This window comes from Anomaloglossus baeobatrachus, chromosome 8 (genome assembly GCF_048569485.1).
Source record: "Anomaloglossus baeobatrachus isolate aAnoBae1 chromosome 8, aAnoBae1.hap1, whole genome shotgun sequence".
NCBI classification, from domain to species: domain Eukaryota; kingdom Metazoa; phylum Chordata; class Amphibia; order Anura; family Aromobatidae; genus Anomaloglossus; species Anomaloglossus baeobatrachus.
Window position 1 is genome coordinate 224,240,354 of NC_134360.1, and position 243,274 is coordinate 224,483,627.

Below are 243,274 nucleotides of genomic sequence, written 5' to 3' on the forward strand. Positions count from 1 at the left end.
TCGCTGGAAGAGTATGAAACTCCATGCCAAGATATGTCAGTGATTGGGCCGGTGTCAGATTTGACTTTGTGAAATTGATGATCCACCCGAATCTCTGAAGAGTCTCCAGAGCAATGTCCAGGCTGTGTTGGCATGCCACTCGGGAGGGTGCCTTGACAAGCAGATCGTCTAAGTAAGGGATCACCGAGTGTCCCTGAGAGTGTAGGACTGCTACAACTGCTGCCATGACCTTGGTGAAGACCCGTGGTGCTGTCGCCAGGCCGAAAGGCAGTGCCACGAACTGAAGGTGTTCGTCCCCGATGGCGAAACGCAGGAAGCGCTGATGCTCTGGTGCAATCGGTACGTGGAGATAAGCATCTTTGATGTCGATTGATGCTAGGAAATCTCCTTGGGACATTGAGGCGATGACGGAGCGGAGCGATTCCATCCGGAACCGCCTGGTTTTCACGTGTTTGTTGAGCAGTTTTAGATCCAGAACAGGACGGAAAGATCCGTCCTTTTTTGGCACCACAAACAAGTTGGAGTAAAAACCGTGACCCTGTTGCTGAAGAGGAACAGGGATCACCACTCCTTCTGCCTTCAGAGTGCACACCGCCTGAAGAAGAGCATCGGCTCGCTCGGGGGGCGGAGATGTTCTGAAGAAACGAGTCGGAGGACGAGAGCTGAGCTCTATCCTGTAACCGTGAGACAGAATGTCTCTCACCCAACGGTCTTGTACCTGTGGCAACCAGGCGTCGCAAAAGCGGGAGAGCCTGCCACCGACCGAGGATGCGGCGTGAAGAGGCCGAAAGTCATGAGGAGGCCGCTTTGGGAGCGGTTCCTCCGGCGGTCTTTTTAGGACGTGACTTAGACCGCCATGAATCGGAGTTCGTCTGACCCTTCTGTGGCCTGTTGGACGAGGAGAATTGAGACCTGCCCGCGGGCCGAAAGGACCGAAACCTCGATTGTACCTTCCGTTGTTGAGGTCTTTTTGGTTTGGACTGGGGTAAGGATGAGTCCTTTCCCTTGGATTGTTTAATGATTTCATCCAATCGCTCACCAAACAGGCGGTCGCCAGAAAATGGCAACCCGGTTAAGAACTTTTTGGAGGCAGAGTCTGCCTTCCATTCACGTAGCCACATGGCCCTGCGGACTGCCACCGAATTGGCGGATGCTACCGCCGTACGGCTCGTAGAGTCCAGGACAGCATTAATGGCGTATGACGCAAACGCCGACGCCTGAGAGGTTAATGACACCACCTGCGGAGCAGAGGCCCGTGTGACTGCATTAATCTGCGAGTGACAGGCTGAGATAGCTTGGAGCGCCCATACGGCTGCGAATGCCGGAGCAAAGGACGCGCCGATAGCCTCATAGATGGATTTCAACCAGAGCTCCATCTGCCTGTCAGTGGCATCTTTGAGTGAGGCCCCATCTTCCACTGCAACTATGGATCTAGCCGCCAGTCTGGAGACTGGAGGATCCACCTTGGGACACTGAGCCCAACCCTTGACAACGTCAGGGGGAAAAGGATAACGTGTGTCCTTAAGTCGCTTAGAAAAGCGCTTATCTGGACAAGCTCGGTGTTTCTGGACTGCCTCTCTGAAATCGGAGTGATCCAGGAACATACTCATTGTACGCTTGGGAAACCTAAAACGGAATTTCTCCTGCTGAGAAGCTGACTCCTCAATTGGAGGAGCTGGGGGAGAAAGATCCAACACCTGATTGATGGACGCTATAAGGTCGTTCACTATGGCGTCCCCTTCTGGTGTATCTAGGTTGAGAGCGGCTTCAGGATCAGAGTCCTGATCTGCCCCCTCCGCTTCATCCTCTAGAGAGTCCTCCTGCTGAGACCCTGAGCAGTGTGATGAAGTCGAGGGAAGCTCCCAGCGACCCCGCTTAGGTGGTCTGGGACTGCGGTCCGTGTCAGAGACCTCACCTTGAGACCTATGAGTCACCCCAGGAGCACTTTGCTGCTCCAACCGAGGGGGGCCTGGGGTCAATGATTCAACAGTGCCCGGGGCCTGTGTTACAGGTCTGGACTGCAAAGCTTCTAGTATCTTAGCAGACCATTTATCCATAGTCTCAGAAAGTTTGTCAGCGAATACTGCAAACTCCGTCCCTGTCACCTGGACAGTGGCAGCCGGTGTTTCTACCTGGGCCGAGGGTCCCACTAGTGGCTGAGGCTCCGGCTGAGTAAGTACCATAGGTGCCGAGCATTGCACACAATGAGGGTAGGTGGAACCTGCAGGTAGCATAGCCGCACATGAGGTACAGGTTGCAAAGTACGCCTGTGCTTTGGCACCCTTGCTATTTGCAGACGACATGCTGTTGTCTCCTCTGAGTACAATCTGGGAGGGTATATAGCCAAAAACCAATGCGACCGTACAGAGTAAATGTATAGCATATAAACCTATATATATACACTTCGGCACCCAGGGGGGCCAGCACCTAGAAACAGGTGCGGCTTACCGACCGCCCAAAGCGGTTGTGTGACCACCAGATTCCCTGCCTGGATCTCCCAGAGCCGTTTGTCTCTCCTCTCTAGCTTCAGAAGTGCTGACAGGAATGGCTGCCAGCGTTCTGTGAGGAGGAGGGGGCCCTGGGCGTGCCCAAGAAAGTGCGGGAATCTGGTGCCCCACTGTGCTCAGTGAGGGGGGAGGAGGATACAAAGTATGCTCCAGCCCTCAGCGCTGACGTCCAGTGCAGCGTCCCTCCCTTCCCCTGACTGACAGGCCCGGGGGCGGGAATATGCGGTACTAGGCCGCAAAAGCCGGGGACTAAAGTTATAAGCGCGGCCGGCAAACAAGCGCGGTCAGCGCGGTAGTCCCGGCGCGCTAACACACCCAGCAGTGCTGCAGCGTGTATGACACAAGCGCTCCATGCGCTGTCCCCAAGGGGACACAGGGTACCTCACAGTAGCAGGGCCTTGTCCCTGACGATACCCAGCTCCTGTCCAGCAGATTCCCCAGGGGCTGCGGAGGGAGCACGGTCCCAGTGTCTGGAGACCGATTAGGATCCCACTTCACCCAGAGCCCCTAGGGGATGGGGAAGGAAAACAGCATGTTGGCTCCTGCCTATGTACCCGCAATGGGTACCTCAACCTTAACCGCACCGCGGACCAGAGTGGGGTGAGAAGGGAGCATGCTGGGGGCCCTATATGGGCCCACTTTTCTTCCATCCGAAATAGTCAGCAGCTGCTGCTGACTAAATTGTGGAGCTATGCGTGCATGTGTGCCTCCTTCGCACAAAGCATAAAAACTGAGGAGCCCGTGACTCACGGGGGGGGTGTATAGGCAGAAGGGGAGGGGCTTTACACTTTTAAGTGTAATACTTTGTGTGGCCTCCGGAGGCAGAAGCTATACACCCCAATTGTCTGGGTCTCCCAATGGAGCGACAAAGAAAGATAATATTTTATAAAGTTGTTATTTAGGTCTGAAAGGGGGGCCAGTAGCAAGATGAACCTTTCTAGAATGTAGCCCAGGAGCTGCAGAAGGGGATTCTTTTAGTTTAATTGCAAAAATTCTGGTGACAAATTCTGGCTGAACACATTGGCAGTGCATGGGTTAAAGCAACGAGCCAGGGTGAGAACCGAGCAAAAAGATGCAAAATATGGTGTGCAAAACCCCCGACCGGCAACACTAACATGCCCATTAGGAGGGGCGCGTCTGGTGCATTAGGTGTGATAAACGGCTATGAAGGGACGGGCTCTAGATGTGACCCGCAACCTTCTCTAGGAGCCAAATGTGGCTCTCAAAATAAGAAAGGTAAGAAAGGTCAGGGATCACTGCTCTAAGGGATGGCCAAAAAATGCCGAGCAGTACGAGGTCTGTGTGAGCCAAGCGGTCAGAGGTCCTGTCTACGCACAGAGGGGTTTAGGAGCTATGATTTATTTAATGCACTTATATAGCGCCATCATACTCCATAGATCTGTACAATCATCACTGTCCCATCAAGGCTCAGTCTGAAACCCAGAGGAAATCCCCGTAAACATGGCGAGAACTCAGAACTCCTGGCAGATGTCTGTATTTAGAACACGGCTACATTCGCCCCCCTCGGCGGACGTTCTAGTCGGTCCTCGGCGACGTTCCCCCTCGGCCCCGCACACGGCGGACGTTCCCCCTCGGCCCCGCACACGGCGGACGTTCCCCCTCGGCCCCGCACACGGCGGACGTTCCCCCTCGGCCCCGCACACGGCGGACGTTCCCCCTCGGCCCCGCACACGGCGGACGTTCCCCCTCGGCCCCGCACACGGCGGACGTTCCCCCTCGGCCCCGCACACGGCGGACGTTCCCCCTCGGCCCCGCACACGGCGGACGTTCCCCCTCGGCCCCGCACACGGCGGACGTTCCCCCTCGGCCCCGCACACGGCGGACATTCTCGTCGGACGTTCCCCCTCGGCCCCGCACACGGCGGACATTTTCCCCCTCGGCCCCGCACACGGCGGACATTTTCCCCTCGGCCCCGCACACGGCGGACATTCTCGTCGGACGTTCCCCCTCGGCCCCGCACACGGCGGACATTTTCCCCCTCGGCCCCGCACACGGCGGACATTTTCCCCTCGGCCCCGCACACGGCGGACATTTTCCCCTCGGCCCCGCACACGGCGGACATTTTCCCCTCGGCCCCGCACACGGCGGACGTTTTCCCCTCGGCCCCGCACACGGCGGACGTTTTCCCCTCGGCCCCGCACACGGCAGACGTTTTCCCCTCGGCCCCGCACACGGCAGACGTTCCCCCTCGGCCCCGCACACGGCAGACGTTCCCCCTCGGCCCCGCACACGGCGGACATTTTCCCCTCGGCCCCGCACACGGCGGACATTTTCCCCTCGGCCCCGCACACGGCGGACGTTTTCCCCTCGGCCCCGCACACGGCAGACGTTCCCCCTCGGCCCCGCACACGGCGGACATTCTCGTCGGACGTTCCCCCCTCGGCCCCGCACACGGCGGACGTTCCCCCTCGGCCCCGCACACGGCGGACATTTTCCCCTCGGCCCCGCACACGGCGGACATTTTCCCCTCGGCCCCGCACACGGCGGACATTTTCCCCTCGGCCCCGCACACGGCGGACATTTTCCCCTCGGCCCCGCACACGGCGGACATTTTCCCCTCGGCCCCGCACACCGGCGGACATTTTCCCCTCGGCCCCGCACACGGCGGACATTTTCCCCCTCGGCCCCGCACACGGCGGACGTTCCCCCTCGGCCCCGCACACGGCGGACGTTTTCCCCCTCGGCCCCGCACACGGCGGACGTTTTCCCCTCGGCCCCGCACACGGCAGACGTTCCCCCTCGGCCCCCGCACACGACGGACATTCTCGTCGGACGTTCCCCCTTGGCCCCGCACACGGCGGACGTTCCCCCTCGGCCCCGCACACGGCGGACATTTTCCCCTCGGCCCCGCACACGGCGGACATTTTCCCCTCGGCCCCGCACACGGCGGACGTTTTCCCCTCGGCCCCGCACACGGCGGACGTTTTCCCCTCGGCCCCGCACACGGCAGACGTTCCCCCTCGGCCCCGCACACGACGGACATTCTCGTCGGACGTTCCCCCTTGGCCCCGCACACGGCGGACGTTCCCCCTCGGCCCCGCACACGGCGGACATTTTCCCCTCGGCCCCGCACACGGCGGACATTTTCCCCTCGGCCCCGCACACGGCGGACGTTTTCCCCTCGGCCCCGCACACGGCGGACGTTTTCCCCTCGGCCCCGCACACGGCGGACGTTTTCCCCTCGGCCCCGCACACGGCGGACATTCTCGTCGGACGTTCCCCCTCGGCCCCGCACACGGCAGACATTCTCGTCGGACGTTCCCCCTCGGCCCCGCACACGGCGGACATTTTCCCCTCGGCCCCGCACACGGCGGACGTTTTCCCCCTCGGCCCCGCACACGGCGGACGTTTTCCCCTCGGCCCCGCACACGGCGGACGTTTTCCCCTCGGCCCCGCACACGGCGGACGTTTTCCCCTCGGCCCCGCACACGGCGGACATTCTCGTCGGACGTTCCCCCTCGGCCCCGCACACGGCGGACATTCTCGTCGGACGTTCCCCCTCGGCCCCGCACACATTTTCCCCTCGGCCCCGCACACGGCGGACGTTCCCCCTCGGCCCCGCACACGGCGGACGTTTTCCCCTCGGCCCCGCACACGGCGGACGTTTTCCCCCTCGGCCCCGCACACGGCGGACGTTTTCCCCCTCGGCCCCGCACACGCTCCCCCCTCCTCAACACACCGCGGACATTTTCCCCTCGGCCTCGCACACGCTCCCCCCTCCTCAGCACGCAGCGGACATTTTCCCCTCAGCCCCGCACACGGCGGACATTTTCCCCTCGGCCTCGCACACGCTCCCCTCTCCTCAGCACGCAGCGGACATTTTCCCCTCAGCCTCGCACACGCTCCCCCCTCCTCAGCACGCAGCGGACATTTTCCCCTCAGCCTCGCACACGCTCCCCCCTCCTCAGCACGCAGCGGACATTTTCTACGCAGCGGACATTTTCTACGCAGCCCCACTGCCGCCAATTTTTCTGACAGTGAGGTGAGTGAATTGAAAAGAAGCACGTGACCTGGCCACTCTCGCGAGATTCCGCGCGCCCCTCCCTCTGTTCGCTCTTCTTTCCTGTGGGAGGATCCGGCTGAGTCCGCGTGGAGTCTCGCGAGACCAGACCGCGCGGGGTTACGGAGTGAGGACGTCGGGCGCCATCTTCTCTCTTCTCTGCCCTCAGACGCACGGATCATCACCAGGGCTGCGAGCTCCGTGGACATGGCCGACTACTCCACCGTGCCGCCCCCCAACTCCGGCGCCACCGGGGCCGTCAACGACGCCTTCAAGGACGCGCTACAGCGGGCGAGACAGGTGAGGGTAGGTGGGGAGCGATGCCCGGGCCCAGGAGGGAGGAAGTAAGGCGGGGAGCGAGGCCCGAGTGTGAGGGAAGGCGGGGAGCGAGGCGCAGGCGGGATGAAAGAAGCCGTGGAGCGAGGCCTCGGGCCCAGGAGGGTGAAAGGAAGGCGGGGAGCGAGGCCCAGGGACAAGGAAGGCGGGGAGCGAGGCCCAGGGACAAGGAAGGCGGGGAGCGAGGCCCAGGGACAAGGAAGGCGGGGAGCGAGGCCCAGGGACAAGGAAGGCGGGGAGCGAGGCCCAGGGACAAGGAAGGCGGGGAGCGAGGCCCAGGGACAAGGAAGGCGGGGAGCGAGGCCCAGGGACAAGGAAGGCGGGGAGCGAGGCCCAGGGACAAGGAAGGCGGGGAGCGAGGCCCAGGGACAAGGAAGGCGGGGAGCGAGGCCCAGGGACAAGGAAGGCGGGGAGCGAGGCCCAGGGACAAGGAAGGCGGGGAGCGAGGCCCAGGGACAAGGAAGGCGGGGAGCGAGACTCTGGTCCAGGATGGAGAAAGGTAGGTGGGGAGCGAGGCCCGGGTCCAAAAAGAAGAAATGCGGGGAGCGAGGCCCAGAAGGAAGGCGTTGAGCGAGACCCAGAAGGAAGGAAGGCAGGGAGCGAGGTACAGGAGGGAGGAAGGGGGGGGAGCGAGGTACAGGAGGGAGGAAGGGGGGGAGGAGCGAGGTACAGGAAGGGGGGGGGAGCGAGGTACAGGAAGGGGGGGGGGAGCGAGGTACAGGAAGGGGGGGGGGAGCGAGGTACAGGAAGGGGGGGGGAGCGAGGTACAGGAAGGGGGGGGGAGCGAGGTACAGGAAGGGGGGGGGAGCGAGGTACAGGAGGGAGGAAGGGGGGGGAGCGAGGTACAGGAGGGAGGAAGGGGGGGAAGAGCGAGGTACAAGAGGGAGGAAGGGGGGGAGGAGCGAGGTACAGGAAGGGGGGGGGGGAGCGAGGTACAGGAAGGGGGGGGAGCGAGGTACAGGAAGGGGGGGAGCGAGGTACAGGAAGGGGGGGGGAGCGAGGTTCAGGAGGGAGGAAGGGGGGGGGAGCGAGGTACAGGAGGGAAGAAGGGGGGGGAGCGAGGTACAGGAGGGAAGAAGGGGGGGGGAGCGAGGTACAGGAGGGAAGAAGGGGGGGGGAGCGAGGTACAGGAGGGAAGAAGGGGGGAGCGAGGTACAGGAGGGAAGAAGGGGGGAGCGAGGTACAGGAGGGAAGAAGGGGGGAGCGAGGTACAGGAGGGAAGAAGGGGGGGAGCGAGGTACAGGAGGGAGGAAGGGGGGAGAGCGAGGTACAGGAGGGAGGAAGGGGGGGGGAGAGCGAGGTGAGGGAGGAAGGGGGGGGAGAGCGAGGTGGGGGAGAGCGAGGTGAGGGAGGAAGGGGGGGGCGAGGTACAGGAGGGAGGAAGGGGGGGGAGTGCGAGGTACAGGAGGGAGGAAGGGGGGGGGGAGAGCGAGGTACAGGAGGGAGGAAGGGGGGGGGAGAGCGAGGTACAGGAGGGAGGAAGGGGGGGGGGAGAGCGAGGTACAGGAGGGAGGAAGGGGGGGGGGAGAGCGAGGTACAGGAGGGAGGAAGGGGGGGGGAGAGCGAGGTACAGGAGGGAGGAAGGGGGGGAGAGCGAGGTACAGGAGGGAGGAAGGGGGGGAGAGCGAGGTACAGGAGGGAGGAAGGGGGGGGAGAGCGAGGTACAGGAGGGAGGAAGGGGGGGGGAGAGCGAGGTACAGGAGGGAGGAAGGGGGGGAGAGCGAGGTACAGGAGGGAGGAAGGGGGGAGAGCGAGGTACAGGAGGGGGGAAGGGGGGGAGAGCGAGGTACAGGAGGGAGGAAGGGGGGGGGAGCGAGGTACAGGAGGAAGGGGGGGGGAGAGCGAGGTACAGGAGGGAGGAAGGGGGGGGGGCGAGGTACAGGAGGGAGGAGGGGGGGGCCAGGTCCAGGGAGGGGAGCGAGGTGCAGGAGGGGGGAAGGGGGGGGAGCAAGGTCCAAGGGGGGGAGCGAGGTTCAGGGGGGGGAGCAAGGTCCAAGGGGGGGAGCGAGGTTCAGGGGGGGGGAGCGAGGTCCAGGAGGGGGAAGGGGGGGAGCGAGGTCCAGGAGGGGGCAGCGAGGTCCAGGAGGGGGGAAGGGGGGGGTCAGCGAGGTCCAGGAGGGGGGAAGGGGGGGGGAGCGAGGTACAGGAGGGGGGAAGGGGGGGAGTGAGGTAAAGGGGGGGGGGAGTGAGGTACAGGAGGGGGGAAGGGGGGGAGTGAGGTACAGGAGGGGGGAAGGGGGGGGAGCGAGGTCCAGGAGGGAGGAAGGGGGGGGAACGAGGTCCAGGAGCAAGGGGGGGGGGAGAGGTCCAGGAGAGAGGCGGGGAGCGAGGCCCAAATACCGTACTATTCGTGCAAATAGTATGGCATTTGGGTTACTCGTTACTTTTCTATATGCTATTCGGAATGAATACGCTCGTATTAGACAGTAGCTAGCGAGTAGCACTGGGATCCAATCTCTGTGCAACAGTCATGATTGAGGTGTTTTAGAGGGTACAATTAAGGGACGTTAATGTGGGAAAAAACGCTATAAAGGAGTTCTCTTTCACACAATCCCTCTAAAAACAACCTAAGTGGGAATGTAGATTGTGAGCCTCAATGGGGACAGTGGTGATCACATGGGCGAGATGCAGAATTATGCACTGCCCCTAGGAATTGATGTGGCGTCTATTGCAGGAAAGGACAAGTCCTTTAATGGTATTTTGTTTCCACCCCTACAGATTGCTGCAAAAATTGGAGGTGATACTGGACCACCGGCCGTTAACACCAACGACTATGGCTTTTCTGGGCAGAAGAGGCCACTGGATGACGGAGGTGCGTTTATAGATGTGGGACTGGCTGCACACTCACGTAGGTTTACTGAACACGCCGGGTACAAAAGTCTGTGGTGTAAGGTCCCTGTCTCAGTGCAGCCTGTTTGTTTTCTGTGTGTGATGCTCTAATGTGTGTCCCCTTCTCCCATGGTGTCCTGAGCCCCTCACATCCGGCTGATGTTAGATATTGTGGCCTCTATGACTCCTTTAATGCATTTTTACAGCTAGGCCTGGAGCTTGACTCCTTGTTTTCTAGGGGGAAACATGAAGCTGGCGCCTCCTCTGGTGTCCAAGCAAAATGTGTCAGATCATGAGGAGGTGCACGCTTTGTGGTTTATTGCATCTTGGGCTCAAATTTACACCAATTACTTTCATGCACAAAGCCACGTTGCGTATTTGGTGCGTTTTTACCTCTGCTTTTAAGCCAAAATAAGGAGTGGGACAATCAGAGGAAACTTATAATAGAATCGCGTGCATAATGTGGGCATTTCTCACCCACTCCTTGTTTTGGCTTCCAAATACTAAACTTGGCCTAAGGCTGGAGTCACACTTGCATCTCTCGCAAAATCCCGTATTGCACTCAGACCACTGTTAATCAATGACGAAGCTCCGATATGCTATTTTTTTTTCTGAAAAAAAATCGCAGCATGCTGCGTTTTGGTGCGTTTCTCCTGGGAGTCTCTTCAATGCAAGTTTATGGGTGCGTGAAAAAAAAACGGATGGCACAGACACGGACCATCCTAGTGACATCCGTTTTTCTCAATACATTTCTATCATGTAGCAGAGAACACTGTAAATGCTCCTGTACATAACAGTTCATGAGTAGCAGCTGCTGAGGAAAAAAACTGATTGCACACTGATGAAATGTGAGAAGAAATCAACTTCTGGCATGAGAATCGGACCGATTTTTTTTACACTCGCAAGTGTGATTCCCGCCTTATAGGAAGTCTGTCAGACCGACAGTTGTCTGTCCAAAGTCACAGATTTGAACTGCGTCAAGATTAGCAAATTCTCTACATCAGAAAACAGGAGTAAATTGTGTAAAGAATTCACTCCGTTGTGTCCTGTAATCGGCCGTCAATAGCTGTGCCCATCCTTGGTACTCTGGTGCTGCCAGCACTGCGGGGTCCTGTCTTATTTGGATGCTTAACCATATACAGCAATGATTGCCCTCATGATCTGTTATTTATGCTTTGCAGATTTATTCTCTGTTTATTTGCTCTTTTTAATGTTTTGTTGTCTTTCACCCTCTGCTTAGATCAACCTGAAGCAAAGAAAGTTGCGCCTACAAATGATTGTAAGTCGTACAATGGAACCTGCATGTTTAGAGCCTTCATTAATAGTTTAGGGGAGTTTCTAATGTTAACTTTTTTTCCTTCCCTTTAATAGCGTTCCCACCAGCAATGCCTCCTATGCACCAGCAGCAGAGGTGAGTTACCATCCCAGATTCACCTAGTAGAGGCAAGTATACTGTATATTAGACAAGCCTGGTATCAGCGGTCTGTAAACCCGTGCCCACGTCTTCCCTGGAAATGCAGAAACATGAATTGTGCTTCCTGCTGTCCCGACCCCTCACCCCTGTGTATGCGCCAGGAGTTTTTTCATAATCACTGATGAGCGAGCACTGCCATGCTTGGTACTTGTAACAAGGAGTTGGACGGGCGCAACTCATGTCAGTATAATGGAAGTCAATAGGAAACTCAAGCATTTTTCCAGATGATCTTTCGGATAAATGCTAGTTTCCCATTGACTTCAGCGGCACAACCATGGAGCCACTCTGAACAGTGAGGATCACCCCGGGAGGCAGGGGAGGACCACAGCGACAGTTATCAAGAACAACATTAAAGATTTCGAATTTTTGTTCTAATACTTTTGAAATTACTGTGTTTTGTTTCTATTTACTTAGGGCTGTTTTGACAGAAGAATACAAGGTTCCCGATGGAATGGTTGGATTCAGTAAGTACTTTTATAATTTGAAGATGTTTTCCAGTCTGAGCCATATGCAACTATCAATCTGGATAGGTGATAATACCACCCTCTTGTGGTCTTAACGTCGCACATCCCCACCGCAAAACATATATCACTACTCTAACAGGACACATACATGTTATCTGCTGGTGGTGTATGGATGCCTCCACATCTGTCCCACCCACCGTGCAGCAGCGTCTTTCAGTGTCAAGGGTTTGTCTATTCCGTTCTATCCAAAACTGAGTTTTATATAATGAAGTTTTTTTTTTTGTTTTTTTTTTTTTTTGCCTTTTTCTGTGGAGTCTCACTTTTTTTTTTTTTTTTAATTTTTTTAGTAATCGGCAGAGGCGGAGAACAGATATCACGCATTCAACAAGAATCTGGATGCAAGATACAAATTGCTCCCCGGTGAGAGATCTTATCAAAATTGCTTAAAGCGGTTCTCCACTAGTATAAAAAGTTATAGTAAATTGGCCCAGGAAGGTGTGAGAGAAAAAAAATCTGTTCTCCTGGACCAGCACTGCTCCATCGCACATCAATCTCTTGTATCAGTATCTAGTCGGCGACGTCACGGGACTATGTACCCGCGGATATATCCGCAGGTACGTCCGCAGGTTTCCCCCAGCTGCTCCCCGGAATCCGCAGCTATCCATAGCTGCGGAATTCCAGCGAAATAGTTGCGGTAAACCTGCAAACATTCGTGCGACTTACCTGTGGAAGTCCCGGCCTCTATCTCCAAAGTGGAGGGCTGGGATTTACGCAGGTATTTCCACAGGAATAATTGACATGCAGTTACGTGCGGCTGCGGGAAATCCGCAGCATGTTCCGCAGCCGCACATACCACAGCATTGATACAGACACTCTCCATGTCCCATAGGATAACATGGGGGGGAGTGTCTATACTTGCTAAAACCTGCGGATCGCGGCTACATTGTCCCGTGGGCACATAGCCTTAGATGTCACATTTTCTCCAAACTGGGAGAGTGACGCATGTTCAACTCTTTTTCTTTATCGTTCCTTTGGGAGACCCAGACCATGGGTGTTTAGCTTCTGCCTCTGGAGGACACACAAAGTACTACATTTAAAAGTGTAGCTCCTCCCTCTGAGCTTATACACCCCCTGGTGAGCCAGTCCCTGCCAGTTTATCGCTTTGTGTTCAGGAGGCATACATCCACACATGCATTCTCATCTGATTTGTTTGATTTTTGGAAAGAGTTTGAAGAAAAGCGGGTCCACGTCTGGACTCCCGGCATGTCCCTTCTCACCCCACTGTGTCGGCGGTGTTGTAAGGTTGATTTCCAAGGCTGGAGCCTTACATGCCGCGCTCCTTCACCATCCCTCCTGGGCTCTGGCTTGAAGTGGGAGCCAGCACGGTCTCCATGCCTGGCAGGAGACCGGTCTCCATCCACAGCCCCTTGAGGATTCTGTTGGACCGGAGCACTCATCCCCAGGGACCTGGCCCTACGTCTCAGCAGCTAAGTTCCTGAGTGTTTATGTGTTGGGGGTCCGGTTCTTTATTGTATGGGGAGATTATGCTGTATGTGATTATTTTGACTTTTCCGGCGGGTTTCTTTTGCCCGAGAACCGCGCCGATGGGGCCTGCGCGTCGGCCTCGCCGCTTAAATTTAGGCCCCGGCTTCGCCGGAGGCCTAGTTTCGTTTTCCTGCCCTCGCATGTCACTCATGCAGAGGGACAGGCACGGCTCCTCCCGGCGGCCGTTCTGCACAGGGGAGGGACACTCCCCACTGCTGGGGCGTCCCTCCTCCCCTGCAGGTCTCTATAGCCCTCCAGTTCCCGCTCTCCTATAGGAACGCCCCCTAGTCCCGCCCCCTCTCTTCGCTCCGGCGGCCATTTCTCAGGCAGAGTTCACTCTGCGCTGGGACATCCTGCACTCTGCATCTCTGCTAAGGGGCTGTGCATTGGGGGACCGGGCTTCGGGATCTGGAGGGCACACAACACCGCGCCCAGCGGTCTGGTAAGCCACAGCCGGTCTCCGGTTGTGGACCTCTGTATATTCTCCCTGGGGTTCATTCTCTGCAAAGCCCCCACTCCAGCAGCAAGTCTCACACAAGGAGCAAGGCTCCAAAGCTTTATTCTGTATTGCTCTGCATGTAAGCTCCTGCTGCCTGAGCCGAGCACTTATCCACATTGTGATGGTTGCTCTAACTTGGCGGTGCCTCAGCCTGGAGTCTCACCCCCAGTGGTCTCTCAGGCTGCTGCTGCACCTGTGGCTGAACCCCCGGCTTGGTAGAGTCTCTTTCTAGGTCCATATCCCAGTCATTTGCTGAGTCCATGGGACTTTTGTCCAGGACTTTGATGAATATGCATCAGCCCTCCTCACAGGGTGCCTCTAATACTCTTGACAGAGGATTCCTATCCTCTGACCTCCGTCCATCGGAGCTCACAGAGGATTCATCATCTGGTCCCAGACCTCGTCCTTCTAAGAGAAGGCGCATGGTTTCCTCCCCCTCCTCATCCCGTGGCTCTGACTCAAGAGCTGACTCGCAAGATGAGGAGGATGCCCTCACGGGGGGCTCGGAGGCTATGTATCCATCGATTTCTCTGAGGGTGACTCAGATCTTAGTGACTTGATTGCGTCCATTAATTCTGTACTGGATCTCAATCCGCTAGTCTCAGAGGAGCTACCCTCTTTGGCAGAAAAACATCAGTTTACCTCGCCTAAGAGAGTGAAGAGTGTGTTCTTTAACCACTCCAGTTTTCAGACCGCTGTGACCAAACCCAGGGCCTGTCCTGACAAACGCTTTCCAAAGCGTGGTTCTGATGACCGGTTTCCATTTCCACCTGAGGTGGTCAAGGAGTGGTCTCACTCCCCAAAGGTAGACTCTCCGGTGTCTAGGCTCTCAGCCCGGACCGTTGTGTCGGTGGCTGACGGCACCTCACTTAAGGATTCCACTGATCGTCAGATTGACCTTCTGGCCAAATCTGTGTATGAAGCTGCGGGGGCCGCGTTTTCCCCGACTTTTGCAGCAGTGTGGGCTCTCAAAGCCATCTCTGCTTCTCTAGAGGAGATGCATTCCCTCACCAAGGAATCCATGCCTGAGATGGTTACCTTAACTTCTCAGGCTTCAGCTTTTTCATCTTATGCCATGTCTGCCATGCTAGAGGCTGCTCACCGCACTGCGGTGGCTTCAGCTAATTCTCTTGTTATCCGCAGGATCTTGTGGCTTCGAGAGTGGAAGGCAGATGCTTCTTCCAAGAAGTTTCTTGCTGGGCTCCTTTTGCTGGTTCCCGGCTGTTTGGTGAACAGCTGGATGAAATTATTAAGGAAGCTACTGGCGGGAAGAGTACTTCCATGCCACAAACCAAGACTAGAAACCCACCCAGGGTAGGAATCAATCGAGCTTTCGTTCCTTTCGTTCCTCCAACTGGTCATCCTCTAAGCCTTCTGCCTCGTCCGCTAACTCAGCTAAGGATCAGAAATCCAACTGGCGCCCAAAAGCGCGTCCGCAGAAGACCGCAGGAGGTTCTGCCACTAAGGCAGCCTCCTCATGACTCTCTGCCCGCTCCAGCCACGTCTTTAGTCGGTGGCAGGCTCTCCCACTTTGGCGACGCTTGGTTGAAGCAAGTCTCCGATCAGTGGGTGAGAGACATCATATCTCACGGCTACAGGATAGAGTTCTCTTCCACCCCGCCAAACAGATTTTTCTTCATCGTTCCTTATGGGAGACCCAGACAATGGGTGTATAGCTTCTGCCTCCGGAGGACACACCAAGTACTACACTCAAACGTGTAGCTCCTCCCTCCGGGCTATATACACCCCCTGGATGACAATCTAACCAGTTCAATGCTTTGTGTTTCAGGAGGCAACACACATGCATTCTCTGATTTTTCATTTTTAAGATTTTGATTTTAAAGATATGGAAGAAAAGCGGGTCCAGTCTGGACTCCCGGCATGTCCCTTCTCACCCCACTATGTCGGCGGTGCTGTTAAGGTTGACTTTACAAGGCTGGAGCCTTCACATGCCGCGCTCCTTCAACATCCTTTGAGGCTCTGGTTTGAAGTGGGGAGCCGTCTCGGTCCTCTCTGCTTGCAGGAGACCGGTCTCCATCCGCAAGCCCTGTCAGGTTCCTGCTGGACGGAGCGTTTAACCTTCCCTCAGGGACATGGCCCTGCGTCTCAAAAGCTAAGTATTGAGACGTTTTTCAGGGGTCCCGGGTACTTTTATTGAGGGGAGAGTATGTCTTTTGTCTTTACTGTAAATTCCGGCCGGTTCTCGGGTTTTTCCTGAGAACCGCGCCGAGGGTGCCTGCTCGTCCGGCCGCATGTTAAAATCTAGGCCCCGGCTTCAGTTTGGGCCTAGTTTCGGTTTCAGCTTCCCCTGCATGTCATTCATGCAGGGGAATAGTGTGGCGCGCGCCACCGGCCGGCCAGCAGAGGGGAGGACACTCCTCTCTGAGGAGATGTTCCCTCCCCTGTATCTCTCCTTGGCCCTCCGGTTTTCCTGCTTGGGCTAATCCCCGCCCCCCTCCTCCTTCCGCGCCATTTTCTCAGCGTTCTCACACTGATCGGCGCTGGATGCTGCAGCTGGTGCATTTTAGGAAGGCTGACGCTTCACTGGGGGTCGAGCTGTGGAATCCGGAGGGCACACAGAGAGCGGTCTGGTAAGCCACAACCTCTGGTTGTGGGCTTTTTATTATACACTCTCAGGGCATTCTACAGGAGTGTATTCTTGCTGCAGAGCTTCCCACCTCAGCAGCATGTCTGTCACTAGGAGCACAGGCTGCAAAGCTGTACGCTATATGCACTGCATGTAAGCTCATTCTGCCAGAGCCAAGCACATTACCCACATTGTGATGCCTGCTCTAACATGGTGGTCCCTCAGCCTGGAGCCTCCTCAGGGTTCCTCCGGCCGCTCCAGCCCCGGTGGCTGATCCCCCGGCTTGGGTAGCATCTTTTTCCAGAGCTATTTCCAGTCTTTTGCCGACTCCATGGGACAGCTGTCCGACACTGCTGACCATGCATCAGCCCCCCTTCTCAGGGCGCCTCTGCTGCTCCGAGCTCAGAGCTCTCAGAGCATGTTCTAGGACCCCGTCCTCCTAAACGGAGACGCAGGGACCCTTCTCCTTCCTCATCCACGGCTCTGATTCACGAGCCGAGGTGCAGGGCGAGGAGGATACTTTTACAGTGGGCTCAGACGCTACCTCTATGTACCCCATTGCCTTGTCTGAGGGTGATGCGGATGTTAGTGACTTGATTGCGTCCATTAACTCCGTACTGAACCTCAATCCACCAGTGTCAGAGGAACAAGCTCTCTGGTAGAGATACATCAGTTTGCCTCACCTAAGAGAGCTAGGAGTAACGTTTTTTTATCACTCCAGTTTTCAGCCACTGTCACCAGCCCAGGGCCTGTCCTGACAAACGTTTTCCGAAGCGTAGTTCTGATAACCGTTTTCCCTTTCCACCAGATGTGAGTGAAGGAGTGGGCTCAGTCCCCCAAAGGTAGACCCTCCGGTGTCTAGAATCTCAGCCCGCACAGTCGTAGCTGTGGCCGATGGCACCTCTCTAAGGATCCCACTGACCGCCAGGTTGACCTTCTGGCCAAGTCTGTATATGAGGCGGCAGGGCCTCGTTCTCCCATCTTTTGCGGCAGTGTGGCGCTTTAAGGCAGTCTCTGCCTCTCTGGCGGAGATACATTCCCTCACCAGGGACTCTATGCCTGAGATGGATGCCTTAACTTCTCAAGCTTCGGCTTTTTCATCCTACGCCATGTCTGCCATTCTGGAGGCTTCTCACCGCACGGCGGTGGCCTCCGCTAACTCTCTCGCGATCCGCAGGATCTTGTGGCTTCGAGAGTGGAAAGCAGACGCTTCTTCTAAGAAGTACCTTGCGGGTCTCCCTTTTGCTGGGTCCCGGCTGTTCGGTGAACAACTGGATGAAATAATTAAGGAAGCTACTGGCGGGAAGAGTACTTCCTTGCCACAAACTACAACCAGGAAACCTGTCCAGGGCAGGAACCAATCGAGGTTTCGTTCCTTTCGTTCCTCTAACTGGTCATCCTCTAAGCCCTCAGCCTCGTCCACTACCGCAGCCAAGGATCGTAAACCCATCTGGCGCGCGAAGCCGCGTCCTCAGAAGTCCGGAGGAGCCGCTGCCACTAAGGCAGCCCCCTCTTGACTATCTGGCTGCGCCAGCAATGTCCTTGGTCGGTGGCAGGCTCTCCCACTTTGGCGACGTGTGGTTTCAACACGTCTCCGATCAGTGGGTGCGGGATATCATCTCCCACGGCTACAGGATAGAATTTTCTTCCAGCCCGCCAAACAGATTTTTTCTGTCCATTTCCCCCCCCCCCTGCTCCAAAGCCGCCGCCTTCTCTCAGGCCGTGGCATCCCTGCAGGCCAACGGTGTAATTGTTCCGGTTCCCGCCCGGGAACGGTTCAGAGGTTTCTACTCAAACCTCTTTCTAGTCCCCAAGAAGGACGGTTCCTTCCGGCCCATCCTGGATCTCAAGCTTCTCAACAAGCATGTTCAGGTGCGGCATTTTCGCATGGAATCTCTGAGATCGGTCATTGCATCAATGACCGAAGGAGATTTTCTAGCATCCATCGACATCAGAGATGCCTATCTGCACGTGCCTATCGCGGTTTCACACCAGCGTTGGCTCCGCTTTGCAATCGGAGAGGAACATTTCCAATTCGTGGCTCTCCCCTTCGGGTTAGCCACGGCCCCTCGTGTTTTCACCAAGGTTATGGCAGCAGTGGTTGCGGTCCTGCATCTCCAGGGGTTGGCAGTAATCCCCTACCTGGACGACCTTCTAGTCAAGGCCTCATCCAGTGCAGACTGCCAGCGGAGTGTCTCGCTCACTCTCGCCACGCTCGTTCAGTTCGGGTGGCTTGTCAACCTGCCCAAGTCCACTCTGACCCCGACCCAGGGACTTATGTACCTAGGGATGCAATTCAAGACTCTGCCGGCACTTGTGAAGTTGCCCTTAGTCAAACAGCAGTCCCTTCAGCTGGCGGTGCGCTCTCTGCTGAGGCACCGCCGTCATTCCATCAGGCACCTCATGCAGGTGCTGGGTCAGATGGTGGCGTCAATGGAAGCGGTTCCCTTTGCCCAGTTCCATCTGCGTCCCCTGCAGCTGGACATTCTCCGCTGTTGGGACAAGCGGACCTCTTCCTTGCACAGGCTAGTGGCTCTGTCGCCACAGACCAGGAGCTCTCTTCAGTGGTGGCTTCGGCCCCTCTACCCTGTCACAGGGACGCTCCTTCCTGACTCCGTCCTGGGTGATCCTCACCACGGATGCCAGCCTCTCCGGTTGGGGAGCAGTATTTCTCCATCACCGAGCACAGGGCACTTGGACTCCGTCCGAATCAGCCCTCTCGATCAATGTGCTGGAAATCAGAGCTGTGTTTCTAGCTCTCCTAGCCTTTCACCACCTGTTGGCGGGCAAGCACATTCGAGTCCAGTCGGACAACGCGACAGCGGTTGCCTACATCAATCACCAGGGCGGAACTCGCAGCCGCCTGGCGATGTTGGAGGTTCAACGAATCCTCCAGTGGACGGAGGACTCAAAGTCCACCATATCAGCAGTCCACATCCCAGGCGTAGAAAACTGGGAGGCCGATTATCTCAGCCGTCAAACCGTGGACAGCGGCGAGTGGGCCCTGCACCCGGCAGTGTTCAGGTCAATCTGCCGCAAGTGGGGTACTCCGGAAGTGGATCTAATGGCATCCCGGCACAACAACAAGGTTCCGGTTTACGTGGCTCGCTCCCACGATCCTCAGGCCTTCGCAGCGGACGCGCTGGTTCAGGATTGGTCCCAGTTCCGTCTGGCCTACGTGTTTCCCCCTCTAGCTCTCTTGCCCAGGGTTCTGCGCAAGATCAGAATGGAGGGCCGTCGGGTCATAATCATTGCTCCGGACTGGCCCAGGCGAGCTTGGTACCCAGACCTGCTCCGCCTGTCCGTAGAGGTGCCGTGGCATCTCCCGGACCGCCCAGACCTTCTCTCTCAAGGTCCGTTTTTCCGCCAGAATTCTGTGGCTCTCAGATTGACGGCGTGGCTCTTGTCCTGGATCCTGACGGCTTCAGGCATTCCCTCTGAGGTCATCTCCACTATGACTCGCGCTCGAAAGTCTTCTTCGGCCAAGATTTATCACAGGACTTGGAGGATCTTCCTGTCCTGGTGTCGCTCTTCCGACCATGCTCCTTGGCCGTTCTCCTTGCCGACCATCCTGTCTTTTCTACAGTCTGGGCTACAGCTAGGACTGTCCCTCAAGGGACAGGTGTCGGCTCTGTCGGTATTATTCCAGCGGCGTATCGCCCGACTGGCTCAGGTGCGCACCTTCATGCAGGGCGCAGCTCACATCATTCCTCCTTACCGGCGGCCTTTGGATCCCTGGGACCTTAATCTGGTCCTCACGGCCTTACAGAAACCCCCCTTTGAGTCTCTTAGGGAGGTTCCCTTGTTTAGACTTTCACAGAAAGTTGTTTTCTTTGTCGCTCTATTGGGAGACCCAGACAATTGGGTGTATAGCTACTGCCTCCGGAGGCCACACAAAGTATTACACTTAAAAGTGTAAGGCCCCTCCCCTTCTGCCTATACACCCTCCGTGGGATCACGGACTCCTCAGTTTTCATGCTTTGTGCGAAGGAGGTCAGACATTCCACGCATAGCTCCACTGTTTAGTCAGCAGCAGCTGCTGACTATGTCGGATGGAAGAAAAGAGGGCCCATACTAGGGCCCCCAGCATGCTCCCTTCTCACCCCACTTTTTGTCGGCGGTGTTTGTTAAGGTTGAGGTACCCATTGCGGGTACGGAGGCTGGAGCCCACATGCTGTTTTCCTTCCCCATCCCCTTAGGGCTCTGGGTGAAGTGGGATCTTATCGGTCTCCAGGCACTGAGGCCGTGCTCCATCCACAGCCCCCGGGAATCTGCTGGACATGGAGCGGAGTATCCTCAGGGACATGGCCCTGCTATGTTGAGGTACTCTGTGTCCCCGTGGGGACCGCGCACAGACACACGGCAGCACTGCTGGGTGTGTTAGTGCGCCAGGGACGGCGGCGCTGCCCGCACTGGTGCCATCGCACACTACAGCATAGCTGGGTGTGTTAGAGTATTGGGGGAATACCGCGCTAACCGCCGCTGCCATTTTTATCTCAGGCGCGGCTGCGACTTGTGGTGCGCCGGGGACTTCCGCGCCGACCAGGGCTTATATGCCGGCCGCGCTTATCACTCTAGTCCCCGGCTTGTGCGGCCTAGTCTCACTTCGTTACCGCCCACAGGCCTGCCAGTCAGGGTAAGGGCGTGACGCTGCACAGCACGGCAGCGCTGAGAGCTGGAGTATGCTTTGCATACTCCACCCCTCTCACTGTATACACTGTGAAACCGGATTCCCGCACTTTCTGGGGCACGCCCACGGCCTCCTCTACACAGGACGCCGGCAGCCATTCATGTCAGTTTTTTCTGTGGCTGAGAAAAGAGACAAGTCTGGGAAGACCCTGGCAGGGATTCTGATGGTCACACAATCGCTGTGAGCGGGAGGTAACCAGCACCTGTGGTGCTGACCCCACTAGTGCCGAAGTGCACATATAGATATATGCTTGTACGCTATACATTGCACTGTTCGGTCGCTTTTTTGTATTTTGGCTATATACCCTCCTTGATGGTTCGGAGGAGATAACAGCATATCGTCTGTGAAAAACAAGGGTGCAGAAGCACAGGTTTTCTATACAGCCTGTACAGCATGTACGGCTATACTGCCGGCAGGTTACATGGACCCCCATTGTATGATATGCTCGGCCCCTGTGGCACGTACTCAGCCGGAATCTCTGCTAATAGTCCAGGGACAAGGGACGGAGTTTGCAGTATTTACTGACAAACTTTCTGAGACTATGGCTATGATACTAGAAGCCTTGCAGTCCAGACAGGTCTCTCAGACCATGGGCACTGTTCATTCATTGCCCCCTGGTCCCCCCTCCCCAGTTGGTACAACAATGTGCTCCGGGAGTGTCTCATAGATCTCAGGGTGAGGGGTCTGACTCGGACGCAGTCCCAGACCCCCTAAGCGACCTCGCTGGGAGCATCCCTCGACATATTCAGGGTCTCAGCATGGGGACTCTCTCTATGATGAGGCGGAGGTATCTGATCAGGATTCTGATCCTGAGAACGTTCTCTACCTGGATACACCTGATTGTGACACCGTAGTGATCGATCTTACGGCGTCCATCAATCAAATGTTGTTTTTTTCTCCCTCAGCTCCTACGCTTGAGGAGTCAGCTTCTCAGCAGGAGAAGTTCCGTTTCAGGTTCCCCAAGCGTACATTGAGTACGTTTCTGGGTCGCTCTGACTTCAGGGAGGCAGTCCAGAACCACCAGGCTTGTCCAGATATCGCTTTTTTCCAAGCGCCTTAAGGATACACGTTATTCCTTCCCTTTTGACGTTGTCGAGGGCTAGGTTCAGTGTTCCAGGGTGGACCCTCCTATCTCCAGCGGCTAAATCCTTAGTTGCAGCGGAAGATATGGCTTCACTCATAGATACCGCTGACAGACAGATGGAGCTCTGGTTGAAATCCATCTATGAAGCTATTGGCGCGTCTTTTGCTCCAACTTCGCAGCCGTCTGGGCGCTCCAAGCGGTCTCAGCGGCTCAAGCGCAAATTGAGGCGGTCTGCGCCGCAGACTGCGTCTTCCCTTCTCAAACGTCAGCGTTTGCGTCATACGCCATTAATGCTGTCCTGGACTCGGCGAGCCGGAAGGCAGTTGCGTCCGGCAATTCAGTGTTAATACGCAGAGCCTTGGGGTTGCGGGAATGGAAGGCAGATTCTGCTTCCAAAAAAGTGCTTAACCAGTTTGACAATCTCTGGCGACCGCTTGTTTTGGTGAGCGACTGGATGAAATCATCAAACAATCCAAGGAAAAAGATACATCTTTTCCTCAGGTTAAACCGACATACCCCAACAGAGGAGGGGACAGTCGAGGTTTCGGTCCTTGCGGGGCGCGGGCAGGTTCAATTCTCCTCGTCCAATAGGCCTCAGAAGGATCAGAGGAATTCCGATTCATGGCGGCCTAAATCACGTCCTAAAAGACCGCCGGAGGTACCGTCACCAAGGCGGCTTCCTCATGACTTTCGGTCTCCTCACACCGCATCCTCGGTCGGTGGCAGGCTCTCCCGCTGTTGCGACACCTGACTGCCACAGGTAAAAGACCGTTGGGTGAGAGACATTCTGTCTCACGGGTACAGGATAGAGTTCAGTTCTCGTCCTCCAACTCGATTCTTCAGAACTTCTCCACCTCCCGACCGAGCCGATGCTCTTCTGCAAGCGGTGTGCACTCTAAAGGCAGAAGGAGTGGTGTTCCCTGTTCTTCTTCAGGAGCAAGGTCACGGTTTTTACTCCAATTTGTTTGTGGTGCCAAAAAAGGACGGGTCTTTCCGTCCCGTTCTGGACCTAAAACTGCTCAACAAGCACGTAAAAACCAGGCGGTTCCGGATGGAATCCCTCCGCTCCGTCATCGCCTCAATGTCTCAAGGAGATTTCCTAGCGTCAATAGACATCAAGGATGCTTATCTCCACGTGCCGATTGCTCCAGAGCACCAGCGTTTTTCTACGCTTTGTTATACGAGACGAACACCTTCAGTTCGTAGCTCTGCCTTTCGGGCTGGCGACAGCCCCACGGGTCTTCACCAAGGTCATGGCAACAGTAGTAGCAGTCCTGCACTCTCAGGGTCACTCTGTGATCCCTTACTTGGACGATCTACTTGTCAAGGCACCCTCTCAAGAGGCATGCCAACACAGCCTGAACGTTCCGCTGGAGACTCTCCTGAGTTTCGGGTGGATCATCAACTTTTCAAAGTCAAATCTGACCCCGACCCAATCGCTAACAGATCTTGGCATGGAGTTTTCATACTCTCTCAGCGATAGTGAAGCTTCCGCTGGACAAACAGCGTCCACTACAGACAGGGGTGCAATCTCTCCTTCAAGGCCAGTCGCACCCCTTGAGGCGCCTCATGCACTTCCTAGGGAAGATGGTAGCAACAATGGAGGCAGTCCCTTTCGCGCAGTTTCATCTGCGTCCACTACAATGGGACATTCTCCGCAAAGGGAACGGGAAGTCGACGTCCCTCGACAGGAACGTCCCCCTTTCTCAGGCGGCCAAGGAATCTCTTCGGTGGTGGCTGCTTCCCACCTCATTGTCAAAAAGAAAGTCCTTCCTACCCCCATCCTGGGCGGTGGTCACGACAGACGCAAGTCTATCAGGGTGGGGAGCAGTTTTTCTCCACCACAGGGCTCAAGGTACGTGGACTCAGCAAGAGTCCACCCTTCAGATCAATGTTCTGGAAATCAGAGCAGTGTATCTTGCCCTACAAGTCTTCCAGCAGTGGCTGGAAGGCAAGCAGATCCGAATCCTGTCGGACAACTCCACAGCGGTGGCATACATCAACCACCTAGGAGGAACACGCAGTCGGCAAGCCTTCCACGAAGTCCGGCGGATTCTGACGGGGGTGGAAGACATGGCACCCACCATATCCGCAGTTCACATCCCGGGCGTAGAAAATTGGGAAGCAGACTTCCTCAGTCGCCAGGGTATGGACGCAGGAGAATGGTCTCTTCACCCAGACGTGTTTCAGGAGATCTGTCGCCGCTGGGGGATGCCGGACGTCGACCTAATGGCGTCCCGGCACAACAACAAGGTCCCGGTTTTCATGGCACGGTCTCACGATCACCGAGCTCTGGCGGCGGACGCCTTAGTTCAAGATTGGTCGCAGTTCCGGCTACCTTATGTGTTCCCACCTCTGGCACTGTTGCCCAGAGTGCTGCGCAAGATCAGGTCCGACTGCCGCCGCGCCCTCCTCGTCGCTCCAGACTGGCCAACGAGGTCGTGGTACCCGGATCTGTGGCATCTCACGGTAGGCCAACCGTGGGCACTACCAGACCGACCAGACTGGCTGTCTCAAGGGCCGTTTTTCCATCGGAATGCTGCGGCCCTCAACCTGACGGTGTGGCCATTGAGTCCTGGATCCTAGCATCTGCAGGGTTATCTCAAGAGGTCATTGCCACTATGAGACAGGCCAGAAAACCCACATCTGCCAAGATCTACCACAGAACGTGGAAGATATTCTTATCTTGGTGCTCTGCTCAGGGAGTTTCTCCCTGGCCAATTGCCTTGCCTACTTTCTTTCCTTCCTGCAATTCGGTTGGAAAAAGGTTTGTCGCTCTGCTCCTTTAATGGACAAATCTCAGCGCTCTCTGTATTTTTTTCAGAAGCGCCTAGCAAGACTTCCTCAGGTACGCACGTTCCTGCAGGGGGTTTGCCGCTTAGTCCCTCCTTACAAACGGCTGTTAGAACCCTGTGATTTGAACAGGGTGCTGATGGTTCTTCAGAAACCACCATTCGAGCCTATGAGGGATTTTTTCTCTCTCACATCTTTCGCAGAAAGTGGTTTTCCTAGGAGCAGTCACTTCACTTAGGAGAGTGTCTGTCGGGGCAGCATTGTCGTGCAAAGCCCCCTTCCCGGTGTCTCACCAGGTCAAGGGGTTCTGCGTCCGGTTCCAGAATTTACCCCTAAGGGGGTATCCCCCCTTTCATCTCAGTCAGGGTATCCCCGTACACTCTGTTTATCCTCATCTAGTTCACCAATGTGAAAAGGATTTGCACTTGATTAGATCTAGTGAGAGCACTCAGACTCTACATCGATCGTACGGCGTCCCTGCGCCGCTCGGATGCACTCTTGTCCTTGTCGCTAGCCAGCGTAAAGGGTCGCAGGCTTCCAAATCAAGCCTGGCTCGGTGGATCAAGGAACCAATTCTCGAGCTTATCGTTCTGCTGGGCTTACGGTTCCCTCAGGGCTGAAGGTCCATTCTACCAGAGCTGTGTATGAGTCCCGGGCTTGAGGCACCAGGCTACGGCTCAGCTTGTGTGTCAGGCGGCTACCTGGTCCAGCCTCCACACTTTCACGAAACACTATCAGGTGCATACCTATGCTTCGGCGGATGCCAGCATAGGCAGACGAGTCCTTCAGGCGGCGGTTGCCCACCTGTAGGAAGGGGCCGTTTTACGGCTCTATTACGAGGTATTATTTTACCCACCCAGGGATTGCTTTTGGACATCCCAATTGTCTGGGTCTCCCAATAGAGCGACAAAGAAGAAGGGAATTTTGTTTACTTACCGTAAATTCCTTTTCTTCTAGCTCTAATTGGGAGACCCAGCACCCGCCCTGTTTTTTTGTATACACATGTTGTTCATGTTGAATGGTTTCAGTTCTCCGATATTCCTTCGGATTGAATTTGCTTAAACCAGTTTATTGGCTTTCCTCCTTCTTGCTTTTGCACTAAAACTGAGGAGTCCGTGATCCCACGGAGGGTGTATAGGCAGAAGGGGAGGGGCCTTACACTTTTAAGTGTAATACTTTGTGTGGCCTCCGGAGGCAGTAGCTATACACCCAATTGTCTGGGTCTCCCAATTAGAGCTAGAAGAAAAGGAATTTACGGTAAGTAAACAAAATTCCCTTCTTTCTAGTAGCCATAACTTCTCTCAGGAGAGTTTCTGATTTGGCTGCGCTCTCTTCGGAATCCCCCTTTTTGGTGTTTCACCAAGACAAGGTGGTTCTTCGTCCGACTCCGGATTTTCTCCCTAAGGTGGTGTCTTCTTTCCACCTTAACCAGGACATTTCATTGCCCTCTCTTTGTCCGGCCCCTGTGCATCGCTTTGAGAAGGCGTTGCATTCCTTGGATTTGGTGCGGGCGCTCCGAATCTATGTGTCACGCACCGCCGTTTTTAGGCGGTGCACCTCACTTTTTGTGCTAACCGCGGGTCAGCGCAAGGGTCTCTCTGCTTCTAAACCGACCCTAGCTCGTTGGATTAGGTCGGCTATCGCCGATGCCTACCAGTGTTCTCAGGTGCCCCCTCCGCCAGGGATTAAGGCGCACTCGACCAGAGCTGTCGGTGCCTCCTGGGCTTTCAGGCACCAGGCTACGGCTCAGCAGGTTTGTCAGGCTGCCACTTGGTCCAGTCTGCACACCTTTTCGAAGCACTACCAAGTGCATGCTCATGCTTCGGCAGATGCGAGCTTGGGCAGACGCATCCTTCAGGCGGCTGTCGCCCATTTGTGAAGTTAGGTTTTGCCTACTTCTCAGTTTGGTTTATTTCCCACCCATGGACTGCTTTGGAACGTCCCATTGTCTGGGTCTCCCATAAGGAACGATGAAGAAAAAGAGAATTTTGTTTACTTACCGTAAATTCTTTTTCTTATAGTTCCGACATGGGAGACCCAGCACCCTCCCTGTTGCCTGTTGGCAGTTTTTGTTCCATGTGTTTTCACCGGCTGTTGTTGTAGACAGAGTTCCGGTTTTTCCGAGTTTTACTCTATCTCTACTTATGGGTGGATGTCCTCCTTCAGCTTTTGCACTGAACTGGTTAGATTGTCATCCAGGGGGTGTATATAGCCCGGAGGGAGGAGCTACACGTTTGAGTGTAGTACTTTGTGTGTCCTCCGGAGGCAGAAGCTATACACCCATTGTCTGGGTCTCCCATGTCGGAACTATAAGAAAAAGAATTTACGGTAAGTAAACAAAATTCTCTTTTTTCTCTCAACTCCCCCCTGCTCCAAGGCCGCCGCCTTCTCACAGGCCGTGGCATCCTTGCAGGCAAACGGAGTGATTGTACCAGTTCCCGCTCGGGAACGGTTCAGAGGTTTTTACTCAAACCTCTTCCTAGTTCCCAAAAAGGACGGTACCTTCCGGCCCATCCTGGATCTCAAGCTTCTCAACAAGCATGTTCGGGTGCGGCATTTTCGCATGGAGTCTCTGCGATCAGTCACAGGAGAGTCTCTGATTTGGCTGCGCTCTCCTCGGAGTCACCTTTTTTGGTTTTTCATCAAGACAAGGTGGTTCTCCGTCCGACTCCAGACTTTATTCCTAAGGTGGTCTCTCCCTTCCACCTTAACCAGGACATTTCCTTGCCTTCCTTCTGTCCGGCCCCTGTTCATCGCTTTGAAAAAGCGCTGCATACTCTAGATCTGGTGCGTGCTCTCCGGATTTTTGGGTCTCGCACCGCTGCGCTTAAGCGGTGCACCTCTCTTTTCTTCAGCGCTCTATTGGGAGACCCAGACGATTGGGGTATAGCTACTGCCCTCCGGAGGCCACACAAAGCACTACACTAAAAAGTGCACGGCCCCTCCCCTTCTGGCTATACCCCCCCGTGATATCACGGGTTCTCCAGTTTTTAGCTTTGTGTGCGAAGGAGGTCAGACATCCATGCATAGCTCCACAGATTTTAGTCAGCAGTAGCTGCTGACTATGTCGGATGGAAGAAAAGAGGGCCCATATAGGGCCCCCAGCATGCTCCCTTCTCACCCGTGGATGGTGTTGTAAGGTTGAGGTACTTATTGCTAGTACAGAGGCCGGAGCCCACATGCTGTTTTCCTTCCCCATCCCCATGAGGGGCTCTGGGTGAAGTGGGATCTTACCGGTCTCCAGGCACAGAGACCGAGCTCCATCCACAGACCCAAAAGAACCTGCTGGATATGGAGCTGAGTATCGTCAGGGACAGGGCCCTGCTACATCAAGGTACTCTGTGTCCCCATGCACATCGCGCCCACACACACCAGCATTGCTGGGAGTGTTAGTGCGCCGGGGACAACAGCGCGGAGCGCTGGTGCTATTATTCACTGCAGCTTTGCTGAGTGAATTTATGTATTGAAAACGGCCGCGCCGGCCGCTGCTGTTTTTTTTTTTTTTTTTTACATTGCGGCGCGGCTGGGACTTGTGGTGCGCCGGGGGACTTCAGCGTCGGCCGTGCACATAGGACGGCCGCGCTTATTACTCGAGTCCCCGGCTTTGCGGCCTAGTTTTTCGTTTCGTTCCCGCCCCAGCCCTGCCAGTCAGAGGAGGGGCGGGACGCTGTACAGACAGTCAGCGCAGGGAGCTGGAGTCTGCTTTGCATTCTCCAGCCCCCTCTCACTGAACACAGTGAGACGCCGGGTTCCCGCTCTTGGCTGGGGCTCGCCCACGGCCCGCCCCTCTGCACAGGACGGGGAAGAGAAGCCGGCAGCCATTATGGTTTCCACTCTGGGAGAACGGAACCAGTCACAGGTTTTTGGGCGACCTCGCACCCGCTCTTGTGCGGGCGGTGAGCAGTACTGACACCACTAATGCTGAAGTGGGCTTTTGGGCTGTGTGCTGATATGCTATGCACTGTACTGTACTGTCGCTATTCTGGGCAACAGCAGCAAATAAGCAATGCTGCTGAGGCACAAGCTTTCAATGCTTCTTCGTTTGCATGTGCTGCAGTGTTTACTGTCAGATTGGGCAACAGTAGCAGTAGAGCAATTTGTGCTAAGGCACAAGCTTTCAATGCTGCTTCGCTTGCATGTGCTGCACGGTTTATTGTTATGCTATACATTCACTGTATGTCGCTATTCTTGGCTAATGCGCCCAGATAAACAGACAAAGGCAGCAGTAGAGCAATGGTGCTACGGCACAAGTTTTCAATGCTGCTTGACTTGCATGGGCTGCAGTGTTTACTGTCATGCTTGTATGCTATACATTCACTGTATGTCGCTATCCTTGGCTAATGTTCCTGGATAAATAGACAACAGCAGCAGAAAGGCTAGGGTGCTAACGCGCAAGCTTTCAATGCTGCTTGGATTGCATGGGCTGCAGTGTTTACTGTCATGCTGTATGCTATACATTCACTGTATGTCGCTATCCTTGTCTCACGCTCCTAGATAAAATGTGCCAAGCCACAAGTTTTCAATGCTGCGTGTACTACATGTACTGAAGTGTTTATTTGTACTTCATGCTTGTATGACTATTCACTGTACGGTCGCTATCCTCGGCTAGGCTCTTAGATAGCTAGACAACAACAGCAGAAAAAGACAAGTTGCCAATGCACGGGCTTTCTATGCTGCTTGTACTGCATGTCATACGGTCCCAGGACCCCCAGTGCGTGCTATTGCTCAACCGGGGTCTCTGCTATATGTGGCCAAAGGAACCGCCTGTGATCTCTGTCCAGAGACAGGGACGAAGTTGCAGTTTTTTCCGCTGATATATTGTCTGTGACTATGACTGACATCTTACAGACTTTGCACCCCAAGCAGACCGTGGGCAATATGGTTGCAATGACCCTGGCCGCCCTGATTTGGAGCATCTCAAGGCGCCAGAGTGATTCCAGGCATCCCAGAGAGCAGGCATCCGACACGGTCGACAGTCCCAGATGGCCTAAGCGGGCTCGCTGGGATTAGCCCTCGACTCCATCACTGGTCAAGGTCCCAGCTGGAGTACTCTCTGTACGATGAGGCAGACGTAGCTGTTCAGGACTCTGATCCTGAGACCGCTCTCAATCCGGATACACCGGATGGTGACGCTATAGTGAATAATCTTATTGCGTCCATCAACGAAAGGTTGGGTATTTCTCCCTCAACTCCTCCAGTGGAGGGGTCAGCTTCACAGCAAGAGAAATCTCTATTTCAGTATCTCAAGCGTATATTGAGTACTTGTTTAGCACTCTGACTCCAGAGACGCAGTCCAGAAACGACACGCTTATCACGATAAGCGTTTCTCCGACCGTATTAATGAGACACGTGTCGCTCCCCCCTGACGTGGTCAAGCGCTAGACCCAGTATCCAAATGTGGATCCCCCAATCTCCATGCTTGCAGCTAGATCTATAGTTGTAGTGGTGGATAGGACTTCACTTCAAAATGCCATTGACAGGCAGATTGGCCTCTGGTTGCAATCTGTCTATGAAGCTATCGGCAAGTCGGTTGCTCCGGCAGTCGCAGCCGTGAAGGCACTCCAAGCTATTTCAGCTAGTATTGCGCAGGGGGTCGCTGTCACAGGTACTCTCGGTCCCAGCAGCGTCTTTACCTCGCAATGTCGGCATGGCGAATCATGCTGTTATTGCTGTCCGAGACTCTACGAGCCGGACGTCAGTGGCCTCCGCCAACTCCATGTTTTTACGCAGAGGCTAGTAGTTGAGAGATTGGAACAGAGGCTGCTTCCAACGAAGTGCTTAACCAGGTTGCCTTTATCTAGTGATAGTCTGTTGGTAAGGGTTGAATGAAATCATTCAACTATCCAAGACGACTCAAAAAGCCCAGAAGGGCATAGATTCCTAGCGGGCTCAATCACGCCCGGGGAAGGCAGCCGGAGGAACCGCTACCAAAGCGTTTTCCTCATAATTTTCAGCCCTCTCACTCCGCAACCGTGGGGGGGCAGACTCCCCCGCTTTAGCGGCATTTACCTACCGCAGGTCAAGGGCCTGTGAGTGAGAGTCAGTTTGTTTTCAAACTACCGCTCCGACCGAGCCGAGGCTCTTCTGCAGGCGGAAAGAGCGGTAATCCCTGTTCCTCTTCAGGAACCAGATACGCATTTTGCTCCGACCTGGTCGCGGTGCCAAAATAGGACGGCTCCTTCCGTCCCGTTCTGGAATTTATACTGCTTAACAAGCACGTGAAAACCAGGCGGTTCCGGATGGCGTCACTCCGCTCCGTCATTGCCTCTCTGTCTCAAGGAGTTTTCCTAGCATCAATAGACATCAGGATGATTATCTACACGTGCCGATTGCTCCGAGGCACCGGCGTTGGCTACGGTTCGTTATTAAAGACGAGAATATTTCGTTTCGTAGCCATACCCTTTGGCTGGCGACAGCCCCACGGGTGTTCACCAAGTTCGTGGCAGCAGAGGGAGCAGTCCCGCGCTCTCACGGTCACTCTGTGATCCTTTACTTGGGCAATCTACTGGTCAAGGCACTCTCCTTTTAGAAGCATGCCAACACAACCTGAACATGGCGCTGGACCCTTCCCAGAGTTTCGGGTGGGTCTTCAACTTTTCAAGGTTGAACCCAATCGCTGGCATCTCCTGGAGAGTTTTCACACTCTCTCAGCGATAGTGAAGCTTCCGCTGGACAAACAGCGTTCACTACAGACGAGGGGGCAGTCTCTCCTTCAAGGAGGCGCCTCATCCAGAGGCGAGTTTTTTTCACGCAGTTTCATCTGCGTCCGCTTCAATAGCACATTCTTCGCTTATGGGAGGGAAGTCGATGTCCCTACACAGAAACGTGCCACTTTTCCAGACGGTCAAAGACCGTCTTCAGAGGAGTCCACTCTTCAACTCAGTGGTCTGGAGCTCTGGGCAGTGTATCTTACACTGCAAGCCTTCCTGCAGTGGCTGGAATGCAAATAGATCCGAATTCAGTCGGACTATCCACAGCGGTGGCATACACCAACCACCAAGGCGGACTACGCAGTCGACAAGCCTCCCAAGAGGTCCGGCGGATTCTGCTATGGGTAGAAGACAGAGCATACACCATATCAGCTGTTCACATCCCGGGCGTACAACACTAGGAAGCAGACTTCCTCAGTCGCCAGGGCGTGGACGCAGGGGAATGGGCTCTGCACCCGTTTGTTTTCAAGAAATCTGTAGCCGCAGGATGAAGACGGACGTCGACGTCATGGCTTCTCGGCAACAACAAGGTCCCGATTTTCATGACGCGGTCTTACGATCAAAGAGCTCTGGCGACAGGCGCCTTGGCTCAGGATTGGTCACAGTTCCAGCTACCGATTGCTGCCACACCGTACTCGTCGCCCCAGATGGCCGGGGAGGTCGTGGTACCGAGATCTGTGGCATCTCACCGTCGGTCGACCGTGAGCACGACGTCATTGCCACCATGAGACGGGCTAGCCAGCCGCGGTCTGCCAAGATCTACCACAACTCGTGGAAGATATTCTTATCTTAGTGTTCTGCTCAGGGAGTGTCTCCCTGGCCATCGGCATTGCCTACTTTGCCTTCCCTCCTGCAATCTGGTTGGGAAAGAGGTTGGTCGCTCGGCTCCCTATAAGGGCAAGTCTCGGCACTATCCGTGTTCTTTTCAGAAGCGTCTAGCACGTCTTCCTAAGGTGCGCACGTTACTACAGGGGGTTTGTCATATTGTGCCCCCGTACAAGCGGCCGTTAGATCCATGGGACCTGAACAGGGTACTAGTTGCTCCCCAGAAGCCGCCTTTCGAGCCTCTGAGGGAAGTTTCCCTTTCGCGCCTGTCACAGAAAGTGGCCTTTCTGGTGGCGATCACGTCGCTTCGGCGAGTGTCTGAGCTGGCGGCTCTGTCATTCAAGGCTCCCTTCCTAGTATTCCTCCAGGACAAGGTGGTGCTGCGCCCTATTCAGGAGTTTCTCCCTAAGGTTGTATCCGCGTTTCTTCTTAATCAGGATATATCCTTACCTTCCTTTTTGTTCTCATCCGGTTCTCCGGTATGAAAAGGATTTACAGTTGTTAGTTCTGGTGAGAGCACTCAGAATCTACATTTCCCGCACGGCGCCCATGCGCCGCTCTGAGGCTTTTTTTGCCCTTGTCGCTGGTACGCGCAAGGGGTTGCAGGTTTCTAAAGCCACCATGGCTCGATGGATCAAAGAACCAATTCTTGAAGACTACCGTTCTGCGGGGCTTCCGGTTCCTTCAGGGCTGAAGGCCCATTCTACCAGAGCCGTAGGTGCGTCCTGGGCATTACGACACCAGGCTACGGCTCAACAGGTGTGCCAGGCAGCTACCTGGTCGACCCTGCACATTTTTCACCAAACATTATCAGGTGCATACCTATGCTTCGGCGGACGCCAGCCTAGGTAGAAGAGCCCTGCAGGCGGCAGTGGCTTCCGTCTTGCAGCTCTAACATGAGGTATTTCTTTACCCACCCAGGGACAGCTTTTGGACGTCCCAATCGTCTGGGTCTCCCAATAGAGCGCTGAAGAAGAAGGGAATTTTGTTACTTACCGTAAATTCCTTTTCTTCTAGCTCTTATTGGGAGACCCAGCACCCGCCCTGTTGTCCTTCGGGATTTTTTTGTTGTTTGCGGGTACACATGTTGTTCATGTTGAACGGTTTTTTCAGTTCTCCGATGTTACTCGGAGTTAATTTGTTTAAACCAGTTATTGGCTTTCCTCCTTCTTGCTTTGGCACTAAAACTGGAGAACCCGTGATATCACGGGGGGGTATAGCCAGAAGGGGAGGGGCCGTGCACTTTTTAGTGTAGTGCTTTGTGTGGCCTCCGGAGGGCAGTAGCTATACCCCAATCGTCTGGGTCTCCCAATAAGAGCTAGAAGAAAAGGAATTTACGGTAAGTAACAAAATTCCCTTCTTTGTGCTAACTACAGGTCGGCGCAAGGGTCTCCCTGCTTCTAAGCCGACCTTGGCCCGTTGGATTAGATCGACCATTTCGGACGCCTACCAGAGTACTCGGGTGCCCCCCCCGCCGGGGATCAAAGCACACTCGACCAGAGCTGTCGGTGCCTCTTGGGCTTTTAGGCACCAGGCTACGGCTCAACAAGTCTGTCAGGCTGCCACTTGGACTAGCCTGCATACCTTTTCGAAGCACTACCAATTGCATGCTCATGCTTCGGCAGATGCGAGCTTGGGCAGACGCATCCTTCAGGCGGCTGTCGCCCGTTTGTGAAGTTAGGCTCCGCTTACTTCTTAGTTTTTTCTGTTTATTCCCACCCAGGGACTGCTTTGGAACGTCCCATGGTCTGGGTCTCCCAAAGGAACGATAAAGAAAAAGAGAATTTTGTTTACTTACCGTAAATTCTTTTTCTTATAGTTCCGTATTGGGAGACCCAGCTCCCTCCCTGTTGCCTGTTGGCAATTTTCTTGTTCAGTGTGTTATCACCGGCTGTTGTCGTGGACAGAGTCTCCGGTTGTTCCGGTTCTTGCTCGGTTCTACTTGTGGGTGGCTATTCTCCTTCAGCTTTTGCACTAAACTGGCTGGGACTGGCTCACCAGGGGGTGTATAGGCTCAGAGGGAGGAGCTACACTTTTTTAGTGTAGTACTTTGTGTCCCCTCCGGAGGCAGAAGCTAAACACCCAATGTCTGGGTCTCCCAATACGGAACTATAAGAAAAAGAATTTACGGTAAGTAACAAAATTCTCTTTCTTTGTCGCTCCGAATTGGGAGACCCAGACAATTGGGTGTATAGCTACTGCCTCCGGAGGCCACACAAAGTATTACACTTAAAAGTGTAAGGCCCCTCCCCTTCTGGCTATACACCCTCCCGTGGGATCACGGGCTCCTCAGTTTTCATGCTTTGTGCGAAGGAGGCACACATACATGCATAGCTCCACTGTTTAGTCAGCAGCAGCTGCTGACTATGTCGGATGGAAGAAAAGAGGGCCCATACTAGGGCCCCCAGCATGCTCCCTTCTCACCCCACTTTTTGTCGGCGGTGTTTGTTAAGGTTGAGGTACCCATTGCGGGTACGGAGGCTGGAGCCCACATGCTGCTTCCTTCCCCATCCCCCTTCGGGCTCTGGGTGAAGTGGGAATTTACCGGTCTCCAGGCACTGAGACCGTGCTCCATCCACAGCCCCTGGAGAATCTGCTGGAATGGAGCTGAGTATCGTCAGGGACAGGCCCTGCTACGTCAAGGTACTCTGTGTCCCCGTACATATCGCGCGCACACCGCAGCATTGCTGGGTGTGTTAGTGCGCCGGGGACAACAGCGCTGCGCGCTGGTGCCATTCCTATCTACAGCTCTGCTGAGAGGGGACATGTCTTTGAAACTGCCGCGCCGGCCGCTGTTGTCAGTTTTTTCGCTGCGGCGCGGCTGGGACTTGTGGTGCGCCGGGGACTTCCGCGCTGGCCGTGCATATAGACGGCCGCGCTTATTACTCGAGTCCCCGGCTTTTTGCGGCCTAGTTTCGGTTCGTTCCCGCCCCCAGGCCTGCCAGTCAGGGGAAGGGCGGGACGCTGTACAGAACGTCAGCGCAGAGGGCTGGAGTCTGCTTTGCACACTCCAGCCCTCACACTGGGCACAGTGGGACGCCAGTTTCCCGCACTTTGTCTGAGGCACGCCCACGGTCCGCCCCTCTTCACAGGACGCCGGCAGCCATTCCTGTGTGCAGTCTGAGCTGGAGAGAGGAGACTGGGAGACCCAGACACGGGATTCTGGTGCCCACACACCCGCTTTTGAGCGGGCGGTAAGCTGCCCTCAAGGGCTGACCCCCACTGGTGCCGAAGTGTATATTTGTATTTTATGCTTGCAGCTATACATTGCACTGTACGGTCGCTGGTGATTCTCTGCTAAATACCCTCCTAGATTACTCAGAGGACACAACAGCATGTCGACCGCAAAAAGCAAAGGTGCCAAGGCACAGGCTTTTTTTGCTGCTTGTACCGCATGTGGGGCTGTTCTACCGGCAGGTTCCACTGACCCCCACTGTGTGCAGTGCTCGGCCCCTGTGGCACTTGCTCGGCCGGGGCCTCTGCTGGAGGTGACCCAGGCAGAACCTCCTGTGAATACTGTCCAGGTGACAGGGACGGAGTTTGCAGTTTTTGCTGACAGATTGTCTGTGACTATGACTAAAATTCTTGAAACATTGCAGTCTAGACCAGTAACTCAGGCCATGGGCACTGTTAACTCATTGCTCCCTGGGCCCCCTCAGTTGGAACAGCTCCGGGATCCGGGGGTGTCACTTGCATCCCAGGGTGATGGCTCTGACACGGACGACAGTCCCAGACAGCCTAAACGAGCTCGCTATGAGCGGCCCTCGACTTCATCACACTGGTCAGGGTCCCAGCAGGACTCTCTGTATGATGAGGCGGAGGTAGCTGATCAGGATTCTGATCCTGAGACCGCTCTCAATTTGGATACACCTGAGGGTGACGCCATAGTGAATGATCTTATAGCGTCCATCAATAAAATGTTGGACATTTCTCCCCCTGCTCCTCCTGTGGAGGAGACAGCTTCACAGCAGGAGAAATTCCATTTCAGGTATCCCAAGCGTAAATTAAGTTTATTTCTGGACCACTCTGACTTTAGAGAGGCAATCCAGAAACACCACGCTTATCCGGATAAGCGTTTTTCCAAACGGCTTAAGGATACACGTTATCCTTTTCCCCCTGACGTGGTCAAGGGCTGGACCCAGTGTCCCAAGGTGGATCCTCCAATCTCCAGGCTTGCAGCTAGATCCTTAGTTGCAGTGGAAGATGGGGCGGCACTTAAGGATGCCACTGACAGACAGATGGAGCTTTGGTTGAAATCCATCTATGAGGCTATTGGCGCGTCTTTGGCTCCGGCATTCGCAGCCGTATGGGCACTCCAAGCTATTTCAGCTGGTCTTACACAGATTGACACGGTCACACGTACATCTGCTCCGCAGGTGGCACCCTTAACCTCTCAAATGTCTGCATTTGCGTCTTACGCGATTAATGCTGTTCTGGACTCTACGAGCCGTACGGCAGTGGCGTCCGCCAACTCCGTGGTTTTACGCAGAGCCTTGTGGTTAAGAGAATGGAAGGCAGATTCTGCTTCCAAAAAGTGTTTAACCAGTTTGCCATTTTCTCGTGACCGACTGTTTGGTGAGCGCTTGGATGAAATCATTAAACAGTCCAAGGGTAAAGATTCATCCTTACCTCAGCCCAGACAAAACAAACCCCAACAGAGGAGAGGACAGTCGGGGTTTCGGTCCTTTCGAGGCTCAGGCAGGTCCCAATTCTCCTCGTCCAAAAGGACTCAAAAGGATCAGAGGAGCTCAGATTCTTGGCGGACTCAGTCACGCCCAAAAAAGACAGCCGGAAGACCCGCTACCAAGGCGGCTTCCTCATGACTTTCGGCCTCCTCTCTCCGCATCCTCGGTCGGTGGCAGGCTCTCCCGCTTTGGCGACGTTTGGCTGCCACAGGTCACAGACCGTTGGGTGAGAGACATTCTGTCTCACGGGTACAGGATAGAGTTCAGCTCTCGTCCTCCAACTCGCTTCTTCAGAACTTCTCCACCTCCCGACCGAGCCGATGCTCTGCTGCTAGCGGTGTCCACTCTAAAAGCGGAAGGAGTGGTGACCCCCGTTCCTCTTCAGGAACAAGGTCACGGTTTTTACTCCAACTTGTTTGTGGTGCCAAAAAAGGACGGGTCATTCCGTCCCGTTCTGGATCTAAAACTGCTCAACAAGCACGTAAAAACCAGGCGGTTCCGAATGGAATCCCTTTGCTCCGTCATCGCCTCAATGTCTCAAGGAGATTTCCTAGCATCTATAGACATCAAGGATGCTTATCTCCACGTGCCGATTGCTCCAGAGCACCAGCGTTTTCTACGCTTCGTTATAGGAGACGAACACCTTCAGTTCGTAGCTCTGCCTTTCGGGCTGGCGACAGCCCCACGTGTCTTCACCAAGGTCATGGCAGCAGTAGTAGCAGTCCTGCACTCTCAAGGTCACTCTGTGATCCCGTATTTGGACGATCTTCTTGTCAAGGCACCCTCTCAAGAGGCATGCCAACACAGCCTGAACGTTGCGCTGGAGACTCTCCAGAGTTTCGGGTGGATCATCAACTTTTCAAAGTCAAATCTAACCCCGACCCAATCGCTAACATATCTTGGCATGGAGTTTCATACTCTCTCAGCGATAGTGAAGCTTCCGCTGGACAAACAGCGTTCACTACAGACAGGGGTGCAATCTCTCCTTCAAGGCCAGTCACACCCCTTGAGACGCCTCATGCACTTCCTAGGGAAGATGGTAGCAGCAATGGAAGCAGTCCCTTTCGCGCAGTTTCATCTCCGTCCACTACAATGGGACATTCTCCGCCAATGGGACGGGAAGTCGACGTCCCTCGACAGAGACGTCTCCCTTTCTCAGGCGGCCAAGGAATCTCTTCGGTGGTGGCTTCTTCCCACCGCATTGTCGAAAGGAAAGTCCTTTCTACCCCCATCCTGGGAGGTAGTCACGACAGACGCGAGTCTATCTGGGTGGGGAGCAGTGTTTCTCCACCACAGGGCTCAAGGGACGTGGACTCAGGAAGAGTCCACCCTTCAGATCAATGTTCTGGAAATCAGAGCAGTGTATCTTGCCCTACAAGCCTTCCAGCAGTGGCTGGAAGGCAAGCAGATCCGAATTCAGTCGGACAACTCCACAGCGGTAGCGTACATCAACCACCAAGGTGGAACACGCAGTCGGCAAGCCTTCCAGGAAGTCCGACGGATTCTGACGTGGGTGGAAGACACGGCATCCACCATATCCGCAGTTCACATCCCAGGCGTGGAAAACTGGGAAGCAGACTTCCTCAGTCGCCAGGGTATGGACGCAGGGGAATGGTCCCTTCACCCGGACGTGTTTCAGGAGATCTGTCGCCGCTGGGGGATGCCGGACGTCGACCTGATGGCGTCACGGCACAACAACAAGGTCCCGGCTTTCATGGCACGGTCTCACGATCACCGAGCTCTGGCGGCAGACGCCTTAGTTCAAGATTGGTCGCAGTTCCGGCTACCTTATGTGTTCCCACCTCTGGCATTGTTACCCAGAGTGCTGCGCAAGATCAGGGCCGACTGCCGCCGCGCCATCCTCGTCGCTCCAGACTGGCCGAGGAGATCGTGGTACCCAGATCTGTGGCACCTCACGGTAGGCCAACCATGGGCACTACCAGAACGACCAGACTTGCTGTCTCAAGGGCCGTTTTTCCATCTGAATTCTGCGGCCCTGAACCTGACTGTGTGGCCATTGAGTCCTGGATCCTAGCGTCTTCAGGATTATCTCGAAAGGTTATTGCCACCATGAGACAGGCTAGAAAACCATCCTCCGCCAAGATCTACCACAGGACGTGGAAGATATTCTTATCTTGGTGCGCTGCTCAGGGAGTTTCTCCCTGGCCTTTTGCATTGCCTACTTTTCTTTCCTTCCTGCAATCCGGGTTGGAAAAAGGTTTGTCGCTCAGCTCCCTTAAAGGACAAGTCTCAGCGCTATCTGTATTTTTTCAGAAACGCCTAGCACGACTTCCTCAGGTACGCACGTTCCTGCAAGGAGTTTGTCATATCGTCCCTCCTTACAAGCGGCCGTTAGAGCCCTGGGATCTGAACAAGGTTCTAATTGCTCTCCAGAAGCCGCCTTTCGAGCCTATGAAGGATGTTTCCCTTTCTCGTCTTTCACAGAAAGTGGCCTTTCTAGTAGCGGTCACGTCTCTTCGGAGAGTGTCCGAGCTAGCAGCGCTGTCATGCAAATCTCCCTTCCTGGTGTTTCACCAGGACAAGGTGGTTCTACGTCCGATTCCTGAGTTTCTCCCTAAGGTGGTATCCCCCTTTCATCTCAATCAGGATGTCACATTACCTTCCTTGTGTCCTCATCCAGTTCATCAATTTGAGAAAGGTTTGCATTTGTTGGATCTGGTCAGAGCACTCAGGATCTACATTTCCCGCACGGCGCCCTTCCGCCGCTCGGATGCACTCTTTGTCCTTGTCGCTGGTCAGCGTAAAGGGTCGCAAGCTTCCAAATCCACCCTGGCTCGGTGGATCAAGGAACCAATTCTTGAAACCTACCGTTCTGCGGGGCTTCCGGTTCCTTCAGGGCTGAAGGCCCATTCTACCAGAGCCGTGGGTGCGTCCTGGGCATTACGGCACCAGGCTACGGCTCAGCAGGTGTGCTAGGCGGCTACCTGGTCGAGTCTGCACACCTTTACCAAGCATTATCAGGTGCATACCTACGCTTCGGCGGACGCCAGCCTAGGTAGACAAGTCCTTCAGGCGGCGGTTGCCCACCTGTAGGACAGGGCTGTTTGACGGCCCTATCACGAGGTATTCTTTTACCCACCCAGGGACTGCTTTTGGACGTCCCAATTGTCTAGGTCTCCCAATGGAGCGACAAAGAAGAAGGGAATTTTGTTTACTTACCGTAAATTCCTTTTCTTCTAGCTCCAATTGGGAGACCCAGCACCCGCCCTGTTTTCTTAGGGATTTTTGTTTTTTTCGGGTACACATGTTCATGTTGAATGGTTTCAGTTCTCCGATGTTTCTTCGGATTGAATTTGTTTTTAAACCTGTTTTCTTTTTCGCTCCTAATTGGGAGACCCAGACAGTGGGTGTATAGCTACTGCCCTCTGGAGGCCGCACAAAGAACTACACTTAAAAGTGTAAGGCCCCTCCCCTTCTGGCTATACACCCTCCCGTAGGAGTACAGATTCCTCAGTTTTAGCTTTGTGCGCAAGGAGGTCAGACACGCACGCATAGCTCCATTGTTTTTAGTCAGCAGCAGCTGCTGACTATGTCGGATGGAAGAAAAGAGGACACATATAGTGTCCCCAGCATGCTCCCTTCTCACCCCACTGTATGTCGGAGGTGTTTGTAAGGTTGAGGTACCCATTGCGGGTACGGCGGCAGGAGCCCACATGCTGATTCCTTCCCCATCCCTTTTTACAGGGCTCTGGGTGAAGTGGGATTTACTGGTCTCCAGGCACTGAGACCGGGCTCCATCTACAGCCCCTGGACAAGATGCTGGATGGAGCGGAGTACATCAGGGACATGGCCCTGCATCCTCAAGGTACTCTGTGTCCCCGTGCAGGCGCTCACACCGCAGCATGCTGGGTGTTGTAGTGCGCCGGGGGACATCAGCGCTACGGCGCTTGTGCCATGGCCTCATTCAGCTTAGCTGAAGCAGGCACACTTCCTGGAATCGGTCGCGCCGGCCGCTGGGACTGCGGTGCGGCTGGCACTTGTGGTGCGCCGGGGACTTCAGCGCGGCCCGCGCTTTTACGGCGGCCGCGCTGATAACTCGAGTCCCCGGCTTTTGCGGCCTGCTCCCGTTCGTTCCCGCCCCCAGACCTGCCAGTCAGGAGAGGGGCGGGACGCTGGCCAGTGCATCAGCGCTGAGGGCTGGAGTCGTTTTTACATACTCCAGCCCTCACAATCGGCACAGAAGGGACACTGTTTCCCGCACTTTTGTTTGGGAACTCCCACGGACCGCCCCTCTCCACAGACGCCGGCAGCCATTCCTGCTGACACGCTGAGCTGCAGAGGGGAGCCGGGGAGACCCAGACAAGGAATTCTTCGCCTCTTACCCGCTATTCAGCGGGTGGTAAGCAGCCCTCAGGGCTCACCCCTCTTGTGCCAGTAGTATTCTTAGTATTTTGTTGCTACAAATACTTGGTATTACATAGCGCTGGTCGCCCTTTGGCTATAGACTCTCTCACATTCAGAGAGCCAGCAGCATGTCGTCCGCAAAACGCAAGGGTGCCAAAGCACAGACATTATATGCTTCCTGCACCGCATGTGGGACTTTTCTACCGGCAGGCTCCACGGACCCCCATTGTGTGCAGTGCTCGGCCCCTGCGGCGCTTGCACAGCCGGGGCCTCTGCTGGACGTGACCCAGGGTGTACCACCTGTGAATGCTGTCCAGGTGACAGGCACTGAGTTTGCAGCTTTTGCTGACAGAATGTCTCTCACTATGTCACAAATTCTTGACACATTGCGAGCTAGGCCTGTACTTCAGGCCACGGACACTGTGCAATCATTGCCCCCTGGTCCCCCTCAGCTCCAAGCTCCGGGACGGGCATATACACCTCAGGGTGAAGACTCTGACTCGGACGATGGCCCCGGGCAGCCTAAGCGGGCTCGCTATGACGGGCCTTCACATTCATCTCAATGGTCAGGATCCCAGCGAGATGAATCTATGGGTGATGAGGCGGACGTAACTGATCAGGATTCTGATCCTGGAACCGCTCTCAATCTAGATACACCAGATGGTGACGCCATAGTTAATGATCTTATATTTAACATCAATAAGATGTTAAATATTTCCCCACCAGCTCCTCTTGCGGAGGAGTCAGCTTCGCAGCACGAGAGAATCCATTTCAGATACCCTAAGCGTACTTTAAGCACTTTTCTGGACCACGCTGACTTTAGAGACGCAATCCAGAAACCCCACGCTTATCCTGAAAGGCGTTTTCCTAAACGGCTTAAAGATACACGCTATCCTTTTCCCCCTGAGGTGGTCAAGGGTTGGACCCAGTGTCCAAAAGTGGATCCTCCAATTTCCAGGCTTGCAGCTAGATCCTTGGTTGCAGTTGAAGATGGAGCGGCACTTAAAGATGCCACTGACAGGCAGATGGAGCTCTGGCTGAAATCCATCTATGAAGCGATTGGAGCGTCATTAGCGCCTTCTTTTGCAGCCGTATGGGCACTCCAAGCTATCTCAGCCGGGCTTGCGCGAGTTGACTCCGTCACACGTGCATTTGCCCCGCAGGTAGCACCATTGACCTCGCAAATGGCGGCATTCGCGTCGTACGCGATTAATGCTGTTCTTGACGCTACAAGCCGCACGGCAGTGGCGTCAGCCAACTCCGTTGTTTTGCGTAGGGCCCTGTGGTTGAGACATTGGAAAGCAGATTCTCATTCCAAGAAGTGCTTAACCAATTTGCCTTTTTCTCGTGACCGATTGTTTGGAGAGCGTTTGGATGAAATCATCAAACACTCCAAGGGTAAGGACTCATCCTTACCGCAACACAGACAAAACAGACCCCAACAGAGGAAGGGTCAGTCTGGTTATCGGTCCTTTCGAGGACCGGGCAGGTCCCAATTCGCATCGTCAAAAAAGACTCAAAAGGACCAGAGACGCTCAGATTCTTGGAGGTCTCAGTCACGCCCAAAAAGGGCAGCCGGAGGAACCGTTGCCAAAACGGCGTCCTCCTGACTTGAGGTCTCCGATTCCCACACCCGCGGTCGGTGGGAGGCTTTCCCACTTTGGCGACATCTGGCTGTCACACGTCAAAGACCGTTGGGTGAGGGATATTCTGTCTCACGGGTACAGGATAGAGTTCAGTTCTCGTCCGCCAACTCGTTTCTTCAGAACTTCTCCCCCACCAGACCGAGCCGATGCTCTGTTGCAGGCGGTGGCCGCTCTAAAAGCGGAAGGAGTGGTGACCTCCGTCCCTCTTCAGGAACAAGGTCACGGTTTTTACTCCAATCTGTTTGTGGTCCCAAAAAAGGACGGATCGTATCGGCCCGTCCTGGATCTAAAGTTGCTCAACAGACACGTAAAAGTCAGGAGGTTCCGGATGGAATCCCTACGCTCCGTCATAGCCTCAATGTCTCAAGGAGATTTTCTAGCATCAATAGATATCAAAGATGCGTATCTCCACGTGCCGATCGCACCAGAGCATCAGCGTTTCCTACGCTTCGTCATACACGACGAACACCTGCAGTTCGTAGCGTTACCTTTCGGTCTGGCAACAGCCCCCCGGGTCTTCACCAAGGTCATGGCAGCAGTAGTAGCTGTACTGCACTCGCAGGGTCACTCGGTCATCCCGTATCTAGACGACCTGCTTATAAAGGCACCCTCTCAAGAGGCATGCCAACACAGTCTGAAAGTGGCACTAGACACTCTCCAGAGTTTCGGGTGGATTATCAACTTTCCAAAGTCTCATCTAACCCCGACCCAATCTCTGACTTATCTTGGCATGGAGTTTCATACTCTCTCAGCGATAGTGAAGCTTCCACTGGACAAGCAGTGCTCGCTGCGGACTGGAGTGCAATCTCTCCTTCAGAGCCAGTCGCACTCACTGAGGCGCCTCATGCATTTCCTAGGAAAGATGGTAGCAGCAATGGAGGCAGTCCCGTTCGCGCAGTTTCATCTGCGCCCTCTACAATGGGACATTCTACGCCAATGGGACTGTCTCCCTCTCTCAGACTGCCAAGGACTCTCTGCGTTGGTGGCTTCTCCCCACCTCATTGTCACAGGGAAAGTCGTTCCTTCCCCCGTCCTGGGCAGTGGTCACGACGGATGCGAGCCTATCAGGGTGGGGAGCGGTGTATCTCCACCACAGGGCTCAGGGGATGTGGACTCTGGAAGAGTCCACCCTGCAGATCAATGTTCTGGAAATCAGAGCAATCTATCTTGCCCTGCGAGCCTTCCAACAATGGCTGGAAGGCAAACAGATTCGGATTCAGTCGGACAATTCCACGGCGGTGGCGTACATCAACCACCAAGGGGGAACACGCAGTCGCCAAGCCTTTCAAGAAGTCCAACGGATTTTGACGTGGGTGGAAAGCAGAGCGTCCACCATATCCGCAGTTCACATCCCAGGCGTGGAAAACTGGGAAGCAGACTTTCTCAGTCGCCAGGGCATGGACGCAGGAGAATGGTCCCTTCACCCGGACGTTTTTCAGCAGATCTGTTGCCGCTGGGGGACGCCGGACGTCGATCTGATGGCGTCACGACACAACAACAAGGTCCCAGTTTTCATGGCACGGTCTCACGATCACCGAGCACTGGCGGCAGACGCCTTGGTTCAGGATTGGTCGCAATTCCGACTCCCCTATGTGTTCCCACCTCTAGCATTGTTACCCAGAGTTCTCCGGAAAATCAGGTCCGACTGCCATCGAGCCATACTCGTCGCTCCAGATTGGCCAAGAAGGTCGTGGTACCCGGATCTGTGGCATCTCACGGTAGGCCAACCGTGGACACTACCAGACCGTCCAGATTTGCTGTCTCAAGGGCCGTTTTTCCATCTGAATTCTGCGGCCCTGAACCTGACTGTGTGGCCATTGAGTCCTGGATCCTAGCGGCCTCAGGTTTATCTCATGAAGTTGTTGCCACAATGAGACAGGCTAGAAAACCATCCTCAGCTAAGATCTATCACAGAACGTGGAAGATATTCTTAGCGTGGTGCGTGGCTCAAGGGTTTTCTCCCTGGCCATTTGCATTGCCAACTTTTCTTTCCTTCCTGCAGTCTGGGTTGGAAAAAGGCTTGTCGCTTAGCTCTCTTAAGGGTCAAGTCTCCGCGCTATCCGTATTCTTTCAGAAGCGCTTGGCACAGCTTTCTAAAGTACGCACTTTTCTCCAAGGAGTTTGTCATATCGTTCCTCCTTACAGACGGCCATTGGAACCCTGGGATCTGAACAAGGTTCTCATTGCTCTCCAGAAGCCGCCTTTCGAGCCTTTGAAAGAGGTTCCCCTTTCTCGGCTTTCACAAAAGGTAGTTTTTCTTGTGGCGGTCACGTCTCTTCGAAGAGTGTCCGAGCTAGCGGCGTTATCTTGCAAATCTCCCTTCCTGGTGTTTCACCAAGACAAGGTAGTACTGCGTCCAATTCCAGAGTTTTCTCCCAAGGTGGTTTCTTCCTTTCATCTCAATCAGGATATCACTTTACCATCTTTGTGTCCGCATCCAGTTCACCAATTTGAAAAGGGTTTACATCTGTTGGACCTGGTGAGAGCACTCAGGATTTACATTTCTCGCACGGCGGCTCTACGCCGTTCTGATGCGCTCTTTGTCCTAGTCGCTGGTCAGCATAAGGGATCGCAAGCTTCCAAATCCACCCTGGCGCGGTGGATCAAGGAACCAATTCTTCACACATACCGTTCTGCTGGGCTTCCGATTCCATCTGGACTGAAGGCCCATTCTACCAGAGCCGTGGGTGCGTCCTGGGCATTGCGGCATCAGGCTACGGCTCAGCAAGTGTGCCAGGCGGCTACCTGGTCGAGTCTGCACACGTTTACCAAACACTATCAAGTGCATACCTACGCTTCGGCAGATGCCAGCCTAGGTAGACAGGTCCTTCAGGCGGCGGTGGCCCACCTGTAGGAAGAGGCTGTCTGACAGCCCGTTCATGTGGTATCTTTTTACCCACCCAGGGACTGCTTTTGGACGTCCCACTGTCTGGGTCTCCCAATTAGGAGCGAAAAAGAAGAAGGGAATTTTGTTTACTTACCGTAAATTCCTTTTCTTCTAGCTCCAATTGGGAGACCCAGCACCCGCCCTATTTGTTCTTAGGGTTTCGTTTTTCGGGTGCACATGTTGTTCATGTTGTTTCTTAAGTTCTCCGATCATGTTATCGGATTGAATTTGTTTTTGAAACTGTTATTGGCTTTCCTCCTTCTTGCTTTGGTACTAAAACTGAGGAATCTGTACTCCTACGGGAGGGTGTATAGCCAGAAGGGGAGGGGCCTTACACTTTTAAGTGTAGTTCTTTGTGCGGCCTCCAGAGGGCAGTAGCTATACACCCACTGTCTGGGTCTCCCAATTGGAGCTAGAAGAAAAGGAATTTACGGTAAGTAAACAAAATTCCCTTCATTGGCTTTCCTCCTTCTTGCTTTTGCACTAAAACTGAGGAGCCCGTGATCCCACGGGAGGGTGTATAGCCAGAAGGGGAGGGGCCTTACACTTTTAAGTGTAATACTTTGTGTGGCCTCCGGAGGCAGTAGCTATACACCCAATTGTCTGGGTCTCCCAATTGGAGCTAGAAGAAAAGGAATTTACGGTAAGTAAACAAAATTCCCTTCTTCATCCTCTCCCAATGGATGCTGATGCCAGGAGACAGGCGAGGGACACAGTGCAGAGGATTTGTCTTACTAGGCCTATTGACTTTAACTTTTCTAGTAGGAGTAGCCATTTAAGCCTCTTTGCACCTTCAGAAAAAGTTGCTGATCAGTTGCAAATTGTCTTTGACCGCAATCCTACCGTAGGCAAAAGCTCATGAATACCTTTTCTTGCGTGAAACTTTGAGCTTTAGACTAATTTCCCACAATGAGTATTTGTTGATTTATTTTTTTTCTGCACAATTTGGTGCTTCTTACCGTTCAAGCCAAATGGAGATTTATGTAAATCTTGTACCCACTGTTCTGTTTTTTTTGTTTTTGTTTTGTTTTGGGGTTTTTTTTTTTCTTATTTTTTTTTTTTTGCCGTGAGATAACTGATCTGCGGTGCGTTTTTGAAATGCACAACATGTCACTTTCAGTTGTGGTAAAAATGTAATGAACGCAAGTGGCCTAAATGAGCCTGAGCAAGTGGCCTAAATAATATTGGTTCAGAAAATGTGCTGCACCAATTACTTGTCATGGGAATTCGGGTATATCCAGTGTTTTGACGTGGATTTTTGTGGCTTAACTACTACTATAGAAGTTTTTTGGGGGTTTTTTTTTTTGTTTTTCTTTTTTCCTTTCTGGTGATGCATGTTTACTTAAGACATATAAAAATAGTGTTTGCATTTCCAAAAAAAAGCATAAAAAATACTGTAAAAAAAGTTTTCTCTGACGCCTCATTGGGGGACACAGGACCATAGGTGTATGCTGCTGTTGCCAGTAGGTTGACACTAGGCAAAATTAAAAAAAAGTTAGCTCATCCTCCGCAATGTACACCCTGTGACTGACCAGGAACTAAGCCAGTTTTTTGCTTAGTGTCTTAGGAGGTGGACATGGGCCTGTGTTCAGGCCCTTTCTTTGTCGCTCCATTGGGAGACCCAGACAATTGGGTGTATAGCTACTGCCTCCGGAGGCCACACAAAGTATTACACTTTAAAAAGTGTAACCCCTCCCCTCTGCCTATACACCCTCCCGTGCATCACGGGCTCCTCAGTTTTATGTTTTGTGTTGAAGGAGGCACACATTCACTCAAGCTCCCATTTTAGTCAGCAGCAGCTGCTGATTGTATCGGATGGAAGAAAAGAGGGCCCCCACAGGGCCCCCGGCATGCTCCCTTCTCACCCCACTAAGTCGGCGGTGCTGTTAAGGTTGAGGTACCCATTGCGGGTACAAAGGCTGGAGCCACATGCCGTTTTCCTTCCCCATCCCTTAGAGGCTCTGGGAGAAGTGGGATCCTATCCGGTCACCATTCACTGGGACCGGGCTCCCTCCGCAGCCCCTGGGGGAATCTGCCGGACAGGAGACTTGGTATCATCAGGGACAAGGCCCTGCATCTAAAGGTACTCTGTGTCCCCTTGGGGACGGTGCATGGAGCGCCTGTGTCACAGACGCTGCAGCGGCTGCTGTTTTTTTGTGACGACCGGGACTACCGCGCCGACCGCGCCTGTTTGCCGGCCGCGTTAACTTTAGTCCCCGGCTTTATGCGGCCTAGTACCATAACTCCCACCCCCGGGCCTGCCAGTCAGGGGTAAGGGCGGGACGGTCGACTGGACGTCGGCAGTGAGGGCTGGAGCATACTTAGGTGTTCTCCTCCCCCCTCACTGATCACTGTGGGGCACCAGATTCCTGCACTTTATTAGTCGCCGCCCACGGCTCCCTCCTCCCCTGAGAGCTCCGGCAGCCATTTTCTTTGTCGCTCCTTATTGGGATACCCAGACAATTGGGTGTATAGCTATGCCTCCGGAGGCCACACAAAGTATTACACTTTAAAAAGTGTAACCCCTCCCCTTCAGCCTATACACCCCCCGTGCTGCTACGGGCTCATCAGTTTTTAGGCTTTGTGCGAAGGAGGTCAGACATCCACGCATAGCTCCACAGCTTAGTCAGCAGCAGCTGCTGACTATGTCGGATGGAAGAAAAGAGGGCCCATAACAGGGCCCCCAGCATGCTCCCTTCTCACCCCACTCTTGTCGGCGGTGTTGTTAAGGTTGAGGTAGCCATTGCGGGTACGGAGGCTGGAGCCCACATGCTGCTTTCCTTCCCCATCCCCCTTAGGGCTCTGGGTGAAGTGGGATCCCATCGGTCTCCAGGCACAGGAGACCGTGCTCCATCCACAGCTCCTGAGGACCCTGCTGGATAGGAGCCGAGTATCGTTCAGGGACATGGCCCTGCTACTTGGAGGTACTCTGTGTCCCCGTAGGGACCGCGCACAGCAACACTCCAGCATTGCTGGGTGTGCTAGTGCACCGGGGACCGCAGCGCTGGCTGAGTTTGTGCCATTACACACTGCAGCGTCGCTGAGTGTGTTCGTGTAGGGGGACTGCCGCGCTGACCGCCGCTGCCATGGTTATCACTGCGGCGCGGCTGGGACTGTTAGTGCGCCGGGGACTTCCGCGCCGACCGCGCTTATACGGCGGCCGCGCTTATAACTCGAGTCCCCGGCTTCTGCGACCTAGTCTCTTTTTCTTCCCGCCCCCAGCCCTGCCAGTCAGGGGAAGGGCGGGACGCTGTACAGCACGGCAGCACTGAGGGCTGGAGCATGCTTTGCATACTCCACCCCCCTCACTCTGCACAGTGGGGCACCAGTTCCCGCACTTTTCTGGGTCACGCCCACGGCTCCCTCCTCTCCTCAGGACGCTGGCAGCCATTCCTCTCAGCTTTGCTAACGCTGGAGAGGAGAGACAAGCTCAAAGAGACCCAGGCAGGAATTCTGGTGCCCACACAACCGCTTTGCGCAGGCAGTAAGCAGCACCTGTGGTGCTGGCCCCACTAGTGCAGAAGTGTACTTATAGTTTATATGATTATAGTCTATACTTTACACTGTATGGTGCACTGTTGATTTGTGGCTATATACCCTCCTGTATTGCTCAGAGGAGACAACAGCATGTCGTCCACAAATAGTAAGGGTGCCAAAGCACAGACTTACTATGCTGCTTGTGCAGCATGTACGGCTATACTGCCGGCAGGTTACACTGACCCTCATTGTGTGCAATGCTCGGCCCCTGTGGCACTTACCCAGCCGGAGCCTCTGCTAAGGGTGGCCCAGGGAGAACCACCTGTTAACACTATCCAGGTGACAGGGACGGAGTTTGCAGTTTTTACTGACAGACTTTCTGAGACTATGGCTAAGATATTAGAAGCCTTGCAGTCCAGGCCGGCATCTCAAGCCAGGGGCACTGTGGAATCATTGTCCCCTGGTCCCCCTCAGTTGGAACAGCAATGTCTTCCCGGGGTGTCTCATGGATCCCAGGGTGAGGTCTCTGACACGGACCGCAGCCCTAGACCGACTAAGCGAGCTCGCTATGAAATCCCCTCGACATCATCACAATGTTCAGGGTCTCAGCGAGAGGACTCTCTGTATGATGAAGCGGAGGTAGCTGATCAGGATTCTGATCCTGAAACCGCTCTCAACCTTGATACTCCTGATGGGGACGCCATAGTGAATGATCTTATTGCGTCCATCAATGAAATGTTGGATATTTCTCCCTCAGCTCCTCCAGAGTCAGCTTCACAGCAGGAGAAATTCCGTTTCAGGTTTCCCAAGCGTACAAAGAGTATGTTTCTGGACCACTCTGACTTCAGAGAGGCAGTCCAGAAACACCGGGCTTGTCCAGATAAGCGTTTTTCCAAGCGCCTTAAGGATACACGTTACCCTTTCCCCCCTGACGTGGTCAAGGGCTGGACTCAGTGTCCCAAGGTGGATCCTCCAATCTCCAGACTGGCGGCTAGATCCATAGTTGCAGTGGAAGATGGAGCTTCACTCAAGGATGCCACTGACAGACAGATGGAGCTCTGGTTGAAATCCATCTGAAGCTATCGGCGCGTCTTTTGCTCCAGCATTCGCAGCCGTATGGGCACTCCAAGCTATCTCAGCTGGTCAGGCGCAAATTGACGCACTCACACGTACGTCTGCGCCGCAGGTGGCGTCCATAACCTCTCAAACGTCGGCATTTGCGTCCTACGCTATTAATGCTGTCCTGGACTCTGCGACCCGTACGGCGGTTGCAGCCGCCAATTCGGTGGCAATACGCAGGGCCTTATGGCTGCGGGAATGGAAGGCAGATTCGGCTTCCAAAAAGTGCTTAACTGGATTGCCATTTTCTGGCGACCGTTTGTTTGGTGAGAGATTGGATGAAATCATCAAACAATCCAAGGGAAAGGAAACATCCTTACCCCAGGCCAAACCAAAAACACCCCAACAGAGGAGGGGACAGTCGAGGTTTCGGTCCTTTCGGGGTGCGGGCAGGTCCCAATTCTCCTCGTCCAAAAGGCCTCAGAAGGATCAGAGGAACTCCGACGCATGGCGGTCTAAATCACGCCCTAAAAAGACCGCCGGAGGTGCCGCTACCAAGACGGCTTCCTCATGACTTACGGCCTCCTCACACCGCATCCTCGGTCGGTGGCAGGCTCTCCCGCTTTTGCGACACCTGGCTGCCACAAGTAAAAGACCGTTGGGTGAGAGACATTTTGTCTCACGGTTACAGGATAGAGTTCAGCTCTCGTCCTCCGACTCGATTCTTCAGAACATCTCCGCCTCCCGAGCGAGCCGAGGCTCTTCTGCAGGCGGTGGGCATTCTGAAGGCAGAAGGAGTGGTGGTCCCGGTTCCTCTTCAGCAACAGGGTCACGGTTTCTACTCCAACCTGTTTGTGGTTCCAAAGAAGGACGGGTCCTTCCGTCCTGTTTTGGACCTAAAACTGCTCAACAAACACGTAAGGACCAGGCGGTTCCGGATGGAATCCCTCCACTCCGTCATCGCCTCAATGTCCCAAGGAGATTTCCTAGCATCGATCGATATCAAGGATGCTTATCTCCACGTACCAATTGCTGCAGAGCATCAGCGCTTCTTGCACTTCGCCATAGGAGACGAACACCTTCAGTTCGCGGCACTGCCGTTCGGCCTGGCGACAGCCCCAAGGGTTTTCACCAAGGTCATGGCTACAGTAGTTGCGGTCCTCCACTCTCAGGGTCACTCAGTGTTACCTTACTTAGACGATCTGCTGGTCAAGGCACCCTCTCAAGAGGCATGCCAACACAGCCTCAACGTTACTCTGGAGACTCTCCAGAGTTTCGGGTGGATCATCAATTTTCCAAAGTCAAATCTGACACCGGTCCAATCGCTGACATATCTTGGCATGGAGTTTCATACTCTTCCAGCGATAGTGAAGCTTCCGCTGGACAAACAGCGTTCACTACAGACAGGGGTACAATCTCTCCTTCAAGGTCGGTCACACCCCTTGAGGCGCCTCATGCACTTCCTGGGGAAGATGGTGGCAGCAATGGAAGCAGTCCCTTTCGCGCAGTTTCACCTGCGTCCTCTTCAATGGGACATCCTACGCAAGTGGGACAGGATGCCGACGTCCCTAGACAGGAACGTCTCCCTCTCTCAAGCAACCAAAGCTTCCCTTCGGTGGTGGCTTCTTCCCACCTCATTATCGAAGGGGAAATCCTTCCTACCCCCATCCTGGGCGGTGGTCACGACGGACGCGAGCCTGTCAGGGTGGGGAGCAGTTTTTCTCCACCACAGGGCTCAGGGTACGTGGACTCAGCAAGAGTCCTCACTTCAGATCAATGTTCTGGAGATCAGGGCAGTGTATCTTGCCCTAAAAGCGTTCCAGCAGTGGCTGGAAGGCAAGCAGATCCGAATTCAGTCGGACAACTCCACAGCGGTGGCTTACATCAACCACCAAGGTGGGACACGCAGTCGGCAAGCCTTCCAGGAAGTCCGGCGGATTCTGCTGTGGGTGGAAGCCACAGCATCCACCATATCCGCAGTTCACATCCCGGGCGTAGAAAACTGGGAAGCAGACTTTCTCAGTCGCCAGGGCATGGACGCAGGGGAATGGTCCCTTCACCCGGACGTGTTTCAGGAGATCTGTTGCCGCTGGGGGATGCCGGACGTCGACCTAATGGCGTCACGGCACAACAACAAGGTCCCAACATTCATGGCTCGATCTCAAGATCACAGAGCTCTGGCGGCAGACGCCTTAGTTCAGGATTGGTCGCAGTTTCAGCTCCCTTATGTGTTTCCTCCTCTGGCACTGTTGCCCAGAGTGTTACGCAAGATCAGGGCCGACTGCCGCCGCGCCATCCTCGTCGCTCCAGACTGACCGAGGAGGTTGTGGTACCCGGATCTGTGGCATCTCACGGTCGGCCAACCGTGGGCACTGCCAGACCGACCAGATTTGCTGTCTCAAGGGCCGTTTTTCCATCTGAATTTTGCGGCCCTCAACCTGACTGTGGCCATTGAGTCCTGGATCCTAGCGTCTTCAGGATTATCTCAAGAGGTCATTGCCACTATGAGACAGGCTAGGAAACCAACGTCCGCCAAGATCTACCACAGGACGTGGAAAATATTCCTGTCGTGGTGCTCTGCTCAGGCGTTTTCTCCCTGGCCTTTTGCCTTGCCCACTTTTCATCTCAATCAGGACATCTCCTTACCCTCGTTTTGTCCTCATCCAGTTCACCAATGTGAAAAGGATTTGCACTTGTTAGATCTGGTGAGAGCACTCAGACTCTACATTTCTCGTACGGCGCCCCTGCGCCGCTCGGATGCACTCTTTGTCCTTGTCGCTGGCCAGCGTAAAGGGACACAAGCTTCCAAATCAACCCTGGCTCGGTGGATCAAGGAACCAATTCTCGAAGCTTACCGTTCCTCGGGACTTCCGGTTCCCTCAGGACTGAAGGCCCATTCTACCAGGGCCGTGGGAGCGTCCTGGGCCTTGCGACACCAGGCTACGGCTCAGCACGTGTGTCAGGCAGCTACCTGGTCGAGCCTGCACACTTTCACGAAACACTATCAGGTGCATACCTATGCTTCGGCAGATGCCAGCCTAGGTAGGCGAGTTCTTCAGGCGGCAGTTGCCCACCTGTAGGACGGAGCCGTTACGGCTCTATTATGAGGTATTATTTACCCACCCAGGGACTGCTTTTGGACGTACCAATTGTCTGGGTCTCCCAATAAGGAGCGACAAAGAAGAAGGGAATTTTGTTTACTTACCGTAAATTCCTTTTCTTCTAGCTCCAATTGGGAGACCCAGCACCCGCCCCTGTTTTTGTATACACATGTTGTTCATGTTAAATGGTTTCAGTTCTCCGATATTCCTTCGGATTGAATTTACTTTAAACCAGTTTATAATTTTTTCCTCCTTCTGGCTTTTGCACCAAAACTGATGAGCCCGTAGCAGCACGGGGGGTGTATAGGCTGAAGGGGAGGGGCTTTACACTTTTAGTGTAATACTTTGTGTGGCCTCCGGAGGCATAGCTATACACCCAATTGTTTGGGTCTCCCAATTGGAGCTAGAAGAAAAGGAATTTACGGTAAGTAAACAAAATTCCCTTCTTTACAATCACTTCTGCCGGTGGAGGATTTCAGAACAAGCTCTGCAGCTCTGTGCTGGTCCCCCTGGGGTGCCGAAGTGTGTGTGTGTGTGTATATAATATATATATATATATATATTTGTATACATTTTCTCTGTTCGGCCGCACTGTTTTGCTTTTGGCTATATACCCTCAGTGATCACTCTCCGTGGAAACAACAGCATGTCGTCCGCAAAGAGCAAGGGTGCCAAGACACAGGGTTATTTTGCAACCTGTACCTCTTGTGCGGCTATGTTACCTGCAGGTTCCACCTACCCTCACTGTGAGCAATGCTCGGCCCCTGTTGCACTCGCTCAGCCGGAGCCTCGGGCACTGGTGGGACCCTCGGCTCAGGTAGAACCCCCTGCCCACTGTCCAGGTGGCAGGGACAGAGTTTGCAGTTTTAGCTGAGAAACTCTCTCAGTCGCTTTCACAATCCATGGCTCAGTCTATGGACAGATGGTCTGCTAAGATACTAGAAGCCTTGCAGTCCAGACCGGTCATTACACAGGCCTCGGGCACTGTGAGTTCATCGCCCCCAGGCCCCTCTCGGTCTGCGCAGCAGCGTGCTCCTGGGGTGACACCTAGGTCTCACGGGGAGGACTCCGACACGGACCGCAGTCCCAGACCGGCTAAGCGGGCTCGCTGGGAACCTTCCCCCGACTTCATCACACTGTTCGGGGTCTCAACTTGAGGACTCTCTGGAGGATGAAGCGGAGGTCGCAGCTCAGGGCTCTGACCCTGACGTTGCTCTCAATCTTGATACACCGGAAGGGGACGCCATAGTAAATGACCTTATAGCGTCCATCAACCAGGCGTTAGATCTATCTCCCCCGCCTCCACCTGTAGAGGAGTCGGCTTCTCAGCAGGAGAAACACCAGTTCAGGTTTCCCAAACGTACACGGAGTGTGTTTTTCGATCACTCTAACTTCAGAGATGCTGTCCAGAAGCACAGAGCATTTCCGGACAAGCGCTTTTCTAAGCGTCTTAATGACACACGTTACCCCTTCCCCGCTGACGTAGTTAAGGGTTGGGCTCAATATCCCAAGGTGGATCCTCCAGTCTCTAGACTGGCGGCTAGATCCGTAGTATCAGTGGCAGATGGTTCATCGCTCAAGGATGCCACTGACAGGCAGATAGAACTCCTGATGAAATCCATCTATGAAGCCACAGGCGCGTCTTTTGCCCCAGCCTTTGCAGCAGTGTGGGCACTCCAAGCTATCTCAGCTTCTCTGTCTGAGATTAATGCGGTCACACGTACCTCTGCTCCGCAAGTTGCGTCTTTGACTTCTCAGGCGTCGGTATTTTCATCCTACGCCATGAATGCAGTCCTGGACTCTGCGAGCCGTACAGCGGTAGCGTCCGCCAATTCGGTGGCAGTCCGCAGGGCCATGTGGCTACGCGAATGGAAGGCAGACTCTACTTCCAAGAAGTTCTTAACCGGTTTGCCATTTTCTGGCGACCGTTTGTTTGGCGAGCGATTGGATGAAATTATTAAGCAATCCAAGGGAAAGGACTCGTCCTTACCCCAGTCCAAACCAAACAGACCTCAGCAACGAAAAATTCAATCGAGGTTTCGGTCCTTTCGGCCCTCAGCCAGGTCCCAATCATCCACGTCCAACAGGCCACAGAAGGGCCAGAGGAACTCTGATGCATGGCGGTCTAAGTCACGTCCTCCAAAGACCGCCGGATGCACCGTCTCCAAGGCGGCCTCCTCATGACTTTCGGCCTCCCCAAACCGCATCCTCGGTCGGTGGCAGGCTCTCCCGCTTTTGCGACGCCTGGTGGCCACATGTCCAAGACCGATGGGTGAGAGACATTATGTCTTACGGTTACAGGATAGAGCTCAGCTCTCGTCCTCCGTCTCGTTTCTTCAGAACATCCCCGCCCCCCGAGCGAGCCGATGCACTTTTTCAGGCGGTGAACACTCTGAAGACAGAAGGAGTTGTGATCCCCGTTCCCCTTCAAGAACGTGGTCACGGTTTTTACTCCAACTTGTTCGTGGTGCCAAAAAAGGACGGATCATTCCGTCCCGTTCTGGACCTCAAACTGCTCAACAGACACGTGAAACCAGACGGTTTCGGATGGAATCTCTCCGCTCTGTCATCGCTTCGATGTCCCAAGGAGACTTCCTAGCATCAATCGACATCAGGGATGCTTATCTCCATGTGCCGATTGCACCGGAGCATCAACGCTTCCTGCGTTTCGCCATCTGGGACGAACACCTTCAGTTTGTGGCACTGCCTTTCGGCCTGGCGACAGCCCCACGGGTCTTCACCAACGTCATGGCATCCGTGGTGGCGGTCCTACACTCTCAGGGCAACTCGGTGATCCCTTACTTAGACGATCTCCTAGTCAAGGCTCCCTCCCGGGCGGCATGCCAACACAGCCTGACCGTTGCTCTGGAGACTCTCCAGAGGTTCGGGTGGATCATCAATTTCCCAAAGTCAAAATTGACACCGACCCAATCACTGACTTACCTCGGGATGGAGTTTCATACTCTCTCAGCGATAGTCAAGCTTCCGCTGGACAAACAGCGTTCGCTACAGACAGGGGTGCACTCTCCTCTTCGGGCCCAGTCACACCCCTTGCGGCGCCTCATGCACTTCCTAGGGAAGATGGTGGCAGCAATGGAGGCAGTTCCCTTTGCGCAGTTTCATCTGCGTCCACTTCAATGGGACATTCTCCGCAAATGGGACAGGAGGTCGACGTCCCTAGACAGGAACGTATCTCTTTCACTGGCAACCAAAACCTCTCTTCAGTGGTGGCTTCTTCCCACTTCTTTGTCGAGGGGAAAATCCTTCCTGCCCCCATCCTGGGCTGTGGTCACGACGGACGCGAGTCTGTCAGGGTGGGGAGCGGTTTTTCTCCACCACAGGGCTCAGGGAACCTGGACTCCGACAGAGTCCTCCCTTCAGATCAATGTTCTGGAGATAAGGGCAGTGTATCTAGCCCTAAAGGCGTTCCATCGGTGGCTGGAGGGCAGGCAGATCCGCATACAGTCGGACAACGCCACGGCGGTCGCGTACATCAACCACCAGGGCGGCACACGCAGTCGTCAAGCCTTCCAAGAAGTTCGGCGGATTCTGCTGTGGGCGGAGGCCACAGCCTCCACCATCTCCGCAGTTCACATCCCGGGCGTAGAAAACTGGGAAGCAGACTTTCTCAGTCGCCAGGGCATGGACGCAGGGGAATGGTCTCTTCACCCGGACGTGTTTTAAGAGATCTGTCGCCGCTGGGGAGCGCCGGACGTCGACCTCATGGCGTCACGGCACAACAACAAAGTCCCGGCATTCATGGCACGGTCTCAAGATCACAGAGCTCTGGCGGCGGACGCATTAGTTCAGGATTGGTCGCAGTTTCGACTGCCTTATGTATTTCCTCCTCTGGCACTGCTGCCCAGAGTGTTACGCAAGATCAGGTCCGACTGCCGCCGCGCCATCCTCGTCGCTCCAGACTGGCCGAGGAGGTCGTGGTACCCGGATCTGTGGCACCTCACGGTGGGTCAACCGTGGGCACTCCCAGACCGACCAGACTTGCGGTCTCTAGGGCCATTTTTCCATCTGAATTCTGCGGCCCTCAACCTGACTGTGTGGCCATTGAGTCCTGGCTCCTAGCGTCCTCAGGGTTATCTCAAGATGTCATCGCCACTATGAGACAGGCCAGGAAACCAACGTCCGCCAAGATCTATCACAGGACTTGGAGGATCTTCTTATCCTGGTGCTCTGATCAGGGTTTTACTCCCTGGCCGTTTGCCTTGCCCACTTTTCTTTCATTCCTGCAATCCGGAATGGACAAGGGTTTGTCTCTCGGCTCTCTCAAGGGACAAGTATCGGCGCTTTCCGTGTTTTTTCAAAAGCGTCTAGCCAGGCTTCCGCAGGTCCGCACGTTCCTGCAGGGAGTTTGCCACATAGTCCCACCTTACAAGAGGCCGCTGGAACCATGGGATCTTAACAGAGTGCTAAAGGCTCTTCAGAAACCACCTTTCGAGCCACTGCGGGATGTCTCTCTATCACGTCTTTCGCAGAAGGTGGCCTTTCTAGTGGCAGTTACATCACTCCGGAGAGTGTCTGAGCTTGCAGCGCTGTCATGCAAAGCCCCCTTCCTGGTTTTTCGCCAGGATAAGGTGGTTCTGCGTCCGGTCCCGGAATTTCTTCCTAAGGTGGTATCCCCTTTTCATCTCAATCAGGATATCTCCTTACCTTCTTTTTGCCCTCATCCAGTTCACCAATGTGAAAAGGATTTGCACTCGTTGGATCTGGTGAGAGCACTCCGGCTCTACGTGTCTCGCACGGCGCCCCTGCGCCGTTCTGATGCGCTCTTTGTCCTTGTCGCTGGCCAGCGTAGGGGGTCGCAGGCTTCCAAGTCAGCCTTGGCTCGGTGGATCAAGGAACCGATTCTTGAAGCCTACCGTTCTTCTGGGCTTCCGATTCCTTCAGGGCTGAAAGCCCATTCTACCAGAGCCGTAGGTGCGTCCTGGGCATTGCGGCACCAGGCGACGGCTCAGCAGGTGTGTCAGGCGGCTACCTGGTCGAGTCTGCACACTTTCACGAAACACTATCAGGTGCATGCATATGCTTCGGCAGATGCCAGCCTAGGTAGGCGAGTCCTTCAGGCGGCGGTTGCCCACCTGTAAGAGGGGGCCGTTTTTTCGGCTCTTTTTATCGAGGTATTCTTTTACCCACCCAGGGACTGCTTTTGGACGTCCCAATTGTCTGGGTCTCCCAATGGAGCGACAAAGAAGGGAATTTTGTTTACTTACCGTAAATTCCTTTTCTTCTAGCTCCTATTGGGAGACCCAGCACCCGCCCCTGTTCCCTTCGGGCTGTTGTTCTTTTGTGTACACATGTTGTTCATGTTGAATTGTTCTTTTGGTTCATGGTTCAGTTCTCCGAACATCCTTCGGATTGAATTTGCCTTAGACCAATTTATACGTTTCCTCCTTCCTGCTTTTGCACCAAAACTGAGGAGCCCGTGATGCACGGGAGGGTGTATAGGCAGAGGGGAGGGGTTACACTTTTTAAAGTGTAATACTTTGTGTGGCCTCCGGAGGCAGTAGCTATACACCCAGTTGTCTGGGTCTCCCAATAGGAGCTAGAAGAAAAGGAATTTACGGTAAGTAAACAAAATTCCCTTTTGATTTTTTTCATTTTTTGTCGGGTGCGTTTTTTAGCTCTCTAATGTTTTAACATCCTGACCTTTTTGCAGGTAGGACTCGATTTGGGGCTAGCCCTCAGAACCCTCAAGGGACAAGTCTCTGCCCTTTCGTTTTTTTACAGAAACAACTAGCGACTCAAGCTCAGATTCGTACCTTTCTTCAGGGGGTTACCCACTTGGTTCCCCCCGATCATCAGCTCTTAGATCCATGGGACCTTAATCTGTTTTTTGGAGTTCTTCAGCAAGTTCCTTTTGAACCACTCCGAGAAATCTCGTTCTCTTTACTCTCCTGGAAAGTCACGTTTTTTGCAATTTCCACCTGTAAAACTCGTTCAAGAATTGACATGACTTTTTTTTTTTTTTACCACAATATGCACTATAAGCACATCTTCCTATTCAAGTGAATGGGAAGATTGTTGCAAGCAGATTTCAGATTTTTGGGGAATGAAGGGATTATGGCAGATTCTACACCAACAGATACATTAAATGTGAAGCATTCCTTGCAAAAGCAGTGTGCATCAGAATTCTGAGGGAGCTGAGAAAAGGTGACATTCAGAATGGAGAGGTCAGAGGTAATGGTGGTGGGGAAAGCTGTCAACACTGCAGATGACAAGACTTCCCCTGACACTAAGTTTTGGGCTCCACAAAGCCTTTCAGAATTTTGACATGTTACATGAAGTTGTGTAAAATACCTATTGAAATAGTCATAACTTGCTGTTTTCTTTCATTTCAGATAGTGGTGGTATGCCCGACCGGTCCTGTATGTTGACTGGCACCCCAGATTCCGTCCAGTAAGTAAAACTTCTACGGGGGCTTTTTAGGTTTCGTTCAAATTTGTTACATTTTAATGAAACGTTTTTATTTTTTTTAAGGGGAGCAAAGAGAATGCTGGATCAAATAGTGGAGAAGGGAAGGCCTACACCTTACCATCACGGGGATGGTCCTGGAAATACCATTCAGGAAATCATGATTCCTGCCAGTAAAGCTGGACTGGTTATTGGAAAAGGAGGCGAGACAATCAAGCAGCTGCAGGTAGGACGTTTTAGGTTTGAAGGTTTTTTTTTTTTTTTTTTTTGTTTTTTCCTTATTTCCTATTTGGATTATTTAATTCAAACTTTACTTATCTTTGCCATTTAATTAACAGGAGCGTGCCGGGGTTAAAATGGTGATGATTCAAGATGGCCCTCAGAATACAGGCGCAGACAAGCCATTAAGGATTACTGGCGATCCGTACAAAGTGCAGGTAACAGAAGAAAATCATCTTTAATGTATACAAATATATTTGCGTGTATATGTGTGTGTATGTATATATGTATGTGTGTGTATGTATATATATATATATATATATATATATATATGTGTGTGTAATATTATTATTATTATTATTTATTATTATAGCGCCATTTATTCCATGGCGCTTTACAAGTGAAAGAGGGTATACGTACAACAATCGTGTAAATGTGTATATATATGTATGTATATATGTATGTGTGTGTGTGTGTGTGTGTGTGTGTGTGTGTGTGTGTAATATACATATAATATATATATAATTTTCTATATAATATGTATCTTTTTTTTTTTATTTTCCTTTACAGCAAGCAAAAGATATGGTATTAGAATTAATTCGTGACCAAGGAGGTTTCAGAGAAGCGAGAAATGAGTACGGTTCAAGAATTGGAGGCGGCGGCGGCGGCAATGAGGGGATTGATGTAAGTTTGCTTTCCATGTGTTTATAGAGAAAGTGATGGCAAATCAGGATTACCACCTTTTATGTTGGGGAAAACGGACTAAGGGTTTGTAGACAACTTCAGAGGACTGAAAGGTGCCAACCTTAGATTATACAGGGAAATCTTGGTGATCGATTCTTTTTAACATAGGTGGAACGTTGCTCCTTTTAGATTTTCCAGCCTCAAATTTTTCTTTCCTAAATTGTAGGGTTCTCAGGTTACATGTAATTCTTTTGATTTTGAGCCTTTAATATCCTAACTTAACCTTGATCGCAGTTTTCTCTCTAGCATGTAGATCTCTCTAAGCAATGATTACATGTATTTATTTCAGGTCCCAATCCCACGATTTGCTGTTGGAATTGTAATAGGTAGAAACGGTGAAATGATCAAGAAAATTCAGAATGATGCAGGTGTAAGAATACAGTTTAAACCAGGTTTGTACCTTTCTGGGGACTGGTTTGGTTATTCAGAAGAACTTCTGCATCTTCTGATGGGAGATTTTCTTTTGCAGACGATGGATCAACTCCAGAAAGAATAGCACAGATCAGCGGACCCCCAGACAGATGCCAGCATGCAGCAGAGATCATTACAGACCTGCTCCGCAGTGTACAGGTTTGTACTTTGTCTACCTGTGAATCCACCCTGAATTAGGTAGCTTTAGGTCAGATGTGTGTTTTTTTTGTTTTTTGTAACCATTCCAATTGTAACCAACCATTTTTTTGTAACCACGTCATGACCATTTTCGTAGCACTTTCGTTTTTCGCTCCTCTTCCAAAAGCAAAAACTTTTTTTTTTTTGCACCATTTTCTAAGACCTGCTGACACCCAGCTTTTCGTCACAACCCATCAGTGCCCTGCGGTCTCATCACCAGGAATGACATGCTCCCCAGCGGCACGTATTAAATCCCACTGTCAGAGTGACAGCAGGATTTAACTGATTAACAGCTGCAGACTGATCTGCTATCCACCTGTGGCTGTAAGGGGCGCTTCACACACAGCGAGATCGCTACTGAGATCGCTGCTGAGTCACGGTTTTTGTGACCTCATTAGCGATCTCGCTGTGTGTGACACTGAGCAGCAATCTGGCCCCTGCTGTGAGATCGCTGCTCGTTACACACAGCGCTGGTTCGTTTTTTTATTGTTGCTCTCCCGCTGATAAGCATACATCGCTGTGTGTGACAGCGAGAGAGCAACAATCCTGAATGTGCAGGGAGCAGGAGCCGGCGTCTGACAGCCTGCGGTAAGCTGTAACTAAGGTAAACATCGGGTAACCAAGGTGGTTACCCGATATTTTCCTTCGTTACCAGCCTCCGCAGCTCTCACGCTGCCAGTGCCGGCTCCTGCTCCCTGCAAACAAGCTAAGCGGTGTGCGCTGGTAACTAATGTAAACATCGGGTAACCATACCCGATGTTTACCTTAGTTACCAGTGTCCGCAGCTTTCAGACGCCGGCTCCGTGCAAGCGCAGCGTCGCTTGCACGTCGCTGGGGGCTGGTCACTGGTCGCTGGTGAGATCTGCCTGTTTGACAGCTCACCAGCGACCATGTAGCGATGCAGCAGCGATCCTGACCAGGTCAGATCGCTGGTCGGATCGCTGTTGCATCGCTAAAGTGTGAAGGTACCTTAAAGTCCCCGTCACACTAAGGAACATCGCTGCTAACGAACAACTTTTGTGACGTAGCAGCGATGTTGCTAGTGATGTCGCTGTGTATGACATCCAGCAACAACCTGGCCCCTGCTGTGAGGTCGTTGGTTGTTGCTGAATGTCCTGGGCCATTTTTTAGTTGTTGCTGTCCCGCTGTGAAGCACAGATCGCTGTGTGTGACAGCGAAACAGCAACAACTAAATGTGCAGGCAGCAGGAGCCGGCTTCTGCGGACACTGGTAACCACGGTAAACATCGGGTAACCAAGAAGCCCTGTCCTTGTGTACCCGATATTTACCTTCGTTACCAGCCTCCGCCGCTCTCACTGTCAGTGCCGGCTCCTGCTCTGTGCACATGTAGCTGCAGGACACATCGGGTTAATTAACCCGATGTGTGCTGTAGCTAGGAGAGCAGGGAGCCAGCGCTAAGCGGTGTGTGCTGCTCCCTGCTCTGTGCACATGTAGCTGCAGCACACATCGGGTAATTAACACGATGTGTGCTGTAACTAGGAGAGCAGGGAGCCAGCGCTAAGCATTGTGCACTGCTCTCTGCACGTGTAGCTGCGTGCGCTGGTAACCAAGGTAAATATCGGGTTGGTTACCCGATATTTACCTTAGTTACCAAGCGCAGCATCTTCCACGCGGCGCTGGGGGCTGGTCACTGGTTGCTGGTGAGCTCACCAGCAACTCGTGTAGCGACGCTCCAGCGATCCCTGCCAGGTCAGGTTGCTGGTGGGATCGCTGGAGCGTTGGTGTGACATCTCACCAGCAACCTCCTAGCAACTTACCAGCGATCCCTATCGTTGTTGGGATCGCTGGTGAGTTGTTTAGTGTGACTGGACCTTAAGACTTGATTGCTGACAGCACTTGATTGCTGATTAGATCAGCTGACATGTGCAGAGAAAGATGCGGGATCGGTGTATGAGCCCCCATGAAAATCAGGGAGCAGACATAGGACATACCAGTATGTCATGTCAGTAAGGGGTTAAAGATTTAAGCGTCTGGGTTTCTAGACAAAAACAGAGGTTGATCCTACGATGTCTTTATACAATTGACGATTCTAATGACCTATTGTATACGGCCAAATTCTTCTTAGAATGTTATGACTTCGTACATTTTTGTGGTCAAACTAGCAACGTTTATTTTGTTCTACCTTTTGCACCATAGTCTGGAAATGGTGGTGGTCCTGGCCCAGGTGGACGGGGAAGGGGACGAGGACAAGGAAACTGGAACATGGGCCCTCCTGGGGGACTTCAAGAATTCAATTTCTTTGTTCTGACTGTAAAAACTGGACTCATTATTGGAAAAGGTAATGATCAACTTTATATTTATTATGGTTTTCCTTACGCTTTTGACTTGAGGATCATTTTGCACCCTGAATGTTGTAGTGCAGCATTAAAATGGTTTGTCTAAGACGCCAAGATCTAATTACAAGTCCCCGTCAAAGCGGCACCTTCATGTGCTGTTCCATATTTCTGGGCACGTCACATGTATAGTCCACCTCCTGAGCCCCTGTGATTGGGACTAAAGTGCATTAAAATATAAATTCCTTGGACAAGAAACCTGCATAATTATCACCATAGGGGCATTTACGCTGCTCATAGTGCTGTCAGCAGACTTGAGGGGTCAAAACCGGTGACTATTAAAGGGGATTTTTCACCGTATTTATGACTTATCATAAGGAGGTCATTAATATTGTAGCTGTAGAAAACCCCTTTAACATACACAATTTAAATCAGGGGTGGGGAACCTCCGGCCCGCGGGCCGTATGCGGCCCGCAATGACCTTTTCTGTGGCCCCCGGGGCACTGGAGCAGATTCCCGGTGGCTGTGGTGCTCGAGCAGCCGCTCATCTTGTCTATTGCCGGGAGACAGCACTGGGGGTGGGACTTTCTCCCTCTTGCTCCTACATGCTCCCTGTGAGATTGCAGCTAGAATCAGAGTGATGGGGGAGGGGCCTGCACGGGATATAGAAGGCTGTATAGTGCCGTGCGTTCTACCTCTCACACTCCCATTCTGTGCTCGGCTGTTCATGGCTAGCAGGTCTTTTCTTGGAGAGAAAAGACGAGAATGAAGCCAGCCTTTGAGCTGAGCTGCTGCATCCATCACTTGTGCTGCACCTGATCTTACAGAGCAACTAAGCAGCAGGTACTTATATCTGCGCTAAGTGTGTTTATATCTAATATATACCACCATATATCAAATGTATTTGTCACTTAAGTGTCCAGCGTCTGTTGTGTATACGACATGTGCGTGTGCTGTGTATACGGCGTGTGTGCTGTGTATGTGCTGTGTATACAGCGTGTGTGCTGTGTATGTGCTGTGTATACAGCGTGTGTGCTGTGTATGTGCTGTGTATACAGCGTGTGTGCTGTGTATACAGCGTGTGTGCTGTGTATGTGCTGTGTATACGGCATGTGTGCTGTGTATGTGCTGTGTATACGACGTGTGTGCTGTGTATACGACGTGTGTGCTGTGTATACGACGTGTGTGCTGTGTATACGACGTGTGTGCTGTGTATACGACGTGTGTGCTGTGTATACGACGTGTGTGCTGTGTATACGACGTGTGTGCTGTGTATACGACGTGTGTGCTGTGTATACGACGTGTGTGCTGTGTATACGGCGTGTGTGTGCTGTGTATACGGCGTGTGTGTGCTGTGTATACGGCGTGTGTGTGCTGTGTATACGGCGTGTGTGTGCTGTGTATACGGCGTGTGTGTGCTGTGTATACGGCGTGTGTGTGCTGTGTATACGGCGTGTGTGTGCTGTGTATACGGCGTGTGTGTGCTGTGTATACGGCGTGTGTGCGCTGTGTATACGGCGTGTGTGCGCTGTGTATACGGCGTGTGTGCGCTGTGTATACGGCGTGTGTGCGCTGTGTATACGGCGTGTGTGCGCTGTGTATACGGCGTGTGTGCGCTGTGTATACGGCGTGTGTGCGCTGTGTATACGGCGTGTGTGCGCTGTGTATACGGCGTGTGTGCGCTGTGTATACGGCGTGTGTGCGCTGTGTATACGGCGTGTGTGCGCTGTGTATACGGCGTGTGTGCGCTGTGTATACGGCGTGTGTGCGCTGTGTATACGGCGTGTGTGCGCTGTGTATACGGCGTGTGTGCGCTGTGTATACGGCGTGTGTGCGCTGTGTATACGGCGTGTGTGCGCTGTGTATACGGCGTGTGTGCGCTGTGTATACGGCGTGTGTGCGCTGTGTATACGGCGTGTGTGCGCTGTGTATACGGCGTGTGTGTGTGCTGTGTATACGGCGTGTGTGTGTGCTGTGTTTGGCACTTAATAAAGTTTCATATTGTAAGGTTTATTGGTATATCTAAATCCTGGTGTGCACATGTTTACATGCAGAACTTTTCTTCAGCGCTCTATTGGGAGACCCAGACGATTGGGGTATAGCTACTGCCTCCGGAGGCCACACAAAGCACTACACTAAAAAGTGCAAGGCCCCTCCCCTTCTGGCTATACCCCCCCGTGGTATCACGGGTTCTCCAGTTTTCAAGCTTTGTGCGAAGGAGGTCAGACATCCATGCATAGCTCCACAGATTTTAGTCAGCAGTAGCTGCTGACTATTTCGGATGGAAGAAAAGAGGGCCCATATAGGGCCCCCAGCATGCTCCCTTCTCACCCGTTGATGGTGTTGTAAGGTTGAGGTACCTATTGCTGGTACGGAGGCTGGAGCCCACATGCTGCTTTCCTTCCACATCCCCCTGGGGGGCTCTGAGGAAGTGGGATCCTGCCGGCCTCAAAGCTCTGACGCCGGGCTCCATCCACAGACCCATTTGAACCTGCTGGATACGGAGCTGGAGTACCGTTCAGGGACATGGCCCTGCACCATTACAGGTACTCTGTGTCCCCGTACACACAGGCACAGCACACTCCAGACTTGCTGGGTGTGCTAGTGCGCCTGGGACAGTAAAGGGTTACAGTCACTGCAGCTTTGCTGAGTGACTTTGTGTATTGGGAACTACCGCGCCGGACGCTCCGGGAGCGGCGGCGCGGCTGGGACTTGTAGTTCGCCGGGGACTGGGCGCCGACCGCGCTTTTACGGCGGCGGCGCTTATAAATCCAGTCCCCGGCTTCTGCGGCCTAGTGCCGCTTCGTTCCCGCCCCCTCCCTGTCACTCAGGGAAGGGGACAGACGCTGAGCAATCAGCAGCGCCGAGGGCTGGAGCCTTATTTACATGCTCCAGCCCTCTCACTGCACACTGTCGGACGCCGGATTCCCGCTCTGACTTGGGGCACGCCCACGGCCCGCCCCTCCTCACACGAGCTGGGGAAGACGCCGGCAGCCATTACTGCAGTCCGAGCTCGGACTTTCGGCAACCAGGCAGGACGGTGGCGACCATACACCCGCTTATAGGCGGGCGGTAAGCGGCACACATAGTGCTGACCCCAATATATACTGCAGTGTGTACATGTGTATTTTAACTGCATAGGTCGCTATATGCCCGCTTGGAGAGCGACACATCAGCAGCAGGAAAGCAGGTGTGCTAAGGCACAGGCTTTCTAGGCTGCTTGTATTGCACGTACTGAAGTGTTCATTTGTGTTTATGCTTGTATGCTATACACTGCACTGTACAGTCGCTAGTCTTAGCTATATTCTCCTGGAATGGCTAGACTACAGCAGCAGAAAACCAAGGGTGCTGGGGCACAGGTTTTTTTCTATGCTGCTTGTATTGCATGGGCTGCAGTGTGCATTTGTACTTGTGCTTGTATGCTATACATTGCACTGTATGGTCACTCTTCTGGGCTATATTCCCCTAGATGACTAGTCTACAGCAGCAGAAGAGCAGAGGTGCCAGGGCACAGGCTTCTATGCTGCTTGTATTGCTTGTGCTGCAGTGTTCATTTGTACTTTATGCTTGTATGCTATACATTGCACTGTACGGTCACCAATCTTGGCTATATACTTCTAGATGGCTAGTCGGCAGCGGCAAAAAAGCAACACAGATTTTCAGTGCTGTTTTTACTACATGGGATGCTGTTCATGACACCGTCCCATTGTGTGCATGCTCCCCTGTAGCACTTCGTCTGCCGGGGTCTCTAGCACTTCGTCTGCCGGGGTCTCTACTAGTCGTGGCCAAAGAAACCACCTGTCATCCCTGTCCAAGGACAGGGACGGAGTTGCAGTTTCGACAGATATATTGTCATAAGATAGAGACTTGCAGTCCAGACAGGCCATGGGCAATCTTCCTGACCAACCTCATTTGGAACGGGGGGGGTCCCAGGAGGACTCTCTGTATGATAAGGCAGCTCTCCAGGACTTTGATCCTGACATCGCTATCAATCCGGATACACCGGATGGTAACGCCATACGGAATGATCCTATAGCGTCCATCAATGGAAGGTTGGATCTTTCTCCCTCAGCTCCCCCAGTGGAGGAGTCAGCTTCACAGCAGGAGAAGTCCCTTTTCAGTATCTCAAACGGATATTGAGTATTTTTCTGGCCACGCTGACTTCAGAGAAGCAGTCCAGAAACACCACGCTTACCAGATAAGCGTCTTCTCCAAACGTTTTTAAGATACACGTTATCCCTTTTCCCCTGACGTGGTCAAGCGCTGGACCCAGGGTCCAAAGGTGGATTCTCCAATCTCCAGGCTTGCGTCTAGAGCCATAGTTGCACTGGAGATGGGGCTTCACTTAAAGATGCCATTCACAGACAGATGGACTCTGGTTGAAATCTGTCTAGGAGGCTATCGGCGTGTCGGTTGCTCCGGCATTCACAGCCGTATAGGCAACCTAACCTTTTCAGCTGTTCTTGCGCAGCTGGCCTTGAGCACATGTACATCTGTACCGCAGAGGCGTCCGTAACTCCGCAATGTCTGCACTGCGACTTACCCTATTAATGCTGTCCTAAAAGTACAGTCGAGGTTTCGGTCCTTCCCAAGCTCGGGCAGGTCCCAATTGTCCTCGTGCAAAAGGGCTACAAAACCTCAGACGGGCTCAGATTCCGGCCGGGCTCAATCACGCCCAAGGAAGGCAGCCGGAGGAACCGCTACCAAGGCGGTCTCCTCATGACTCTCAGCTCTCTCTCTCTCTCCGCATCCGCGGTTGATGGCAGACTCCCCCGCCTTTGGCGACATTTAGCTGCCACAGGTCACAGACCGGTGGGTGACGGACATTGTGCTCACGTGCACAGGACAGTGTTCTGTTCTCGTCCTCCGACTCCATTCTTCAGAACGGCCCCACCTCCCCACCGAGCAGATGCCCTGCTGCAGGCGGTGGACGCTCTAAGAGCAGAAGGAGTGGTGATCCCTGTCCCCCCTCAGGAACGAGGGCGAGGGTTTGTACTCCAATCTCTTTGTGGCTCCAAAAAAGGACGGCTCCTTCCGTCCTGTTCTGGACCTAAAACTGCTCAATAAGCATGCGAACGCCAGGCGGTTCCGGATGGAATCCCTCCGATCCGTCATTACCTCAATGTCTCGAGGAGACTTCCTTGCCTCAACAGACATCAAAGATGCCTATCTCCACGTGCCAATTGCTACGGAGCACCAACGTTTTCTACGTTTTGTGATAGGAGACGACCATCTTCAGTTCGTAGCTCTGCCATTCGGTCTGGCGACAGCCCCACGGGTGTTCACCAAGGTCATGGCAGCAGTGGTAGCAGTCTTGCACTCTCAGGGACACCCGGTGATCCCTTACTTGGACGATCTACTCGTCAAAGCACCCTCCCTCGAGGCATGACAACGCAGCCTGAATGTTACGCTGGAGACTCTCCAGACTTTCGGGTGGATCATCAATTTGGCAAGGTCAAATCGGTCACCGACTCAATCACTAACGTATCTCGGCATGGAGTTCACACTCTATCAGCGATAGTGAAGCTTCCGCTGAACAAGCAGCGTTCACTGCAAACAGAGGTGCAGTCTCTCCTTCAAGGCCAGTCGCACCCCTTAAGGCGCCTCATGCACTTCCTAGGGAAGATGGTGGCAGCCATGGAGGCAGTTCCCTTTGCGCAGTTTCATCTGCGCCAACTGCAAGGGGACATTCTCCGCCAATGGGACGGGCAGTCAACCTCCCTGGACAGGAAAGTCTCCCTTTCCCAGACGGCCAAGGACTCTCTGCAATGGTGGCTTATTCCCACCTCATTGTCACAGTGAAGATCCTTCCTACCCCCATCCTGGGCAGTGGTCACGACAGATACGAGTCTGTCAGGGTGGGGAGCAGTTTGTCTCCGCCACAGGGCTCAGGGGACGTGGACTCAGCAGGAGTCCACCCTTCAGATCAATGTTCTGGAAATCGGGGCAGGGTATCTTACCCTACTAGCTTTCCAGCAGTGGCTAGAAAGAGAGCAGATCCGAATCCAGTCGGACAACTCCACAGCGGTGGCATACATCAACCACCAAGGAGGGACGCACAGTCGGCAAGCCTTCCAGGAAGTCCGGCGAATCCTCATGTGGGTGGAGGACACAGCATCCACCATATCCGCAGTTCACATCCCGGGCGTAGAAAACTGGGAAGCAGACTTCCTCAGTCGCCAGGGTATGGACGCAGGGGAATGGTCCCTTCACCCGGACGTGTTTCAGGAAATCTGTCGCCGCTGGGGGGTGCCGGACGTCGACCTAATGGCGTCTCGGCACAACAACAAGGTCCCGGCATTTATGGCACGATCGCGCGATCACAGAGCTCTGGCGGCAGACGCCTTAGTGCAAGATTGGTCGCAGTTCCGGCTCACATATGTGTTTCCACCTCTGGCACTCTTGCCCAGAGTACTGCGCAAAAAATCAGATCCGATTGCAGCCGCGTCATACTCGTCGCCCCAGACTGGCCGAGGAGATCGTGGTACCCGGATCTGTGGCATCTCACGGTCGGCCGACCGTGGTCACTACCAGGCTGGCCAGACTTACTGTCCCAAGGGCCGTTTTTCCATCGGAATTCTGCGGCCCTGAACCTGACTGTGTGGCCATTGAGTCCTGGATCCTAGCGTCTTCAGGATTATCCCAAGGGGTCGTTGCCACCATGAAACAGGCTAGGAAGTCCACCTCTGCTAAGATCTACCACAGAACGTGGAAGATTTTCTTAACCTGGTGCTCGGCTCAGGGAGTGTCTCCCTGGCCATTTGCATTGCCTACTTTTCTTTCCTTCCTGCAATCGGGGTTAGAAAAGGGCTTGTCGCTCGGCTTCCTTGAGGGGGAAGTCTCGGCACTATCCGTGTTTTTTCAGAAGCGTCTAGCACGTCTTTCTAAGGTGCGCACGTTCCTACAGGGGGTCTGTCATATCGTACCCCCGTACAAGCGGCCGTTAGATCCATGGGATCTCAACAGGGTATTAGTTGCTCTCCAGAAGCCGCCTTTCGAGCCTTCTGAAGGAAGTTTCCTTTCTCGCCTGTCACAGAAGGTGGCGTTTCTCGTTGCGATCACATCGCTTCGGCGAGTGTCTGAGCTGGCAGCTCTGTCATCCAAGGCTCCCTTCCTGGTGTTCCACCAGGACAAGGTAGTGCTGCGCCCCATTCCGGAGTTTCTCCCTAAGGTCGTATCCTCATTTCATCTTAATCAGGATATATCCTTGCCTTCCTTTTGTCCTCATCCGGTTCACCGGTATGAAAAGGACTTACGTTTGTTAGATCTGGTGAGAGCACTCAGACTCTACATTTCCCGCACGGCGCCCAATCGCCGTTCCGATGCACTTTTTGTCCTTGTCGCTGGTCCGCGCAAGGGGTTGCAGGCTTCTAAAGCCACCCTGGCTCGATGGATCAAAGAACCAATTCTAGAGGCCTACCGTTCTGCGGGGCTTCCGGTTCCTTCAGGGCTAAAAGCCCACTCAACCAGAGCCGTGGGTGCGTCCTGGGCATTACGACACCAGGCTTTGGCTCAACAAGTGTACCAGGCAGCTACCTGGTCCAGTCTGCACACTTTCACCAAGCATTATCAGGTGCATACCTATGCTTCGGCGGATGCCAGCTTAGGTAGAAGAGTCCTGCAGGCGGCAGTGACACCCCCGTAGGGGAGGGCTGTTTTGCAGCCCTAACATGAGGTATTTCTTTACCCACCCAGGGACAGCTTTTGGACGTCCCAATCGTCTGGGTCTCCCAATAGAGCGCTGAAGAAGAAGGGAATTTTGTTACTTACCGTAAATTCCTTTTCTTTGTCGCTCCATTGGGAGACCCAGACAATTGGGTGTATAGCTATTGCCTCTGGAGGCCACACAAAGTATTACACTTAAAAGTGTAAGGCCCCTCCCCTTCTGGCTATACACCCCCAGTGGGATCACTGGCTCACCAGTTTTGTGCTTTGTGCGAAGGAGGCAACACATCCACGCATAGCTCCACTTTTTAGTCAGCAGCAGCTGCTGACTATGTCGGATGGAAGAAAAGAGGACACATATAGTGTCCCCAGCATGCTCCCTTCTCACCCCACTGTATGTCGGAGGTGTTTGTAAGGTTGAGGTACCCATTGCGGGTACGGCGGCAGGAGCCCACATGCTGATTCCTTCCCCATCCCTTTTTACAGGGCTCTGGGTGAAGTGGGATTTACCGGTCTCCAGGCACTGAGACCGTGCTCCATCTACAGCCCCTGGAGAAGATGCTGGATGGAGCGGAGTACATCAGGGACATGGCCCTGCTTCCTCAAGGTACTCTGTGTCCCCGTGCATTTGGCGCTCACACCGCAGCATGCTGGGTGTTGTAGTGCGCCGGGGGACATCAGCGCTGCGGCGCCTGTGCCATGGCCTCATTCAGCTTTGCTGAAGCAGGCTCACTTATGGGAATTGGTCGCGCCGGCCGCTGGGACTGCGGCGCGGCTGGCACTTGTAGTGCGCCGGGGACTTCAGCGCGGCCTGCGCTTTTACGGCGGCCGCGCTGATAACTAGAGTCCCCGGCTTTTGCGGCCTGCTTCCGTTCGTTCCCGCCCCCAGACCTGCCAGTCAGGAGAGGGGCGGGACGCTGGCCACTTCCAGGAATCGGTCGCGCTGGCAGCGGCGCGGCTGGCACTTGTGGTGCGCCGGGGACTTCAGCGCGGCCCGCGCTTTTACGGCGGCCGCGCTGATAACTAGAGTCCCCGGCTTTTGCGGCCTGCTTCCGTTCGTTCCCGCCCCCAGACCTGCCAGTCAGGAGAGGGGCGGGACGCTGGCCACTTCTATGAATCAGTCGCGCCGGCCGCTGGAACTGCGGCGCGGCTGGCACTTGTGGTGCGCCGGGGACTTCAGCGCGGCCCGCGCTTTTACGGCGGCCGCGCTGTTAACTCGAGTCCCCGGCTTCTGGGCCTAGTCTCCCTTCGTTACCGCCCACAGCCCTGACAGTCAGGGTAGGGGCGTGACGCTGCATAGAGCAGAGCTGAGAGCTGGAGTATGTTTTGCATACTCCACCCCTCTCACTGTGTGCACTGTGAATCCGGATTCCCGCACTTTCTCAGGCACGCCCACGGCTTCCTTCTCTACAAGGACACCGGCAGCCATTAGTGTCAGTTTCTGTACGATACAGAGACAAGTGTGGAAGACCCTGGCATTCTGATAGTCACACAATCGCTGTAACAGGCGTTAAGCAGCACCTGTGGTGCTAACCCCACTAGTGCAGAAGTGCACTTATAGATATGCTTGTACTATATACATTGCACTGTTTGGTCGCACGTTGTATATACCCTCCTGGATTATGCGGAGGAGTTATCAGCATATTCTCTGTGTAAAACAAAGGTGCAGAACCACATGTTTTTCTATACAGCTGGTACAGCATGTACGGCTATACGGCCGGCAGGTACATAGACTCCCATTGTATGCACTAATGGCCAGGGGATGAGGACGGTGTCTGCAGTATTTACTGACAGTTTTTCTGAGACTATGGCTATGATACTAGAAGCCTAGCAGTCCGGACATGTCTCTCACAATATGGGCACTGTTGAATCATTGATCCATGGCCCCCCTCAGTGTGAATAACTAACAGCTCCGGGAATGTCACACGCATCCCAGAGTCACGGCTCTGCACGGACGTCAGTCCCAGACAGCCTAAGTGGGCTCGCTATGAGCGGCCTCGGTTTCATCAGGGTCCTAACAGAAGGACTCGCTGTGTAATGAGGCGGAAGTAGCGGCTCAGGATTCTGATCCTGAGACCGCTCTCAATCTGGATACACCTGATTGTGACGCCATAGTAAATAATCTTGTAGCGTCCATCTATAGAATGTGGGTTATTTCTCACAGCTCCTCCAGTGGAGGAGTCAGCTTCACGTATTTTTCTGGACCACTCTGCCTTCAGTGAGGCAGTCCAGGAACACCACGCTTATCCAGATATGCGCTTCTCCAAACGGCTTAGGATACACGTTATCCCTGTCCCCTGACTTGGTCAAGGACTGGACCCAATGTCCCGAGCGGCATCCTCCAATCTCCAGGCTTGTAGCTAGATCCATAGTTGCAGTGGGAGATGGAACTGCAAACTCAAAGATGCCACTGACAGACAGATGGATCTCTGGTCGAAAGCCATCTATGAGGCTGTCGGCGCACCGTTGGCTCCGGCATTCTCTCCCTTGGGGCACTCCAAGCTATTTCAGCTTGTCTTACACAGATTGACACGGTTACACGTACATCTGTGCCGCAGGTGGCATCCTTAACCTCTCAAATGTCTGCATTTGTTTCTTACGCGATTCAGGTTGTCCTGGACTCTGCGAACCGTGCGGCGGTAGCCTCCGCTACTCCGTGTTTTTAAGCAGAGCCTGGTCTGCTCGTTAAGTGAATGGAAGGCAGATTCTGCTTCCAAAAAAGGTTGCCTAACCAGTTGCCTTTTTCTGCTGACCGACTGTTTGGTGAGCGTTGGATGTAACCATCAAACAGTCCAGGGGTATGGATTCATCCTTTCCTCAGCCCGGACACAACAAACCCCAACAGAGCAAGAGGCAGTCGGGGTTTTCGGCCTTTTCGAGGCTCGGGCAGGTCCCATTTTTCCTCGTCCAATGTGGACTAAAAAGGATCAGAGGAGCTAAGATTCTTAGCGGGCTCAGTCTCGCCCAAAAAAGCGACAGTCTGAAAACCCGCTTCCAAGGCGGCTTCCTCATGACTTGCGGCCTCGGTCGGTAGCAGGCTCTCCCGCCTTGGCGATATTTAGCTGCCATAGGTCAATGACCATTGAGTGTGAGACATTCTGTCTCACGGGTACAGGATAGAGCTCACTTCTCGTCCTCCAACTCGATTCTTCAGAATTTCTCCACCTCCCGGCCGGGCCGCTGCTCTTCTGCAAACAGGGTGCACTCTATAGGCAGAAAGAGTGATGACCCCCGTTCCTCTTCAGGAACAAGGTCACGGTTTTTACCCCAAATTCTTTGCGGTACCTATAACAACGGGCCGTTCCGTCCCGTTCTGGATCTAAAAATGCTCAGCAAGCTCGTGGACACCAGGCGGTTCCGGATGGAATCCCTCCGCCATGTCATCGCCTCAAGGTCCCAAGGATATTTCCTAGCATCATTAGGCATCAAGGATGCTTATCCACACGTGCCGATTGATCCAGAGCACTAGCGTTTCTACGCTTCGTTATAGGAGACGAACACCCTCTGTTCGTAGCTCTACCTTCCGGCTAGCGACAGTCCAACTGGTCTTCGCCAAGGTCAGGGCAGCAGTAGTCACAGTCCTGCACTCTCAGGGTCACTCTGTGGTCCCGTATTTAGACGATCTACTTGTCAAGGCACTCTCTTAGGAAACATGCCAACACTGCCCGAACGTTGCGCTGGAGACTCTCTAGAGTTTTGGGTGGATCATCAACTTTTTAAAGCAGATCCGACCCCGACCCTATCGATAACATATCTAGGCATAGAGTTTCTTACTCTCTCAGCGATAGTGAAGCTGCCGCTAGACAAACAGCATTCACTACGGGCTGCAAGCTCTTCTTTAAGAACCAGTCGCACACATTGAGACGCCTCATGCACTTCCTACGTAAGATGGTAGCAATGGAGGCAGTTCCTTTCGCGCAGTTTTACTGCGTCCACTACAATGGGACATTCTCCGCCAATGGGACGAGGAGTCGACGTCCCTCAACAGAGTCGTCGTTCTTTCTCAGGCGGCCAAGGAACCTCTACGGTGGTGGCTTCTTCTCACCTCTTGGTCAAAAAGAAGGTCCTTCCTATCCCCGTCCTGGGCGATAGTTACGACAGACGCGAGTCTATCAGGGTGGGGAGCAGTTTTTCTCCACTACAGCGCTCAGGGTACGTGGACTCAGCAAGAGTCCACTCTTCAGATCAATGTTCTTGAACACAGAGCAGTGTATCTTGCCCTACAATCCTTCCAACAGCGGCTGGAAAGCAAGCATATCCGACTTCAGTCGGACAGCTCCACAGCGGTGGCATACATCAACCACCAAGGAAGAACGCGCAACCGGCAAGCCTTCCAGGAAGTCCGGCAGGTTCTGATGTGGGTGGAAGACACGGCATCCACCATATCCACAATTCACATCCCAAGTGTGGAAACTAGGAAGCTGACTTCCTAAGTCGCTGAGGTGTGGCCGAAAGAGTATGGTCTCCTCACCCGGACGGGTTTCAGGAGATCTGGCGCCGCTGACAGAGGCCGGACGTCGATCTAATGGCGTCACGGCACAACAACAATGTGCCAGCTTCATGGCACGGTTTCACAATCATCGAGCTCTGGCGGCAAACGCCTTAGTTCAGCATTGGTCGCAGTTCCAGCTACCTTAGGTGCCACCTCTGGCATTGTTGCCCAGAGTACTGCGCTAGATCAAGACCGACTGCGGCCGAGCCATCCTCGTCGCTACAAATTGGCCGAGGATGTTGTGGTACTCGGTTCTGTGGTGCCTCACGGTAGGCTAACCGGGGGCACTACCAGACCAATCAGACTGGCTGTCTCAAGGGCCATTCTTCCATTTGAATTCTACGGCCCTCAACCGGATGGTGTGGCATTGAGTCCTGGAACCTAGTGTCGTCAGGATTACCTCAGGACGTGGTTGCCACCATGAGACAGGCTAGCATACCAACGTCCGCCAAGATTGACCACAGGACGTGGAAGATGTTCTTATCTCGGTGCTCGGCGCAGGGTGTTTCTCCCTGGCCGGTTGCATCGTCTATGTTTCCTTCCTTCCTGCAATCTAGGTAGGAAAATGGGTTGTCGCTCAGTTCCCTTTAGGGACAAGTCTCAGCGCTATCTGTATTTTTTCAGAAACGACGACTTCCTCAGGTACGCACGTTCCTACGGGGAGTTTGTCTTCTCAGCACTCCGTACAAGCGGCCGTTAGAGCCCTGAGATCTGAACAAGGTTCTAATTGCTCTCCAGATGCCGCCTTTCGAGCCTTTGAAGGATGTCTCCCTTCCCGTTTTTCACGGGAAGTGGCCTTCTAGTAACGGTCTCGTCTCTTAGGAGAGTTTCCGAGCTAGCAACGCTCTCATACAAACTCCCTTCCTGGTCCTTCACCAGGACAAGGTAGTTCTGCGTCCGGTTCCGGAATTTCTCCCTAAGGTGGTATCCCATTTTCATATCAATCAGGATATCACCTCACCTTCTTTGTGTCCTCGTCCAGTCCATCAATTTCAGAAAGATTTGCAATCTGTTGGTTCTGGTGAGAGCACTCAGGTTCTACTTCCCGCATGGCGCTCCTGCGCCACCCGGATGCACTCTTTGTCCTTGTCGCTGGTCGGCGTAAACAGTCGCAAGCTTCCAGATCCACCCTTGCTCGGGGGCTCGAGGAACCAATTCTTGAAACCTACAGTTCTACTGGGCTTCTGGTTCTCTCAAGGCCGAAGGCCCATTCTACCAGAGCCGTGGGTGCATCCTGGGCATTACGGGACCAGGCTACGGCTCAGCAGGTGTGTCAGGCACCCACCTGGTCGAGTCTACTTACTTTTACCAAGCATTATCAGATGCATACCTACGCTTCGGCAGACGCCAGCCTAGGTAGATAAGTCATTCAGGCGGCGGTTGGCCACCTGTAGGAGAGGGCCGTTTGACGGCCCTATCATGAGGTATTCTTTTACCCACCCAGGGATTGCTTTTGGACATCCCAATTGTCTGGGTCTCCCAATGGAGCGACAAAGAAGAAGGGAATTTTGTTTACTTACCGTAAATTCCTTTTCTTCTAGCTCCAATTGGGAGACCCAGCACCCGCCCTGTTTTCTCGGGGTTTTTCTGTTTTTTCGGGTACACATGTTGTTCATGTGGTATGGTTCAGTTCTCCGATGTTTCCTCGGATTGAATTGGTCTTTAAACCAGTTATTGGCTTTCCTCCTTCTTGCTTTGGCACTAAAACTGGTGAGCCAGTGATCCCACTGGGGGTGTATAGCCAGAAGGGGAGGGGCCTTACACTTTTAAGTGTAATACTTTGTGTGGCCTCCAGAGGCAATAGCTATACACCCAATTGTCTGGGTCTCCCAATTGGAGCTAGAAGAAAAGGAATTTACGGTAAGTAAACAAAATTCCCTTCTTCTTCTAGCTCTTATTGGGAGACCCAGCACCCGCCCTGTTGTCCTTCGGGATGTTTTTGTTGTTTGCGGGTACACATGTTGTTCATGTTGAACGGTTTTTCAGTTCTCCGATGTTACTCGGAGTTAATTTGTTTAAACCAGTTATTGGCTTTCCTCCTTCTTGCTTTGGCACTAAAACTGGAGAACCCGTGATACCACGGGGGGGTATAGCCAGAAGGGGAGGGGCCTTGCACTTTTTAGTGTAGTGCTTTGTGTGGCCTCCGGAGGCAGTAGCTATACCCCAATCGTCTGGGTCTCCCAATAAGAGCTAGAAGAAAAGGAATTTACGGTAAGTAACAAAATTCCCTTCTTTGGCTTGTTGAGTGCTGTGTATGGCTTGTGTGTTTGCTGTATACGGCGTGTGAGTGCTGTGTGCAGTATACAGTATCTCCTGTGCATGTGTACTATATATTGCCAGTGTGTATCGTCGGTGATGTAAAATAGGACAACTGTGTGAAGGCTGTGTGCAGTATATGGTCAGTGTGTCAGAGCGGTGTGTGTATGTACAGTGTCTCCTTTGTAATATATATGATTTACCAATCTGCGCTTCAAACAAAGACAAACCTGGAAAAGCAGTTGAGACGCAAACATCACAGCGCACCAAAGAGAATCAGCTCTGGCCGCCACAGTAGGGGTATAGGGGTAAGTTAATTAATTGTTTGACCAATTATAGCTGGGTCATTTTCAAGTTGATGATTTCTTCGGCGCTCCAATGGGAGACCCAGACGATTGGGTGTATAGCTACTGCCTCCGGAGGCCACACAAAGCATTACACTAAAAAGTGTAAGGCCCCTCCCCTTCTGGCTATACACCCCCCGTGGGATCACGGGCTGCTCAGTTTTCAAGCTTTGTGCGAAGGAGGTCAGACATCCACGCATAGCTCCACTGTTTAGTCAGCAGTAGCTGCTGACTATATCGGATGGAAGAAAAGAGGGCCCATACTAAAGGGCCCCCAGCATGCTCCCTTCTCACCCCACTCTTGTTGGCGGTGTTAAGGTTGAGGTACCCATTGCGGGTACGGAGGCTGGAGCCCACATGCTGTTTTCCTTCCCCATCCCCCTGAGGGCTCTGGTGAAGTGGGATCTTACCAGCCTCCAGGCTCTGAGGCCGGGCTCCATCCACAGACCCGGAGATCCTGCTGGATACGGAGCTGGGTACCGTCAGGGACAAGGCCCTGCAACATTCAGGTACTCTGTGTCCCCGTACAGACAGGCACAGACACACTCCAGCGTTGCTGGGTGTTCTAGTGCGCCGGGGACAGTAGCGCTGCGCGCTTGGGTTATACTCACTGCAGCTTAGCTGAGTGAGTTTATGTGTGGGGAACTACCGCGCCGGCCGCCCCCGGAGACTGCGGCGCGGCTGAGACTTGTAGTGCGCCGGGGACTTCGCGCCGACCGTGCCTTTACGACGGCAGCGCTGATAAATCTAGTCCCCGGCTTCTGCGGCCTAGTTACGTTTCGTTCCCGCCCCCAGCCCTGTCAGTCAGGGAAGGGGAGAGACGCTGTACAATAGTCAGCGCCGAGGGCTGGAGTCTTATTTACATACTCCAGCCCTCTCACTGGGCACAGTGGGACGCCAGTTTCCCGCTCGTTGTCTGCACACGCCCACGGGCCGCCCCTCTTCACAGGACGCCGGCAGCCATTCCTGCACGCAGTCTGAGCTGGAGAACGGACATAGCCCTGGGAGACCCAGACAGGGGATTCTGGCGACCACACACCCGCTGTTAAGCGGGCGGTAAGCAGCACCTAGGTGCTGACCCCACTAGTGCCACAGTGTTGTTTTGTGTACTTTTGTCTGTACCTATATATTGCACTGTACGGTCGCTTCTTGGCTTATACCCCTATATTGCTCTGAGGAGACAACAGCATGTCATCCGCAAAAAGCAAGGGTGCCAAGGCACAGGCTTTATATGCTGCCTGTACCGCATGTGGGGCTGATCTACCGGCAGGTTCCACTGACCCCCATTGTGTGCAATGTTCGGTCCCTGTGCCACTTCGTCAGCCGGAGTCTATGCTAGTAGTGGCCCAGGCAGAGACGCCTGTGAACCCTGCCCCGGTGACGGGGACAGAGTTTGCAGTTTTTGCTGATAAGGCTACTTTCACACTTGCGTTGAACGGTATCCGTTGCATTGCGTTGTGTAACGGATGCAACGGATGTGTTGCATATAGTGACACAACGGATGCAACGGATGCTGCAAAACAACGCAATTCGTTTTGATTTTTTTTTTTTTTTTTTCCCGGTTTTACCAGCGGCAGACTATAGTGAACGATCAGCTGATCGTTCCCTGCAGCCGGCCGCTGGGTGATCAGCTGATTGCTCCCAGTAGCCGGCCGCCGGGTGATCAGCTGATCGCTCCCGCCCGCCGGGTGATCAGCTGATCGCTCCCGGCTGCCGGGTGATCAGCTGATCGCTCCCTGCAGCCGGCTGCCGGGTGATCAGCTGATCGCTCCCGGCCGCCGGGTGATCAGCTGATCGCTCCCGGCCGCCGGGTGATCAGCTGATCGCTCCCTGCAGCCGGCCGCCGGGTGATCAGCTGATCGCTCCCTGCAGCCGGCTGCCGGGTGATCAGCTGATCGCTCCCGGCCGCCGGGTGATCAGCTGATCGCTCCCTGCAGCCGGCCGCCGGGTGATCAGCTGATCGCTGTCACTTGCCGGCGCCCGGGCATGCCGGCGGGCGGGCGCTCAGCTGAGCGCTGTGACTTGCCGGCGGCCGGGCATGCTGGTGGCCGGTCATTCAGCTGAGCGCTGTCGCTTGCCGACGGCCGGGCGCTCAGCTGAACGTTCGGCCACCGCGAGCCAAAATAAAGTTTGATTTAAAAAAAAAAAAGAGCATGCGCAGTGAAATCCAGAGGATTCCGCTGCTCAAAATAACGTTACATGCTGCGTTCCTCCCGCTGGGCGGAAGCAACGGAGCGTCGCCCAGCGGAAGCAACGCAGCTCCTTTTGGTACAATCCGTCAACCATACAAGTCTATGGGAAACAGCGGAATCCGTTAACGGATTCCGCTGTTTCCCAAAAGGGCGGATTGTAACGGAAGGAAAATAACGCAAGTGTGAAAGTACCCTAAGATGTCTGTGACTATGACAAAAATTCTAGAAACTTTGCAGTCCAGGCCGGTCACTCAGACCATGGGCACTGTTGATTCAATGTTCCCCGGTCCCCCTCAGTTGGAACTAATTCGTGCTCCAAGGGGGTCCCAGGCATCACAGGCTGAAGGCTCTGACTCGGACGACAGTCCCAGGCAGCCTAAGCGAGCTCGCTGGGAGAGACCCTCGGCGTCATCACGCTGGTCAGGGTCTCAGCGAGAGGATTCTCTGTATGATGAGACAGAGCTAGGTGATCAGGAGTCTAATCCTGAGACCGCTCTCAACCTGGATACCCCTGATGGTGACGCCATGGTGAATGATCTTATAGCGGCCATCAATAGACTGCTGGATATTTCTCCAGCGGAGGAGGCAGCAGCACAGCAGGAGAAATTCCATTTCAGGTATCCCAAGCGTAAATTGAGTACTTTTCTGGACCACTCTGACTTCAGAGAAGCAGTCCAGAAACACCATGCTTAAGCAGATAAGCGTTTCTCCAAACGTCTTAAGGATACACGTTATCCCTTTCCCCCTGACGTGGTCAAACGCTGGACCCAGTGTCCAAAGGTGGACCCCCCAATCTCCAGGCTTGCGGCTAGATCCATAGTTGCAGTGGAAGATGGGGCTTCACTTAAAGATGCCAATGACAGGCAGATGGACCTTTGGTTGAAATCTGTCTATGAAGCTATCGGCGCGTCGTTTGCTCCAGCATTCGCAGCCGTGTGGGCACTCCAAGCTATTTCAGCTGGTCTGGCGCAGGTGGACTCTGTCATACGTCCATCAGTGCCGCAAGTGGCGTCCTTGACCTCGCAAATGTCTGCGTTTGCGACTTACGCTATCAATGCGGTCTTGGACTCTACCAGCCGTACGTCAATAGCGTCCGCCAACTCTGTGGTTTTACGCAGAGCCTTGTGGTTAAAGGAATGGAAAGCAGATTCTGCTTCCAAAAAATGCTTAACCAGTTTGCCATTATCTCAAGACAGACTGTTTGGTGAGCAATTGGCTGAAATCATTAAACAGTCCAAGGGTAAGGACTCTTCCTTACCTCAGCCCAGATCAAGCAAACCTCAACAGTGGAGGGGACAGTCGAGGTTTCGGTCCTTTCGAGGCTCGGGCAGGGCCCAATTCTCCTCGTCCAAAAGGACTCAGAAGGAGCAGAGGAGCTCAGATTCCTGGCGGGCTCACTCACGCCCAAAGAAAGCAGCCGGAGGAACCGCTTCCAAGCCGGCTGCCTCATGACTTTCGGCCTCCTCTCCGCATCCTCGGTCGGTGGCAGGCTCTCCCGCTTTTGCGACATTTGGCTGCCACAGGTCAAAGACCGGTGGGTAACAAACATTTTGTCTCACGGGTACCGGATAGAGTTCAGTTCTCGTCCTCCGCCTCGGTTCTTCAGAACTTCCCCACATCCCGACCGAGCCGATGCTCTTCTGCAGGCGGTGTGCTCTCTAAGGGCAGAAGGAGTGGTGATCCCTGTTCCTCTTCAGGAACGAGGTCAAGGTTTTTACTCCAATCTGTTTGTGGTGCCAAAAAAGGACGGCTCTTTCCGTCCTGTTCTGGACCTAAAACTGCTCAACAAGCACGTGAAAACCAGGCGGTTCCGGATGGAATCTCTCCGCTCCGTCATTGCCTCGATGTCTCAAGGAGATTTCCTAGGATCAATAGACATCAAAGATGCTTATCTCCACGTGCCGATTTCTCCAGAGCACCAGCGTTTTCTACGCTTCGTTATAGGAGACGAACACCTTCAGTTCGTAGCCCTGCCATTTGGTCTGGCGACAGCCCCACGGGTTTTCACCAAGGTCATGGCAGCAGTGGTAGCAGTCTTGCACTCTCAGGGACACTCGGTGATCCCTTACTTGGACGATCTACTGGTCAAGGCACCCTCTCAAGAGGCATGCCAACACAGCCTGAACGTTGCGCTGGAGACTCTCCAGACTTTCGGGTGGATCATCAACTTTTCAAAGTCAAATCTGTCACCGACCCAATCACTAACATATCTTGGCATGGAGTTTCATACTCTCTCAGCGATAGTGAAGCTTCCGATGGACAAGCAGCGTTCACTACAGACAGGGGTGCACTCTCTCCTTCAAGGCCAGTCGCACCCCTTAAGACGCCTCATGCACTTCCTGGGGAAGATGGTGGCAGCAATGGAGGCAGTCCCGTTTGCGCAGTTTCATCTGCGCCCACTTCAATGGGACATTCTCCGCCAATGGGACGGGAAGTCGACGTCCTTAGACAGAAAAGTCTCCCTTTCCCAGACGGCCAAGGACTCTCTTCAATGGTGGCTTCTTCCCACCTCATTATCACAAGGAAGGTCCTTCCTACCCCCATCCTGGGCGGTGGTCACGACAGACGCGAGTCTGTCAGGGTGGGGAGCAGTTTTTCTCCACCACAGGGCTCAGGGTACGTGGACTCAGCAGGAGTCCACCCTTCAGATCAATGTTCTGGAAATCAGGGCAGTGTATCTTGCCCTACAAGCCTTCCAGCAGTGGCTGGAAGGAAAGCAGATCCGAATTCAGTCGGACAACTCCACAGCGGTGGCATACATCAACCACCAAGGCGGGACACGCAGTCGGCAAGCCTTCCAGGAAGTCCGGCGGATTCTGATGTGGGTGGAAGCCACGGCCTCCACCATATCCGCAGTTCACATCCCCGGCGTCGAAAACTGGGAAGCAGACTTCCTCAGTCGCCAGGGTATGGACGCAGGGGAATGGTCCCTTCACCCGGACGTGTTTCAGGAAATCTGTCGCCGCTGGGGAAGGCCGGACGTCGACCTAATGGCGTCCCGGCACAACAACAAGGTCCCAACTTTCATGGCACGGTCTCGCGATCACAGAGCTCTGGCGGCAGACGCCTTAGTGCAAGATTGGTCGCAGTTCCAGCTGCCCTATGTGTTTCCCCCTCTGGCACTCTTGCCCAGAGTGCTACGCAAGATCAGGTCCGATTGCCGCCGCGTCTTACTCGTCGCCCCAGACTGGCCGAGGAGGTCGTGGTATCCGGATCTGTGGCATCTCACGGTCGGCCAACCGTGGGCGCTACCAGACCGGCCAGACTTACTGTCACAAGGGCCGTTTTTCCATCTGAATTCTACGGCCCTGAACCTGACTGTGTGGCCATTGAGTCCTGGATACTAGCATCTTCAGGATTATCTCAAGGGGTCGTGGCCACCATGAGACAGGCTAGGAAGCCCACGTCTGCTAAGATCTATCACAGAACGTGGAAGATTTTCTTATCCTGGTGCTCGGCACAGGGAGTGTCCCCCTGGCCATTTGCATTGCCTACTTTTCTTTCCTTCCTGCAATCTGGTTTGGAAAAAGGCTTATCGCTCGGCTCCCTTAAAGGGCAAGTCTCAGCGCTATCGGTATTTTCTTCGGCGCTCCATTGGGAGACCCAGACGATTGGTGTATAGCTACTGCCTCCGGAGGCCACACAAAGCATTACACTAAAAAGTGTAAGGCCCCTCCCCTTCTGGCTATACACCCCCCGTGGGAACACGGGATGCTCAGTTTTCAAGCTTTGTGCGAAGGAGGTCAGACATCCACGCATAGCTCCACTGTTTAGTCAGCAGCAGCTGCTGACTATGTCGGATGGAAGAAAAGAGGGCCCATACTAGGGCCCCCAGCATGCTCCCTTCTCACCCCACTTTGTGTCGGCGGTGTTTGTTAAGGTTGAGGTACCCATTGCGGGTACAGAGGCTGGAGCCCACATGCTGCTTTCCTTCCCCATCCCACTGAAGGGCTCTGGGGAAGTGGGATCTTAACGGCCTCCAGACTCTGAGGCCGGGCTCCATCCACAGACCCGGAGATCCTGCTGGATACGGAGCTGAGTGCCGTCAGGGACATGGCCCTGCAACATTCAGGTATTCTGTGTCCCCGTACAGACAGGCACAGACACACGCCAGAGTTGCTGGGTGTGCTAGTGCGCCGGGGACACTAGCGCTGTGCGCATGGGTCTTAGTCACTACAGCTTTGCTGAGTGACTTTTCTGTGTTGGGAACTATCGCGCCGACCGCCCCTGGAGCGGCGGCGCGGCTGAGACTTGTAGTGCGCCGGGGACTTGCGCTGACCGCGCTTTTACGGCGGCAGCGCTCATAAATCTAGTCCCCGGCTTTTGCGGCCTAGCTCCGCTTCGTTCCCGCCCCCAACCCTGTCAATCACGGAAGGGGAGAGAGGCTGTACAATAGTCAGCGCCGAGGGCTGGAGTCTTATTTACATACTCCAGCCCTCTCACTGGGCACAGTGGGACGCCAGTTTCCCGCTTTTTGTCTGCAGCACGCCCACGGCCCGCCCCTCTTCACAGGACGCTGGCAGCCATTCCTGCATGCAGTCTGAGCTGGAGAACGGACATAGCCCTGGGAGACCCAGACAAGGGATTCTGGCGACCACACACCCGCTGTTTAGCGGGCGGTAAGCAGCACAAAAGTGCTGACCCCACTAGTGCCACAGTGTTATTTAGTGTACTTTTTGTCTGTACCTATATATTGCACTGTACGGTCGCTTCTTGGCTTATACCCTATTGCTCTGAGGAGACAACAGCATGTCATCCGCAAAAAGCAAGGGTGCCAAGGCACAGGCTTTATATGCTGCCTGTACCGCATGTGGGGCTGATCTACCGGCAGGTTCCACTGACCCCCATTGTGTGCAATGTTCGGTCCCTGTGCCACTTCGTCAGCCGGAGCCTATGGTGGTAGTGGCCCAGGCAGAGACGCCTGTGAACCCTGCCCCAGTGACGGGGACAGAGTTTGCAGTTTTTGCTGATAAGATGTCTGTGACTATGTCAAAAATTCTTGAAACTTTGCAGTCCAGGCCGGTCGCTCAGACCATGGACACTGTTGATGCAATGTTCCCCGGTCCCCCTCAGTTGGAACTAGTCCAGGCTACAAGGGGGTCTCAGGCATCACAGGCTGACGGCTCTGACTCGGACGACAGTCCCAGGCAGCCTAAGCGAGCTCGCTGGGAAAGACCCTCGACGTCATCACACTGGTCAGGGTCTCAGCGAGAGGCTTCTCTGTATGATGAGGCAGAGGTAGCTGATCAGGAGTCTAATCCTGAGACCGCTCTCAATCTGGATACTTCTGATGGTGACGCTATGGTAAATGATCTTATAGCGGCCATCAATAGACTGTTGGATATTTCTCCCCCAGCCCCTTCAGCGGAGGAGGCAGCTGCACAGCAGGAGAAATTCCATTTCAGATATCCCAAGCGTAAATTGAGTACTTTTCTGGACCACTCTGACTTCAGAGAAGCAGTCCAGAAACACCATACTCATCCAGACAAGCGTTTCTCCAAACGTCTTAAGGATACACGTTATCCCTTTCCCCCTGACGTGGTCAAACGCTGGACCCAGTGTCCAAAAGTGGACCCCCCAATCTCCAGGCTTGCGGCTAGGTCCATAGTTGCAGTGGAAGATGGGGCTTCACTAAAAGATGCCAATGACAGACAGATGGACCTTTGGTTGAAATCGGTCTATGAAGCTATCGGCGCGTCGTTTGCTCCAGCATTCGCGGCCGTGTGGGCACTCCAAGCTATTTCAGCTGGTCTGGAGCAGGTGGACTCTCTCATACGTCAATCAGTGCCGCAAGTGGCGTCCTTAACCTCGCAAATGTCTGCGTTTGCGACTTACGCTATCAATGCGGTCCTAGACTCCACGAGCCGTACCTCTATGGCGTCCGCCAACTCTGTGGTTTTGCGCAGAGCCTTGTGGTTAAAGGAATGGAAAGCAGATTCTGCTTCCAAAAAATGCTTAACCAGTTTGCCATTATCTGGAGACAGACTGTTTGGTGAGCAATTAGCTGAAATCATTAAACAGTCGAAGGGTAAGGATTCTTCCTTACCCCAGCCCAGATCAAGCAAACCTCAACAGAGGAGAGGACAGTCGAGGTTTCGGTCCTTTCGAGGCTCGGGCAGGGCCCAATTCTCCTCGTCCAAGGGGACTCAGAAGGAGCAGAGGAGCTCAGATTCCTGGCGGGCTCACTCACGCCCAAAGAAAGCAACCGGAGGAACCGCTTCTAAGGCGGCTACCTCATGACTTTCGGCCTCCTCCCTCCGCATCATCGGTCGGTGGCAGACTCTCCCGCTTTTGCGACATTTGGCTGCCACAGGTCAAGGACCGGTGGGTAACAGACGTTTTGTCCCACGGGTACAGGATAGAGTTCAGTTCTCGTCCTCCGCCTCGGTTCTTCAGAACTTCTCCCTCCCGACCGAACCGATGCCCTTCTGCAGGCGGTATGCTCTCTAAGGGCAGAAGGAGTGGTGATCCCTGTTCCTCTTCAGGAACGAGGTCAAGGTTTTTACTCCAATCTGTTTGTGGTGCCAAAAAAGGACGGCTCGTTCCGTCCTGTTCTGGACCTAAAACTGCTCAACAAGCACGTAAAAACCAGGCGGTTCCGGATGGAATCCCTCCGCTCTGTCATTGCCTCAATGTCTCAAGGAGATTTCTTTTTCGCTCCTAATTGGGAGACCCAGACAGTGGGTGTATAGCTACTGCCCTCTGGAGGCCGCACAAAGAACTACACTTAAAAGTGTAAGGCCCCTCCCCTTCTGGCTATACACCCTCCCGTAGGAGTACAGATTCCTCAGTTTTAGCTTTGTGCGCAAGGAGGTCAGACACGCACGCATAGCTCCATTGTTTTTAGTCAGCAGCAGCTGCTGACTATGTCGGATGGAAGAAAAGAGGGCCCATACAGGGCTCCCAGCATGCTCCCTTCTCACCCCACTGTATGTCGGAGGTGTTTGTAAGGTTGAGGTACCCATTGCGGGTACGGCGGCAGGAGCCCACATGCTGATTCCTTCCCCATCCCTTTTTACAGGGCTCTGGGTGAAGTGGGATTTACTGGTCTCCAGGCACTGAGACCGTGCTCCATCTACAGCCCCTGGAGAAGATGCTGGATGGATCGGAGTACATCAGGGACATGGCCCTGCTTCCTCAAGGTACTCTGTGTCCCCGTGCATTTGGCGCTCACACCGCAGCATGCTGGGTGTTGTAGTGCGCCGGGGGACATCAGCGCTACGGCGCTTGTGCCATGGCCTCATTCAGCTTCGCTGAAGCAGGCACACTTCTAGGAATCGGTCGCGCCGGCCGCTGGGACTGCGGCGCGGCTGGCACTTGTGGTGCGCCGGGGACTTCAGCGCGGCCCGCGCTTTTACGGCGGCCGCGCTGATAACTCGAGTCCCCGGCTTTTGCGGCCTGCTTCCGTTCGTTCCCGCCCCCGGACCTGCCAGTCAGGAGAGGGGCGGGACGCTGGCCACGTCTAGGAATCGGTCATGCCGGCCGCTGGGACTGCGGCGCGGCTGGCACTTGTGGTGCGCCGGGGACTTCAGCGCGGCCCGCGCTTTTACGGCGGCCGCGCTGATAACTCGAGTCCCCGGCTTTTGCGGCCTGCTTCCGTTCGTTCCCGCCCCCAGACCTGCCAGTCAGGAGAGGGGCGGGACGCTGGCCAGTGCATCAGCGCTGAGGGCTGGAGTCGTTTTTACATACTCCAGCCCTCACAATCGGCACAGAGGGGACACTGTTTCCCGCACTTTTGTTTGGGAACTCCCACGGACCGCCCCTCTCCACAGACGCCGGCAGCCATTCCTGCTGACACGCTGAGCTGCAGAGGGGAGCCGGGGAGACCCAGACAAGGAATTCTGCAGCCTCTTACCCGCTATTCAGCGGGCGGTAAGCAGCCCTCAGGGCTCACCCCCTCTTGTGCCAGTAGTATTCTTAGTATTTTGTTTCTACAAATACTTTGTATTGCATAGCGCTGGTCGCCCTTTGGCTATAGACTCTCTCACATTGCAGAGAGCCAGCAGCATGTCGTCCGTAAAACGCAAGGGTGCCAAGGCACAGACATTATATGCTTCCTGCACCGCATGTGGGACTTTTCTACCGGCAGGCTCCACGGACCCCCATTGTGTGCAGTGCTCGGCCCCTGCGGCGCTTGCACAGTCGGGACCTCTGCTGGACGTGACCCAGGGTGTACCACCTGTGAATGCTGTCCAGGTGACAGGAACTGAGTTTGCAGCTTTTGCTGACAGAATGTCTCTCACTATGTCACAAATTCTTGACACATTGCGAGCTAGGCCTGTACTTCAGGCCACGGACACTGTGCAATCATTGCCCCCTGGTCCCCCTCAGCTCCAAGCTCCGGGACGGGCATATACACCTCAGGGTGAAGACTCTGACTCGGACGATGGCCCCGGGCAGCCTAAGCGGGCTCGCTATGACGGGCCTTCACATTCATCTCAATGGTCAGGATCCCAGCGAGATGAATCTATGGGTGATGAGGCGGACGTAACTGATCAGGATTCTGATCCTGGGACCGCTCTCAATCTAGATACACCAGATGGTGACGCCATAGTTAATGATCTTATATTTAACATCAATAAGATGTTAAATATTTCCCCACCAGCTCCTCTTGTGGAGGAGTCAGCTTCGCAGCACGAGAGAATCCATTTCAGATACCCTAAGCGTACTTTAAGCACTTTTCTGGACCACGCTGACTTTAGAGACGCAATCCAGAAACCCCACGCTTATCCTGAAAGGCGTTTTCCTAAACGGCTTAAAGATACACGCTATCCTTTTCCCCCTGAGGTGGTCAAGGGTTGGACCCAGTGTCCAAAAGTGGATCCTCCAATTTCCAGGCTTGCAGCTAGATCCTTGGTTGCAGTTGAAGATGGAGCGGCACTTAAAGATGCCACTGACAGGCAGATGGAGCTCTGGCTGAAATCCATCTATGAAGCGATTGGAGCGTCATTAGCGCCTTCTTTTGCAGCCGTATGGGCACTCCAAGCTATCTCAGCCGGGCTTGCGCGAGTTGACTCCGTCACACGTGCATTTGCCCCGCAGGTAGCACCATTGACCTCGCAAATGGCGGCATTCGCGTCGTACGCGATTAATGCTGTTCTTGACGCTACAAGCCGCACGGCAGTGGCGTCAGCCAACTCCGTTGTTTTGCGTAGGGCCCTGTGGTTGAGACATTGGAAAGCAGATTCTCATTCCAAGAAGTGCTTAACCAATTTGCCTTTTTCTCGTGACCGATTGTTTGGAGAGCGTTTGGATGAAATCATCAAACACTCCAAGGGTAAGGACTCATCCTTACCGCAACACAGACAAAACAGACCCCAACAGAGGAAGGGTCAGTCTGGTTATCGGTCCTTTCGAGGACCGGGCAGGTCCCAATTCGCCTCGTCAAAAAAGACTCAAAAAGACCAGAGACGCTCAGATTCTTGGAGGTCTCAGTCACGCCCAAAAAGGACAGCCGGAGGAACCGTTGCCAAGACGGCGTCCTCCTGACTTGCGGTCTCCGATTCCCACACCCGCGGTCGGTGGGAGGCTTTCCCACTTTGGCGACATCTGGCTGTCACACGTCAAAGACCGTTGGGTGAGGGATATTCTGTCTCACGGGTACAGGATAGAGTTCAGTTCTCGTCCGCCAACTCGTTTCTTCAGAACTTCTCCACCACCAGACCGAGCCGATGCTCTGTTGCAGGCGGTGGCCGCTCTAAAGGCGGAAGGAGTGGTGACCTCCGTCCCTCTTCAGGAACAAGGTCACGGTTTTTACTCCAATCTGTTTGTGGTCCCAAAAAAGGACGGATCGTATCGGCCCGTCCTGGATCTAAAGTTGCTCAACAGACACGTAAAAGTCAGGAGGTTCCGGATGGAATCCCTACGCTCCGTCATAGCCTCAATGTCTCAAGGAGATTTTCTAGCATCAATAGATATCAAAGATGCGTATCTCCACGTGCCGATCGCACCAGAGCATCAGCGTTTCCTACGCTTCGTCATACACGACGAACACCTGCAGTTCGTAGCGTTACCTTTCGGTCTGGCAACAGCCCCCCGGGTCTTCACCAAGGTCATGGCAGCAGTAGTAGCTGTTCTGCACTCGCAGGGTCACTCGGTCATCCCGTATCTAGACGACCTGCTTATAAAGGCACCCTCTCAAGAGGCATGCCAACACAGTCTGAAGGTGGCACTAGACACTCTCCAGAGTTTCGGGTGGATTATCAACTTTCCAAAGTCTCATCTAACCCCGACCCAATCTCTGACTTATCTTGGCATGGAGTTTCATACTCTCTCAGCGATAGTGAAGCTTCCACTGGACAAGCAGTGCTCGCTACGGACTGGAGTGCAATCTCTCCTTCAGAGCCAGTCGCACTCACTGAGGCGCCTCATGCATTTCCTAGGAAAGATGGTAGCAGCAATGGAGGCAGTCCCGTTCGCGCAGTTTCATCTGCGCCCTCTACAATGGGACATTCTACGCCAATGGGACGGGAAATCGACGTCCCTCGACAGGACTGTCTCCCTCTCTCAGACTGCCAAGGACTCTCTGCGTTGGTGGCTTCTCCCCACCTCATTGTCACAGGGAAAGTCGTTCCTTCCCCCGTCCTGGGCAGTGGTCACGACGGATGCGAGCCTATCAGGGTGGGGAGCGGTGTATCTCCACCACAGGGCTCAGGGGATGTGGACTCTGGAAGAGTCCACCCTGCAGATCAATGTTCTGGAAATCAGAGCAATCTATCTTGCCCTGCGAGCCTTCCAACAATGGCTGGAAGGCAAGCAGTTTCGGATTCAGTCGGACAATTCCACGGCGGTGGCGTACATCAACCACCAAGGGGGAACACGCAGTCGCCAAGCTTTTCAAGAAGTCCAACGGATTTTGACGTGGGTGGAAAGCAGAGCGTCCACCATATCCGCAGTTCACATCCCAGGCGTGGAAAACTGGGAAGCAGACTTTCTCAGTCGCCAGGGCATGGACGCAGGAGAATGGTCCCTTCACCCGGACGTGTTTCAGCAGATCTGTTGCCGCTGGGGGACGCCGGACGTCGATCTGATGGCGTCACGGCACAACAACAAGGTCCCAGTTTTCATGGCACGGTCTCACGATCACCGAGCACTGGCGGCAGACGCCTTGGTTCAGGATTGGTCGCAATTCCGACTCCCCTATGTGTTCCCACCTCTAGCATTGTTACCCAGAGTTCTCCGGAAAATCAGGTCCGACTGCCATCGAGCCATACTCGTCGCTCCAGATTGGCCAAGAAGGTCGTGGTACCCGGATCTGTGGCATCTCACGGTAGGCCAACCGTGGACACTACCAGACCGTCCAGATTTGCTGTCTCAAGGGCCGTTTTTCCATCTGAATTCTGCGGCCCTGAACCTGACTGTGTGGCCATTGAGTCCTGGATCCTAGCGGCCTCAGGTTTATCTCATGAAGTTGTTGCCACAATGAGACAGGCTAGAAAACCATCCTCAGCTAAGATCTATCACAGAACGTGGAAGATATTCTTAGCGTGGTGCTTGGCTCAAGGGTTTTCTCCCTGGCCATTTGCATTGCCAATTTTTCTTTCCTTCCTGCAGTCTGGGTTGGAAAAAGGTTTGTCGCTTAGCTCTCTTAAGGGTCAAGTCTCCGCGCTATCCGTATTCTTTCAGAAGCGCTTGGCACAGCTTTCTAAAGTACGCACGTTTCTCCAAGGAGTTTGTCATATCGTTCCTCCTTACAGACGGCCATTGGAACCCTGGGATCTGAACAAGGTTCTCATTGCTCTCCAGAAGCCGCCTTTCGAGCCTTTGAAAGAGGTTCCCCTTTCTCGGCTTTCACAAAAGGTAGTTTTTCTTGTGGCGGTCACGTCTCTTTGAAGAGTGTCCGAGCTAGCGGCGTTATCTTGCAAATCTCCCTTCCTGGTGTTTCACCAAGACAAGGTAGTACTGCGTCCAATTCCAGAGTTTTCTCCCAAGGTGGTTTCTTCCTTTCATCTCAATCAGGATATCACTTTACCATCCTTGTGTCCGCATCCAGTTCACCAATTTGAAAAGGGTTTACATCTGTTGGACCTGGTGAGAGCACTCAGGATTTACATTTCTCGCACGGCGGCTCTACGCCGTTCTGATGCGCTCTTTGTCCTAGTCGCTGGTCAGCATAAGGGATCGCAAGCTTCCAAATCCACCCTGGCGCGGTGGATCAAGGAACCAATTCTTCACACATACCGTTCTGCTGGGCTTCCGATTCCATCTGGACTGAAGGCCCATTCTACCAGAGCCGTGGGTGCGTCCTGGGCATTGCGGCATCAGGCTACGGCTCAGCAAGTGTGCCAAGCGGCTACCTGGTCGAGTCTGCACACGTTTACCAAACACTATCAAGTGCATACCTACGCTTCGGCAGATGCCAGCCTAGGTAGACAGGTCCTTCAGGCGGCGGTGGCCCACCTGTAGGAAGAGGCTGTCTGACAGCCCGTTCATGTGGTATCTTTTTACCCACCCAGGGACTGCTTTTGGACGTCCCACTGTCTGGGTCTCCCAATTAGGAGCGAAAAAGAAGAAGGGAATTTTGTTTACTTACCGTAAATTCCTTTTCTTCTAGCTCCAATTGGGAGACCCAGCACCCGCCCTATTTGTTCTTAGGGTTTCGTTTTTCGGGTGCACATGTTGTTCATGTTGTTTCTTAAGTTCTCCGATCGTGTTATCGGATTGAATTTGTTTTTGAAACTGTTATTGGCTTTCCTCCTTCTTGCTTTGGTACTAAAACTGAGGAATCTGTACTCCTACGGGAGGGTGTATAGCCAGAAGGGGAGGGGCCTTACACTTTTAAGTGTAGTTCTTTGTGCGGCCTCCAGAGGGCAGTAGCTATACACCCACTGTCTGGGTCTCCCAATTGGAGCTAGAAGAAAAGGAATTTACGGTAAGTAAACAAAATTCCCTTCTTTCTAGCGTCAATAGACATCAAAGATGCTTATCTCCACGTGCCGATTGCTTCAGAGCACCAGCGTTTTCTACGCTTCGTGGTAGAAGACGACCATCTTCAGTTCCTAGCCCTGCCCTTCGGTCTGGCAACAGCCCCACGGGTTTTCACCAAGGTCATGGCAGCAGTGGTAGCAGTCTTGCACTCTCAGGGACACTCGGTGATCCCTTACTTAGACGATCTGCTTGTCAAGGCACCCTCTCAGGAGGCATGCCAACACAGCCTAAACGTTGCGCTGGAGACGCTCCAGACTTTTGGGTGGATCATCAACTTTTCAAAGTCAAACATGTCACCGACCCAATCACTGACATACCTTGGCATGGAGTTTCATACTCTCTCAGCGGTAGTGAAGCTTCCGCTGGACAAGCAGAGGTCACTACAGTCAGGGGTGCAGTTTCTCCTTCAAGGTCAATCGCACCCCTTGAGACGCCTCATGCACTTCCTAGGGAAGATGGTAGCGACAATGGAAGCAGTTCCGTTTGCCCAGTTTCATCTGCGCCCACTTCAATGGGACATTCTCCGCCAATGGGACGGGAGGTCGACGTCCTTAGACAAGGAAGTCCTCCTCTCCCAGACAGCCAAGGACTCGCTTCAGTGGTGGCTTCTTCCCACCTCATTGTCACGGGGAAGGTCCTTCCTACCCCCTTCCTGGGCGGTGGTCACGACAGACGCGAGTCTGTCGGGGTGGGGAGCAGTTTTTCTCCACCACAGGGCTCAGGGTACGTGGACTCAGCAGGAGTCCACTCTTCAGATCAATGTTCTGGAAATCAGGGCAGTGTATCTGGCCCTACTGGCCTTCCAACAGTGGCTGGAAGGAAAGCAGATCCGAATTCAGTCGGACAACTCAACAGCGGTGGCATACATCAACCACCAAGGCGGGACACGCAGTCGGCAAGCCTTCCAGGAAGTCCGGCGGATTCTGCTGTGGGTGGAAGCCACGGCCTCCACCATATCCGCAGTTCACATCCCGGGCGTAGAAAACTGGGAAGCAGACTTTCTCAGTCGCCAGGGGATGGATGCAGGGGAATGGTCCCTTCACCCGGACGTGTTTCAGGAAATCTGTCGCCGCTGGGGAATGCCGGACGTCGACCTAATGGCGTCTCGGCACAACAACAAGATTCCGGCCTTCATGGCGCGGTCTCGCGATCTAAGAGCTCTGGCGGCAGACGCCTTAGTGCAGGATTGGTCGCAGTTCCAGCTGCCCTATGTGTTTCCACCTCTGGCACTCTTGCCCAGAGTGCTACGCAAGATCAGGTCCGATTGCCGCCGCGTCATACTCGTCGCCCCAGACTGGCCGAGGAGGTCGTGGTACCCGGATCTGTGGCATCTCACGGTCGGACAACCGTGGGCGCTGCCAGATCGACCAGACTTGCTGTCACAAGGGCCGTTTTTCCATCGGAATTCTTCGGCCCTGAACCTGACTGTGTGGCCATTGAGTCCTGGATCCTAGCGTCTTCAGGATTTTCTCAAGGTGTTGTTGCCACCATGAGACAAGCTAGGAAGCCCACGTCTGCTAAGATCTACCACAGGACGTGGAAGATATTCTTATCCTGGTGCTCTGCTCAGGGAGTGTCCCCCTGGCCATTTGCATTGCCTACGTTTCTTTCCTTCCTACAATCTGGGTTGGAAAAAGGTTTGTCGCTCGGCTCCCTTAAAGGGCAAGTCTCAGCGCTATCTGTATTTTTTCAAAAGCGTCTAGCACGACTTCCTCAGGTACGCACGTTCCTGCAGGGGGTTCGTCATATCGTCCCTCCGTACAAACGGCCGTTAGACCCATGGGATCTGAACAGGGTACTAGTTGCTCTACAGAAGCCGCCCTTCGAGCCTCTGAGGGATGTTTCACTTTCTCGACTCTCACAGAAAGTGGCCTTTCTGGTAGCGGTCACGTCTCTTCGGAGGGTGTCCGAACTGGCAGCGCTGTCAGCTAAAGCCCCCTTCCTGGTTTTTCACCAGGACAAGGTAGTGCTGCGCCCGATCCCGGAGTTTCTCCCTAAGGTGGTATCCTCCTTTCATCTCAATCAGGATATCTCCTTACCTTCTCTTTGTACTCATCCAGTTCATCAGTATGAAAAGGATTTGCATTTGTTAGATCTGGTGAGAGCACTCAGAATCTACATTTCCCGCACGGCGCCCCTGCGCCGCTCGGATGCACTCTTTGTCCTTGTCGCCGGTCAGCGCAAAGGGTCGCAGGCTTCCAAATCCACCCTGGCTCGATGGATCAAGGAACCAATCCTTGAAGCCTACCGTTCTGCCGGGCTTCCGGTTCCTTCAGGGCTGAAGGCCCATTCTACCAGAGCCGTGGGTGCGTCCTGGGCATTACGACACCAGGCTACGGCTCAACAGGTGTGCCAGGCAGCTACCTGGTCGAGTCTGCACACTTTCACCAAACATTATCAGGTGCATACCTATGCTTCGGCGGACGCCAGCCTAGGTAGAAGAGTCCTGCAGGCGGCGGTTGCCTCCTCGTAGGGAAGGGCTGTTTTCGCAGCTCTAACATGAGGTATTAATTTACCCACCCAGGGACTGCTTTTGGACGTCCCAATCGTCTGGGTCTCCCAATGGAGCGCCGAAGAAGAAGGGAATTTTGTTACTTACCGTAAGAAGGGAATTTTGTTACTTACCGTAAATTCCTTTTCTTCTAGCTCTTATTGGGAGACCCAGACGATTGGGGTATAGCTACTGCCCTCTGGAGGCCACACAAAGCACTACATTAAAAGTGCAAGGCCCCTCCCCCTCTGGCTATACCCCCCCCGTGGTATCGCGGGTTCTCCAGTTTTAGTGCCAAAGCAAGAAGGAGGAAGCCAATAACTGGTTTAAACAAATTAACTCCGAATAACATCGGACACTGAAAAACCGTTCAACATGAACAACATGTGTACCCGCAAACAACAAAAAAACATCCCGAAGGACAACAGGGCGGGTGCTGGGTCTCCCAATAAGAGCTAGAAGAAAAGGAATTTACGGTAAGTAACAAAATTCCCTTCTTCTTCAGCGCTCTATTGGGAGACCCAGACGATTGGGACGTCCAAAAGCTGTCCCTGGGTGGGTAAAGAAATACCTCATGTTAGAGCTGCAAAACAGCCCTCCCCTACGGGGGTGTCACTGCCGCCTGCAGGACTCTTCTACCTAAGCTGGCATCCGCCGAAGCATAGGTATGCACCTGATAATGCTTGGTGAAAGTGTGCAGACTGGACCAGGTAGCTGCCTGGCACACCTGTTGAGCCGAAGCCTGGTGACGTAATGCCCAGGACGCACCCACGGCTCTGGTTGAGTGGGCTTTTAGCCCTGAAGGAACCGGAAGCCCCGCAGAACGGTAGGCCTCTAGAATTGGTTCTTTGATCCATCGAGCCAGGGTGGCTTTAGAAGCCTGCAACCCCTTGCGCGGACCAGCGACAAGGACAAAAAGTGCATCGGCACGGCGCATGGGCGCCGTGCGGGAAATGTAGATTCTGAGTGCTCTCACCAGATCTAGCAAACGTAAGTCCTTTTCATACCGGTGAACCGGATGAGGACAAAAAGAAGGCAAGGATATATCCTGATTAAGATGAAAAGAGGATACGACCTTAGGGAGAAACTCCGGAATAGGGCGCAGCACTACCTTGTCCTGGTGGAACACCAGGAAGGGAGCCTTGGATGACAGAGCTGCCAGCTCAGACACTCGCCGAAGCGATGTGATCGCAACAAGAAACGCCACTTTCTGTGACAGCCGAGAAAAGGAAACTTCCTTCAGAGGCTCGAAGGGCGGCTTCTGAAGAGCAACTAGTACCCTGTTCAGATCCCATGGATCTAACGGCCGCTTGTACGGGGGCACAATATGACAGACCCCCTGCAGGAACGTGCGCACCTTAGAAAGACGTGCTAGACGCTTCTGAAAAAACACGGATAGTGCCGAAACTTGCCCTTTAAGGGAGCTGAGCGACAAGCCCTTTTCTAACCCCGATTGCAGGAAGGAAAGAAACTTGGGCAATGCAAATGGCCAGGGAGACACTCCCTGAGCAGAGCACCAGGATAAGAAAATCTTCCACGTTCTGTGGTAGATCTTAGCCGAATTCGACTTTCTAGCTTGTCTCATTGTGGCAACGACTCCTTGAGATAATCCTGCAGATGCTAGGATCCAGGACTCAATGGCCACACAGTCAGGTTCAGGGCCGCAGAATTCTGATGGAAAAACGGCCCTTGGGACAGTAAGTCTGGTCGGTCTGGCAGTGACCACGGTCGACCGATCGTGAGATGCCACAGATCCGGATACCACGACCTCCTCGGCCAGTCTGGAGCGACGAGTATGATGCGGCTGCACTCGGATCTGATCTTGCGTAGCACTCTGGGCAAGAGCGCCAGAGGCGGAAACACGTATGGGAGCTGAAACTGCGACCAATCTTGAACCAAGGCGTCTGCCGCCAGAGCTCTTTGATCGCGCGACCTCGCCATGAATGCCGGGACCTTGTTGTTGTGCCGGGATGCCATTAGGTCGACGTCCGGCACTCCCCAGCGGCGACAGATTTCCTGAAACACGTCCGGGTGAAGGGACCATTCCCCTGCGTCCATGCCCTGGCGACTGAGGAAGTCTGCTTCCCAGTTTTCTACGCCTGGGATGTGAACCGCGGATATGGTGGATGCTCTGTCCTCCACCCACATTAGAATGCGCCTGACTTCTTGGAAGGCTTGCCGACTGAGCGTCCCTCCTTGGTGGTTGATGTATGCCACCGCTGTGGAGTTGTCCGATTGGATTCGGATCTGCTTTCCTTCCAGCCACTGTTGGAAGGCCAGTAGAGCAAGATACACTGCTCTGATCTCCAGAACATTGATCTGAAGGGTGGACTCCTGCGGAGTCCACGTCCCCTGAGCCCTGTGGTGGAGAAATACTGCTCCCCACCCTGACAGACTCGCATCTGTCGTGACTACTGCCCAGGATGGGGGCAGGAAGGATCTTCCTTGAGACAATGAGGTGGGAAGGAGCCACCATTGTAGGGAGTCCTTGGCCGTCTGGGAAAGCGAGACTTTCCTGTCCAGGGACGTTGACTTCCCGTCCCATTGGCGGAGAATGTCCCATTGAAGTGGGCGCAGATGAAACTGCGCAAAGGGAACTGCTTCCATGGCTGCCACCATCTTCCCTAGGAAATGCATGAGGCGCCGCAAGGGATGCAACTGGCCCTGCAGAAGAGATTGCACCCCTGTCTGTAGTGACCGCTGCTTGTTCAGCGGAAGCTTCACTATCGCTGCTAGAGTATGAAACTCCATGCCAAGATACGTTATTGATTGAGTCGGTGATAGGATCGACTTTGGAAAGTTGATGATCCATCCGAAAGACTGTAGGGTCTCCAGCGTAGCATTCAGGCTGTGCTGACATGCCTCTTGAGAGGGCGCTTTGACCAATAAATCGTCTAGGTAAGGGATCACCGAGTGTCCCTGAGAGTGCAAGACTGCTACCACCGCCGCCATGACCTTGGTGAAGACCCGTGGGGCTGTCGCCAGACCAAATGGCAGAGCTACGAACTGAAAATGGTCGTCTCCTATCACAAAACGTAGAAAACGTTGATGTTCTGTAGCAATTGGCACGTGGAGATAAGCATCTTTGATGTCTATTGAGGCAAGGAAGTCTCCTCTGGACATTGAGGCAATGACAGAACGCAGGGTTTCCATCCGGAACTTCCTGGCGTGCACATGTTTGTTGAGCCGTTTTAGGTCCAGAACAGGACGGAACGAGCCGTCCTTTTTTGGAACCACAAACAGATTGGAGTAAAACCCTAGCCCTTGTTCCTGAGGAGGGACTGGGATCACCACTCCTTCCGCTCTTAGGGAGTCCACCGCCTGCAGCAGAGCATCTGCTCGGTCTGGATGTGGGGAGGTTCTGAAGAACCGAGCTGGAGGACGAGAATTGAACTCGATTCTGTACCCGCGAGACAAAATGTCCGTCACCCACCGGTCTTTGACCTGTGACATCCAAATGCCGGAAAAGCGGGAGAGCCTGCCCCCGACCGGCGATGCGGCGGGAGGGGGCTGGAAGTCATGAGGTAGCCGCTTTGGAAGCGGTACCTCCATTTGCTTTCTTGGGGCGCGTGTGAGCCCGCCACGAATCTGAGTTTCTTTGCGTCCTCTGAGTCCCTTTGGACGAGGTAAATGGTGTCTTGCCCGAACCTCGAAAGGACTGAAACCTCTGCTGCCACTTTTTCTGCTGAGGTTTGGTTGTTCTGGGTTGTGGTAAAGAGGAGTCTTTACCCTTGGACTGCTTAATGATATCAGCCAATGGCTCGCCAAACAGTCTATCTCTAGATAAAGGCAAACTGGTTAAACATTTTTTGGAACCAGCATCTGCTTTCCAGTCCTTTAACCACAAGGCTCTGCGCAAAACTACCGAATTGGCGGACGCCATTGAGGTGCGACTGGTAGATTCTAGGACCGCATTGATAGCGTAAGACGCAAACGCCGACATCTGCGTGGTAAGGTGCGCCACTTGCGGCACTGCTGGATGTATGATAGCATCCACTTTTGCTAAGCCAGCTGAAATAGCCTGGAGTGCCCATACGGCTGCGAATGCCGGAGCAAACGACGCGCCGATAGCTTCATAGACAGATTTTAACCAAAGGTCCATCTGTCTGTCATTGGCATCTTTAAGTGAAGCGCCATCCTCCACTGCAACTATGGACCTAGCTGCGAGTTTGGAAATCGGGGGGTCTACCTTTGGACACTGTGTCCAGCGCTTGACCACCTCAGGGGGGAAAGGGAAACGCGTATCTTTAGATCGTTTAGAGAAACGCCTTTCTGGGTGAGCGTCGTGCTTCTGGATTGATTCTCTGAAGTCAGCGTGATCCAACAAAGCACTCAATTTACGCTTGGGATAAAGGAAACGAAACTTCTCCTGCTCCGCAGCCGCCTCTTCTGCTGAAGGGGCTGGGGGAGAAATATCCAACAGCCTATTGATGGCTGAGATAAGGTCGTTTACCATGGCATCCCCATCAGGGGTATCCAGGTTGAGAGGGGTTCCAGGAATGGATTCCTGATCACTCTCATCAGACACATCACAGAGAGACTGATTGCGCTGAGACCCTGAGCAGTGTGATGACGTCGAGGGTCTTTCCCAGCGAGCTCGTTTAGGGTGGCTGGGGCTATCATCTGAGTCATAATCCTCGGCCTGTGAAGCCGGGGACCCCCCTGTGGGCTGGATTAATTCCAAGTGAGGGGGACCTGAGGACAGAGGCCTCGCCGTGCCCAAAGACTGAGCCCCATGCATAGATTGCAAGGTTTCAAGGATTTTTGCCATAGACACAGACATATTATCCGCAAAAACTGCAAAGTCTGTCCCTGTCACCGGGGCAGAACTTACAAGCGTCTCAGCCTGGGTCACTACCTCTCCTGACTCCGGCTGGCGAAGCAGCACCGGGTCGGAGCATTGCACACAATGGGGGTCATCGGAGCCTGCTGGTAGATTAGCCCCACATGCAGCACACGCAGTGTACACAGCCCTAGCCTTGGCAGCCTTGCGTTTTGAGGATGGCATGTTGTTGCTTCCACAGAGGGATCTGGGAGATGCAGCCAGAAGCGACCTCACAGTGCAAGAAATACAATATCTCTATATCCTACACAGTACACCGATACACCGTGAGGCACTAGAGGGACCAGCACAGAAAAATCGCTTACCGCCCGCTTAAAAAGCGGGTGTGTGGTCGCCAGATAGCCCCTAGTCCAGGTCTCCCAGAGCCTTGCGTCCTTCCTCCAGCCAGACTGCATGTAATGGCTGCCGGCGTCCTGAGAGAGAAGGGGGGCGGGCCCTGGGCGTTCCTGGCTAAGAGCGGGAAGCCTGCTTCCCTCTGTGCCTAGTGAGAGGGCTGGAGCATGTAAATCAGGCTCCAGCCCTCGTCGCTGCTAGCGAACAGCGTCTCTCCCCTACCCTGAATGACAGGGTGGGGGCGGGAACGAATCGGAGCTGCCGGCGTCCTAGGCCCAAAAAGCCGGGGACTCAATTTATAACCGCCGCCGCCGTAAAAGCGCGGACGGCGGATCCCCGGCGCACCACAAGTCACAGCAGCGCCGCCCGGTCCAGAGGGGGTCGGCGCTGCGTTCCCATACACAAAAAATCCCCCAGTAATCTGTAGGGACACTAGCTCCAACGTTGCGGTCCCCGGCGCACTACAACACCCAGCCAGCCCGGAGTGTGTCTGTGCCTGCCGGGGACACAGAGTACCTGTATGATGCAGGGCCTGTCCCTGATCGTACTCCTGCTCCGTCTCCATCAGGTTCTAATGGGTCTGTGGATGGAGCCCGGCGTCAGAGCTGAGAGGCCGGCAGGATCCCACTTCCACAGAGCCCTACCAGGGGATGTGGAAGGAAAACAGCATGTCAGGCTCCAGCCCTGTACCAGCAATAGGTACCTCAACCTTACAACACCATCCAGGGGTGAGAAGGGAGCATGCTGGGGACACTATATGTGTCCTCTTTTCTTCCATCCGAAATAGTCAGCAGCTACTGCTGACTAAAATCTGTGGAGCTATGCATGGAATGTCTGACCTCCTTCGCACACAAAGCTAAAACTGGAGAACCCGTGATACCACGGGGGGGGTATAGCCAGAGGGGGAGGGGCCTTGCACTTTTAATGTAGTGCTTTGTGTGGCCTCCAGAGGGCAGTAGCTATACCCCAATCGTCTGGGTCTCCCAATAGAGCGCTGAAGAAATTCCTTTTCTTCTAGCTCCAATTGGGAGACCCAGCACCCGCCCTGTTTCCTTCGGGATTTTTGTTTTTTTCGGGTACACATGTTGTTCATGTTGAACGGTTTTCAGTTCTCCGATGTTCTTCGGATTGAATTTGTTTAAACCAGTTATTGGCTTTCCTCCTTCTTGCTTTGGCACTAAAACTGAGCATCCCGTGTTCCCACGGGGGGTGTATAGCCAGAAGGGGAGGGGCCTTACACTTTTTAGTGTAATGCTTTGTGTGGCCTCCGGAGGCAGTAGCTATACACCAATCGTCTGGGTCTCCCAATTGGAGCTAGAAGAAAAGGAATTTACGGTAAGTAACAAAATTCCCTTCTTTTCAAAAGCGTCTAGCACGACTTCCTCAGGTACGCACGTTCCTGCAGGGGGTTTGTCACATCGTCCCTCCGTACAAACGGCCGTTAGATCCATGGGATCTGAACAGGGTACTAGTTGCTCTCCAGAAGCCGCCCTTCGAGCCTCTGAGGGATGTTTCACTTTCTCGACTCTCACAGAAAGTGGCCTTTCTGGTAGCGGTCACGTCTCTTCGGAGGGTATCCGAGCTGGCAGCGCTGTCATCCAAAGCTCCCTTCCTGGTTTTTCACCAGGACAAGGTAGTGCTGCGCCCGAGTCAGGAGTTTCTCCCTAAGGTGGTATCCTCTTTTCATCTCAATCAGGATATCTCCTTACCTTCCTTTTATCCTCATCCAGCTCATCGGTATGAAAAGGATTTGCATTTGTTGGATCTGGTGAGAGCACTCAGAATCTACATTTCCCGCACGGCGCCCCTGCGCCGCTCGGATGCACTCTTTGTCCTTGTCGCTGGTAAGCGCAAAGGATCGCAGGCTTCCAAATCCACCCTGGCTCGATGGATCAAGGAACCAATTCTTGAAGCCTACCGTTCTGCTGGGCTTCCGGTTCCATCAGGGCTGAAGGCCCATTCTACCAGAGCCGTGGGTGCGTCCTGGGCATTACGACACCAGGCTACGGCTCAACAGGTGTGCCAGGCAGCTACCTGGTCGAGTCTGCACACTTTCACCAAACATTATCAGGTGCATACCTACGCTTCGGCGGACGCCAGCCTAGGTAGAAGAGTCCTGCAGGCGGCGGTTGCCTCCTCGTAGGGGAGGGCTGTTTTGCAGCTCTAACTTGAGGTATTAATTTACCCGCCCAGGGACTGCTTTTGGACGTCCCAATCGTCTGGGTCTCCCAATGGAGCGCCGAAGAAGAAGGGAATTTTGTTACTTACCGTAAATTCCTTTTCTTCTAGCTCCAATTGGGAGACCCAGCACCCGCCCTGTTTCCTTCGGGATTTTTGTTTTTTTCGGGTACACATGTTGTTCATGTTGAACGGTTTTCAGTTCTCCGATGTTCTTCGGATTGAATTTGTTTAAACCAGTTATTGGCTTTCCTCCTTCTTGCTTTGGCACTAAAACTGAGCATCCCGTGTTCCCACGGGGGGTGTATAGCCAGAAGGGGAGGGGCCTTACACTTTTTAGTGTAATGCTTTGTGTGGCCTCCGGAGGCAGTAGCTATACACCAATCGTCTGGGTCTCCCAATTGGAGCTAGAAGAAAAGGAATTTACGGTAAGTAACAAAATTCCCTTCTTTGTGCGGCCCCCGAAGGTTGGTAGAATTTTCCAAATGGCCCCCGGTAGTAAAAAGGTTCCCCACCCCTGATTTAAATACTACAATACAAATATTTCTTTGTCGCTCCATTGGGAGACCCAGACAATTGGGTGTATAGCTACTGCCTCCGGAGGCCACACAAAGTATTACACTTTAAAAAGTGTAACCCCTCCCCTCTGCCTATACACCCCCCGTGCATCACGGGCTCCTCAGTTTTTATGCTTTGTGTTGAAGGAGGCACACATTCACTCATGCTCCCATTTTAGTCAGCAGCAGCTGCTGATTATATCGGATGGAAGAAAAGAGGGCCCATAACAGGGCCCCCGGCATGCTCCCTTCTCACCCCACTGAGTCGGCGGTGTTGTTAAGGTTGAGGTACCCATTGCGGGTACACAGGCTGGAGCCACATGCCGTTTTCCTTCCCCATCCCTTAGGGGCTCTGGGAGAAGTGGGATCCTATCCGGTCATCCAGGCACTGGGACCGGGCTCCCTCCGCAGCCCCTGTGGGATTCTGACGGACAGGAGACTGAGTATCATCAGGGACAGGGCCCTGCATCTACAGGTACTCTGTGTCCCCTTGGGGACGGTGCATGGAGCACTTTGGCCTCAGACGCTGCAGCGACTGCGGTGTTGGTATGAGACCGGGACTACCGCGCCGACCGCGCCTGCTTGCCGGCCGCGGTTTTAACTTTAGTCCCCGGCTTTCTTCGGCGCTCCATTGGGAGACCCAGACGATTGGGTGTATAGCTACTGCCTCCGGAGGCCACACAAAGCACTACACTAAAAAGTGTAAGGCCCCTCCCCTTCTGCATATACACCCCCCGTGGGATCACGGGCTCCTCAGTTTTCAAGCTTTGTGCGAAGGAGGTCAGACATCCACGCATAGCTCCACTGTTTAGTCAGCAGCAGCTGCTGACTAGGTCGGATGGAAGACAAGAGGGCCCATACTAGGGCCCCCAGCATGCTCCCTTCTCACCCCACTCTGGTCGGCGGTGTTTGTTAAGGTTGAGGTACCCATTGCGGGTACGGAGGCTGGAGCCCACATGCTGCTTTCCTTCCCCATCCCTTAGGGGCTCTGGGTGAAGTGGGATCTTACCGGCCTCCAGGCTCTGAGGCCGGGCTCCATCCACAGACCCGGAGATCCTGCTGGAATGGAGCTGAGTATCGTCAGGGAAGGCCCTGCAACGTTAAGGTACTCTGTGTCCCCGTACAGACCACGCACAGACACACTCCAGCATTGCTGGGTGTGTTAGTGCGCCGGGGACAACAGCGCTGTGCGCTTGGGCTATACTCACTGCAGCTTACCTGAGTGAGTTAATGTGTGGGAGACTGCCGCGCCGGCCGCTGCTAGAGGTTTTACACTGCGGCGCGGCTGAGACTTGTGGTGCGCCGGGGACTTCCGCGCTGACCGTGCTTTTACGACGGCAGCGCTTATAAATCGAGTCCCCGGCTTTTGCGGCCTAGTTTCGTTTTCCTTCCCGCCCTCAGGCCTGCCAGTCAGGGAAGGGGCGGGACGCTGTACAATTGTCAGCGCCGAGGGCTGGAGTCTTATTTACATACTCCAGCCCTCTCACTGGGCACAGTGGGACGCCAGTTTCCCGCACTTTGTCTGGGGCACGCCCACGGCCCGCCCCTCTTCACAGGACGCCGGCAGCCATTCCTGCATGCAGTCTGAGCTGGAGAACGGACACAGGCTCTGGGAGACCCAGACAGGGGATTCTGGCGACCACACACCCGCTCTAAGCGGGCGGTAAGCAGCACCTAGGTGCTGACCCCACTAGTGCCACAGTGTTTTGTGTACTTTAGGCTTGTACCTATATTTGCACTGTACGGTCGCTTCTTGGCTATATACCCCCTAGATTGCTCTGAGGAGACAACAGCATGTCGCCCGCAAAAAGCAAGGGTGCCAAGGCACAGGATCCTGTTTGTACCGCATGTGAGGCTGTTCTGCCGGCAGGTTCCGCTGACCCCCATTGTGTGCAATGTGCTCAGCCGGAGTCTCTGCTAGTGGTGGCCCAGGGAGAGCCACCTGTGAATACTGTCCAGGTGACGGGGACAGAGTTTGCAGCTTTTGCTGATAAGATGTCTGTGACTATGACCAAAATTCTAGAAACTTTGCAGTCCAGGCCGGTGACTCAGACCATGGGCACTGTTGAATCAATGCTCCCCGGTCCCCCTCAGTTGGAACTAATCCGTGCTCCAAGGGGGTCCCATTCATCCCAGGCTGAAGGCTCTGACACGGACGACAGTCCCAGACAGCCTAAGCGAGCTCGCTGGGAGAGACCCTCGACTTCATCACACTGGTCAGGGTCTCAGCGAGAGGATTCTCTATATGATGAGGCAGAGGTAGCTGGTCAGGATTCTGATCCTGAGACCGCTCTCAATCTGGATACTCCTGATGGTGACGCCATGGTGAGTGATCTTATAGCGTCCATCAATAGACTGTTGGATATTTCTCCCTCAGCCCCTCCAGTGGAGGAGTCAGCTTCGCAGCAGGAGAAATTCCATTTCCGGTATCCCAAGCGTAAACTGAGTACTTTTTTGGACCACTCTGACTTCAGAGAAGCGGTCCAGAAACACCATGCTTATCCAGACAAGCGTTTCTCCAAACGTCTTAAGGATACACGTTATCCCTTTCCCCCTGACGTGGTCAAGCGCTGGACCCAGTGTCCAAAGGTGGATCCCCCAATCTCCAGGCTTGCGGCTAGATCCGTAGTTGCAGTGGAAGATGGGGCTTCACTTAAAGATGCCACTGACAGACAGATGGACCTCTGGTTGAAATACATCTATGAAGCTATCGGTGCGTCGTTTGCTCCGGCATTCGCAGCCGTATGGGCACTCCAAGCTATTTCAGCTGGTCTTGCGCAGGTGGACACTGTCACACGTACATCTGTGCCGCAAGTGGCGTCCTTAACCTCGCATATGTCTGCATTTGCGACTTACGCTATTAATGCTGTCCTGGACTCTACGAGCCGTACGTCAGTGGCGTCCGCCAACTCCGTGGTTTTACGCAGAGCATTGTGGTTAAAGGAATGGAAAGCAGATTCTGCTTCCAAAAAGTGCTTAACCAGTTTGCCATTATCTGGTGACCGACTGTTTGGTGAGCGATTGGATGAAATCATTAAACAGTCCAAGGGTGAGGATTCTTCCTTACCACAGCCCAGATCAAACAAACCTCAACAGAGGAAGGGACAGTCGAGGTTTCGGTCCTTTCGAGGCTCGGGCAGGTCACAATTTTCCTCGTCCAAAAGGACTCAAAAGGATCAGAGGAGCTCAGATTCCTGGCGGGCTCAATCACGCCCAAAGAAGGCAGCCGGAGGAACCGCTACCAAGGCGGTTTCCTCATGACTTTCAGCCTCCTCCCTCCGCATCCTCGGTCGGTGGCAGACTCTCCCGCTTTGGCGACATTTGGCTGCCACAGGTCAAAGACCGGTGGGTGAGAGACATCTTGTCTCACGGGTACAGGATAGAGTTCAGTTCTCGTCCTCCGGCTCGATTCTTCAGAACTTCCCCACCTCCCGACCGAGCAGATGCTCTTCTGCAGGCGGTGTGCTCTCTAAGGGCAGAAGGAGTGGTAATCCCTGTTCCTCTTCAGGAACAAGGTCACGGTTTTTACTCCAATCTGTTTGTGGTGCCAAAAAAGGACGGCTCTTTCCGTCCCGTTCTGGACCTAAAACTGCTCAACAAGCACGTGAAAACCAGGCGGTTCCGGATGGAATCCCTCCGCTCCGTCATTGCCTCAATGTCTCAAGGAGATTTCCTAGCATCAATAGACATCAAGGATGCTTATCTCTACGTGCCGATTTGCTCCAGAGCACCAGCGTTTTCTATGATTTGTCATAGAAGACGAGCATCTTCAGTTCGTAGCCCTGCCCTTCGGTCTGGCGACAGCCCCACGGGTTTTCACCAAGGTCATGGCAGCAGTGGTAGCAGTCCTGCACTCTCAGGGTCACTCTGTGATCCCTTACTTGGACGATCTACTGGTCAAGGCACCCTCTCAAGAGGCATGCCAACACAGCCTGAACGTTGTGCTGGAGACTCTCCAGAGGTTCGGGTGGATCATCAACTTTTCAAAGTCAAGTCTGACACCGACCCAATCGCTAACATACCTTGGCATGGAGTTTCATACTCTCTCAGCGGTGGTGAAGCTTCCGCTGGACAAACAGCGTTCACTGCAGACAGGGGTGCAGTCTCTCCTTCAAGGCCATTATGGGGAGATAAGGTATGCACACCAGTGACTATGGAAGGGGAATACATGGAATAGCAGAAACTGCTGTGTGAATACTGACATGAAAAATTCAATAGCTATTTGTAAGAATGAAATGTGAAAAATGGAACCTGCATTACTGCCATGAATATATGAATAAAGAGAAATTTAGCTACTGAATTGATCAATGCAGAAGAGCCCCAACACTACGCCAACGTTGGGGTCCCTAGCTTGTGTGTGTCCTCTCATGCAGTTAAAAAACTTACCGTGTATGGGACGCTGAGACCCAGGCTATATATGCGTATAATGTGGATTGGCAATAGGTGTGTATGGGGAGGGTTCACAAACGAAAAACTACTAACATTAAGGAATAACGTTTGGAACTCCATTCTATGTCTGAACTGGGTGCAAAAAACCTAAAAAACATCACTATGGGGAGATAAGGTATGCACACCAGTGACTATGGAAGGGGAATACATGGAATAGCCAGTCACACCCCTTAAGACGCCTCATGCACTTCCTAGGGAAGATGGTAGCAGCAATGGAGGCAGTCCCTTTCGCGCAGTTTCATCTGCGTCCACTTCAATGGGACATTCTCCGCCAATGGGACGGGAAGTCGACAGGAACGTCTCCCTTTCTCAGACGGCCAAGGACTCTCTTCAGTGGTGGCTTCTTCCCACCTCATTGTCAAAGGGAAAGTCCTTCCTACCCCCGTCCTGGGCGGTGGTCACGACAGACGCGAGTCTGTCAGGGTGGGGAGCAGTCTTTCTCCACCACAGGGCTCAGGGTACGTGGACTCAGCAGGAGTCCACCCTTCAGATCAATGTTCTGGAAATCAGGGCAGTGTATCTTGCCCTGCAAGCCTTCCAGCAGTGGCTGGAAGGCAAGCAGATCCGAATTCAGTCGGACAACTCCACAGCGGTGGCATACATCAACCACCAAGGCGGAACACGCAGTCGGCAAGCCTTCCAGGAAGTCCGACGGATTCTGATGTGGGTGGAAGACAGAGCATCCACCATATCCGCAGTTCACATCCCGGGCGTAGAAAACTGGGAAGCAGACTTCCTCAGTCGCCAGGGCATGGACGCAGGGGAATGGTCTCTTCACCCGGACGTGTTTCAGGAAATCTGTCGCCGCTGGGGGATGCCGGACGTCGACCTAATGGCGTCTCGGCACAACAACAAGGTCCCGATTTTCATGGCGCGGTCTCACGATCAAAGAGCTCTGGCGGCAGACGCCTTAGTTCAGGATTGGTCGCAGTTCCAGCTACCCTATGTGTTTCCCCCTCTGGCACTGTTGCCCAGAGTGCTACGCAAGATCAGGTCCGATTGCCGCCGCGCCATCCTCGTCGCCCCAGACTGGCCGAGGAGGTCGTGGTACCCGGATCTGTGGCATCTCACGGTCGGCCAACCGTGGGCACTACCAGACCGGCCAGACTTACTGTCCCAAGGGCCGTTTTTCCATCTGAATTCTACGGCCCTGAACCTGACTGTGTGGCCATTGAGTCCTGGATCCTAGCGTCTTCAGGATTATCTCAAGAGGTCATTGCCACCATGAGGCAGGCTAGGAAACCAACGTCCGCCAAGATCTACCACAGGACTTGGAAGATATTCTTATCTTGGTGCTCTGCTCAGGGAGTGTCTCCCTGGCCATTTGCATTGCCTACTTTTCTTTCCTTCCTGCAATCCGGTTTGGAAAAAGGTTTGTCGCTCGGCTCCCTTAATGGCCAAGTCTCAGCGCTATCTGTATTCTTTCAGAAGCGCCTAGCACGACTTCCTCAGGTACGCACGTTCCTGCAAGGGGTTTGTCACATCGTCCCTCCGTACAAGCGGCCGTTAGATCCATGGGATCTGAACAGGGTACTAATTGCTCTCCAGAAGCCGCCCTTCGAGCCTCTGAGGGATGTTTCACTTTCTCGACTTTCACAGAAAGTGGCCTTTCTGGTAGCGGTCACGTCTCTTCGGAGAGTGTCCGAGCTAGCAGCGCTGTCATCCAAAGCTCCCTTCCTGGTGTTTCACCAAGATAAGGTAGTGCTGCGCCCGATTCCGGAGTTTCTCCCTAAGGTGGTATCCCCCTTTCATCTCAATCAGGATATCTCCTTACCTTCCTTTTGTCCTCATCCAGTTCATCGATATGAAAAGGATTTGCATTCGTTGGATCTGGTGAGAGCACTCAGAATCTACATTTCCCGCACGGCGCCCCTGCGCCGCTCGGATGCACTCTTTGTCCTTGTCGCTGGTCAGCGTAAAGGGTCGCAGGCTTCCAAATCCACCCTGGCTCGATGGATCAAGGAACCAATTCTTGAAGCCTACCGTTCTGCTGGGCTTCCGGTTCCATCAGGGCTGAAGGCCCATTCTACCCGAGCCGTGGGTGCGTCCTGGGCATTGCGGCACCAGGCTACGGCTCAGCAGGTGTGCCAGGCAGCTACCTGGTCGAGTCTGCACACTTTCACCAAACATTATCAGGTGCATACCTACGCTTCGGCGGATGCCAGCCTAGGTAGAAGAGTCCTGCAGGCGGCGGTTGCCTCCATGTAGGGAAGGGCTGTTTTACGGCCCTAACTTGAGGTATTAATTTACCCACCCAGGGACTGCTTTTGGACGTCCCAATTGTCTGGGTCTCCCAATGGAGCGCCGAAGAAGAAGGGAATTTTGTTACTTACCGTAAATTCCTTTTCTTCTAGCTCCAATTGGGAGACCCAGCACCCGCCCTGTTTCCTTCGGGATTTTTGTTTTTTTCGGATACGCATGTTGTTCATATTGTGTGGTTTCAGTTCTCCGATGTTCCTTCGGATTGAATTTGTTTAAACCAGTTATTGGCTTTCCTCCTTCTTGCTTTTGCACTAAAACTGAGGAGCCCGTGATCCCACGGGGGGTGTATATGCAGAAGGGGAGGGGCCTTACACTTTTTAGTGTAGTGCTTTGTGTGGCCTCCGGAGGCAGTAGCTATACACCCAATCGTCTGGGTCTCCCAATTGGAGCTAGAAGAAAAGGAATTTACGGTAAGTAACAAAATTCCCTTCTTTGCGGCCTAGGGCCTTAAACTCCCGCCCCCGGGCCTGCCAGTCAGGGGTAAGGGCGGGACGGTCGGTCTGACGCCGACAGTGAGGGCTGGAGCACACTTAGTTGTCCTCCTCCCCCCTCACTAATCACTCTGGGGCACCAGATTCCCGCACTTTTATAGTTACGCCCACGGCTCCCTCCTCCCCTGTGAACGCCGACAGCCATGTTTTTAAGCACATTCTGCCGGTGGAGGACTTCTGGCTGCAGCCCTGGGACACCCGAGGCAGGGAATCTGATGACCACACACCGCTTGAGCGGTTGGGAAGCCACACCGGTCACCCGGTGCTGGTCCCCCTAGAGTGCCGAACTATCTATCTATATATATATATATATATATATATATATATTATATCTATATCGGCTGTACTGTTAGCTTGTGGCTATATATCCCTCAGTGATCACTCTCCTGGGAGACAACAGCATGTCGTTCACAAGGAGCAAGGGTGCCAAGACACAGGGTTATTTTGCAACCTGTACCTCTTGTGCGGCTATGCTACCTGCAGGTTACACCTACCCTCACTGTGAGCAATGCTCGGGCCCGGTGGCACTCGTTCAGCCGGAGCCTGGGGCACTGGTGGGACCCTCGGCCCAGGTAGAATCGCCGGCTTCCCCTGTCCAGGTAGCAGGGACAGAGTTTGCAGTTTTAGCTGAGAAACTCTCTGTCACTTTCACAATCCATGGCTCAGTCTATGGACAAATGGTCTGCTAAGATACTAGAAGCCTTGCAGTCCAGACCGGCCCTTACACAGGCCCCGGGCACTGCGGGATCGCCCCCAGGCCCCTCTCGGTCTGCGACGAAGCGTGCTCCTGGGGTGGCCTCTAGTTATTACGTGGAGGACTCCGGCACGGACCGCAGTCCCAGACTGGCTAAGCGGGCTCGCTTAGAATCTTCCCCGACTTCATCACGCTGTTCGGGGTCTCAGCTTGAGGACTCTCTAGAGGATGAGGCGGAGGTCGCAGCCCAGGACTCTGACCCTGACGTTGCTCTCAATCTTGATACACCTGAAGGGGACGCCATAGTAATGACCTTATAACGTCCATCAACCAGGTGCTAGATCTTTCTCCCCCAACTCCACCTATAGAGGAGTCGGCCTCACAGCAGGAGAAGCACCAGTTTAGGTTTCCCAAACGTACTCGGAGTGCTTTCTTCGATCACTCTAACTTCAGAGATGCTGTCCAGAAGCACAGAGCATATCCGGACAAGCGCTTTACTAAACGCCTTAATGACACACGTTAACCCTTCCCCTCTAACGTAGTTAAGGGTTGGGCTCAATGTCTCAAGGTGGATCCTCCAGTCTCTAGACTGGCGGCTAGATCCGTAGTAGCAGTGGCTGACGGTTCATCGCTCAAGGATGCCACGGACAGGCAGATAGAGCTCCTAATAAAATCCATCTATGAAGCCATAGGCGCGTCCTTTGCCCCAGCCTTTGCAGCAGTGTGGGCACTCCAGGCTATCTCAGCTTGTCTGTCTGAGATTAATGCGGTCTCCCATACCTCTGCTCCGCAAGTAGCGTCTTTGACTTCTCAGGCGTCGGTATTTTCATCCTACGCCATGAATGCTGTCCTGGACTCGGCTAGCCGTACAGCGGTAGCATCCGCCAATTCGGTGGCAGGGCCAGGTGGCTACGCGAATGGAAGGCAGACTCTGCTTCCAAGAAGTTCTTGACCGGTTTGCCTTTTTCTGGCGACCGATTGTTTGGCGAGCAATTGGATGAAATTATTAAGCAATCCAAGGGAAAGGACTCGTCCTTACCCCAGCCCAAACCAAAGAGACCTCAGCAACGAAAAATTTCTAGCGAGGTTCGGTCCTTCGGCCCTCAGCCAGATCCCAATCCTCCTCGTTCAACAGGCCACAGAAGAGCCAGAGAAACTCTTCTGCATGGCGGTCTAAGTCACGTCCAAAGACCGCCAGAGGCACCGTCTCCAAGGCGGCCTCCACATGACTTTCGGCCTCCCCAAACCGCATCCTCGGTCGGTGGCAGGCTCTCCCGCTTTTGCGACGCCTGGTGGCCACATGTCCTAGACCGATGGGTGAGGGACATTCTGTCTCACGGTTACAGAATAGAGTTCAGCTCTCGTCCTCCGACTCGTTTTTTTTTTCAGAACTTCTCCGCCCCCCGAGCGAACCGTTGCACTTTTTCAGGCGGTGGACACTCTGAAGACAGAAGGAGTTGTGATCCCCGTTCCCCTTCAGGAACGTGGTCGCGATTTTTACTCCAACCTGTTCGTGGTGCCAAAAAAGGACGGTTCATTCCGTCCCGTTTTGGACCTCAATTTGCTCAACAGACATGTGAGAACCAGGCGGTTTCTCATGGAATCCCTCCGCTCTGTCATCGCTTCGATGTCTCAAGGAGACTTCCTAGCATCAATCGACATCAGGGATGCCTATCTCCATGGGCCGATCGCTCCAGAGCATCAACGCTTCCTGCGTTTCGCCATTGGACGAACACCTTCAGTTGTGGCACTGCCTTTCGGCCTGGCGACAGCCCCACGGGTCTTCACCAAGGTCATGGCATCCGTTGTGGCAGTCCTACACTCTCAGGGCCACTCGGTGATCCCGTACTTAGACGATCTCCTAGTCAAGGCACCCTCCCGGGTGGCATGTCAACACAGTCTGACCGTTGCTCTGGAGACTCTCCAGAGGTTCGGGTGGATCATCAATTTCCCAAAGTCAAAATTGACTCCGACCCAATCACTGACTTACCTCGGGATGGAGTTTCATACTCTCTCAGCGATAGTCAAGCTACCGCTGGACAAACAGCGTTCGCTGCAAACAGGGGTGCAATCTCTCCTTCGGGCCCAGTCACACCCCTTGAGGCGCCTCATGCACTTCCTGGGGAAGATGGTGGCAGCAATGGAGGCAGTTCCCTTTGCGCAGTTTCATCTGCGTCCACTCCAATGGGACATTCTCCGCAAATGGGACAAGAGGTCGACATCCTTAGACAGGAACGTCTCTCTTTCTCTGGCAGCCAAGACCTCTCTTCAGTGGTGGCTTCTTCCCACTTCTCTGTCGAAGGGAAAATCTTTCCTGCCCCCATCCTGGGCTGTGGTCACGACGAACGCGAGTCTGTCAGGGTGGGGAGCGGTTTTTCTCCACCACAAGGCTCAGGGAACCTGGACTCCGACAGAGTCCTCCCTTCAGATCAATGTTCTGGAGATAAGGGCAGTGTATCTAGCCCTAAAGGCGTTCCTCTGGCAATTCTGCCCAAAGTGTTGCGCAAGATCAGGTCCGGCTGCCGCCACGCCATCCTCGTCGCTCCAGACTGGCCGAGGAGGTCGTGGTACCCGGACCTGTGGCACCTCACGGTGGGTCAACCGTGGGCGCTCCCAGGCCGACCAGACTTGCTGTCTCAAGGGCCATTTTTTCCATCTGAATTCTGCGGCCCTCAACCTGACTGTGTGGCCATTGAGTCCTGGCTCCTAGCGTCCTCAGGGTTATCTCAAGAGGTCATTTCCACTATGAGACAGGCCAGGAAACCAAGGTCAGCCAAGATCTATCACAGGGCTTGGAAAATCTTCTTAGCCTGGTGCCCTGATCAGGGGTTTACCCCCTGGCCGTTTGCCTTACCCACGTTTCTTCCTTCCTGCAATACGGAATGGACAAGGGTTTGTCTCTCGGCTCTCTCACGGGACAAGTATAGGCGCCTTCCGTGTTTTTTCAAAAGCGTCTAGCCAGGCTTCCGCAGGTCCTCACGTTCCTGCAGGGAGTTTGCCACATAGTCCCACCTTACAAGCGGCCGCTGGAACCCTGGGATCTCAACAGGGTTCTGCGGGCTCCTCAGAGACCACCTTTTGAGCCGCTGCGGGATGTCTCTCTATCACGTCTTTCGCAGAAGGTGGCATTTCTAGTGGCAGTTACATCACTTCGAAGAGTGTCAGAGCTTGCAGCGCTGTCATGCAAAGCCCCCTTCCTGGTATTTCACCAGGATAAGGTGGTTCTGCGTCCGGTCCCGGACTTTCTCCCGAAGGTAGTGTCCCCTTTTCATCTCAATCAGGAGATCTCCTTACCTTCATTTTGCCCTCATCCAATTCACCAATGTGAAAAGGATTTGCATTTGTTAGATCTAGTGAGAGCAATCCGGATCTACGTGTCTCGCACGGCGCGACTGCGCCGTTCTGATGCGCTCTTTGTTCTGGTCACTGGCCAGCGTAAGGGGCCGCAGGCTTCCAAGTCAACCTTGGCTCGGTGGATCAAGGAACCGATTGTTGAAGCCTACCGTTCTTCTGGGCTTCCGATTCCTTCAGGGCTGAAAGCCCATTCTACCAGAGCCGTAGGGGCGTCTTGGGCATTGAGACACCGGGCTACGGCTCAGCAGGCGTGTCAGGCGGCTACCTGGTCTAGTCTGCACACTTTCACGAAACACTATCAGGTGCATACCTATGCTTCGGCGGATGCCAGTCTAGGTAGGCGAGTCCTTCAGGCGGCGGTTGCCCACCTGTAAGAGGAGGGCCGTTGTTGGCTCTTTTTATCGGGGTATTCTTTTACCCACCCAGGGACTGCTTTTGGACGTCCCAATTGTCTGGGTCTCCCAATGGAGCGACAAAGAAGAAGGGAATTTTGTTTACTTACCGTAAATTCCTTTTCTTCTAGCTCCTATTGGGAGACCCAGCACCCGCCCCTGTTCCCTTCGGGCTGTTTATTCTTTTGTGTACACATGTTGTTCATGTTGAATTGTTCTTTTGGTTCATGGTTTTCAGTTCTCCGAACATCCTTCGGATTGAATTTACCTTAGACCAATTTATAAGTTTCCTCCTTCCTGCTTTTGCACCAAAACTGAGGAACCCGTGATACACGGGAGGGTGTATAGGCAGAGGGGAGGGGTTACACTTTTTAAAGTGTAATACTTTGTGTGGCCTCCGGAGGCAGTAGCTATACACCCAATTGTCTGGGTCTCCCAATAGGAGCTAGAAGAAAAGGAATTTACGGTAAGTAAACAAAATTCCCTTCTTTGCATAAGTATTCTTAAAGGGTTGGGGTTTGTTGTTTTTTTTTACCTCTGGGGATATTTTTTTTTCCCTCCTAAGCTGAAAAAAAAATGCATTTGTGGCTAAAAATCACTTTCTTTGTCGCTCCATTGGGAGACCCAGACAATTGGGTGTATAGCTTCTGCCTCCGGAGGCCACACAAAGTATTACACTTTAAAAGTGTAACCCCTCCCCTCTGCCTATACACCCTCCCGTGCATCACGGGCTCCTCAGTTTTATGCTTTGTGTGGAAGGAGGCACACATCCACTCATGCATTCTCATATTAGTTATATCGGTTGGAAGAAAAGAGGGCCCCCACGGGGGCCCCGGCATGTTCCCTTCTCACCCCACTACGTCGGCGGTGCTGTTAAGGTTGAGGTACCCATTGCGGGTACAAAGGCTGGAGCCTCATGCCGTTTTCCTTCACCATCCCTTAGCGGCTCTGGGAGAAGTGGGATCCTGACCGGTCATCCATTTACTGGGACCGTGCTTCCTCCGCAGCCCCTGTGGGAATCTGCCGGACAGGAGTCTATTCATCCTCAGGGACCGGGCCCTGCATCTCTAAGGTACTCTGTGTCCCCATGGGGACTGTGCATGGAGCGCCTTCTTCCCGGACGCGTTTGCCGTTTTTGCTGAGAAATTCTGAGTCACTTTCACAATCCATGGCTCAGTCTATGGACAAATGGTCTGCCAAGCTGCTAGAAGCTTTGCAGTCCAGACCGGTCCTTACACAGGCCCCGGGCCCTGTTGGATCGTCACCTCCAGGCCCCTCTCGGTCCGCGCCGCAGCGCGCTCCCGGGGTGGGCCCTAGGTCTCACGTGGAGGACTCCTGCACGGACCACAGTCCCAGACCGGCTAAGCGGGCTCGCTGGGAATCTTCCCCGACTTCTTCACGCTGCTAGGGTTCCCAGCTTGAGGACTCTCTGGAGGACGAGGCGGACGTCGCAGCTCAGGGCTCTGACCCTGACGTTGCCCTCAATCTTGATACACCTGAAGGGGACGCCTTAGTAAATGATCTTATCTCGTCCATCAACCAGGTGTTAGATCTATCTCCCCCGCCTCCATCCATAGAGGAGTCGGCTTCTCAGCAGGAGAAACCCCAGTTTCGGTTCCCCAAACGTACACGGAGTGCGTTTTTCGATCACTCTAACTTCAGAGATGCTGTCCAGAAGCCCAGAGCATTTCCGGACAAGCGCTTTACTAAGCGCCTTACTGACACACGTTACCCCTTCCCCTCTGACGTAGTTAAGGGTTGGGCTCAATGTCCCAAGGTGGATCCTCCAGTCTCTAGATTGGCGGCTAGATCTGTGGTATCGGTTGCAGACGGCTCATCGCTAAAAGATGCCACTGACAGGCAGAGCTCCTGGTGAAATCCATCTATGAAGCCACGGGCGCGTCTTTTGCCCCGGCCTTTGCAGCCGTGTGGGCACTCCAAGCTATCTCAGCTTGTCTGGCTGAGATTAATGCGGTCACACGTAATTCTGCTCCGCAGGTTGCGTCTTTGACTTCTCAGGCGTCAGCTTTTTCTTCCTACGCCATGAACGCAGTTCTAGATTCTGCTAGCCGTACAGCGGTGGCATCCGCTAATTCTGTGGCAGTCCGCAGGGCCATGTGGCTGCGCGAATGGAAGGCAGACTCTGCTTCCAAGAGGTTCTTAACCGGTTTGCCGTTTTCTGGCGACCGATTGTTTGGCGAACGATTGGATGAGATTATTAAGGAATCCAAGGGAAAGGACTCCTCCTTACCCCAGTCCAAACCGAATAGACCTCAGCAACGGAAAATACAATCGAGGTTTCGGTCCTTTCGTCCCTCCGCCAAGCCCCAATCCTCTTCGTCCAACAGGCCGGAGAAAGGCCAGAGGAACTCCTATGCGTGGCGGGCTAAGTCACGCCCCCAAAAACCCGCCGGAGGCAATGCCTCCAAGGCGGCCTCTTCATGGCTCTCGGCATCCCCGAACCGCATCCTCGGTCGGTGGCAGGCTCTCCTGCTTTTGCGACGCCTGGTGGCCACATGTCCAAGACCGATGGGTGAGAGACATTCTGTCTCACGGTTACAGGATAGAGTTCAGCTCTCGTCCCCCGACTTGTTTCTTCAGAACCTCTCCGCCCCCCGCGCGGGCCGATGCACTTTTTCAGGCGGTGGACGCTCTGAAGACAGAAGGAGTTGTGATCCCTGTTCCCCCCCCAGGAACACGGTCGCGGCTTTTACTCCAACTTGTTCGTGGTGCCAAAGAAGGACGGTTCATTCCGTCCCGTTCTGGACCTCAAACTACTCAACAGACATGTGAGCACCAGACGGTTTCGGATGGAATCTCTCCGCTCGGTCATCGCATCGATGTCACAAGGAGACTTCCTAGCATCGATAGACATCAAGGATGCTTATCTCCATGTGCCGATCGCACCCGAACATCAACGCTTTTTGCGTTTCGCCATCGGGGACGAACACCTTCAGTTCGTGGCATTGCCTTTCGGCCTGGCGACAGCCCCACGGGTGTTCACCAAGGTCATGGCATCCGTTGTGGCGGTCCTACACTCTCAGGGCCACTCGGTGATTCCCTACTTAGACGATCTTCTAGTCAGGGCACCTTCTCAGATGGCGTGTCAAAACAGCCTTACCGTCGCTCTGGCGACGCTCCAGCAGTTCGGGTGGATCATCAACTTCCCAAAATCCAAGTTGACACCGACCCAATCACTGACTTACCTCGGGATGGAGTTTCATACACAGTCAGCGGTAGTCATGCTACCGCTGGACAAACAGCTCTCTGCAGGCAGGGGTGCAATCTCTTCTTCGGGGTCAGTCACACCCCTTGAGGCGCCTCATGCACTTCCTGGGGAAGATGGTGGCAGCGATGGAGGCAGTGCCCTTCGCGCAATTCCATCTGCGGCCACTCCAGTGGGACATTCTACGCAAATGGGACAGGAGGTCGACTTCCCTCGACAGGAACGTCTCTTTCCCTTGCAACCAAGACGTCACTTCAGTGGTGGCTCCTTCCCAACTCTGTCGCAGGGAAAATCCTTCCTACCCCCAACCTGGGCTGTGGTCACCACGGACGCGAGCCTGTCAGGGTGGGAGGCGGTTTTTCTCCACCACAGGGCTCAGGGAACCTGGACTCCGATAGTCATCCCTTCAGATCAATATTCTGGAGATAAGGGCAGTGTATCTAGCCCTATTGGCTTTTCATCGGTGGCTGGAGGGCAGGCAGATCCGTATCCAGTCGGACAACGCCACTGCCGTCGCATACATCAACCACCAAGGCGGCACTCGCAGTCGTCAAGCCTTCCAGGAAGTCAGGCGGATTCTGCAGTGGGTGGAAGCCACAACTTCCACCATCTCCGCAGTTCACATCCCGGGCGTAGAAAACTAGGAAGCAGATTTTCTCAGTCGTCAGGGCATGGACGCGGGGGAATGGTCTCTTCACCCAGACGTGTTTCGAGAGATCTGTCGCCGCTGGGGAACGCCGGACGTCGATCTCATGGCGTCACGGCACAACAACAAAGTCCCGGCATTCATGGCACGGTCTCAAGATCACAGAGCTCTGGTGGCGGACGCATTAGTTCAGGATTGGTCGCAGTTTCGACTGCCTTATGTATTTCCTCCTCTGGCGATGCTGCCCAGAGTGCTGCGCAAAATCAGGTCCGACTGTCGTCGCGCCATTCTCGTCGCTCCAGATTGGCCGAGGCGGTCGTGGTACCCAGATCTGTGGCATCTCACGGTGGGTCAACCGTGGGCGCTCCCAGACCGCCCAGACTTGCTGTCACAAGGGCCGTTTTTCCATCTGAATTCTGTGGCCCTCAACCTGACTGTGTGGCCATTGAGTCCTGGCTCCTAGCGTCCTCAGGGTTATCTCAAGATGTCATTGCCACCATGAGACAGGCCAGGAAACCAACGTCCGCCAAGATCTATCACAGGACTTGGAGGATCTTCTTATCCTGGTGCTCTGATAATGGTTTTACTCCCTGGCCTTTTGCCTTACCCACTTTTCTTTCATTCCTTCAATCCGGAATGGACAAGGGTTTGTCTCTCGGCTCTCTCAAGGGACAAGTATCGGCGCTATCCGTATTTTTTCAAAAGCGTCTAGCCAGGCTTCCGCAGGTCCGCACGTTCCTGCAGGGAGTTTGCCACATAGTCCTACCTTACAAGCGTCCGCTGGAACCCTGGGACCTTAACAGTGTGCTAACTGCTCTTCAGAAACCACCTTTCGAGCCGCTGCGGGATGTCTCTTTATCACGTCTTTCGCAGAAGGTGGCCTTTCTAGTGGCAGTTACATCGCTCCGTAGAGTGTCGGAGCTGGCAGCGCTGTCATGCAAAGCCCCCTTCCTGGTTTTTCACCAGGATAAGGTGGTTCTGCGTCCTGTTCCGGAATTTCTCCCTAAGGTGGTATCTCCTTTTCATCTCAATCAGGATATCTCCTTACCTTCATTTTGCCCTAATCCAATTCACCAATGTGAAAAGGATTTGCACTCATTAGATCTGGTGAGAGCACTCCGGCTCTACGTGTCTCGCACGGCGCCCCTGCGCCGTTCAGATGCGCTTTTTGTCCTTGTCGCTGGCCAGCGTAAGGGTTCGCAGGCTTCCAAGTCAACCTTGGCTCGGTGGATCAAGGAACCGATTCTTGAAGCCTACCGTTCTTCTGGGCTTCCGCTTCCTTTGGGGCTGAAAGCCCATTCTACCAGAGCCGTGGGTGCGTCCTGGGCATTGCGGCACCGGGCTACGGCTCAGCAGGTGTGTCAGGCAGCTACCTGGTCTAGTCTGCACACTTTCACGAAGCACTATCAGGTGCATACCTATGCTTCGGCAGACGCCATCTAGGTAGGCGAGTCCTTCAGGCGGCGGTTAGCCACCTGTAAGAGGGGGTCGTCTTCGGCTCTTTTTATCGAGGTATTCTTTTACCCACCCAGGGACTGCTTTTGGACGTCCCAATTGTCTGGGTCTCCCAATGGAGCGACAAAGAAGGGAATTTTGTTTACTTACCGTAATTTTTTTTCTTCTAGCTCCTATTGGGAGACCCAGCACCCGCCCCTGTTCCCTTCGGGCTGGTTGTTCTTTTGTGTACACATGTTGTTCATGTTGAATTGTTCTTTTGGTTCATGGTTTTCAGTTCTCCGAACATCCTTCGGATTGAATTTACCTTAGACCAATTTATAAGTTTCCTCCTTCCTGCTTTTGCACCAAAACTGAGGAACCCGTGATGCACGGGAGGGTGTATAGGCAGAGGGGAGGGGTTACACTTTTTAAAGTGTAATACTTTGTGTGGCCTCCGGAGGCAGAAGCTATACACCCAATTGTCTGGGTCTCCCAATAGGAGCTAGAAGAAAAGGAATTTACGGTAAGTAAACAAAATTCCCTTCTTTACAATTTTTGGCTTCAGTTAAAGCTTTGCATCGATTGGCTATTACAGCCTTTGTTTCCCTGCGCATTCAACTTTTATGTGTTCTGTGGTCATACGTTCGCGCAAAAGAAAAAAAAAAACAGCCAAACTAATTGGACAGGCAGAAGGAGCTCGCTGACAGATTCTCAAATATACATTTTAAGAAAAAAGGTGGACAGCCCCTTTAAATTTAAACATTTTGCAGAGCGAGGTAAAATCAAAACTTCTCGCGAACCTGTTTTGTGGGTGTCTGATGTTTGATTAGTTGTGGGGTGTCATCCAGCAGTTGAGCAAACTTGTGATCGTATCGTGCATTTTAAGGCTGTGCCCACGGGAGAAAGTAATCGCGGATTTTGCCGCAGAAAACCCACGGATTTTCTAGATAAATCCGCGGGTTTACGCAAGTACAGACACTTCCCATGTTATCCTTTTGAGGTTTGGCGAGTGCTGTATCAATGCTGTGGTATTTGCGGCTGCAGAAAATGCTGCAGATTTCCCGCAGCTGCACTTAACTGCATGTCCATTATTCATGCAGAATTATATGCGGAATTCCCGCTCTTCCACTATGGCGATACAGGGCGGAAATCCGCACCGTTTCCACAAGTTTACTGCAATAACTCCCCAGATATACCGCAGCAATGGATAGCTGCGGATTCTGGGGAGTTGCTGCGTGAATCTGCGGACATACCTGCAGAAAAGTCCGCAGGTACGATCTCCCGTAGGCACATGGCCTAATAGTCCTTCATGTACTTCACAGGGGGTGAAACTATTAAAAGCATAAGCCAACAGTCTGGTGCCAGGATAGAGCTTCAGAGGAACCCTCCACCAAATTCTGACCCGAACATGAAGCTATTTACCATCCGTGGCACTCCGCAGCAGATCGACTACGCAAGGCAACTCGTTGAAGAGAAGATTGGGGTAAGTAATGACAGGAGAAGCCTCTGCCATGTAGCAGAGTTTGGAAATTTACATGATTTTTTTTCATTTTGTCAGGGTCCAGTAAATCCGTTAGGTCCTCCAGTTCATGGCCCTCCAGGTGGTGTACCTGGACCCCATGGACCTCCAGGACCCCCAGGACCCGGTGCACCAATGGGACCCTACAATCCCCCACCATACAACCCCGGCCCCCCAGGACCAGCACCTCAGTAAGTATGGAGGGTATGCACCTTGCACATTATGATCCATGGGTTTAGTTTTATATTTACTCATGTTTTTTTCTCTTCTTGTCTTAAGCGGTCCCCCTGCACCTTACGCCCCCCAGGGATGGGGCAATACATACCCACACTGGCAGCAGCCGGCCCCAGCAGATCCAAGTAAGTTAATTGTCTGTGATTTTTACCTTTTGTAACAATAACATTTGCTGTGATAATTAGATTTATTACAATTTGTGCCTATGTAAAGGGTGTGTGCATAAATCCACTGATATAACCCCATAAAGTATAAACCGCATGTGCTTCATTGCTGTGGTCATGACTTTCGGTTCCCCTCTTTTGGGAGGGGTCATATGTGATCATAACGCTCCATTTGGCGGATCCCGGCTGTCGCTGACATGTTTTTTTACATGTCTCAGCGTTGTCCGTTTCTCAGCATGGTTTTGTTCTGTTTTCTATTCTTTACATCTTATGAGATCCCTTCAGTTGCTACAGCCGGAGTCGTCGTCTTGCTCTATAGTTTCGGTTTTAGTGCAGATCCACCCGCTCTTGGTGATTAAACAAAGTTGTCAACAATCAAATCCTTCCCACCTGCAATAAGAAAAGAAATAGACCAAAGTAAACCTTTTATTTCAGCATCTGCTTTAGCGAGAACCTGTGTATTGTGGTATTAAAATGTATGTTCACTTCTGAACACTACTATAGTATAGGCTGTGACAATAGGAGAGAAAAAGGATCTCCTATAATCAATCTACGGGTACAGTTAAAGGGGTTGCACACCAGTTTCATGTTGATGACCTCTTTAGGATGGGTCATAAATATCCGATCGATCAGGGTCCAACACCCCCATTGATCATCTTATCAGCACCGACAGCGGCCGGATGTAACCTGTGTACGACGCCGGAACAGCTCAGCTCAATGTGCTGCGTAATTTCAGACCCTGGGTGCAGCACCTCAGCTCCTATTTAATGGACATTAAGCAGTTATATCTTTTTAGTATGAATGCAGCCGAGAGGTTGAATCATCTGGGAACACCTATCCTTCCGCTCTTTGCCAGGTCCTAAATAGCGGTCTGTACTCAGGGCTACTGATTTGCTAGTGTTGCCCCTTAAACAGTCCTGTAATGAGTGGGTCAGGGAAGTTAATGCCTGTCGACCACTGTACTTTCCAGATTGGACATTACCAGGGCAAGCTCTGTATAGATATTAGGAAAACACTGGTGCAAAAAAAAGTGGGTCACCCATAGCTACCAATCAAACCGACAGGGCTACTGGGAGATTTCAGCTCTTGTGCATGGAATCCTGTAAACGCTGCTTTGGTGGACACTGTGCTGTAGATTGAAGCAGCAAAGCCTCATGATTAGTGTTGAGCGGACCCGGATTGGCAAAATCCGGATCCGCACGGTTTGAGCGGCAGATCAGAGTCCGACCCGGACGCGGGATTCCGGATCCGTGTTTTTGTTTTTTTGGTTTTTTTTTTTGTTTGTTTTTCTCTTTTTCTTTCTCTTTTTCTCTTTTTCTCTTTTTTTCTCTTTCTCTTTTTCTCTCTTCTCTCTTCTCTCTCTCTTCTCTCTCCTCTTTCTCTCTTCTCTTTCTCTCTTCTCTCTTTCTCTCTTTCTCTCTTTCTCTCTTTCTCTCTTCTCTCTTTCTCTCTTCTCTTTCTCTCTTCTCTCTTTCCCTCTTCTCTTTCTCTCTTCTCTCTTTCTCTCTTCTCTCTTTCTCTTCTCTTTCTCTCTTCTCTTTCTCTCTTCTCTCTTTCTCTCCTCTTTCTCTCCTCTCTTTCTCTCCTCTCTTTCTCTCTTCTCTTTCTCTCTTCTCTTTCTCTCTCCTCTCTTTCTCTCTCCTCTCTTTCTCTCTTCTCTCTTTCTCTCTTTCTCTCTTATCTCTTTCTCTCCTCTTTCTCTCTTCTTTCTCTCTTCTCTCTTTCTCTCTTCTTTCTCTTCTCTCTTTCTCTCTTCTTTCTCTCTTCTCTTTCTCTCTTCTCTCTTTCTCTCTTCTCTCTTTCTCTCCTCTCTTTCTCTCCTCTCTTTCTCTCCTCTTTCTCTCTTCTCTCTCTCTTTCTTTCTCTCTTTCTCTTTCTCGCTTTCTCTCTCTCTCGCTTTCTCTCTCGCTCTTTCTTTCTCTCTTTCTCGCTTTCTCTCTCTCGCTTTCTCTCTCTCGCTTTCTCTCTCGCTTTCTCTCTCGCTTTCTCTCTCTCTCTCGCTTTCTCTCTCTCTCTCGCTTTCTCTCTCTCTCTCGCTTTCTCTCTCTCTCTCGCTTTCTCTCTCTCTCTCGCTTTCTCTCTCTCTCTCGCTTTCTCTCTCTCTCTCGCTTTCTCTCGCTTTCTCTCTCTCGCTTTCTCTCGCTCGCTTTCTCTCTCTCGCTTTCTCTCTCTCGCTTTCTCCCCGGATTCCAGTCCCCATTAACATATATGGGGCCAAACTCCAGATCAGACTTATGTCTCAATCCGCCGGGTAGCCACCGGACCCGGATTTTTCAATATCCGCTCAACTCTACGGTCATGATACTAAAATAGTTCTCTAGAAGACATCCCTTTCCATAAAGATGGCAGCAGATCCAGCTTGTGTGGCTGCTGGTGACCCGAATGGCAGCGTCCACCGGTTGTGCACGCAGATACCGTGTAACGCGTGAATGGCTAGGTCTGCACAGATGAGGGGGCAGGGTGTAGGGGACCCCATTATTACAATACCTTGGAGGGCGGCCGTTTGGTAATCTTATGTAGATAGACTGCTATTCTTCAGTACACTATAAGAGTGTGATGTTTAATTTCTTAGGTAAAGCAGGAACAGACCCCAATTCTGCAGCTTGGGCAGCTTATTATGCTCATTATTACCAACAGCAAGCACCCCAACCACCTGCAGCTCCATCTGCTGGACCAGCACCAACCCAAACTAATGGACAAGGTAGCAAAACTCCTTTTAATTTTTTATAATTTTTTTTTTTTTTTTAAATTTTATCAGAATTAGCGTGCCAAAGGTCCTAGCCAATCACCTCAATCTCACTTAATTTTGGCTGTCATGAGGAATTAAGTGTGAGCTCTTTCACACTTTTCTGGTGAAGGCATCTTGGGGATTGCCGAGTGATCGCCCCCTTTTTAGGTGGCATGTTGACCTTTTCGCACACACCTTACATGCTTTGCATGCACTCATTTGGAAACCCTTAAACTGCTCATATTTTGCTCAGTTTCAGTCCGTCCTTGCGTACACGTGACTCATCTGTCTTAATGCTTTTCATTCAGTCGAACCCCCAGCCGCACCTCAGGGTGGACAAGTGGACTACACAAAAGCTTGGGAAGAGTATTACAAAAAAATGGGTATGTGATGAGCGCCACGGCTTACTGTCTTGGTTATGTGGATTTTTTTATGTTTCTAAAGTTTGTTACCCTTTTGTAAACGTTTTCTTAGTGATGTGCAAATATATATTTTGTTTTTTTATTTTTCTACTAAATAGGTCAACAAGCACCACCACAAGATTATTCCAAGGCGTGGGAAGAGTACTATAAAAAGCAAGGCAAGTATATCATCTCCTGGCCATAAGGGGAAAGTGTAGGGTTGGTCCAAATCGATTCGCTGGACCTGGTCCTTCGGTCATGTTAGTAGTCTGTCCACTAGACTTGAGCAGTGAGAATCCCCTCTTACCTGATGGCAATCTTCTTTTGATTAGCCGTCCTCGCACGACTTCATCGTTGCAGCCAGACATCGCATCAGAATGCAGAGCTGCTGACGTGGGCAGGTTCAAGGCAGTCCACTGGTCTCATTCCAGGGGGCACAGGTTACGGATGTGGCTGGTGGACTGGCTCCTACTAATCGATTTTTAACCAACTCTTGAAATGTGCCTTTAAAAAATGACCTATTGTTAAAAAAAAAAAAAAAAAAAAAATTAATAATACAAACATGTTTTAAACAATCCTAATGTAGGTTTACTCAATGTCGCAATATTAAAGAGGTTGTCCACTACTTTGATAGGAATGATCGGTGCGTGGACTAAGTGTTTAATATCAGATCAGTGGGCGTCTGTCATCCAAAACTCCTACCAATCGTCTCTGGTAGCAGCCATATGTAGAACATAACAGATCGACCCTCACCCCAACGCTATCATAGACTTCAATCTGTCCCCTTTTCAGACTACAGACTTCTACGGTCCATATGGCTGTTGTAAAGAATCTCTGAATTGTCAAAGCACCACTCCCAGCGTTTAACTGCAAGTCCCCTAACCCCTGTCTTAAGCCTAGGAAACACGGCGAGCAAATCGGAGCAAGTGGAATGCGATAAAAAAAATCGCTTTCCACTCGGACCAATGTTATTCTATGGGCCCGCTCCCATGAGTGATTATTTTCTCAGCCCTAAGTGGGCCGAGAAAACAGTCGCAGCATGCTGCGGGGGGAATGCGATCATGTTACTTTCGCACCCATTCAGGTCTATGCGGCGAGAGAAACATTGCACTGCACTCGCGTTACACCGGTTACACTGCGAGCGTGAGCCGAGTGTCATGCGAGGACACAGTAATCCCCGTGTGGCCTCAGCCTTATACTTCATCTGTTTCCAGCGTCGCTCCAGTCGGTCTCTGGCGATTTTTTTTTTTTTTTTTTTTTTTTTTTTTTTTTTTTTTTTTTTTTTTTTGTTTCATGGTCACAAATCAAGTCCATCTCTAGGAGAGCCTCATCCTGGCGTTATTCTGCCTCTCATAGAGTTGCAATGAGAGCTTGTGATGTAACTTCTGATTTCTGGACAATCAAAAGTTACGGGCGCAAGATGGCACCACAGGACCGGAGCGGCACCGAAAAAGGATGAAATGAGTAGAAAGTCTGAGGCAGGAGACTTAGATTTAAAGCGCCACAGACTGGAAAAACAACAAAAAACAAAATGCTGCAGTGGTGCTTAAACAGCAGGGCACACAGATGGGTGGCTCAATAATCATGTACTAGAAAAACATTTTAATAGTTGAAACTAATATCAGTCCTGAGTAGAATTGATTCACAGGACATTTGTCCAGTAACATCATCAGTTGTCCTTTGGGCCGAAACGCCGCCTACCTGCTGTTTTTTCTGGCTCCTCTGATTCAAAGTCCTTATGCAAAGTCATTAATGTTGCTTGATACTCAAATGGCATTGTGCGGGGCCTACTAATCAAACGTTAGTAAAGGGAACATGTCAGGTGCAATATGCACCCAGAACCACGAGCAGTTCTGGGTGCATATTAGTAATCCCTGCCTAATCGTCCCTGTATCTAGTAGCATAAATAAAAGAATCTTTAGGCCCGGGACTAATGCAATCCTCGCATGACACTCGGTTCGCTCTGGCAGCACAGCAGGAGCCGAGTGTCACTGCGGCTGGGGGGACAGGCTGGCATGGAGGAGGGGCGGGCCAGCGCTGAAGAGGGGAGGGCGAGATTTATCTCCCCCTCTCCTCCGTAGCTGGCTATTGCCATTTTCGCACTGCACTCGTGGTACACCGGTGTACTACGAGTGCAGTATGATCTTTCTCTCGACCCATAGACTTGAATGGGTGTGAGAGAAAGAGTCTCACATTACAATTGCCGCATGCTGCGATTGTTTTCTCGGTCCGATTGGGGCCGAGAAAATAATCGCTCATGGGTGCTGACACAAAGGCTAATATTGGTTCGAGTAGAATGAGATGGTTTATCGCATTCCACTTGGTCCGATTTCCATGCCGAGTAACTTAGGCCTTGGAAAAAGTATTTCTGTGGAGATCGTCTGAGCTATAGCTTGTTGGTTCAAACGTATTAAGAATATCTGTGTATATAAATAATCAAAATGTTGCATAATTATCTGTGTCTATGTAGCCATCGCGTAGACCCATAATATAATTTAAAGTTGTATAGTCATGAAGGAGTTACCAAGAATGAGAACAGATGTACAACTGATGAAAGTCTCTTAATGATGAGTAAAAGTCTTATCAGTAGCTTCACACAGAAAGTACAAGAAACAATGTGCTGTGAGAAATTAAGGAGTAAAAAACTCCGTTTAGCTTCAAGGTTATTCATGCATATTGTATAATTGGATCTATCTAATACATGGGTCAGTTGGTGATGATGGCTCAAGGAGAACATGTCTTATGTATTCATTGTCTGATACATTGATATATCGGCACTGGTATACAGCTAATACGGCACCGTCTCTCGATATCCCAAACAAGGACTCCATTAGCAGTCTTCACCCAAATTCCTCCCTTGACATTTCTAAAGATCTTTTATCTTATGTTAATGAGCGTGGGGACTAGTCCCAAGGGCGTGTCTCCTCCCCTTAGCTAGTCGGCCCACATAGCATGTTAGCACGCTCCTGTAGTCATACTGACATACTAAGGCCGGTTTCACACATCCGGCTTTTTGCCGTTTTGCCGGATGCGGCGCTCTCCCGTACAGTTAATACAGTACAGTGACAGCGCTGTAACTTCCGGGTCACATGCGCCGGTCACATGACAGCATGTGACCGGCGCTTGTTGCGCTGTCACTGTACTGTAATAACTGTACGGGAGAGCGCCGCATCCGGCAAAACGGCAAAAAGCCGGATGTGTGAAACCGGCCTAATGAGTACACAGCGACGCTGCACATACCTTGCTCTTCATGGCGGCTGGCTGAGTATGGATGCCCAGTCCTGCAAATCAGTTTGCTTATCTCGTGATTTGTGGGGGTAACGGGACCCAGAACCCACCAGTAAGTGCTTACAAAATATAAGAAAAGTTTACACACCCTTAAATATATCCCTTTCTTTGTCGCTCCATTGGGAGACCCAGACAATTGGGTGTATAGCTTCTGCCTCCGGAGGCCACACAAAGTATTACACTTAAAAGTGTAAGGCCCCTCCCCTTTTGCCTATACACCCCCCCGTGCCTCACGGGCTCCTCAGTTTTCATGCTTTGTGCGAAGGAGGCTGACATCCACGCATAGCTCCACATCTTGGTCAGCAGCAGCTGCTGACTAGGTCGGATGGAAGAAAAGAGGGCCCATAACAGGGCCCCCAGCATGCTCCCTTCTCACCCCACTCTGGTCGGCGGTGCTGTTAAGGTTGAGGTACCCATTGCGGGTACACAGGCAGGAGCCACATGCTGTTTTCCTTCCCCATCCCTTAATGGGCTCTGGGTGAAGTGGGATCCTAATCGGTCTCCAGGCACTGAGACCGTGCTCCCTCCGCAGCCCCTGGGGAATCTGCTGGACAGGAGCCGGGTATCGTCAGGGACAAGGCCCTGCTACTGTGAGGTACTCTGTGTCCCCCTGGGGGACCGCGCATGGAGCGCTTGTGCCATACACACTGCAGCGCTGCTGGGTGTGTTAGTGCGCCGGGGACTACCGCGCCGGCCGCGCTTATTTGCCGGCCGCGCTTATAACTTTAGTCGTCGGCTTTTGCGGCCTAGTATCGCATATTCCCGCCCCCAGGCCTGCCAGTCAGGGGAAGGGCGGGACGCTGCACAGGACGTCAGCGCTGAGGGCTGGAGCATACTCTGTATCCTCCTCCCCCCTCACTCAGCTCAGTGGGGCATCAGATTCCCGCACTTTCTAGGGCACGCCCACGGCCCCCTCCTCCCCACAGAACGCCGGCAGCCATTCCTGTCAGCACTTCTGACGCTGGAGAGGAGAGACAACACGGCTCTGGGAGGCCCAGGCAAGGGAATCTGGTGATCACTCAACCACGGAAGGTACAATCGAGGTTTCGGTCCTTTCGGTCCGCGGGCAGGTCTCAATTCTCCTCGTCCAAAAGGCCTCAGAAGGATCAGAGGAACTCCGATTCATGGCGGTCTAAGTCACGTCCTAAAAAGACCGCCGGGGGAACCGCTCCCAAAGCGGCCTCCTCATGACTTTCGGCCTCCCCAACCCGCATCCTCGGTCGGTGGCAGGCTTTCCCGCTTTTGCGACGCCTGGCTGCCACAGGTAAAAGACCGTTGGGTGAGAGACATTCTGTCTCACGGTTACAGGATAGAGTTCAACTCTCGTCCTCCGACTCGGTTCTTCAGAACATCGCCGCCCCCCCGAGCGAGCCGATGCTCTTCTTCAGGCGGTGGGCACTCTGAAGGCAGAAGGAGTGGTGATCCCTGTTCCTTTTCAGCAACAGGGTCACTGTTTTTACTCCAACTTGTTCGTGGTGCCGAAAAAGGACGGATCCTTCCGTCCTGTTCTGGACCTAAAGCTGCTCAACAAACATGTAAAAACCAGGCGGTTCCGGATGGAATCGCTCCGCTCCGTCATCGCCTCAATGTCCCAAGGAGATTTTCTAGCATCAATCGACATCAAAGATGCTTATCTCCACGTACCGATTGCTCCAGAGCATCAGCGCTTCCTGCGTTTCGCCATAGGGGACGAACACCTTCAGTTCGTGGCACTGCCTTTCGGCTTGGCGACAGCCCCACGGGTCTTCACCAAGGTCATGGCAACAGTCGTAGCAGTTCTGCACTCTCAGGGACACTCGGTGATCCCTTACTTAGACGATCTGCTTGTCAAGGCACCCTCTCAAGTGGCATGCCAACACAGCCTGAGCATCGCTCTAGAGACTCTCCAGAGTTTCGGATGGATCATCAATTTTCCAAAGTCAAATCTGACACCGGCCCAATCACTGACATATCTTGGCATGGAGTTTCATACTCTCTCAGCGATAGTGAAACTTCCGCTGGACAAACAGCGTTCACTGCAGACAGGGGTGCAATCTCTCCTTCAAGGCCAGTCACACCCCTTGCGGCGCCTCATGCACTTCCTAGGGAAGATGGTAGCAGCAATGGAGGCAGTTCCTTTTACGCAGGGGAATGGTCCCTTCACCCGGACGTGTTTCAGGAGATCTGTTGCCGCTGGGGGATGCCGGACGTCGACCTAATGGCGTCCCGGCACAACCACAAGGTCCCGACATTCATGGCACGGTCTCAAGATCACAAAGCTCTGGCAGCAGACGCTTTAGTTCAGGATTGGTCGCAGTTTCAACTCCCTTATGTGTTTCCTCCTCTGGCACTGTTGCCCAGAGTGTTACGCAAGATCAGGTCCGACTGCCGCCGCGCCATCCTCGTCGCTCCAGACTGGCCGAGGAGGTCGTGGTACCCGGATCTGTGGCATCTCACGGTGGGCCAACCGTGGGCACTACCAGACCGACCAGACTTGCTGTCTCAAGGACCGTTTTTCCATCTGAATTCTGCGGCCCTCAACCTGACTGTGTGGCCATTGAGTCCTGGATCCTAGCGTCTTCAGGGTTATCTCAAGAGGTCATTGCCACTATGAGACAGGCTAGGAAACCAACGTCCGCCAAGATCTACCACAGGACGTGGAGGATATTCTTATCTTGGTGCTCTGATCAGGGTTTTTCTCCCTGGCCATTTGCCTTGCCCACTTTCCTTTCCTTCCTTCAATCCGGATTGGAGAAAGGTTTGTCGCTCGGCTCCCTTAAGGGACAAGTCTCAGCGCTCTCTGTGTTCTTTCAGAAGCGCCTAGCCAGACTTCCACAGGTCCGCACGTTCCTGCAAGGGGTTTGTCACATAGTCCCTCCTTACAAGCGGCCGTTAGAACCCTGGGATCTGAACAGGGTGCTGATGGCTCTTCAGAAACCACCTTTCGAGCCAATGAGGGATATTCCTCTCTCACGCCTTTCGCAGAAAGTGGTCTTCCTAGTAGCTGTCACATCACTTCGGAGAGTGTCTGAGCTAGCAGCGCTGTCATGCAAAGCCCCTTTTCTGGTGTTTCACCAGGACAAGGTGGTTCTGCGTCCGGTTCCGGAATTTCTCCCTAAGGTGGTATCCCCCTTTCATCTCAATCAGGATATCTCCTTACCCTCTTTTTGTCCTCATCCAGTTCACCAATGTGAAAAGGATTTGCACTTGTTAGATCTGGTGAGAGCACTCAGACTCTACATTTCTCTTACGGCGCCCCTGTGCCGCTCGGATGCACTCTTTGTCCTTGTCGCTGGCCAGCGTAAAGGGTCACAGGCTTCCAGATCAACCCTGGCTCGGTGGATCAAGGAACCTATTCTCGAAGCTTACCGATCTTCTGGGCTTCCGGTTCCCTCAGGGCTAAGGGCCCATTCTACCAGAGCCGTGGGTGCGTCCTGGGCCTTGCGGCACCAGGCTACGGCTCAGCAGGTGTGTCAGGCAGCTACCTGGTCGAGCCTGCACACTTTCACGAAACACTATCAGGTGCATACCTATGCTTCGGCAGATGCCAGCCTAGGTAGGCAAGTCCTTCAGGCGGCGGTTGCCCACCTGTAGGAAGGGGCCGTTTTACGGCTCTATTTCGAGGTTTTACTTTACCCACCCAGGGACTGCTTTTGGACGTCCCAATTGTCTGGGTCTCCCAATGGAGCGACAAAGAAGAAGGGAATTTTGTTTACTTACCGTAAATTCCTTTTCTTCTAGCTCCAATTGGGAGACCCAGCACCCGCCCCTGTTCCCTTCGGGCTGTTGTTCTTTGTGTACACATGTTGTTCATGTTCAATGGTTTCAGTTCTCCGAAATTCCTTCGGATTGAATTTACTTTAAACCAATTTATAACTTTTCCTCCTTCTTGCTTTTGCACCAAAACTGAGGAGCCCGTGAGGCACGGGGGGTGTATAGGCAGAAGGGGAGGGGAGGGGCTTTACACTTAAGTGTAATACTTTGTGTGGCCTCCGGAGGCAGAAGCTATACACCCAATTGTCTGGGTCTCCCAATTGGAGCTAGAAGAAAAGGAATTTACGGTAAGTAAACAAAATTCCCTTCTTCTTTATACACGGCACATGGCAGTGTTTGCTGTGGGGTTTCACATCTGCTCTCGGCTTTTGCTCTGTATGTGGATAATTCTTCTCTTGTACTTAGTTACATTGTTTGGGTTTTTTTTTTTTGTTTAGGACAAGCGGTCCCTGCTGCGGGTGGTGCGCCACCTGCTGGTCAGGCAGACTACAGTGCTGCATGGGCAGAATACTACAGGCAGCAAGCGGCATATTATGCCCAGACAAGCCCACAACCAATGCCGCAGCACCCTCCCGCGCCTCAGGTATGAAATTAAACAGTCCAGTCTTAAATATTTTATATTTTTTTGGAGAGATATATTTTACCCTTGCAAAAAAAAAAAAAATATATATATAAAAAATTCTACCATAAAGCTTTCCTGTTCAACACAATGTTTTGTGTGATCACATTTTCCCCTTTTCAGGGCAAATGAAAACTTTTACAGGAAGCAGCCGACATTTGTTAACCCCTTTCTCCCTTAGGCTCTCTCCTGAGTTGGCTTCCTTTACCAAGGAATTTTGTGGTTTAATGCTTTGTATATCTCTTATGTATTTCCTCTGCACAGGGCCAATAATGCGAAGCGGACAAATACAGTATTTGCTTCATTGTGTTGGGGAAAACCTTTGTTAAATGTTTGGATGCAGACGCCTTGATGAAGATCTTAAAATTATTATTTTTTTTGTTTGGTTTAAAAAACAAAAAAACAATTGTTTTTGAAAATGTACATAAACTATCACTACTGACTGATAGGAGGCTATATTTCTGTGTAGAAATGAAAAACTTGGTTTGTTTTTAGTATATTAGTGTAGATGTACACATTCCAGCAAAATGTATTTGCAATTATGTGGTCGATGCTTTTGTGATACAAATGTACTTTTTTCAATGTATACTTTCACTTTTAAAAAAAAAAAAAAATGCCTGTTTTGTGCTTTACAATAAATAATATGAAACCTCCTGTGTCGGTAAGTTGGATATGTGAGTATTTAAACGAAGACCTGTTTTTTGTTTTAATCAATGCTTTACAAGAACAAATTGCATAGGAAAAGGAAATTATTATTTTTTATGAATATTAGAAAATGATTTTTCTTTTTTTTTTTTTTTTATTTTCATTGACATATCTTTCCTAGAAAGTTGTACTCTTATGACTTGTAGACTGGGTAGCGTGTTGCTCTGCTTGCATGTATATAACCTTATCGCAGACAGGTTCTCTGCATTATTGTGACCACTGTTCAGACCTGTAAAGTTGTCTCTCTTCATACCAGTTTTTATTGCTTTATTTTTGTTTTGTTTTTCATAAATTGACTTATTTACTTACTGACTGTGTGCTGTTTTATTATTTTCGATATGATGTAGTAACCAGTTTCTATATAGTTTTTCCGCATTAAATAGAAAGCATTGCTGGGATCCGCCTGCATCTTTTATGCCTTCTTCCCTTACTTTACGATTCAGTTGCAGGTCTGTCTTTATCTAAATTGCAATGTAGATCTAAGGGCTAGAGCAAATGTGTTTTTTTTCCTTTTTATTGTAACTTGCATCACTGTGTCCACATGGCTAGTACAGGCCGCCATTTACACAATTGCTAGTTCAGTGTTTGATTTTTCTTTTGGTCCAAAATCATGTAGCCCTTTTGCCTAAATTGCTCTGTAGTGGTAAGAGCCAAGTCGGGCTTCCTCTATACGCACTGTAAGTATGACACGTAATGTTCTGTACTGATTTATATACAGTGCTGTATATGACATGCCATTACTGTGTGGCTTTCTCCTTTTTGTAGGTAAGTATTTTACTTGTGGGGTTTAGTTACAGAAGTGTAATGTAATTTTAAGCTCTGTGAACGCTGCATTCAAGCCCTACGGTTGGCGCATATGCCAATCGTATCCATCGCTCTCCTTCCACCGGACTATAGCCGAAATAGAGTCCCGCTGGCAACTGAAGGGCCATGTTCTGACGTGCAGAACTGCTGCATTTTTCTGCAGGTGTCTGACCAAAAAAAGTTTGGTTTTTAAAGGGGCAAAAATTCTGGAATTCTGCACTTACATTTTTTTTCTTGCCTTCTCCTAAAAGTCCAAAGGGGCGAGAGAACTTTTTTTATTTCCTGTGTATTTTGAGAGTAGCATAATGTGGGGGCAGAGACCCTGATTCCAGCGATGCTACTTGCAAAGGGTTTCATCAGCAGGGTCATTCCGCGGTAACTTACGTTACATTCACAAGCCAAAAACTGAGTTAATAATGGCTACAGACTGTTCTTTGAAGGCAGGCACAAAAATGAGTGAATGTATATTGTACATTGAACTATTCTCAATAGATCTCAACACAGTTTGATTTTCCAACAATACAAATTATGTATAATCTTTCTTGAATAATTCACAACAAAAAGACAATGAACAGAAAGAGTTCAACAATACAAATTAAATACAAAATACAATCTTATTACTTGGTAACTTGCGTTCCTTTTTGGTGTAACGTAAGTTACCAAGTAATACCATTGTATTTTGTATTTAATTTTTATTGTTGAAAAATCAAATTGTGTTGGAATCTATTGAGAATAGTTCAATGTACAATATACATTCACTCATTTTTGTGCCTGCCTTCAAAGAACAGTCCGTAGCCATTATTAACGCAGTTTTTGGCTTGTGAATGTAACGTAAGTTACCACGGAATGACCCAGCAGGAGATTTTTCACTACAGGACTAGTTGTCTGGGGCCATGTAGTCCTGTGCATAAGCCCGCCCCCATCGCGGATTGGCAGCTTTCTGTGTACATTGACCCAGCAGGAGATTTTTCACTACAGGACTAGTCTGGTGCCATGTAGTCCTGTGCATAAGCCCGCCCCCATCACGGATTGGAAACTTTGTGTACATTGACCCAGGAGGAGATTTTTCACTACAGGACTAGTCTGGTGCCATGTAGTACTGTGCATAAGCCCACCCCCATCACGGATTGGCAGCTTTCTGTGTACATTGGCAGAAAGTTGCCAATCAGTGGTGTGGGCGGGGTTATACACAAGTCAGCATTCTGAGCTTTGCAGTACAGAAAGCGGATAGTCACATCTACTGCACCCATTATATTGCTGGAGTTGCAGTCTCTGTCCCTACATCATGCTGCCGATTCCATTTAACAGCTCAGTGGGTATTAGAGGTCATGGGCTCACATCCATTTTACTTGAACCGTCAAGTGCAGGGCAAAAAAAGTGCAGAGAAAAAGCGTAGTGTTTACTCTACGTGGAAACATGGCCTCGGAGAGCCACAGACTGCACTTTCCAGTACACTGGGTATGTGCAAGAAACGTGTACTGCCAGCTATCTTTTACAATTGCAGTTGTGGACAGGCTTGGCACATGTGGCGGTGGACAGGGTTGGCACTTGTGGCGGTGGACAGGGTTGGCACTTGTGGCGGTGGACAGGGTTGGCACATGCGGAGCCATTTATTACGTGTACCCCCGACACGAGGCTCGAGCGCAGCCTGCACAGAGCTGCACAGGGAAACTATAAAGTGAGCTGCAAGGTAGAATGCCTCTTACTCGGCGTCATTTCTATTAGTCCAATGCCTTTTTATTTGTCTGTGTCTGACCTATGAACTCGTGATATGAGAAGCTGTAATGAGTTGATGTAGGCAATGTTATATATTTTTATTTTTTTTCTTTACCTGCCTTTTGATTTCTCCACTTCTGTCTATGAAACAGGTGGGGGCGCTGAATGACCTTTATTCTGCATGACATTTTGTCTTGTTGTAAAGTCACCAGTTTATTGCTATACCGTTCAGATTTACCTTTTTATTTGTGACCTTTTACAATCGGAGGCTGTCTAATTCATTTCAGGTCTAAAATAAAAAAAAATTCTATATAGTTGGAAAGAGTTGAAATAATATTACATCAGTGCCTTCCCTGATCTTCCACCTTAGGTTCTGCTGCACAATGTGTCAGGTAAGCACAACCTAAGGACGCAAACTTGCATTATCATGTTGTCCCTTATTTATGGTTTGTGCTTTTTTTCTATGCCAAAATCTGCACCACCAAAAGAAAAAAATATATTAATGCTAAAAATGTCTTTTGGACTGAATGTGATGTTTGTTAGGGAGGTGTTGTTGTTTTTCTTTCCTTCATGCTGTAGTAAAGGGCACGTAATGTTTTCCTGCTAGCTTTCTTCACTTGTGTCGCTGTTAGACCGTATATGATGGCAGACATGATGTCCATGGTTTTCTTGTCTCTTTTTTTTAAGATCATTTGTTTCGTAACTCCTGAAACAAAATATGCTGATTTTTATTCTCTAAAAAAAAAAAAAAAAGTCCTGCATAACTTGTACATTTTAAAGAAAGTTTCAAAATCCTGCCTTCATTTTCACACACAGTGCTGAAGATGCTGCAAATGGTAGCTCTTAATATCAGGTCCTGGGGTAGTTCCCACCCATAAGGAGGAATCCTTTCTGTGTATGCCATTGGTGAGCCGATGAGCATGGACCTAGAAGGGCTCATGTAGAAGGTAACACCGTAATAATGCATTATATAGTGCAGACTGTTTATTTTTTTTTTTTTCTGATCACTGTTGATGCTTTTTTCAACTGATATATATTATATATATTTTTTGCCCTTTGAAGTTTTCTTATTTATGTAGCAAAAGTGAGCCTGATTTTTCTCTGAGACGTATACCTGTAGGTCTGTTGTAACATTTCCTGAAGTGCACTGATTATATTTGCTTTTATTGAGAGGACAAGTCCTTTAGCCTGATTGCTTTACTTGTTATATATATATTTTCAATTTCCAATATTCTGCATCTTGAGTGCTGTTATGTTAGTTTTTCTGTTATTTTAATATTTAGCTCCTGACTTAAAATAGGACTGTAATATTAAACTAATAATGCATTGTGTGCACAAAATGATACGTTCATGAAGCTATAATTGTATCTATACATGACTGGACCATATGAACACTAGCACCGGTAACAGACGTGAAATTTATGGAATTGAAGCGCAGTAATTAATGTTTATAGGATAGTGGCTGTAGTGGAATTTTTTATTATTGCATCTCTCTGTTGCAGAGCTATTGGCACCAAACAAGTTAAAGGGAACCAACCAGCAGGATTTTTATATATAAAGTAAAAGCCAGTGCTATTCTGGTGCTAGGATGCTGGATGTAAGCATACCTTTTTGTTCTGAGATTGGATGTTTTATTTCAGAAATATGTGCAAGTAAAGTTGCAGCAATGTACTGCTATTTGATTGACAGGTGCAACAGGAAGGGAATATGTGGGTTAGGTCTTGCGATCTATTCCCGCCTGTCTGCTTGCCTGGCCTTCCTCCCCCTGTCACAGTCATAGAAGTTCAATTCGGCACAGGTGGGAATAGATAGCAAGACCCAACCCACATATTCCCTTCCTGTTGCACCTGTCAGTCAAATAGCAGTGCATTTCTGGAAGTTTACTTGCACATATTTCTGAAATAAAACAACCAATCTCACAACAAAAGGCATGCTTACATCCAGCATCCTAGCACCAGTATAGCACTGACTTTACTTTATATATGAAAATCCTGCTGATTGGTTCCATCTAAGTAAGTGTTATCAGACAGTTTTTACTGGCGGCGTGTCCTTCTGCTTCCTGTATGATGTTGACCAATCAGAAGCAGGCAGCAACATAAAAGTGCAGAAGGAACCGTAATGTCATCCAGGTCCACAAGTCCTGCCAGCCAGAGTGTGCAGCCTAAATAAGCACTGAAGATATAACACAGCACAGACATGTGGATATATCAACTGGAGCATGTCTGTCACACTTCTTACAGTGTAATGTATCACCTTTGCTTATTTAGGCCCCACACTCCGACTGCCTGCTTATGATTGGTCGGTGTCGTACAGGATGCAGAAGTACACGCCCCCAGTGAAAATTAATAACAACCACTTGAACTTATTAACTCATTAGATGACACACATTTACGACAGGTGGGGTTAAAAAAAATAATTCTGCTCTGCAGCCACTATTACATTGTTTCCAGTTAAACGTGAATAATTTGAAGGGTCCTCTGTTAAAGGGAATCTGTCACCAGCCTTTTGCTCCCTCATCTTTAGAGCAGCATAATGTAGAGAGAGACCCTGATTCCAGCGATGTTACCTACTGAACTGTTTGTCATTTTAATAAAATCAATGTTTTTCTTTGCTGCAGATCTAGCAGATATACAGAGCTGATGAATATGCTGGACTACCTGCAGCATGCCAAGTAGTCCTGTAATGATAATCACTGCTGATTAAACAGTGATTTTATCAAAACTACAGGATTCTCTGCCCCTACAATATGCTGCTCTCAGATTAGGTGGCAAAAACCTGGGGATAGTTGCCCTTAAAAGCTGCGTTCACACGTGTAGTGGTCATGCTGCGGCTAGATACAGACCCTCTGCCACTGTGGTCTTTCCAGTTTCTCTTCAGTCACTTAAAGGGGTATTCCCATCTCCAAGATCCTATTCCAATATGTAGTTGGTGTAATATTAGCAAATTCCTCAAATTAGAAATGTAGTATAGTTCTCCTGGTATAGCCATATGCCTCATGTGCAGAGCATTGCAGCTTAGGTATCCATGGTTACGACTACTCCGGGACAGTTGCTAGTAGTCGTAACCATGGATACCTAAGCTGTAATACATCAACTACATATTGGGATAGGATCTTGGAGATGAGAATAACCCTTTAACCTTTGCCTGCAAGACGTCACATCTGATCGTAATGGCTTCGCAGTGTTGCAGGTGAACAAATATCATCTGACTATGCAGGAAATCTGAGAAGCTGTAGCCTGACCGCTGGGTGTGAACGTAGCAATACTTTACACATCAGTACAAATGCATTTTATTAGATGTGCCCCCCGTAGCCTGGTGACTTTCGCTCATGTAAGCGTTCAGGAAAGCCTTGACTGACGTCTGTGTGTAGCGTGGTCTATCACTAGAAATGCCATCACTGATCCTGAGAGATCCCCAGATAGTCCTGCGTCCCCCGACGCTGGTGTTGCCCCATCAGTACTGTACAGGGGATTGCCACGAGTGGGGAAAACTTCTGCCCTGTGCAAGGAAATCTTGAGGGTGAAGTGGAGTAAAATCTGCACATTCTCGGGATCACTAGGTCTCGCTGTGGACTTTTGCTCCAGGTCCTAATATTTCATAAGGGCAGAACTTGTAGAATTTAGAGGGAGAAATGGTTCTCTATACACTGAGCACAGAAGCTGCCATTTTCCCGGAGACAGCTGAAAAGATTAACAGGAGCGACTTCAGTAATTAGGTAGCAGCTTGCAGGACACTAGAAGTAAGCTCTACATCCCTTTACCAGGTAGCACGCGGAGCCTTTTGGTTACAGCGTGTATTTTTAGTATTCATTAGAAATGAGCAAATCGATTTTGCAGAAGTTGGGTCGTCATTCAGTGGCTGCTGGACGAATCCCCCCTTATCGGACCTAATCATTGACTCCTCTTGAGTAGCCAGCCATCTTTGTGGTATGAAGCTGCATTAGACTCGCTTTTGCAAAGAGGAATCATAGATTGGTTTTTTTTTGTTAGGAATCTATGACTAGTTTAGCTGCATTCTCGCTGGCACGTCCCTCCTCGGCCTGTAGGGTTTCTCTAGAATTCCTACTTGTTGCGTTTTTGTTTTTTTTCTGTATTTCAAGTCGTCTGGCAAATCAACCTCAGACGCTGAGTTTCCTTCAGTCCTTTTCCTAACCATACAGACGTTGAATTAAAAAAAAAAAATCCTATCGCAGATACTGTATATGTCAGTGTTTATCCCCGCAAACAAAAAAACCCCCACTACTTAGAATCCAACTTAAATGATTATGAAACCCAATGGCCTCTGAAATTGCTCAGAACAGCAGGGACAGGTCTTGTAGCTGTAATATAGGACCTCGAGGACTCGATCAGGGTGGCGCTTGCAGAAGCTTTTAGGGGCCCAATATAAAGCCCATGATGTGTAGATGTATAAAACAGTCAATAAGGTCTAGTTACTATTCTATTTTCTCTAGCAGAAAGCACATAACGCTCCATCAAAGGGGTTGTCCAGGATCAGAAAAAAATGTCTGCTTTCCTCCAAAAACAACACCACCTCTGTCCACAGGCCGTGTTTGGTACTGCAGTACCAGCCCTTTGCAGGATCGGCACTGTATCAGCAGCAAAGTGACCATATTTTCTTGGACAACCCCTTTAATGAGTGTTTATTTGCCATTTTTTGTGACCTTGCAGTTTAGTTCCTTGTCTAATGATGATTCCTGGACACTTTTGATTATGTGAATGACTTTAGATGAGACCGACCTGCCACATCTGTTAATGCTGTGTGTTTCACACTCCCTTATCACCGATACTGTACATCGGTTGTGGTAAGCCGTATCCTATCTTTTGCTGTAATTTACTAACCCGGGAATGTATTTTTAGTATTTGCTGTGACTTGCTAACACCTCTTAGTACAATTATGATTTCACTGCGGGTTTCTTGCCATTGATCAATGTGCTGTCCCATAAACTTGTCTTACACGTGAGATGCATTTCTGACATTGCACAATGTTCCCCACTGGTCCGTGCATAAAGAAGACCGACGCCAGTGACTTGTAAAAATCCAGTGTCGTAGTCAGCCGGCGTACGGATGGAGGTAACTCGCACTGCTCTGTAGTCGTCAATGTTTATCCTGTAAAGTCTGATAATACAGAAGGTTATGATTGATATTCAGAGGGTGTAATGTTCGGCCTGACTGTAATTCTAGTAATTTCCATAAATCGTTTTTGTGTTCTGGTTGTTCAATATCCTGCCATAATACATATTTCTTTTTGGGAGAATTTTGCAGATGCTGCATTGTTTCCTGTGTGGGCCTTGTGCGCGACCACACTAGCGAAATTGCATGAAATTAGTCAGGCACGTTCGCTAGTGGGATTGGCTACTAGAATTAATGCAAAAATTATATTATATTATATATATTAAATATATATAATTATATATAAAATATTATATATTATATAAAATATTATATAATATAAAATATTATATCTATATATAATATACAATATTTTATATATGTATATATTTAATATATTTTACTATATATATATATATACATATAATATATATAGTAAAATATTATATATTAAATATTTACATATATAAAATATTGTATATTAAATATATATAATATTTAATATACAATATTTTATATATGTAAATATTTAATATATAATATTTTACTATAAATAAATATATATATATATATATATATATATATATATATATATAAATTTTTTTTAATTATTCAGGCTCTCAAATACGGGAACCAATGAAACATCTATTTGTGCAACTGCTGCCTTATGTCACCACCGTGTTGGATACTATCTGATCCCTCTTAGTTTAGTTAAGTCTTCCCTTAGTCAATATTTCAAAACTAAGGAAACGTTAAATGTTATGCTTTCTACGGTATATAGGCTTAAATCTTTAAATTAAAGGGAACCTGTCAGGTGCAATATGCCCCCAGAACCATGAGCAGTTCTGGGTGCATATTGCTAATCCCTGCCTAACCGTCCCTGTATCTAGTATAGATAAAGGGATCTTTAGAACAAGTATTTCTAAAGATCTTTTATCACATGCTAATGAGCGCAGGGACTAGTCCCAAGGGTGTTAGATCCCCTGACTAGTCTGCCCTCTTAGCATGGTAGTGCGCCCACTGGTGTGTACTAACATGATATTCAATTCAGCGGTGCCACGCGTACCTGTGTTTGCACTTCTGAATGCCGGGCACTTTCGGTCATGCGCAGCAGCCGTCTCTGAAGTTGGGTCGCAGACACCCAGCTTCATACCGCGCATGACCAGAAGTGCCCGGCATTCAGGAGTGCGGACACGGGTACGCGTGGCACCACTTGTGACGCTGCATTGAATAGCATGTTAGTACACCACTGTGGGTGTGCTACCATGCTAAGAGGTCAGACTAGTCTGGGGATATAACACCCTTGGGACTGTTAGCATTAGAAAAAGCATTCCTAAAATCTTTAAGATCCCTATATCTATGCTACTGTATAGAGGGACAGTTAGGCAGGGATTAGCAATATGCACCCAGAACTGCTCGTGGTTCTGGGTGCATATTGCAGCTGACAGATTCCCTTTAAAGGGGTTGCTCGGGGCCTTCAGGTGGTGGTCCAGCCATAGCACAGGCCATGTACAATGTGGCTGCGGACAGCATGGGGGCAGCCTGATGGGCATGTACCCAGTATTTGGACCTCCCCCCTAATATGCCATGCACTGAACGTCCCGGACAATCCCTTTATAACTTTTTGTACAGTTTTGAGTTGTTGTTTTTCCTTTGAGTCGAGGCTGACCCATGTTTTTTGGGGCTGTATTGGGGCACTTGTGGGGTTAATTGATAAACCTTGCTTATGGTAGTAAAGCAGTTTTTCATGGAGACGGGTGTAACTCCTGAATTAGCCATATATATTTTTTTTTTCTTTTTGATAAGCTGAGTCTTTAACATTGATCCTTGAGACTTTTCGAGTTGCTGTATTACTGATGACATTGCTTATGTACCGCAAATGTATATTCTTCTGCTGTATCACATTTGTACCCAATAAAACCAATAAATGGCCTCTGGCATCGGACTCCTTTTCTTCTGCGACACAGTAATAAGCTCAATCCACTTAAAGGTTAAACAAAATCTTTATTAGCAAATTAAATGAAAATACTCAAGAATAAGAAGTTGGCACAAAATATGTCTTAGAAAAGTCAGGTCTGTGACCTACAAAGGCAGCGTCGTTCTATAAAGTTCTGCGGTTCTTTACAACGTGCAGTTTGGGATTTCTCTGGTGCAGCCCTTGCGTCACCGGTCAGCATCTACCCTCAGCTGCAGCAATGCATGCAATCTAACGCCAGTACTACGGGAATGCTGGATTAATGCAGAGGCGCTTCTGGTGTTTCGGGCCCCCCCTCCGAGGAAGGACCGGGCTGGAGTGAGGGGTCAGAAGGAAGGCTCCAGGGAAAGCAGGATGTTAATAGTCATCAGCTGGAGCAAGAAAAGAGAGCAGAGTAAGAAAGAGAACCGGCGTGGCAGAAAGCATGCATCTGTAAAGCACTAACTCTTACTTTCAATGCTGAGGATGCAGCTGCTGGCAGCCGTGCCCCTGCTGTTCACCACCTTACACATATACTCCCCTTCATCTTCCGGGAAGGTTTCAGGTAGGTAAAGGCAATACGTTTCCCCCCTCTCGATATACTGATAGTCTTCAGAGTCTTGCAACATCTCCCCTTCGAACCACCATGTTACTTCAGGCTTTGGCTCGCCGGTAATTTTTACTGTAAACCTTACGGGTTCTCCGTCCACCACAGACACGTTCTTTAGGGGTTTCTTAAACCAAGGGGCTCCGGAACGAGCAAGTTCTTCATCTTCATATTGTGAACCGTTGACACTCGCCGCTTCCTCCTCCTCATCGTCGTCTCTTTTCTGTGAGACACATGGAACGGTTAAGTCAATCATTTACACAGAATCATTAAAGAGTAATTGTGTTTATTTCATCGACCTAAGAAAAGAGCAACTTTGTAATATATCTGATCAGAGGAATCTGCTTTTTTTTTTTCCTTTTTCTCCTTGATTTATAGATTTCCCCCCTCCCCCATTACTGAGACAAGAAATGGCATTTGGTGCTCAAAATTCTACGTGGATCCGTAAGGGTATGTGCGCACGTTGCGTTCTGCCGTGACAAATATTCTGCAGCGTTTTCATTGCGTTTGCGTTTCAAAACGCGTTTTGGATGTATTTTGATTGCAGAATTCATGCGTTCTGGATGCTTGCTCTGCCATAGACAGATTGAGAAAAGCATCCAAAACGCACAAAAGAAATTACATGTTGCCTTTTAAAACGCATCGATTTTGTAAAAAATTTGGCATCCAAAACGCTGCGTTTTTAAAACGCAACGTGCACATGGAATTTGCTAAATTCTCAGACTTTGCTGGGAACGCATGCGTTTACGCTGCAGTTTAAAACTGGTAAACGCATGAAAAACGCAATGTGCTCACATAGCCTCTTTTTTTTTTTTTTTTTATCTCTTCCCAGAAAATGCGCTGTATTTTTCCCCTTTATATAGACCTTTTACTGTACTAACAGCCTTCTACTAGGTAGAGGTGAGGAGCGAGTAGATCGAGGCAGTCTTCTGAAAGAGTTCTCCATCGAACTTTCCAAGCACCAAATGTCACCTATCTCTTCACTGGGAATATCTGTATCCAGTGCAAGACAACTTTTACTCGTGATTTATGGATTGGTCCAGGAAGAGAAACAAACTGATTTCTCGAATATGTTGGATATATTACAAAATGTAGTTTCACAAATACTATTTTTATTTTCTTTTTATAGTTTTTACTAATTTTATGTTTTTAGCATTAGATTTTTTTGTGATCTCTACACATTACAATTCTAAACCCCGCAGCAAAGGTGTCATCAAACCGTAAGTAAATCACATGGGGGATCTAATACTGGGGCAGATTTCGTAAAGGATATGGGCAGTGTCGGAGGGGACACACTGTTTATTCCATTTCATTAAAATAATGGCACAGTTTGCCTGCTAGAGCCTCTCTGGTGCAGTCTACTGAATACGTTTTTAAAGAAACGGTCAGTGAGCTCTTCCAAGATGGGAGAGTAATGTGTCCGTTTTCTGAGCTTTTCTCAGCCAATGTATGATGAAAGGAAAGCTGAGGTCATAAATCAGCTGAGAACCACTCAGGAGGGAGACTAGTTCTGAATTCTGGTCATAGCAGACCTCTGACTCCTGTCCTGAGCAGAGGCGATTTTGATCGATTGCTGTACACATTACTTAGAATTTGAACCTATTCCTCAGTGGGATGTGGTGCAGACAGAAAAGGTTCATCCCTCGTGGTAAAAGTATAAAGTCCTTTCCCTTCCAATTTGGTCGTGAACATTTGCAGTAAGTTCTTAAAGGGAATCTGTTACCACTTGTTCAGCCTATAAGCTATGGCCACCACCACCGGGCTCTTATGTAGAGTATGTTAGAATGCTGTGTAGAACATAAACACTTTAGGCTATGTTCACACAATGCGTTTTTGTGCGTTTTTCTGGTGCGGTTTTGGCCTCAAAACTGCATGGCTTTGCTTCCCCAGCAAAGTCTGAGTTTTCATTTTTGCTATCCGCACACAACTTCTTTTTTTAGCTGCGTTTTTTTTAGCTTAAAAAAAAAAAATGGACATGTCAATTCTTTCCTGTGTTTTCCCCCCATGCAATGCATTAGAAAAACGCAAAGATCAAAAACGCGTGCGGTTTTTGCCATTTTTTTTTTCCGCGGGTGCGTTTTAAGCCGGCAAAACCGCACAAACGCAGCGTAAAAAAAAACGTAGCGTGTGCACATAGCCTAATACTTACCTAGATGGTCGCTCCTGCTGCAGACTGGTCAGATGGGTGTCTCCGGGACCGGCGCCTCCTCTTTCGGCCATCTTGGTCTTCCTTATTCTGAAGCCCGAGGTGCATGACACATCTATGTCATACACACACTCTGGCATTGAGGTCCCGCGCAGGCGCCCTACAAATACTTTGATTTGCCCTAAGCAGGGCAAATCAAAGTGCGCCTGTGCAGGACTGGCGAATGTGTATGACGTAGACGTGTCATGCACCACGGCTTCAGAATAAGGAAGACCAAGATGGCTGAAAGGGGAGGCGCCGGTCCCGGAGAACAGAGCCACCCATCTCACCAGTCTGCAGCGGAGCGACCTTCTAGGTGGGTATTATAAAGTGTGTTTTTATGTTCTACACCGCGGCCTGGGCTCTCATTCTAATATGCTGTACATAAGAGCTCAGTGCTGGTGGCTGCAGCTTATAGGCCGAAAAAGTAGTGACAGGTTCCTTTTAATCCTCTGACGATAAAGTTCACTAGACCAGATACAATGGTCGGTTCATATCTTGATATCCCGTTTGACTTCTTGATTAAAGTGAGGAATGTGACCACTATAGAGTTTTCATGTTTGCCTAATTTATGATGCGCTCTATACTAGCCAGACACAACATTGTAGTCTACATAAAAAGCTGCAGCCAGCCCGTCACAGCCCAAAGTTTCATATATTGGACTCTGCCTCGCTGGGAATGTCTGAGTGCTGGTTATTGGGTGAATACTAGAGATGAGCGAGCACTAAAATGCTCAAGTCAAGCAGGGCAGACTCTGAAAGGGCTCAAGTAACGAGTATAATGGAAGTTACTCATTGGGCAGCTTGTCTCCCTGCCCACATATAGCCAGCCGTGAAGAGAGAATTTTCAGGAGGGAGGGATGGGGTCTTTTATTTGGGGTTTTTTTGGGGGGGTTTTTACGCTACATCCAAGAATGTTGCTTTAACCACAGTGAGAGCCATTCAGAGACTGCGAAGGGTTCTCCATGGGGTGTCTGTACACATCATACAGGGAAGCGAGCCTCAGTGTTGTAGCCGTTATTTCTTGGATGAAACATCTGAACATCTGCAATACTCAGCCGAGTACCAAAACCGAGGCAGGCACGCTCGCTCAACACTAGAAATTGCAAAAGACCATTGAGAAATTCTGATTATAATCAGACTATGCCAATAAAATGCCTTCAGATTACTCCGATTAAGCGCCACTCACATCAGCAGTATTTTGCCGCAGGACCGTATCCGGTACAAATGCGTTTCAGCTCAATTCACCTCCAATGGAGTCTCGGTGAGATGCGGTCACATCCGCCGCATGTTGCCGCGAGTCTATAGGCAATGAATGGAGCTGAAACATATTTGTACCGGATCTCGCCCTGCAGCAAAATACTGCTGATGTGCACGCGGCCTTATAATAGCAGTATCTGATGAGGACTCTGCATCTACTGCCTTTTATCTGGGACTGCAGGAGAAAGCAGACCATGGCGGCGCTCTACTAGGTCCAGCAGTTTCATACAATATGAACGTAATGGAGTTCGAGCAGGCACACTTGTGGGCCATTCATAATAGGCGGGAGAGGGGAGTAATTCACACACAGACACCTAAGAAAACAAGGATTATTGAATTGACTCTTTACTAATCCTTCATTGCCCTGACATGTTATGGGTGAGTTCGAAGCCTCCATACACAATTGAACTTTAATGGGTATTCTCAAGTTTGGAAGTTATCCTTTCTTTGTCGCTCCTAATTGGGAGACCCAGACAATTGGGTGCATAGCTACTGCCTCCGGAGGCCACACAAAGTATTACACTAAAAAGTGTAAGGCCCCTCCCCTTCTGGCTATACACCCTCCCGTGGGATCACGGGCTCCTCAGTTTTCATGCTTTGTGCGAAGGAGGCACACATACACGCATAGCTCCACTGTTAAGTCAGCAGCAGCTGCTGACTATGTCGGATGGAAGAAAAGAGGGCCCATACTAGGGCCCCCAGCATGCTCCCTTCTCACCCCACTTTTTGTCGGCGGTGTTTGTTAAGGTTGAGGTACCCATTGCGGGTACGGAGGCTGGAGCCCACATGCTGCATCCTTCCCCATCCCCCTTAGGGCTCTGGGTGAAGTGGGATTTTACCGGTCTCCAGGCACTGAGACCGTGCTCCATCCACAGCCCCTGAGAACCTGCTGGAATGGAGCTGAGTATCGTCAGGGACAGGCCCTGCTACGTCAAGGTACTCTGTGTCCCCGTACATATCGCGCGCACACCGCAGCGTTGCTGGGTGTGTTAGTGCGCCGGGGACAACAGCGCTGCGCGCTGGTGCCATTCCTATCTGCAGCTTTGCTGAGAGGGGACACGTATTTGAAACTGCCGCGCGGCCGCTGCTGTCGGTTTTTTTCGCTGCGTTGCGGCTGGGACTTGTGGTGCGCCGGGGACTTCCGCGCTAGCCGTGCATATATCACGGCCGCGCTTATTACTCGAGTCCCCGGCTTTTTGCGGCCTAGTTTCGTTTCGTTCCCGCCCCCAGGCCTGCCAGTCAGGGGAAGGGCGGGACGCTGTACAGAACGTCAGCGCAGAGGGCTGGAGTCTGCTTTGCATACTCCAGCCCTCACACTGGGCACAGTGGGACGCCAGTTTCCCGCACTTTGTTTGAGGCACGCCCACGGTCCGCCCCTCTTCACAGGACGCCGGCAGCCATTCCTGTGTGCAGTCTGAGCTGGAGAGAGGAGACTGGGAGACCCAGACACGGGATTCTGGTGCCCACACACCCGCTTTTCAGCGGGCGGTAAGCTGCCCTCAAGGGCTGACCCCCACTGGTGCCGAAGTGTATATTGTATTTTATGCTTGCAGCTTTACATTGCACTGTACGGTCGCTGGGGATTCTCTGCTATATACCCTCCTAGATTTCTCAGAGGACACAACAGCATGTCGACCGCAAAAAGCAAAGGTGCCAAGGCACAGGCTTTCTATGCTGCTTGTACCGCATGTGGGGCTGTTCTACCGGCAGGTTCCACTGACCCCCACTGTGTGCAGTGCTCGGCCCCTGTGGCACTTGCTCGGCCGGGGCCTCTGCTGGAGGTGACCCAGGCAGAACCTCCTGTGAATACTGTCCAGGTGACAGGGACGGAGTTTGCAGTCTTTGCTGACAGATTGTCTGTGACTATGACTAAAATTCTTGAAACATTGCAGTCTAGACCAGTAACTCAGGCCATGGACACTGTTAACTCATTGCTCCCTGGTCCCCCTCAGTCGGAACAGCTCCGGGATCCGGGGGTGTCTCTGGCATCCCAGGGTGATGGCTCTGACACGGACGACAGTCCCAGACAGCCTAAACGAGCTCGCTATGAGCGGCCCTCGACTTCATCACACTGGTCAGGGTCCCAGCAGGACTCTCTGTATGATGAGGCGGAGATAGCTGATCAGGATTCTGATCCTGAGACCGTTCTCAATTTGGATACTCCTGATGGTGACGCCATAGTGAATGATCTTATAGCGTCCATCAATAAAATGCTGGACATTTCTCCCCCTGCTCTTCCTGTGGAGGAGACAGCTTCACAGCAGGAGAAATTCCATTTCAGGTATCCCAAGCGTAAATTAAGTGTATTTCTGGACCACTCTGACTTTAGAGAGGCAATCCAGAAACACCACGCTTATCCGGATAAGCGTTTTTCCAAACGGCTTAAGGATACACGTTATCCTTTTCCCCCGGACGTGGTCAAGGGCTGGACCCAGTGTCCCAAGGTGGATCCTCCAATCTCCAGGCTTGCAGCTAGATCCTTAGTTGCAGTGGAAGATGGGGCGGCACTTAAAGATGCTACTGACAGGCAGATGGAGCTCTGGTTGAAATCCATCTATGAAGCTATCGGCGCGTCGTTTGCTCCAGCATTCGCAGCCGTATGGGCACTCCAAGCTATTTCAGCTGGTCTTACACAGATTGACACGGTCACACGTACATCTGCTCCGCAGGTGGCACCCTTAACCTCTCAAATGTCTGCATTTGCGTCTTACGCGATTAATGCTGTCCTAGACTCTACGAGCCGTACGGCAGTGGCGTCCGCCAACTCCGTAGTTTTACGCAGAGCCTTGTGGTTAAGAGAATGGAAGGCAGATTCTGCTTCCAAAAAGTGTTTAACCAGTTTGCCATTTTCTCGTGACCGACTGTTTGGGGAGCGCTTAGATGAAATCATTAAACACTCCAAGGGTAAAGATTCATCTTTACCTCAGCCCAGACAAAATAAACCCCAACAGAGGAGAGGACAGTCGGGGTTTCGGTCCTTTCGAGGCTCAGGCAGGTCCCAATTCTCCTCGTCCAAAAGGACTCAAAAGGATCAGAGGAGCTCAGATTCTTGGCGGACTCAGTCACGCCCAAAAAAGACAGCCGGGAGACCCGCTACCAAGTCGGCTTCCTCATGACTTTCGGCCTCCTCTCTCCGCATCCTCGGTCGGTGGCAGGCTCTCCCGCTTTGGCGACATTTGGCTGCCACAGGTCACAGACCGTTGGGTGAGAGACATTCTGTCTCACGGGTACAGGATAGAGTTCAGCTCTCGTCCTCCAACTCGCTTCTTCAGAACTTCTCCACCTCCCGACCGAGCCGATGCTCTGCGGCTAGCGGTGTCCACTCTAAAAGCGGAAGGAGTGGTGACCCCCGTTCCTCTTCAGGAACAAGGTCACGGTTTTTACTCCAACTTGTTTGTGGTGCCAAAAAAGGACGGGTCATTCCGTCCCGTTCTGGATCTAAAACTGCTCAACAAGCACGTAAAAACAAGGCGGTTCCGAATGGAATCCCTTCGCTCCGTCATCGCCTCAATGTCTCAAGGAGATTTCCTAGCATCTATAGACATCAAGGATGCTTATCTCCACGTGCCGATTGCTCCAGAGCACCAGCGTTTTCTACGCTTTGTTATAGGAGACGAACACCTTCAGTTCGTAGCTCTGCCTTTCGGGCTGGCGACAGCCCCACGTGTCTTTACCAAGGTCATGGCAGCAGTAGTAGCAGTCCTGCACTCTCAAGGTCACTCTGTGATCCCGTATTTGGACGATCTACTTGTCAAGGCACCCTCTCAAGAGGCATGCCAACACAGCCTGAACGTTGCGCTGGAGACTCTCCAGAGTTTCGGGTGGATCATCAACTTTTCAAAGTCAAATCTGACTCCGACCCAATCGCTAACATATCTTGGCATGGAGTTTCATACTCTCTCAGCGATAGTGAAGCTTCCGCTGGACAAACAGCGTTCACTACAGACAGGGGTGCAATCTCTCCTTCAAGGCCAGTCTCACCCCTTGAGACGCCTCATGCACTTCCTAGGGAAGATGGTAGCAGCAATGGAAGCAGTCCCTTTCGCGCAGTTTCATCTCCGTCCACTACAATGGGACATTCTCCGCCAATGGGACGGGAAGTCGACGTCCCTCGACAGAGACGTCTCCCTTTCTCAGGCGGCCAAGGAATCTCTTCGGTGGTGGCTTCTTCCCACCGTTTTGTCGAAAGGAAAGTCCTTTCTACCCCCATCCTGGGAGGTAGTCACGACAGACGCGAGTCTATCAGGGTGGGGAGCAGTGTTTCTCCACCACAGGGCTCAAGGGACGTGGACTCAGGAAGAGTCCACCCTTCAGATCAATGTTCTAGAAATCAGAGCAGTGTATCTTGCCCTACAAGCCTTCCAGCAGTGGCTGGAAGGCAAGCAGATCCGAATTCAGTCGGACAACTCCACGGCGGTAGCGTACATCAACCACCAAGGTGGAACACGCAGTCGGCAAGCCTTCCAGGAAGTCCGACGGATTCTGGCGTGGGTGGAAGACACGGCTTCCACCATATCCGCAGTTCACATCCCAGGCGTGGAAAACTGGGAAGCAGACTTCCTCAGTCGCCAGGGTATGGACGCAGGGGAATGGTCCCTTCACCCGGACGTGTTTCAGGAGATCTGTCGCCGCTGGGGGATGCCGGACGTCGACCTGATGGCGTCACGGCACAACAACAAGGTCCCGGCTTTCATGGCACGGTCTCACGATCACCGAGCTCTGGCGGCAGACGCCTTAGTTCAAGATTGGTCGCAATTCCGGCTACCTTATGTGTTCCCACCTCTGGCATTGTTACCCAGAGTGCTGCGCAAGATCAGGGCCGACTGCCGTCGCGCCATCCTCGTCGCTCCAGACTGGCCGAGGAGATCGTGGTACCCAGATCTGTGGCACCTCACGGTAGGCCAACCATGGGCACTACCAGAACGACCAGACTTGCTATCTCAAGGGCCGTTTTTCCACCTGAATTCTGCGGCCCTGAACCTGACTGTGTGGCCATTGAGTCCTGGATCCTAGCGTCTTCAGGATTATCTCGAAAGGTTATTACCACCATGAGACAGGCTAGAAAACCATCCTCCGCCAAGATCTACCACAGGACGTGGAAGATATTCTTATTCATGCGAAAAAGGAGAAAAGTTCAGGGCACTGCCCCAACACCAAAAAACTTTCAGAACATCCTATACTGGGCCGAAAAAGGTGCACATGCTCTGCGGTGCCATTGATGTGAATAAACGTGAACATCAGAGCAATAAAAAAGGAAAAAACATCAGGCACTCACCAGTTGCTGCTTGTGCAAGTTTTGTTGTTTTATTCGTGCAGGTTACAAGTGCATGGAGTGGAGGGGAGGGAGTGGACGCTACACACGTCCAAAGACGACGGCGGCCGTTTCGCACCTGTCTGGTGCTTCACCAGACAGGTGCGAAACGGCCGCCGTCGTCTTTGGACGTGTGTAGCGTCCACTCCCTCCCCTCCACTCCATGCACTTGTAACCTGCACGAATAAAACAACAAAACTTGCACAAGCAGCAACTGGTGAGTGCCTGATGTTTTTTCCTTTTTTATTGCGAAGATATTCTTATCTTGGTGCGCTACTCAGGGAGTTTCTCCCTGGCCTTTTGCATTGCCTACTTTTCTTTCCTTCCTGCAATCCGGGTTGGAAAAAGGTTTGTCGCTCAGTTCCCTTAAAGGACAAGTCTCAGCGCTATCTGTATTTTTTCAGAAACGCCTAGCACGACTTACTCAGGTACGCACGTTCCTGCAAGGAGTTTGTCATATCGTCCCTCCTTACAAGCGGCCGTTAGAGCCATGGGATCTGAACAAGGTTCTAATTGCCCTCCAGAAGCCGCCTTTCGAGCCTATGAAGGATGTTTCCCTTTCTCGTCTTTCACAGAAAGTGGCCTTTCTAGTAGCGGTCACGTCTCTTCGGAGAGTGTCCGAGCTAGCGGCGCTCTCATGCAAATCTCCCTTCCTGGTGTTTCACCAGGACAAGGTGGTTCTACGTCCGATTCCTGAGTTTCTCCCTAAGGTGGTATCCCCCTTTCATCTCAATCAGGATGTCACATTACCTTCCTTGTGTCCTCATCCAGTTCATCAATTTGAGAAAGGTTTGCTTTTGTTGGATCTGGTCAGAGCACTCAGGATCTACATTTCCCGCACGGCGCCCTTACGCCGCTCGGATGCACTCTTTGTCCTTGTCGCTGGTCAGCGTAAAGGGTCGCAAGCTTCCAAATCCACCCTGGCTCGGTGGATCAAGGAACCAATTCTTGAAGCCTACCGTTCTGCGGGGCTTCCGGTTCCTTCAGGGCTGAAGGCCCATTCTACCAGAGCCGTGGGTGCGTCCTGGGCATTACGGCACCAGGCTACGGCTCAGCAGGTGTGCCAGGCGGCTACCTGGTCGAGTCTGCACACCTTTACCAAGCATTATCAGGTGCATACCTACGCTTCGGCGGACGCCAGCCTAGGTAGACAAGTCCTTCAGGCGGCGGTTGCCCACCTGTAGGACAGGGCTGTTTGACGGCCCTATCACGAGGTATTCTTTTACCCACCCAGGGACTGCTTTTGGACGTCCCAATTGTCTGGGTCTCCCAATTAGGAGCGACAAAGAAGAAGGGAATTTTGTTTACTTACCGTAAATTCCTTTTCTTCTAGCTCCAATTGGGAGACCCAGCACCCGCCCTGTTTTCTTAGGGATTTTTGGTTTTTTCGGGTACACATGTTGTTCATGATGAATGGTTTCAGTTCTCCGATGTTTCTTCGGGTTGAATTTGTCTTTAAACCTGTTATTGGCTTTCCTCCTTCTTGCTTTTGCACTAAAACTGAGGAGCCCGTGATCCCACGGGAGGGTGTATAGCCAGAAGGGGAGGGGCCTTACACTTTTAAGTGTAATACTTTGTGTGGCCTCCGGAGGCAGTAGCTATACACCCAATTGTCTGGGTCTCCCAATTGGAGCTAGAAGAAAAGGAATTTACGGTAAGTAAACAAAATTCCCTTCATATACATCAGGATCGGGAATAACTGGTTACTGGCAGTTGGATCCGTGGGACTCCCACCAATTCTGACATTGGAGTACTGAAGATCCCCACCCACGGGTCAATAGAGCAGTAGTGGATCATGTGTGCTGATGCTCCATTCATCCTTTATGGGACTGCTTTAGATGGCAGTGTGCATGATTGACTCCAGCTCCATTTGCAGGGATTCCAGTGCTGGGGAGGTTATCCCCTATCTCAGAGGATAATTTCCGAAAATTTCTTTAATCAATGAGTTTTGGGCAACCTCAAAGGCTTGGCCGGGTTGTCTCTATAAAAATTTGTGTACCTAGGCTGCAGCATGCTAACCGTTTGTAATATACTCCCAGTCAGCATTCTGCACCATTGCCTAGATACCAAACTTTGGCATGTGACCAGCTCCCTCCTGATTCTGGAGGAGCTGCTCACACACCAACTCGTTTTCCCATTTGTCAGAGACTGGTGTAATGTCACAACTAAATCCACCCCCTCTCTAAAGCCACCCCAAGTCTCTGCTGGACCTTCCTCAGGCTGCGGTGCAGGTAGCAGGGGAAGGACTCGGTTGACTAGACCAACCAGTTCTCCAATCAGCTGTAAGCAAGGGTAGACTACTGAACTGAATGATTGAGAATAAGGTAAAAGCTCCATTCACCACTCTTCAATCTCAGAAAAATCTGTAGATCTTGCTGGACCTTTGGGTCACATGACATCATGTTTCTGGAAGAAAAAAATAAGGTGCTGAACACCCAGTGCTTTCCTAAATCTCTAGGTAGGAGAAGACTTCTACATATGTGAGAATAATGTGAGGTGTCTATACATCTAGTGTAGTTGCTGAGTCACGTACAGCGCAGTGTGACCCGGATGAGACCTTTTTTTTCGTGGATGTGAGCCCCAATGGGGACATTGTTTCTGATGTATGTAAAACGTTGTGGAATTAATGGTGCTATATAAGTGAATATATGTTAATAATTTGAACCTGCATGAGATTTGTTTTTTAAATCGTGTCTGAGTGTTTTCCAAAACAAAATGTGTGAATTTTCATTTACTGGATTAGTAATGAGGGTGTATTGAGTCGCCTCTCCATTACTAAGCCCTGGGCTTGATACAAGGTGACACTTCACAGCTGACATCAACCCCAAAAGTATTACCCCGATCACCTGGCTCTTTCTAATTTCCCTGGATGCGCCACTTCTGGGGTGGCTGTGGGCTGCTATTTTTAGGCTGGGAAGAGCCCAATAATCAGACCATCCCAGCCTGATAATACCAGCTGTCTGTTTTTATATTTACTGATTACCAAAAATAAGGGAGACCTCACGTTGCTCCTTAATAAGCGCCACATGCCAGTCACTAAATGCAGCCAATGAATGCAAAGGGTGGTGCTGAGGGAAGATTACTGACAGCCAATGAATGTGTAGTGGGGGGCAGAAAGTGGCACTGGGGCAGATTACTGTCAACCAATGAATGGGTAGTGGGTGTGCATGGAGCGGGCAGAGGGTGATGCAGGGAAGATTACTGACAGCCAATGAGTGTGTAGTGGGTGGGCAGAAGGTGGCAATGGGGCAGATTACTGAAAGCCAATGAGTATGTAGAGGGCGGTGCTGGGGCAGATTACTGACAGCCAATGAATGGGCAGTGGGTGTGCATGAGGCGGGCAGAGGGTGATGCAGCGAAGATTACTGACAAATGAAGGTGTAGTGGGCGGACAGAGGGTGGCGCTAGGGCATATTACTGAAACTCAATGTGTGTAGTGGGCAGGCAGAGGGTGGCACTGGGGCAGATTACTGAAACCCAACGAGTATAGTGGGCGGGAAGAGGGTGGTGCTGGGGAAGATTACTGACAGCTAACGAGTATAGTGGGCGGGCAGAGGGTGGCACTGGGGCAGATTACTGACGGCCAATGAGTATATAGAGGACGGTGCTGGGGCAGATTACTGACAGCCAATGAGTGTGTAGTGGGCGAGCGGAGGTAGGTGCAGGGACAGGTTACTGACAACCAATGAGTGTGTAGTGGGTGGGCAGAGGGCAATGCTTGGGTGGATTACTGACAGCCAATCAGTGTGCAGTGGGTGGTGCCAGCTCTGGCTGTGAGGTTAGAGAAAAAAGCCAGGAAGCTGGCAGGTTTGGTAGAGCCGCAGGTTAAAAAAAAAAAAAAAAGATTGCAGGGAATAAAGTGAAATTCAGGAGTAACGAAAGTTAGAAACAAAACAATGTACATGGGTGTTCTATATTACAATACTGCACAGATTAGCTTAGAAAAAAAAATTGCTATCTGAGTCGGGCAACCTCTTTAAAGGGGTTGCCCAGGATTCATTTTTATTTCACCCCAGTCTTGCAGAAGTCGAAAACTACAATATATTCAGTGCTGCCTCTCTGCTGCTGCCCCAAACCTTGCAGACAGGCTGCAGCCATGAAGTCATATCTACAGCGCACGAGACTCCTGCAGCCAAAGACTGGGCGCGGAGGTGTCAGCTGCACTGCGCCTGGTGATCGGCTGCAGGGGTCGTGTGACACTGTCATGGAGAGTTTAGCAATTCTCACCAGAGTCGTTTGGATCTAGACAAGAATTCCATTCTGGTATTTTGGATGGGATTGGAACGTGTTCTCACTTGTATAAGGGAATCAGTGAGTATCCTCAATATACCGTAGATAGTTTAGGAAATGTCGCTCTTGTAGTGCACGTGTCTGTTTTGATGGATTGGGCATCTGCCATGTCAAAGGGATTTAAAGAGTTAATAGGTTTTTAGGAAAATATCGAGACTTGGAGGAGAGAGCGCAATACGTTATAAATGGTGATGAATCTGTAACATCATCCTAAGGCTGAGTTTACCTGTCCAGTAATCATCCGCAAGAACAGATCCAGCAAAGTTCTGTTGCCAAAAAAGTTCTGCAAACACATTTTCTTTGTCGCTCCATTGGGAGACCCAGACAATTGGGTGTATAGCTTCTGCCTCCGGAGGCCACACAAAGTATTACACTTTAAAAAGTGTAACCCCTCCCCTCTGCCTATACACCCTCCCGTGGATCACGGGCTCCACAGTTTTATGCTTTGTGTGGAAGGAGGCACACATCCACTCATGCATTCTCATACTTAGTTATGTCGGTTGGAAGAAAAGAGGGCCCCCACGGGGCCCCCGGCATGTTCCCTTCTCACCCCACTACGTCGGCGGTGTTGTTAAGGTTGAAGTACCCATTGCGGGTACAGAGACTGGAGCCACATGCCGTCTCCTTCACCATCCCTTAGCGGCTCTGGGAGAAGTGGGATCCTAAGCGGTCATCCATTTACTGGGACCGTGCTCCCTCTGCAGCCCCTGTGGGAACCTGCCGGACCAGAGCCTCTTCAACCTCAGGGACCGGGCCCTGCAACTCAAAGGTACTCTGTGTCCCCATTGGGGACTGTGCAGGGAGCGCACCTTCTTCCCGGAAGCCGCGGCAGCTGCTGAATTAAGAAGGCCGGTGGACTTCCACGCTGACCGTGCCTGCTTGTCTGGCGCGGTCTCAAATTTAGTCCCCGGCTTCATCGCGGCCTAGTCGCAAAAATCCCGCCCCCGGGCCTGCCTGTCAGGGGTAAGGGCGGGATTACCGACCTGACGTCGGATGTGAGGGCTGGAGCATCCTGCATGTTTTCCTCCCCCCTCACTGATCACTGTGGGGACCCCAGATTCCCGCACTTTCCTGGCGCCGCCCACGGCTCCACTCCTCCCCTGAGAGCTCCGGCAGCCATTTTTTGGCATTCTGCCGGTGGAGGATTCTCAGTGAACAGCGCTGCAGCTCCGGGGGATCTAAGGCAGGGAATCTGGAGGACACACTCCGCTTGTTAGCGGTCGGTAAGCCACACCGGTCACCCGGTGCTGGTCCCCCTAGGGTGCCGGAATAGATACGTATATATATAATATATATATATATATATATATATATATATATCTCTCTGTATACCCCTTTCCCATATACCCTCAGTGATCACTCTCCTAGGAGACAACAGCATGTCGTCCACAAGGAGCAAAGCTGCTAAGGCACAGGGTTTTTTGCGGCCTGTACCTCTTGTGGGGCTATGTTACCTGCGGGTTCCACCTACCCTCACTGTGAGCAATGCTCGACCCCTGCTTCGCTTGCTCAGCCGGAGCCTCGGACACTAGTGGGCCCCTCGGCTCATGTAGACCCCCCTGCTCCCCCTGTCCAGGCTGCAGGGACAGAGTTCGCCTCTTTTACTGAGAAACTCTCTGAGTCACTTTCTCAATCCATGGCTCAGTCTATGGACAAATGGTCTTCTAAGCTGCTAGAGGCTTTGCAGTCCAGACCGGTCCTTTCACAGGCCCCGGCCCCTGTTGGCTCGCCGCCTCCAGGCTCCTCTCGGTCCGCGCCGCAGCGCGCTCCCAGGTTGGCCCCTAGGTCTCAGGCGGAGGTCTCCTGCCCGGACCACAGTCCTAGACCGGCTAAGCGGGCTCGCTGGGAATCTTCCCCGACTTCCTCACGCTGCTCGGGATCCCAGCTTGAAGACTCTCTGGAGGACGAGGCAGACGTCGCAGCTCAGGGCTCTGACCCTGACGTCGCCCTTAACCTTGATACACCTGAAGGGGACGCCTTAGTAAATGATCTTATCTCGTCCATCAACCAGGTGTTGGATCTCTCTCCCCCGCCTCCACCTGTAGAGGAGTCGGCTTCTCAGCAGGAGAAACACCAGTTTCGGTTCCCCAAACGTACACGCAATGCGTTTTTCGATCACTCTAACTTCAGAGACGCTGTCCAGAAGCCCAGAGCGGTCCCGGACAAGCGCTTTACTAAGCGCCTCACTGACACGCGTTACCCCTTCCCATCTGAAGTCGTTAAGGGTTGGGCTCACTGTCCCAAGGTGGATCCTCCAGTCTCAAGATTGGCGGCTAGATCCGTGGTATCGGTTGCAGATGGCTCATCGCTAAAGGATGCCACTGACAGACAGAGCTCCTGGTGAAGTCCATCTATGAGGCCACGGGCGCGTCTTTTGCCCCGGCCTTTGCAGCCGTGTGGGCACTCCAAGCTATCTCGGCTTGTCTGACTGAGATTAATGCTGTCACACGTAATTCTGCTCCGCAAGTTGCGTCTTTGACCTCTCAGGCGTCAGCCTTTTCATCCTACGCCATGAACGCCGTCCTGGACTCTGCTAGCCGTACAGCTGTAGCATCCGCTAACTCTGTGGCAGTCCGCAGGGCCATGTGGCTGCGCGAATGGAAGGCAGACTCTGCTTCCAAGAGGTTCTTAACCGGTTTGCCGTTTTCTGGCGACCGTTTGTTTGGCGAACGATTGGATGAGATTATTAAGGAATCCAAAGGAAAGGATTCCTCCTTACCCCAGGCCAAACCTAAGGGACCTCAACAGAGAAAGGTTCAATCGAGATTTCGGTTCTTTCGTCCCTCCGCCAAGTCCCAATCCTCTTCGTCCAACAGGCCGGAGAAAGGCCAGAGGAACTCCTATGCGTGGCGATCCAAGTCTCGCCCACAAAAGGCCGCAGGAGGCACTGCCTCCAAGACGGCTTCCTCATGACTCTCGGCCTCCCCTGACCGCATCCTCGGTCGGTGGCATGCTCTCCCGCTTTGGCGACGCCTGGTGGCCACATGTTCAAGACCGATGGGTGAGAGACATTCTGTCTCATGGTTACAGGATAGAGTTCAGCTCTCGTCCTGCGGCTCACTTCTTCAGAACCTCTCCGCCCCCCGCTCAGGCCGACGCACTTTTTCAGGCAGTAGCCGCTCTAAAGATGGAAGGAGTTGTGATCCCCGTTCCCCTTCAGGAATGTGGTCGCGGATTTTACTCCAACTTGTTCGTGGTGCCAAAAAAGGACGGGTCATTCCGTCCCGTTCTGGACCTCAAGCTACTCAACAGACATGTGAGAACCAGACGGTTCCGGATGGAATCCCTCCGCTCGGTCATCGCCTCAATGTCACAAGGAGACTTCCTAGCATCGATCGACATCAAGGATGCTTATCTCCATATACCGATCGCACCCGAGCATCAACGTTTCCTGCGTTTCGCCATCAGGGACGAACACCTCCAGTTCGTGGCATTGCCTTTCGGCTTGGCGACAGCACCACGGGTTTTCACCAAAGTCATGGCATCCGTTGTGGCGGTCCTGCATTCTCAGGCCACTCGGTGATTCCCTACTTGGACGATCTCCTAGTCAGGGCCCCGTCTCGGGTGGCGTGTCAACAAAGTCTATCTGTCGCTCTGGCGACTCTCCAGCGGTTCGGGTGGATAATCAACTTCCCGAAATCCAAGTTGACACCGACCCAATCACTGACGTACCTTGGGATGGAGTTTCATACCCAGCAAGCGTTAGTCAAGCTTCCGAGCGACAAACAGCTTTCTCTGCAGGCAGGGGTGCAATCCCTTCTTCGGAGTCAGTCACACCCCTTAAGGCGCCTCATGCACTTCCTGGGGAAGGTGGTGGCAGCTATAGAGGCAGTCCCGTTCGCGCAATTCCATCTTCGGCCACTCCAATGGGACATTCTCCGCAAATGGGACAGGAGGTCGGCTTCCCTCGACAGGAACGTCTCTCTTTCCCTTGCAACCAAGACGTCACTTCAGTGGTGGCTCCTTCCCAATTCTCTATCGCAGGGAAAATCCTTCCTACCCCCAACCTGGGCTGTGGTCACCACGGACGCGAGCCTCTCAGGGTGGGGAGCGGTTTTTCTCCACCACAGGGCTCAGGGAACCTGGACTCCGATAGAGTCATCCCTTCAGATCAATATTCTGGAGATAAGGGCAGTGTATCTAGCCCTATTGGCTTTTCATCGGTGGCTGGAGGGCAGGCAGATCCGTATCCAGTCGGACAACGCCACTGCCGTCGCATACATCAACCACCAAGGCGGCACTCGCAGTCGTCAAGCCTTCCAGGAAGTCCGACGGATTCTGCAGTGGGTGGAAGCCACAGCCTCCACCATCTCCGCAGTTCACATCCCGGGCGTAGAAAACTGGGAAGCAGATTTTCTCAGTCGTCAGGGCATGGATGCGGGGGAATGGTCTCTGCACCCAGACGTGTTTCGAGAGATCTGTCGCCGCTGGGGAACGCCGGACGTCGATCTCATGGCGTCACGGCACAACAACAAAGTCCCGGCATTCATGGCACGGTCTCAGGATCACAGAGCTCTGGCGGCGGACGCGTTAGTTCAGGATTGGTCGCAGTTTCGACTGCCTTATGTGTTTCCTCCTCTGGCGATGCTGCCCAGAGTGTTACGCAAGATCAGATCCGAATGCCGTCGCGCCATTCTCGTCGCTCCAGACTGGCCGAGGCGGTCGTGGTACCCGGATCTGTGGCATCTCACGGTGGGTCAACCGTGGGCGCTTCCAGACCGCCCAGACTTGCTGTCACAAGGCCCGTTTTTCCATCTGAATTCTGTGGCCCTCAACCTGACTGTGTGGCCATTGAGTCCTGGCTCCTAGCGTCTTCAGGGTTATCTCAGGATGTCATTGCCACCATGAGACAGGCCAGGAAGCCTACGTCCGCCAAGATCTATTATAGGTCTTGGCAAATCTTCCTATCCTGGTGCGCTAATAACGGTTTTGCTCCATGGCCGTTTGCCTTACCCACTTTTCTTTCATTCCTTCAATCCGGAATGGACAAGGGTTTGTCACTTGGCTCTCTCAAGGGCCAAGTATCGGCGCTCTCCGTATTTTTTCAAAAGCGCCTAGCCAGGCTTCCGCAGGTCCGCACGTTCCTGCAGGGAGTTTGCCACATAGTCCCACCTTACAAGCGTCCGCTGGAACCCTGGGATCTTAACAGGGTGCTAACGGCTCTTCAGAAACCACCTTTCGAGCCGCTGCGGGATATCTCTCTTTCACGTCTTTCGCAGAAGGTAGCCTTTCTAGTGGCAGTCACATCACTTCGGAGAGTGTTTGAGCTAGCAGCGCTGTCATGCAAAGCCCCCTTCCTGGTGTTTCACCAGGATAAGGTGGTTCTGCGTCCGGTCCCGGAATTTCTCCCTAAGGTGGTATCCCCTTTTCATCTCAATCAGGATATCTCCTTGCCTTCATTTTGCCCTAATCCAATTCACCAGTGTGAAAAGGATTTGCACTCTTTGGATCTTGTGAGAGCACTCCGGCTCTACGTGTCTCGCACGGCGCCCCTGCGTCGTTCAGATGCGCTCTTTGTCCTTGTCGCTGGCCAGCGTAAGGGTTCGCAGGCTTCCAAGTCAACCTTGGCTCGGTGGATCAAGGAACCGATTCTCGAAGCCTACCGTTCTTCGGGGCTTCCGCTTCCTTCAGGGCTGAAAGCCCATTCTACCAGAGCCGTAGGTGCGTCCTGGGCATTGCGACACCGGGCTACGGCTCAGCAGGTGTGTCAGGCAGCTACGTGGTCTAGTCTGCACACTTTCACGAAACACTATCAAGTGCATACCTATGCTTCGGCAGACGCCAGTCTAGGTAGGCGAGTCCTTCAGGCGGCGGTTGCCCACCTGTAAGAGGGGGCCGTTTTCGGCTCTTTTTATTGAGGTATTCTTTTACCCACCCAGGGACTGCTCTTGGACGTCCCAATTGTCTGGGTCTCCCAATGGAGCGACAAAGAAGAAGGGAATTTTGTTTACTTACCGTAAATTCCTTTTCTTCTAGCTCCTATTGGGAGACCCAGCACCCGCCCCTGTTCCCTTCGGGCTGTTGTTCTTTTGTGTACACATGTTGTTCATGTGGAATTGTTCTTTTGGTTCATGGTTTTCAGTTCTCCGAACATCCTTCGGATTGAATTTACCTTAGACCAATTTATAAGTTTTCTCCTTCCTGCTTTTGCACCAAAACTGAGGAGCCCGTGATCCACGGGAGGGTGTATAGGCAGAGGGGAGGGGTTACACTTTTTTAAGTGTAATACTTTGTGTGGCCTCCGGAGGCAGAAGCTATACACCCAATTGTCTGGGTCTCCCAATAGGAGCTAGAAGAAAAGGAATTTACGGTAAGTAAACAAAATTCCCTTCTTTGTCTCTTTTCGCAAAAATTGATTTTTGCTGGATCCATTTTTTTTTCTAAATATTGTCTATGGAGAACAGATGCGTCACTGATCATTATTTATTTTCCGTTTTTCTTTTTTTTTTGTAGCGGATCTGTTTTTTTTCTTACTGGATCAGTTTCAAATGGAAGATAAATAGCAATCAGGTAAAGGATCCGTTCTCCATAGACTCCAATGTTAAAAAAAAAAAAAAAAAAAAAAAACAGATCCTGCAAAAATCTATTTTTTCAAAACAGAATTAAAAAGTTTTGCAAAAACAACTTTTTTTTTTTTTGTCCAACGGATTCGTTCTTACAGAAAATTAATGAAAATGTGAACACTGCCTCAGATAGCCAGACGTGTCAGGCTCGGCTCGTGCATTGCATAAAAATGACACTGCGGAACCGTCCTAAAAACTTAAACACCTGCAAAGTAATTGGCATGTGTAATAAGTGCATTAAAATCCAAGGTGCAGCGTGACTGCCATCACTAGTGACCTTTCCACGCTGTGAGTGATTGGGGTCTCCCCTTGTAATGCCCCTCGGAGTTTGTACCTTCTGTAGAGCTGCGTCTATTTCCTTCTGTTCAAACTGCATGCGTTGAAGTTTCTGTTCCTCGATTCTTCTCTGTTCTTCCTCTTCCCGGGCTCTCGCCATCTGCTCGAATCGAGCTTTCATATTGACCTTGTGCGAGAATGGAGCGTGGCTTCTCACCGCTGGTCGTACATCGACCTCATCTTCCTGCGGCAGATAATAACGATAATGTAAGTAACATGGATGCCCGCTTCTGTGTAATGGAAAACCTAGGCAAAGCAATCTGGGCACCAGTATTAGATGCTTTTGCAAATTACGCCGGCTAACATTTGTGAGTTTTTTGGCATATACGGTTTTCTGTACATTAGTAAGTTTGTCTTACAGTGCCCCTTTTGCACCCTAGGGCTATGTGTACACACAGCAGGTTTTTTTACGCTGTGTTTTTGTGCGTTTTTGGCCACAAAAACACACCCGCGGCAAAAACGCATGTGTTTTTTACCGCGTTTCGGTGCGTTTTTGATCACTGTGTTTTGCTGCGTTTTTCCAATGCATTGCATGGGTGAAAAACGCAGGAAAACGAAAAAAAAGAATTGACGTCCATTTTTTTTTTTTTTTTTTTTTTTTAGCTCAAAAACACAGCTAAAAAAAAAAAAAAAAAAAATTGTGTGCGGACATCAAAAATGAAAACTCAGACTTTGCTGGGGAAGCAAAGTCATGCAGTTTTCTAAGCAAAAACGCACCTGAAAAACGCGTAAAAACGCCTAGTGCACACATAGCCATAGGCCGTGGCCACACGGGGATGTGTGCGAGTGGTCGCATGACACTCGGCACATTCTCACAGCACAGTGGGAGCCGAGTGTCATGCGACTGTGGTTCAATCGTGCGATCAGACCACAATTGCGGAGGGGAGGGTTGGCTCTGCAGAGGAGAGGGAGGGATTTATCTCCCTATCTCCTCCGTTGCCGGCTGATGCGAGAATCGCTCTGCACTCGCAGTACACCGGTGTAACACAAGAGCAATGCGTTGTTACTCTCGCCCCATAGACTTGTATGGGTGCGAGTGGAACAGGATCGCATTCCACCCGCAGTATGCTGCGACTCTTTTCTTGGTCCGATTAGGGCTGAGAAAATCGCTCACAGACTCATAGACTATTATTAGTCCAAGTTGAATGTGATTTATTTATTTATTTTTTTATTGCATTACACTCGCACCGTTTTTCTCGCCGTGTGTCCTAGGCCTTATCTGTGTGCGTTTTTATTGCATTTTCTGATGTCAATTTTAGTGCATTTTGCCACAAAACTGCAAGCAAATCCTTATGCCAGCAAAGTCAATGAGAAAGGTGAAGTGCACTGCACAGGTTCATATTTGGTGCAGAAAATAATCTGCAGCGTGTCAATCCTTTCAGTGTTTTTGCATGCAATTTTCACCGTTGTAAAAACACGTGCACAAAAAAAAAATTAAAAGCGCAGCAAAAACATGATTTTATTTTTTTTTTGCCCTGAACTTTTCCTGCCAAGAGATGCAGAAATTTCTGCAACCAAATACTCATCGTGCGCACAGAACCTCAAAACCTTCCTGACGAGCTCAGTTTTTTGTCAAATCTTTTTTTTTATTTTTACACCAGCATAGTCCAGGACAAGATGGAGTTTTGACAATACTCATTGTACTAAACCGTCCAAGAAAAATATAGTCAAAAAATTCCAAGTGTGATAAAATGGTGAAAAATTAAAATATGCAATTTGGTCATTGTTTTGGGGGTTTTGTTTTTGGGCATTTATTGCAAAATAAAAAAATAACCTGGTCATGGAATTTCTGGTCAATGCAATTATAAAAAAACATACAGACCCCACTTCATGAGACGAAGGTCTTTCACACCAGTCCTGATGAGCTGTGCCCTGGAATAAGTAATAAATCCATTGCGATCCTTGCATCTTCATGAATTCTGTGCATCATTTAGGCCGGTTTCACACATCCGGCTTTTTGCCGGATCCGGCGCTCTCCCGTACAGACAATACAGTACAGTGACAGCGCTGTAACTTCCGGGTCACATGCGCCGGTCACATGACCGCTTGTGACCGGCGCTTGTTGCGCTGTCACTGTACTGTAGTCACTGTATGGGAGAGCGCCGGATCCGGCAAACCGGCGAAAAGCCGGATGTGTGAAACCGGCCTTAGTGGCAAATCCAGCACAAATGTTACTCCAATCAAGGACTGGAAAACATTTCTATTGTACTTTACGCCTCTTTTGCGGCATCAATTACAATACATTTTTTGAGGATTGGCCACACCTTGTCCGGCCCAAGTTCCGCACACGTCTCTGAAAGTTGGCGATCCGGTTGGGGCTGACGTTAAAGTGCCAAGTGTCGCTAAATTTTGAGCAAATGCTTTAAAAATGCTGCCACATTTCTAGGGGTTTTATGCCAGAACTTTGACAAAAAACTTTTTTTTTTTTTTTAATTATTTCATTGCTTTTAAAAATTCAGAAAATGTGTTTGTGCCATTTTTTTAACCCGTTACATTTTTATGTTCAGATTTGTAAACAAAAGGGTGATTAAACATTAAAAAAAACTACTAGTCTCCCTTAGACTGTAAACACGCTGCAGAAAATGTATACACAAAAAAAAACTGCACCTTGTGCCAGAAAACAACAAAAAAATGCATGCGGTTTTTGCTTTTTTTTTATGTGAAATCAAGGGCTAAAAAGCACAAAGAATTGACATGCTGCAGTTTTTAGTCAACCCAAAATTGAAGGCAAAAAAAACCCCAATGTGCACACAGCATTTCTGAATTCTCATAGACTTTGCTGGGAGAAGGAAAGGCATGCTGTTTTGTGCAACAAACTGCGCAAAAAAAGTGTGGCAAAAACAGCAATAAACGCAGCTTTTGCATGCAGGCTTAGGCCATTTGCGCACTAGAAATTGGCTTTTTCTTAAGGAAAGAAATGTGAAAGAATCCCCACACCTGCAGTAAAAAAACACACCAAAACCGCAACGAAATCCGCATGCGGTTTTGGTGCGGAGTTTCAGCGGTTATGCCGCAGGTTGGTCCCTACGGTTTTTTACCAAAAATGAATGGCAAAACCGCAGGGACCTGCAGAAAAGAAGTCACATGCACATTAATTCCGCAGTGGAAATTCCGCGGGTAAATCCTCAAGGACAAAAAATGCAGTGTGCGCACAGCTTTTTTTAATCCCCATAGATTTTGCTGGAGAAGGATTGCAGAAATGTTATAAACATTTTCTACAGCGAATTCTGCGGGTAAATCAGCAGTGTGCGCACATGGCCTTGAGGCCCCGTTACACGCAACGATATATCGCCGGGGTCACGGATTCTGTGACGCACATACGGCATCGTTAGCGACGTCGTTGCGTGTGACACTGAGCGACCATTAACGATGGAAAATACTCACCAAATCGTGCATTGTTGACACGTCGTTAATTTTCAAAAAATCTTTGATTCTTGAGGACGCAGGTTGTTTGTCGTTCCCGAGGCAGCACACATCACTACGTGTGACACCTCGTGAACGATGAACTGCAGCTTACCTGCGGCCGTCGGCAATGAGGAAGGAAGGAGGTGGGCGGGATGTTACGGCCTCTCATCTACGCCCCTCCGCTTCTATTGGGCGGCCGCTTAGTGACATCGCTGTGACGCCGAACGAACCACCCCTTTAGAAAGGAGGCGGTTCACCGGCCACAGCGACGTCGCTAGGCAGGTAAGTCCGTGTGACAGCTTCTAACGATTTTGTGTGCCACGGGCAGCGATTTGCCCGTGACGCACAAACAATGTGTCGGGTACTCACACGCAGCAATATCGCTATCGATATCTCTAGCGAAACGCCCCCTTTAGAGTCTTTAACCTGCAATTTTTTGCACTGCAATGTATTTTTGCAATATATAGTGGAATTAAAAATCTGCCTGAAACCCAACCACTGGCACCAAGATGACGCTGGGTGCCGATATGGTTCTGCATTGGCACCCCACGGTCCTATCCTGGGGCATCAATGGGAGCTTAAACTGGGAAGCACGCATTTTAGAGCTTTTTAAATGCTGCTGTGAGTAAGACCGTGGCATCTAAATGGCAGCGATCAGAGATGACGCTGGTCGCTGCTGTTAGATGCAGATGCAGGTGCTGGCTGTATACCACAGCCCATTCCAGTTGTCTCGTTTCCTGACCCTACTACATTTTTGCAGAAATACCCCTTGTTCTACATTTTGCAAGGTCATTTTTTCTTTTTACGGCCGAAAATTGGATTAGAGGAAACGGGACCTTTTGAGCAGGTTTTCAAGCAAGTCCTGCAATTAGAGAAAAAGCGTGTAAAGTTGACAATAAGGTTAGTGACACTGGTAAAAGCAGAATGTAGCCAGGATGAAGCTATATTGAGTAGTCTGCAGAACTATCGCGGATCCTGTAAATGGGATGATTAGTACGAGACAAGCGGCCATTGTACAAGTCGCGATATGCGAGCATCTGACCTCATGGAAATGTTCTGCTTCCCTCTCCTTCAGCTCCTCGTCCTCGGCTTTTCTCCGTAGCCTCTCCTCTTCTATCTTTCTCTGAATTTCTTCTTCTGACAGTTTTCCAATTTTCTCAAATTTACTTTTCAAGTTTTTGGCTTGGATGGATCCAGTCCTTTTCAGTTTGATGAGTTCTTCATATTCTCGACTTAAAACTTCATAACTTTCATTTATTTCTTCCTACTCCAAAAAAAAACAAAGAGAAATCTGAGTGATTGTTCCTTTAGAGAAAAAGTTGCCAAAGTTTTTCTTAACGATTGTGGTTAAAAAAGAAAATAGAAAACTATGTTTTGAACATTTTTGCGGATTACAATGGTCTCTGTCTTCCCCATTATTACTATGGATTTGCACTATGAATCTTGTTTTCTGCAGATATATGGACAGTTGGGCATTTTTGGAGAGAATATGTTGCACAGGATACAAGGAACATGGCCTTTGATTACTATACATACAAAGATGATATGAATATATTTTCCAGAAATCAAAACCCCCTAAATTTAACTGTGCACGATATGTTTACAGAACATGCAACATCTCAAAGGGCTGTTATTGATATCAGAGGGTGAGGGTGTGGGCAACAGACACCCATCGATCAGCTTTTGCCAGAACCCTCATCTACTGAAAGTATATGGCCTGAACAGCCCAGTTGCGTAGTACCCTGTAGTGGCCGTTCCGGGTTCTGCAGTTCAGTTTCCATTGAAGTGAATGGGATCTGAGCTTCGGTACCAAAATAGGCAACAACTTAGTGGACTGAGCTGTTACCGCTACGTTCCCTGCACAACTGGTAATAGCTGATCGACGAGGGTCCCGGCTATCTAACACCCCGCTGATTTGATATTGATGATCTATTCTTAATTAATTAATGCAGACATTTCTGGTTGGACTTTGTACAGTGTCCCCCATATTCATGGCTTCTTGTGTCCCACCTCTCCCATCTCCTGTCGTAACTGAGCAAATTCTTGTTTCTCGAGTTCCAGCTTTTGTTTCCTTTCTTCCTCTTGTAACCTCTTTTCTTCCTCCTTTTTCTGTTTGAGGAGTTCTTCAAAATTGATTTCCAGTTTGCCTGGGGCCAGAGACTCTTGAGAGGTGGGTTTGCTGAGCGGCAGGCCTTCATCATCTGGTTCCTGATAAAGGGGGAAAAATAAAAAGTATTCATATACACTCCTCAACATGTCTGCACCACGGAGAGCTGAGCCTGAAGAAGCCATTACTGTCACATTTGGCAGATCGTTTAATAAGAAACAGTATATATCGCATACATACCTAATTATCTATATTACTATGAAGGGCTGGATCAACCAGGTGCCATAAATGCTACTACTACTACTACTAAAGTGCTCACTGTAAATATGTGCAAACTAGTGATGAGCGGGCACTACCATGCTTGGGTGTTCGGTACTCGTAACTAGTGATGAGTGAGCACTACCATGCTCGGTACTTGTAACCAGTGATGAGCGGGCACTACCATGCTCGGGTGCTCGGTACTTGTAACCAGTGATGAGCGGGCACTACCATGCTCGGGTGCTCGGTACTTGTAACCAGTGATGAGCGGGCACTACCATGCTCGGGTGCTCGGTACTTGTAACCAGTGATGAGCGGGCACTACCATGCTCGGGTGCTCGGTACTTGTAACTAGTGATGAGCGAGCACTACCATGCTCTGGTGCTCGGTACTCGTAACTAGTGATGAGTGAGCACTACCATGCTTGGGTGCTCGGTACTCGTAACTAGTGATGAGCTGGTGCTACCATGCTCGAGGGCTCGGTATTTATAACTGGTTACGAGAACCCGAGCATGGTAGTGCCTGCTCATGACTGGTGGTACCAGTACCGTGCACCCAAGTATGGTAGTACCTGCTCATCACTAGTTACGAGTACTGAGCGCCCGAGCATGTCAGTGCCCGCTCATCACTAGTACAAACAAATGCCCAAAAAAGTCAAGAAAGCCTAATTGAAATTAACTTAATTCTTATTTTTAATGCACTTTTGTATCCCTGTGAAGTCGTGTGGGAATAATGCAGAAATTAGAACTCCAGAACACGTCGTTGTGGCACCGGCTGTGACAGACCTTCTGCGCAACATTGGGAATGGGACAGTCATCAGGAATTAATCTATCGGCATACTGTAAAAGTAATCCGCTTCCAAAACATATGCTCACAATCTTTAATGGGCGCAATTGCAAAGTGCTTGCAAAAAAGCAAGCCAAAAATCCTTATTAAAAATCCCCCGAGAGTTTCGATGCACGGTGCAATGACATTCGGCTCACACTCGTAACAGAGCCTGAGCTGAGGGTCTTTAGCAGATCAGTGTGACCCCGGCCTCAGCCATATCATATTAATGACCTCATCCTAAAGACCGTTTATCAATATTAAAGCCACAGAGAACCCCTTTAAAGCATCTATAGAAAGTTAGTTTGTTGGTTTAAGGAAAAATTACCAAAATCATTGTAACAAAAACCCCAAAACTTCTCGGAGTGAGGTGATCGGCCGCCGGAGTCTGCTGGGGTCGGCCTGGTCAGAGGATCAGTTACTGGATTGTTTGTTCACAGCTTCCGATGGTGGAATGGAGTTTCAGATTTTTAATATGTATTTGTTAATAATGAACATTATGTAAATTAGTGTGTTAATGGACCTGGGTTGAACATCTCTTACTTTGCATGCGTCACAACTGTCCAGGTGAGGACACTCCATATCCTGAAGAATATAATCTTGGCCTGGGCTCTTAAAAATAATTTGGAAATTGTTTGTTTGGACAATAATACACAATTATTCCAGATTTGGAGAAAGCATATCTGTCACTAATGGATAAACAATCAATGATGTTGGCTACTTATGGTAGATCTTCCATTGTGACGTATCCCTTTTTGCCGGACTTATTATCCTTATACACGGGATGATCTTAATATAGTGTGACAAGGAAGATGCGATGTTCAGACGGTCAATGTATTTAACATCCAAAATATGCATCTGGGGTGTAGAATCAAAATTTTGGACACCCTGAACGTGCCTTATATATCTTCCCTTAGACAAGGAAAAAAAAATCTTCAGAAATGTATTTTGCACCAGTTATAAACTACCAATAGTTCCATATGTGAGGATCGGAATCAATTACAGTGGGTACGGAAAGTATTCACACCCCTTTACATTTTTCACTCTTTGTTTCATTGCAGCCATTAGGTAAATTCAAAAAAGTTCATTTTTTTCTCATTATTGTACACTCTGCGCCCCATCCCCCATCTTGACAGAAAAAAAAAACAAATGTAGAAATTCTTGCAAATTTATTAAACAAGAAAAACTGAAATCACATGGTCATAAGTATTCAGCCCCTTTGCTCAGTATTGAGTAGAAGCCCCCTTCCCTTTTGAGGTAGTACAGCCATGAATCTTCTTGGGATCCTGGATTTGGGGATCCTCTGCCATTCTTCCTTGCAGATCCTCTCCAGTTCCGTCAGGTTGGATGGTGAACGTTGGTGGATGCCATTTTCAGGTCTCTCCAGAGATGCTCAATTGGGTTTAGGTCAGGGCTCTGGCTCGGCCGGTCAAGATTGGTCATAGAGTTGTTCTGAAGCCACTCCTTTGTTATTTTAGCTGTGTGCTTAGGGTCATTGTCTTGTTGGAAGGTGAACCTTCGGCCAAGTCTGAGGTCCAGAGCACTCTGGAAGAGATTTTCTTCCAGGATATCTCTGTACTTGGCTGCATTCATCTTTCCTCCAATTGTAACCCGTCCTCCTGTCCCTGCTCCCCTAGCATGATGCTGCTACCACCATGTCTCACTGTGGGTATTGTATTGGGTAGGTGATGAGCAGTGCCTGGCTTTCTCCACACATACCGCTTAGCATTATCATCAAAAAGTTCTATCTTCGTCTCATCAGACCAGAGAATCTTATTTCTAATAGTCTGGGAGTCTTTCATGCCTTTTAATGAAAACTCTATGTGGGCTTTCATATGTCTTGCATTGAGGAGAGACTTCCGTCAGGCCACACTACCATAAAGGCCCAACTGGTGGAGGCCTGCAGTTATTGTTGACTTTGTGTAACTTTCTCCCATCTCTCTACTTCATCTCTGGAGCTCAGCCACAGTGATCTTCTTTACCTCTCTCACAAAGGCTCTTCTCCCATGATTGCTCAGTTTGGCTGGACGGCCAGGTCTAGGAAGAGTTCTGTTGGTCCCAAACGTCTTCCATTTAATGATTATGGAGGCCACTGTGCTCTTAGGAACCTTCAGTACTGCAGAAATTATTTTGTAACCTTGGCCAGATCTGTGCCTTGCCACAATTCTGTTTCTGAACTCCTTGGGCAGCTCCTTTTTGACCTCATGATTCTCATTTGGTGTGACATGCCCTGTGACCTGTGAGGTCTTATACAGACAGGTGTGCGCCTTTCCAAATCAAGTCCTATCAGTTTAATTACACACAGCTGGACTCCAATGAAGGAGGAGAACCATCTCAAGGAGGATCACAAGGAAGTGGACAGCAGGTGACTTAAATATGAGTGTCTGAGCAAAGGGTCTGAATACTTATGACTATGTAATATTTGTTTTTCTTGTTTAAAAAATTTGCAAAAATTTCTACATTTGTTTTTTTTTTTTTACAAGATGGGGGATGGGGGCAGAGTGCACATTAATGAGAAAAAAAGTGAACGTTTTTGAATTTACCAAATGGCTGCAATGAAACAAAGAGTGAAAAATTTAAAGGGGTCTGAATACTTTCCGTACCCACTGTACATTCTGTTACTTTGTATTAAAGAGGCTTTCCAAAATTAGAATATGGAAGATCTCTGCTTAAAGGGGTTGTCCAGCAGTTTTATACTGATGGCTTATCCTTAGGATAGGTCATCAACACCAGATCAGTGGGGGTGCAGCACCCAACACGCCCGCACAGTGCCGTTAACTGCATAGTGGCTATAGTGGGGTACTGCAGATCCACCCATATTCATTTGCGGAGAGGTGGCGAATGTGTCGCACTCGGTCGCGACCAGTATGCAGCTGATGGAGCTGTGCAGCTCTGTATCTGAACAGTTCCACCCGCCATAGGGAACAGCTGATCGAGTGGCGCACCCAAACTAATCTGGTATTGATGACATATGCTAAGGATAGGACATCAATATTAAAGTACCACACAACCTCTTTAAGGTAAGATCACCTTAAAGGGGTAAGCTCTCAGCACATAATGGAAAGAGTACGACACACCATCTGCATGGTTTACCTTGCATGGCGCCAACTTTTTGTAGTGGCTACGCCTGGTCTTACAGCTTGTGCCCATTGACTGGAATGAAATGGAGTAGGCTTCACTACTAGGCACAGTCCCTGCCAAAAGTACGGAGCGCAGCAAGGTAACAAGTGAAGGGGATCAGACACTCGGGGCAAATCTATCGCTCTTTCAAGCAGCTAGCCGGCAGAGTCAGAATCCTTATCTAGATTTTGAAGACTTGGGATGAATCTTCATCAAGAGTCATCCCACCTTATTCCTTCCTTTTAGAGACTAAACTTCAATACTTTGCATTGTATGAATGACGGGGTAAAAGCTCACCATGTTTTTCCGCGCCTCGGCAAACTGCTTCCTCTCCTCTTCCAGCCTCCTTCGCGCATCCTCCTCTGCTCTTCTGTGCTCAACTTCCCGTCTCTGTTTTTCCAGTTCTTCAAAGCCTAATTTCAGTTTTCCAGGGGAAGCCTGTTCTTTTTGGAGTTCGTACACATCTTCGTCTTCATCATTGGAAGCCTGCATGCCAAAAGTAATAATTTAAGGACGGCAATGTGTCCGTAATCAGGCCCCAGAAGACATCGGTCCGTGTGCACTGCAGCCCACCAGGGGGAAAACACTTATTACAGTTCTTGGCGTTTCGCACAAGTGATTGTAGATGGTCACTGTATAGTCATATTGCACCCATGTATCCCACCTGTCCCTGCACCCAGAGGGGAGCACAGTCTAATGTCATTCATGATTTAGGAATGTAGAGGAAACAGAAAAACCTCACAGAAAACCCATGCAAGGAAAAGCATGCACACATCGGCTGGTAGGAGAAGACCTCAAGTAAACCACTGGGCCATGTGCGGCACTGAAAATGACCAAGAGCAGATCTAGGAAAATATGGTCAATAATTAACGATGTCATTCATTACAAAAGGATTTAAATCTATTATAAACTCATCAGCCATAACATTAAAGTCATTATCAAGTGGAGTGAATAACATTGACCATCTAGTGACATTTTCGCCCAACGAGGGGATATATTAGGCAGTCAATAAACTATCAATTTTGGAAATGTATGTGTTGAGTGCAAATAAATGGGCAAATGTAAGGTTCTGACCAACGGGCTACTCGGTCAAAGTATCTCCAAAATAGCAGCTCTGTTCCTGGTATTCAGAGGGCCTTGTGGGATGTTCCCGGTTTACGGCAGGTCTTGTAGGATGTTCTCGGTATATGGTAGTTCTTGTGGGGTGTTCCCAGCATATGGAAGGTCTTGTGGGGTGTGCCCGGCATACAGCAGGTCTTGTGAGGGTGTTCCCGGTATACGGCAGGTCTTGTGGGGTTTTCCCGGTATACAGAGGGCCTTGTGGGATGTTCACAGTTTACGGCAGGCCTTGTAGGATGTTCCCGATATATGTTAGTTCTTGTGGGGTGTTCCCGATATACGGCAGGTCTTGTGGGGGTGTTCCCGGTATACGGCAGTTCTTGTGGGGGTGTTCCCGGTATATGGCAGGTCTTGTGGGATGTGTTCCCGGTATATGGCAGCTCCTGTGGGGTTTTCCCGGTGTACGGCAGGTCTTGTGGGGTGTTGTGGTATACGGAGGGTGTCGCGGGGTGTTGCTGTTATACAACTGGTCTTGTGGAGTATTCCTAGTAAAGTCAGCTAGTGACAGGACCCACAGAGGAAAGCAGCTATGATAGAAGGGTCAGGACATGCAGAGCATCACAGCTTTTTTTATGATTACTGCTCGGTATAATGCATAATTGTATACAGATGGTTTTCATGTAATGGCTGATGGAGTAGAAGCTCATCATCCACACCATTGCTTCATGTTCTCTACCACAACCAGAGGTTTTCGCCTCCTGACCCACAACTGAAACGGCCAAGCTCAGATCTACTTTGACTCCTATGATTTGTTGATTCCCCAGGAATCTCTTTGGTAATGAATCTATTGATCCTCCTGAATCCTAAATACCTTTTTTTTTTAATTTTAAACTATTTGTGTTGCATCTTTTCCGGACTGTTCTGGTCAGTATTTTGTAATCCATATGGAATGTCTTGCTTTGGATTAGGTGTTCTGGATATTTGAGGATGTGTTCCTACTTTTCATTCAGTCAACCATTGTTTGGGCGCATTCACGAGGGGCTACTGTCTATCCCTAGGAGGTGTGATGGTTTGGGCGCATTCACGAGGGGCTACTGTCTATCCCTAGGAGGTGTGATGGTTTGGGCGTTTCACGAGGGGCTATTGTCCGTCCCTAGGGGGTGTGATGGTATGGGCTTTTCACCAGGGGCTACTGTCCATCCCTAGAAGGTGTGATGGTATGGGCCTTCACCAGGGGCTACTGTCCATCCCTAGGTGGTGTGATGGTTTGGGCTTTCACCAGGGGCTTCTGTCTATCCCTAGGAGGTGTGATGGTTTGGGCTTTTCACGAGGGGCTACTGTCCATCCCTAGGAGGTGTATTCTTATACAATTCTTATTCTAACATAGCGATGCTGTCTTGTCTGGAAAAAAAAGGAGAATCATGCACGATGTGTGAACACAGAAGGAACGTTCTCCAAACACTACACTACCATGCTCTTCCTGGCTTCCGCAAACGCTCTTTTCTCGTCTTCTATCCTCCTCCTCGCCTCCTCCTCTGCTCTCATCCTCTCCTCCTCTTTTCTTTGTTTTTCTAACTCCTCAAAACTCAACTTCAGTTTTCCGGGGCGGATCTCTTCTTTGTGTGCATTAAAGCTTGCGTCGTCTTCATCATCACTGACCTTTGGAAAATAGATGCTGAGAAGTTAATTTATTTCTTATCTTGGAAGACATTTTCATTAACGTGACTTCTGCATAGGATTAAATTTGTATCTAAGAGTAAATGGTAAATTAACGCTCCATTCTTGCGGATGGCACAAACACCTGATATTACTAGGATTATAAAAAGGAGAAACAAAAAGATTAGGGATGTTTTGTGCTGGGCAAACTTGAGCTTGTGGTGAGTGTCATAAACCATATTTCAATAAAACTACTTAAAATGACTACGATCATAACAATGGAGAGCTCTAAACCTGCACACCAATCATGTCCTTGATACAATACTTCTTAAACAACTTTTGTTGCCATCCTCCTCAATTGAAGCTTCACCCAGAGCAGTCCAGCCTCAGATGAAGGCTGTAACCTCCTTTGAATGTGATTGTCGTCCTCCTCATTGACCACATTATATTTGCAGAACTGGAAATCTTGCGCATGTGACAGATGGTACGGACGCTGGGCTGTGAGGGTCGGCACTACTTCGCTAGAGAGACGCAGTTGTTTATGGCTTTGGGTGGGGTGTACAGCACTTACTATTTTTTTCGGGTTGGTGTTCATCACCACGCACCCGGTCACCATTGTAGACGCAGTAGGAAAACGCCTAACAACGGAGTTCTCTTTTCAAACCACAACTTAAACAATTGATTCTTTACACACTATGATAGAGATGGCCTCAATCCTGACAGTTTGCGGTTACTGTAATTTGGGGTACTCTCCCTCGACCTATCCCCGCTATCTTGGAACTAGTCTGCAAGCTGCCACGCACCTCTCCCTCTGTTCCCCCATGCTTCTTCTCACCCAATGACTGTCTAGTCGCACAACTTCCCTGAGCCCGCCAGGGTGAGCCGTAGACTCCAAACCTTTAAGAAGTTAGCTCAGGGTTCTCTGACCGGCTCCTGACACAGTGCCACGTCTTTTACTCCTCAAACTCTCCTGCAGAGCTCTCTCACGAGGCACATCTCTAACCAACCCCCTGGTCATGTCACTCCTCCCCTATCTTATCTAACAGCTAATCCTTCCCTTGCTCCTGCCAGCTCCGGCTGCTACATGGTACTGGCTCTGCTACATGGGGGGACCCGCACTTCACTAGCAGCAGTGTCATTTTACCACACACATTAACAGCGTACATGGTACCTAAAACACAAATAGGATGAAACACTAGGACTTGGGGAGGTGCAAACACTTCCTACACCTGCGTGCAAAGTCCTTCCTACCTGAGCACTCGCATTCTAGTTGGGTTCACTCTCTCTGGCTTCATCGCCACACTGTGCATGCCCAGGATGGCAGAGAGTTGCAAACATCACCAGCCCATTGAGGAAGACGTAAAACATGCCCAGGGAGGGAATTACTACATTTGAGGCCAGACTGCTCTGGGTGAAGCCATGACCCTCCAGTCTAGTTTGGCACAAATTGTCAAATAAATGGTTATTCTTGTATCAAGAACACAATTGCGTTTCTAAATTGTTATCGGGCATTGGAGGCTTGGTGGACCTGAAAAGTAACCTTAAGAAGTCTCCTTTTCAGAATGAGATCCGTCACCTTGACCTTACTGAGAAAGAAAGAAGCATCTAGTCATTTTAGGAATGACCATTCTGATTGACATAACTGACGAAAAGTGTCAATATGTAGATGGATATTATTCTGCCCTCCACCATTGAGCTATGGTCACTTCTTCATCTCAGATATCTTGTGTTCCTGGACCCTCCAGAGACGCGGACACTGATTCTATAAATATAATGTGGATTTTATTGTTAATAGTCCTACAAAATTAAGAAGCGTGCAGTCCAGATGGACCAGCTAGATACCGGACTGATGGGGAAAATGATATATCTGTTTCTTGGATGACACTGGGAATGGACAATTATTAGACATCATTCTATAGGTGTCCACTATGTGTAAGGGGGGATAAAGGACAGAATAATTAATGGCAGTATTACCGCATGTTGCCTGGCTTCCTCATATGTCCTCCTTTCCTCCTCTAGACGCTGGCGAGACTCCTCTTCCGCAAGCTTCTTTTGATGCTCCTGCCTTTCTTTTTCTAGTTCTTCGAAAGTTAATTTTAGTTTTCCAGGAGTCACTTGCTCCTTGCTCTTCTTGTCCTGAGTCTCTGTTTCATCCTTAAAAAATAAGATGTGTAGGCAGATGGCAATTATAATTAAGATAGTTAATTCCTACTGGGTCACTTGTATGTGACGACGTACAACTCTTCTTCATAGAATGGTAGAGTTGGAAGGGACCTCAAGGGCCATCGGGTCCAACCCCCTGCGAGTGTAGGTTTTCCTAAATCATCATTTCCTAAATCATCCCTCATTCTTAGCGAGACATGACAAAAACAAGCTTGGTATTTCCCTCCATTATGCCCCTATGTTTGAAGCCAAAATCAAATTAGTTCTGACTGTAGCCAAAACGTCTACCACTGGATACATTCACTGAATGTAGACATTATTACCATAGCGGTGGAACGTCTCTTAGCCTCTCGGAATGATTTCCTATGCTCGTCATAACGTCGCTTTTTTTCTTCTTCGCGTCTTTTTGTTTCTTCTTCTTCCCTTTCTTTCTCCAAATCTTCGAAGTTGACATTTATTCTCCCCGGAGATCTGACGGGCTTTTCTGTTCTTACGGCTACCTCAACTTCCTCTGTTTCTTCCTGTTTAAAATAGACACTCTCCTTGGTTAGATGAGACTGGTCACTAACTATTGAGAGAAGGAAACCATGTGCCAAAACTGCATAAACTATTTCTAAGAAGGAGGAAGGTAAGCGTTATGAAAGATTAAAACACCTCGCTTCCGACAGTAACTCGTTGGATTCTTTAATTAGAATCAAGGTCTAAAAGCTCGGTGACTTTGATTATTATACCAATCCGAATGTTGACTTTTTACAAGTCTGATCGGTCAAGTAAAAAGTTGCTTTAAAATGTATTATATTATGGGCTTGATACATTGTTGCATTTGCACCTGTTTTTTCAAGTTTTTAGTGTTTTCCATTTTCTTTTGTTTTTACATTTCCTCTTTCCTTTGTTTATGTCTACCTTTTAGGTGTTCACCTGTTTTATCTTACACAACAAATATATTCCAGTTTCCCAACCCCCTCTTCCCCCCCCCCCCCCCCCAGCTGGATTGATTTTAAGTATGCGAGATATTTTGGTGTAAGGAGACTTGAAGGCCATGCAATACTTCTCAAGGAAATGAAATATCCTCTTCAGGGAGGAAGTGGACTAGAATCCTAATGTCACCTATTGAAAGTAACAATCCTAAAAGTCAATATTGACCCTTTAACCACTTTATGTCCTAGGACGGATATATACATCCTAGGTCGCCTCCCTCCCTTTGATGTGGGCTCACGCAGCGAACCTGCATTATTCCTCGCACATGTCCGCTGATCTGACATGTAGCTAACAGGCGCGGTTGGATCGGAGATACAACATCAAAACATTGTATCTGCACAAATATGGTAAATTAAAACTGTCTCCTCAAGACACAAAAAATAAGCCATCATTGAGCCCCAGATCCCAAAAAATGAGAACGCTACAGGCCACTGCACTTGGAATTATTTCCTGTTTTCCAGTACAATATGGTATTGTTCAAAAGTAGAAGACGTCCTGCAAAAAACGAGCCCCTTATGGCAATATTGAGAGAGAAATAAAAAAAAGTTATGGCTCTTGGAAGAAAGGGAGGAAAAGAGAAAACTGAAAGACGCTGGGTGGTAAAACGTTAATGAGCCTTGGCACATGACTTAGGGTAAAAAGCCTAAGCTTTGCACTGATGAGGAGCGAACTCCCCGAAACACGTGTCTGCAAATGGAGTGTCTGGTTTGGCTTTTTTTTTTTTTTAACCTAAGCCATATGGAAGGTTTGGGTAAATATTGACTTTTAGGATTGCATTTGTTACCCCCAATAGATGGTGCTAGTGTTCCAGTCCTCGTCTTCCCTGAAGAGGATATTTACATCGATATTTTGGTGCATTTTTTAGCTCTATTTTTTTAAACAAAAGTCACAAAAGTTAAAAATATAGACCATTTTTAAGTTGGTCATTATAAGGCTACATTCACACTTCAGTCTTTTTGCATCAGTCACAGTCCGTTGCCTTGAGAAAATACGGTATCCTGCAAAATATTTAGCAGGATTCAGTTGTTTCCCCATAGACTTGTATTAACAACGGATTATTGCGACTGATGGCTTTGCGTTGCATCCGTAGCATGACGGAGTCAGTCGTGGAATGACTGACCGTCGGGCGGAAGGAACTGACACTGTAACTTTTTTGGAGCATCAAAAAAACTCATTACGCAGGATTCCGTCACAATCCATCAAGAGGTATAATGGTTGTCTATGCTGCTGGATTCCGCCGCAATCCATCACATCCGTCGTTATTTGCTACTGAACATGCCCAGTATGTACACAATCACATTGCAAGGCTCCAGATAGGCTTGATAGGAATAATCCACACACAATTTTAGCTATTACAACATTTATTCTGCCCCTCTCTCTACAAACTGTCACAGATGGCATGTGAAAACACAGTAATAGGTCACCAAAATGTCTGGCACTCCCATTGGGCTGTCCCAAAAACAAACGGATCATGACGGATCCGTCGTATAACGGACACACAACGGATGTAAGGCTACTTTCACACTTCAGTCTTTTTCCATCAGTTACAATCAGTTGCCTTGAGAAAATACGGTATCCTGCAAAATATTTTGCAGGATTCAGTTTTTTCCCCATAGCCTTGTATTTACGACGGATTGCGACTAATGGCCTTGCGTTGCATCTGCTGCGCGATGGATCAGTCGTGGAATGATTGACCGCTGGGCGGAAGGATCTGGCTCTGTAACGTTTTTTGGAGTGTAAAAAAAAACACACTGCGCAGGATTCCGTCGCAATTCGTCAAGAGGTATAATGGTTGTCTATGGTGCAGGATTCCGTCGTAATCCGTCACTTGACGGAATCCAGTGCTGGATTCCGTCATGTTCTATTGAGCATGCCCAGCATGTCTGGCACTATCATTGGGCTGTCCCAAAAACCGGATCCGTCGTAAAGCGGATGCACAATGGATGTAACAGACGCGACGGATCAGTTTTTTTACAGGATTCCAGTAAACGGAATCCTATGAAATAACTCATCCATTGCATCCGTTGACATCTAAACAACAGATCCGTCATTCAGTCGCAACAACGGACCTGACGGATTTGAAATGACTGAAGTGTGAAAGTAGCCTAACGGACGCAACACATCAGTTATTTCAGAGGATTCCCGTGAACTGAATCCTTTGAAGTAACCCGCCCGTTGACAGCTAAAAAAACGACAGATCCGTCGTTCCGTCACAACAACGGACCTGGCGGATTTCAAACGACTGAAGTTTTAAAGTAGCCATAGCTGCATGCTGTATTTTAATGAATTTGGTGCCAAAAATTACAAAAAGAAGAACAGTGACTTAAAAGAAATCACAAATGATGAATCTGGCCCTATGTTTTTTGGTAAAACATTTTTGGGAACAAAACATTGGCTTCTTGATGACTAGTTCATTCTGGGTATATTATTCTCACAATGTCCGTCAGCTGTCATATATTAGATAACGAAAACCGATTCCAAGGATCGTGTCTCTCGGTTAATTTGACAAGTTTTATCACAGAAGAAAGTGCATTTTGGAAAAGTAGAAGATGAAAGAATTCTGCAAACCATGAACTGAAGGGAAACGTCTAATATATATATTTTTTTTGGTCTTTGAAATTTCAGCTGTAAACTCTAATATAAACTAAGAGAATTAAAGAAATAAAGAAATAAAACTTTAGTAAACAACAAAAGTAACAGTAAAAATAAAATAGTAGCGTTATTTTATACTGGATGACACTTTAAATATCCAGGATGGGAACCTAAAAAAAAACCAACGTATCTTATTGTGGAAAGAAGTATTAGTAAATATGAAGAGAGGAAAACATCAAAAAGGAAAAAAAGTAGGAAGAATAGGAATTTTAGTTAAATAAATTTCTCTTTACCTCCATTTCCGAGTCACTTCCATCACAGTTAATGTCCTCAATCTATTAAATGAGAATTTGTTATATTGTCAGGCCACCTCAAAAAGAAGACGCTGATGTTTTAATCATGAGAAAAAAGAAAAAAGAAATTCTAGAAGAACAGGAAAAAAGTCACCTATGAAAATCAAAGTGAGATTTTAAACAATTTTTTTGATGGCTTCTGAAAAGGAAAAGAATAGAAACCCTACAGTTGATTTGTCACGAATGTCTCCTACAAGAACTTTTAAATCACCACTGAACTGACGACAAACTTAATTTCCTACACCCAATACACAATGGTCATCTGAATAGAACATAATACTATTGGGGCACGTTACTCCAGATTTTGGCAAAATCATAGCATTAAAATTTGCAACATTTTTTTTCCATCAACTGATAAATTTGCAAACTGGAGAGAAAAGGCTCAATCTGCAAAAGAGACTTAAGGCTGCGTTCATACTGTGTTCATCTCCCTGTTCCGTGGTCCCATCGGAGTTTCCGTCCAAATGGGTTTCGGATGAATGTGTGGCTCCCCTGGGACCACTTTTCAGGGGTAATATCAATCCCGGTTAAGGAGGTTGTTAACCTGCCAATGCCTTCACAAAACACACACACACACAACAGCATGTGCTTACTCACAGGGGGTTGGACTAGGGCAGACAGGGGAGACAGCCAGCACGAAGCATGGGACTTCCCCAGTCGCTAGGACAATTACTGGGGGCGGGCACCACATGGGGTAGAAGTAGGAGCAACCATCACACTTTGGAGAGAACCTTCCTGGGCACAGCTTGGGATAACATCTAGCACTGACAACTGGAGTTAGTGTTTCTCTCTCTTCGTGGGCCCGTGGCTTGGAGAAGGAGGCTCGGCTCAGGTTCCGGATAGCTTCATAGGGACACTTCACTAAAAGACTTTCACGTGCACTGGTGGTAACCAACGACGGATCCGGAATCGGCTGAAGCCCATTGTGGCAGAGGACGGAACTCTGGGGCAGCGCCTGAACAACTTGTGAGTAAAAAGACTTGGAACCGCAGCCCCTGTCTCTGCCTCTCCTTTAACCGGCGCCAACGCCTAGCGCTGCGGTGCCAACGGGGACTACCACCACCCCCATCATCCTCCCAAGGGTAATCCTGCTCCGCCTGTAGGGAGCGACACCATCCCAGCTGCACCTGACATCTGCCCTGGTGAGAGACCCTGCAGCGGCAGCCCAAATCCCTGGCCATGTACTACAGGTGGCGTCACGATCACCTAATAGACTTTCATAACCTCCGACTACTACCTACATCCTCCCTGCCACCCTCCAATCCTCCTTCCTGTACGATTCTGGGTAACGGAACCGGCCAGGCCACCACGTGACGACGCAGACGATCTGCCCCCCTGGCCCATCAACGAGTAGGTTAAAACATTTGCCCCATGGGGAGCTACACATGCGCGAAGGGGCCGCTGACTATAATGGAGCAGACGGAGCCACCGAGACGGAGCTCTCTCGTGCACCATTTTCGGGAGTTTACGCCTATTAGAGGCGGACATCCAGACATAATAGCAAGCGTCTGGGTGTCCACCTCCAGTAAGCGTATACTTCCGAAAATGGAGTATGGCACACGATGGCTCCATTACAGTCAGTGGCCCCGTTAGCGTATACGTCCAAACTAGTTTGGCTGGGGGTTCGGACGGAATCACCGACTGGACCATTGAACAGGGAGGGGAACGCAGTGTGAAAGCGGCCTTATACTTTGTTAGATTTATTGTGTCAATTAGGAGGAAATATCTTGGATTTTAATACAAATTCACATTTGCTTCTATGATTTACCGTCTGTTTTTCTGGGATCAGATACACCAGTGTGAGTTTTTTGTCTCTTATCAGTGATGACTTGTCTTGCTGGAATGAGGGGTTGAAAGGATAATTGGCACGTTCAGGAACAATTTTTTTTTTACTTAAATCCAGGTATATTGGGCTAAAATAATTTTTTTTAATTGCTTTTTATTTAAAATAAATAAATAAAAAAATTGCACTATTTGGCTTTTATCGGCTGATTATTTCCCCCACATTTCTGGCTAAAGACTGAGCTGGCTATGAATTCGTCAGCGAGCTTGTAACTCTTTTATGAATACCTCTCAGCCGGTTTATGACCACATCAAAGCTCAGTTTAACTTTGATGTGGTCTGTAATCATAACCGAGAGGATCACGGAATAATTATTTTTACAAACTTCTGATACCGTAGCAAGAGTTCAGTGAACTCATTAATGTACAGGGAGTCTGTAAGAGCCAACCAGTGCGAAGATTTCAATGAAACCCATTGGGAAAAAAAAACCAAAACACTGTTCCCAAAGGTGGCAAGTCCTGGATTAGAAGCTGGACAAGGCTCAGTATTGCACATTTATGTTCGGCACCAAAATACTTGTGTAGATAAGACAAAAAGGAAGGTAACCCTGACTTACATTTTCAGCTTTCTTTGCCAGTTCCCGCTGAATCTTCTTCTTTTCCTTCAAGTCCTGCTCAAGTCTCCGCTTCCTCTCCTCCTCCATCCTTTTTCTCTCTTCGTCTTGCCTTTGTTTCTCCATTTCGGCAAACTTTCCTTTAACGGTTCCTACAACAACAAATGGATCAAGGAATGAATATGATCTGTTCCCCCCAAATCTAGGAATCATCCAGATAACTAACAAGAGAACAACTTTTGCCGATTCGACACTACTTATTTCATTAAAAGGCTTGTACCAAGCATTGGGCAGAACTAATTGACTGCTGTGTTTCTACCCACTGGAACCCTCCAAAAAAACTAAAAATCTGCTGCATTCATTTTTTTGGGGACTGATGTCGAGGTACTCATGTAAGACCTCTACTCCGTTCAGGTGGGATTCTGCAAAGTCAGGTTCTGAGGATTATGGCGGTCCCAGCAATTGGACCCCCAGAGGTCAGTAAGATGTGCCCTATCTTGTTGACAGGGAGTTGGTACAACACCCTTTGCCGAACCCCCTCTTACCTGTCGGGATCCCCGTCACCCCTCCTCAGATTTGTAGCCCCTGCACAAGGTCATTGATCCATCATGATACACACATGGCGGTGCACCGGGTCTACTGAACAGTAGAAGCCCTGGGGATGCCGGTAGGTACAAGTCGCTCCATCGGACTCATGCCTGCTCTGTGGCTGCTGGACCAAGGTCCTATAAATCAATTCGCTCATCTCTAACCGTCACTGTTCAATTTTTTGCTTTTTAGTAGTTACAGTGCCTACAAGTAGTATTCAACCCCCTGCAAATTTAGCAGGTTTGATAAGATGCAAATAAGTTAGAGCCTGCAAACTTCAAACAAGAGCAGGATTTATTAACAGATGCATAAATCTTACAAACCAACAAGTTATGTTGCTCAGTTAAATTTTAATACATTTTCAACATAAAAGTGTGGGTCAATTATTATTCAACCCCTAGGTTTAATATTTTGTGGAATAACCCTTTTTTGCAATTACAGCTAATAATCGTCTTTTATAAGACCTGATCAGGCCGGCACAGATCTCTGGAGTTATCTTGGCCCACTCCTCCATGCAGATCTTCTCCAAGTTATCTAGGTTCTTTGGGTGTCTCATGTGGACTTTAATCGTGAGCTCCTTCCACAAGTTTTCAATTGGGTTAAGGTCAGGAGACTGACTAGGCCACTGCAACACCTTGATTTTTTCCCTCTTGAACCAGGCCTTGGTTTTCTTGGCTGTGTGCTTTGGGTCGTTGTCTTGTTGGAAGATGAAATGACGACCCATCTTAAGATCCTTGATGGAGGAGCGGAGGTTCTTGGCCAAAATCTCCAGGTAGGCCGTGCTATCCATCTTCCCATGGATGCGGACCAGATGGCCAGGCCCCTTGGCTGAGAAACAGCCCCACAGCTTGATGCTGCCACCACCATGCGTGACTGTAGGGATGGTATTCTTGGGGTCGTATGCAGTGCCATCCAGTCTCCAAATGTCACGTGTGTGGTTGGCACCTAAGATCTCGATCTTGGTCTCATCAGACCAGAGAACTTGAACCAGTCTGTCTCAGAGTCCTCCAAGTGATCATGAGCAAACTGTAGACGAGCCTTGACATGACGCTTTGAAAGTAAAGGTACCTTACGGGCTCGTCTGGAACGGAGACCATTGCGGTGGAGTACGTTACTTATGGTATTGACTGAAACCAATGTCCCCACTGCCATGAGATCTTCCTGGAGCTCCTTCTTTGTTGTCCTTGGGTTAGCCTTGACTCTTCGGACAAGCCTGGCCTCGGCACGGGTGGAAACTTTCAAAGGCTGTCCAGGCCGTGGAAGGCTAACAGTAGTTCCATAAGCCTTCCACTTCCGGATGATGCTCCCAACAGTGGAGACAGGTAGGCCCAACTCCTTGGAAAGGGTTTTGTACCCCTTGCCAGCCTTGTGACCCTCCAGGATCTTGTCTCTGATGGCCTTGGAATGCTCCTTTGTCTTTCCCATGTTGACCAAGTATGTGCTGTTCACAAGTTTGGGGAGGGTCTTAATTAGTCAGAAAAGGCTGGAAAAAGAGATAATTAATCCAAACATGTGAAGCTCATTGTTCTTTGTGCCTGAAATACTTCTTAATACTTTAGGGGAACCAAACAGAATTCTGGTGGTTTGAGGGGTTGAATAATAAATGACCCTCTGAATAAACTTTTCACAATTTAAAAAAAAAAATAAAAAAAGAAATAACATTCTTTTTTGTTGCAGTGCATTTCACACTTCCAGGCTGATCTACAGTCCAAATGTCACAATGCCAAGTTAATTCCGAATGTGTAAACCTGCTAAATCTGCAGGGGGTTGAATACTACTTGTAGGCACTGTATATACTAAAATAATAGCATTTAGTTTACTATTATCCTACAAAAATACATGTAAATTCCTAATAATTTGGACAGGACAAGCACATTTCTATGGTTGAACATCTGGAAATATGTTTTTCTGGATGTCCCTTCTATGATTCTCTTGCCCATGGTATCTAAGCCTAATCTTTACACTGGTTGTGTTGTGAGAAATAACAATTCGAAATAACTCAAATTCTTGCAAAAAGTAAAAGAAAAATGCAACATATTTTGACATTGTTTGATCCGATTTACCGGTGAGCTTCGGGACGTAGCCTTTTTCCACCTGTTTTGGTTTATCTTCTTCTTCATCGTCAGATTCTAGTAACTCTTTAATCTGGTGGCAAAAAAATAAGAATTATTGAGTAGTAATGCAAGAAAAACATGGTCCGGACCAGGGCTGACACACCATTGGTGCAATCTGTGCAGCTGCATAGGGGCCCAAGGGGTCAGGGGGCCACTACCACCTTCAAACTGGCCCTATAATGGGCTACTACCACCTCCAAAAAGGCCCAATAGGTAAGGGGGCCACTACTACCGCCATAGGAGCCTACTACCACCTCCAAAGGGTCCAAGAGGTCATGGGGCCAGTACCACCTCCAAAGGGGCCCAAGAGGACAGGGGGCGACTACCACCTCCTTAGGGATCAAAGAGGTCACAGGGGCACTACCAGCTCCAGAGCAGGTGGAATTGTGCATTATGATGCATTCTTGCATAGGGGCCTCTTCTGTCTGTGTTCGGCTCTGTCCGGACCCTGCTATGTAGGAGGGTGTACAAAATAAATATACAATTGTCCAATTGGCCAAAAAATGTTCACCCTTCTTCCTCCATTATCACTAACCTTATTGAAACATTACTTTGATTATGTGATATATCCAACACTTACTAAGTTGCAGAATTTTAGCTGGAGGGATAAACCCCAATGTGTGATTTTTCAAAAAAAAGTGTAATTGAGAGCATTGTTTCTCATCATTCCTGTTGCATCAGTATATATGTATGTTGGTGTTTTTTTCTGCAGTACAGGGACAAATACCACAATTGTTAAGAACTAATACAAACTTAAAACCTGTTTCGCCAATAATCTGGCTTCATCAGGGGCACAGTGATCTAGTAATAGGCTAAATTGTGAACTCAATTAGATAGCAATATTGGAAAATCCAAATCACCAAATCTATTTTAGTAATGTAATTGGTGTTGGATAAATCACAATTTAAAATACCTAATAAGAGTGGTGTTTTATTAGTGCATATGATGGAAAGTGGGTAAAAAAATTTTTTGGGACATTTGTACATTTATAATGTATCATACAGTACAAAAATCATGGTGGACTTCTGCCACGAGCATGGACACGATATAAAGAAATGCACCACACCCTGATCCATTGATCTGTACAAGAGACCACAGGGAACATTTTTGAAAATAAGTGGACAGTCGTAAAGATCGTCACTTGGAGGTTAGTGTATATGTATACTGCGGCCTACACTCGTATATCATGGCTACCACACAAGACAGTGAATCCACAGCAGCACAGAGCACCTCTTGCTTCCTTTTGTTCCAGATCCGCTCCCTATTATACTGTTCTTTCCTCCGCTGTTTTTCGTCCGTGGATCTCCTCTGGCTCCGATCCTCTCTGGCTTTCTGCATGGCTTCAAATTTATTCATTACATCTCCCTTGCCAAGTTTTGGGACGTAGGTTTTTTGGACAGGTTTAGATGTAGAAAGCAGAATCTTCAAGATGAGAAAAACAGGAAAGGAGCATGACAGATATCAAGAAAGAATTATAGACAGAAAGAGAGTAAGGACAGAGCACGAGACGCATTTCCCAGCGCATGTTATTGTTATTATATTATCTGATGGATTTTAATGGGAACGTAAACCTAAAGTCTCTGTTATCTCTGATGTGAACTTAAAGGGGTTTTTCAGTGGATAAAAAAAATATTTTAAAATGGCTTAAAGTAGGTAGAAAAATGATTAAAAGAAGTGACGCTCACTGATACCCCCTTAAACCCCCTCACTGGTCATGGATCAACTCAGTCCCATCTAGTCACTACTTCCTGAAAACACAGGAAGTGCCTGTTAGCCAATCACAGGCCACAGCATATTGACCCACCTCAATCAGTGACTGGCTGAACCAGCATTTACTGCCTTTTCCTATGTGTACAGGATCATAAACAGGGAGAGGAATACGGGTGTAAGCCACGCTAAAACCACAGAATCCAGAAAATGTAAATAAATCCCTTTATTTTCATAAGTCTACGCGTTTCAGAGATATATCCATCTCCTTCTTCAGGACAAGGGAAATCAACTGATGATTTCCCTTGTCCTGAAGAAGGAGATAGATATATCTCTGAAACGCCTAGACTTATGAAAATAAAGGGATTTCTTTAAATCTTCTGGATTCTGTGGTTTTAGCGCGGCTTACACCCATATTCCTCTCCCCGTTTATGATACTATTAACCTTCGGGGCCGCTGCTGACCACCACCGTTACTTGTGCAGAAAGGAGTTGTGACTGGCACAACCCCAGCAGGTGAGTGCGTTTTTAGCACTAGACTAAACCCCCATACCGGGTAAGATCCTATTTTTGCGCTTTTATTCCACAGGTACATCACGTTCTATGTGTACAAGAAGCATTAACTGACACTTGCTGTGTGTACAGGAAGTATTTACTACCATTTCCTGTGTGTACAGGAAGTATTTACTAACATTTTCAGTGTGTACAGGAAGTATTTACTACCATTTCCTGTGTGTACAGGAAGTATTTACTGCCATTTCCTGTGTGTATAGGAAGCATTAACTGACACTTCCTGTGTGTACAGGAAGTATTTACTGCCATTTCCTGTGTGTACAGGAAGTATTTACTACCATTTTCAGTGTGTACAGGAAGCATTTACTACCATTTTCAGTGTGTACAGGAAGTATTTACTACCATTTTCAGTGTGTACAGGAAGCATTTACTACCATTTTCAGTGTGTACAGGAAGTATTTACTACCATTTCCTGTGTGTTCAGGATGTATTTACTACCATTTTCAGTGTGTACAGGAAGTATTTACTACCATTTCCTGTGTGTTCAGGAAGTATTTACTACCATTTTCAGTGTGTACAGAAAGTATTTACTAGCATTTCCTGTGTGTACAGGAAGTAGAGATCAGCAGAGACTGGAAAAATGTTAATACACAAGAATCTCGGGAATGTGACTGTGAGCATGACTTCTCAACCTTTCTGAAAAATATTTTTATCCACAAAAAAATAAAAACAACTTTAAATATTGGCCTTTATTTTCTGTTATCAGCGAGTTTAGTCTGGGATCTGCTGTAGTGTTCACCATTAGGATTAATCCGTGTCACTGTAATCACTACCTTATCACATATGACCTGAAAGTTTACACACGTGTGATTAAGATCATTATGTCTTTAGAAACAGCGCCACTGTCCCCTAAAGGTTGTGTCTGGTATTGCAGTGCAGTCTCCTTTACTTTAATTACCAAACACAGCCCAAGTACAAGACTGGCTTCTGGGTGAAACAATATAATAGGACAAAGAACCACATACAATGGCCATTACTGGAACACATAGCAGACTTTTAAGTAGAACTTTAGCTTCAGGGCCTAATAGTTCCCTAAGGGTAAATGTTTACCACTTAAAGGGATAGTCTCTGTATATATTTAGCCACAGGACATGACATTATTGTCTGATTATACAGATCCTCAGATCCGGTGAGGGGGCGGCAGCGACCATGCAGAGATTGAATCTCTAATAACGTTTAAGAGTGTTTCAACATTATTAAATAGAACTTGTCACTGTCCAGAAATATTATTTTTTTTTCAACTTTTTGTATATGCGGCTGTTTTCCTGAATCCGGCGATGTTTTTCTTTTCTTCCTGTGCCTCTCTGTTAGTGAGATATGGCCACTTCTTCCCAGTACATAAATCTAGTTTTGTTACAAAGGGGTGTGGTCATCAAAGTAGACACCCGCCAAAGAATTGAGGACCACACCCACTTGGCTAACAAAATGCGATTTATATACAGAGAAAAGGGGGCCATATCTCAGGAATGGAGAGGAGCAGGAAGAAAAGGAAAACATCGCCGTATTCAGGAGAACAGTAGTAATGAAAAGTGCAAATCAAAGTGGCTGCTGAGACTAAAGACTGCTGCTACAGAATACATCACCATCACATCTCTGCATTCATCTGTAGAGGACAATTAAGTTCACATTTTAAAGTCCTGGTTGAAGTTGCATCTACTGAGCCCCGGTTCACATTTATACAGTGCTTTTCACTGGACGTGTAGGAATAAATGATAAAAAACTGTATTCAGATGTACTCGTATATGGCAGCATACCTATATACTAGAGAAAAAAAGTTCTTTTTGACTATGTTTAATCAGTGCAAAAAATAGATGTGGTTCTGCACCACCGCTGTACGACCTGTGTACAATCCTGGGGAGGAGTGGATTAGACGCAGTATTCCCTTAATAAGGCTCCGGTCCTGGGTGCTCGCTGATGTAACAGGATAGCTGTAGATGTATGGAACCATATAGAAAAAAAGTCCAGCGGCACACCAAATCTCCGGTAAAAAACTTTTCTTTTTTTATTAAATTAAGTAGTGCATATTAAAAGGGCAGTGAAGGAGCTGGGTGCAGGATCCCTCACAGACGATGGCCGTTTCGCATTTAAACACGCTTCCACGGGTCTAATCTTAACCGCAGGTCCCCTTAGTCCCAGTGCCGGTTTAGGGACCTGGTGGCTTCTTTCCCCTGCACCTGTCTTTGGTTGGTGGGTCCCCGTGGCTTGGAGCAACTAGAGTTTCCCTCCTGGTAGTCTCTTAATGGCAGTCCGTATGAGGGTAGTGTGAACCCTGTGGGGTCGGTTTCTCTGGTCCTGTTCCCCGGTTCTCCCTTTGCCACTGTGTCCCGAAGGTCAGTGAGGTCCTTAATGGTCCACTCACTGTGCAAATTTTATCAGGTCTGCCTGGAGTGTTTGCCACACCTAGGGTCCTGTACCCCGTCGGTGCTATGGTTCCGGGAGTACTCCACCGTACTCCACCGGCAACTAACCGCCTGGGCCCTCAGGTCACTGTCTCACTCCTGTCAGTGTGTCCGCTCACTTCCGCGCTCTGTCACCGACTCCTGCAGACTACTGTCAGACTCTCCACTGTCTGCCCCTCCCACCTGGTCGTCTAGTGGACTGGATCGGCTCCACCTCTAGGCGGCCATCCATTGGTCCAACCCTAGCCTGGTACCAGTCTATGGGGAATTTGGGAAAAAAACCAAGGATTAACAGGAATGTTTTTGGTGTTACCGGCACTGGTCTTCTGGGTCCCTGGGGGTAGGCCCTATATCCTGGTGGGGATGCAGTACCTTGTAGCTCCCTGATGGCTTCAGGGTCGCTACAAATGCAAAACTTTCCAATTAATTTCTACAAACTTTTGAAGCTTTTTTTTTTTATATTTTATAGTTCCCGTTTAGTCTTTGTTGATCGCTGAGGTTCGCCCTTGATAAAAAGCGGACCATGATTAGTGGAGAATCACAAGTAAACACTATGGAAAAGGGACTATACAATAAAAAGTTTAGTTGCCCCTTTTATACACATTCTCTGTAGAGATAACTGAAAAGTTGCACTGGAAAAAGTTTCTATGGCGTTGGATGGCTTGTACTAACCACAATAAGGCTACTCTTACCGGCCCCATGCACCACGCGACATCACATGCCACCTGCGGGAGTTCCAATACCTATCACACAGGTAAAGTACCTACCTCAGTCTTTTGGGCCACGTCATTCATGATTATTCCCCCTTTCCCGGCGTTCCCCCGTAAATCAGATTCCTTTAATATTCAACCTGAAATTAAAAATTTATATTAATTCTTTTTTATTACACCTTTTTTTTTTTAAACCTTTAAGGTTTTTTTTTTTTAATTAAATGCAAATATTTGAGACTAAAAATCATTTTTGCAATTGGGTTTTATTTAAATTTGCCATTATATAGGCTTTTCTTTTGCCTTAACATTTATTTATTTTTTGGGAAATGTAACATTTTTATTGGTTTTCATAACAAAAGCAATTCCAATCATTGATATGCAAAACTAGAGAGAATAGCATCATGGTACCATTAATAACAACAATCTATAGTCAGTAAATCACTTAGTCTTGCAACTCAGGTGCTCATATTATATACATTTGACTCGCACCGAACGCATTTTTTTTTTTATTTTGCATTCTGAAGTCCTAAATCAGGTGAGAGCAGTTCACAAAAAAATTTAAAAAAATGACAGATTTACAAACTTGACCATCAGACAATCAATGCGAGCTCACTGAAGGATCCTCAGTTCTCATTCTGCAGCCAGCAATAGACAGTGCAGCAAATGGTAAAAGGCATAAAAAAGGTATAAAAAAGGTTTAAGGCCCTGTGCGCACGCTGCGGATTTGCCGCGGATTTGCTGCAGAAAATATCTAACATTTCTGCAGTCATTCCCCAGGAAAACCTATGAATATAAAAAAAATGCTGCACACTGCGGTTTTTTTTATACCTGCGGATTTTCCGCTGCGGAATTAATGTGCATGTCACTTCTTTTCCGCAGGTACCTGCGGTATTTGCCATAGATAATGGTAAACGTCCGCAGGAACCAAATCCGCGGCAAAACCGCATGCGGATTTCGTTGCAGTTTTGATGCGTTTTTTTACCGTAGGTGTGGGATTCTTTAAGAGTGTCCGGATTTTCCTTGAGAAAAAGTCACTTTCTAGTGCGCACATGGCCTAAAAGGCAAACGGTGCAAAATTCTTAATGAAACCTAATAGCAAAAATTATTTTTAGCTCATAAATAAATGTATTTAAATAAAAAAAGTCTCCATAACTAGACAACCCCTTTAATTCTGAAATCAATAAGTAGTACAGTCACGTTGTAATTTATAGAAAAACCAGGGGCCCTTTTCTGAGCATGTGATAGAGACGGAGTCCAGTCCTCTCCTATTTTAAGAAGAGACGTGAATTCTTAAGGTGTAAGATCACTGATGGATGAGACATGCGGTATGTAGACTGCTCCGCCATTCCCTCCTCTCCAGAGAGTGCGCTAGAAAGTCGCAGATCATCCCAGTGGCTTCTTGTAATGTCGCCAAGACACAATAACACTTCCTAAAAATGCCAAAAATATAGAGAGTAATTCCGTGTGACCGTGAGGCGGCGCACGCTGCTGGTTTATGGATCCCTGTGTTTGTCTGGAGTTTTTCTATTAATTTTAGAAATCTCATTTTCGTATATTAGCAGAACAAAGGGATCGGCGCTCGGCCAAATAATGGCGCATCTAGTATTCCAAATCCCACTGTTCCTTTTGAAGTTTTGCACTCGGCTCCTGTTAAGTTGGAAGCAAATTAATGAAGGGAGTGGAGAGAAAATAGTCCTGACGGTATGTGCGCACGTTGCTTTTTACCTGCTTTTTACCTGCTTTTTTGCTGCTTTTTCTTCTGCGCTGTTTAATGCCAAAATGGATGTGTTCTTCTATTCAAGCAAAGTCTATGGGAATTTGGGTTTCTTGTTCACACTATGTTGTTCAAAATGCTGCCTTTTTGTGGCAGAACTTTGGTCAAAAACTCAGCTTTGCAGTGCAAAACCCAAATGGCAAAAACAATTGACATGTTGCTTCTTTGAAAAGCTGAGTTTTTGACCAAAGTTCTGCCTCAAAAAGGCAGCATTTTGAACAACATAGTGTGAACAAGAAACCCAAATTCCCATAGACTTTGCTTGAATAGAAGAACACATCCATTTTGGCATTAAACAGCGCAGAAGAAAAAGCAGCAAAAAGCAGGTAAAAAGCAACGTGCGCACATACCCTGAGTGACATCGGAAAAAGTCTGACACATCCAGCGAGAACTCGTGGCTGCTTCACTGTAGAAAGCTCCCAAACGGGCATCAATGATTGGCGCGGTCTGCAAAATCTGATAATGCTGCCCTATTGTGCATTTGTCTATATTTCCTCCTTTTATTCCAAGAGCCATAACTTTTTTTATTTTTACAGCCACATGGGGGCTTGTTTATTGTGAGACGAGCTGTAGTTTAGGAAGACAACATTCATTTCTTCGGCGCTCCATTGGGAGACCCAGACGATTGGGTGTATAGCACTGCCTCCGGAGGCCACACAAAGCAATTACACTAAAAAGTGTAAGGCCCCTCCCCTTCTGGCTATACACCCCCAGTGGGATCACTGGCTCACCAGTTTTCTGCTTTGTGCGAAGGAGGTCAGACATCCACGCATAGCTCCACTGTTTAGTCAGCAGTAGCTGCTGACTATATCGGATGGAAGAAAAGAGGGCCCTTATGGGGCCCCCAGCATGCTCCCTTCTTACCCCACTTGTGGTTTGTAAGGTTGAGGTACCCATTGCGGGTACGGAGGCTGGAGCCCACATGCTGTTTTCCTTCCCCATCCCCCTGAGGGGCTCTGAGGAAGTGGGATCTTACCGGCCACCAAGCCCTGAGGCCGGGCTCCATCCACAGACCCATAGAACCTGCTGGATGTGGAGCGGGAGTGCCGTTCAGGGACAAGGCCCTGCAACTTTCAGGTACTCTGTGTCCCCGTATGGCAGGCCACGCACACCCCAGGCTTGCTGGGTGTGCTAGTGCGCCGGGGACTGTAGCGCTGTGCGCTGGGCTTATAGTCCCCGCAGATTACTGGGGGACTTTATGTGTGTGGATCGCCGCGCCGACCGCCCCTGGAGCGGCGGCGCAGCTGCGACTTGTAGTGCGCCGGGGACGCGCCGACCGCGCTTTTACGGCGGCGGCGCTTCTAACTTTAGTCCCCGGTTTTTCTGCGGCCTAGCTCCGCTTCGTTAACGCCCCCCACCCTGTCAATCACGGTAGGGGAGAGACGTTGTTCAATCGGCAGCGCCGAGGGCTGGAGCACGATTTACATGCTCCAGCCCTCTCACTGAGCACAGTAGGACACAGGCTTCGCGCTTTTTCTCTATGCACGCCCTAGGCCCGCCCCCAGGCTTGCAGCTCCCCAGGACGCTGGCAGCCATTATACACATGCAGTCTGGCTGGAGAACGGACGCAGGCTCTGAGGGACCCAGGCTAGGGGTTTCTGGCGACCACACACCCGCGCTAAGCGGGCGGTAAGCAGCACATACGTGCGGCCCCACTAGTGCCACAGTGTTATATTTGTGTACTGCACTGTAAGGTCGCTTCTTGGCTGTACACCCTATATTGCTTTGAGGAGACAACAGCATGTCATCCGCAAAACGCAAGGGTGCCAAGGCACGGGCTGTATACACTGCTTGTACAGCATGTGGGGCTAATCTACCAGCAGGCTCCAACGACTCTCATTGTGTGCAATGTTCAGTCCCAGTGGCACTTCGTCAGCCAGAGCCTATTGTGGTGGTAGCCCAGGCAGAGACGCCTGTGAACCCTACCCCGGTGACGGGGACAGAATTTGCAGTCTTTGCTGATAAAATGTCTGTGACTATGACAAAAATCCTGGAGACCTTGCAGTCCAGGCCAGTTGCTCAGACCATGGACACCGCTGTGTCTATGTTCCCCGGCCCCCCTCAGCTGGAATTAATCCGTAATTCAAGGGGGTCCCAGGCATCACAGGCTGAGGGCTCTGACTCCGATGACAGTCCCAGTCCGCCTAAGCGAGCTCGCTGGGAGAGACCCTCCACGTCATCACGCGGATCAGGGTCTCAGCGAGAAGGGTCTCTATATGATGGCTCAGAGGTGGGTGATCAGGAGTCTTGTCCTGACGCCGCACTCAATTTGGATACGCCAGATGGTGACGCCATGGTAAATGACCTTATAGCGGCCATCAATAGGCTGTTGGATATTTCTCCCCCAGCCCCTTCTGCAGAGGAGGCAGCTGCACAGCAGGAGAAATTCCATTTCCTGTATCCCAAGCGTAAATTGAGTACTTTTCTGGACCACTCTGACTTCAGAGAATCCATCCAGAAACACAATACTTATCCGGACAAGCGTTTTTCTAAACGCCTTAAGGATACCCGTTATCCTTTTCCCCCTGACGTGGTCAAACGCTGGACCCAGTGTCCAAAAGTGGACCCTCCAATACCAGGCTTGCAGCTAGATCCATAGTTGCAGTGGAGGATGGGGCTTCACTTAAAGATGCCAATGACAGACAGATGGACCTTTGGTTGAAATCTGTCTATGAAGCTATTGGCGCGTCGTTTGCTCCAGCATTCGCGGCCGTGTGGGCGCTCCAAGCTATTTCAGCTGGTCTGGCACAGGTGGACTCTCTCATACGTCCAGCAGTGCCGCAAGTGGCGTCCCTAACTACGCAAATGTCTGCGTTTGCGACCTACGCTATCAATGCGGTACTGGACTCTACGAGCCGTACCTCAATGGCATCCGCCAACTCTGTAGTTTTGCGCAGAGCCTTGTGGTTAAAGGAATGGAAAGCAGATTCTGCTTCTAAAAAATGTTTAACCAGCTTGCCATTATCTGGAGACAGACTGTTTGGTGAGCAATTGGCGGAAATCATTAAACAGTCCAAAGGTAAGGACTCCTCCTTACCCCAGCCCAGATCAAGCAAACCTCCACAGAGGAAGTGGCAGTCAAAGTTTCGGTCCTTTCGAGACTCGGGCAAGCCCCAATTCTCCTCGTCCAAAGGGACTCAGAAAGAGCAAAGGAGCTCTGATTCCTGGCGGGCTCACTCACGCCCCAAGAAAGCAACCGGAGGTACCGCTTCCAAGGCGGCTGCCTCATGACTTTCGGCCGCCTCCCTCCGCATCCTCGGTCGGTGGCAGGCTCTCCCGCTTTTGCGACATTTGGCTGCCACAGGTCAAAGACCGGTGGGTAACAGACATTTTGTCTCACGGGTACAGGATAGAGTTCAGTTCTCGTCCTCCGCCTCGGTTCTTCAGAACTTCCCCACATCCCGACCGAGCAGATGCCCTTCTGCAGGTGGTGAATTCTCTAAGAGCAGAAGGAGTGGTGGTCCCTGTTCCTCATCAGGAACGAGGTCAAGGTTTTTACTCCAATCTCTTTGTGGTGCCAAAAAAGGACGGCTCATTTCGTCCTGTTCTGGACCTAAAACTGCTCAACAAGCATGTGAACGCCAGGCGGTTCCGGATGGAATCCCTCCGCTCAGTCATTGCCTCAATGTCTCAAGGAGATTTCCTAGCATCAATAGACATCAAGGATGCTTATCTCCACGTGCCGATTGCTACAGAGCACCAACGCTTTCTACGCTTCGTGATAGGAGACGACCATCTTCAGTTCGTAGCTCTGCCATTTGGTCTGGCGACAGCCCCACGGGTGTTCACCAAGATCATGCCGGCAGTGGTAGCAGTCTTGCACGCTCAGGGACACTCTGTGATCCCTTACTTGGACGATCTACTGGTCAAGGCACCCTCTCAAGAGGCATGCCAACTCAGCTTGACGGTTGCACTGGAGACTCTCCAGACGTTCGGGTGGATCATCAACTTCTCAAAGTCAAATCTGTCACCGACCCAATCACTAACGTATCTTGGCATGGAGTTTCATACTCTCTCAGCGATAGTGAAGCTTCCGCTGGACAAGCAGCGGTCTCTACAGACTGGGGTGCAGGCTCTCCTTCAAAGTCAGTCGCACTCCTTAAGACGCCTCATGCACTTCCTCGGGAAGATGGTGGCGGCAATAGAGGCGGTTCCGTTTGCGCAGTTTCATCTGCGCCCACTTCAATGGGACATTCTCCGCCAATGGGACGGGAAGTCAAAATCCCTGGACAGGAAAGTCTCCCTTTCCCAGACGGCCAAGGACTCTCTGCAGTGGTGGCTTCTTCCCACCTCATTATCACAGGGAAGATCCTTCCTACCACCGTCTTGGGCGGTGGTCACGACAGACGCGAGTCTGTCAGGGTGGGGAGCAGTTTTTCTCCACCACAGGGCTCAGGGTACGTGGACTCAGCAGGAGTCCACCCTTCAGATCAATGTTCTGGAAATCAGAGCAGTGTATCTTGCCCTACTAGCCTTCCAGCAGTGGCTGGAAGGAAGGCAGATCCGAATTCAGTCGGACAACTCCACAGCGGTGGCATACATCAACCACCAAGGGGGGACACGCAGTCGGCCAGCCTTCCAGGAAGTCCGGCGGATTCTGATGTGGGTGGAAGCCACGGCCTCCACCATATCCGCAGTTCACATCCCCGGCGTAGAAAACTGGGAAGCAGACTTCCTCAGTCGCCAGGGCATGGACGCAGGGGAATGGTCCCTTCACCCAGACGTGTTTCAGGAAATCTGTCGCCGATGGGGAAGGCCGGACGTCGACCTCATGGCGTCCCGGCACAACAACAAGGTCCCAACCTTCATGGCACGGTCTCGCGATCAAAGAGCGCTGGCGGCAGACGCCCTAGTGCAAGATTGGTCGCAGTTCCGGCTCCCTTATGTGTTTCCACCTCTGGCACTCTTGCCCAGAGTGCTACGCAAGATCAGATCCGATTGCAGCCGCGTCATACTCGTCGCCCCAGACTGGCCGAGGAGGGCGTGGTATCCGGATCTGTGGCAGCTCACGGTCGGCCAACCGTGGGCACTACCAGACCGACCAGACTTACTGTCCCAAGGGCCGTTTTTCCATCGGAATTCTGCGGCCCTGAACCTGACTGTGTGGCCATTGAGTCCTGGATCCTAGCGTCTTCAGGATTATCCCAAGGGGTCGTTGCCACCATGAGACAGGCTAGGAAGCCCACGTCCGCTAAGATCTACCACAGAACGTGGAGGATATTCTTATCCTGGTGCTCTGCTCAGGGAGTGTCCCCCTGGCCATTTGCATTGCCTACCTTTCTTTCTTTCCTGCAATCTGGGTTAGAAAAAGGTTTGTCGCTCGGCTCCCTTAAAGGTCAGGTCTCGGCGCTATCCGTCTTTTTTCAGAGGCGTTTGGCACGCCTTCCTAAGGTGCGCACGTTCCTACAGGGGGTTTGCCATATCGTACCCCCGTACAAGCGGCCGTTAGATCCATGGGATCTGAACAGGGTACTAGTTGCCCTCCAGAAGCCGCCCTTCGAGCCTCTGAGAGAGGTTTCACTTTCTAGACTATCACAGAAAGTGGCTTTTCTGGTAGCGATCACATCTCTTCGGAGAGTGTCTGAGCTGGCAGCGCTATCATCCAAGGCTCCCTTCCTGGTCTTCCACCAGGACAAGGTAGTGCTGCGCCCCATTCAGGAGTTTCTCCCGAAGGTGGTATCCTCTTTTCATCTTAATCAGGATATCCCTTTGCCTTAGTTTTGTCCTCATGCAGTTCATCGGTATGAGAAGGATTTACATTTGTTGGATCTGGTGAGAGCACTCAGAATCTACATTTCCCGCACGGCGCCCTTGCGCCGTTCGGATGCACTCTTTGTCCTTGTCGCTGGTAAGCGCAAAGGGTCGCAGGCTTCTAAGGCCACCCTGGCTCGATGGATCAAAGAACCAATTCTTGAAGCCTACCGTTCTGCTGGGCTTCCGGTTCCATCAGGGCTGAAGGCCCATTCTACCAGAGCCGTGGGTGCGTCCTGGGCATTGCGACACCAGGCTACGGCTCAACAGGTGTGCCAGGCAGCTACCTGGTCGAGTCTGCACACTTTCACCAAACATTATCAGGTGCATACCTATGCTTCGGCGGACGCCAGCCTAGGTAGAAGAGTCCTGCAGGCGGCAGTTGCCTCCCTATAGGGGAGGGCTGTCTTGCAGCTCTAACATGAGGTATTCTTTACCCACCCAGGGACAGCTTTTGGACGTCCCAATCGTCTGGGTCTCCCAATGGAGCGCCGAAGAAGAAGGGAATTTTGTTACTTACCGTAAATTCCTTTTCTTCTAGCTCCTATTGGGAGACCCAGCACCCGCCCTGTTGTCCTTCGGGATTTTTGGTTGTTTTTCGGGTACACATGTTGTTCATGTTGAACGGTTTTCAGTTCTCCGACGTTACTTCGGAGTGAATTTGTTTAAACCAGTTATTGGCTTTCCTCCTTCTTGCTTTTGCACTAAAACTGGTGAGCCAGTGATCCCACTGGGGGTGTATAGCCAGAAGGGGAGGGGCCTTACACTTTTTAGTGTAATTGCTTTGTGTGGCCTCCGGAGGCAGTGCTATACACCCAATCGTCTGGGTCTCCCAATAGGAGCTAGAAGAAAAGGAATTTACGGTAAGTAACAAAATTCCCTTCTTTACCATAAAATGTAGTGAAAAAAATAAAAAAAATGCAATAAAATGGTGAAAAAAAACAATAAATCTGCCACTGTTTTTACAGTTATGCCTCTACACTGATGTTTTGGGAACATGCCTCAGGTCAGTACGAGTTCATAGACACCAAACATGTATAGGTTTACTTTTTTCTAAGGGGTTAAAAAAAATCAGAAGTTTGTCCAAAAAAAAAGTGGCACACTTTTTGCGCCATATTCCGCGATCCGTAGCGTTCTCATTTTTCGGGAGCTATGGCTCAGTAACGGCTTATTTTCTGCGTCTTGAGCTGACATTTTTAATGGTACCATTTTTGCGCAGATGCTACATTTTGATCACCTGTTATTGCATTTTGTGCAAATATTGTGACGACCAAAAACCGTAATTTTGGCGTTTAGAATTTTTTGGCACTACGACGTTTACCGATCAGGTTAATTGATTTAATATGTATATAGAGCAGGCATTTCTGAAAGAGGCGATACCAAATATGTGTATATTTTTTTAACCCTTTAATTTTTGTGGGGCAAATGGGGGGGGTGATTTGAACTTTTAGGTTATTTTTAAAAAGTTTAAAAACTTTTTTTTTCTTTTTTTACATTTTTATTTATTTTACTAGTCCCCTTAATGGGCTATAACGATTGGCAGTCTGATCACTCGTTCATTTCTCCTTGTGAAAGCCTTGGCTATGAATCGTTTGTCCAGTATAATAATAAGATAATCTGTCCTTTGAATGCTTTATGTATTGCTTCTCCATATATACCTAATCGAAATATTAACGGAATGTATAACCGAAACAAATTATGCTTAGGGCTGAGTAGAATAAGTTTTAGTTCATGAATAAGTAACTGACATTCATGAATGGAACAGATACTTATCTGTGATTTCAGATAGGTAACTAGCATTCTTCTATTCATAGAGGAATGCTTATCTGTAGTTTCCAATAAGTGACTGACATTCATGGATAGAAGAGAATAAGGATTGACATTGTTCTATTCATAGACTCTCATCTATGTCTAAACACACTTGAATGTTTTGCTAACGAATGTTGCTAAAGGTGGTGTCACACATAGCGACGCAGCAGCGATCACGAACAGTGATCTGACCTTATCAGGATCACTGCTGCGTCGTTACATGGTCGCTGGTGAGCTGTCAAACAGGCAGATCTCACCAGCGACCAGTGACCAGCCCCCCAGCCAGCAGCGATGTGTGGAAGCGTAACGAAGGTAAATATCGGGTAACCAAGGAAAGCACTTGTCACGCTCCCCGGGTCCCCTGTCCAGCTCCCCAGCTCCCCTGCCACGCTCCCCGGCTTCCCTGGCTCGCTCCCCGGCTCCTCTGTCCGGCGTTCCCCGCTCCACAGCCTCCAGGCCTCCTCACCTAGGATCCCCAGGCGTCCCCGCTCCCAGCGTCCGCTGTCAGCTTCGCTCCAGCCCGGCTCCCCTGCCTCCTGTTCGCCGCTCCCTGCCCTGGCTTCTGGCACACGGGCCTCGCGCATGCGCATTAGGGCGCGCGCGCGGTCATTGACCCTTTCTTAAAGGGCCAGCGTCCACAGACAGGATATTGAACACACAGGTACAGGGTATAAAGGGGTTTAATGTCCAAGTGGGCGGGGCCTGTTCTTCGTGTTTCCTAAGCTAGGAGTCAGGTCTCCTTGTCTCTGTGATATACTCACCTCTCTCTCTTCTAGAGCCGCTCCTGCCTCGCCATCCGGTCCTGCCGATTCCCGAACCCCGCACGCTGACTATCTGCCATCCCGTCAGTCCGTACCATCTTTGATCCCTGTGGTGACCCGTCCTCTCGCTCCATCAGTTCCGGACTCTGCCTGACAACATCTTGGCCTCCGAACCTGAGCTCCGTCACCCGGACTACCATCAGTGACTCCGTGGTCCCAGGGACTTCTACATTCCACTATTTTGCACGGACTATCCTGCTACCTGTAGTGCTCCGGCTACCGGACCCCTTGCCTTCAGTGAGGAGTTCGGCCCAGTGGATCCACCTCCTGGGTCTGCCCGTCCACCTGGCCCTAACAGCACTTCTCTTGGTTACCCGATATTTACCTTAGTTACTAGTGTCCGCCGCTCTCACGCTGCCAGTGCCGGCTCCCTGTTCCCTGCACTCCTAGCCAGAGTACACATCGGGTAAATTACCCGATGTGTACTCCAGCTACGTATGTAGAGAGCAGGAGCCGGCACTGGCAGCGTGAGAGCGGCGGACACTAGTAACTAAGGTAAATATCGGGTAACCAAGGAAAGGGCTTCTTGGTTACCCAATGTTTACCGTGGTTACAGCTTACCGCAGGCTGCCAGACGCCGGCTCTCTGCTCCCTGCTCGCTTCAGTTCGTCACTCTCTCGCTGTCACACACAGCGATGTGTGCTTCACAGCGGGAGAGCAACGTCCAAAAAATGAAGCAGGACATTCCGCAACAACCGGCGACCTCACAGTAAGGGCCAGGTCGTTGCTGGATGTCACACACAGCGACGGGACGTCGCTGCTACGTCACAGAAAATGGTGACTTAGCAGCGACATCGTTGTCGTCGTCGCTATGTGTGACACCACCTTAAGACTGTTCAAACAAGGAATGAACTATGTCCGGCTAGCTGGTTGGTTAATAGATAACGTGGATGTATTGAGTAAGCTGTATATATATGCTATGTTTTGAATACAAGGGTCAGAAGAACATTTAGCTTCTCCCGGATAGAGACATGTCTCTGTGTGGTTATTTCACTAGATTCATATACATCTGTGCAGTTCTGATTTGGAATCCTCCTCTGAGACCCTGAGAGAGAGACCCCCTGGAGGTCTCCCCCAACATCCTGATCTGAGCTGCACAGCTCTGATCAGCAGAAATGCTCATCTTGTGTTACAGCTGCTGCTCTGCTGGCTGTAACAGGAAGTAAGTTATGATAGCTACAGGAGTCATGACATGACCCTGTGCTACCATGGCAACCATTGGGTCCTTGTGATCATGTCATGGGATGACAGTGGGTAAGTGCGCATTATCCGTTGTGGCGCTTTAAATCACTGTCACATTTTGACAGCACGATCTAGGGGGTTAACAGGTGGGGGTGGATCTTGGATCCACCTGCACCTGTTAACCGCACATGTCTATTGTACAAATCAGCAGACATGTGCAGGACTCACGGCCGGCTCACCGCAGCAGCCAGCGGGGACTATACCGACATGAGCCATGATGTACCGGTACGTCCAATGTCAGTAAGAGGTTAATATTTCCATGAATCCTTTTGTTGACTCTTCGATGGGTAGGTCATCAGTTTCCTTTTTGACAATCTGCAGTATCAAGAAACAGCTTGTGAATCTTCACTTAGTAGATTTGTGCATTGTACTCCATCTGTAGCCATCACTCAATTATTCACAGCACCCGTGATCAGTGATAGCACATGGAAATCAGGTAATTATACTCACCTGTCCCTGCTCCTGCTGTCCGTGATGCTGATCACTCCCGGATGCTGTCTCTGACCGCCTCTGTCTCCCCTCTGCAGCCAATTCCAGGTCAACTGTGCAGTGCATAACTGCATATTCATGAGAATTAGGGCTCATGCGCACGTTGCATACTTACATGCATTTACATTTAGTATAGCACGGAAGCATAAATGCTTGCATCCTGCGTCCCCTGCACAATTTATGTAGAGTGTGCATGATACATGCGCACGTTGCTTTTTTGAACGCAGCAATTTGGGTGCTAAAATTTTGAACCAAATCCGTACGTTCATAAAAGCAGCATGTCAATTATTCGTGCGTTCTGGATGCAGCTCCCCCTCTGCCTATGGTGGGGGCAGCGGCTAGAGCGCATGAAATCGGCTTTTTTCTACAAAAAAACTTGCATTCATTATGTAGTGTTTCTGCAGCGATTTGAACCCCACATATGCTGTCAAATCGCTGCAGAATATTAAGCAGTTATGTGCGCATGAGCCCTAATAAGCCGACCTGGAAGCAACAGGCAGCAGCAGCCAGACACAGCATCGCTGGAGAAGGTGAGTTTAAAAAGCATTTTATTTTTAATGTGCGTGATTTTTCTGGTACGTGTTTCACAGATCACACCATAGTGTGGTCCGTGGGACATCAGTGATGCCATAAAAAAAGGGACATGTGTCTGTGCGGAAATCACGGACATACATGTACACTGCACAGAGACACGGTCAGTGAAAAATCACTGATGTGTGCGCAGACGCATTGATTTTAATGGGTCTGTGTATGTCTGTGATTCTGGTACGTGTAAAAACTGTCACATATGTACCAGAATCACTGACGTGTGAAAGAGGCCTAAAGCAGAGTATTCTGACAAATCCTCCAAACATTAGATCCCCCAAATGGCTATTTTGAATATGGCAACCAGTGTGACAGGAGACTTTCTCCAGCTCTCCACCCTCGTTTATTTGCCTCACATATTATGAACATTAATTCTCCTATGAAGGGTTATTCCCCTTCAAACATTTTAGAGGAATTTAGATCATACTATGCTACTTTGTATAACATCATATTTATCCAAAAAATACCTTTAAAAAACAGAAAAGGTTCATAAAAATGGATTGGTGTCTTTTTTTTTTTTAAAAATGTTAATTTTTATTCATAAATTTTTTTAAACTTACATATAATACATGTTCAGAAAAATATATATATAGGACAGGATCAAAAACCCAAAGTAATACAGCAATTTGAGCACCCCCTGAACAAAACAACGCTTGAAACGCGCGTTGGGGCATAGCGGTACACAGAATATTCCTGACCAATGTTAAGGTATTTTGAATCTAGCAACACTTTCTTGCACTTCACAGGCACTTTATTTTAGTATGCTATTTCGCCTTACACCTTCTTACCATACATATTATATATATAGCTGCATATATAAAAGAAAGCACTTTGCACTTTATTATTTATTCATATGCTATATATATTAATGGATTTTTACATTTTTTGGTCAATACACTGAGCATTTATATTTTCTGATTTACCGTTGCTGTATTACTTTGGGTTTTTGATCCTGTCCTATATATATATATTTTTCTGAACATGTATTATATGTAATTTAAAAAAAAAATTTGAATAAAAATTAATATTTTTTTAAAAAAAAGACACCAATCCCTTTTTATGAACCTTTTCTGGTTTTTAAAGGTATTTTTGGATAAATATGATTATTTAAAGGTGGTCTAATACAGAATATGTGGATTAATTATTTTTGTATAACATCAGTGGATACTCGTACAGTCAGGCCCGGATGGAGTACAGCCGCATATATGGTCTCTTGCATTCCATACCGTGTTGGGAGGTTTGTATGAGAATCAACTGAGTTTGGAAAATTCTGTATTAAGGAGGAAGTTCCGTCCCATTGTCTCTCTCTTGTAGGGATCGTTGAGGGAAGCGGAGAGTTTAATTCCTCTGGCTCCATTTCAGATCATTTTCCTCTGCCGAGTGGGAGAAGATCTTTACTCTTACCCTTAAGATCTCCATATCTTGTCATAGTCAGGGGACAAATAAAGTGGTATAGGACCCCCGACCGCATTCATCACGTTCCCTGAAGCCACTGATACAGTGCCTTGCGAAAGTATTCAGCCCCCTTGATTTTTTTCAACCTTTTCCCACATTTCAGGCTTCAAACAGAAAGGTAAAAATTTCAATTTTATGGTGAAGATGAATCAACAAGTGGGACATAATTGTGAAGTTGAACAAAATTTGTTGCTTATTTTAAACTTTTTTAAAAAATAAAAAACTGAAAAGTGGGGCGTGCTATATTATTCATCCCCTTTACTTTCAGTGCAGCAAACTCAGTCCAGAAGTTCATTGAGGATCTCTGAATGATCCAATGTTGTCCTAAATGACTGATGATGGTAAATATAATCCCCTGTGTGTAATCAAGTCTCCGTATAAATGCACCTGCTCTGTGATAGTCTCAGTGTTCTGTTTAAAGCACAGAGAGCATCAGGAAGACCAAGGAACACAACAGGCAGGTCCGTGATACTGTTCTGGAGAATTTTAAAGCCAGATTTGGTTACAAAAAGATTTCCAAAACTTTAAACATCCCAGGAACCACTGTGCAAGTGATAATGTTGAAATGGAAGGAGTATCATACCACTGCAAATCTACCATGACCCGGCCGTCCATCCAAACTTTCATCTCAAACAAGGAGTAGACTGATCAGATATGCAGCCAAGAGGCCCATGATCACTCTGCATGAACTGCAGAGATCTACAGCTGAGGTGGGAGAGTCTGTCCATAGGACAACAATCAGTCGTACACTGCACAAATCTGGCCTTTATGGAAGAGTGGCAAGAAGACAGCCATTTTTCAAAGATATCCATAAAAAGTGTTGTTTAAAGTTTGCCACAAGCCACCTGGGAGACACCAAACATGTGGAAGAAGGTGCTCTGGTCAGATGAAACCAAAATCGAACTTTTTGGGCACAATGCCAAACGATATGTTTGACGTAAAAGTAACACAGATCATCACCCTGAACACACCATCCCCACTGTCAAACATGGTGGTGGCAGCATCATGGTTTGGGCCAGCTTTTGTTCAGCAGGGACAGAAAAAAAATGGTTGAAATTGATGGGAAGATGGATGGAGCCAAATACAGGACCATTCTTGAAGAAAACCTGTTGGAGTCTGCAAAAGACCTGAGACTGGGACGGAGATTTGTCTTCCAACAAGACAATGATCCAAAACATAAAGCAAAATCTACAATGGAATGGTTCACAAATCAATGTATCCAGGTGTTAGAATGGCCAAGTCACAGTCCAGACCTGAACCCAATCAAGAATCTGGAAAGAGCTGAAAACTGCTGTTCACAAACGCCTCCATCCAACCTCACTCAGCTCCAGCTGTTTACAAAGGAAGAATGGGCGAGAATTTCAGTCTCTCGATGTGCAAAACTGATAGCCACATACCCCAAGAGACTGCAGCTGTAATCACAGCAAAAGGTGGTGCTACAAAGTATTAACTTAAAGGGGACGAATAATATTGTACGCCCCAATTTTCATTTTTTATTTTTTTAAAAAAAGCTTAAAATAAGCAATAAATTTCGTTCAACTTCACAATTGTGTCCACTTGTTGTTGATTCTTCACCAGAACATTAACATTTTTATCTTTATGTTTGAAGCCTGAAATGTGGCAAAAGGTTGAAAAATTCGAGACGGACGAATACTTTTGCAAGGCACTGTAAGTGTTGGAGATGTGACTCAGCTGTAGGTAATATGACTCATATTTGGGGGCTTCTCCTGATATTAAAAACTCTGGGGCTCAATATTTGACCTCTTTAGTAGACTCTTTGGTAGACTCTTTGGTACAACTTTACGGAACTCACCAGAAGCAGCGTTACTCTCTGTTCTTCCAATGTCTATTTCATACAGCAAGAGAATATTTTTGACAGCAGCAAGACAAGTCATCCCTAGACATTGGAGATCACCCGCTCCCCCATCTAAGCCAGAATTGGTTGAATATGTATACTGCATAATTCGTATGGAAGATCTAATAATTTCAGATAATTGGCTCCTCTCTAAGTCCTAAGAAGAGGGAAAACACATTAAGGAATCACAGTAGAAGGAAATAGCTATGATATCAGCCTGAATTAGCTGTTTTCCTTCTCCTACTGTGATTGCTTATGTTATATGTTTTTTCTTCCTTACCCCTCCAATCCCTCATGTTTATCATTGTTATAGGTATACACTTACTATTCATTATATCATTAAATATCATATAGTATTGAGTATTTTAATGTGTTATTAGTAAACTTGCAAAGTAATTATATGATATTGCACTCTTCTATGCCAACTTTCTGTATTTTTCATTTGACATGTATAATCTGTCAATGATTGATTGTTAATTGATAAATAAAAAAAATAAAATAAATAAAAAATTATTGAACCATAAATATTTTCAACATCACATAATAAAAAATCCTGAAATCTTGCAGTTTCCATCCTGAGCCTCATGGTAGACTGACTCTTCCTATTCTTTTGATATTACTTCTCGGTAGTGATCTGGTTATCATCACGGATAATAACATACAATGACTGGAAAGTGTCGAGCAAAAGGGTAATGTTACGTCACCGCCGGAGTCTGCTCCAGCGACTTCTGCTCCAATCGCCAGGCGACGCCGTGTTCCTGCCGTGGATGATGCTGGTGATGGGAGAGAAGTCGATGCCAGCGGCACCAGTGGGCGCAGGCCCCGATCATCCACTGGGCTGGGTTAGCTTGGGATATGCAGTACCGCTGGCTGACTGTGGGTGGCATGTGTCTTCCAGCTGAAGTTGCCAGCGTTCAGCTACAGCCAATGGGAAGACACCACACCCTTCTTATTTCCCCTCCTGTCACATGATCACTGTCAGATATAGTTCTGATTTCCTGGCTCCTGTTACGTCCTATTCTGTTTGGTGATTCCTGTGTGCTGACTTCTGCGTGTTTTCTGACTACCTTTCTGCCTACTGTTTTTGTACCTTGCTGCCCGACCCGGATCTGACCTCTGCTACGTTTGCTGACTACGTCACTGCCTGCCGATTCTGTCCCTGTTCCGCAATTCCTGGTTTGACCCTGCCTGACTACTACTCTCATTGGACTGCAGCCTTCCACATTAGTGATCTCCAGGATCCTGTGTAATTCCAAATCCCTGTATAGGGGTTAAAGGGTTTCAAGGTTCTGGGGGTCCTACTTGGTGAGTAGCTTCCCTCTAGCCTCCCCTTTACAGCCCATCTGAGTCTGTGGATCCAGGCAGGCGTTACAGGTAAGATGTTTTGACTTTCTGGCTCCATATCTCACCATCCACTACAGCTTTGAGCGTGAGACGACCTTTATTTTATAGACCATCATCTTGGCTATCTCATACAAAAATTTCACTTTCAGTGACTTAGCAGATGATTAGTTATGCAGATTCTTGTCATGTCACTTCATTGTTACTGTTTTGCTCCTGGTGATGGAATTTTTTTTTCCCTGTAGACTACAAATTACAACTTGTTCTCACATTCCCTAATAGCTCAGTGTGTTATTAGGTTGATTCCCAAGAGGAATGTCGTTGATTCGAATCAAGTAGCCACCATGAAGATTTCCCAAGAAAAGAGAATCCGCATCATCCAGCTCGATAGCGATCTCTCGGCCAAGAAAATTGCCAAACGGCATCATGTGAGGCCATGACTGGTGGAATAATAAGAAATGAAGTCCGTCCATCCATTCAAAAGCCAAGAGTTGACGTACAGGCAAAATATCGGAGTCAACAAGTCGCTCATCACAAGGTCTATCAGTTCTGGTGACACCGGCAGTGGAGGCGACTCGTCTGCTCCATAATAGTGAGATCACAGACGGCCATGCAACCACTGAACGACGCGCGTTACACAAGTCTGGAATAATTGCCTGAAAAAAGGTGAAGAAACCTCAACTGCAATATCATCTTAAGAAGCATAGGCTCGAGTTTGCAAAAAAAACATGAAAAGTGGAAGATTGGAAACAGGAGATCTGGAGCGATGAGATGAAAGTCAGTAGATGGCTCTGATCGGGGCAAATGGGTCTGGAAGAAATAAGGGAAAAAAGGGCGACCGGATTGAGAAATTGAAGGAACTGTCATGTTCGGTGGAGGAAGCCTGATGATATCGGTGTGTTTACAGCTAAAGGCGTTGGATACTTGACCAGGATGGATGGATGGTCTCAATGCTGAGCTATATGTGAGGATCCTACAAGACGAGTTACTTCATACTCTCGAGTATTATGGGTATGAAAAGGATGACATAGTGTTCCAGCAGGACAACGACCCGAAGCATACAATGAGACTGGAGAAGAAATGGTTCAATGACAATGAAGTAGAGGAGCTGGATTGTCCCCAGAGTCCCCAGACCTCAACCCAATCCAACACTTTTGGGTGAAGAAAAAGCCGTATACATCCCCAAGAGCCAATCAGTATACACCAACACTGGGAACGTGTAGAAGAGACCTGATTGGTATATACCAACACTGGGAACATGGAAAAGAGACCTGACCATTATACACCAACACTGGGAACATGTAGAAGAGACCTGACCAGTGTACATCAACACTGGGAACGTGGAGAAGAGACCTGACCAGTATACACCAACACTGGGAACCTGGAGAAGAGACCTGACCAATATGCACCAACACTGGGAACGTGTAGAAGAGACCTGTCCAGTATACACCAACACTGGGAATGTGGAGAAGAGACCTGACCAGTATACATCAACACTGGGAACGTGGAGAAAAGACCTGACCAGTATACACCAACACTGGGAACGTGTAGAAGAGATCTGACCAGTATACACCAACACTGGGAACGTGGAGAAGAGATCTGACCAGTATACACCAACACTGGGAACGTGGAGAAGAGACCTGACCAGTATACATCAACACTGGGAATGTGAAGAAGAGACCTGACCAGTATACACCAACACTGGGAACATGGAGAAGAGATCTGACCAGTATACACCAACACTGGGAACGTGTAGAAGAGATCTGACCAGTATACACCAACACTGGGAACGTGGAGAAAAGACCTGACCAGTATACACCAACACTGGGAACGTGTAGAAGAGATCTGACCAGTATACACCAACACTGGGAACGTGGAGAAGAGACCTGACCAGTATACATCAACACTGGGAATGTGGAGAAGAGATCTGACCGGTATACACCAACACTGGGAACGTGAAGAAGAGACCTGACCAGTATACACCAACACTGGGAACATGGAGAAGAGATCTGACCAGTATACACCAACACTGGGAACGTGGAAAAGAGACCTGACCGGTATACACCAACACTGGGAACATGGAAAAGAGACCTGACCATTATACACCAACACTGGGAACATGTAGAAGAGACCTGACCAGTATACACCAACACTGAGAACGTGGAGAAGAGACCTGACCAGTATACACCAACACTGGGAATGTGGAGAAGAGATCTGACCGGTATACACCGACACTGGGAACGTGGAGAAGAGACCTGACCAGTATACACCAACACTGGGAACGTGGAGAAGAGACTTGACCAGTATACACCAACACTGGGAACGTGGAGAAGAGACCTGACCAGTATCCACCAACACTGGGAACATGGAGAAGAGACATGACCAGTATACACCAACACTGGGAACGTGTAGAAGAGACCTGGCTAGTATACACCAACACTGGGAACGTGAAGAAGAGACCTGACCAGTATACACCAACACTGGGAACGTGGAGAAGAGACCTGACCAGTATACACCAACACTGGGAACGTGGAGAAGAGACCTGACCAGTATACACCAACACTGGGAACATGGAGAATAGACCTGACCAGTATACACCAACACTGGGAACATGTAGAAGAGACCTGACCAGTGTACACCAACACTGGGAACATGTAGAAGAGACCTGACCAGTATACACCAACACTGGGAACGTGGAGAAGAGACCTGACCGGTATACATCAACACTGGGAATGTGAAGAAGAGATCTGACCGGTATACACCAACACTGGGAACATGTAGAAGAGACCTGACCAGTATACACCAACACTGGGAACATGGAGAAGAGATCTGACCAGTATACACCAACACTGGGAACGTGGAAAAGAGACCTGACCGGTATACACCAACACTGGGAACATGGAAAAGAGACCTGACCATTATACACCAACACTGGGAACATGTAGAAGAGACCTGACCAGTATACACCAACACTGGGAACGTGGAGAAGAGACCTGACCAGTATACATCAACACTGGGAATGTGGAGAAGAGATCTGACCGGTATACACCAACACTGGGAACGTGGAAAAGAGACCTGACCGGTATACACCAACACTGGGAACATGGAAAAGAGACCTGACCATTATACACCAACACTGGGAACATGTAGAAGAGACCTGACCAGTATACACCAACACTGAAAACGTGGAGAAGAGACCTGACCAGTATACACCAACACTGGGAATGTGGAGAAGAGATCTGACCGGTATACACCGACACTGGGAACATGTAGAAGAGACCTGACCAGTGTACACCAACACTGGGAACATGTAGAAGAGACCTGACCAGTATACACCAACACTGGGAACATGTAGAAGAGACCTGACCAGTATACACCAACACTGGGAATGTGGAGAAGAGACCTGACCAGTATACACCAACACTGGGAACGTGTAGAAGAGACCTGGGAGCAAATATCGGTGGAGACATAATTGAATCTGATAGAGAGCCAAGAAGGAGTCAAGCAGAGCTGAAAGCCAAAAGGGGATTTACAAAATACAAACAAAATAATAAAAATAAATTTAGATTCATAGGAGCAAAACCGTAACAATGCAGTGACATGACAAGAATCTGCATAACTAATCATATGCTAAATAGCTGGAAGTCACATTTATGTATGAGATGCCAAGATGATTGTCTATAAAATAAAGGTCATTCAGGGTCAGAGCTGTAGAGCACGATGAGCTATGGAGCTGGAAAGTCAAAAGTGCAAAACATTGTTACCCTTTTGCTTGTTAGTGTATATATAGATAACACAGGATCCACCATTCACAATAGGTGATGTCACAGCTCACCTCCTCCTTCCTGCATAATGACTTCTGCATAGGTCATAGAGCAGGCCCAGAACACTCTCCCATTGATAATATCACAGCTCACCTCCTCCTTCTCCTTGTACAGTGACCTCTGCACAAGTCACCCAGCATGGCCACAATACTCTCCCATTGATAATGTCACAGCTCTATATCCCCTTTCTGTTTATGAACCTGTTTTGGGTTCTCTCTTCTGGGCGTTTCAGGACTCTTTTGTCTCATGCAATCTGAGGCTCTTCAATCCATTAATGGGTGGGATTAAGGGGGCTGTCCAGGGATATATAACGTCCCTTAGTTGTTGTCCAAATGTGAATTAATAAAAGTAATGTCTAATAATTCTAGTACCGCCCTGGTGATCTGACTTCAGTCCCTGAATCTCCACTTTCACTGGTTCTGACACAGGTGCAGAGCCTCCTTCCACTTTCTGTGTCAGTGATGTGAAGTTGGCTGCTGGGCTCAGTTCACACTATGATACATGTTCAACTCTATCTGTCTTAGGAAATCTGATGATTTTACCTCTGACACCAGCAGCATGGCTGTACAGGTGCAGGTACAACATAAAAAATGACACCTGTTTTGTAGTAATCTGATGTTCTACTGCTGAGAAATCGAGCTTTGAAGCCACATGCAAATTAGCCTGGAAGTGCACTGTGGGTGTGTCTGTGCACTCAGAGTGCTAGACCACGCCCACATTGCACTTCCAGGCTGAATTGCTTTAAAGTTTAATTTCTCAGCGCTGGTAAATCGGATTACTACAAGACAGGTATCATTTTTATTGTTGAGCTCGGTTCTATGCAGCCGCGCTGCTAGTTTCAGAAATACGATGGTCCTGACAGGTACAGAGTCCAGCGCCCATAAGTCAGCCATTTACCACCATTCGGAAACATTATCAGCCGCGTATCCTGAATTCCTGCGTTATCTCACGTTGCCTCCGCTGCGGCCTCCAGATTCCTGTCCTCTGTCAGCCTAATCACTCGGACATTTTTTTAGCACTTGCCAGCACTATTATCGGTGCAGGGCTATTTATATACAGTCGCTGCTGATGTAGCAGAGCCGAACGTGTCGCGTTTTTACGGCTGCAACATAACAACATCATTCAGTACACAAAATAGTGACGTTCTGACCCCCGAACTCTCCGTTCCGGCTTTATTTCTTGAGCACCAATAAAATCCAGAACAGACCAAAGAATAAAAACTCCTCTGATTTCTGCAGTGTTCAAGAATTAAAGCCGGAAAGTTTCTTTTTAGGGACAGAGAATGTGAGAATTCACTATTCTGTTTACAGATTAATGTTTATTTTATTATACTCGCTTACATAGCCCCTTCACATTCTGCAGCACTTTACAGACATCATCACTGTCCCCATTGGGGCTCACAATGTAAACTCCTTATCACTGTGTGTGTGGAGTGTGGGAAGAAACCCACACAACACGGGGAAAACGTACAAACTGCTTACAGATGTTGTCCTTGGCAGGGTTTAAACAAGGTCACTAGCGTTACAAAGCAACAGTGCTAACCACTGAGCCACCATATTAACCACTGAGATACCATACTAACCACTGAGCCAGCATACTAACCACTGAGCTACCGTGCTAACCATTAAGCCAAAATATTGCTTTGAGGCGGCACCATACTAAAAACTGAACCACCATACTAACAACTGAGCCACTGAGCTCAGCGCTAAGCCACCATACTGACCACTGAGCCACCATGCGGAGCACTGATCCACCATACTAACCACTCAATCAGCATACAAACCACAGAGCCACTGTGCTGGGCGCTAAAGGTACCGTCACACTAAGCGACGCTCCAGCGATCCCACCAGCAACCTGACCTGGCAGGGATCGCTGGATTGTCGCTACACAGGTTGCTGGTGAGCTGTCACACAGGCAGATCTCACCAGCAACCAGTGATCAGCCCCCAGCCAGCAGCGACGCGTGGAAGCGATGCTGCGCTTGGTAACTAAGGTAAATATTGGGTAACCAACCCGATATTTACCTTGGTTACCAGCGCATACCGCTTAGCGCTGGCTCCCTGCACTCCTAGCCAGAGTACACATAGGGTTATTTACCCGATGTGTAGTCTGGCTATGTGTGCAGGGAGACGGCACTGACAGCGTGAGAGCGGCGGATGCTGGTAACGAAGGTAAATATCGGGTAACCAAGGAAAGGGCTTATTGGTTACCCGATATTTACATTGGTTACCAGCGTCCGCAGAAGCCGGCTCCCTGCTCACTGCACATTCAGTTTGTTGCTCTCTCGCTGTCACACACAGCGATGTGTGCTTCACAGTGGGAGAGCAACAACTAAAAAATGGTCCAGGACCTTCAGCAACAACCAACGACCTCACAGCAGGGGCCAGGTCGTTGCAGGATGTCACACACAGCAACATCACTAGCAAGTCGTGCCTCAGCAGTGATGTTGCTAGCGATGTTGCTTAGTGTGACGTGGCCTTCAGTAACCATACTAACTGTGACGACATGGACACCCAATGCCTAGCCTGGGTTAAAGTTTCTTAAAATTCAGCCAGACGTATTGTTCTTCTGTCTGCTAACTCATGTTTGCTAAACCATTGTGTCTGCCAGGCCCCTCTGAGCAATCGTTGTAATGTAGTTGTGTATTGCTAATCTAATGTAAATTACTTTAGTAGCCATTGTCTAGTCTGTGACTTGCTGACTTCATGTAGATATCATCAGTCTTTCTATCCACATCATTTAAATGAACTTTATCCATGCAGCTTGAAATTCATCCAATAAGAGAAGCAATCTTGTACAACCAATCCGATAAGGGCACAGTTTATCCTAAGGGAAGGTTATGGCTATAAAAGGGATTTCTTTAAGTCACCAGAGGTTGATGGATGTGCATGATCCAGTCTAAGCTCTTAGGAGCTGGCTAGAGGATCAGGATACCTTGTGGCTTCAATCTAGGGACTCCGGTTCCGATTGGAGACCATATCCACAGTCTAGGGATTTCGACTCCGGCTGCCAGGATTATATCATCAAACCAGAGACTACTTAAGGAGGAAACCCAGGTTGGGACAACCCAGTCACCTGGTACAGACTTTGCAGACCTCAGCCAACTTCCTAAATCTGGCGCTATTCCTTTCTCGGTGAGTGCCCGCCAAAAGCGGGGTGCTGCTGGATTGGAGTAAATAGCCCTGGAACCTCTGAGGCATGGACATTCTAAATCCCTGGTGAGCCAGCGGAAGGGTGAGACTCTGTTGCCTGTTTGTGTGTTTTGCTGGTTATGTGTTATGTCCTGTTAATATTTTGGGGATCCAATAAGTCTTAATATTGTGATTCCCTCACCCTGTGTTGTCTGAGTAGTGTTCTTCCCACGGTTAAGGAGGTCGTGAGTTCAGTTGAGATGAGCCCTGAGCCACGCTGTCTTTCTAAAGGCGGCTGGGCCAGCGGACGAGAGCACCCACTGAGCCCCGTGCCTCCACACTAACCACTTGGCCACCATATTAACTACTGGGCCACCATACTACCCACTGAACCACTATTTGAACCACTGACCCACCGTGTTGATTGCTAAGCCACCCCACTAACCATTGAGTCACTATGCTAAGCACTCAGCTACCATACTAACCACTGAGTCACCATACTAACCACTGACCCACCGTGTTGATTGCTAAGCCATCCCACTAACCATTGAGTCACTATGCTGAGCACTGAGCTACCATACTAACCATTGAGTCACCATACTAACCACTGAACCACTGTACTGAGTGCTAAGCCATCATACTAACCACTTAGCCACTGTGCTGAGCACTGAGCCACCATACTAACCCCTGAGCCACCATTCTGAGCACTGAGCCACCATACTAACCACTGAGCCACTCTTCTGAACACAGCCACCATACTAACCCCTGAGCCACCATTCTGAGCACTGAGCCACCATACTAACCACTGAGGCACAATACTAACCACTGAGACACTGTACTAAAAACTGAGCCACGGTTCTGCCCATGTTGTTACAATGCAGCTGGGACAGGTGCATATCACATCCAGCTCTGCTACAATCCAGTGCTGGACCTCACTAGTTTTTCTGCGGCACTCTGATGCCATCACGGCTGTGTGCCCCGATGGCGGAGGTGATCTGGTGTCCTCTATTTTTCTTGATCGTCATTCTGTACAATTACATGAAGTGCTATAAAAAGCCCCTCACATACTGCACATCAAATGTGGTAAATGACAAGCTCAGCTCTGCTGCGTCTTAGTCATAATTTCTGTCACAACTCCCAGAATGACGAGCAGTGGACAGAACCATGACAGTTATATTATTCATAATGCTAATAATACCGCAATCAAACCGCTAATAATTCCTCAACATCATGGGACCGCTGGAAACAGAGAAACATCCAGAAATCTGACCGGAGGGGCTCAGGAGCCAAAGAATGACAATACTCAACCATCCCCGGAGCACAGAAGTGTCCATATCATAGGCACAAACGGTCTGAAGTGGTTCACCCGTGCCATACAGTGCCCACACGTAGTATACTTATTTAACACCAATACTGTGCCCACACATACATTGGGGAAAATAAGTATTTGAGCCTCTGCTGATTTTACAGTTTTCCCACCTACAAAGAATGGAGAGATCTGTAATTTTTACCGTAGGTAACTTCACCTGTGACAGAATAAAAAAATCCAGAAAATCCCATTGTATGATTTATAAATAATTAAATTGCATTTTATTACATGAAATAAGTATTTTATCACCGACCGACCAGCAAGAATTCTGCTCTCACAGATGTTATGTTTTCTCATACTCTGCCCTCATTACCTGGATTAATTGCCCCCTGTATGAACTCGTTACCTGTATAATAGACATCTGTCCACACACTCAATCACACTCCAACCTCTCCACCAAGGCCAAAACCAAAGAGCTGTCTAATGACACCAGGCACAAAATTGTAGACCTGCACAAGGCTGGGATGGGCTACAGGACAATATGCAAGAAGCTTGGTGAGAAGGCAACAACTGTTGGCACAATTATTAGAAAATGGAAGAAACACAAGGTGACTGTCAGGTCTGGGGCTCCATGCAAGATCTCGCCTCATGCGGTAATGGTGATTCTGAGAAAGGTCAGGGATCAGCCCAGAGCTACATGGGAGGACCTGGTCAATGACCTGAAGAGAGCTGGGACCACGGTCTCAAAGAGTACCGTTAGTAACACAGTACGTCATCATGGATTAAATTCCTGCAGGGCACGTAAGGTCCCCTGCTCACATCATCACTTGTCCATTCCTGTTTGAAGTTCACCAACAACCATCTGGATGATCCAGAGGAGACATGGGAGAAGATCATGTGGTCAGATGAGACCAAAACAGAACTTTTTGGTATCAACTCCACTCACTGTGTTTGTGGGAGAAGAAGGATGAGTACAACCCCAAGAAGACCATACCAATGGTGAAGCATGGGGGTGCAAACATCATACATTGGGAGGTTTGTCTGCAAAGGGGACAGGACGAGTGCACTGTATTGTAGGGAGGATGAATGGGGTCATGTATCGCCAGATTTTGGAAAACAACCTCCTTCCTTCAGTAAGAGCATTGAAGATGGGTCTTAGCTGAGTCTTCCAGCATGACAATGACCCGAAACACACAGCAAGGGCAACTAAGGAGCGGCACCGTAAGAAAAATCTCAAGGTCCTTAAGTGGCCTAGCCAGTCTCCAGACCTGAACCCAAAAGAAAAACTTAGAAGGGAAATGAAACTTAATGTTGCCCAGCGACAGTCCCGAAACCTGAACGATCTGGAGAAAATCTGTATGGAGGAGTGACCTGAAAGACGTGGAAAAGATGTGTATGGAGGAGTGACCTGAAAGATCTGGAGTAGATCAGTATGGAGAAGAGACCTGAAAGATCTGGAGAAGATCTGTATGGAGGAATGATCTGGAGAAGATCTGTATGAAGGAGTGACCTGAAAGATCTAAAGAAGATCTGTATGGAGGAGTGATCTAGAAGATCTGTATGGAGGAGTGACCTGAAAGATCTGGACAAGATCTGTATGGAGGAGCAACCTGAAAGATTTGGAGAAGATCTGTATGGAGGAGTGACCTGAAAGATGTGGAGTAGATCAGTATGGAGGAGTGACCTGAAAGATCTGGAGAAGATCAGTATGGAGGAGCGACCTGAAAGATCTGGAGAACATCTGTAAGGAAGAGTGACCTGAAAGATCTGGAGACGATCTGTATGAAGGAGTGACCTGAAAGATCTAAAGAAGATCTGTATGGAGCATTATATTTTGTTTATTTACATACACAGATAATCTTATTACATTAGAACAAACAAGCTATAGCTTTGGCCACCTCCACAACCTGAAAGATCTAAAGAAGATCTGTATGGAGGAGTGACCTGAGCGATCTGGAGAAGATCTGTATGGAGGAGTGACCTGAGCGATCTGGAGAAGATCTGTATGGAGGAGTGACCTGAGCGATCTAGAGAAGATCTGTATGGAGGAGTGACCTGAGCGATCTGGAGAAGATCTGTATGGAGGAGTGACCTGAGCGATCTGGAGAAGATCTGTATGGAGGAGTGACCTGAGCGATCTGGAGAAGATCTGTATGGAGGAGTGACCTGAGCGATCTGGAGAAGATCTGTATGGAGGAGTGACCTGAGCGATCTGGAGAAGATCTGTATGGAGGAGTGACCTGAAATATCTGGAGAAGATCTGTATGGAGGAGTGACCTGAAAGATCTAAAGAAGATCTGTATGGAGGAGTGACCTGAGCGATCTGGAGAAGATCTGTATGGAGGAGTGACCTGAGCGATCTGGAGAAGATCTGTATGGAGGAGTGACCTGAGCGATCTAGAGAAGATCTGTATGGAGGAGTGACCTGAGCGATCTGGAGAAGATCTGTATGGAGGAGTGACCTGAGCGATCTGGAGAAGATCTGTATGGAGGAGTGACCTGAGCGATCTGGAGAAGATCTGTATGGAGGAGTGACCTGAGCGATCTGGAGAAGATCTGTATGGAGGAGTGACCTGAGCGATCTGGAAAAGATCTGTATGGAGGAGTGACCTGAAAGATCTGGAGAAGATCTGTATGGAGGAGTGACCTGAAAGATCTGGAGAAGATCTGTATGGAGGAGTTGCCAAAACCCCTGCTGCAGTGTGTGCAAACCTGGTCAAGATCTGTAGGAAACACCTGACCTCTGTAACTGCAATCAAAGGTTTCTACCAAATATTAAGTTCTGTTTTTCTATTGTATCAAATACTTATTTCATGCAATAAAATGCAAATTTATTATTTATAAATCATACAATGGAATTTTCTGGATTTTTTTTTATTCTGTCACAGATCAAGTTACCTACGATAAAAGTTGCAGACCTCTCCATTTTGTTTAGGTGGGAAAACGGCAAAATCGGCGGCGTATCAAATACTTATTTTCCCCACTGTAGTATATTTATATAACTCCACAATAGTGCCACACGGTGTCCTGGTAATAGTGTCATAAAGAAACTAGAAAAGTGTCATAAATAAGTTGTTCAGATAAACTCTGCCTCTGTTATACAGCACCGCCGCCCATATGTACAATATGTACCATATGTGCCCTCATAATGTTATACAGTGCCCATATGAACGACAATATGTACCATATGTGCCCTCATAATGTTATACAGTGCCCATATGAACTGCAATATGTACCATATGTGCCCTCATACCGTCATACAGTGCCCATATAAACTGCGCTATACATGCATCAAATCCATAACATCATGGGCAGGATTCGGGGAAGGGGGTCCAGATCTATCGTTCTCCAGTGATGGGGCAGATGGGAAGGAGCAATGCACATCAGCAGGAAGGATGCATTCAGACGAGTGTGTAAATAAGTCCGAGATGGGCTGCAACCTCATGACCCGAGCGAGACGGTTTCATATATTTCAATGTAGCGATCACGCTCGGCTCTGAGCATTGCAGTCTGCTCTCGTTCGGATTTATGCACTCGTCTGAGTGCACCCTTAGGGGTACTTTGCACGCTGCGACATCGCAAGCCGATGCTGCGATGCCGAGCGCGATAGTCCCTGCCCCCGTCGCAGCTGCGATATCCTTGTGATAGCTGCCGTAGCGAACATTATCGCTACGGCAGCTTCATATGGACTCACCTGTCCTGGGACGTCGCTCTGGCCGGCGACCCGCCTCCTTATTAAGGGGGCGGGTCGTACGGCGTCACAGCGACGTCACACAGCAGGTGGCCAATAGCAGCGGAGGGGCGGAGATGAGCGGGATGTAAACATCCCGCCCACCTTCTCCCTTCCGCATATCCTACGGGAGCCGCGGTGACGCCGGTAGGAGATGTTCCTCGCTCCTGCGGCTTCACACACAGCGATGTCTGCTGCTGCTGGAGCGAGGAACAACATCGGACCGTCGCGTCAGCGTAATTATTGATTACGCCGACGCTACACCGATGATACGATTACGACGCTTTTGCGCTCGTTAATCGTATCATCTAGGCTTTACACACTACGATGTCGCCTGCGATGCCGGATGTGCGTCACTTTCAATTTGACCCTACGACATCGCACCTGCGATGTCGTAGTGTCCAAAGTACCCCTTAGGCTAGTTTCACACCTGCGTTGGACGGGATCCGTAGCATTGCGTTGTGTGACGCATGTAACGGATGCGTTGCATATAGTGGCACAACGCATGCTACAGATCGTACAAAATAACGCAATCCGTTATAGTTTTTTTTCCTTGACTGTACACATCTGAGCATGCGCAGTTGTGTAAAATCAGCTGCGTTAACGGAATCCGTCAAATGACGCATTCTAACGGAATCCGCCACCATAGGCGTCCATTATAAAAACAACGGACGCCTAACGGATTCCTGCAGGTTGCGTTTTTTTGACACTCCGCCAAGCGCAGAAAAACGTTACATGCTGCGTTCCATCCGCCCGACGCAGCGTCAAAATAACGACGCTGCGTTGTCCAGCGGATGCAACGCAGACACTTGCGTTACAGTGCGTCATCCATACAAGTCTATGGAGAATAGCGCAGTGCGTTAACGGACTGCGCTATTCTCCATAGTGACGGAATGCGCTGAACGCAAGTGTGAAACTAGCCTTACACAGGGATCTGTAATGATGGCGACACATAGCTCTGCATAGGAGCTGTATACACAAAACGGTGGAATATGTTGAAGGCTTTTTGCATCTTTTCAGAAGTTTTCATGTTAAATAGCCTGGATCTATAAAATAAGTACTAAGTGAAGCCCCCATATCCTCCCCGTACCCCCCCTGTAATAATATAAGACCCTTCATTTCCTGAGCCATCCAGTCCTGGACCCCAAGTCTTAGAAGGAAAGCAGAATTCTCCAATAACTACTGAAATTGAATGTCTTTGTTTTAGGAAATAAAGTATATGGCAACAATAGCCAAACTTCAGCCACGTTGCATTTATGTCCCGGATCCAACCTCAATAAAAAAAAGCATCGGGATCCTGTAATTGGCACAAAGTCTAAAGCATTTGCTGCCAAAGGAGCGTGTAACATATTCCCGCGTCTGCACTCGGGATGTAGAATAAACATATGAAGATATTATCGCCAATCCTGAACTCTGTCCAATGTGGCGCAAAAAAATGGATGTGTGTCATTACAGTACATCGGCTCCAAGTGTGTAGAAGGGTCTGGAAAAAACAGAAGCTGCTGGGAGGGGGAGGGGGTCTCAGCTGTGAGGGGCTGAAAATAGCCGAAGTGTACACGGCTGATCATCGGGCTCAGACCGGGCACCGGGCCAGGACCAGAGCCAACCGGGTCTCCTCTCAGGGGACAGCACTGAAAAAGCAGAATGTAATTCTTAACTTGTTGCGGGACGGGTCCTATAAATCTGGCGAAAACTCAAAATACACAACCTGCGGAAACCGATACAGCAACAATAAACACAACAGACAGCGGCATGTAAGGCTGGGGCTGCGCAAGGACACGGACCGCTGGGTGCCGTGCTCTTTACCATGTCACATGGTAAAAATTCAGATATATTGAGAAAACGGATGCCGCAGAATTATTTTAGAACTGGATCAGCTCAACTAATAAGATTTAGGTTGAGTGACGTTCGCGAATCGCGAGGAAATTACAGCCGTGGTTTCTATTTCTGATTATGGTAGAGGTTTTACAATGGATAGAAAGCTGGGTGTGAGGCGCAACCACGACTGGCCACAAGAACAATGGTACTGTCATACTAGATACGGGGAAGTACCAAGCGAATGGCGAAAGAGAGGGGAGAGATGGTGACCGCTGAACAAACCTACCGCTGGTCCCTGGGGTCCCTCACCACCCTAGAAAGGTTCCACACTAGGGATGAAAGAATATTTTCTGAATACCTCGCCGCTATAAGACTATTTGCGAATATTCGATGCGCAATGTAAGTCTATGGGAAACCCGAATAACAACTATTCGGAACTATTCGGGCTTCCCATAGACTTACATTGGGCATCGAGTAGTCGTATAGCGGCGAGGTATTCGGAAAATATTCGCGAAGCCGAATAATCAAAGTATTCGATCATCCCTATTCCACACCTATTCGCCGAGCCAGATATATGACCCTAGGTATCAATAGTGCTGGGCCCTAAATAGGGAATGGATGGGATGACGTATTCATCAATCCCACTAAACAATAAAAAAGACACAAGAAAGACACACAGGGGGAAAAGCATCATCTACTTATCCACAGTTGACACAGACAGACATTTAGCAAAGTTTTCAGCAACAATACGTCAGAGGAATACAAGCCACCTGCTTGCACCCAGGGTTTGATTGAACTGAAAATATCACCAGCATCAGTCCAAGGAAAGAAGGGGTATTTAAGCATCAAGAGAATGGTGATGATCAGCAGCTGGGTGAAAGGCAAGCTCCTTGGTCCAAAAGGGGCAGAGATGAAAATCCAACAGAATAGCTACCTATACCAATGAATACTGACAGCAGGAACAATGTAAAATCAGGGAGCATTCTGCGCAGCCAAATGCTGTGACCTTCTATAGCCAGAAACCACATGACTGTCACCCGTGACCGGTACGCAACAAGACCCTATTTACGTCCTTAAAAAAAGGACCATTTTTCATCAGTGCACTAGATCCGTTTTCATGAATTTTTAATCTGTGTGTCTATTTTTACCATTTATTCTTCTTGTTTGCAAAAAAATATATATTTTTTTTTCTAGAATAATTGAAAAGTGGAGCTCGCTGATGCAAATCAGACAGTATCAAAGTGCTGTTATTTTTTTAGGGGGTCGGCAGCCCTGTCTACTTGAATTGGCGATATTGAGCCTCAGATGAATGTAAGGCAAGACTCTGTTTTTTCCAAGGTGAATAGAAACGTGAAAAACCCCATGGAGGAAAGTACGTGTGTGAAAATCACTGACGGCGAAGAAATGACAAACTCGTGTTAATTCGAGAGGCAGATGCATTATGCGCTTTTCTCCTGAATTGTGTCATTAGTACTCATTTTGGTGCAAAATCTATCAACTAAATGCACCAGAAAGAATTAACGGGTGCAATCACATCACTATGGTTAGAAAATGAAGCGGTAAATGTTACCATTACTGTACAACTTTACCAACAGTATGCTACAATGTCACAATATTTACTGGAAATGTATCCAATGTTTACAATCACTTTACTATGATACAATTTTACTGTAACTTTACGACTCATTAAGGCTATGTGCCCAAGGGACAACAGACCCACGGATTTTGCCGCAGAAAATCCGCGGATTTGTCTGGATTTTCCAGATAAATCCGCAGGTTTACGCAAGTACAGACACTCCCCATGTTATCCTATGGGATTTCGGGAGTGCTGTATCAATGCTGCGGCATGTGCGGCTGCGGAATATGCTGCGGATGTCAATTATTCATGTGGAAATACCTCCCGCCTTTCCACTATGGAGATAGAGGCCGGGACTTCCGCAGGTATTTCCGCACTTGTTCCGCAGAAATACCGCAACAGAAAAAGCTTGAATCCCGCAGCAATAGATAGCTGCGGATTCCGGGGAGCAGCTGCGGTAAACCTGCGGCAAAGTCCGCCGGTACATAGTCCCGTGGGCACGTAGCCTTAAAGATGTTTGCATCATTTTTGGTGCAAAAAAAGGACTATTCAAAACCAATACTCAAAGAAATTAACTTGCTGATGCATCTCAAATATTGTCACTACCGTGCACCACCATCAGAAGCACAGACACAAAAGTCCTAAAACATGATGGTGCAAACTGAGACGGTAACGGCTTTGTGAGTCGATGTGACCCCTTCAACCAGATTTCCACATTTCTGAATCATTTGCCTGTAATTGTACAATACACAAAAAGAAGGAACATCTATCAAAAGGAACTAATATTTTACGACGCAAAATAAAGAATGTTAAAAATTAAACGTCTGACACGATTGTTTCCAAACATTAACGAAAAGTCACCTTTGTCTTTGGAGAAGAATCAGAACCTTTTGGGTAAGTGCTCAGATAGCAATTCATCATTGAGAACTTTACAAAAATATGCTAGTGGTCGGCTAAAGAACTTTATTTTACAAAAAGGGGAAAAATGTTGGACATCTCAACAATTTATCCAAATATGAGTAAAATAAAAAAGAGGAACTCCGGCACTCATGAACCCCAGTAAAGAAAAAACAAAGATAATGATGTATTCTTAGGGGTGCTTCACACACAGCGAGCTCGCTGCCGAGATCGCTGCTGAGTCACGCTTTTTGTGACGCAGCAGTGACCTCATTAGCGATCTCGCTGTGTGTGACAATGAGCAGCGATCTGGCCCCTGCTGCGAGATCGCTGCTCGTTACACACAGCCCTGGTTCGTTTTCTTCAAAGCCGCTCTCCTGCTGTGACACACAGATCGCTGTGTGTGACAGCAAGAGAGCGACAAATGAAGCGAGCAGGGAGCAGGAGCCGGCGTCTGACAGCTGAGGTAAGCTGTATCCAAGATAAACATCGGGTAACCAAGGTGGTTACCCGATATTTACCTTAGTTACCAGCCTCTGCAGCTCTCACGCTGCCTGTGCTGCCGGCTCCGGCTCTCTGCACATGTAGCTGCTGTACACATCGGGTTAATTAACCCGATGTGTACAGCAGCTAGGAGAGCAAGGAGCCAGCGCTAAGCAGTGTGCGCGGCTCCCTGCTCTCTGCACATGTAGCTGCATTACACATCGGGTTAATTAACCCGATGTGTACTGTAGCTAGGAGAGCAAGGAGCCAGCGCTCAGTGTGCGCGGCTCCCTGCTCCCTGCTCACACTGGTAACTAATGTAAACATCGGGTAACCATACCCGATGTTTACCTTAGTTACCAGTCTCCGCAGCTTCCAGACGGCGGCTCCGTGCAAGCGCAGCGTCGCTTGCACGTCGCTGCTGGCTGGGGGCTGTTCACTGGTCGCTGGTGAGATCTGCCTGTTTGACAGCTCACCAGCGACCATGTAGCGATGCAGCAGCGATCCTGACCAGGTCAGATCGCTGGTCGGATCGCTGCTGCATCGCTAAGTGTGAAGGTACCCTTATTCTTTATTAGTAGGATAAGTGGTAAATAGTCCGCAAATAGTTTGACGTTTCGGCACCAGGCATTTATCAAAACCGGACCATCAGATGGATTGACACAGTAAGTATGTGAGTTAATTCACAGAAGATTATCATCACAAGTCAAAATAATAGCCTGCAAAATGGCCTGATAGCGTGTATTGTAGTCAGTTATGAAGGTTTATTTCCAGGAAATTATCATCATATGTCACATATAACAGTCTGGTTAATAATTGTGGAAAACCTAAATATCAATGGAACCACAATGCAGGAAAAGAGGGGAATTAATCTCTCTGGTTTATACTGGAGTCAGGGCATACCGATTTCTTATGCCTTAAGTGATTGGGAAAATGTCCTTGACAGTCCTGCCGTGGGAATCAACCTTCATACCTGACTGCAATACACTCTATCAGGCCATTTTGCAGGCTATTTTTTTGACATGTGATGATAATCTCCTGTGAATTAACCCACATACTTACTGTGTCAATCCATCTGATGGTCCGGTTTTGATAAAGGCCTGGTGCCGAAACGTCAAACTATTTGCAGACTATTTACCACTTACCCTACTAATAAAGAATAAAGGCCGCTTTACAAGCTACGACATCGCTAATGCCATGTCGTTGGGTCACGGAATTTGTGACTCACATCCGGCCGCATTAGCGATGTCGTTACGTGTGACACCTATGAGTAATTTTGAATCGTCGCAAAAACGTTCAAAATTGCTCATCGGTGACATGGGGGTCCATTCTCAATTATCGCTGCTGCAGCGTGTACGATGTAGTTCATCGTTGCTGCGGCAGCACACATCGCTCCGTGTGACGCCGCAGGAACGAGGAAGCTCTCCCTACCTGCCGCCGCCCGCAATGCGGAAGGAAGGAGGTGGGTGGGATGTTACATCCCACTCATCTCTGCCCCTCCGTTTTGATTGGGCGGCCACTTAGTGACGTCGCTGTGACGCCGCACGGACCGCCCCCTTAGAAAGGAGGCGATTCGCCGGTCACAGCGACGTCGCAGAGCAGGTAAGTATGTGTGACGGGTCCGGGCGATGTTGTGCGCCTCGGGCAGCGATTTGCCCGTGTCGCACAACCGATGGGGGCGGGTACCCACGCTAGCGATATCGGTACTGATATTGCAGCGTGTAAAGTGGCCTTAAAAATAAGTCATTATCTTTGTTTTTTTCTTTACTGGGGTTCATGAGTGCCGGAGTTCCTCTCTTTTTTTATTCAAATGAATTCAAAGAAGAAGAAAAAAAGCCACGGTATAAAGGGCGCTGCTCACAAGGGAGATAGGAGATAAATAGTGAAGATTTATTTGAGCTACAACGCGTTTCAGGGATACAATAAAACAATAATAATTTCCCCCTTCCTCAGGTAGCAAAACTTGAAAAACTTCTACATGGATAGACCATGTAGAAGGCGCTTGTATGCCGAAACGCGTAGTCCAAGCAGGCTACCACTCCTAATCTCTTTCCTTCACCGCCCAGAAGTGTGGCTCCAATTTTATGGAAGTTTTTCAAAATAAAGATTTGCAAATGCAAAAATTTTTTTAATATATATCTGCATCCTCAAATTTGTCCGCTGGAGTTATAAAGTTTTTTCATTTGGATTTCCCGTGGCTGGCTCCTGCTCTGGTTTTCCGTGCAGACTATCTTCTGGATTGATACTGGAATCCACACACAGGAGTGTACGGGTAAGCTGGCTTTAAAAACTGTTTTTATTCGGTTCTCCTCTTCTCCTGAGCACCTACTTGGTGATGAGGGGTCTCTTGTAATCTATCCAAATATGAGGCCTGAGACACAAGTCCATGTAATGGATGTGAAGCACGGCGCCCCAGTTTGGGCCTATACTGGTCCTGTGCAGAGCCGTCACTTTTACTCCCAGGCACCGACCCACCATGTGCCATTCCTAATAATGCTTTTCATGTAATAGAAGGGTCCCATCTCAGGTGTGACTTCCACGCTACTGTTAGGTCCTCCGTCCTTGCCCTGGTGTCTCCAATTTTTTGTGCTACCTTCATAAAATTTGCCAATGCTTCATATTGGGTGGCAAAACACAAGCAAAGTCCTCACATTTTCTGCTTTGCCATACGGGGTGGAGGATAAGGTATATTTTGTGTCCCTTTATCTTTAGAGACAGGCACATAAAGATGATGGTGTCCTATCAATCAACCCTCATCGATTGATTCATGGAGTGATCCACCGAGACTCCCACTGACCTTGTCCAGCCCAGTAGGTAGTAATGGCGCCACGTGGAGCCCGTAGGTGACGGCGTTAGGTAAACGGTTCATTTTACTGCGGCACTATTGGGAGGGGGAGGTGACGGCAGCTGCCACCTGTTCTGGGGACTCATCCCTCAGCCAGTGACATTACACAGACTCTGCAGTATCCGACTCTGTCCGGCCTTGTCCTTGCCAAACCCCAGATCTAAAGCCCGGAATCCTATACTCCGAAAATGTACATTGTGCCGTATGAGCCGCATTAAAGTCCCCAGCTGTCCGCATCATTTATATAAGAGCCAGCATGAGAATGTGATGACCCTGCTTATTAATATCACCGCCATATCTGCGATACAATCAACTGACACAAGGTTCCCACGAAAGGAAAAAAAAAATGGAAAGTTTTGTTTTCTTTCGAGAAAAGTAATTAAAATGTTTAACCACAAAACCAATGTTTTCATTCAGAATGATAAACAGAGGACGAGGATCCCAGAGAAATGCCCGTCCTCCTGCCGGCACCCATGCCAGACACAGAGCCGTCTTTTTTCCCCCTTGGCATGTCACATTGATAACCAGTGAGCCAGGCAACAAGCAAAGATGCCCCCACGCCTTCAACATGTCCTCAAAATTTCAGTTTGCATAATACCGCCATACAGTGCCCAATGGATATTGCTACATACAGCCCAAATAATAGGCATCCTCCAGGTAAGAGATGTACATGACCCATAATATACTCCACCAACAAATCTGCAGCAAATCCTGGTCTCCATCCGCCTGTGGAATGCAGATTTTGCAGATTTGCCCGTACCATACGTTTCTGCCAGTCCGAACCCATCCTAACTCTCCTTTAAAAAGCCGACATGATCCTACAAATCGATTCCCCTAATATTACCAATATCCAGTGCTAAATATTACAAGGGGGGATTTGGTTTGCCCTCGTACCAGGTAATGGTCACCCCCTAAAATCAATTCCCATGGGTCTCCTGTGGACGATGATCCGTAACCTTCTCCCCTGAGCGAGAGCCGCAGAACCGTTTGTTATGTTCCGGTGCGGCGACTATTTCTGGACATGGAATTTATGGCCAGGAGTAGAGGGGTCACCTCCACCCCCATAAGAGGTGCCCCTGATCGACAGGATTACTGGATTAGAACCTTATGTTTATGATGAAAGGAAAAATCCATCAGAAATTGGACATTTTTTTAATTTAAACTTAATATTTAAACAAAAAATATTTTTAAAACTTTTTGCTATTTTTAGTAATACTCGGCAATCAAAACTAAATAATAAAAATATCTATATATATATATATATACATATATATATATATATATATACACACATATATATATATATATATATATATATACACATTATATATATATATGTTCATATATATATATACACACACACACACACACGTATATATATATATATGTTCATATATATATACATATATATATATACACACACACATATATATATATATATATATACACACACACACATATATATATACACACATATATATACAGTGCCTACAAGTAGTATTCAACCCCCTGCAGATTTAGCAGGTTTACACATTCGGAATTAACTTGGCATTATGACATTTGGACTGTAGATCAGCCTGGAAGTGTGAAATGCAGCAAAAAAGAATGTTATTTCTTTTTTTTTTTTTTTTAAATTGAGAAAAGTTTATTCAGAGGGTCATTTATTATTCAACCCCTCAAACCACCAGAATTCTGTTTGGTTCCCCTAAAGTATTAAGAAGTATTTCAGGCACAAAGAACAATGAGCTTGACATGTTTGGATTAATTATCTCTTTTTCCAGCCTTTTCTGACTAATTAAGACCCTCCCCAAACTTGTGAACAGCACTCATACATGGTCAACATGGGAAAGACAAAGGAGCATTCCAAGGCCATCAGAGACAAGATTGTGGAGGGTCACAAGGCTGGCAAGAGGTACAAAACCCTTTCCAAGGAGTTGGGCCTACCTGTCTCCAATGTTGGGAGCATCAGCCGGAAGTGGAAGGCTTATGGAACTACTGTTAGCCTTCCACGGCCTGGACAGCCTTTGAAAGTTTCCTCCCGTGCCGAGGCCAGGCTTGTCCGAAGAGTCAAGGCTAACCCAAGGACAACAAAGAAGGAGCTCGGGGAAGGTCTCATGGCAGTGGGGACATTGGTTTCAATCAATACCATAAGTAACGTACTCCACCGCAATGGTCTCCGTTCCAGACGAGCCCGTAAGGTACCTTTACTTTCAAAGCGTCATGTCAAGGCTCGTCTACAGTTTGCTCATGATCACTTGGAGGACTCTGAGACAAACTGGTTCAAGGTTCTCTGGTCTGATGAGACCAAGATCGAGATCTTTGGTGCCAACCACACACGTGACGTTTGGATACTGGATGGCACTGCATACGACCCCAAGAATACCATCCCTACAATCAAGCATGGTGGTGGCAGCATCATGCTGTGGGGCTGTTTCTCAGCCAAGGGGCCTGGCCATCTGGTCCGCATCCATGGGAAGATGGATAGCACGGCCTACCTGGAGATTTTGGCCAAGAATCTCCGCTCCTCCATCAAGGATCTTAAGATGGGTCGTCATTTCATCTTCCAACAAGACAACGACCCAAAGCACACAGCCAAGAAAACCAAGGCCTGGTTCAAGAGGGAAAAAATCAAGGTGTTGCAGTGGCCTAGTCAGTCTCCTGACCTTAACCCAATTGAAAACTTGTGGAAGGAGCTCAAGATTAAAGTCCACATGAGACACCCAAAGAACCTAGATAACTTGGAGAAGATCTGCATGGAGGAGTGGGCCAAGATAACTCCAGAGACCTGCGCCGGCCTGATCAGGTCTTATCAAAGACGATTATTAGCTGTAATTGCAAACAAGGGTTATTCCACAAAATATTAAACCTAGGGATTGAATAATAATTGACCCACACTTTTATGTTGAAAATTTATTAAAATTTAACTGAGCAACATAACTTGTTGGTTTGTAAGATTTATGCATCTGTTAATAAATCCTGCTCTTGTTTGAAGTTTGCAGGCTCTAACTTATTTGCATCTTATCAAACCTGCTAAATCTGCAGGGGGTTGAAGACTACTTGTAGGCACTGTATATACACACAGTATATACACACACACACATATATATACACACACACACAGTATATACACAAACACACACACATATATATATATAATATATATACATATATATAATATATATATATACACCGTATATATATATACCGTATATATATATATATACATATATACACACACATATATACACACACATATATATATATATACACACACACATATATACACACACACACACACATTTTATTTATATATATATAATCTCAAAGATGGCCAAATGCCAATACCAGAGGTGCTCCGCCAAACTGCCCAAATGCCAATGACATAGGTGCTCCACCAACCCGGTGCTAAAACACGCCAAGCCATGGAATAGATCACATCTTATGTGGTATTGGGTAGGGGAAAGTTTTCCAAAACTTTTTGAACTTTTTATAAGTACACAGCAATGAAGAACTGTTCAATCTGAGCGTTAGGAGGATGAAGATGTAGACAGGCGACCACACGTGATCAGATTCCGATTATTAATCATTCCCAGATTTCCAAAGCCGTGAATGTCCCTTACCGGTGGCATCTATGTGTCTCCAAGAAAAGTGGCATTAATGCTGAAACATTCAGTTCTTGTATACCCAAAAAAGCCTCTGATGCCCCCCTGTGCTGTGACTTGTGGTCCATGCATTAGTACTCGTCTTACCTCTCCAGATAAAGGCTCGGTGCTTGGTGCCCTGTCCGGGGTCTAGACCAGGCAGATCAGTATTCCTGTCCTCTTTCTGTGCCAGGCTGGGTGCCTTGTGCTGTGTGGCCCCCAGGATATGTTGGAGCAGATGCACACTACACTGTAGTCCAGTCTGAGCTCTTCTGCTCCTCTCATCAGACTGGATGCAGTTTGGCTGCAGTTACTCCCAGCCTGAGAGTTTCCATAAAAGTCCTGCTTGTCAGGTCATCCACCACATTCCAGACAATCCAAAAGCAGCTCTCAGCTGTTGAGCACTCAAATGTTCCCAGTTCGACCCCCAACACGGGAAACCACACTTCATTCTTGAGCTATGAATGAGAAGAGGGGTCAGTCAGGAAGGGGTTAATTCACGTTCACTCTTTTCTTTCTCTCCCTGCTACCACAGTCCGTCTCATAAGGCGAGACACGTCTTATTAGCTCTGGATTTTCCGCCTCGAAGAAGCGATTCTCCACCTCATAACACTTAAATTTGGCAATTCAGAAATTCACGCGTTTTATGAATTTTGTGCAAAATTAAAAATACGTCTTATATTTTGTTTTGACTCGTGCACTTTTTTTTTTTTTTTAAGAGTAAAAAAAAAAATTCCACAATTCTTTAAAATATTGCACGCAACGCAAGCGTATACCGAAAAAATTCTGATGATGAAAAAAAATTTTTGGGCAAAAATGTTGCAACCTTTTTAAAAAGTTGCAAATAATTGATCCTCAGGCAATATCTGGATTACAGAAAACGCCTATGATGGTGAACAAAGAAAACAGTCATCAAAATAGGTGCAACTTAATTGGTGGAAATTTTTTTTATATATATATATATATATATATATATATATATATATATACATACACAGTGCCGTGCGAAAGTATTCGGCCACCTTGATTTATTTCAACCTTTTCCCACATTTCAGGCATCAAACATAAAAATTTTAATGTTATGGTGAAAAATCAACAACAAGTGGGACACAATTGTGAAGTTGAACGAAATGTATTGCTTATTCTAAACCTTTGTAAAAAATAAATAAGTGAAAAGTGGGGCGTGCAATATTATTCGGCCCCTTTACATTCAGTGCAGCAAACTCACTCCAGAAGTTCATAGAGGATCTCTGAATGATCCAATGTTGTCCCAAATGACTGATGATGATAAATATAATCCCCTGTGTGTAATCAAGTCTCCGTATAAATGCACCTGCTCTGTGATAGTCTCAGTGTTCTGTTTAAAGCACAGATAGCATCATGAAGACCAAGGAACACAACAGGCAGGTCCGTGATACTGTTGTGGAGAAGTTTAAAGCCGGATTTGGCTACAAAAAGATTTCCACAACATTAAACATCCCAAGGAGCACTGTGCAAGCGATCATATTGAAATTGAGGGAGTATCATACCACTGCAAATCTACCAAGACCCGGCCATCCCTCAAAAATTTAATCTCAAACAAGGATAAGACTGATCAGAGATGCAGGCAAGAGGCCCATGATCACTCTGGATGAACTGCAGAGATCTACAGCTGAAGTGGCAGAGTCTGTCCATAGGAGAACAATCAGTCGTACACTGCACAAATCTGGCCTTTATGGAAGAGTGGCAAGGAGAAAGCCATTTCTCAAAGATATCCATAAAAAAGGGAATTTTGTTTACTTACCGTAAATTCCTTTTCTTCTAGCTCCTATTGGGAGACCCAGACAATTGGGTGTATAGCTTCTGCCTCCGGAGGCCACACAAAGTATTACACTTTTAAAAAAGTGTAACCCCTCCCCTCTGCCTATACACCCTCCCGTGGACCACGGGCTCCTCAGTTTTGGTGCAAAAGCAGGAAGGAGAAAACTTATAAATTGGTCTAGGGTGAATTCAATCCGAAGGATGTTCGGAGAACGGAAGACCATGAACCATAAGAACAAATCAACATCAACAACATGTGTACACAAAAGAACAACCAGCCCGAAGGGAACAGGGGCGGGTGCTGGGTCTCCCAATAGGAGCTAGAAGAAAAGGAATTTACGGTAAGTAAACAAAATTCCCTTTTTCTTTGTCGCTCCATTGGGAGACCCAGACAATTGGGACGTCCAAGAGCAGTCCCTGGGTGGGTAAAAGAATACCTCAATAAAGAGAGCCGAAAACGGCCCCCTTTTACAGGTGGGCAACCGCCGCCTGGAGGACTCGCCTACCTAGACTGGCGTCTGCCGAAGCATAGGTATGCACTTGATAGTGTTTCGTGAAAGTGTGCAGACTAGACCACGTAGCTGCCTGACACACCTGCTGAGTCGTCACCCGGTGCCGCAAAGCCCAGGACGCACCTACGGCTCTGGTAGAATGGGCTTTCAACCCTGAAGGAAGTGGAAGCCCAGAAGTACGGTAGGCCTCGAGAATCGGTTCCTTGATCCACCGAGCCAAGGTTGACTTGGAGGCCTGAGAGCCCTTACGCTGGCCAGCGACAAGGACAAAGAGCGCGTCTGAACGGCGCAGGGGCGCCGTGCGAGACACATAGAACCGGAGTGCTCTCACTAGATCCAAAGAGTGTAAATCCTTTTCACACTGGTGAATTGGATTAGGGCAAAAGGAAGGTAAGGAGATATCCTGATTTAGATGAAAAGGGGATACCACCTTAGGGAGAAATTCCGGGACAGGACGCAGAACCACCTTATCCTGGTGGAAAACCAGGAAGGGGGCTTTGCATGACAGCGCTGCAAGCTCAGACACTCTCCGAAGTGATGTGACTGCCACCAGGAAGGCCACCTTCTGAGAAAGACGGGAGAGAGAGACATCCCGCAGCGGCTCAAAAGGCGGCTTTTGAAGAGCCGTCAGAACCCTGTTAAGATCCCAAGGTTCCAACGGACGTTTGTAAGGTGGGACCATGTGGCAAACCCCCTGCAGGAACGTGCGGACCTGCGGAAGCCTGGCTAGACGCTTTTGAAAAAACACGGAGAGCGCCGACACTTGGCCCTTGAGAGAGCCGAGGGACAAACCCTTGTCCATTCCAGATTGTAGGAATGAAAGAAATGTGGGTAAAGCAAACGGCCATGGAGGAAAACCGTTATCAGAGCACCAGGATAAGAAGATTTGCCAAGACCTGTAATAGATCTTGGCGGACGTTGGTTTCCTGGCTTGTCTCATGGTGGCAATGACATCCTGAGATAGCCCTGAAGACGTTAGGAGCCAGGACTCAATGGCCACACAGTCAGGTTGAGGGCCACAGAATTCAGATGGAAAAACGGCCCTTGTGACAGCAAGTCTGGGCGGTCTGGAAGTGCCCACGGTTGACCCTCCGTGAGATGCCACAGATCCGGATACCACAACCGCCTCGGCCAGTCTGGAGCGACGAGAATGGCGCGACGGCAGTCGGACCGGATCTTGCATAGTACTCTGGGCAGCATCGCCAGAGGGGGAAACACATATGGCAGTCGAAACTGCGACCAATCCTGGACCAGAGCGTCCGCTGCCAGAGCTCTGTGATCCTGAGACCGTGCCATGAAGGCCGGGACCTTGTTGTTGTGTCGTGACGCCATGAGATCGACGTCCGGCGTTCCCCAGCGGCGACAGATCTCTCGAAACACGTCTGGGTGAAGAGACCATTCCCCCGCGTCCATGCCCTGACGACTGAGAAAATCTGCTTCCCAGTTTTCCACGCCCGGGATGTGAACTGCGGAGATGGTGGAGCCTGTGACCTCCACCCACTGCAGAATCCGTCCGACTTCCTGGAAGGCTTGACGACTGTGAGTGCCGCCTTGGTGCTTGATGTAGGCGACGGCAGTGGCAGCGGATCTGCCTGCCCTCCAGCCACCGATGGAAAGCCAATAGGGCTAGATATACTGCCCTTATCTCCAGACTATTGAGCTGAAGGGACGATTCTATTGGAGTCCAGGTTCCTTGAGCCCTGTGGTGGAGAAAAACCGCTCCCCAACCTGACAGGCTCGCGTCCGTGGTGACCACAGCCCAGGTTGGGGGGAAGAAGGATTTTCCCCGAGACAGAGATGTGGGTAGGAGCCACCACTGAAGTGATGTTTTGGTTGCAAGTGAAAGGGAGATGTTCTTGTCGAGGGAAGCCAAACTCTTGTCCCATTTGCGAAGAATGTCCCATTGCAGTGGTCGTAGATGGAATTGCGCGAACGGCACTGCCTCCATAGCTGCAACCATCTTCCCCAGGAAGTGCATGAGGCGCCTTAAGGGGTGTGACTGACTCCGAAGAAGTGACTGCACCCCCGCCTGCAGAGAAAGCTGTTTGTCCCGCGGTAGCTTGACTAACGCTGGTTGGGTATGAAACTCCATCCCGAGGTAAGTCAGTGATTGGGTCGGCGTCCACTTGGATTTCGGGAAATTGATGATCCACCCGAACTGCTGGAGAGTCACCAGAGTGACGGTAAGACTTTGTTGACACGCCACCCGAGAAGGGGCCCTGACTAGGAGATCGTCCAAGTATGGGATCACCGAGTGGCCCTGAGAGTGCAGGACCGCCACGACGGATGCCATGACTTTGGTGAAAACCCGTGGGGTTGTCGCCAGGCCGAAGGGCAATGCAACGAACTGGAGGTGTTCGTCCCCGATGGCGAAACGCAGGAAACGTTGATGTTCGGGTGCGATCGGCACATGGAGATAAGCATCCTTGATGTCGATCGATACTAGGAAGTCTCCTTGTGACATCGAGGCGATGACCGAGCGGAGAGATTCCATCCGAAACCGTTCTCACATGTCTGTTGAGCAGCTTGAGGTCCAGAACGGGACGGAATGACCCGTCCTTTTTTGGCACCACGAACAAGTTGGAGTAAAATCCGCGACCACGTTCCTGAAGGGGAACGGGAATCACAACTCCTTCTGTCTTCAGAGCGTCCACTGCCTGAAAAAGTGCGTCGGCCTGTGCGGGGGGTGGGGAGGTTCTGAAAAAACGAGCCATAGGTCGAGAGCTGAACTCTATCCTGTAACCATGAGACAGAATGTCTCTCACCCATCGGTCTTGAACGTGTGGCCACCAGGCGTCGCCAAAGCGGGAGAGCCTGCCACCGACCGAGGATGTGGCTAGATGAGGCCGAGAGTCATGAGGAGGCCGTCTTGGAGGCAGTGCCTCCTGCGGCCTTTTGGGGGCGTGACTTGGACCGCCACGCATAGGAGTTCCTCTGGCCTTTCTCCGGCCGGTTGGACGAAGAGGATTGGGGCTTGGCGGAGGGACGAAAGGACCGAAACCTCGATTGGATTTTTCTCTGCTGAGGTCTCATAGGTTTGGACTGGGGTAAGGAGGAGTCCTTTCCCGAGGATTCCTTAATAATCTCATCCAACCGTTCGCCAAACAAACGTTCGCCAGAAAAAGGCAAACCAGTTAAGAACCTTTTGGAAGCAGAGTCTGCTTACCATTCGCGCAGCCACATGGCCCTGCGGACTGCCACGGAGTTAGCGGATGCTACAGCCGTACGGCTAGCGGAGTCCAGGACGGCGTTCATGGCGTAGGACAAAAATGCTGATGCCTGAGAGGTCAAGGAAGACACATGCGGAGCAGAATTCCGCGTGACAGCATTAATCTCAGTCAGACATGCCGAGATTGCTTGGAGAGCCCACACAGCCGCAAAGGCCGGGGCAAAAGACGCGCCCGTGGCCTCATAAATAGACTTCACCAAGAGCTCTATCTGTCTGTCAGTGGCATCCTTCAGGGATGAGCCATCGGCAACAGACACAACGGACCTAGCAGCCAATCTAGAGACTGGAGGATCCACCTTGGGAGAGTGTGCCCAGCCCTTAATGACTTCAGGTGGAAAGGGATAACGCGTGTCAGTGTGCCGTTTAGCAAAGCGCTTGTCCGGGACCGCTCTGGGCTTCTGGACAGCGTCCCTGAAGTAAGAGTGATCAAAAAACGTATTGCGCGTACGTTTGGGGAATCGAAATTGGTGTTTCTCCTGCTGAGAAGCCGACTCCTCTGCAGGAGGAGGTGGTGAAGAGAGATCCAACACCTGGTTGATGGACGAGATAAGATCATTTACTAAGGCGTCCCCCTCAGTGGTATCAAGGTTAAGGGCGAAGTCAGGGTCAGAGCCCTGAGCTCCCACGTCCGCCTCGTCTTCCTGAGAGTCCTCAAACTGGGATCCAGAGCAGCGTGAGGAAGCCGGGGAAGAGTCCCAGCGAGGCCGCTTAGCAGGTCTGGGGCTGCGATCCGGACAGGAGTCCTCCGCCTGGGACCTAGGGGCTATCCTGGGAGCGCGCTGCGGCGCGGACCGAGAAGGGCCTGGAGGAGACAAACTAACAGGGACCGGGGCCTGTGAAGAGCCCGGTCTGGACTGCAATGCCTCAAGCAGCTTAGATGACCATTTGTCCATAGACTGAGCAATGGATTGAGAAAGTGACTGAGAGAGTTTCTCAGCGAAAGATGCCAACGCCGGTGACTCTGTCCCTGCAGCCTGCTCAGGGGGAGCGGGGGGATCTACCTGAGCACCTGAGCCGAGGGGCCCACAATTACCCTAGGCTCCGGCTGAGCAAGCGTGGCAGGAGTCGAGCATTGATCACAGTGAGGGTAGGTGGATCCCGCAGGCAACATAGCCCCACAAGAGGTACAGGCCGCGAAAAAAATCTGTGCCTTAGTAGCTTTGCTCCTTGTGGACGACATGCTGTTGTCTCTTAGTTGAGTGACCACTGAGGGTATATGGGAAAAGGGTATACCGCCTTTCCGAACAGATATATATATCTATTATATATATATATCCCGGCACCTTAGGGGGACCAGCACCGGGTGACCGGTGTGGCTTACCAACCGCTCACGAGCGGAGTGTGTCCTCCAGATTCCCTGTCGTGGATCCCCCAGAGCTGCAGAGCCTTGCTGCTGAATAGCATCCACCGGCAGAATGCTAAAAATGGCTGACGGAGCTCTCAGGGGGGGAGTGGAGCCGGGGGCGGCGCTAGCAGAGAGCGGGAGTCTGGAGTCCCCAAGTGGTCAATGAGGGGGGAGGGAGGCATGCAGGATGCTCCAGCCCTCAAGGCCGACGTCATGTCGGTAATCCCGCCCTTACCCCTGACAGGCAGGCTCGGGGGCGGGATTTTTCGGACTAGGCCGCGGTGAAGCCGGGGGCTAAATTTAAGGCCGCGCCCGACAAGCAGGCACGGTCGGTGCGGAAGTCCGCCGAAAATATGACGGACGGAACCACCGCTGCTTCGAGGGAGAAGGTGCGACCCCTGTACAGTCCCCACATGAGGATACAGAGTACCTTCAAGTTGCAGGGCCCGGTCCCTGGGGATGAAGAAGCTCCGGTCCGGCAGGTTCCACCAGGGGCTGCGGAGGGAGCACGGTCCCAGCACATGGATGACCGCATAGGATCCCACTTCTCCCAGAGCCGCATAAGGGATGGTGAAGGAGACGGCATGTGGCTCCAGCCTCCGTACCCGCAATGGGTACCTCAACCTTAACAACACCGCCGACTTAGTGGGGTGATAACAGAGAGAATAGCGGAGATGGGTTTTAAAAACCGCGCCAGAGATCCAGATGTAAACTTGATCAATGTACACTTTATTTCGGCATAGGTCTACGCGTTTCTGGGGTCTCAGCCCCCTTCTTCAGGACCAGCAAGCACAAGATACAAAAAATCTGCAGAGTCACATGTATACAGACAGTATATACCCAGTGGAACATCAAAGAACCGCCCTCAAAAGAAAAAAATCGGCGGGAAAAACATCCACCCCTGCAAGGAGTGACGTGGTCCGGTGAAAAAACCAAAGAAAGTGAACTGTATTGACAGCAACAGTCTCTTTGTTAATAAAATGACCAATGTCAAACAAAAACAATTAAAATAATTAACATGAGCAAAAATACGTAATTGTTGAATAAAAATATATATAACCATACATATATATGTGTTTATTGTGTCCCAGAATACATTAGCAATTAAACTGCGGAAAGAGGGTATAGAACCCACACCTAATTTTGGCCATCAATCTTCATGAGGACCAAGGATTGTGAAGCGGTAAGTCCACACAACCAGACCGGTGTGCGGTAGAAGGTTCATGATCTAATGAAAAGTGAAGAAACCATAGAAAAGGGAATTAATAAAAATTATAATAATAAAAAATAAGAAAAATAGGAGAAAAATCCATTCCAATATTAATTAAATACGGAATGGATGTTGGTGTCAAAAAAAACAAAAATATATATCCCATAGATAAATTAAAAAGTGAGCGCGAAATGAGCGCACCCAATGAAACTAACATAGCATATACGCAAAAATTGTATCCTACAAATATCTCTTAAAAAACCTATAAGTGTGGTGACTCATATATAAAGGGGTTAAAATGATACAGAAAGTTAAAGCGGCCATATGTATCAAGCCGAAAAACAAGTGTATATATTTATGTGAAGAACTAATCAAACTGCTATTAAAACTGTGCAGTGAATATGATAAAAAACCGTAAAAGGAAGGGACTACAAGAAAAAGATAGGGGTGATTGGATTACAGGAGCGTGGGAAAAAAAACACAACGCATGCGTATAACAACATGAGAGATAGGGGTGACGAAAGTTCAGAAGCGTGGGAAAAACCATAGTACGCATGCGTTAGATCAAAGGCAAGAAGCCGGTGCACTGAATGGACCAATAATTAGAGCTAGGGTGAGCGGAGTTCATAGTATAAAGAGAAATTAAGAAAAGGAATTGAAAGGACAGGAACCCTAGAAAACAGAAAATGAATTTTAGATACCGTGCAAGAAAACACATATATATCTATATATGACGGACCTGAAAAAAGATCCCGTCTGATAAATTTCTAGAATAATCGGCAAGGAGTCTATCAGAAGGAATACATATCCATCTGGATAAAAACACTAGACTCTGATCACGATGCAAGACAATTTGGATCTATGAATTAAATATTATAAAGAAATATAAAATAACAATTATAAAATATGATATATAAATATCACAATATATCAGTTATCCCTCTGGGCAACAACTAGCCTCTAATACTATATGACGTTAATTAGATAAAATATATAATATAGAGTGTGACATATAAAATGTGAAAAATTACCCATAAGCAATGGAAAAGAAACTAACATAGCATGGATGATGATCAAGTAAAAATAGATAAAAATACAACACTATTCAAAACCAATAAAAATCAATAAAAACAGTCAAAACAATAAGACCAAT

At 49.9% G+C, this 243,274-nt stretch overlaps 2 protein-coding genes across 12 annotated transcripts; one reads left to right on the top strand and one right to left on the bottom strand.

The window, feature by feature from the left end:
* Positions 1-6,631: 6,631 nt before the first annotated feature.
* FUBP1 (far upstream element binding protein 1) lies at positions 6,632-134,167 on the top strand. 5 transcript variants are annotated; one of them, XM_075320260.1, is made up of 21 exons: positions 6,632-6,828; positions 9,583-9,712; positions 10,934-10,972; positions 11,065-11,104; positions 11,582-11,631; positions 11,979-12,049; positions 59,937-59,995; positions 60,077-60,236; positions 60,349-60,447; positions 60,800-60,913; positions 61,263-61,365; positions 61,443-61,543; positions 63,740-63,881; positions 122,428-122,588; positions 122,664-122,815; positions 122,904-122,983; positions 125,595-125,723; positions 126,059-126,133; positions 126,271-126,330; positions 133,630-133,775; positions 134,076-134,167. In XM_075320260.1, exons 1-21 carry the CDS (start codon positions 6,736-6,738, stop codon positions 134,082-134,084), a joined length of 2,013 nt encoding a protein of 670 aa, XP_075176375.1. In that variant the 5' UTR covers positions 6,632-6,735; the 3' UTR covers positions 134,085-134,167. The 5 variants fall into 5 exon arrangements, with proteins under 5 accessions (XP_075176375.1, XP_075176378.1, XP_075176376.1 ...); XM_075320261.1 differs by having other exon boundaries at positions 6,633-6,828; positions 9,583-9,676; XM_075320263.1 differs by lacking the exon at positions 125,595-125,723.
* A 9,961-nt stretch (positions 134,168-144,128) lies between these two features.
* On the bottom strand, positions 144,129-234,339 carry NEXN (nexilin F-actin binding protein). Of its 7 annotated transcripts, XM_075320266.1 has the most exons (15): positions 234,134-234,339; positions 193,708-193,790; positions 189,493-189,684; positions 188,212-188,293; positions 185,564-185,712; positions 183,106-183,147; positions 179,566-179,763; positions 179,054-179,233; positions 176,894-177,082; positions 174,662-174,850; positions 170,065-170,262; positions 169,097-169,318; positions 164,648-164,833; positions 144,571-144,928; positions 144,129-144,490 (listed from the first exon to the last, which is right to left on the bottom strand). In XM_075320266.1, exons 2-15 carry the CDS (start codon positions 193,732-193,734, stop codon positions 144,477-144,479), a joined length of 2,226 nt encoding a protein of 741 aa, XP_075176381.1. In that variant the 5' UTR covers positions 193,735-193,790; positions 234,134-234,339; the 3' UTR covers positions 144,129-144,476. The 7 variants fall into 7 exon arrangements, with proteins under 7 accessions (XP_075176381.1, XP_075176384.1, XP_075176383.1 ...); XM_075320269.1 differs by lacking the exon at positions 189,493-189,684; XM_075320268.1 differs by lacking the exon at positions 183,106-183,147.
* Positions 234,340-243,274: the final 8,935 nt, after the last annotated feature.

Bases quoted from the DNA above. Each gene is read 5' to 3' on its own strand.
- FUBP1 (XM_075320260.1), top strand. From the start codon at position 6,736: ATGGCCGACTACTCCACCGTGCCGCCCCCCAACTCCGGCGCCACCGGG. The intron at 11,632-11,978 runs GTAAGTACTTTT...TAATTTTTTTAG, and splicing joins CGATGGAATGGTTGGATTCA to TAATCGGCAGAGGCGGAGAA. The intron at 125,724-126,058 runs GTAGCAAAACTC...CTTTTCATTCAG, and splicing joins AACCCAAACTAATGGACAAG to TCGAACCCCCAGCCGCACCT.
- NEXN (XM_075320266.1), bottom strand. From the start codon at position 193,734: ATGAATGACGTGGCCCAAAAGACTGAG. The intron at 179,764-183,105 runs GTAAAGAGAAAT...TATTTTAAACAG, and splicing joins GAAGTGACTCGGAAATGGAG to GAAGAAACAGAGGAAGTTGA. The intron at 169,319-170,064 runs GTGGGACACAAG...TTTTTGGAGTAG, and splicing joins TACGACAGGAGATGGGAGAG to GAAGAAATAAATGAAAGTTA.